The 224,334-nt window shown below is 40.1% G+C and overlaps 29 protein-coding genes, 5 non-coding genes and 2 pseudogenes across 34 annotated transcripts; 12 read left to right on the top strand and 24 right to left on the bottom strand.

Moving 5' to 3' along the window:
* The first annotated feature begins 14,635 nt into the window (after positions 1-14,635).
* Positions 14,636-18,705, top strand: LOC121758137 (probable disease resistance protein At1g58602). The gene is made up of 4 exons (XM_042153564.1): positions 14,636-14,774; positions 15,693-16,455; positions 16,527-18,309; positions 18,438-18,705. The coding sequence occupies exons 2-3, from the start codon at positions 15,702-15,704 to the stop codon at positions 18,299-18,301; spliced, it is 2,529 nt and encodes an 842-aa protein (XP_042009498.1). The 5' UTR covers positions 14,636-14,774; positions 15,693-15,701; the 3' UTR covers positions 18,302-18,309; positions 18,438-18,705.
* Positions 18,706-32,907: 14,202 nt separating this feature from the next.
* On the bottom strand, positions 32,908-35,098 carry LOC121759099 (zinc finger CCCH domain-containing protein 40-like). The gene is made up of 8 exons (XM_042154599.1): positions 35,066-35,098; positions 34,687-34,840; positions 34,191-34,389; positions 33,988-34,084; positions 33,739-33,893; positions 33,575-33,646; positions 33,354-33,505; positions 32,908-33,195 (listed from the first exon to the last, which is right to left on the bottom strand). Exons 1-8 carry the CDS (start codon positions 35,096-35,098, stop codon positions 33,179-33,181), a joined length of 879 nt encoding a protein of 292 aa, XP_042010533.1. The 3' UTR covers positions 32,908-33,178.
* A 925-nt stretch (positions 35,099-36,023) lies between these two features.
* On the bottom strand, positions 36,024-36,088 carry LOC121759805. Its single transcript, XR_006041749.1, has one exon. It is a non-coding gene; the product is annotated as a small nucleolar RNA U49 (small nucleolar RNA).
* Positions 36,089-36,222: 134 nt separating this feature from the next.
* LOC121759792 lies at positions 36,223-36,320 on the bottom strand. The gene has a single exon (XR_006041737.1). It is a non-coding gene; the product is annotated as a small nucleolar RNA Z152/R70/R12 (small nucleolar RNA).
* Positions 36,321-36,353: 33 nt separating this feature from the next.
* On the bottom strand, positions 36,354-36,448 carry LOC121759791. The gene has a single exon (XR_006041736.1). It is a non-coding gene; the product is annotated as a small nucleolar RNA R11/Z151 (small nucleolar RNA).
* A 52-nt stretch (positions 36,449-36,500) lies between these two features.
* Positions 36,501-36,588, bottom strand: LOC121759787. Its single transcript, XR_006041732.1, has one exon. It is a non-coding gene; the product is annotated as a small nucleolar RNA Z157/R69/R10 (small nucleolar RNA).
* Positions 36,589-36,660: 72 nt separating this feature from the next.
* On the bottom strand, positions 36,661-36,748 carry LOC121759789. Its single transcript, XR_006041734.1, has one exon. It is a non-coding gene; the product is annotated as a small nucleolar RNA Z157/R69/R10 (small nucleolar RNA).
* Positions 36,749-39,117: 2,369 nt separating this feature from the next.
* On the bottom strand, positions 39,118-40,766 carry LOC121758382 (peroxidase 27-like). The gene is made up of 4 exons (XM_042153790.1): positions 40,530-40,766; positions 40,250-40,438; positions 40,005-40,170; positions 39,118-39,633 (listed from the first exon to the last, which is right to left on the bottom strand). The coding sequence occupies exons 1-4, from the start codon at positions 40,746-40,748 to the stop codon at positions 39,227-39,229; spliced, it is 981 nt and encodes a 326-aa protein (XP_042009724.1). The 5' UTR covers positions 40,749-40,766; the 3' UTR covers positions 39,118-39,226.
* A 21,371-nt stretch (positions 40,767-62,137) lies between these two features.
* Positions 62,138-64,525, top strand: LOC121758237 (isocitrate lyase-like). Its single transcript, XM_042153660.1, has 5 exons — positions 62,138-62,359; positions 62,450-62,689; positions 62,769-63,649; positions 63,723-64,204; positions 64,296-64,525. Exons 1-5 carry the CDS (start codon positions 62,327-62,329, stop codon positions 64,391-64,393), a joined length of 1,734 nt encoding a protein of 577 aa, XP_042009594.1. The 5' UTR covers positions 62,138-62,326; the 3' UTR covers positions 64,394-64,525.
* A 282-nt stretch (positions 64,526-64,807) lies between these two features.
* On the top strand, positions 64,808-71,045 carry LOC121758060 (exocyst complex component SEC3A-like). Its single transcript, XM_042153500.1, has 25 exons — positions 64,808-65,025; positions 65,697-65,767; positions 66,051-66,131; positions 66,229-66,296; positions 66,369-66,468; positions 66,726-66,877; positions 67,331-67,448; positions 67,569-67,673; positions 67,770-67,871; positions 67,982-68,119; positions 68,239-68,367; positions 68,457-68,537; positions 68,636-68,710; positions 68,791-68,961; positions 69,048-69,150; positions 69,225-69,289; positions 69,389-69,559; positions 69,636-69,715; positions 69,929-70,010; positions 70,103-70,200; positions 70,273-70,381; positions 70,454-70,522; positions 70,598-70,663; positions 70,732-70,824; positions 70,935-71,045. Exons 1-25 carry the CDS (start codon positions 64,845-64,847, stop codon positions 71,043-71,045), a joined length of 2,619 nt encoding a protein of 872 aa, XP_042009434.1. The 5' UTR covers positions 64,808-64,844.
* Positions 71,046-71,943: 898 nt separating this feature from the next.
* Positions 71,944-74,155, bottom strand: LOC121758189 (sigma intracellular receptor 2-like). The gene is made up of 2 exons (XM_042153613.1): positions 73,736-74,155; positions 71,944-72,362 (listed from the first exon to the last, which is right to left on the bottom strand). The coding sequence occupies exons 1-2, from the start codon at positions 74,057-74,059 to the stop codon at positions 72,189-72,191; spliced, it is 498 nt and encodes a 165-aa protein (XP_042009547.1). The 5' UTR covers positions 74,060-74,155; the 3' UTR covers positions 71,944-72,188.
* A 560-nt stretch (positions 74,156-74,715) lies between these two features.
* On the top strand, positions 74,716-76,377 carry LOC121758027. Its single transcript, XM_042153465.1, has 3 exons — positions 74,716-74,900; positions 75,664-75,743; positions 76,049-76,377. The coding sequence occupies exons 1-3, from the start codon at positions 74,790-74,792 to the stop codon at positions 76,116-76,118; spliced, it is 261 nt and encodes an 86-aa protein (XP_042009399.1). The 5' UTR covers positions 74,716-74,789; the 3' UTR covers positions 76,119-76,377.
* A 1,245-nt stretch (positions 76,378-77,622) lies between these two features.
* LOC121758955 (aconitate hydratase, cytoplasmic-like) lies at positions 77,623-83,975 on the bottom strand. Its single transcript, XM_042154418.1, has 20 exons — positions 83,541-83,975; positions 82,724-82,828; positions 82,345-82,505; positions 82,167-82,259; positions 81,816-82,001; positions 81,486-81,647; positions 81,066-81,210; positions 80,844-80,986; positions 80,684-80,740; positions 80,506-80,585; positions 80,346-80,421; positions 79,967-80,152; positions 79,816-79,883; positions 79,624-79,742; positions 79,372-79,493; positions 79,125-79,223; positions 78,561-79,040; positions 78,361-78,459; positions 78,033-78,275; positions 77,623-77,957 (listed from the first exon to the last, which is right to left on the bottom strand). Exons 1-20 carry the CDS (start codon positions 83,818-83,820, stop codon positions 77,889-77,891), a joined length of 2,973 nt encoding a protein of 990 aa, XP_042010352.1. The 5' UTR covers positions 83,821-83,975; the 3' UTR covers positions 77,623-77,888.
* Positions 83,976-90,622: 6,647 nt separating this feature from the next.
* LOC121757386 ((-)-isopiperitenol/(-)-carveol dehydrogenase, mitochondrial-like) lies at positions 90,623-91,484 on the bottom strand. Its single transcript, XM_042152937.1, has one exon. The coding sequence runs from the start codon at positions 91,479-91,481 to the stop codon at positions 90,687-90,689; it is 795 nt and encodes a 264-aa protein (XP_042008871.1). The 5' UTR covers positions 91,482-91,484; the 3' UTR covers positions 90,623-90,686.
* Positions 91,485-98,215: 6,731 nt separating this feature from the next.
* On the bottom strand, positions 98,216-101,351 carry LOC121759097 (annotated as a pseudogene).
* A 2,384-nt stretch (positions 101,352-103,735) lies between these two features.
* Positions 103,736-104,741, bottom strand: LOC121758091 ((+)-cis,cis-nepetalactol synthase NEPS3-like). Its single transcript, XM_042153530.1, has one exon. It carries the CDS (start codon positions 104,719-104,721, stop codon positions 103,918-103,920), a length of 804 nt encoding a protein of 267 aa, XP_042009464.1. The 5' UTR covers positions 104,722-104,741; the 3' UTR covers positions 103,736-103,917.
* Positions 104,742-114,412: 9,671 nt separating this feature from the next.
* On the bottom strand, positions 114,413-115,413 carry LOC121758264 ((+)-cis,cis-nepetalactol synthase NEPS3-like). Its single transcript, XM_042153674.1, has one exon. The coding sequence runs from the start codon at positions 115,408-115,410 to the stop codon at positions 114,607-114,609; it is 804 nt and encodes a 267-aa protein (XP_042009608.1). The 5' UTR covers positions 115,411-115,413; the 3' UTR covers positions 114,413-114,606.
* A 549-nt stretch (positions 115,414-115,962) lies between these two features.
* LOC121759095 lies at positions 115,963-117,794 on the bottom strand. Its single transcript, XM_042154595.1, has 3 exons — positions 117,498-117,794; positions 116,593-117,240; positions 115,963-116,412 (listed from the first exon to the last, which is right to left on the bottom strand). Exons 1-3 carry the CDS (start codon positions 117,792-117,794, stop codon positions 115,963-115,965), a joined length of 1,395 nt encoding a protein of 464 aa, XP_042010529.1.
* Positions 117,795-123,191: 5,397 nt separating this feature from the next.
* On the bottom strand, positions 123,192-124,958 carry LOC121759093 (annotated as a pseudogene).
* Positions 124,959-126,369: 1,411 nt separating this feature from the next.
* LOC121759088 (premnaspirodiene oxygenase-like) lies at positions 126,370-128,115 on the top strand. Its single transcript, XM_042154589.1, has 2 exons — positions 126,370-127,143; positions 127,516-128,115. The coding sequence occupies exons 1-2, from the start codon at positions 126,385-126,387 to the stop codon at positions 128,113-128,115; spliced, it is 1,359 nt and encodes a 452-aa protein (XP_042010523.1). The 5' UTR covers positions 126,370-126,384.
* A 7,008-nt stretch (positions 128,116-135,123) lies between these two features.
* Positions 135,124-136,788, top strand: LOC121757276 (premnaspirodiene oxygenase-like). The gene is made up of 2 exons (XM_042152810.1): positions 135,124-136,062; positions 136,175-136,788. The coding sequence occupies exons 1-2, from the start codon at positions 135,154-135,156 to the stop codon at positions 136,766-136,768; spliced, it is 1,503 nt and encodes a 500-aa protein (XP_042008744.1). The 5' UTR covers positions 135,124-135,153; the 3' UTR covers positions 136,769-136,788.
* A 1,122-nt stretch (positions 136,789-137,910) lies between these two features.
* LOC121757277 (bicyclogermacrene synthase-like) lies at positions 137,911-139,851 on the top strand. Its single transcript, XM_042152812.1, has 6 exons — positions 137,911-138,015; positions 138,093-138,468; positions 138,545-138,760; positions 138,828-138,969; positions 139,063-139,317; positions 139,488-139,851. Exons 1-6 carry the CDS (start codon positions 137,925-137,927, stop codon positions 139,764-139,766), a joined length of 1,359 nt encoding a protein of 452 aa, XP_042008746.1. The 5' UTR covers positions 137,911-137,924; the 3' UTR covers positions 139,767-139,851.
* A 1,581-nt stretch (positions 139,852-141,432) lies between these two features.
* Positions 141,433-142,455, bottom strand: LOC121757279 ((+)-cis,cis-nepetalactol synthase NEPS3-like). Its single transcript, XM_042152814.1, has one exon. It carries the CDS (start codon positions 142,437-142,439, stop codon positions 141,636-141,638), a length of 804 nt encoding a protein of 267 aa, XP_042008748.1. The 5' UTR covers positions 142,440-142,455; the 3' UTR covers positions 141,433-141,635.
* A 2,361-nt stretch (positions 142,456-144,816) lies between these two features.
* On the bottom strand, positions 144,817-146,660 carry LOC121759086 (premnaspirodiene oxygenase-like). The gene is made up of 2 exons (XM_042154587.1): positions 145,776-146,660; positions 144,817-145,443 (listed from the first exon to the last, which is right to left on the bottom strand). The coding sequence occupies exons 1-2, from the start codon at positions 146,658-146,660 to the stop codon at positions 144,835-144,837; spliced, it is 1,494 nt and encodes a 497-aa protein (XP_042010521.1). The 3' UTR covers positions 144,817-144,834.
* A 733-nt stretch (positions 146,661-147,393) lies between these two features.
* On the top strand, positions 147,394-148,581 carry LOC121757278 (premnaspirodiene oxygenase-like). Its single transcript, XM_042152813.1, has 2 exons — positions 147,394-148,332; positions 148,445-148,581. The coding sequence occupies exons 1-2, from the start codon at positions 147,424-147,426 to the stop codon at positions 148,553-148,555; spliced, it is 1,020 nt and encodes a 339-aa protein (XP_042008747.1). The 5' UTR covers positions 147,394-147,423; the 3' UTR covers positions 148,556-148,581.
* A 10,837-nt stretch (positions 148,582-159,418) lies between these two features.
* LOC121759082 (premnaspirodiene oxygenase-like) lies at positions 159,419-159,898 on the top strand. Its single transcript, XM_042154584.1, has one exon. The coding sequence runs from the start codon at positions 159,419-159,421 to the stop codon at positions 159,896-159,898; it is 480 nt and encodes a 159-aa protein (XP_042010518.1).
* Positions 159,899-161,184: 1,286 nt separating this feature from the next.
* Positions 161,185-163,572, top strand: LOC121757275 (bicyclogermacrene synthase-like). The gene is made up of 7 exons (XM_042152809.1): positions 161,185-161,386; positions 161,460-161,736; positions 161,814-162,189; positions 162,266-162,481; positions 162,549-162,690; positions 162,784-163,038; positions 163,209-163,572. The coding sequence occupies exons 1-7, from the start codon at positions 161,252-161,254 to the stop codon at positions 163,485-163,487; spliced, it is 1,680 nt and encodes a 559-aa protein (XP_042008743.1). The 5' UTR covers positions 161,185-161,251; the 3' UTR covers positions 163,488-163,572.
* A 1,581-nt stretch (positions 163,573-165,153) lies between these two features.
* LOC121757280 ((+)-cis,cis-nepetalactol synthase NEPS3-like) lies at positions 165,154-166,176 on the bottom strand. The gene has a single exon (XM_042152815.1). The coding sequence runs from the start codon at positions 166,158-166,160 to the stop codon at positions 165,357-165,359; it is 804 nt and encodes a 267-aa protein (XP_042008749.1). The 5' UTR covers positions 166,161-166,176; the 3' UTR covers positions 165,154-165,356.
* Positions 166,177-168,537: 2,361 nt separating this feature from the next.
* LOC121759081 (premnaspirodiene oxygenase-like) lies at positions 168,538-170,381 on the bottom strand. The gene is made up of 2 exons (XM_042154583.1): positions 169,497-170,381; positions 168,538-169,164 (listed from the first exon to the last, which is right to left on the bottom strand). The coding sequence occupies exons 1-2, from the start codon at positions 170,379-170,381 to the stop codon at positions 168,556-168,558; spliced, it is 1,494 nt and encodes a 497-aa protein (XP_042010517.1). The 3' UTR covers positions 168,538-168,555.
* Positions 170,382-171,113: 732 nt separating this feature from the next.
* On the top strand, positions 171,114-172,778 carry LOC121758417 (premnaspirodiene oxygenase-like). Its single transcript, XM_042153825.1, has 2 exons — positions 171,114-172,052; positions 172,165-172,778. The coding sequence occupies exons 1-2, from the start codon at positions 171,144-171,146 to the stop codon at positions 172,756-172,758; spliced, it is 1,503 nt and encodes a 500-aa protein (XP_042009759.1). The 5' UTR covers positions 171,114-171,143; the 3' UTR covers positions 172,759-172,778.
* Positions 172,779-174,047: 1,269 nt separating this feature from the next.
* Positions 174,048-176,435, top strand: LOC121757303 (bicyclogermacrene synthase-like). Its single transcript, XM_042152841.1, has 7 exons — positions 174,048-174,249; positions 174,323-174,599; positions 174,677-175,052; positions 175,129-175,344; positions 175,412-175,553; positions 175,647-175,901; positions 176,072-176,435. The coding sequence occupies exons 1-7, from the start codon at positions 174,115-174,117 to the stop codon at positions 176,348-176,350; spliced, it is 1,680 nt and encodes a 559-aa protein (XP_042008775.1). The 5' UTR covers positions 174,048-174,114; the 3' UTR covers positions 176,351-176,435.
* Positions 176,436-178,016: 1,581 nt separating this feature from the next.
* Positions 178,017-179,039, bottom strand: LOC121757304 ((+)-cis,cis-nepetalactol synthase NEPS3-like). Its single transcript, XM_042152842.1, has one exon. The coding sequence runs from the start codon at positions 179,021-179,023 to the stop codon at positions 178,220-178,222; it is 804 nt and encodes a 267-aa protein (XP_042008776.1). The 5' UTR covers positions 179,024-179,039; the 3' UTR covers positions 178,017-178,219.
* Positions 179,040-186,604: 7,565 nt separating this feature from the next.
* On the bottom strand, positions 186,605-188,364 carry LOC121759080 (premnaspirodiene oxygenase-like). The gene is made up of 2 exons (XM_042154582.1): positions 187,591-188,364; positions 186,605-187,204 (listed from the first exon to the last, which is right to left on the bottom strand). The coding sequence occupies exons 1-2, from the start codon at positions 188,347-188,349 to the stop codon at positions 186,605-186,607; spliced, it is 1,359 nt and encodes a 452-aa protein (XP_042010516.1). The 5' UTR covers positions 188,350-188,364.
* Positions 188,365-194,589: 6,225 nt separating this feature from the next.
* LOC121758190 ((+)-cis,cis-nepetalactol synthase NEPS3-like) lies at positions 194,590-195,544 on the bottom strand. Its single transcript, XM_042153614.1, has one exon. The coding sequence runs from the start codon at positions 195,526-195,528 to the stop codon at positions 194,725-194,727; it is 804 nt and encodes a 267-aa protein (XP_042009548.1). The 5' UTR covers positions 195,529-195,544; the 3' UTR covers positions 194,590-194,724.
* An 815-nt stretch (positions 195,545-196,359) lies between these two features.
* Positions 196,360-197,130, bottom strand: LOC121759079 (premnaspirodiene oxygenase-like). Its single transcript, XM_042154581.1, has one exon. The coding sequence runs from the start codon at positions 197,128-197,130 to the stop codon at positions 196,360-196,362; it is 771 nt and encodes a 256-aa protein (XP_042010515.1).
* A 9,541-nt stretch (positions 197,131-206,671) lies between these two features.
* Positions 206,672-209,112, bottom strand: LOC121758279 (bicyclogermacrene synthase-like). The gene is made up of 7 exons (XM_042153689.1): positions 208,911-209,112; positions 208,561-208,837; positions 208,108-208,483; positions 207,816-208,031; positions 207,607-207,748; positions 207,259-207,513; positions 206,672-207,088 (listed from the first exon to the last, which is right to left on the bottom strand). The coding sequence occupies exons 1-7, from the start codon at positions 209,043-209,045 to the stop codon at positions 206,810-206,812; spliced, it is 1,680 nt and encodes a 559-aa protein (XP_042009623.1). The 5' UTR covers positions 209,046-209,112; the 3' UTR covers positions 206,672-206,809.
* Positions 209,113-224,334: the final 15,222 nt, after the last annotated feature.

Below are 224,334 nucleotides of genomic sequence, written 5' to 3'. Positions count from 1 at the left end.
TAGACTGTATTAGATGATTTGGGATCAATAATATTTGGTGATTTAATCTCTCTTGTTTATTTTCGGGATTTGACTTGTATCAAGCATTCATACACAAATTAACGTTTTGTGGCGTCTTCATCGTTCAAATGGACATGCATTTTTCTAAGGTTCTTTTTCCAAATTCTTAGGTTTTTTCTCTCATGTATTCATTTTTTTAGTTTTGGTAAAGTCCGAGTTGCGGATATCCATCATCCATTCGAAATGTAGTCGGGGTGTGTCAACTATTCAAGTCATATTCTGACAAAAATCATACTCCTTCTGCCTCTAATATGTGTCTCACTTTGATCCTGTACACGTGTTAAGAAATGTAAAAGAAAGTAAATTCTACTTTTATATTTATAATAAAATATGAGTAAAATAAGTAAGTGAAATATAAGATTTATTACCAAAAGTAGTAAAAACGAAACGAGACAATTGATAAAAGACATATCAAAATGAAAAACTGAGACATATAATGGGGGATGAAGGGAGTGTCATTTTCCATTCTCTTTTAAATGATAAATATATTTATGGGGGTGGGTAGGCCTGTAAATTCGGGTACCGAACCCGAAATTTCAAAAATATCATACCCAATACCCGACCCGGATTTGAATTCGGGTACCCTAATACCCGGTGCGGGTACCTGAACCATTGGCGGACACAGGTGGAGGGATGGAAGGGCTTAAGCCCTCCCCAACAAGATTTTTTTCATCTTTTTCTATTTATAAAATTTTTAAAAATTAATGATAACAGTTTTAATTCCTTCCAAAGCCAATATAATTGCACACTAAATTACTGGAACTGAATGATGTGAAGGGGCTGGACAAATTTCGAGGATCGAAAATTTGCAAAAGATAATGAAAGAAGAAAATGGCTGACGAAACTTTGGGGAAGAAATTAGTGATATAATATTACTATATTAGGTATTGAAAGTCACATTTAAAAAGTACTGTACCGTTTTGAGCTCCAATTAATGTTCTCTTATAAAATAAAATTGATTATGAAATTTACCCTAAGTTATAAATTTTGACCAATGAAAACTTCCTTAATTCCTTTTGCTGTGTTGCATAAATTGTTAAACTTATTTCAAATATACGAGTAGCTAAAATGCATAACAAAGATTTTTTCTACTTTTTCAAGTTCTTTCACATCACTTCCTTTAATTCCTTTAGCTATTTTAAATTTATGATGGGTTGGACTAGTGTATATGATTTTTTTATGATACAAGTATTACTTTTTTCATATATACTAGTATATAATATGAGTCCGACTCAAGACATGTGAAGCATTTTTTTAGACACGATACTTAAGAAATTGATGTGTTAAATGTTAAAAGTGGAAAGAGTACAATAAGAGATGAAATAAAATAAGAGAGATGAAAAAAGAATAAAGTATAAGAGAAGATAAAATTTTTGCCAAAAAAGTAAATGACATAACTACTTTGAGACAATAAAAAAAGAATACGACACAATTACCTTGGAACGGTGGAGTATAATATAATAAAAATATACTCCATCAATATACTAGAAATGAAAATTCTTTCATTTAAAAACCATTTCTTAAAAATAGAAACTTTTCATTTTAGAAAATGGACACACAATCCACTAACACTAATTTCCCTATATTTTTCTCCTCCTCTATCATATTTTATCAATTTTTTTTTCATTTTTTTACTTTACCGATTTTGCATTAAAACTCATACCGTTTTCAGAATTTCTATTTTTAGTAAATGAAATGAGTATATGATTAAGAAGCCCCTACTATTAATATTTCCTGCGTCCGCCACTGACCTGAACCTAACTAATCGGGTACCCATCACATTGACAAAAGAGGTTTTTTTCCTTCAAAATCTCCATCACATTCCCACACAATAATGTATTTTCCTATACCCATTCCTTCCCTCTCCAAAGCTTAACAATCATCACTTTAAAAACTGCAGAAATTGAAGAAATTTTTAGACATTGTCGTTTGCCTCTTTATCATTGCACTAGACGTCGTTGGAGGGAATCTCGGGTTGAAAGCAGATGAGGCTCAACGCGAGGTGATCTTGCACTAATCTTTCTTCAAATTCTTAGAAATTTTTAAAAAGAATTTCTTTTTCATTTAAAAAAAAATATATTGACTAAGTAATATGTTATTTTTGATTGGGTTTAGAAGAGGCATTTGAAGCTGTGGATATTGGAGTGCAAGGGGCCAAGCCATGATGCATATGTTTTAGGGATAGGAGCAGGAAGTCTTCTTGTAATAGCCCATGTTATTGCTAATTTGCCTTGTTTTTTCACTAAGAAAGACTCTTCCAATAAAATGTTGGCCAAGATATTCCTTGGGACAACTTGGTAAGTAACACATTCTCTCTCTCTCTCTTTGATTTGACTAAGTAACATACTTTCTCCGTCCTACCATAATTGTCACTCTTATTGTGGGCACGAGTTTTAAGAAATGTAAAGAAAAGTTGGTTGAAAAAGTTAGTGAAATGTGAGACCCACTTTTTTTATATTGGTTTTATAATAAAATGTGAGTGAAGTGAGTTAGTGGAATGTGAGACCTACTTACCATTTATGGTATAAATGAAGTGTGACAATTATTGTGAGACGGACCGAAATGGAAAAGAGTGACAATTATTGTGTGACAGAGAGAGTATCAAAATGACTATTTTCTTGATTGACCACTTTGTTGAATTACATGATATTTTAATGAGAACAGAGATGATGCAAATTTTATTCTGAACGTATATTTAAAGGCCGCGCCACCGTGGATTTCAACCTGAGACCTTTGGTCTATGAGATTATCTACTCTAAATATTTGACGATTCTTGACCCATCAGACGCTCTTACACAAGTTTCCGTGCAGGATCGTCATGCTCATCGGAGCAGCTTTTCTCGCGTACGGAATAAAGTCAAACCACGAATCAAGCGAGTCGTGCGGTGTCACACTGCAAGTGCAACGCCATGCCCTTAAGCACGGCGGCTACTCATGCATGGTTCATGCCTTCTTTGCAGTTGCATACTATGCTACTGCCACTTCCTTATTTCATTGGGGGGATTAATTAGCCTTTTATTTATGGAATTGTCACTATTTTATTTTTTTCTTGGTGACCCCAAGTAATGTCTCACTCTTTAGTATTACTATTGGCTTTTGCTATTTCATTTGATATAGCACTTTTTTTAAATATCATTTGGTGTAGCACTTTTTTAAAATATTCTTCCAATCATGTATAAACTGAAATAGTAATAAAACCACAGAGCTTGGTGACAGTTTCCTCCAATCTTGTGATCTTTATGTAAGAGCAAAGATATCCTAGGAAAATAAAATAAATCAAATCAAATTCTAACCGCTATAGAAATAAATCATAAAATACAACTAAAATAATGAAGATTATTAGCTAAGTTCTGGAATAAAATAATTATCTAGGTCCCTATTAATCTAATTTCTCTGATGGGAGGACCTAACCCGACGCCAATCTCTCTATCATAATAACTAATAAGAATAGTATAATTCGAAACTTCAAAAAATCACAAGGCCAACATTAAATTGAATCAATTGATTTTGCATCTGTAAATAAATATATTGCTTGTACGTTCTCTAATTCTCCAGTGTGGGATGGTTTGAACCGCACTATGATCAGTCCAATATATTTCATCAATCCACCTTTTCTTCTGTAAATTAGGTTTTCTTCTCACATAAATTAGATTTTCTATTACTTTAATTAACATTAATTAACTTTTCTATTAGATGAATTGAAAGATATATCTTTTGATTTGTGAGTGTAAGTTTTCTTTCGGAATTTGACGTACGTAACGTGTATAGTAGAAATTCCATTGACTTATAAACCATTTATACATAAACATTCGTGTCGTCTTCATCTTTATCTAAAGGTTCGTTTCTCTCTATATATTTGGTTCTTGTTATTATAAAACAACTTATATTTCGCTAACTTTTTCAACTCTCAATCCATTAAATTTCTTAAAATCCATACCTGATCAAAATGTGACAAATTTTGTTAGACAGAATGAGTATGATCATGCTATAAATTACACCTAATAAGTAAAAAAATAAAAATAAAGTCACAATCAAATTAAATTAACAAAAGTTCTTTTCTCGAAATCTCAAATCACATTTCCACACACTACTTTCCATCTCCAAAGCTTATCAACTGCAGAAAATGCGGAAAATTTTAGACCTTTCCGTTTGCTTTTCGATCGTTGCGCTAGACGTCATAGGTGGGATGTGATTCACTTGGTTTTTGCATGGTTTTAGAGAGTAGTTTTATCTTGTTTTGATCATATATTGTGTACTTTGAGGTATGGTTATAGCTACTTCTCTGTTATGTTAGTATTTTGACCATTTTATGAAGAATGTGTAGAAAAATGTACAAAATATATGGATGTGCAGCAGCTTTTGGTTTGAGACAGGTTTTCTGGAGATTTTGAAGTCCGATTCGCCCATAATGCATATCATTCTCTTTGTCTTCAAAAGAGCTTCGCGTGGATATCTTAAATGTGTCAATCGGAGTTCAGTAGAAAAAGTTATGGCCGTTTTACAGAGACTGCGCGGAGTAGAGACATAGCTGGCGACCTGCCGGGTTCGCGTGCAAACGAACCTGGCGACCCGCCAGTATCTCACAGGAAAAATGCCGTAGGAACCTGGCGACCCGCCAGCTTCGTTGGACAGCTTATTTCGCCTCCCAACAGAGCTTTTACGCCTCCTATCCCAAAAATACCAGTTTTTAACCTAGGAAGAAGAGAAGAACGAGCAGAGGACGAGTATTCATCGCAAGATTGAAGACGAGACCTCCAATCCGCCCAATCCAATTCTAGGAGTTCATATTTTAATTTTATTTTTGTTCAAACAATGTTTTTGAATATTTCTTTGAATATTTCTTTGACTTTTGTGATGAACATGAGTAGCTAAATCCTCCGTAGAGTTCTACGAGGGAGATACACTGATTCTTATGTTTAATTGATTTCCTTTTTCTATGCTTTGACTCATGTGGTTATTTTAATTTCTTCTATGCTTATACATTTGTTTTCCTGATCACCTTATAAATATATGTGGATTTTACTACAATAACTGGGAAGTGAGTAGTTTAATTTGAAAGAGAAGAAATTGATGTCTTTGCCAATATAATCAGGAGATTTGAGCCTTTGAATGAAGCTAAGTATCTTAGGAGCTTTTAGGAGTTGTTGCCTTAGTACTAGGAAGGACACTTCGGTTCTAGGTAGCAATCTATAAATTGTATGCTTTGGGAGAAGATATAGTTTTACCTTAGTGATAGCTTAATAACCCTTGAGAGCCTTTGTTGGCATAGTTTGGAAATTAGTTGAGCATATGATAGTTGTTATCGATCCCGTAGGATTCTACCTCCCTCATCCTTAATCTACATCCGTTTTCTTTTATTTGCTTTTAGTTCTCTAGTTGTTTTTAATTGTTTATGCTTTGCTTTCAAGTAGATTTAGAAAAACCAAAACTTTCTGATCTATCTAGATAGTAGTTGAGGTTGGTTCGTGGTACTTAGGTTGACACTCATTGTCTCTGTGGATACGATACTCTTGCTTACTATTTGCTACATTAGCCCAGTACACTTGCGGCTATACTTGTGTTAAAAATAAGTTGAGTCAGGATGCTCGGGTTGAAGGCGGATGTAGCTCAATACAAGGTAATCTTGCACGAAATCTATGTTCAAAATCATAGAAAAACTTATACTAACTATAGTAATTAATCTTTTTTGATGGGGTTTAGGAGAATCATTTGAAGCTTAGGGTTTCTGAGTGCCTAGAGCCAAGCCATGAAGCAGTGGTTTTAGGGTTAGCCGCAGCAATTCTTCTTGGAATAGCCCATGTTTTGGCTACTTTGTATTGTGGATGAAGTGTTTGCATTGATGGAGTGACTGAGAGAGCCTCTCGCACCAAGAAGATGTCTATTGGATTCCTTTTTTTTCTATTGGTAAATATAACACATTCTCAATCTATTTTATCTCTCTTTTGTTGCTATGTGTGATTTGATTTGATTATGGTTTTATAGGCCCTTGTAGTTTTTGGTCATTTCTTGAGCTGGGAAGTGAGCATATTGGAGTTTTTTTTTTCTAAAGTCTAAGTTCAAAATTGGACCTCTAACTTTTTTGTTTTTATATATTATAGTGTGATAGCTTCTGGTCCTAAACGACATGTTTTAGTTTATATTTAATAATTCAATAAAAAATGTGACTGGTCAACTTTTGACCAGACCAGATTAGTGTTGGAATCGTACTTGGTCAAACGACTTTGACTAATAATAAATGTGACAAGACATTTAATTTTGTGAAATTAAATGTAATAGCGTCGATCTACGTTCCGAGTAGATGACCGTAGTACATTCATTTTCTCAAATCCGATTCCCGGTGGGTGAGAAATAATATATTAAAGTTGGTCACAATAAAACTAGAAATGAGTTATGAGAAAAACTAAGGGATTAATTAACTGAGTGTTAATTATCCCACATCGGGGATGATAAAATTCTTTTATGAAGTATTTAATAAGATGAATTATTATGTGTAATAATTATCGTAGAATAAGACGGGTGATAGAACCCACACGCGCGCGCCGCCGCCCGCCCGCGACCCGTGCACCGGGCGTCGGGTGCCTTGTGACTTGACAATTGGTCTTTGGGTGGTCTTTGGGCTGTTCTTTGGAGCTGGTCGTTGAGAGGGATTCAAGCCCCGCATATTCTTTTTAAACCAACTCAAATTCCACGCTGTCCCCGATGGACCCCGATGCATAACGGGAGTCAAAAGGTCCCCGATGGACCCCGACGCATAGCGGGAGACAAAAGGTCCCCGACGGTCCATGGTGTATCCCGCTGTGTAGTGTGTCCAGATGCATCTTGTCTCTTCAGCTCCCAACGTCTAGTGCAACAGTTAGTAACCCCCGGCGGTTACAGTCAATGGCCTTGATGACAGACATTATGTCTGTTGACTCCAGCAACCCCTGCGGGTGGACTTGGCCTATAAATAGGCATGCATCCCTGCATTCTACACACAACAAACTCAAGCATTCTTGCATACACGCTCTCTCCCTCTCTGCATAATCTTCCCGTCGAAGCTATGCCCTCGCCTTACTCCCGTTCGCCGGAGCTCTGCTGGTAGCGGTGCTGCTACTTCAGAGACGAAGCCGTTTTATCTTTGGGACGACACGCCAAACCGAGAGCACTACCGGGGCGTATCTCGTTTTTCCGTATAATTTTTCAGTTGTTTCCATGTATTTTTCTCATTTTTTCCATGTAATTTTCACCCGGCAAGTTTGTATCTCCGTATACTCAAATTCAACAATTAGTGTTGTAATAATGGAGTGCTCATTTCAGTTGGAAGAAGAAGGCAGAGTTCGGTAAGCTCTGCTTTGAGCTGGAACTAGCCGAGAAGGGAGTTCGGTCTTGAGCCGAGAATGGAGTTCGGTCTTGAGCCGAGGAAGGAGTTCGGTCTTGAGCCGAGGAAGGAGTTCGGTCTTGAGCCGAGGAAGGAGTTCGGTCTTGAGCCGAGAAGGAAGAAGCAACCTAGCCGAACTAGCCGTTGGAGCAGCAGTTAGTTAGCTGAGATGTAGCGGTTATTCTTCTTGCTTTCTTGATTCTTCTTGTAGTTAGTTAGTAGCAGTTGCTACTTGATTGTAGAGCTTTAAATAGCTCAAAACCGTGTATGTAGTTTAGTAGGAGTTTTATCAATAAAGAGTTTTCCCGTTTCTCTCCAAGATTATCATCTTCAATACTAAAAGTGTGAGTGTGTGTGTTTCTGCATTGTGTGATCTCATACAACAGTGAGTGTGTGTGTGATCTTCTTGAGTGTGTGAAAGCCTTGTGTGCGTAAATCACAACAAGTGGCGCCGTCTGTGGGAAGGGATATTGAAGCTGATTTGCAGAGGATCAAACGGTTTCAGAGATGGCAGCAAGGCTTGATGCAGAAAAGTTCACAGGCAAGAATGATTATGGCCTGTGGAAGATGAAGATGAAGGCGGTTTTGATTCAACAAGACTTGGCCGCAGTTCTTGCAAAACCAGAGGAGAAAGGAAAGGCTCCAGTGCTTGATGATAAAGCTCAGGCAAAGATGGAGGAGATGCAGCTCAAGGCACATTCTGCAGTGATTCTGTGCCTTGGAGATAAGGTCTTGAGGGATGTTCAAGAAGCCAAGACTGCGGTGGAGATCTTGGACAAGTTGGATGAAGTTTACTTGGCCAAATCCTTGGCTAACCGGCTGTATCTCAAGAAGAGGCTGTATGCCTATAGTTTTTCTGGAGATAGGTCCATCATTGAGCAGCTAGAGGAGTTCAACAAGATCATTGATGACCTGGGATCTGTTGATGTCAAGATTTCAGATGAGGATAAGGCCATTCTCACATTGAATGCCTTGCCTAGCTCGTATGACCAGTTAAGTGATGCAATTATCTATGGAAGAGATAAACCTATCACCTATGCAGAAGTCTATTCAGCCTTGATGGCCAAAGAACTCCAGAAGACAGCCAACAGAGGCTCTGCAAGCTCCAATGTTCAAGCTGCAGAGGCCTTGAATGTGAAGAAGTTCAGGAAGCAGAACTTCAAGAAGAAGTTTGAGGGCCCTAAACCCTCAAGTTCTGATGCTCAGAAGGAAACCAGAGCTTGCTATTGGTGCAAGAAACCTGGACATTTGAAGAAAGATTGTCATGCATGGAAGAGGAAGATGGCCTCTGAGGGACACAACCAATCTGATTGTGTGGAGAGTGCTGATCCCCCGGCTCAACTTATGAATATTAGTGACAATGGGGTCAGTCACAGATGGATAATGGACTCAGGGTGCAGCTTCCATATGTGCCCAAATAGGAGCTGGTTTCATGACCTTCAAGAAGCAACCGGCACTGTGGTGCTGGGTAATAATCACATTTGTCAGATCAGAGGAATAGGGAAGGTAAAGCTAAGCCTACAAGATGGCTCTATAAAGATCCTAACTGGGGTGAGGTATATTCCAGAAGTGAAGAGGAACCTCATCTCATTGGGAATGCTGGAGCAGAAGGGGTTCACTATATTAATGAGTCAAGGAAAATTGTTTGTTAAATCTGGAGATGCAGTGATGATGGAGGCTGACAGAGAGCATATTCTCTATTATCTGAAGGCTAAGGCTATTGATGGAGAAAGCAATGCTGTGTCAGATGATTCCCTAATGCTATGGCACAAGAGGCTGGGCCATCCAGCAGAAGGAAGCTTGAAAGAACTCATCAAGAAGGGCCTGATCTCTGGAGATTTCAACAAGATGGACCCCTGTGAGCAGTGTATACTTGGAAAAGCAAAGAAGGCACCCTATCCTACAGGTATTCACTCTTCTACAGCCCCTTTAGACTACATACATAGTGATCTTTGGGGGCCTTCACCGGTGTGTTCAATTGGTGGAGGAAAGTATTATCTAGCTATCATTGATGACTATACAAGGAAGTTGTGGGTATATATTCTTAAAGAAAAATCTGAAACACTCACAAAGTTCAAGATATGGTGTAAGGAGGTTGAGCTAGAGAAGGGTAGAAGTGTTAAATGCTTAAGAACAGACAATGGCCTAGAGTTCTTGTCTGCTGAGTTTGATCTGTTTTGTAAAGAGAAGGGTATGAAGAGGCACCGTACTGTTCCTGGTAATCCCCAGCAAAATGGTGTTGTGGAGAGGATGAATAGGACTACCCTAGAGAGGGTGAGGTGCCTGCTTCTTAGTTCTGGTTTGAGCAGCAGGTTCTGGGGTGAGGCTGTGTATACAGCAGCCTATCTCATCAATAAATGCCCATCTACTGCCCTGAAATCTGAAACTCCTGATTACATGTGGTATGGAGCTCATAGTGACTACTCAAAATACAAGGTGTTTGGGTGTGCAGCCTATGCTCATGCTAGGCAAAGTAAGCTTGAAGCTAGGGCTCTGAAATGTATCTTGCTGGGATATCAGAGGGGTGTTAAGGGGTATAGGCTCTGGTGTATTGAGCCTGGTAAGCAGAAGGTCTTGGTGAGTAGGGATGTGGTGTTCTTGGAGGATCAGATGCCATACCTGAAAGATAAGCTGGACTCCAGTGAAGATGAGGGTGATTTCTTCAAGGTGGAGCCTGTGGGGGTTGGCCTAGGAGCAGGTGGAGTCACTGACTCAGGGAGTGAGTCTGATTCAGATAAAGAAGAGGCTCCAACTCAGGGCAACCAGGCTGGTGAGTCTATATCAGACTCTATCAGAGACTATCAGCTTGCAAGGGACAGAGTTAGAAGAGAAACAAGGCCACCAACAAAGTTCTCTGATGTTGTGTATTATGCTCTGTGTGCAGCTGAAAGTATTGATGGTGCAGATCCACTCACATATAAAGAAGCTATGCAGAGTAAAGATAGAGAAAGATGGATTGAAGCCATGAATGAGGAAATAGAGTCTTTACTCAAGAACAAAACATGGATTTTGGTGGACAAATCCAAGCTGAGTACAGATGGTAAGGAAAGGAGGCTGGTAAGCTGTAAGTGGTTGTTTAAAAGAAAGATTGAGACCACTGATAAGGATAGAGTCAGGTTCAAGGCAAGGCTGGTGGCTAGAGGCTTTACACAGCAGGAGGGAATCGATTTCAATGAAGTGTTTGCACCTGTTGTGAAGCACACTTCAATTAGGATCCTATTGGCTGTGGTGAATCAGCTTGACTGGGAGCTACAACAGCTTGATGTGAAGACAGCCTTCCTCAATGGAGATCTAGAGGAAACTATCTTCATGGAACAGCCAGAGGGCTATGTGAAGATTGGAGAAGAAGGCAAGGTGTGCCTGTTACAGAAAAGTCTTTATGGACTTAAGCAAAGTCCTAGACAGTGGAATAAGAAGTTTGATGCACAGATGAAGAAGATTGGCTTCTCCAAGTCAGAATATGATGATTGTATTTACATCAAGAAGGCAGGCAGGACTCCCATTGCCTACCTATTACTCTATGTGGATGATATGCTACTTGCAGGGCCTTCTATGACAGAAATTCAGAAAGTTAAACAAGATCTGAAGTCAAGCTTTGAAATGAAGGATCTAGGAGAATCAAGGAAGATCCTAGGCATACATATTCAGAGAGATAGAGGCTGCAAGAAGCTGTGGATGCTGCAAACTGACTATATTGAGAAAGTTTTGCAGAGATTCAAAATGGAAAATGCAAAAGCTGCATCAACTCCTCTGTCCCAGAGTTTTAAGCTTTCAAAGGAGCAGGCCCCTAAATCTAAGCAAGAGGCTGAGGAGATGGAGTCTATTCCTTATGCTAGTGTGGTTGGAAGTGTTATGTATACTATGATCTGTACCAGACCAGATCTGGCACATGCTATCTCAGTGACTAGCAGATACATGGCTGACCCGGGGAAGGAGCATTGGAATGCTCTCAAGTGGATATTGAGGAACATGAAGTCAACCAGTGGCTGGGGAATTGTCTTCAATGGCTGGGAAGGTGAATCTGAGAAGGTTGTGCAGGGCTATTGTGATGCAGACTATGCTGCAAACCTGGACAACAGAAAGTCCCAAACAGGTTATCTTTTCACCATGTTTGGAACTGTAATCAGCTGGAAATCAGGGTTGCAAAGTGTTGTTGCTCTCTCAACAACAGAATCAGAGTATATAGCTCTCACTGCAGCTGTACAGGAGAGTTTTTGGATTCAGGGAGTGATTTCTGACTTTGGTTTTGACCAAAAGACAATGGTGATTCATTGTGACAGCAGCTCGGCTATGTGCTTGGCTAAACATCCGGGTTTTCATGAAAGGAGCAAGCACATAGACATAAAGTTGCATTTTATTAGAGACGAGATTGAGAAGGGGAGAGTGAAGGTGATTAAGATTAACACCTTGCACAATCCGGCTGACATGCTAACAAAGTCTCTAGGTAGAGACAAGTTTGATCATTGCAAGAAGTTGATCAATGTTTGTGCAAGAACTGAGATGAGCCCTCAGGTGGAGAATTGTAATAATGGAGTGCTCATTTCAGTTGGAAGAAGAAGGCAGAGTTCGGTAAGCTCGGCTTTGAGCTGGAACTAGCCGAGAAGGGAGTTCGGTCTTGAGCCGAGAATGGAGTTCGGTCTTGAGCCGAGGAAGGAGTTCGGTCTTGAGCCGAGGAAGGAGTTCGGTCTTGAGCCGAGAAGGAAGAAGCAACCTAGCCGAACTAGCCGTTGGAGCAGCAGTTAGTTAGCTGAGATGTAGCGGTTATTCTTCTTGCTTTCTTGATTCTTCTTGTAGTTAGTTAGTAGCAGTTGCTACTTGATTGTAGAGCTTTAAATAGCTCAAAACCGTGTATGTAGTTTAGTAGGAGTTTTATCAATAAAGAGTTTTCCCGTTTCTCTCCAAGATTATCATCTTCAATACTAAAAGTGTGAGTGTGTGTGTTTCTGCATTGTGTGATCTCATACAACAGTGAGTGTGTGTGTGTGATCTTCTTGAGTGTGTGAAAGCCTTGTGTGCGTAAATCACAACAAGTGTGTTAAATACTCCCTCCGTCCACGATTAATTGAAGCCGTTTGGATTGTCACGGTTAAAGAAATATATATAGTAGATATTGAGTTGAAAAAGTTAGTGGAAGATGAGACCTACTTTTATATATTAGTTTTATATAATAAAATGTGAGTGGAATAAAGTTGGTGGATAGTGGGAGTATCATTCTAATTTAAAAGTAGATATATACTTTCCTTGATTTGGATTGGGTTGGATGATAGAATTCATGTAATTAATTAGGTTTTGCAGTGATTAAATATCAATTCTAAAAATATGATTATGGATTACAATTTTCACTTTCCTTGATACGGTGGGTTGTATAATAGATCGAATTCAGGGAATTAATTATATTTTGCAGTGATTAAAGAACCGACAATTACCCCAATAATTTTTTTTTTCAGTATTATATATATCAAACTATATATCCACTTACAATGATAAAACTTGAGAAATGTTATTACTTTTATGGATAATGATAATTACCATAAATCATCACACACTATCCCTAATTGTCTTTTCTTGACCTCAAGTGAGTTGATAATCAAATGCCCTTAGTTGTTTTTTTTTTCAAATAATAATAATAATAATAGAAGTTGGTGAGCCTCAAAAACCTTATCTTGAGAGGGTCTCGTTTCATAAGCATGCTGTGTTTGGACAAGATTGGTGATCTTTATTCACTTGGGAGACTTAGAGTAGATGGACGCCTGGGTAGGCTACCAAATGTTGATGATTAACTAAGCCTTTTATTTTTTCATTTATGAGAAAGTGTTCACTTCACTTTCTATTTACTAGCTAATTTTGTTGCTTTACTTTTATGGCTGATTTTTTTCATATGCAACCAAAAAAAAAGGGAAATTAGGCTCTAAAGGTATATTTATACTGGGCCGGCCCAAGTTTTGATTGTGCTCGGGTATGCTTGAATTCAGTTCGGGCCACCAAAGCCAAAGCCCATAGTTTTGCAATTGTGATCCGTTTTTCAGTTTCATATTGCTGAAAAATCATGAATTCTAAGTCAAATATGCAATTCTAAAAAAATAATCAATTATATCATCAATTGTGATATATTTTTTAATTGTCTCATTGATTTGGATTTGACAGAAATTCTATATGTCATTGACACCTGACTTCTATGCATATTTTGTGCTACCAATTGATAGTTCTCAACATTCTCATTTTAAGATAGTTTTGAAATGAATATCTCTAGTGAAGAGATAATTATCCTTTTTGAAATGCTAATTATGGTTTTAATTTAATTAAAATATACAATAAATGAAAGTAATGAATTTTTTATTTAATAAATCAAAAAAATAGTTTAATTAGATTTTATTATATATAAACTAAAATACAAAAATATGTATGGGTGAGTACAGACTACAGACTTTGTATGTGTTGTTTCGAATGAGGCAACCCGATAGTAGTACATTGAGGGGGTGTTCGGTTGGCAAGATTAAATCTCATGATTAAATATATATCATGTTTGGTTCATAAGATTGAACCCTTCAACTTAATCCTAGGTGGATAGTCTCATGATAATTAGTCATAGCCTCCCCCCTCCAACTAAAATAATCCCACAACTTAATCCTAGAGGGATAGTCTCATTATATTAGTCATGGCAACCGAACGCCACCTGAAAGAATAATTTAAGAAATGTGGTTGTGGCAGTAAATTAAAATTTTTATTTATGCAAATTAGATTTTTTTTAGTATTATACAAGTTAGATTATCCTTTTATACAAATTATATTTTCATCTGTGTCTTGGTCATTGTACTAGAGATATCCTTGCAAAATCAAATCCTAAAAATAAACATTACTTGCAAGTAGGTGCTGCCAGCCAGCTACTATGATTATAAATCATTTAGAGGAGACTTTCGTTTAAATTATGCAATCGAAAATCCCTAAATAATTGATTCAGAAAAGCACTAGTATTTTATAATAGTAGCTAGAAATTATTAATAGTTGCCTCTAATGCGCAAAAATTACTTTTAAATACTATATAAGTGCATCTACTTGCCTCCTCTGACATGGTCACACTACTTACCTAGTTGAAATTTTTTTTATTTTTATTGTTATTGTCAGGCAATGGTGGCATCATAAATTTGATTTAAATCAAATTATTTTTATATTATGCATTAGTTAGTCCCAATTGATCAACTTGCCAAAAGTTGACCATATTCAGTTTTAGGAATTTGTAGTTTCTCTTTCAGCTTTGGAAGATATCACAGTCTCTACCCTTCAAAATTTCAAATAAGAGACTGATTGCATCGAAAGATCCATTCGAGGGGCAAAGCTAAGAAGAAAAATTCACAAAAAGGTATTTTTTTTTCCTTCATTTGAATGTATAGTTTTACAATTCATCACATGATTTATATGTTGCTGTTTTTTTAGAAGTTTGAATTTGGGAGCTTTTGTTTTAGCTTAGAAATTGATTCAATCTTGAATCATTTCGTTAAATAGAGTGTTGTTAGATGCAATTAAGATGCAATCAACTCTATGTTCGTCATGTTAAGATTCGAAAGCTTTATTTTAATTACTAAAACTTGTTAGTGAAATCCGCCTTGATTAATTGTCCCAAATTAGGGATCGGCCCGAATTTTAAGGGAAAAAAACAGGAATTATTGTACCCCAAATTCATATGAAAATTCTTACTTCCACCCTCCCAGCCATTAAATTATGTATATTAAGAAAATGAAAATTAATCTTTGTAACCTTATTAATAATCATGATAGGGATATGATCAGTTCATAACTTTCTTAAATTGATAATTGGTATTTATGTCAACAAAATGTAACACATACATATGCCAACTACATTTAGTTGGCATACAAATGTCTTTGTGTTGACATCTATAATGTATGTTGTTGTAGGATATTGACATAGTTGAAAGTTATCAATTAAAGAAAGCGATCGACCTAACATGACCCTGACATGATATATGTATATATACAACTAACAACCAAATTCCTAATAGTACTCCATCCGGTATGTGTTTCAATATAGTTGAGACATTTCTAAATGGTGTTTGGTAAATTAAGTGGAGGGAACAATATAGATAACTGAATTGACAATATAGTAAGAGAGATTAAATGTGTTTTTTTGCCGAAAATGGAAATGACTCAATTATAATGGAACAACCAAAATGGAAATACGACTCAATTATAGTGGGGCAGAAGGAATATTACTTAAGAGCTAAACGCGCGCTGATCTCACTAAATGCCGTTATATATTCTAGGACATTAACATGGCGGAGGCCGCGATCTTGGGGATGATACAACACCTCGAGAGTTCGTATCCTGGACGGCGCGAGTTGGAATCCAGAACTAAAGAGCTAAGAGGGATGTTGGATTTCTTGAGTGACTTGAAAATGGAAGAGAGGAGAAGGCCAAAATATTTGATGGCTGACTTGCTCGAGTTGGCTCAAGATGTTGCGGATAGCAGGTACATTATTGGTTACTGGTTCGGTACATACCAAAATGAGATCAAGTTGACAAAAATGCGAATCATAAACTTCGGAGCAGAATGCAAAAATGAGAAGAAGAAGAAGACGAATAAGAAGAAGAAGAAGAAGAAGAAGAAGAACGAAGTTGTGGTGGGGTTGGAGAAAGACGTGCGCAAGTTGATTGACAAAGTATTGTTAAACGATTTGTGTACAGACGATACATGGATTATCAAAGGCATGACTGGTATCGGAAAGACAACTCTTGCGAGACAAGTGTACAACCATAAGGAGGTCGTGGGCTGGTTCGAGCACCGGGCGTGGGTGTCCATTACTAGTGACAAGAGTAACAAAGAGATACTTGTGGATCTGATACAACAGATGATGGTAGGCAGTGAAGAACTAATTGAAAGAGATTTTCTGTTGGAGGAAAAGGATAATCGAAGTCTACAAAAGATGCTTGGGCAACACCTCAAAGGAAAGCGATATTTAATGGTTTTCGACAACATGCCCAAAGGAAAGAACTTGAGATACATCTTGCGACATATAGATGATATAGGTATATATTTTATTGCTTATCTTACACTTGAGATACACCAGTGTTATATCTGTCTTAATTCTTCTTATCAGATAAAGACCATCAAGACTGTGGAAGTCGAAAGTTGTGGACAAGTCGTTTTTCTACAAATATAGACGATTGTATTCACAACATGAAAGCTTTGGGTTCTGATAAGAGCTGGCAATTGTTTTTGAAAACAATTGATAAATTTACAAGTGATGAGCACAAATTCACAAAGGAGTTGGAGAGGAAGGGCAGAGAGATGCTGAAAAAATGTGGGGGTTTGCCAATGGCTATAATAGATGTTGCAAGGCAGAAAGCAAAACAAAGACTTTCGGGGATTGAATGGGAACAACTTTTTGATTCAATTGATTTGAGTGAATCATTGGAAAAATTGGAACCGATGTATGATGAATTGGATGAAGATATTAAGGCATGTTTCTTGCATATGTCCTTTTTTAAGGAAAATGCAATAATGAGGGAAGAGAAGTTGGAACAAATTTGGGCTGCAAGTGGATTAGACGCCCTAACTACACTTGAAGACCGGTACATCGGAGAAGAAGGAACATGTTATGTTTTACTTACAGAATCCATTGTTAAAGCAGTGAATGAAACTCCACACCAACGTGAAGTAAAAAGGTGTCGAATGAATCCTCTACTGCACATGCTATCAATAAAAAAAGCGGAGGAGGAAATAGGCTTGGAGATCTGGAACAGCAATCAAAAGAGCCAACCCTCTCAGAATCCTCGTCATCGTGTTATTCATTGTGGCAGAGAGAAGTTTAATCATTCGACGAATCAAGACACCAAACAGCTTATTTCTCTCATCTTCCATGGAGGTGGTGGCTACTTAGAGGATGTTACCCCGTCTTATTGGGAGAGTTTTGAACTACTCAAAATACTCGACTTGGAAGATTTTGGGGTGAAGACTATGTCAGAATCTATCGGCACTTTGATTGAGTTAAGGTACTTGGGATTAAGAAACAATTACCTAACGAGGATCCCACGCTCGTTGGGGGATCTTGAAAACCTTGAGGTTCTTGATATAGATCTAAACTTTATGGTGGAGGTGCCGGATATCATAGGGGAAATGGGCAGCCTTCGTAATCTCCACATGTCTGATGTCATTTTCCAGCATCGTTTGGAAATAGACACACTAGAGAATCTCGAGACCCTAACCAACATCTCGATTTATGATTGGGCATACGAGGTCTCGGGCTTGGAGACATTGAATCATCTTGTAAAATTAGGCATTGAAGACGTTGATGAAAACCTGGATGTAGGAAAGCTCTTTGCGTCACTAGCAAAGTTGAGGAGCCTCCAACACCTTATCTTGAGAGGGTCTCGTTTCAGAAGCATGCCGTGTTTGGATGAGATTAGTGTTCTTTATTTACTTGAGAGACTTAGACTAGATGGACGCCTCGATAGGCTACCAAGTGCGAGTAATTTCCCTGGATGTATTCGTCACTTGATTTTGGCTAATACTTGTCTTGAAGAAGACCCCATGCCGGTACTAGAGAAGTTGAGTCGACTGAGACGCCTCAAACTGCGGAATGCATTCACCGGTCGAGAAATGGTGATCCGGGACAAGGGGTTTCCATGTCTCCGTTTCCTTATCATCAACGAGTTGTGGAATCTTAGAAACATTCAAGTTGGAAGGCATGCAATGCCGATTCTCGGCCAATTAGAAATCAATAACTGTCCACATCTTGAAACCGTTCCGGAAGAGATTGCGTCGATGACGGCTTTTGAGGAGTTTAAGATTGTAACAACCAAACACATTGCAGCAAAGATAAGAGCTTCGGGCTTACCATCCAATATTGTGGAGGTGGATATCGTTCCATAATTTCAAAGGTGATACATATATTCTGTTTTTCTTTATGTTCATGATTAACTAAGCCTTTTATTTATTCACTTATGAGAAAATGTTGCCACTTTTTATTTACTAGCTAATTTTGTTGCTCAACTTCTTTTTGGTTAAGGTTATGACTTAATGCAACCAAACAAGGGAAATAAGGCTCTAAAGGCATTTAAACTGGGCCGGCCCAAGTTTTGATCGTGCTTGGGTATGCTTGAATTCAGTTCGGGCCACCAAAGCCAAAGCCCATAGTGTTTGCACAAGTGAACTGCTTTTTCCTTTTTCTTATTAGTTTTTTAGTGATTGCTGAAATATCATAAAGTTTGGTTAATTATGCAATTTTTTAAAATAGTTGATTAGAGTCATGTTAAAATAAGTGGATAAGATTAATTATGTTGCAATATAATTATCATGATATTTTTTATATCAACATAGTGTATTACCAATATCAACACAATGACATGCGAATTTCAACACAAGTAACTGAAAATATAAATACAGTTTTATTGATATGTTACATGCATTATATTGAAAAAATTTGATGCATTTAATCATATAAGACTACTTATCAACATTTACAAATCACTGAAATACAAATTATCAGATTTTATCATCTGGACGTCATCTAAACATGTGCAATTGAGATTTTGTTAGAATCCTTATAAAATTATCTCTAATTTGATATACTCCCTCCGTCCCATTAAATATGAAACATTTGGTTTTCGACACGAGGTTTTGTGTATGGTTATTTGTGAGTTAAAACAAAAAATAAAATACAATATGATATGATTGATATTCACAAATAATTAAATGAGGGAAGGGTGAGTGCAGACTTTAAGGAATGATTAAAAGCTGTGACCAATTGTCATTAATTGACTTTCCTTCTGCAAATTAATATTTTCATTTATTTAAATTAGATTTTCTTATCTAACAAGTTAGATTATCCTTTTATACAAATCATATTTTCTTATTGTAAAAATTAGATTTCTTTTTATACAAATTTGATTTTTTTTTATTGTACAAATAGTATGATAGTGGATATGTAAATATATGTTCAAACTATAAAACACTAAAATAAAAAATTAAAGCTATCACTACATTTACAAAAGAGGTTTTTTTTTTTTGAAAAATCTCCATCACATTTTCACACACTCTAAAAACTAAAGAGAATGGGGAAATTTATGGTCATTTGCGTCTGCGTCTTGATCATTTTACTAGACATCATTGCAGTGTTTTTTGGGTGGAAAGCGCAAGAATCTCAAAACCAGGTGATCTTGCACTAAATCATTGTTCAAGGTCATAGAAAATTAAATAATTAAAAAAAAATTAATACTATTAACTATAGTAATCTTTTTTCTGATGGGGTTTAGGTGCAACCTATGAATTATGGATATGAGAAGCCATGCCAAGTTGCATATGATTTAGGATTATCAGCAGCAAGTCTTCTTGTAATAGCCCATGTTTTGGCTAATATTGTTGGTGTTTACAGTATTTGCACTATTATAGACACTGAGGAAAGGAAGAGGAATGCCATTGTATGCCTTGTTCTAACTTGGTAAGTAACTCTCTCTCTCTCTCATGATTTAGTGGTTAGGCATTATTTGTAAGTTAGAAGTTGGGAGATAGATGAAAGTACAGTAGGACGCTTCTCATCCCACCAATAGATCAAGGGTTCGAGTCACCACAAGAAAGAGATATAACAATTAGTAATTTTTATTGTTAAGAAAGTAGAGGTTGGGATGATTTTAGGACAAGTTTGACTTCGTGGGTGGGTGATAAATCCATAAGTTTCATCTTAAAATCAATTGGCGATAGATATACTCCTATTATAGTTTGAATTTCCTCTTTATACCAATATAGGGTAGTTATATTTCATTTTTATTTTATTAGTTTCAATATTGCATCTATCAAACCATATATCCTTTTGTTAATTTTCTTGACCTTAGTGAGTGGTTAGTCAAATGCATTTCATAGTTTTTTGAAATACAATAAAAAACATATGTACACATTATTCAAATCGAAGAAATATTACAAATATGCCATTTGATACGAACCCGAATATTTGACTCATTTGACGGTTCTTGAACCATTAGACGCTCTTACACATGTTTTCGTGCAGGATCTTCGCGGTTGGCGGAGCGTTGCTTCTCGTGCACGGAGTGCTATCGAACCGAAAATCGAGGGCCTCATGCGGCTCCTCATACCACCAGTATCTGAGTATGGGCAGTGGGCAATGCATAGGTCATGCCTCCTCTGCATTGATTTTGTTTGTGGTTCGGCCACATAATTATATTTAACTAATTGTGTTGTTCGATTTTCTTCTAGATCGATTAACGTTTTTTTAACTTTGTTCTTGGATTTGATTGAAATTCTTGGTTTTTTTTCTTTGTATGACTACTATTACTATTTAATGCCCTCTTTGTATAGATTTAATTATTAGCTACTCTAATCAAATCATGAATCTTACTTTGGCAATAATTAAGATTGAATATGACGGAATTTACTACGCCACAATTTTTTACTAAATAAAGTTTTATTTATCTACCAGTTTGCTATATCTTTTTCTCATTTTTTTTGTTTAAACACTCAAAAACTATATAAGTTTCAATTAAATCTAAAGTTAAGTACTTATAAATTTAATGATCACTAAATTCATAAATATTTAAAGCTTCGAACTAAAAGAAACCGATTATGCCGCTAACTGTTCCACTAATTTCATGACATGATTTTGTATATGTTGCTGATTTTTCTATTGAGAAGTTTGAATTTGAAATCCTTCATTTCAGAAATTGATTCAATCCAAATTATTTCATTGAATCGAGAGAAAAAGGTTTCCTATCCTCGAGAGTTAAAGACATTTATATTAGTGAAGAGATAACTACCCTTTTTGAAATGCTAATTTATGATTTTAATTTAACTAACATATATGATAAACAAAAGTAATGAATTCCTTATTTTAATAAATGATATCCGGACAGAACCCATTCGGTGAGGCGGCGGTGGCCGGTGGCCATTCTGTCGGTATTGTTTCCGACGAAGGTTGTCCACGCGCCTGCTGCGTCAATACGAGATTCCATCCTGTCCAGTAGGCAATCAAGTTTTGCAATAATAGGGTGCATCTGGTGCATGGGCTGATGTTGGTGGATTATGGTGTGAGAAGTGGAGTTGGTGGTAGCCATGGTTTCTGAAAATTTTGACGGATTTTATGAAGGGATAAAAGTGGTGGTGGAGTAAATTGTTTTTGATTGAGGAATGGAAATCTTCAAAGTGGTAGAAAAGGTTGAGAATGATCTGCGTTATAAGTGGACACACCACTTGACGGTAACTCGGGAGGGCTGAGAACACCATATAAGCACCCGTTGTTAAGGATAACGATCCTCAATTGTCCGAACTTCCCACACAATCAAGAAACGGAGACCGTAGCTGTCGAGCGCCCAAGAGCTTTGGGTTGGCGATCACTTCCGGCGAAGGGGGTTGCCGCGTCGGCAGCGATAGAGAGAGTTTCTTGTTGCACAATTAATTGGGCCAAAATAATATATTCATTGATTGATTAATATGAGAGACTCCACACATATATATAATATGCGAGGATACAATATGGAAAGATATGATAATCCCTAAAATATCTCAACAAATTAAACAACTAGTTGTTAAGGATAGCCTTCCTTAACGTCAGAATCAAGAAACACCCGTTGTTAAGGATTATCTTCCTCAACGTTCAAATTCCACACACAATCAAGAAACAGAGACCGTAATCGTCGAGCACCCGAGAGGTTTGGGTCGGCGAAGACTTCCGACGAAGGAGACGGCTGAGCGCGAGTCGTGACTCGTCGGCAGCCTTAGGGAAGGTTTCTTGATGCACAATCAATTGAGCCAAAATATTAATTTCATAGATTCAATATTATGGAAGACTCCACACATATTGTAAATATGTGTGGATACAAAAAAGATATGATAATCCCTAAAATATCTCAACAAATTAAACAACTAAAGACTCATAGCACTATACATATGTCATGCCTTATCTGCATTTGTTCATTTGCACTAATCAGTCTGGTGATGAATTACTAAGCCTTTTATTTATTCACTTTTGAGAAAATGTTAGGCACTTTTTATTTACTGGCTAATTTTGTTGCTTGATTCTCTTCTCGGTTAATATTTTGATAAAGTTGATATAAAAGTGTATCAATTTTTAGTAGTGGGTCATTTTGATTGGTACAATCTGAAAAGGTGGGTCAATTTCGATGGGATGGAGAAAATAAAATAAAATGTGAGATTGAATCATGGATAGTAAAGTAAAGGAAGGGTAGTACACACTTTGTATGTGTTGTTTCTTAAGTAATTAATGAGGCATAAAAGTAGCATAATTTAAAAAATGTGGTTGTGGATGATCTAAGTAGTTGAAAAGTTTTGACGAATTGTCATTAATTCACTTTCCTTCTGTAAATTAAAATTTTCATTTTATGCAAATTCGATTTTCTTAGTATTATACAAATTAGATCATCCTTTTATATAAATTATATTTTCTTTTATACTACAAATTAGATTACCTTTTATACAAATCGTATTGATAGTGCACTGATAAATATGTACAAACCCCAACCCCTACATTAAAGCTACCACTACATTGACAAGAAAATGTGGCGGTTTGCATTAAAGCTATAATTGATGTTGTAAGGCAGAAAGCAAGGCAATGACTTTTCGCGATTGAATGGGAAGAACTTTTGGATTCAATTGATCTGCCGGTTTCTTGTTTCTTGTCTTACATCGAATACCTGTGTTGTGATCTGCCGATTTTCTTGCATTAAAGCTATAAAAGAAGTTCACAATACCTGCCGGCAGAAACAGGGATGATGGAGTGCAAACCGGCAAAGAGCTCAGGCCATGTTTCTTGTATATGTCTTACATCGAATACCTGTGTTGTGAACTGTTCGATTATGTAATTTCATCGAGCACATCTGCTGTTCTACTCTATTGCGTGATTGACCAAACGTATCACCAACTGTTTGATGAAACGCCACATCACGTCTCTTTTCTTGACCTCTTTCTCTGCTTATCATCTGATCCTTATTAATTCCATTTTAAAAAACGATATTGATACGAATGCAGGCTGTGCGCGGGAGAATCGGGAAGTGTCAACCGAAAAAGAGAAAAAGGAGGGAGCAGTTCGTCCAACCGAGATAGAGGATTACGTGGGATGAGGTTGTTACGGAGCGTGAAGATCTCGGCAGACTGCACCTAAATTCTTGTTATTCAGTTCCTTAAATTTAGCTTTCTAATCGCCTATAAATGTAGAGAGTTCCCGGATGGATTGATCATCTTTGGAAGTTCGAGTATTTTGGGACGATTAAGTTCGTAGGCCTCCTGCGTGAGGAGTTTCATTTGTCTTGTTTCAATTCGTTCCTTTCCATTCAATAAAGCCGAGATACTAATTTCAGTTTGCATACTATTCTCTTTGGGAAATTTGATCAAACAGTTTGTGGTAGTTTATTTCTCTAAAGCAATTTTTCGAGCACGTCTTGTGCTTAGTCGGTTACCAGCCTTTACTCTAACAATTTTGGTGCGGTGAACGATGGCTAGTACACGTAGCGCGGAGGCCCGTTTGGGCGGGTTGGAGAAGGCTGCCGGGGAATTGGAGAAAGGTGTGGATTCGTTGAATGCTGCGGTCGGCGAACTGAACTCCCAGTTTCTCAAAACCGATGAACGGGTGACGGCGATTGGATCTCAGCTCGAGATGTTCATCGCGGAAGTACGGGCGGCTCTTCCGTCCGGAAAATCAAATAACAAAAATGGATCCAATGACATGGGTTCTTCTGACGACATGGAGTCCAATACGGCGGTTACGGGCGGCACGCCGCCAATGACCATGCCCACGTTTGACGGCTCTGACGCACTCGCGTGGCTTGCTCGGGCGGAGCAATATTTTCTGGTTTCCAACGTTCCACCGGAGGATCGCGTAAAGATTGCCATGGTGGCACTGGCAGGTCCGGCCCTGCCGTGGTTCCAATTATTGAAGAAGCGTCTCCCCACACTATCTTGGGATCGGTTTACTCAGGAGATGATGAAACGATTCGGGGACAATGGGGCTCAAGATGAATACGAAGCTTTTGCTACAGTTCGCCATGACGGCTCCCTTACTGAGTTCGTCGCGGCATTTGAGGCTCGCCTCGCGCAGATATCGGATCTCTCTGACCATCAATACTTGGGATTTTTTCTGGCTGCTCTCCGTCCGGAGGTCCGGCTGCAGATGAAAGCTGCCAAGATTTCAAGCTATTCGGATGCAGTTCAATTGGCGCTCAGCATCGACCAGCTATCAGGAACTCAATCTCCGGGTTCGGTTCCGCTGCCATCTTCTAATCCGGCGCCCCAGAGCTCGACGGCTCCAGTTCGTTCGTTCTCGAAAGGACATTCCCAATCCCCTTCATATTTATCATCGACGGGTTCCTCTCGGCCGCCCCCGCGCCGTTTTAGGAATATGTCGTCGGAGGATTACAAGAAGCATCTCGCGGCTGGTACTTGTTTCAAATGTGGTTTGAAATTTGGACCTACCCATCGGTGTCCCCCGAAGACGCTGAATGTTTTGGTCGGGGATGATGAGGAGCTGATGTCCGACGACATGCCAGCTAACGAGTCTGACGATCAGCACGAGGGTATTGAACTGCACCTCTCCGAGCTGTCATTTAACGGGCTAGATACGTCACACACTTTGAAGCTGTTTGGGACCATTGACACTCACCGGGTCAAGGTAATGGTCGATAGTGGCGCGAGCCACTGTTTTATCTCCGATCAGCTCGCTCATCTCCTTAACCTGGCGGTCAAGCCAACGTCCCCCTTCTCTGTCATGCTAGGTGATGGATCTAAGGTTCGGGCAGCAGGCATTTGCCATGCAATTCCCTTACACCTAGCTACCGAGGAGTTTCTACTGTCGTGCTATGTGTTTCCCCTACGGAATGTCGACCTCATTCTTGGAGTATCGTGGCTGGCCGCGTTGGGTGACGTTACAGCAAATTGGCACCATCTGACCATGAAATTTTCGGTCAATGGCCGCACCCTAACCCTTCAGGGGGACCCCACACTCACTCGTCGGGCCTGTTCCTCCCACGACATCAATTCCCTCGAAGACGGTGATTCTTGCTGGGTGTTGAGATCTCTGGAAGGCAGTGGAGAGTCATCTGCTTTCGGGCTCGGCAGCGCCTTATCCGCAACAGCCCAAGCTCAGATCCAAGGCATAGTCACCGCGTTTCCCACGGTCAGCCAGGCTGTATCCACACTACCTCCGAAGCGTCGGACGGACCATCGCATCCCTCTTCAGCCAGGATCCCAGCCAGTCTCGGTCCGCCCCTATCGGTATAATCATCTCCAGAAGGATGAAATGGAGGAACTTGTAGCTGAAATGTTAGCCTCGGGGGTCATTCAACCTAGCACGAGCCCCTATTCCAGTCCGGTGCTGCTCGTTCGCAAAAAGGACGGGTCTTGGCGTTTTTGCGTGGACTATCGCGAGCTTAACAAGCACACGGTGCCCGACAAGTACCCTATTCCGATTATTCAGGAGTTATTGGATGAATTACATGGGGCGAGATGGTTCAGTAAGCTTGACCTCAAGGCGGGCTATCACCAAATTCGTGTGGCTGCCTCCGACGTACACAAGACCGCTTTTCGGACGCATTCGGGCCACTATGAGTTCCTTGTAATGCCTTTCGGCCTCACCAACGCTCCCGCCACTTTCCAAGGGTTGATGAACGATATTTTTCGTCCATTTTTACGGAAGTTTGTGTTGGTTTTCTTCGACGATATACTCGTCTATAGCTCCTCGTGGTCGGCGCATTTGGATCATCTACGTCGAGTTTTTCACCTCTTGCAGGAACACTCACTTGTAGTCAACCCAAAAAAATGCTTACTGGGTCATGACAGTGTGGAGTACCTTGGCCACATAGTCTCTTTTGACGGCGTCCGTATGGATCCTTCCAAAGTTTCATCTGTATTGCGTTGGCCAACTCCGAAGTCCCTCAAGGGAGTTCGTGGATTTCTCGGCCTCACGGGCTACTACCGACGTTTCATTCGGGATTATGGCAAGATTGCAGCACCCCTGACATCCTTACTTAAGAAAGACGTCGGGGGCTCACCCAAGAAGCCGTGGGTCTGGCCGGCTGACGCGGAGAGGGCATTTTCCGCCTTGAAGACAGCCTTGACTTCCGCTCCCCTCCTTCGCATGCCCGACTTCTCCAAGGAGTTCGTCATTGAATGTGACGCATCTGGTCGGGGCCTCGGGGCGGTCTTAATGCAGGATCGACAGCCGGTGGCTTACTTTAGCAAGACTCTGTCCTCTCGTTGGCTCGCCAAGTCAGCCTACGAAAAAGAATTAATGGCCTTGGTCTTGGCCATTCACCATTGGCGACCATATTTGCTGGGTCGTCGTTTTGTTGTCCACACCGACCAACGCAGCTTGAAGCAACTCTTGGCACATCCACTGTCCACACCAGCTCAACAGAATTGGGCGGCCAAGCTGCTTGGTTATGAGTTCTCTATCTGCTACAAAGACGGGAAACTCAATCGCGCCGCCGACGCTTTGTCTCGACGTGATGAAGATTGCTTCGAGCTCGCGGCGTTATCACAACCGACCTGGCCAGCCTGGTCAGACATCCAGTCTACGCTCTCGGCTGATCCACTGCTGGCCAAAATCAAAGCCGAGTTGGAGGAGGGGCGGCCGGCGGCGGCCCATTACGAACTGATTCACGGAGTCTTGTTCTACAAAGGCCGGATTGTGGTGCCACCCCATTCGTCTTGGGTCCCTAAACTCATGGCCGAGTTTCACATCACGCCGAGCGGTGGCCACGCCGGAGCATACCGGACATACCGACGTCTGGCATCCAACGTATATTGGCCGGGAATGATGAAGCACGTCACAAATTTTGTGGCAGCATGCACAACGTGTCAAAAACATAAGGCGGACACGCAATCACCAGCCGGCCTCCTTGTACCCCTTCCTGTTCCGGAGCGTATTTGGGAGGACATTAGTATGGATTTTCTTTCCGGACTCCCCAAGGCCGGTGGCGTAGACTGCATATTCGTCGTGGTTGACCGATTGTCCAAATACGCCCATTTTCTAGCGCTCCGGCACCCGTTCTCCGCAAAGCAAGTCGCCGAGCTGTTCACCAAAGAGGTGGTGCTCAGCCTATCATCCGGAAACAGACGGCCAAACCGAAGTCCTAAATCGTTGCCTACAGACTTACCTGCGCTGTTTTTCGTCGGACCGGCCGAAGCAGTGGAATCGATGGTTGCCTTGGGCAGAGTATTGCTACAACACTAGTACGCACTCCGCGTCCGGCACGACCCCTTTCGAAGTCGTCTATGGTCGACCGCCGCCGACTCTCCACAGTTACTTACCCGGAGAAATCCGCTCGCAGGTCATCCTTGATACACTTCGCTTGAGAGATGACGCCCTGGCCCATTTGAAGCATCACTTGCTTCGCGCCCAACAGCGCATGGCCAACGCCGCTAACAAGCATCGGAGGGATGTCGATTATGAGGTTGGAGATTTGGTTTACTTAAAATTCAGACCGTATAGGCAGACCACTTTATTTGCATCAGCTAACCGAAAGCTAGCTCCTCGCTACTTTGGTCCTTTCCATGTGGAGTCACGTATTGGAAAGGCGGCATACCGTTTGCGGCTTCCCGTCGGCTGCCGCATACACCCGGTATTCCATGTTTCCCTTTTGAAGAAGGCCATTGGCTCGGCGGAGGCAGAGCAGGTGCTGCCGGATGGCTTGTTTGACGCTGATCCACCTTTCCTGCCTGAAAAGATTCTCAACCAACGAACCACATCGTCAGATGGGGCGGCTGTCGAGCAGGTTTTAGTGAAGTGGGATGGGCTGGGAGAAGACGAGGCCACGTGGATGGACGTAGCTGACTTGTGCGGACAGTTTCCTTTTTTCCGCCTTGCGGACAAGGCTGTTTTGGCGGATGGGGCAGTTGATACGAATGCAGGCTGTGCGCGGGAGAATCGGGAAGTGTCAACCGAAAAAGAGAAAAAGGAGGGAGCAGTTCGTCCAACCGAGATAGAGGATTACGTGGGATGAGGTTGTTACGGAGCGTGAAGATCTCGGCAGACTGCACCTAAATTCTTGTTATTCAGTTCCTTAAATTTAGCTTTCTAATCGCCTATAAATGTAGAGAGTTCCCGGATGGATTGATCATCTTTGGAAGTTCGAGTATTTTGGGACGATTAAGTTCGTAGGCCTCCTGCGTGAGGAGTTTCATTTGTCTTGTTTCAATTCGTTCCTTTCCATTCAATAAAGCCGAGATACTAATTTCAGTTTGCATACTATTCTCTTTGGGAAATTTGATCAAACAGTTTGTGGTAGTTTATTTCTCTAAAGCAATTTTTCGAGCACGTCTTGTGCTTAGTCGGTTACCAGCCTTTACTCTAACAGATATGTCATTATTTATTTTGTTGATTATATTCCATATATCATCACAACATGTGGTTGATACGAGAAACTAGCTAATCTCAGCCTAGCGATCTAGTATGCTGAGAGGTGCTCAACTGTTCGACGAAATGCTCGATAGAATATTAATAGCTTTTGAAATGGAATATTGAAAGGAAGGGATTTTTGCACGCGTGTCGTATGCGCGTGTTCCTTCCTACATGTCTCTCATGTGATTACCATCCTGATTCAATGTGCATACTTTATTTTGTTTTATAAATTTAGTTTGACTTAAATACATTTAAAAATATTATTGGTATTTTTAATTATATAAAATTCATTAAAATTAAAGTCCAGTTTGTTGTTTTGTTCGTTTATTTGAAATTATAGACAAAATGAATAAATCAAGTTCTAATTTTTATAAATTTTATAAAATTAAAAATATATCATATTTAATTTATTCCAAATATACTCCTATCATTATAGTATTTATTAAATCATTTCAAAGTTCACAGAAAAGCACAATATATTTACTCAGACTCAGTATATGGAGTAGTAAATATTAATACTAATTCATAGAAAAATTCGAAATCCCTTCTGTCTACTGTCAACCGCTTAAGCTTCAATTTTCCCAATTCAATTCAATTCCATTCAATTCATATCATACATTGTTTCTGCAAAAGTCCGATGGCTGAAAATTCCAAGGATGATTTTCTGCAGTTGATCAAATCGAGTTTGGGCTTTCTTCACCGACAAGATTTCGAATTTACTCCTACGCCTGGTTCGTTTTCAATTTCGTCGATTTTGATTTCATTTTTAATTTTTCTTTTCAACTCCACTCTATAGCTGCTTCTTATATACTATGAATGATTAAATTAGTAATTAGTTGTTGAGAATTGAGGTGTAAGAGTTTATAGGAGATAATTGCGCTGAGATTAGGTGTGACAGTGATCTTAAATTATGGCCGACAATTTGACTTTCAATTATATATATTGTGCTATCGAAATTAGTAAATTGATTTAGTACAATGGATTAATTTATAACAATAATAGCAGCTGGATGCATCGGTCAGAAACTATCTAATTTTTTTAATCTATTTTATCCTAATTAATTATGCAACTTGTTGATTTATGTTACTCCATCCACTTGCTTCCTTTCACATGGCTTATATTATTGTAATTGAATAAGCCAGCTAAACTATTTATCATATTTTATTAAGTGAACTACCTCAAAAGTCCCTAACGTTTTCATTTGTGACATTGCAGGCCCTAACAAAAAAAATATCGCCAGACAACCCTAATATTAAACATAATCACATATCTTTATTAATTAGTTAATTAGTGAATTGTCATATCTTTTCCATATATGTTTAGGATATTTAGCATTATAAATATGTGTCATTGTTATTCCTTTCAAGGAATGAATGAATGAATGAATATATGAATTTACTTCTCTTTCTATTTTATTTTATGCTCTTTGTTTAAGTTTGAGTTGTCGACGGGAGGCGGACTTCTCTTTTATCTTGTTTATTGTCTCCGGCATCGTGATAAGGGAAATACCCTTATATCATAGCTTGGATGATCAACTTAAGCGATGTTTCTTGTATATGTCCTTTTTTAAGGAAAATGCAATAATAAGGGGAGAAAAGTTGAGACATATTTGGGCTGCAAACGGATTGAACACAGAAAGATCTATACCATGCATGGGCAAGGAAGGCTTAGGCATGTTACGATCATGTATAGATGAATTACTTTGTGAATCCATTACTGAATTCGTGAACTACTCTGAATTCTTTAAGTATCGCATCAATCCTCTACTCTACGAGCTATCCATAAAAAAGCAGAGGAGGAAATCGGCTTTGAGATCCTAAGGAGCAATGGAAATTATCGGCACACTCAAAATCCTCGCCATCATGTTATCCATGGTGGCAGAGACAAGTTTAACCACTCCATGAATCAAGACAACAAACATCTTGTTTCTCTCATCTTTGGTCGATGCTAGTACGTCCTATTGGAAGAGTTTTGTACTACTCAGTATACTCGACATGGAAGATTTTGGGGTGAAGACTTTATCAGAAACTTTAGGCACATTGATTGGGTTACGGCATTTGGGATTGAGGAACAATTACATACGAGAGATCCCACACTCGTTTGGGGGCTTGGAAAAGCTTGAGGTTCTCGATATAGCTCTAAACTTTATGGTGGAGTTGCCGGATACCATCAATGAAATGAGTAGCCTTCGTCATCTCTACATGTCTGATGTGATTTACCGAAAGCCTTTGAAGGTAGATGTGCTACAGAATCTTGAGCGCCTAAGCTACATCTCGATTTATGATTGGACATATGGGGTCTCGCGCTTGGAGAAGATGACTAGTCTTTCTGTATTGGGTATTGAAGAAGTTGATGAAAACTCAGATGTCAACAAGCTCTTTGCATCAGTGGCTACGTTTAAGAGCTTGGAACGCCTTAAGTTGCGAGGATTTCGTTTTAAAAGCATGCCATGTTTGGACGAGATCCGGAAGTCGAGCTTGTTCCCTAATATACTAGAAGTGGATATTAGTCCATAACTCTATTTTGTAAGTTTATATATTTTAGTTCTCATTATAATAATTTCCTTGTAATTATTTGTTAACTGTTTTGTCTTATTTTCGAACTCATTTAGGATCAGATTTATTTAAATCTTCTCGGGTTTTCTTCTTGATTCTCTCCCGAGTCGTACGTGTCGAATCAAGCAGGGACTCTATAATAATAGAGTTTCTTATGTGTCAAAAAATATTGAGAAATAAAATAATTATTATCTCATTCACACTTCTTAAATCCTAGCACCTCAACCAGGGTTCGTCTTCTTCTCGATTGTTTTCGATCAATTGGTGCTCTTTCTCATCCCGGGATATCCCGTGCCTAACACCTTGTCACCGGCCTGCAGAATTTTATCTGATTTTTTTTGTCGAGTCTGAACAGTATAGGCTATTTTATTCCATTATCATCAAGAAATACTACAATATTAAGTTGGTTATGATCTCTTCTTAAAGCCAGGGTTTTCGAAAACCTTAGCTACAACGCCCCTGCTCTGACGCTGCCTCTGCCTCTGCCGATAAACTTTGTTATTTTCTTATACGTTCTATGATTTTATCAAACTGTTTTCTTTTTAGTCCGTCCCGTAGAGATAAAAACTTTATGTTTTTCTCTAACTAGATAAAACTCATTCTCCAATGTCGCTTTTTTTTTCTTTCTACCTCTCTTACTTGAACAATGTATTAAATCCATGCTCTTTCGAAAATTCCTATTTTTAAAAGATGGAGGAGTATAATCAATTATAGTTTGATTTAGTTACGGCTCATTGGCCGGAATCTAGTGCAGATATAAGAGTTTATTGTCTTCTGTATATCTCTTTGGCATTTCATCGAACAGCTGGGGCATTCTTGGAATGCAATATAATTATGTTACATGATGGATGGAGTTGACCATAAGTTTATTAATTGGAAACTGCATCTCAGTTCTGATAGGGGAAACACAATGACTTTAAATAAATTAATTTTTAGGCTTATACATCCTGATTGGTTTCTAATTATATTGTATTAATTTTAAAATAAAAATTAATTAATTAATTCAAAAAAATGCGGTTTACCCACGGCCAATAATCTCTCGTTGATTACATCATTACAGACGGATTTGTCGTCGGTAACTTTTTTCACTTTTGAGTTTTATTTTTCAGTTTAGCGACGGAATATAATATCGGTTACTTCTTTCCGTTATTTTTTAATTTTAATTTTAGCGACGGATTTCAGGTTTAAGGAAACATTCTAATTATCAACGAATTTTACGAGATAGTCTAATTTTGGTTCACGACGAGAATTAATTTCCGATGGGTTTTCCGTCTGTACCTTTATCGACAAAAAAAACAATAATTAAATTATTTAACGACACATGATTTACAGACATTGTTTTTCGTCGATACCTTGTTTACCAGCAGAAAAATGGGTATTACTGGCGGAATATTTCATCGGTAACGGTGCTGTTTTTGGTAATGAAATATAATAAAATGGATGAATGTAATCTTATTAATTATTGTATAAATGTATGCAGCCAAGATCACCTCACAAATAATAGTAACAAATTGAGCCAGCTAACCTATTTATTATTATTTTTTTATTTTTCCTATACGATTTTGTTGTTCAAATCACTCTGAAAGATCAAACTCTCTACCATTCAAATCACAGTCGGCGGCGAAGAAAAGGAAAAGAGTTGAATCGGAAAATCACTGCAGCTAGACATTATATTTCCAAAGATCATGAAATAATAAAAGGGTAAAATGAAAAAAACAACCAAACCTAAACACTGTACAAGATCTTACCAAATTTGGTATAATGCATAGAATGGAGATACATCAAACGATATCGACTTCAACAGTCTCCTTGTCTACTCCATAGACGTCCACATTCTCATCGTTGCCTTTGTACTGTAAATGACAACACGGACCATCAGCATCAGGAGCGGATAATCTTGCTGAATTGAGAGAAATAAATAAACTATCGAAACAAGTGTACTCTTTTAAAAATAGGGGATGGAACTTTGAGTCGATGCTAGTTTAAATACGCAAATAGTTTAAACAAATACCTTGAGGTGAAGTCTCCCGAACTTCCACACGTGAGGAAGAATTCAGTCGGCCCTCATCATCCCTCAAGGCTTTGATATTTGGATCATCTTCACTGCCTTCCCCGACATCTGAATCAAGGTGCTCAACCAAATTCTGAAGCTGAGCCTCTGATCTACAAAGACACAAACTAATTATTGACTGAGAAACTAAGGCAATAAAAACAACCAAGCAAAATGCATACCTCTTTAGTTCGTCCTGTAATCGCAAGTGACAGTTATGTGCTTCGATGAACTTCTTTACTTTTGTCTTAAACCTAGAGAAAAAGATAAATCCAAGAGTATTGTAAAACTGAAACATCAGACTACAATTGACAAGAACCTTCAGAAAGTCGCTTAGTAGCGATACCTATTCCCCTCTTTTTTCTCTTCAGAAAGTTGCATCTCAAGTTCATGAATTTCAAAAGTTAACGAACTCGCTTCCTTATCCTTGTCCTCTAGGTACATCTGCAGCCGTTGTTTGTCATCCTCCAGTCGCCTAATTTCAGCGTATGTTTCTCTCAGCTGTAGAGAAAACAAAAGAACAATGAAGATGCCAACACTGGGATGACCAGAAGACGATAGAAGTTCTAAATTGCAGGGCCACCATCTATCAGACCTGATCATCAATTTGCATTTTGGCTTTATCTTCGATTTGATCTATAGACCCATCACCACGGACATCCCAGCGTGTTCTCTTCCGCACATTTCTGTCACTGCAATAAAAACAAGTAAAAGGAGGCAAATACTAGACCATTGTCCCAGCCTAGTTTCATGCGCCTAAATATAAGATAAAAGCATAAAAAAGTTTACGGAACCGACATCCTTTTCTCAGGAGAGCTGTCTCCTGCAAAACAGAATAACAAAAATAAAAAAACAAACTCAACTGAAGACAACGGTAAGATGTGTCTCGCACCATGAGACGTTTGTCTTGCCTTACCATCTCGTCTATCTGGTGAGTTACACAATGGAGAACGGTTCCTGTGGATCCTTCTTCGCAATTCAACACTACCTCGATTTCCTGAAATATTGAGAAATGTCATAAAACAGCACCCAAGCCAGTAATTGATAGTAAGTTAAGCTTACCATTCCTCAGAACAAAATGAGTAACATAATAATGATAAGTTTTAGTTCCTTCAAGTATATATCAATGGTGCGGATTCTTCACATGCCTGTGTGGAATTAATAACTGCATTCTTCCAAGAAAGCTACAGATCCCTCCCGAGAATATATATATACAGTGCAAAATATGCATTCGGCCCTCGACATTCATTTCATATAGAGGTCAGATCAAGATAATATCACATTCTCCACAAACTGCAAATATTCCAAAGGCATCTTTCTGATCCCTCATACACAACAGCAGATTCAAGATGGACGAAGGTTTTCAATTCCAACTGAGATGACAAAACATCAAGACAAGCATCAGAAGTAGCATGAAAAACCTCAGCGCTATTATACCTAATTTCTTTCTACAGAAAAGAGGGAAAACTCAAGAAATAGCACACTAACTCAAATTAGCTAAAAACAACCTACAACACTAGCATAATAGATCAAATTTTACATCAAACAGAAAATTAAAGGTCGTGAAATTGAAAAAAAATAAGAAAAAGCAACAGAAATCAAAGTAAAACTCGCATATGAGAATACTATAATAAAGAATCAATCAATTAGAGATTAGAGTTAATGATAAATACCATTAAACGGGCGGCGGAGCTCGGCGGAGCCATGGGCGAATTTACAGGAGATGAAACGGCAGCAGCCCCTCTGGTAATGTGCACATAGCCTTGTCTTGTACGTATCCCTACCTACCATCGTTTTCCTCTTGAATTGAATTCCCTCCGCTAATTAAAGTAAACAATGACCGATGTTAAATCGCAGAAACCATAATTTGGCAAAACTGGGAGATGAAAATGAAATGGCGATGGCGATGGCGATTAACTGTAAATTCAAAACCGTTTTTCCCTGTTGTATTTAAGAGTAAAGAGAGGCAAATTAGTTTAATTATGAATTTTTTATATACAGTATAATTACCCTCATTGAAAGCTTTTGAAAAAAAAACCATTTTTTACAAATGAAGATTCTCATTCACATTTTATTAAAAAGTAGGAGTCATATTCTACAAATTTTTCAACCCACTTTCTATTACATTTTAATTATTAAGTCGATCGTTTTGCTTGTTATTTAAGTGCTAAGTGCAGAGAATGGCTAATTAGTTTAATCATTTTAGATTTATTTTTAAGAGTTAAACGCTATCGTTTGTTATATAATCGTTTTGGATTTCTATATGAATTTGAAATTTAGGAGAACTCAAAATCGTGTACCTAGTGCAAAGACAGGAAAATTAGTTTAATAATCATCGTAAATTAGTCTCGTTGAATTAAATTTCATTACTATTAAGTTATAATAATTAGTAGTGTTTGAAAGTTTAAACATGACATCGACGGTCATCGCTATTGCTACCGACGACCTGGCATCGAACCGAAGCCGGAGAAAATTAAAACAAAAACAGTGATAAAAATGCAATCTTTAAAACCTCAGAGTCCCGTTTCAAATCAACCACGCAGCGGCTGAGCCACCACCCCGGACCGAGCACCGATTGCGAAGCCACATAGGCACACAGTCGGTGGCGGTGGATGGAAGCAGCTAACGGCTCAAAACGCTGCGTTTTAAAGTGTCATACGGCACTTCCTATTCCTGGGATTTCTTCCTCATTGGTAACGATTTAAAATTAAGCTATTGATATCAATGTAGGAGGAGACAGGTAGTTTGGTGCCATGATAATAACTGAGATCAAAATTGAGACAGATAGTATTGGTAATGGACGCTAGAAATTGAAGATTTTGAAGAAATTTTTGCTCAGTGGAAGGAGAAGTCGTTAATTAAGAAGGCTCACGGATCGGAATCCACTGCCCCAAACACACAACTTGTGCTTCATCTCATCATCGCAAAAACTGAATAAAAAAGGAATTGATTTCGAAAAAAAGGCTTAAGTGTGTGTAACAATCAGATCATTGATTAGGATAAAATCATAACCTCACTGAAATCCGCTAAGATAATTATTTTTTCATCACAAGCCAAATTGAATGAGAAATTGAAATCTAAAACGACTGGATTGAAGGAAAAATTGAAGAGTGTGCTCAGACAGCCAAGGGTTGTTTCGTCAAATGCAAGATCAGAAACTCTAGTCCACGAAAAAATGCTTCATCACCACACACACAATTCGAGATTGAGTACCAAATAAAAGAGAAATATTCCACAAAATTGAAAGCCTAATTTTCCAGAAAATAATGAGTATGCTCAGACAGCCAAGGGTTGTTTCGTCAAATACAAGATCAGAAACTCTAGTCCACGAAAATTTGCTTCATCTCTGCATACAATTTCCAGAAAAATAAATTTCAAAAAACAGAAACAAATTTTGAAAAACAGAGATTTGAAGAGCTAAATCTGCAATTGGAGCTGGCTGAGGGCGGAGCGGCCAGTGAAGATGAGCGGTGGAGGAGAGCAGCTGGAGATATCTGAAGGGGAAGAGAAGGAGCTGTATTTATGCGAGCTGCTGATTTGCTAGGGTTTATGCTAGAGATATGGTAACTGAATAATGGGCTTTTTTTATCTGCTATATGTAACTCTAGTGGGCTGAAATACCCAATTCTAAAATCCAAAATCAAAAATATTATTATTTGGCTGCTGACCCAATTTCTATAGAACCACTAACCAAAACTTAAAAAAAGCCCATGTTTAACTTTATTTATTTCAAAATTTATTTACTCATTTATTCAACCTTTAGACATTTTAAGTTAAGTCGAATAATCCTTTTTAAGGATGTCAATCCAGCGCGAAACTTATGAGTTAGTCAAAATACTTGTAAAACGTATTGCTTTATGATTGAAAATTTTTAATCTGATAAACTTTTATTTAAATTAGCCTACAATTCGAGTAGTGTTGACCCGAAGACAGATGGGCTGAATCGGTGGATTGGCTTTATGGCAACTATTGTCTATTGTTCTACTTTATTTAACAGTTTATTACTTCATTGGTGATTTTGATAAAAATAAATAAATAGTTACATAAAAATTGAATAAAACTAACTTTCTAATTTAAATAATAATAGTAGCAATACATAAAAGAATAAAAATCGAATTACTATAAGAAATACTCTCTAATTTAAGTCTTCTCTTGAATAATGTGTACACGATTAACATTAATCAACCTTGTTCTATATAATCACTTTCACCAAATTGATCAAATCAAGAACTCAAATACAAATTGACCAACAATCACATTTTTTAGCTAGTAAAGATGCAAGATATACAAACACGGCTAAATATAAAAACATAATCAAACTCAATTAATGACATCAATAAATCAATTAATAGCATAGCAAATCCTCCTAATTTGGCCAGCATTGCCAGTCAAAACACTAATTTTCTCCATCTTCACCATTGAATCAGCAAAATCCATGAAGAAACTTGAACTTCCTGCAGAGGTAGAATGTTGTTGCAAATATGCATTTGTCTCATTGTTGATAATTTGACTTTGTCTTTTCATAATTGATCATATACAAAGTGAATGAAATTATATACTGTTTATGTGTGAAAAGTAAATTATGAATTAATTTTAGTCATTTATATTTGAAAGAAACTATATACTGTATATAGTTTAATTTATTTAAATAGATCGTTTTATGGATTTGAAATTAATATGTAATACTATTATCTTTTAAAAACTATATGCACTTCCTGTAGGGATTAATCGTACTGCATCAATTAATATATGGAGCAGTTAAATTTGTAATAATTTTTCACACACGATGCTCCCACGAAACCCATTCGATATCTGCACGTTGGATTTTATTATTTTATTATTTTAAAGAAAAACGATTACTTTGAAACTATGTCAAATCAGTTATCCAATCATATGTTTAGAACATTGGTAATCTTTTCTTTCTCCATATAATAAGCAAGAATAACATTTTTGAGTTTCAATAGCAAATAAATATTTAAATATCTCTTGAAGCTGGAAACCGTAACACCAAAGTTACATAGAAATTTTTTGCGTGCGGGAATGAATTTTTTATTTGATGGTGAAGTTTAGCTAGCTGTCACACTTCATTAAAAATATTAACGTTTTAAATAACAACTAGCATTAATTTGCATGTTATTGGGGGTAATAAAGTAATAAAGACAACGAATATTAGTCATGACGCAATAGTCTTCTAACAGATATATAATGATATTAATTATATATTTATATGTTACATTACTTCTCTATGAAATATAATCAAAAAATTTGTGTCAAATTTAATTGAATATATTTAGTTAGTAACTTGTATAATTTACAAATGACACTTTTACTTAATTAGGTGTAGAATATATAATGATTAATTATAGAACCAATTTGTGTTGAAAGAATTACTATGAAATCATATATTACAAATTTAATATTTTCATTTGTTGAATTATGAAGTTTGTGTTAATTAAGAAAGAATGAGATGGAAGAGAGTAGGGAGAAAACAAAGAAACGAGACTGAAGGGAGCCCAATAAATAAATTAATAAATTTAATACAATACGAGGTCGTTTCGCTACGTGCAATGCGACGTTGCTTTGGTTAACGTTCGTTAATGTCACATAAACAAATTATCAAGCCATGTCAGCATCAAAATTTTAATTAGTTGCACAATTAGAACAAATAATAGTTCAAAATAATTTAGAGACGTGTTTTTAAGTTAGATACATGTCCTCCGACAATGCAACTCACTCAATCATACAAAAAACATAACAAAACGAAAAAACAAATGGATCATCATGATATCTATCCGAATTAAGACAGAAACAAATCAAACAAACCAATTAATTATCTAATTAACAAAAGCACATCTTCTTCTCACTTCACCCTGGCTCCCTGTGAGCACACCGATCTTGCCCATTTTCACCATGGATTCCGAAAAATCCTCCAAGAAAGTGGAGCCCTTTGTTCTTGCTTGTCGAAGAACATACTCCCTAGTCTCACTATCCGCGAGAAGAGCCGAATCCGAGGTGAATAGGCCTCTCCTCTTGGCCACGAGGGTGTAGTAGTCTTCGTCGAACGTCTTGAAGCTGCCCGGGTCCATCTCCACGAGGGTGGTCTGGTCGGCCGGGGGGCAACGGCTCCTCAGGCGGGCCGCGTAGTTGGGGTCCAATGAGGGGTCGCTGTCGCCTCTACCCGTGAAGTTGTAGAGGCGGTTGCTGAAGCTAGAGCAGTGGGAGGTTCCGATTGTGTGGCTTCCTGTTGCACGATGTGTGATTTGTCAGCTATTAAGAATCTTAACATAAATATAAGTAGGTAATACCATTAAAAGTATTCTAACAAATTATTTAAAACCGTAAAACTATCAAGCATTTTGTGTGAATTATAGTCATCACTTCAAACAATAAGAGAAATTTGAAATTTAGAAATTTTAGCCTCGCAATAATTTTTTCCATGTCCGCTCTTATAAGGGTATTTTGGTCATTCTCAATTTCTTGATGCATGTGTATTAGTATCTAAATATGTTAAATTGACAAAGTAAAAATGATTATAACATACATAACTCTAATTATAGGAATGAAAATAAGTATGTACAACAACATAGTATATTATTCGATCAATTTTGTTACCTGACAAGACAACTAGATCCTTTGTGGTCAAGTTCTTGGAGGCAAAACTTGCTTTCAATTGAGTGATGTTGAAGAAAGGGGGTGGAAGATTAGTTAAAGTCTCATTGGCTAGTGACACTCTCCCATCCCTTCTTCCTAGTGGCACGGCCCAGAAAGGTCCGTGAAGCTGTAGAAATAGAATACGTGAGGAAATATTATTCAAAAGTTATTGTCTCTTCAAAAAATTTCAGTCACATAACACTTACAGCTACAGTAGCATCACGCGCGACCAGCGCCAAGATATCGGCACAAGAAACAACACCGGGGCACTCCTTCTCCACCGCAGTTTTCACTCTATCAATGGATCCATACCCTCTTAGAGAGAGGTTGGGAAATCCATCTTTCTCAGCTTGATTGTTTGTTGTTGAGTTTATCAACACCGAACCATCACAACCCTAAAAAAAACCATGACATAAATTATTAATCGCCATGTCACCAATCCAAACTATATGCAAGTAATGACTGTATGCATATCCGAACACGTACCCTAACGAAGCAATCGTGGAAATGCATCCGGAGGAGGGGAGCTGCAAGAGTTGGGGCAACAGAAATGATTTTGTTAGTTTCTTTCTTCACAATGTATTCAACCTTTGGACATGTCTTGCTGTAGTATTTGAGAGATAGGCTTTGAGCATTGCTTAGTGCAATGATTCCTAGAAAGAAAAGAGTGAGAGAGAAAAGCTTAGTTGAAGAAGCCATTTTCATCAACTCTCAAACTCAAAATGTTTTGATTGCTTGTTTGGCTTGGAGTAGTGATAGGTATATGCATACATTTATAGATAAATATATTAGGATTTGGTGGGGGGCTTAATCAAAATTTAATTTGTTGTAAATTAGTTGTCACATAGCTAGACATGGCCAATTATAGGATTGAATTTTTATTTATGAGATATCTTTGTTAGGGTTGACTTAGATCTTAATTAAGGTATTAAAAATTGTGGTTAACATGTGGTGTGCTAAGTTACCTGTTCTTGTTTGTCTTGTTTAATTTTATTAATTGGTGAATTAACTACTGGAAAATATTGCAAAATACTATCACCTCAATTAGCATATCTTAGTTATGCTATTTTTCTTTAGTAAAAACATGAATAGTACTCTTAATTATTCATCACATTGCATAAAGGTTTGTCTTGTTTAATTTTATTGGTAATCTCTTCTTATCCTTGCTAGTTTTCAGACAAATGTTATCATGCTAAGAAAATCACTAGCAATTTGCAATTACTTATATATATAGTCAACGACCAATTTTGTGTTAATATAATTCATTGCTATTAATTTGCTTTATATTATTTCATTCTCTAAATTACAGCTTTTTGACAAGTGATACAACACATATACTAATAATTGGATCAGACCGATCCACATTATTAATTTAAAGCAATAATAGTATGTTACAAAACAATCCAAAAGCAGGTATATCTAGCTAGTAAAGTACCCGAGTAGGTATATTTGCACAATAATTATCTAATTAATTAATTAATTAATTAAGGGCATGTTCTTACCACGGTTGTGTTATTACGTTTTTTTAATCTTTTAATTTCATATATCAAAAAGACCAAGATGATATCATAAGGTAATTGTTTTAATCTATCTGTGATGACTCTTTACGATGAATGATCTTCTTTGCTGAATTGATATAGCTCAATAGTAATATTGAATTGAGATATAATTACCAATTGGAATTTGGAAGTAGGAGAAAGAATAAATCAAAATAAAATAAATTTTTGTCGTGAGCAATTATATAATTAAACATTAATTCCGACAAATTCAACGCCATATATTCTGTGAAATAATGGGCCATTCAATCCCATGTTACGACCTGTGACATAACATAATTAATTAACTAATCATCCAATTTTACGAATTTATGTTGCACGATCCATTTTAATAAATAATTATGACATTATTATCAAGATCATATGCTTGCTTACCACTCCATAACTCAAACATTTAACTCGGTCTACCGTGATTTTAGTAATTGATCATTACAAAATTACATAACAATTTTTAAATGGGAGAGGTATAATTTTGGTTCACACCACCAAGAATATGTTATATGGCTCCTAAATAAATCAATGTTTCATGGGATTCTATAATTTTATTGCATAAAACAATAATAAATAAATTAATCCAGCTCGTTATGGTGTGTGTGGCAGTCGAAAAGTTTACACCTCATTTAATGAATATTTCAATTGAGAAATCAACAAGCTAATTTGACTTTCAAACGCCACATTTTTAATTACATGTCAAAATTTTAACCTTTTGAAGAGTTTGAAGTTTTCTAATCTAAGCAATAATCTAATTTAATTTTTAAAAAAATACTTAATCTAAGTTTTCTTAATTAATCCTTATTGTTATGAGGATTGGGGCAAAACTGCACAATCAGTTCAGTTCGGTTACCAATATACTGTTCGGCGATTAGGGACCGATATGCTGTTCGGTGATCTGACGAACTGCAATCATGCTCGGTGATTGGTCGAGTTTGTAGTCGTGCTCAGGGATTAACCGAGCTCAATGTTCGGTGTTGAGCTCGGTGCTCAGTGTTCGGTGTTGGTGCTCGGTGTTGGTGCTCGGTGTTGGTGTTCGGTGTTGGCCGAACTTAAACGTGTTCGGTGTTGGCCGAACTTAAACGAGTTCGGAGTTGACAGTTGTTATTAACTGATGCACGTCGTCGGATGCGACTAGTTAGTTAGCTTTAAATGAAAGCCGTTAGGTTGAACTAGTTAAATAGAGCCGAGCTGTGAAAAAAGAAAGAGAATTTTTCATCCAAGAGTTTTGTAATCTTCCACACAAATAAAACACAAGATTTCCATTGACTCTCCAAGAATTGTTTTTTTTGCTTATTCATTTTCATATCAAGTATTCGTTCTTCTTGTTCCGGAATCGATCTCGTTGTGATAACAAGATTGAGTCGCGTATCTGATAGCATTACAATTGGCGCCGTCTGTGGGAATCGAAGAAGGACGACGAATTCAACAATGTCTACCGCAAAGTTCGACGTTGAGAAATTCACCGGCGAAAATGATTTCGGCCTGTGGAGATTGAAGATGAGAGCTGTTCTAATGCAGCAAGGCGTCTGGGATTATGTGAAATCCAAGACGGACAAGAAAGAGATTCAAGGGATGGATGCGGCGAAATGTCAAGAACTGGAATACAAGGCGTATAGCTCGATTGTCTTGTGCCTCAGCGATAGAGTCTTGAGGGAGGTTCAGAAAGAGGATGATGCCGCGGGAGTGTGGGAGAAATTGGAGAAAATATATATGGAGAAGTCAATCTCCAATAGGTTGCATCTCAAGCAAAGATTGTTCAACTTTAGATTTTCTGACTCCAAGAGTCTGGCGGATCAGCTGGAAGATTTTCGAAAGTATATAGATGATCTTGAGGGTGTAGATGATCCCATGAAAGATGAGGATAAAGCTTTGATGTTATTGAATGCTCTGCCTCAGAGTTTTGAGCAATTCAAAGACTCAATACTTCTTGGAAGGGATTCGAAAGTGACTTTGGAGGAGGTATTTTCTGCATTAAAGCTGAAGGCAATGCAAAAATGTGTCAGCAAGCCAATCGATCAAGCTGCTGAAAGCCTCAATGTGAAGGCAACTTCAAAGAAACAATTCAAATTCAAGAAACCCCCATCTGACAAGTGGAAGCCAAGATCATCTAAGGAAGGAGATCAAAAGGAATCTAGAAGCTGCTTCTGGTGTAAGAAACCAGGACACATCAAGCAAAATTGTTTTGCTTGGAAGAAAAAGCAATCTGAAAATCACAAAGGAGATGGTACAGCAGCTATCACTGAGGAAATTGAAGAGGCAAGAGCTCTCAATGTGGTGGAGGATAGCCCATTATCAAGGCTATGGATCATGGACTCAGGCTGCAGTTTCCATATGTCCTCCAATCTCGACTGGTTCCAAGATTTAAAGGAATCTGAAGGCTCGGTGTTGCTGGGAGATGACCATGTGTGTGATGTAAGGGGTGTTGGGAGCATATGTTTGAGGATGGACAATGGAATTTTCAGAACTCTCACTGATGTGAGATACATCCCATCCATTAAAAGGAATCTTATATCCTTGGGTCTTCTTGAGAAGAATGGCTACGAATTGACTCTCTTTGGTGGAGAGATGCTTGTCAAAAAGGATGGCCAAATGATCATGAAGGCTGTCAGAAACAATGTGCTCTATTATCTGAAAGCTGAGGCAGTTGCTGGAACAGCTAACAACACACAAAAGACCATCAATTGGCATGCTAGGCTGGGCCATGTGGGGGACACTGGGCTGATGCAGCTGGTAAAGCAAGGCATTATTCAGATGGCTGATTCAGAGATACAAAGAGCCATTGGATCGTGTGAAGAATGTATTCTTGGCAAAAACAAGAAGCTGCCATATGGAGTGGGCAAACATAACTCAACACAACCTCTCCAATATGTTCACAGTGACATATGGGGCCCTGCACCAGTAAATAGCATTGGAGGAGGCAGGTATTTCTTATCATTTGTTGATGATTTTTCAAGAAAGGTTTGGATAATGATCATGAAAGAAAAGTCAGAGACCTTCAAGAAATTTCAGGAGTGGTGTACTGCAGTTGAGCTAGAAAAGGGGAAGCCTTTGAGATGCCTAAGAACTGACAATGGGCTGGAATTTTTGTCCCATGAGTTTGATGAGTTTTGCAAGAGAAAAGGAATTAAAAGGCATAGAACGGTGCCTCACAACCCACAACAAAATGGGGTCGCCGAGAGAATAAATAGAACCATTCTTGAAAGGGTAAGATGCATGTTGATAGCATCTGGAATGTCAAAACCATTTTGGGCAGAAGCAGCCTCCACAGCTGTTGTTTTAATCAACAAATGCCCCTCTGCTGCCATTGAAAATCAGACTCCGGATAGTAGATGGTATGGATCTTATGGAGACTATTCAAAATTAAGACCATTTGGGTGTAGAGCATATGCTCACATCAAACAAGGAAAGCTGGAACCAAGGGCTCTCAGATGTGTGATGATAGGCTATCAGGTTGGAGTTAAAGGTTACAGATTATGGTGCTGTGAGGAAGGGAATAAGAAGGTTGTCATCAGTAGGGATGTTATTTTCAGGGAATCTGAAATGCCTTTCTTCATGAAGCAAGTTCAGACTGTTGAGTTTGAGGTGGAGGGTCAGAGGGAATCCTCATCTGATGCTGTAAGAAGTCCACCAGATACTGTGAGAAATTCACAAGAAACCAGTGTTGGTGGATCCTCTGAACATGAAAGTAACATCAAGACTCCACAGAGACTGGTTGCAAGAGACAGAACCAGAAGAAGGATCAAGCTCCCTTCCAGATTTCAGGATTTTGATATGATGCACTATGCACTGGCCATAGCTGAGGAGATGGACTATCATGAGCCTTCAAATTACAAGGAAGCAATAAGGAGTCCGGAGAAGGATCAGTGGCTATTAGCCATGCAGGAGGAGATTGATAGCTTGTACAAAAATCACACATGGATTTTGGTGTTGAGGCCAACTGATCAGAAAACAGTTGGTTGTAAATGGATTTTTAAGAAGAAAATTGAGGCCTTCAACAACAATCAAATCAGATTTAAAGCCAGGTTGGTGGCCAAAGGCTTTACACAAAAGGAGGGAGTAGATTATAATGAAATATTCTCCCCTGTGGTAAAGCATAGCTCCATCAGGATTCTACTTGCCATTGTTGCTCAGAGAAATTGGGAATTGCAGCAACTCGATGTCAAAACAGCCTTTCTTCATGGAGAGCTCGAAGAGAAAATTTACATGGAGCAGCCTCCTGGTTTTGTCCAACCAGGAAATGAAGGAAAGGTGTGTTTGCTGAAAAGAAGCTTATATGGTCTAAAACAAAGTTCAAGACAGTGGTATCTCAGGTTCAATGAGTTCATGCATAAGATCGGTTTTGAGAAGTCTTTGTATGATCATTGTGTCTTCATCAACAGAAGAGGTGGAGTTGCTGTGGCATATCTACTATTGTATGTAGATGATATGCTGATCTCTGCAGAGCATAAGGAAGAGGTGGAGTTAGTGAAAGGTGATCTGAAATCTGAATTTGATATGAAGGATCTTGGAGATGCAAAGAAGATCCTTGGAATGGAGATCATAAGGGATAGAGACAAGAAAAGGATATGGCTAACTCAGAAAGATTACATCAGGAATGTGATCAAGAAATTTCAGATGGATAAAAGCAAACCAGTGAGTGTGCCCCTGAGCCAGCAGTTTAAGCTCAGTGTAAATCAGTGCCCTAAAGATGATAGTCAGAGAAGAGAGATGGATAAAATCCCATATGCAAACATAGTGGGAAGCATCATGTACACCATGGTGTGTACAAGGCCAGACATCAGCCAAGCCATAAGTGTTGTGAGCAGATACATGGCAGATCCAGGTATGGAGCATTGGCATGCTTTAAAATGGATACTAAGGTATCTGAATGGTACTCAGGATTATGGCATACTGTTTGATGGAAGTAAGAATTTTGATGCACAGCCTCTATTGGGATATTGTGATTCTGATTTTGCTACTAACATTGACACAAGGAAGTCCCAATCCGGCTATGTTTTCTGCATGTATGGAGCTGCTGTAAGTTGGAAGTCGAGTTTGCAATCTGTGGTGGCACTCTCAACAACTGAGGCAGAATATATTTCCATGGCTGAGGCCGTAAAGGAGAGCATGTGGCTGAAAGGAATCTGCTCGGATTTTGGAGTTGATCAAGGAGCTGTGACTGTATTATGTGATTCAAATAGTGCCATATGTTTGTCAAAACATCAGACATTCCATGAGAGGAGTAAGCATGTGGATGTTAAGCTTCATTTTGTAAGGGATGAAGTTGAAATGGGCTCAGTGAAGATTGAAAAGGTAGCTACTGAGCACAATGCAGCTGATATGCTAACAAAGGTGTTGCCCGGACTTAAGTTGAAGTATTGCATGGATTTGGTGAATCTGATTCAGCTGGAGTGATTGTGGAAGATGGATGAAATCTAGGGATTGTCCAGTTATGTCCCAAGGTGGAGATTTGTTATGAGGATTGGGGCAAAACTGCACAATCAGTTCAGTTCGGTTACCAATATACTGTTCGGCGATTAGGGACCGATATGCTGTTCGGTGATCTGACGAACTGCAATCATGCTCGGTGATTGGTCGAGTTTGTAGTCGTGCTCAGGGATTAACCGAGCTCAATGTTCGGTGTTGAGCTCGGTGCTCAGTGTTCGGTGTTGGTGCTCGGTGTTGGTGCTCGGTGTTGGTGTTCGGTGTTGGCCGAACTTAAACGTGTTCGGTGTTGGCCGAACTTAAACGAGTTCGGAGTTGACAGTTGTTATTAACTGATGCACGTCGTCGGATGCGACTAGTTAGTTAGCTTTAAATGAAAGCCGTTAGGTTGAACTAGTTAAATAGAGCCGAGCTGTGAAAAAAGAAAGAGAATTTTTCATCCAAGAGTTTTGTAATCTTCCACACAAATAAAACACAAGATTTCCATTGACTCTCCAAGAATTGTTTTTTTTGCTTATTCATTTTCATATCAAGTATTCGTTCTTCTTGTTCCGGAATCGATCTCGTTGTGATAACAAGATTGAGTCGCGTATCTGATAGCATTACACTTATCAATAACATTAATATCTAAACTTGTGAGTTTTGGATATTGCATGTAGCTACTTCTTCTATATTTATTAAGGGACAACTATATATTTTTTATGTTCTATCACTAATTAGTTGTATCGTGCTCGATCAAAATTTAATTAGCACAGTCAACTAATATAATTTGGAATTGATTGATTACTTAATCATAGCTGTTGTGACCACGTCCCGAAGTTCTATAGGAATTTTATTATGAATGTTTAGGGTAAATATATAAATATACAACAAGAGCATGGATATTTAGCAAACAACAATTCAATTTGGATTTTTAAAATGAGAAAAAAAAGTCTAACAATCAATTATATTTTAAAATCATTGCATTGGAGTATATATGTAAAGTAATGCTCAATTGGTACATTATTAATAAGATGAACTAATCTCATTTTCGTAAAATAGTGTAGTTTGGAATTAACTAAGACTATATCCACAAGTGACCTTCATAAAATCCAACTTTTTTAAACTAAATTTTATTTATCTTTCATTTATATACACAAAAACTCAATCTTATATAAGTATTTACTTCCACTTATAATCTCAACACTAATAAATTAAATTAAAATTAATTTATATTTCACTCACACGAACACTAACACATACCCTAGGGTCGACTAACATCCTGAGTCATTCGCTTTCATTGACTTTCTCCTTTTTTTAATGAAAATATAAAATTATTTATATACATGACCTTAACAAAAATCATGAGTTTCTATGTCCTTCCTCTCAATTAGGGGTGAGCATTCGGGTTTCGGTTGGGTTTTCTATCCAAACCAAACCAAAACTAAAAAACCAAATTTAGTTCAAAACCCAAACCGAACCGAACCCGAAAAATAGAAAAAGCAAAACCGAAAAAACTGAAATTATATGAAAAAAAACAAAAAAACAAAAAAAACATATATATATATATATATATATTAATAGAATGTAATATATATATATATATATTATATAAATAAAATGTAATATATATATATATATATTACATTTTATTTATATAATAGAATATATATAATACATATTATATAGAATATATTAATACATATATATTATATAATTTATTAAATTAATAGAATATATATATATAGTATTATATTTAAAATATAATTCGGTTATTTGTTTTTTTTTCGCCCGAACCGAAAAACTGAAATTTTTGTATTTTCAAACCGAACCGAATCAAAAAATCGAAAAAACCGAACAAAATTTCAAAATTTCAGTTTGGATCGATTCAGATATTCGATTTTCGATTTTTTTTGCTCACCCCTACTCTCAATGCCCTAACGACCCCATTAGATATGGACCGTACTGCCTCATAATGTTCATAGCCCAATGAGTGGATCTTGCAGTTAAATTCTCTGGCCCAATAAAACTTTTACAAAAGAAACAAAAATAAAGTAATGGGCCTTACTATAAAAAGGAAGGGCTTGCTATAAGGTTTAAATTTGGATATTTTAACATTGCATTTCCCAATAATTATTGGCCTCTAAATGTAGTTCAAAGTACTATTGTATTAACTTCGGTAAAATATGTACTTTCACAAACTAATGTTATTAATATATTAAATAGAAGTTTTTTTTCGTCATGCAAAGACTATTGTGTCATTTATCGTCAAAAAAGAAGTGTCATTTATCCACCAAAGGAACTAAGATGAAAATTAAAGAAAAATAATCGCATAATATTAGATGTAAATCAATAGTTCAGGTGTTCAACAAAAATAAATAAACAAACTGATATTATTATTATTATTATTATTATTATTATTATTATTATTATTATTATTATTATTATTTAGCTAGTTAGTTAGTTAATTATGGATTTGCATATCTTTTACTTATCTTTTGTCTTGCTCATTAAGTTAGTATCCACTATTATAAATAGTGGACATTATTATTCATATTATTCAATCAAGAAATAAAATACTTTTTTACGCAATTTATCTTTTTTCTCTCGTGCACAAAAGCACGAACCCTAGAATTCGACGCCGGATTGATCGACGGGCAAAGCTCCCGCGACATTCGACGCGATTTCCTATCGTTGAGGAACTTTATCCTTAACAATGGTGCTTTCATTGAGAGCCCATGGCTGAAGTCAATCTTCGTTCATGGTGGGAGATATCGCAAGCATCTGAAGGCTTGCAATTGAATTCAACAGCAGCAACGTGGGAGAATATTCTCGCTAGGCTCGCCCGGCTCGAGACCCGATTGGTTGAGCATAAGCGCAGGGTGGCAGCAACGCTCCCTCAGTTGCAACCCGAACCTGATCCACCCGACCAACCCCGGCTGTACACCGCCGCACAGCCACCTCACGCGCCCCACCAGCCACCGTTGCAGCCCGTATATCAACCCACGCGCCATCCGATCAGAGCGTTAGATCAACAACCACCATATCCATATCCACAGGATGGACGACTCCACCCACAACACCATCTCTACCAAGCCCGTCAGCCCAATTCCTGGGACCCGCCATGGCTGCGCCAGGAAACTGCGTATCAGCAACCATCGTCCTACGAGCCAGATTTGTACTCGCCACCACCACCCTCTTGTTGGGACCCGCCACGGTTGCGCACGCAGCAGGGATACTCACCATATGATCAGCCTTATCAACCGCCTCAGCGGCCACAGCCACCCCCGCAACACTCACCGTCCTGCTGGTGTCCACCGACAGCCACGCCGCTGCCCACTGCTGCTGTCCCGATCTCAACCCCTACCAATGGGTTTGTTGAATCCAACATTTGCCGCGTCCGCCGGAGCATGCCCAATTTCAGATTTTCGCTGAACCAATCTCCGATTCCAGTGACGTAGAGATGCTGATCATGGAAGAGGTTTGGACAGAAGAATTGCCTCCGATTGAGGTGATAGACGAGGAGGATGGCTCCATTGAGGATGGATTTGGTTATTCCACCGAGAAGATTCTTGATTCTTCTGCTGGTTTTTGTAGTGTTGAAAAGGCTGAGAAGGAGACGAAACCCAATCAGAATCACAAGCGCGAGGAGGAACAAGTTCAAGGGCAGTTTGAGTGCTCGTCGCAACTGAATGCTTTTCCAATCAAGGTTCTTCAAGCTAAGGTTGATTTTGGTAATTCCATGAGGTGCAACGCATCAATGGAATTATTGAGTGATTCATCACATGTTAAGAATGTTGCAAACATGAATCATCGATTAACATCACTCGATGTCGATGCCCGTTTGATTCCTCCGCAAAATAACACTCTATGCTTGAGCATTCATGGACGCATTCACAAGATTTTAGAACTGAATTATCATGCCCATAAGGGTCATCCCTTTGTGATTTTTGATGGAGGTGATGCAGGGAGACACCCACCTATTCGGTGTATGTTTGACCCAGAAGGATTCCTCGACACTCATCGTTGCTTCATGGTTCCCACCTTGAGGACAAGGTGGATTTCAACCGTGGGGGAGTTGATGCGATTATTATTATTATTATTATTTAGCTAGTTAGTTAGTTAATTATGGATTTGCATATCTTTTACATATCTTTTGTCTTGCTCATTAAGTTAGTATCCACTATTATAAATAGTGGACATTATTATTCATATTATTCAATCAAGAAATAAAATACTTTTTTACGCAATTTATCTTTTTTCTCTCGTGCACAAAAGCACGAACCCTAGAATTCGACGCCGGATTGATCGACGGGCAAAGCTCCCGCGACGTTCGACGCGATTTCCTATCGTTGAGGAACTTTATCCTTAACACAAACTAAAACTCTAAAAGTCATGACCATATACACTATTTCAATCATCAACTCAAACAACGAAGCTGTTAGTTTTTAGAATTAAAGTTGCATCAAGTTAATATTTTGGACTTCTTGGATGTGTTGAGAGTTTAATTCTCTAGTTAGAGATTATATGTACAGACACGAAGAATATATATATTTATGATTGTTTCTATTCGTTAATAACTAAATGATGATAAATAATTACGCGGAAAGCATGCTGCTGCGGATAATTATAATAAATAAATATGGACAATCAATAATGTAAATCAAGACAAAATGAATAAAAAATATGTTTTCCTCGAAATGCTAAAAAGGCGATTATAATCCTCATGCTTTGATTTATGAGCCATACCAATTACTCGTAGTATTGTTTTGAGCCTTTCGTTTTCGTCAGTAAAATTTTTTTTATTATCACTCCAAATCTATCCCATACCTTATAGTCCAACAAATATCATAAGAGTTGTTTGTATGTGTATGCAAAATAATGATTGTCTATAGACACAAGACATATATACATATAGAGGTATAAATGATTTCCACCATTAATAATATGAAGAAATGTTTAACTATTTAATTTGGTACTAGTTCATATTATTAGAGAAATATTATGATATACTAATATCTTATATAAGCATTATTCAAGAGTATTGTTTTCGTTTAGGTCACATTGTTATTAGTTTTTCATTTATCCATTCTATTTAATATTTAATTTATTGGTACTAGTTCATATTATTAGAGAAATAGTATGATATACTAATATCTTATGTAAGCATTATTCAAGGGTATTGTTTTCGTTTAGGTCACATTGATATTAGTTTTTATTTTATTTTATCCATTCTATTCAATTTTAGTAATAGGTTGACAATGATTATCGATGACATTAATTTGTTAAATAACATAAAAATCAAAGTTCGGTCTAACGCAATAATAAACCATATTTTCATATAACATTGAATCATACTTCAACATAAAATAAAACATGATATTGATGAATCGGCGAATTTCTGATGTTTGTGATGAATGCAGGAAAATGGCAGATCACGACACAATGAATTTACGTGGTTCGATTTACTGAGGTAAATCTACGTCCACGGGAAGAAAAGAGGGCAGAGTTGTATTGCTTGATCTGTTTTCTACAGCTTACAATACAGACTTGCTATTTTGTATTTTATCTCTAGAGATCGAGAGAATGTCCCCCTATCTATCTGATCTAGGTTCTATTTATACAAAGGACCAAGATCGTGGCATGCAGCTATTTACTAGGTAGTGGATGTCGTGGAGATCGTGGCGATCTTGCATGGGTCCACTATCCTGCATGAGTTAATGACTGCTTGACACCACTAAATAGATCGTGGGTGTAGTGGAGGTCGTGGAGGTTCTGCATGAGTCCACTATCTCCCAGTTCGGTCGAATACTGAGACCGAACTGCTGAATTATTGCCGAGCAGCTTTTGCCGATCTGAGAGTAGAGCTTGATGCCGACCTGAGAGCAGAGTTTGATTGGTTGGCTTTTACCGAGCTGTAGGCTGGGGCCGAACTCTTTGGTTGTGCCGAACTGAACTCTTTAGTCATGCCGAACTGATACTCTTTCTTGGGCTTTACTGCTGTTGGGCTTGTTTAGTACGTACTCCATCACTACCCCCCCCGGAAAGCGAAGTGAATTAGTTCGGCATTCTGAATAAAGGTACGGGGTTAGTTGATGTTTGTCCTCGGTCTTATGAAGTGAACTCTTCTTTGACCGGACTCGTCTTTGGTCTGATGAAATAAACATCTTTGACTGGACTCGTCTTTGGTCTGATGAAATAAACATCTTTGACCGGACTAAGCTTGTGTCCTAATTTGGCGAGTTTTATCGCTCGGATCGGACTTTCCGTTGTCCTAATTTGGGGATCGGACTTTCCCTTGTCCTAATTCGGCGAGTTTTATCGCGTGGATCGGACTTTCCCTTGTCTTAATTCAGGCAAGTTTTATCGCGAGAATCGGACTTTCGTTGCAGTTCGTTTCAGACGAAGTGCTTGATTTTTAAGCCGAATTGTGGTCTTGTATCCTCTTTAGAAGCTTTGACTTCACAATCGTTGGCTTATTGCAGTTCGTTTCAGACGAAGTGCTTGTTTAAGCTGAATTGTGGTCTTGTATCCTCTTTAGAAGCTTGGACTTCACAATCGTTGGCTTATTGCAGTTCGTTTCAGACGAAGTGCTTGTTTAAGCTGAATTGTGGTCTTGTATCCTCTTTAGAAGCTTGGACTTCACAATCGTTGGCTTATTGCAGCTCGTTTCAGACGAACTGCTTGTTTAAGCTGAATTGTGGTCTTGTATCCTCTTTAGAAGCTTGGACTTCACAATCGTTGGCTTATTGCAGCTCGTTTCAGACGAACTGCTTGTTTAAGCTGAATTGTGGTCTTGTATCTTCTGTAGAAGCTTTGACTCACAATTGTTTAGCTTGTATATGTTCTAAGAAGGGGATCAGCCTTCGAAGAACAAGATACCCCAGTAACATTTGTAAGAGACGACACGCACAGAGACAGACAAAACGCATGTAGACAAAACGCACAGAGACAAATAAAGACCAAGTAAACCAAATAAAGCACATTGACTGAACAAGACTCAAGACTGACTGACTGGACTGTCTCTTACAAATGGAACTTTTTGAGGTTGGAAATGTGCCATGTTCGGGGTACCTGTTCTCCTGACATGTGAGCCAATTTGTAAGACCCTTTGCCGAGGACTTCTGACACCCGATACGGACCTTCCCATGTGGGTTCGAGCTTGCCCAGCTTTTCTGCTCGGCTTACTTCGTTGTTTCTCAAGACGAGATCTCCCACTTGAAATTGTAGCTTCTTCACCCTTTGGTTGTAATACCGGGCTACTTGCTCCTTGTACTTGGCTGCTTTTATGCATGCCAATTCTCTTCTTTCTTCGGCAAGATCTAGCTCGGCTCTCAGTCCGTCGTCATTCATTTCTGAGGAGAAATTTAGAGTTCGGGGACTGGGTACGCCGATCTCCACCGGAATCACGGCTTCAGTGCCGTACACAAGACTGTACGGAGTTTCACCGTTGGAGGTTGTGGGTGTAGTTCGGTAGGACCATAGGACTTGAGGGAGATTTTCTACCCATTGTCCTTTGGCTTGTTCTAACCGAGCTTTTAACCCTTTCACCAGGATACGATTTGTTACCTCCGTTTGTCCGTTTGCTTGTGGATGAGAGACCGAAGTGAACCGCTGTTGAATATTCAGCTCTTGGCACCAATTCTTGAACGTCTTGTCGGTGAACTGAGTCCCGTTATCCGAGATGAGGATGTGGGGTATGCCAAATCGGCACACTATGTTCTTCCAGACGAAGTCCAATGCCTTCGAGCTCGTTATCGTAGCTAATGGTTCAGCTTCCACCCACTTCGTAAAGTAGTCCACGGCAACGATTAGGAATTTCATTTGCCGAGGAGCTTGAGGAAGTGGTCCCACTATGTCTATGCCCCATTGCATGAAAGGCCAAGGGCTTTGCATAGTGAATAGATCGGTCTGCGGCATCCTTGGGATATTTGCATGGATTTGGCACTTCGGGCATGTCTTGACGAGCTGCACTGCTTCTTGTACCAAGGTTGGCCAATAATATCCCCATCTTAGAACTTTTTTAGCTAAAGCTCTAGCTCCGATGTGGCTGCCGCACGATCCTTCATGAACTTCTCTGAGGATGTAGTCCGTCTCTTCTGGTCCTACGCACCGCAATAACGGCTGGAGGTAAGACTTTCTAAAGAGGACTCCTTCATGAAGTTCGTACCGAAGTGCTCGGCATGTGATCTTCCGAGCTTCTCTCTTATCCTCGGGCAATTGTCCTTGATCCAGATACTGCAAGATCGGCGTCATCCAGTTCGGCGAGCTGGATACTGAATGTACCTCGGCTTCATCAATGCTTCGATGCATTAATTCTTCCGCCTTTGAGCTCGGATCTGAGGCCAACTTACTTAAGGTATCTGCTCGGCTATTTTCCGCTCTGGGAACGCGGATTATCCGAAAATAGGAGAAACTTCGGCTGAGGTTTTGCGCTTTGTCCAAATACTTCTTCATTCTCTCGTCACGGGCTTCACTTGTACCCAACATGTGATTTACTATGACTTGTGAATCACAATGGACTTTGAGAGATTTGACGAGCAGACTTTGCGCTAACTGGAGTCCGGCCAGGAGGGCTTCGTACTCGGCTTCATTATTAGTAGTGGGGAATAGGAACCGAAGTGAGTAGGTTACCTCGTGTCCGTCGGGAGCGACAAGTAAAATACCAGCTCCACTTCCCATCTTGTTTGAAGCTCCATCTACGAATCCGCTCCAGCAGTCCGGCGGCTCTACTTCGGATTCCAAGGGCTGTGCTAGTTCGGCATTGGTAGAATTTTTCTGTTCGGCAATGACAGGGATTGCTTGATCGAACTTGGCCTCTGCAAGAAAATCTGCCAAGGCTTGTCCCTTGATGGCTTTCCGAGGTAGGTACTCGATTGAGTGTTCTCCCAGCTCTATGGCCCATTTGGCGATTCTGCCTGATGCTTCTGGCTTGGTCAAAACTTGCCGAAGAGGCAGATCGGTTAAGACGCATACCTTGTGAGCATAGAAGTATGGCCGCAGTCTCCTTGCTGCATTTACTAGCGCCAGAGCAATTTTTTCCAGAGGTTGATACCTTGTTTCTGGACCTCTTAATGCTCGGCTTGTAAAGTAGATGGGAAACTGCTTTAGGCCTTCTTCTCGTACAAGCACCGCGCTGATGGTTTGATCTGAAACCGCTAAGTATAAGAATATTACTTCGGCTTCGGTTGGAGCAGATAGAATAGGAAGCTCGGCTAGATAACTTTTGAGCTCGTCAAAGGCCTTTTTCTGCTCGGCTCCCCACTCGAACTTTGGTGCCTTTTTCAACACCTTGAAGAACGGCAGTTGCTTTTCGGCTGCTTGGGAAAGGAATCGATTCAGTGCGGCTAGACATCCGGTTAGCCTTTGCACGTCATGTATGGACTTCGGCATTGCCATGTTCTGAACGACTTGAACTTTTGAGGGGTTTGCCTTGAGTCCGTCCTTTGAAACCCAACAACCCAGAAACTTTCCCGAATCTACCAAAAAGGTACACTTTTGGGGATTAAGTTTGAGGTTGGCTTTCTTGAGCACGTTGAGAGTGGACTTGAGGTTGTGCTCGTACTCCGAAGTGCTTTTGCTTTTGACGACGATATCGTCAACATACACTTAAACCTCCTTTCCGATCAGGTGCCGAAAAAGCTTGTCTACCATCCTTTGATAAGTGGCTCCGGCATTCTTTAAACCGAATGGCATCTTTTTATAAGCGAAAATGCCGAAATCGGTAATGAAAGCTGTTTTCGGAGCGTCACTCTCATCCATCAATACTTGGTGATATCCTTTGTATAAATCAAGAAAACAGAAAATTTCGAAGCCGATCAAAGCTTCTACTTTTTTATCTATATTCGGAAGGGGATAGCAATCTTTAGGACAGTGCTTGTTTAGATCGGTAAAATCTATGCACATCCGCCATCCTCCTTCTTTTTTCTTGATCATCACAGGATTGGCCACCCAGGAAGGATATTTCACCTCGAATAGTACATCCGCTTTTAGTAATTGGCGGACTTCGTCATGGATGACTTGGCTTCTTTCTGCCGCAAAGAGTCTTTGCTTCTGTTTTACTGGCCGGATTGAAGGATCAATATTTAACCGATGAGTGATTACCTCGGGGGGCACTCCGGTCATGTCCAACGGAGACCATGCAAAGACATCTTTGTACTCCTTGAGGAGCTGAATGGTCTTTTCCCGGAGTAGAGGCGTTCCTGCGAAGCCGATCTTGACCGTTCTGGATGGATCATCTTCGTATAACTGAACGGTCATTGAGTTCGGCTCTGAAGTGACTTCGGTCATCTCGCTTGCCTTTGACTCCGGTTGCTGTGATTGCTATGCTTGATGGTGCCGAACTGATTGCTCGGCACTTTTAAGCGCAATCTGCAGACATTCTTTTGCCCTCTTTTGATCACCTCGGATGACCGCTATCCCACTTTTAGTGGGGATCTTGATGGTGAGGTGATAAGTAGAGCAAACGGCCCGAACTGTGTTGAGCCAGTCTCTCCCCAGGATGATGTTGTACGGGGACCGAGCTTTCACCACAAAGAACTCGATCATCGTATTGGAGCTTGTAGGTGCTTTTCCCACCGTGATCGGAAGGCTGATAATACCTTCAGGGCGGGTGTCCTCCTGGGCGAAACTTTTCAGAGGAAGTGGAGCCGGACTGAGCCGAGCTGGATCCACTTCCATTTTATCGAAACATTCTTTAAAAAGAATGCTGACTGACGCTCCTGTATCCACCAATACTCTGTGGATCAGTTTGTTTGCCACTCCGGCTTGAATGACAATAGCGTCTTGGTGAGGAGAGATGGCTGGGACGGGATCGGCGTCTGAAAATGTAATCACTTCGTCTTTCTTCAGCCTTTTATGTGTTGGCTCCTCTTGATTGGAACCTCTGCGTTCTGCTTTTAGGGACGACTTAGTCTTCCCGGCAGGGAGAGCATCAATAGTCAGGATTACTCCATCATATTGCGGCTCGTCGTCGTCTTCGGGATCCTCATGCCTTTTCGGATCCTGAGGATTGCAGTTCGCACCTCTCTGCCTTTTGTTCTTTTTCGGCTGCTTGCTTTGGTATTTTTTTAACGTTCCTGTTTTCACAAGAACATCAATACCTGCAGCCAAATCTCGGCACTCCTCGGTATCGTGACCGTGGGTTTGATGGAAGGAGCAATATTGATCCTGAGGTCGCCGCGCGGCTGATTTCGTCATCCGCTTTGGTCTTTCGAACATATCGGAATGTAGTTCGAAAATTTCCGCTCTTGACTTGTTCAGCGGTACGAACTGAGCGGGCGGCTTCTCGGGATTGAGACGGGGTCCCAATCTGTCTTGCACCGGAGCCCTTTGAATTCTTTCAAATGGAGTCCGGCGAGGATGCCCCTGATCGCTATGATCGGGCTTCCTTCTGTCTCCTCGGGACGATGAGCTGTCTAACGACCGTTTGCGACGGTCTGCCTCATCGGCCCGGGAGTACTGGTCCGCAATGTCCCACATCTCTTGAGCTGTTTGCGGACTGCATTCCACGAGCTTTCTGTAGAGAGCTCCGGGCTGGATTCCATTTTGGAATGCCGAAATGACAAGTAGATCGTTGAGATCATCTACTTGTAGGCATTCCTTGTGGAATCTCGTCAGGAAGTCGCTGATCTTTTCGTCGCGACCTTGACGTATAGAAAGCAGCTGAGCCGAAGTAATTCGGGCTTCCGCTTTCTGAAAGAACCTCCTGTGGAAAGCATCCATTAGATCTCGGTAGGATCTAATGCTGCCTTGAGGAAGGCTGTCGAACCACCTTCTGGCGTTCCCGATGAGCAGCTCGGGGAATAGCTTGCACATATGGACCTCATTGAGACCCTGGTTCGCCATATTATACTGATAGCGTCCCAGGAAGTCATGAGGATCCACCAACCCGTCATAAGTCATTGACGGTGTCCGGTAGTTCCGCGGCAAAGGAGTTCGGGTGATATCGTCCGAGAACGAAGTCTTTAATGCTCCGTACATGGCGAACCCGACATCTCTTCGGTACGGAGGAGATGGAGTTCTCCTGTGGTTCCGGTACCGAGGAGGAACAGGAACATGTCGGGGTTGAGGATTCTTTCTCCTGGAAGACACGTCACTACTGCGGTAGTGACTTTCATGCCTAGATGAGGAGGGAGAATCCGTCGTTGTCTTCTCCGGCTGTTGGCTCTTCTGCAGGAAGGTTAAGAACTCCTCCTGCTTCTCGGCCAAGAACAGCTTGACAGCTTCATTTAAATCGGGCTGCTGGGAAGACTCGGTGCGATGACTCCTGGAGTGGCTTGTTCCTTCTTCGTGAGAACCGGAGGTAGATGTCTCCCGAGGCCGTTTTTCAGACCTGCGAGCTGGACTAGCTTCCTCACGGTTATCACGAACGGTATTACGGGTAGTGTGTGATCTGGTATGCATTTTTTTTTTTTTTTTTTGGGGTGGAAAAAGGGTCAAAAATTCGCTTTTATCACAAATTTGGTTCTCTGTTTCCCACAGACGGCGCCAGTGATGAATCGGCGAATTTCTGATGTTTGTGATGAATGCAGGAAAATGGCAGATCACGACACAATGAATTTACGTGGTTCGATTTACTGAGGTAAATCTACGTCCACGGGAAGAAAAGAGGGCAGAGTTGTATTGCTTGATCTGTTTTCTACAGCTTACAATACAGACTTGCTATTTTGTATTTTATCTCTAGAGATCGAGAGAATGTCCCCCTATCTATCTGATCTAGGTTCTATTTATACAAAGGACCAAGATCGTGGCATGCAGCTATTTACTAGGTAGTGGATGTCGTGGAGATCGTGGCGATCTTGCATGGGTCCACTATCCTGCATGAGTTAATGACTGCTTGACACCACTAAATAGATCGTGGGTGTAGTGGAGGTCGTGGAGGTTCTGCATGAGTCCACTATCTCCCAGTTCGGTCGAATACTGAGACCGAACTGCTGAATTATTGCCGAGCAGCTTTTGCCGATCTGAGAGTAGAGCTTGATGCCGACCTGAGAGCAGAGTTTGATTGGTTGGCTTTTACCGAGCTGTAGGCTGGGGCCGAACTCTTTGGTTGTGCCGAACTGAACTCTTTAGTCATGCCGAACTGATACTCTTTCTTGGGCTTTACTGCTGTTGGGCTTGTTTAGTACGTACTCCATCAGATATATATATAGTTGCGTTGAAATATCTATGTGCGGAACAATACACTGAGATACTTGCATAGTATTTAACTTTTTCGTGCAAGTTTCTTCATTTAACACATGAAATTATGATTCTGTTTAATTTATCACAAATCACCTTTAATTTGATATATGCCATATAAAATTATATAAATTGAGAAAGAAGTTTTAAGATATTTTACAAGAGCATATATATACTCAAATTTTTTCAAAGGTCATAAAAATAAATTGTCGTCATCAATAATTCAAAATATGTACTTCAGCTCAAGAATTAATAAGCTATATTTCGAACACAAAATAATTAATATTACTTCAACATAGCAATGAATCTTACTTCGAAATATACTTCAATTCACCAATAAACTCAATTTCAGCACAAAATAATAAAAATTACTCCAACACAATCATATTTTGGCACAAATTCCATAAATTCCTCAACCTCTCCAATTAAATATGTATAACCATAAAAATAGCTAGTCTAAAATTCATATTTAATGAGCAATATTCAGTCTTTCGGTTACGATATAAAATTAGCTCTGAAATTAATACAAACCATGAAATTGATTGAAACTCAATTCAATCCTTACTATATTATCTCTACACAATTAATATTATACACATTTACAATTATTTTTTTTCAATTAATCTTGCTAAGGACGTGCATGTGTTACCTCAATTTCTCCCTCTTCAGTCTCGATCTTTTTTATTTTTTCTATTCAACAGTCTTACTGAACACTCTCTAAAAAAGACCAAAACTTGATAATAATAAACTAATTAATTAAGTCTCCTATCCATTAAATTTAATCTATACGTATTTGATAAGTAAATCCGTCTAATTAATTAGTACAATATGCATGCATGTAAATATATATATACTCCCTCCGTCCCGCACTACTCGCACCTTTCCTTTTAGGCACGGAGATTAAGGAATGAGTGATAGACAAAGTCAACAATTACGGCTGTAGGTATAAATTGTTACTAAATATGGAAAGAGTGCAAATAACTTGGGACGCCCAGAAAGGAAATAAGTGCAAGTAGTGCGGGACGGAGGGAGTATATATCAAGTGAGATAGAGATGAAGTATAGAGGTGACACGTAAGCTCGATTTAAGCCTATGTGTCGAACCGGGAGCATATTCACGTGGCAAGAAGCCATTGTGCAAAGCCACTTACATATTTATCCATTAACTCTTTCCCCAATAGTAATCTTCACATCGACTTGGATCTTACTCACCTTCAACATTTGACTCAATCTTTGTTTCTTCACTTTTGTTCTTACTCAAAAATTTAGTTTTCCCACAAATTATGCTCACAAAAATATGAAAAAAATCATCAGACTTTAAGTATTAACTGGGAAATATACTGTGCTATTTGTTTGGGTATTATTATTGAATTAATATGATTAAACCACAATACATTTATTCAGAAGATGGATTACTACTCATATCAATTAAATCATACTATTAATTTGTATGATTATTATTAAACTGTAAAATTATTGGTTACTAGCTTAATTTAATTAAGCTTAATCATGTTTTGTGTAGCCATTAACATTTATCCAAACACATCCTCTAAGAGCTTGAAAATGAGCCTAAAATAAAATTAGTTGATCTGACTAAATATTTCATCATCAGATTATATCAAGCAAACCTATTTAAATCAAAATATAATTTGACAATATTTTTTGAAACTAGCTAGCATTTTATTGATAAAATGAAGCCTTTGGAAAATGTTGACAAGAAAAACAAATAAACTATTTTTATTATTATCATCAACTCTTTCTAGTGAAAACATAATTTGAAAATAATTTTTGAAAAAATGCCGAAAATATATACATATATTTATTTATACAACATTTTAATCATTAAAAGTAAATATTTAAACAAATTACTATGAAACCGACTGCAACCGTCAGCTGCAATATTGGACTGCAAAATGTGGAGCAAACAACAGAATCGCAGCCAAAAACCAGCAAACCCATTAATGGAGATAAGAATTAACAATTGATCTCTCAATTTTTCTTGGTTTCTGCAATTTCCCTTATCCTCTCCACCGCTTATAAATACAGCCATTTCCCTCACCATTTCTCATCAATTCCTTCATTCACTTGAACTGTATATCGATTTTTAAAAAACCAAAAAAGCAAAAAGAATTCAATTCAGAGTTCTATCATGGCTGCATCTTCTTTCTCAGTCCCTTCAATGGTGATATTTCCGATTCAAATTTCCTAATTTCTTCCAACATTTGTAGGAAAAAGATTTCTTAATTAATTTGATTTCTATGCTAATTGACAGATCATGGAAGAGGAAGGGAGATTCGAAACGGAAGTTGCGGAGGTGCAATCGTGGTGGAACTCGGAGCGGTTCAGGCTCACGCGCCGCCCTTACTCCGCCCGCGACGTGGTGGCGCTCCGCGGCCACCTCCGCCAAAGCTACGCATCGAACGAGCTCGCGAAGAAGCTGTGGCGAACCCTCAAAACGCACCAGGCCAACGGCACCGCTTCTAGAACCTTCGGCTCACTTGACCCTGTTCAGGTGGATCTAGATACTAGTTTTATTAAATTAAAAAAAATATTGATAAAGCGTCTTGCTAACTGAGCTGCGCTTTGTTTAGGTGACCATGATGGCTAAGCACCTCGACACGATCTACGTGTCGGGATGGCAGTGCTCGTCCACGCACACGAGCACGAACGAGCCCGGGCCGGACCTCGCGGACTACCCGTACGACACGGTCCCGAACAAGGTCGAGCATCTGTTCTTCGCGCAGCAGTACCACGACCGGAAGCAGCGCGAGGCCCGGATGAACATGAGCCGCGAGGAGCGGGCCCGGACCCCGTTCGTCGACTACCTCAAGCCGATCATTGCGGACGGGGACACTGGGTTCGGCGGCGCCACCGCGACCGTCAAGCTGTGCAAGCTTTTCGTCGAGCGTGGCGCGGCCGGGGTGCACATTGAGGACCAGTCGTCGGTGACGAAGAAGTGCGGCCACATGGCCGGGAAGGTCCTGGTGGCGGTGAGCGAGCATATTAATAGGCTCGTGGCCGCGCGGCTGCAGTTCGACGTGATGGGTGTGGAGACGGTGCTCGTGGCCCGGACGGACGCCGTTGCGGCCACGTTGATCCAGACCAATGTGGACACGAGGGACCATCAGTTTATCTTGGGGGTGACCAACCCGGCCCTCCGGGGGAAGGCGCTGGCGACGATTATGCTGGAGGCGTTGGAGGCTGGGAAAACCGGGCCGGAGCTGCAGGCGATTGAGGATAACTGGCTGGAGATGGCGAACCTGAAGACGTTTTCCGATTTCCTGGTGGATTCGATTAATGGAATGAATATCGGCGAGGCGGAGAAGCAGAGGAAATTGAATGAGTGGATGAACCACTCGAATTATGATAAGTGCATCTCCAATGAGCAGGGTCGCGAAATCGCGGCCCGGCTTGGCTTGGGGAATCTTTTTTGGGACTGGGACCTGCCCAGGACCAGAGAAGGGTTTTATAGGTAAAGAAAAAAAGAATCTTTACGATTTCCAATAAAAATGGTTTTTTTTTAATGCCATGCTACGTGTCAACAGGTTTAAGGGCTCGGTCCATGCAGCCATTGTCCGCGGATGGGCCTTTGCCCATCACGCGGACGTTATCTGGATGGAGACATCCAGTCCTGATATGATCGAGTGCACTGAGTTTTCGCGTGGGGTGAAGGCGATGCGGCCAGAGACAATGTTGGCCTACAATCTGTCCCCGTCTTTCAATTGGGACGCGTCGGGGATGACGGACGAGCAAATGGTGGACTTCATCCCGAAAATCGCCAAGCTAGGGTATTGCTGGCAGTTCATCACTCTGGCCGGATTCCACGCCAATGCCCTGATCATCGACACCTTCGCTAAGGATTTCGCCCGCAGGGGAATGCTGGCCTACGTCGAGAAAATCCAGAGAGAGGAGAGGAAGCATGGCGTCGACACCCTGGCTCATCAGAAGTGGTCCGGAGCAAACTACTACGATAGAGTGCTCCGGACCGTGCAGGGAGGGATTACCTCGACCGCGGCCATGGGAAAAGGCAAACTATACATCCTTGTTATCGTCTAATATTTCTTTAATTAAACGTTACGTGGACGATGTTCTAAATTTTGTTCGCGCGAATCTTGTAGGAGTCACGGAGGAGCAGTTCCAGGAGACGTGGACTAGGTCCGGGGCGACCAGTGTTGCGACTGATGGCAGCGTCGTAATAGCAAAATCGAGGATGTAGGGACGCGGATGGACTATATATATGATGATGATGATGATGTTGATGTTTGCTTATCTTGTTGAGGAAAAGCTTGAAGAAATATTTTCTCCTTCGATCGTGGCATTGGATGGAATAATATGTATTGGGCCTAAGTTAGTTATTTCTCCTATGTTAGATGATAATATTTGTATTTTCAACATATTTCCATAAGGGAAAAATATATGTTGATTTCCTTTCTTAATCTATATATGGTTCTTGTGTTCTTACATTGTAAGCTCAATTTATTTGTAATATTATGCTATTTTGCTAAATAGAATTGAAATAGAAATGATTTGTGACAATAGTCTAAATCCGAATTTAAATAATTGAGAGAAATAGACTTGTTTCTACGTAAGTGTAGGATCTGAGGAAAAATTAATTTCAGCACAAGTTTAGAATCAAAGCTGCAATCACACGAATCCAAACCGCCGAGATGGCGAAATCGAGCGCCGACGACGACGAGCTCCGCCGCGCCTGCGAGAATGCGATCGACAACTCCAAGCAGAAGATTGTGTTATCGATGAGGGTGGCGAAGACGACCGGAATGTGGAACAAAGCGGGCAAATTGGGGCGCGGCAGCGCCATGGCTAAGCCTCGCGTTCTCGCAATTTCAGGTGAATTTGTGATCCGATGCTCTGTTTTCGTGAATGATCACGTGAAATGTGTCCGTGTGGATGTTTTAGCATCATTTGGTTGTACAATTTGATGATTTTGTGTTCCTGAATTGAGCTTGGGAATTGATCGTTCTGAATTTTTAGGTTTCATTTGCTCAATTTTGAATATCCTCTGTTTTGAAACAACTAGTTTCAACTTTCAATGGTGTTAAAATGTGTTCAAGCAATCATGTAGTTTAGTTTCTAAAATTCTATCGGCCCGAAAATAATGGAATCCAACCATGCTTAAAAATTACTGCCTCCATCCCCAAAGAATATGCACTTTGGCACATGTTTTAATGTAAAATTGATAAAGTAAGAGAGAGGTAGAGAGAAAAAGTAATTAAAGTATTGTTAGTGGAGAATGAGTCCCACCTCATGAGAGAGAAAGGACTTTCCAAAATTAGAAAGTGCATATTCTTGTGGGACGGACTAAAAAGGAAATAGTGCATATTCTTGTGGGACGGAAGGAGTATTATACAGAGTGCAATTTTTTTTGGAATCGGACTGGGCTGGCCCGAACTGAACGGGCTTCTGATCAGCCTGACCCGGCCAGAAATGAGGTCGGGTCGGGCTGGTTTTGCTAGCTCTAGTTATGCATTGCTAACACCTCCTCTCATGATTGCTTGCAGTGAAGACGAAAGGTAAAAGGACGAAAGCGTTTCTCCGGGTCTTGAAATATTCTAATGGAGGTGTTCTTGAGGTACGAATGTAGTGTTCAGCGAAGGCTTCCTTCCATTGAGACCTGTGCACTAGTTTAGGTGAACGGGCTTGATTATTATAGTAGCTTGATATGTCATTGGATTATGCGGTCGAATATAATGGCACTTGTCTTAGAAGATATAGATACTGAGAATAGAAGCTACACCTATTAACACTGATAACGCATCACAGGGAAGCAAATGATACCGTGCAACGAGATTTAAGGATTCTTTTTAAGGTTTTTATTGGTAAGCTTATACTAAGATGTTTATCCACATATGTAGCCTGATAAATTGTACAAGTTGAAGCATCTTTCGAAAGTGGAAGTTGTATCCAATGACCCCAGTGGATGTACTTTCGTACTGGTAACTCATTTCTATCTTTTTCGTTTATCGCCATATATGTCTTGTAACAATCAAGAGAGTTTCTTACATTTTATGCATGATGTTTGATTTTATGAAGGGGTTTGATAACCTTAAAAATCAAAGTATTGCCCCACCTCAGTGGATGATGCGCAATGTTGATGACAGGTATTCTGTGAGTTTTCTCTAAGATTATTTCCTAATCTATCATCTTTCTAAGATGATGATTTTGTGTTGTAGGAATCGTATTCTGCTTTCCATTTTAAATATCTGCAGGGATTCGGGTGATCTTCCTAAAGTTGTTGGCATCGACATTGTAGAGATGGCTCTTTGGGCTAAGGTGCATTTGTCATATGCTCCGTTTATCTCTGCACCTTAACTTTTGTTAAGAGTTTCTAAAAGAGTCTTCTTAATTCAAGAATAAATTATTAATGATTTTAAATTTGCATTTTTAAATATATGTCTAGTGTCAACTGGTGCTGTCTTTGTTCTTGACTTTTACATCTTATGGTTGTTGCCATATGTTCACAATCTTAATTTGCTAGTTTTTTGGTCCACAACAATATTAATTTTGTGAATGTTTTATATCTTCTATAGCAAAACACTCAAGTAATTCCTAAGCCGCAGCAGACAACCTTTGAAGAAGGGTTTACTCCAGCTGTCATCACAGAAACTGACATGCAAGTGACAGTCGAAAAGGAACTAGTGTCTCAAGCTGAAGAAGAGGACATGGAAGCTCTCCTAGATACGTATGTACTTTGTTTTGAAAAACAAATCACTCTCTTGCTGGATTTGTCGAATCTATTCAATTGTTTGTGAAATATCCATCATAGCAAAGTTTTGGAAATGTCATAGTAAGAGTAGGTTACAATGTGAAGCGGTTTTTATGAATGTTGTTCATGAGTCAACTTGAAATCTCAAAAATGACCAAAATTTCCTCAAAGTATGTTCACAATCAGCAGGTTCAAGCTCAAAGATATGTCAGATGTAGCTCATTTATATATTTCATAAAAGTAATTTATGCCGAGTTGTTGTGGATCTGTGCAATTTTGCTTCCTACACTAATGAATCATCCCCATATTTCTGTGCATCAGCTTTTGTCATATTTCTGTTTTGTAGTTGCATACCAATTTGTATTCATTTATAAGCCCCATATTTCTTAACTTGGTGATATTGTTACTGAGAATTGGACAAAACTGCAGTTACGTCATGGATATTGGTGAAGCAGACGCGTTTTCTGAACGGTTGAAGCGGGAGCTTCAAGCTTTAGAAGCTGCAAATGTCCACGCAATCATGGAGAACGAGACTTTGATACATCAGGTAGTTCTTTTTATCTTTTGCCTTTTTTATCTCATGCCTGCAAACATTTGTGAACTATTTTTTGACAGATAGGATTAATATATCTGTACTTTGTAGTGATTCAATTTGCCATTTCTACAGGTACTGCATGGGCTTGATGTAGCTATTACCTGTGTCGAGGATATGGATGAATGGTTATTCATGTTCAATATAAAACTAAGGCACATGAGAGAGGACATTGAGTCGGTATAGAGCTCTAGACACTTTAAGTTTGATTTCTTCTTACCAACAAGCTTTCAATCATTCTTCAATTAATTACCATCCTTGGTGGCCTTGGCGCAGATTGAAGCAGGTAATAACAGGCTTGAAATGCAGTCAATGAATAATAATTCCTTAGTTGAGGAACTTGACAAGCTTCTCGCTAAGCTGCAAATGCCTCCTGAGGTCTTCCCATTTTCTTTATGTACTTTTGTGAAAGAAACTTTATGCTTATGTTATATGGAATATTTGTCTAAGCTTTGGTTTTTAATTTGGTTTTCTCCACTTAAATGCAGTATGCAGCTTGTCTTATGGGGGGTTCATTTGATGAATCAAGCATGTTTGACAACATGGAATCTTGTGAGTGGCTAGGAGGTGCTTTATCATCTCTCGAAGAGCCCAACTTGGATCCTTGCTTTGCAAAAATGAGAGCTGTATGTAGCCCATCTGCCTTGCTTCTTCATCTATGATTTTCATTGATAAATTTTTTCTACAAACACAGTTATAGTCTGATCCAATTTCTTATTTGTGAAATTGGGAAAAATTCTTACAGGTTAAAGAGAAACATTCAGAACTTGAAAATATGAAAAGCACATATGCGCGAAGAGCATGTGAATTCTTGAAGAAATATTTTACGGGTTTGGTGGATTTCATGTTAAATGATAAGACCTATTTCTCTCAGGTACTGCTATGAAGAATGCTTTCTAATTGACAGAAATTTGACAGTGGCAATTTATTAATTATACTCTGCTGTTTTTGGTGATTTAAAAGGTTGGGCAACTGAAGAAGCCTGATCACGCAGATCTACGTTACAAAAGTAGGACGTATGCTCGCCTTTTGCAACACCTGAAGGTGAAATGATAAGTAATGGAAACAAACTTCTCTGACGTTGTGTAGTTTTTTTGCTTCGGTATTTCTGATATCTGTTATTTCTCTCTTGTAAAGCATAGAGTCTTGACAAACATTTCTTGGTCCCTTTACGGAAAGCATACTGCAGCTCGATGAATATGCTTCTAAAGCGGGAGGTGAGAAAATTTGACAAATACTTGTGCAATATGCTTTTTGTGTATAGTAATGATTGATTGGTTTCACATCTCCATGACAGGCTCGTGAGTTTGCAATCGAGCTTCGTGCTAGTGCATTATTACCGAGGAACCCAATTGTGTGGCTAGATGGTGCTTTAAGTGCTAATCAAAGTACTTATGAAGACACTTCTACTATATCTGAAGTCTATACATTAATGCTCACAGTTTTCATCCCGTGCCTTGCCGATGAGGTTACCATCAAACTGTCTCGTCTTCATGATTTCTGATTTCTTGTCCCTTACCTCACAAGTTGCCTGTTCACATGAAATTTTCTTAGTGTTCCTTCTTTGCACAATTCATGTGCTTCGAACTCCCACCTCCTGTTTCTGCAGAAGATGATACTAACAATAATAATGATGCCGGTGACAAGGGAAATGCGGGTAAAGACGAGTCAGTTAACTTTTAGTGTTCTCACTTCAGCTGATTGAACACAGCTATCCCATTGGTTTTACAGGTAAGCCAACATTGGATATGAGGGCGTTGAATGAATCACTTCAGGAGTTGCTCGATGGTTTGCAGGTATATTGGATTCGAGTCCTGCACTGCAATTTGTTCGTATACTTAATAATATATCACCGATATATATGTTTTCAATGCCTTTTGTGTTAACCATTTTAGGAAGAGTTCTTTGGTCTGATTGACTGGGCTTATAAGATCGATCCTCTTCGTTGTATATCTATGCACGGGACTACTGAACGTTGTCTTTCTGATAAGAAATTCGATCAATCAGGGTTTGTGCATATGTTACTTGACGACATGGAAAGCAGAATCGGTATGCTATTTAGTCGTGTAAGTATCGGATCAATCAGCTCACATTCTAATGAATTGGTTTAAGTACTGGTTTGATGGTGTTATTTATTCGCAGTTTGTCGATGATATTTGCCACCAAATTGAAAGAAATGAGAAGAATCTTCGACAGGTTGGAGTGCTGTCATATATACCAAGGTAAACCCAACTTATAATCTACATATTGCTTAATGAAATGATAACCTCACTTCAGTAACTTAATTGGTTCATTCTAAAATTCGAAGCTATATATTTGAAGGTGTGTCCAAAATCAATAAATGTCATGTATGGATAGAGGAATTTCCTCATCGAATTTAATCTCGGATGTATAATGATTCCGTCTGTTCTTGTAATCAAATTTATTGGATCTAGGTTTGCTGTTCTTGCCACTCGTATGGAGCAGTACGTCCAAGGGCAATCGAGGGATTTGGTAGATCAGGCTTACACAAAACTCGTGCGTGGTTGATCAGACAATGCGTTTGTTTTCTCCTTCTTCGTTTTTGTTTCTGGTCTTCTTTGAGATGACTAAATAACATTCAATTGCAGGTCACTATAATGTTCGTGACGTTGGATAAAATTTCTCAAGGGGATGCAAAATACGCAGACGTTTTGCTCTTGGAAAATTATGCAGCATTTCAAAACAGGTACTGTCACCTTTGTATTTTTTTGGTTTGTGACCCTTAGTTATATTTTCCATTCCTCGTTCGAATACACAGTGTTTATGAACTGGCAAACGTCGTTCCCACTCTAGCGAAATTCTACCACCAAGCAAGTGAAACTTACGAGCTAGCTTGTACACGGTTTATAACTACAATCATATACTATGTAAGTGCTCTCTCCCACAGTTCACATCACTTTCTTCATGAATTTCATTTACATTACTTTCTAAAAATGCAGCAATTCGAAAAGCTCTTCAATTTTGCGCGTAAAGTAGAGGATTTGATAACCTCAATCAACCCAGAAGAGGTAAAAACAGATCAGCATAAGCTCTATTATTGTGTATATATGTTTCTTGATCTAAAAGATGGATACAAATTGCAGATACCTTTCCAACTTGGGGTGTCGAAATCTGACCTCCGGAAGGTCATAAGATCAAATTTATCCGGGGTATGTCGAGCTTCTAACCTATTCCCCGGGCATGGTCGATATTTTCTGAGAACATTTCGTGTTTGTAGGTCGACAAGTCGGTCGCTGCAATGTACAAGAAAATGCAGAAGAATCTGACCTCCTCTGAGGAATTGTTGCCTTCATTATGGGACAAGTGCAAGGTAATATTTGTTTATATAGTAATTTACACAAATTTTGAAACATAGATTTTGGTTCTTTAAATTACAAAATTTTGAATTAAGCACTAATTGATGGTGTTGAATTATTGCAGACTGAGTTTCTTGATAAATACACAGTGTTTGCTCAATTAGTAGCAAAGGTATACCCAGCTGAGCATGTTCCAGGTGTCCCAGAAATGAGAGAAATATTGGCTTCCATGTAGTGTCTATTTATTTTCTTTAATGCATTTGTAGTCTCTTTGATTTTATAGTTTCATTCATTCATTCATTTTTCATTAGTTTTGCTGATATATATCCATAGACAAATCTCAGATTGTGTTTGTAGATAATTTTATACAAGTACCCAATTTTAACCTAAATTAAAATACATGAACTTGACTTTAATAAATCAAAGTAGAGGGATTGAATATCTTTGTAGTAGTATATGTCAATGGCTTCTATAGGATTAGGATGCCACCTACAATTTTTACAGCTAATTATTGGAAAAAAGAAAGAAGTATTATCACATTTTAGTTCGATTCGAAACTTTGAAAACTAGCCAAAAATATCATGAAGTTTGGATTTATTCACAATTATCACAATGATTTTTTGTGGTGAAATTATACTATCTGATATGACAGTTGAGAAATAATATGTTGACGTTATTGCCATTGAATTAAATGATGTCATCTACATAAAAAATGATGAAAAACATCAATAATATGTTCATATTTTACATGTTGGTGGCTTGATTTTTTTTTCTTGTTGGGATGATTGCAAACAAATCTAAACTATATATAGGGGGTCAAATTTTTTCACCGTGTAATAATTGCGAACAAATTCAAACTCCGTGATATTTCAGTATAATTTTTAAAATTGGGAATAAACTAAAATTTAATAAAATTTCATGATTTTTTAGCAATCAACCCAAAATTTTAGTAGCATTCTCCTTCGCATTTTTAAGTTGGGTTGATTACATATTTTATGTGAACTACCCGAATGTTTAAATTTCCAAAACTGAACTCATCTTAAAAAAAAGCAAAAAAAAAATGTGAATTAAATTTTTTTTTGTGTGTGCGTGTGAGAGAGAGAGAGAGAGATCTAAAAAGTTGGCAGCTTGATGGAGCATCACAAGTCATAACCAACTTGAAATATAATTTCTGAAAATGGAGGGAACAAAAGTCAAGATTTATTTGAAAAAATATATAATCAGAAAACCAAAATCTTAAGTCTAAGCAATTGTCCTAGAGAACTTGATGAATTAGAGAACTGCAAAATCAAGAATCAAGAAAGAATTTGTTTCACAATGCAGTTGTCAGGACTAAACTCTCAGCCATTTGCTCATCAAAGAGTACACAATTTCCATTTCAAGCCCTCTTTTTTCTCAGAAGGGGCCGTCTCCCAATGGTCACGCTCTTCTCCGAGTGACCGAACAAACCCCGCAACACAGCTAACACTGCAAACCCCAAGAATGGGTAATACAGGTTCAAGAGCTTATCGGGTGCTCGGTTGGACTGTTTCAGCTCGGCTAGTATTGCAGCCTGAAATTAAGTAATTTTCAGTTCAGAGACGGACATGAATTCCATTGCGCTGAAACGTATATACACACACACACATGATCATGATAATAGTATATGCAAGTTCAATCAAGATTCAATTTTTATGATCATAAAGAGGAAGAAGAATAAGATGTTCAATATGTACAATTAAGTTTCTTTTCTATTGTAAGGAAAAAAATCTTGTTTCCTAACTACTTTCACTACACACATACATGATCATGATGAGTAAATGCAGCTTCAATAAAGATTCAATTTTTATGATCATGAGAGAGGATAAAGAAGAAGATGATTAAGACAAGATTAAGATATTCAATATGTACTCCTACAATAAGTTTGTTTTCAATTATAAGGAAAAAATCTTGTTTCCTAACCCTTTCACCAATATATTGAAATTATACTCACTCATATCAACATCAACCAATGGCCAAATCTATACAAGAAAGCTCATCGGACGATTGACAATTGTACTTTGAAAGCTAGCAAAATGAAAATAACAGATCTCTTCCATTACGAAGGAACATGAAACTTGGTAATGGCCAACTCTAAAGGTTTTATATGATATAAAAATGCTTCAATGATTCGGCTATACATCGAAAGAAACATGAGGTATTGGACCATTTTTCCCTTTTACATTTCAAGTTATATGCAAAGAAACATTAAACTCAGATTTAGGGAATGTGACTGAATAGCTAAAGCTCCACATCATAAACAAAGTCGTAGCAAATCAATAAGTTCGCCAATTTTCTCATATCATAACAACTACCAACAAGATACAGAAAAGAAATGCAGCTTTTCCATTCAAGCCAACACACAATGGGAGCAACGAGAACTTTGAAAGTAGATGTTTGGCACAGCTAAACAGTCGATCCAATAACCACGTACAGATCAAACAATCAGTTTCCATCTTATCTGACAATTTTCGGTGATTACATAACCTAGATCAGGGAAGGAACTGCTTCTTAATCATCAAGATTCAAGGCACCATCACACTAGCAAACAACCTAAAGAAGTTATTTCATTCATATGCCTCAAAAATTCACACATTCACATATAATCAATCAATTAATCACCATCCAAAGTAGTTGATCCCTTGATCAATGGGATAAGAAAATTGTTACTTAATTATCATCTCAATCTATGGAAACTGAAACCACAAATTTGTGCAAAAAAAACTTCTCTTTTTCTTCATCTCAGCAAATCCATCAATAGAATAAGCACATGGTAATAAATAATCATCTCAATCTAAGAAAATGAATCTGTAAAAATTCAATCTTGGTGCATATTTCATCGATCCAACAATAATTCCAAACACACACAAAATAACATCTATTTCAAACACCAAACAAATTGCTTACCATGGCAGTCAAAGTGGAAGCGCCATACAACAAACAGGTGGTGCTCAGCCACGATTTCCCAGCTGCAATGGCGTAGAGAGACGCGAGCGCGAGGGGCCACTGGAAAACGAGCTCCAGCCAAACAATCCCGACGAAGAAATGCGGCTTTTCGGAGACCAAATAGTCGCCGTAGTTGTGCGTGTACCAGCTCTTGAGCTCCAAGAGAAACGGCGGAAAGAGGTGCTGCGGGAGGCAGGTCTGGGCGTCGAGGAGCGGCGCTGCGACGGCGATGATGAGGAAGAACACGAAGAGCACAACGTCGACTAGATTGCAGAGGACGCCCATCTTCAAAAAGATGGATTTTTTAACTGGGAATTTTTTGCGGGCTGTGAATTTGTCTGCGTTTCTTGATCGACAATGTAAAGGGGATCTGAGCTCTGAATTCCTCCTTTTGCTGACTTTGCATGTAAAACTAAAAATAGTACTTATATAATATATTGTGGAAATATTTTGAACACCAAAACTTCAAAATTTGGATTCAATAAATTTGTTAGCTAATCTAATAAATTGTGTGTTGTTAATTATTGAACAAACTTATTAAGTGAATGATTTTACAAGAATTAAGAATGTTTTGATGAAGGATTCGGTATTTAATTGGATATAGAGACACGTATTCTACGAGTGTATAACGAATGTATACTATTAATGGTATTTGATCGGATGAAATGAATTGGATCTTATGAATATTATTCACTTGAATATATATTAATATAACTATATACTCCTTCTGTTTACTATTATACATTATACTTTTATTACATTTAGTTAATGAACATTTCATTCACAACTTATTATAATAAATATCTACTCTCAAAATAATATCATATTATAAAATTAGTCTTGATTTATGAAACAATTTCGAGATAATTTAATTACAAGCAATTGAATTAACTAATTCTCATATATGCCATTAAAGTAAATAATTATACACATAAAAAATTAAATAAGCGCCTTTCATCTTGTTTGCAAAACCCCCAATTTGGAACCCTAGATCACATCAATCAAGCCAGAAAAAATGAGCGAGAGGCCGGTGCCGAGAAGGCACAGTCCATGGGTCGACGAAGCGGTGTATAAACGCGAAGTCAAAGCTCACAGATGCAACGATCGCGTCGAAGATGTCATCTATGTTAGTAATCAATTCGATCAAATCTCCATTGTTAATTTCATTTCGTTCGTTTCCCCACTATAACTTCAGGAATATGAAAATGGCGATGTTTTAGTTAGGCTTTACGAAAATTCTGACGAAAGAGTGCCCTTTTTTCAACTTTTTCCTCATTAAATTATAGGAACAGTTTTATCAGGTGGAGAGCAGCTTCTAATTTGCATTGTGCTGCGCCTTTTTAATCAGTTGTGGTATTTGAGAATTTTTACTAGGTGTAAATGATCTAAACAGATGATCAGCTAGGAAATATTGAATTTGAACCGTTGAAATTCAATGTGAAGCTCGTTGCTTAGTAGTTTTCGACTTACGAATACTAAATTGTTGGCATTGAGCTGTTCTGTGTCACCACATGTGTTAGTGTATGTGCAAAGGCGAACTCTGCTAGAACACAGTTTCGATCATTTTTTGGGATGACAATGTAGCGTGTAACATGTTTGATGTTACATGTATAATTACAGTACATCGTTCCTAACATTAGATAGAGATGAATGTGCACTCCAATGGAATCAAATCACTTAATGAATCTCTATCTTGAGACAGAAGTTTTTGTTTGTTAAATTATGCTTAGTTATTTGAAATGAAAGATTAAAGATATCTACATATGAAATCCTTGGCATTATCTCTTCAAATGCCCACTCTTCCCTGTTGTTGGTTTGGTGGCTGCAGCGAGCATATGAACTGTTTTGAATACGAATATTTCAAGTCTATTGATCTCTGTGTTTCACAGGCTCTATTTGAAGGCAACCCTTTCAAAACAATTCCAGCGCCTTTCAAGCTATTTTATCAGTGCTTGCGATCAAAACCAGGGTATGTCGTCGTATCTAACTGCTTCATCTCCAATATTTCTGCGTTTTGTATTGCTCGGCATTGTTTGTGTGTGTTTCTTTATTTTTTTCGTTTCTCCATGATATTGTAAGAAATTCAATCCCTTGCTTGTGGAGAATGTCGAAGGGGGGTTTGGTAAAGAATATCCTCATTTTCTATTTGGTTGTGTTCACAACTCGATCAAGAATGCTGCGCTCGTTTTTCAATAGAATGAGTTTTTTTATGCTTGTACAGTTTCTGTACATGTGTTTCTAATTTACTCATATGCTGAGATCAAAAATTTGCAGGGAAGAGCCTACTGATCCCTTCGTCTACTTGGATCTGGATCCTCCCAAAAGAGAGGCGAAACCTGAGTAACGCACTTGTTAAGTGGGGTTTATGGACCAAATAGGCTCTCTCTCTCTCGTGATAGACTAGTCTTTGGATATGAGTCTCACGTTTGGTCCGTAACAAAATACGGTCTTGTTTATGATCATGTCATACTCCTACTCTTATGAAGAGTTATCTGCAAGTAGAGTCAGTCTTAAAACCTCTTTTTTTAACAAAAGTATTACTCTCTCTCTTGAATTCAATACTTTTCAGGAAACTATTGCAAATAATCTGTTTATTTGTTCAACTATTTGTTCATTATTTGAAATGAGCAGAAAAAGTGATGAACGACATAGCATCAAATTATAAGAGCGTCCACTATAACACGCCCGCGGCTATAGCCGCGTTTGGGGCGGAAGCGGGGCGCCTTATAGTGGCGGAGTTGTCCGCCCCGGAGGTGGACGCGGCGAGGGGGGAGGGAGGCGGCGGACGCGGGACAGCCGCGTGCGGGGCGAGGACGCGGCGATGGAGCTATAGCCGCGCCTATAGGCGCGGCGCCTATAGTGGCACGAGGATGAAGCCGCGGCTATTGCGCGCGATTTTTTTTTTTTTTACATTTCAATTCACCTATAAATACACCCCACTCCATTCATTATTTTCACACCATTTAAACACAACATCTATACAAATTTCTCTCACTACAATTTGGGGTCGGAAATGAACAATTTGTGGAGAGACAACTGGAATGCTCTGATTCAACAGGTGCAACAGGATGTAGCGGCCCGTTTGGCGGAGGATGCGGAGGATCCGATCCCTCGCACCATTACTCATCGGCGGACAATCCCACGAGACCACGTCGGTGCTCACCAACGTTTAATGTATGATTACTTCGTGGATAACCCCCGTTATCCACCCGAGATATTCCGCCGGAGATTCAGGATGTCGCAGCGGCTGTTCAACTATATAGCGACGAATTTGTATTGTATTTGTATTTTTATTTAGTGTGTAATTCTAATTTTAATTTGTATTGTATTTGTATTTTTATTTTTATTTTTATTTTTATTTTTATTTTTATTTTTATTTTTAATTCGTATAGTCGGCCTTTCTTAATCCACTAATTAGAGCCCGATAAATTTGTTAATAATTACTTGATATATTATAAAATGAAAGTTGATTATAAAATTTTGGGGCTATTGGAGTTGTCCACTATAGTGGCGGAAATAGAATTTTGGGGCTATAGACAAAAAATTGGGGCTATGGACAAAAAACTGGGGCGGGGCAATTGGGCGTGTCCACCTTATAGTGGACACCCTAACAAATGATCCCAAACGCCATTTCTGCATATAATTGGAAATTATATGCATCAATTTGAACAATTATCATTTATCAATCGAGATAATTTGGAATTCATCACCACTATATGTACTATGTACTATTAATAGGGTGACAATGAGTTTATCCTGTGTGTACCGATAAGCAAACGCCAAAGAAAAATGATCATTTTCGAACAATTCATCTCCATCATTTGTACCGTTCATCGGGCGACAATGAGTTTAACGAGTGCGCACCAATAAGTAGACGTTGGTTAAAATTCGAACATTTCTCCCATGTCTATCCAAGGCCGAATTTTATTACAAAAATAAACGAAAATTACTCTTCGTGTATGACATGGCATGGCAGTTGCTTGATCGTGAAGGTAGCAATAAAATTCTCCATCCCCTTTTCTTGGACAGGATGTAAAATAATGGAATGTTTATTCTAAAGTTGTACAGTTCTGAGGAAATGTGGTTTTCATGGCTTTCATCAAAATAGCCTCTCTTACTGCAATATCAGCTGGCGAATTACGTATGGAAGAATACCACCATTGTTGAAGTACTCGAGCTCCACCTAAAATAAGAAGCATAAGTACGAAACGACACCTTCAAAACAGAGATGCTAAGAGTGCATGGTGAGTGGTTTTACCTCTGTGTCGAAACGGACAGTGCATGTGAACTGCTTTCCATTGTCTGTGCGGACAGTGATGTCTTGGCCAGGGTGGATATCGGATATTTTTCTTGGAAGGTCAATGGTGTAGCGTTCCTGACCCGTCAACCCTAATGTCTCGGCATCCTCACCAGCCTTGAAGCATAGAGGAACAATGCCCATTCCCACAAGGTTACTGCGATGGATCCTCTCAAACGATTTGGCAATCACTGCTTTAACTCCCTGTTGAGTATTGAAGGTGACTCGGTTAAGTTTGGTCTTGCGTGTTTTGTCTAATGGGTTATAACAGTAATTATAGCAGACTTACCAACAACATGGGGCCCTTCGCTGCCCAATCTCTCGAGCTTCCACTACCATACTCTGCTCCGGCCAAGATGATGGTTGCCTGCCCTGCAGTCTTGTATTTCTGGAAGATTCATTTCGGTTAATACAAGTAGATTTTTGTGAGAGAGTATAATCTGAGAGAAAAGATATAAGTTTATGTTGGAATAAATCAAGGGGATGTACCATTGCAGCATCAAATACAGAAAGTTTCTCTCCGGTTGGAATGTGGATTGTCTTCGGGCCAACTTCTCCTTTCAACAACTTGTTGACGAGACGGATGTTTGCAAAGGTTCCTCTTGCCATGATTTCATCATTACCACGTCGACTGCCATAGGAATTGAAGTCCTTGCGTTCAACTCCACGTTCCATGAGATATTTGGCAGCGGGACTATCCTTGTTGATGTTTCCGGCCGGAGAAATGTGATCTGTTGTGATACTGTCGCCAAAGTTCAGCAAGCAGTAGGCATCTTTTACTCCATGTGGGCCAGGAGGATCCATGGTCATATTCTTGAAGTATGGTGGCTCGTGAATGTAAGTTGAAGTTGGATCCCATGAGTACAGCTTGTCGTTGGGCACGATTAACTGATTCCACATGGGGTTGCCCTTAGTGATGGCCTCGTATGTGCTCCTGAACATTTCGGGCAATACACTCGATTGAACCGCCTAAAAGACGTTATCCTCCTAGTCAGTGGGTTCGTGAATTTAAGATAAGGCAAATTTTAAAAAGAACAAAGATATTTTGCATACATTAGCTACTTCCTGAGTTGATGGCCAAATATCCCTGAAGTATACTTCTCTTCCGTTCTTGCCTACACCGATTGGCTCTTTCTCGAAATCAATATCAACCTGTCAAAGGAAGTAAACAGGTGACAATTTATTCAGCCTTCGAGGCACACAGGTAAAATAGGGTAGTTCTCTTGGTCATGGATAAGCTATGCATGCTTCACTTAACTTTGATGATCGTATAGAACTGTATTAAGAGGAAATCACTAACCGTGCCGGCAAGGGCATATGCGACAACTAGAGGAGGTGAGGCAAGATAGTTTGCTCTTGTCAAGGGATGGACACGACCTTCGAAGTTACGATTTCCAGAAAGTACTGCAGCTGCAACAATGTCTGGAGAGCACAGCGAAAACTGGATTAATCAGACAAACTTCACAAGCATGCAACAGAAGAATGACAAACAAGAGTATAGATTCGGTAGTCATATTTCTTAAGATGTAGAAATACAAAGCTGCACAATTACCATTTTCTGATATTGCAGCACCAACTGATTCATCCAATTCGCCAGAGTTCCCGATGCATGTTGTACAACCATACCCAACAATATTGAAGCCTTGATGATTCAAGTACTCCTGCAGCCCACTGCACAGTTGAAAGCACACATTTTCAGTTTTCTGCGGCAAACTATTGCACATAAAACTGTCACAATCAATACCTCCTATCTAGATATTTCTTAACAACTCCAGAGCCTGGGGCAAGGCTTGTTTTCACCCATGGTTTTACCTGATATGTTATCCGCATTAGCTTTACATGAAAATAACATTTCAATTCGAACGTTCAGTTGCATTCATGATAAAACAGCAAACCTGCAGACCCAGATCGTATGCTTTTTTAGCTACAAGGCCAGCCCCAAGCATTACACTGGGGTTTGATGTGTTTGTACAACTTGTGATTGCAGCAATCACAACACTGCCATGCCTAAGTTCTGCAGGCTGCCCATGGAATGAAAACTGCGCTACTTTTTCCTGTGCTTCCTTGGGCACAGCAAATCCCTACATTGCAGTTAGACAATGATTTAGTAGAATTCCAGGTAATGGATGTCCTATCAAAGATAAGCTTGGCATAAAACTTTTGTTGAATTATTTCAAAACCAAATAAACAAGAGTACCAGAAGCCCCTACTTCCTTTCACATTCTGCAACACTAAAATGATTAATATAGGGCATTTTGAATGTTATATCCTCACCTTGAATCCAACCTTGCTATCAAGGCAAGAGTGCCAGTCAGACTTCATTTCTTTCAATGTCACGCGATCATGAGGCCTATCAAATAAATAAAAGAATAGGTATCACAAAGACGTGTAACTAATAAAGATGAATGGAAGCACATAAGTCTTGGTACAAAACCTTTTTGGTCCTGAAATACATGGTTCAACATCTGACAGGTCCAGTTGCAAGTCAGATGAGTACACTCGTTCTTGTTGAGGCTGGCATTTAGAGAGAATGTAGTCAGAATATTCAGAAAAAACTAAGTTTCCTCAAAAAACCTTATATCACAAGATTCACAACAAGCATTAAGGCCAACCTCACTGCAGTCAACAAACATATTGTTTGCACGCAAATAAGCTTCAATCATTGCCACCTAATATTGATCCATTGACAGTTACATGATTAGCGAACATACATAATACTATGTGACTAGATAGTTTTCATTAATTTAAGCAAATGCAGTAAAATCTTCTTACAGTCTCATCAGTTCTGCCAGTTAATTTTAAGTATTGTAAGGTAACACGATCTACAGGGAAGAATCCCATTGTAGCACCATACTCTGGGGACATGTTTGCAATAGTAGCTCTGTCAGCTAGAGAAATTTCACCCACACCAGCACCTGAACACAGCAATATATGCTTAATTAGGTGATCTAATAGAGATAGTGTGCTTTAAATATAGAGAATGAGTATTATTACCATGAAATTCAACAAACTTTCCAACAACACCATGTTTCCTTAGCATTTGTGTCACTGTTAAAACCAAGTCAGTAGCAGTAACACCATCCCTTAACTTCCCTGATAACTTGAATCCAACAACTCCAGGCAACACCATGCTCATCGGCTGTCAGATAATAGCACTAGTTACATGGTGCAAAAGAATCTTACTTGGAGCCAACAAAACTAAAAGAACATCAAATTGATATCAAAGACTACAGTATGAAAAGCACATGATCATTTAATCTACTTCTCCATCAAATTGTAGGATAATAAATGATAGGTATAAAAATACAATAACTCGAAGATGATCGTACTCAATAAATCAGTAGACCAGAAAGAGATTGAACAAACATAGGTAAGTGACTCAAAAAATGAAAGCTTCCACTTTAGAGTTCATACCTGTCCAAGCATGGCTGCTTCTGCTTCAATACCTCCAACTCCCCATCCGGCAACTCCAAGCCCATCAATCATGGTGGTATGAGAGTCAGTCCCGACAACACTATCTGGGTAGAGTACTCCATCATTGTTGAAGACAACACGTCCAAGATATTCAAGATTGACCTAATTATATGGATGATAAGGTACAAAGTGATGGAGAAACTACAATTTTTGAATCATATACGATCACCAAAAATTGCATAGCTTACAAAATATTACAATACCAGAACATGTGAATTGCACTAGACTATATCATGCACGAAAATAAAACCACTAACGTTATCTCAATACCTGGTGCACAATACCCGATCCTGGTGGAACAACAAGCATGTTTTGGAAAGCATTAGAACCCCACTTAAGAAAGGCAAATCTCTCCCTGTTTCTTTGGAACTCAAGCTCCATATTGGCTTGAACTGCATTTTCAGATCTAGCAACATCGACTTGAACTGAATGATCAATAACTAGATCTACCGGAACCTGCAATACCATCAAACATTGAAATTAATAATCTATGAATTTTATATGTGAACCCTGCTTCTTATCTTCTATGAGGATATCTTATTAGTACTGCAGCTTGATATGTCAAATTTACTAATTTCTCAATTCATAGTTCCAGAGATAAGCAGAAAATATAGAACATACCAATGGATTGATCTTGTTAGAATCATTGCCAAGTCTATTCATGGCATCACGCATGCAAGCAAGGTCGACAACAGCAGGTACACCCGTAAAATCCTGCCAATAGTGAAAAATATTTTCACATAATATCATCTAAGCTGTTATAACGAAGGTACAAATAAAGTTCAACCACAACCAGTACCTGCAGAAGTACACGGGCAGGCTTGAAGGGAATCTCAACTAACTTTGGAGAAGTTTTTTCCCAGTCAATGATCTTCTCGACATCTTCCTTAGTTACCTGGAAGCCGTCACAATTACGTATCGCTGATTCGAGAAGAATTCTGATAGAGTATGGCAGCTTATCTGTAATTACATAGCAAACACAACAAATCCTCATTATAAAGCTCAATTTGATAAGACTTTTGACTGCAGACAACTGATATCAGCAGGTACATTAGAAAGAAGTGTGCCAATAGCTTATCCAAAAGTTTGATTAAATGGTGGTTATGCAGTGAAGATAGTAAGTTTGGGATTATTTAACGAGTAAGGAAATTGGATATCTCGACAGTAAGAGTGCTCACCTATCCTTGGATCATTTAGAGCTGGCAGGCTGTAAAATTTTCCAAATTCACCACCACCAGGCTTCGGCAGACTAGTAAAAATTCCCTTGAAAGCATTCTCAGTAGCTGAAATCACATTTAGAAGAGTAAGCATACTTAATACACGCATATAAAACTATATTTCAGGAAAATTATATGCAATTAAAAAAATCAAATCATTCCATGAAACATTACAAATCATTGACAGAGGAATAAAAGGTATATCCCATCAGAAAAACTAATATTTAATGCTTTAACATAATATTCTAGCTAAAATGTGGTCAATGTGATGCTGTAAAATGACAGAACATAACAAAACAGACAAGTATTCTTCAAAAGTTTCTCATATATCCAGAAAACACCAGTGAAACAGCAAAATAAACAGTGAATCCACATTCAGTTTACCTTTTTGACTAAATACTCAAAGTGATAAAGACAGGATGTCAGTCAACTTCAATGACGTCAAACCAAAGAAAAATTCATGCTCACTCATCTTGCTATTGATGAAACAGTTAGAACGATAACTTAGCCTTGGCATAAATCGATATCAAACAATCGCACAATTATCAATTGAACCTAAAAAAGATAAATCACATTCATCTTCCACCTCCGCAACTAAAATTAATAACGTACATCTAATCCATTTTACACATCAATAAAAAAACAATCCAACATTTCTAAACAGATACAAAATTCAGCTGATCATACACACGATAATCCAATAAAACGTCAGAATCAAGCAAATACTCATTAAAGCAACTCCAAAATTCAACAAAACAAAATCGACAATACCACACACCCATGGTAGCGATCTTCCGATGCAGCAGACTATCAGAAACCGAACAACCGATCCTGATCTGCGACGTAGGCGAGTTCCAGCCAGCGCCGTGGCTCCATCGCGCCGCCGCCGAAAAAAAACTCAGAGATCGGAGATTCTGCTGCGCCGCGGAGCGCGAGGCGGCGCCGCCGTAGGCAGGCGAAGGCGCAGCTGGCTTTCTACAGAGAGAGGAGAGCGTCCTTCTTCCAGAGGAGTGAGAAGCCCTCTTTAGGAGAGCAGAGGTGCCACTGGTGATATACATGACGCCAAACCGGATCAAAACAGCGTGTGTCAGTCACATTCAATTCAAACCGAAACAAAATTGGCGCAGTGGTGAGGATTGAGAGATTTGAATCGAGGCGCGTGGCGATGAAGAAATGAGGAACATATACGTATAAATGTGAATGTATGTATATATAAATGTGAGAGAAATGAGATGAATTGACGGAGATGAGATTTTGTGGGAAGAGAGACGCAGCCGTTGTCGTCTTGTGGGGGCCACATGAGAGAGAAATTATACGACTTTGATTTTTTCTTAATAGTCATACGACATTGAATATATTTCTATAGTTGAATAGTAGGAGTAATTAAGAAAATTTTACAAATTTTAATTGATGTAATAAATAGAGATAATAAAATCAAATAAAATAATAAATATATAGTACTCTCTCTGTCTCAAGAAAGATGACTCCTTCCTTGGACGTCACGAGAATTTATGAAACTTTATTTTGTGTGTGAAATGGAGAGAGTAAAGTAAGAGAGATGAAATAAAATAGAGAGAAGAGTGTTTTCATTTTTAGTAATGGATCATCTTGGTAATTGAGTTTATAATAGAACGATAATCCGTATCCAAGAGCATTTACAACAGAATTAAAGTAGGCCTATTACGATTTATGATGGATGTGTTGTGAGGGATGCGGCATCGCAAAGCCGCCGAATATTGGGGCATTTGCGACATGCACGATAACACTTTCACATTTTCTTTCTATCTTTTACTTTATTTAAAATTACATATTTAATTTTTTTTTTCATTTTGGTACGATGATTTTCTAGTTTCTTAGAAGAACAAAATTATTATATATCTTAAACTTATGTTGTATATATCACATTTTAATCTATCATTAAAGTTAAAAACCTTCTCTCATATCCACATATTCATTTTTAGGTTGCAAATAATTTTCATACTACCATCAAAATTATGTTTTGGATATGTTACCAAGTAATATCCATTTTGTCACCATAACGGACGTGGTACACCATATGCTATTGTTGAGAATAACTTTAGTCAAGTGGCATTTGAATTAATTTTTTATTATGTATTATATGTGTATTATTTATATAAGAATATTTATTCCACTCTATGGACTGAATACCTAATTATTACCAGAAATCTAAAATAAAGCATAAAAGAATATGTTCTAGGTGGTGGGGTCGGAACGTGGCATGTTATTTAGATAATGGCAACAAATAAAAAGGTATCAATTTATATAATATGACAATAATTAATTACCCAAAATCCTCATAATTGACTTGGGAAATTATTCTATTCTGCCTCTGACATTAGTTTTTTCCCTTCTAATTATTCTAATATACAAACGAAGAAGCTTCACAACTTTACTTTATTCATTAATTGGACATGATGATTTGTTTTATACTAGTAATTATTTCATATTGTTAGGTTCATTCGTTGCTAATTTGGCTTATTATCTTTGTGTTGAGACGTATACTTTTGAATATGCGAATCATCAATTCATCCATGTAGTAGGTTTTCAATGATTATATAGTTAATTGAGTTCCTATGTGGTCAATATAAATATTATAGAGATATGTTTAATGATGAATAGCAGTGGCGAAGCCAGAAATTTTACGATGGGCCCAAATTAATGATAATAGTTATAGGATTTTTTCGATGTTCATGACGTCAAAAGCTCGATTATTTGATATTTTCAATTTTTACGTAAGTATAATGGATGAAAATGATTTTTTTATAATGTTTAAATATCTCCATAAAAAATATTAACGAAACTTAAATTATAACAAATAGAATACAATAATTATATCTTTAAATTTTTTTAATTATGAGTATAATGATGGAAAAAAGCAATTACGAAATGACAAAGAATTAAAATGAATATAAATAATGGTATAAAAGAGAACAAATAAAAATTATGTTGTTAAAAAATAGAAAGCAAAGAAATATAAATTCGACATTAAAAAGTTCAAAACTATAGCAAAGGGAATCAAACTCTCGACATTTACAGAGGTGAAAAGGTTTCCTACCAACTGCATCATTGGCTTCACATATAATCTTTGGTTTACGTATACAATATATAGATTACTGTAAAATTGATGGGGGACCAGGGGCCCCCAGTCCCAACGTGGCTTCGTCACTGATTAATAGTACTATGTTCTATTGAATTGTAGGGTAACACTACCTATGATTGGAAAATTGATGGATATCCACAACATATAGTTCACCTTAAAGAAAAACGAAATCTATAGAAAGTTAATCAACTAAAAACGAAAAAAAAAAACATTGAAATGATAAGACAATAAAAATATTAGTTTAAAAACGCTTGAGAGTATTCATAATAGGAAACCGCAGTGTCCAAACTATTGTGGACACTCTGAAAAGTCCATAGACAAAGTAAAAAGGAAAACCTAATTTTTAAAGGAAACGAATCAGTGCCAATTAATTTTGGCAAAATTTCTAAACTACTTATTCTATTAAACTAAGAAAAACAAATAACTGCCAAAATAAGCCCTAAATTTTACTAATAATGTGCCCTAAAATTTAGTAGGATCCAATCTTCACAAATCAGATCACAACTTCTTCAAATTTTGGCCCATGCAATTAAATTAATGCCAATTAAAATGCTTCAAAATTAACCCAAGCCATGCAATTAAATTCAGTTAGACTCAATCAAAGCCACATCCAAAAGGATTTTTTTTGGTTCAACCAATGTGGAAAGGCCAATTAAAATGCTTCAAAATTAACCCTGGCCATGCAATTAAATTCAGTTAGACTCGATCAAAGCCACATCCAAAAGGATTTTTTTTGGTTCAACCAATGTGGAAAGGCCATCATAAAATCTCACAATATATTTCAACCTAAGCAAGCTTTTATTTATGAAGCATAACACAGTAAAATGGAGAATATTACACACTCTAAACAAGCACAATACATTTCAGCATTTTACTAGTCGTGTTCACATGATTCAGAGATCGAGCATCGTAGAGTGATCAGTTCGACAAGAAACGACCCATCCACGAGTCGAAACGAGACCACGCCTGCTCGACTGCTGCAGCATCCTCGTCGTCCATCCCCATCTTCTTCCTTCTCTGTGCCCCTTCAGGTGAACAGTTCATAAAGGCATGCCCGATTCCGGGATAGAAGTAAACCTCGTGGGGAACTCCTGATGCCTTTAGCTTCTCTTCCAAATCTTTACCAGTCTGGAGAAAAACTCTCACGTTCAAGAAACATTCGATATTCAACGTTCGAACATAAAAAACGTAACATACTTCCGTGATGTGTATTTGCATCAAACCACGTAGTTTTCTCCTCGAGAGAATGAAAGCAAGGGCACACTCAACATCACTTTAAACCCCAAACTATACTTGCTTGATCGAAAATGTTTCCAACTTTGAGACGTATTTATTTAAATTCCAAACCATCAGATTTGTATAAAAAAATGTCCGGACGTCGAGAAACATAAAGAGTTTGGGGGCTGAGAAACGGACGTTGGACATTTTCGATACGAATGTGATGGTTTGGGATTTGAAAGAATAACTCTTAAAGTTCAATACATTTTTGATAAAGCAAGTATAGTTTAAAGCGATGTTTACCCTCGATATCCTTCACTGCACATGGCCAATCGAGACCTTCCATCAAATGTTGAGCTTCCGCGACTTCCAAACCAACCTTCCCTCTGTACAAACTACACAGCAGGAAAAAGGACTTCAATACTCGTACATTTCAACACCACAGAAACATATAGCTCAAGAAAAAGCTCGATTAACACGGGAATCTTACTCGGGAATCAATGCCTTGTAGCCAGAGCCCAACTGAGAGATTTTCTGGGCGTGATTCTTGACCTCAAAATCGACACCCCACCATTCTTGAAGCACAACAATCCCAGGAGCATTGTCTTTCCCAATCACGTAGGCATCAAATGTCGATTTGATTCATTTTCCCCAACACGATTAGGAGAAAATCGGGTTTATAGGGCAGTTTGCCTTTAAAATAACGTAAATGTACCCATTTTCTTATCTCTTCCATATATGGGAAAAACGCCACCCACATTGGCGTGTTTTTAAGTGAAAACGACACCCTCATTGGCGTTTTACAATTAAGAACCGTATGTGTCGTCGTATTTCATGTAAGTGTAGGTACGTTATAAAACGCCGACGGGGTTGGCGTGTTACCAATAAAGCGCCACTGCCGACTGCGTGTTTTATGCCTAAAAACGCCACAGATGTTGGCGTGTTCACATCTAAAGACGCCTATGGAGTTGGCGTCTCAACCACAAACACGCCTACCCCATCGGCTTGTTTGACTTCTTAAAAACGCCAACCTTGTTGGCGTGTTTGTTAAAAACGCCAACCATGTTGGCGAGTCAATACAGAACCTTGCTCTCAGAATCCGAAAAAAATTGGCCAAAATATACCAACTGTAGCACGTCAATGTAACTGGCGTCTTTCTTAAAAACGCCAACCTTGTTGGCGTGTTTGTTAAAAAAGCCAACCATGTTGGCGAGTCAATACAGAACCTTGCTCTCAGAATCCGAAAAAAATTGGCCAAAATATACCAACTGTAACACGCCAATGTAACTGGCGTCTTTCTTAAAAACGCCAGTGGAAATGACGTCTTTCTTAAAAACGCCAACCATGTTGGCGTGTCAATACAGAACGTTGCTCGCAGCATCCAAAAAATTTGGCCAAAATATACCCAACTGTAACACGCCAATGTAACTGGCGTTTTTTGGTCAGACTGGTTGCATGAAATTGTATGCTTCTGTTTTTTCATCCAATTATCGTATCGTACTAATTACCCCGCTTATTCAGACGGCTGCAATCATTCCCACATCAAAAATATAAATAAATATAAAAAGAGGATGTATCAAATTACTATATAAAGAGTTTAACTCAGTGAAAAAACACGAATATCAATTGCATCATCAAATACAAATAGTTGAGGTTTAGTTTATTCGTCTCGCCGTTTCCGCATAAACAGGCCCCGTATCCCCTTCCCAATTCTGGATGTAGATCTAGGGATCCTAGAGGGAGGAGTATCTTGAACAACAACGTTCTCTAGATCCACCCCAAAAAAATCATCTCGCACAGACGACCGCGATGGAGAAGTGTGGATATCACTGAGGCCAATATCTTCTCCTATACCACCGGTGTGGCTGACAGAATGACAAAATGGGGGGAAAGTGAATTAATCTTGGGCCAATTAATTACTATTTTCGTCTCACAATAAGGGTTCACATTAGACTAGACACGAGTTTTAAGAAATATATGAAAATGAGAGTTGAAAAAATTAGTGGAGTATGAATTCCACTTTTATATATTCGTTTTATAGTGTGAATAGTATGAGTTAGTGAAATGTGAGACCTACATACCTATTATATTAAAAGTGAAAATAGACTCTTATTATGAGATGAATTAAAATAACAAAAATGAACTCTTATTGTGGATAGAAGGTAGTAATACAGAGGGAGAATAAGGTAGTAATGCAAAGGGAGAAGGAAAGGGCCGCAGTTTGTATGCGTTGGGTATTTAAACACTTGGGCCACATGTTAATTTTCTACTTGGACTCACTTTTGCTTTGGGTATTATAAACTTGAGCCAGTTTTTTTTTTTTTTTGAAAAAGATGATATTTGCACGTTACTTAAGGTTTTTTAATTAATATACAGTTCATTTTTTTCAAAATTTCATTTTTTTTAAAAGCGAAGGAAAATAATGCACGTAGGATGCATGCATGACTTTAATTTAAATTATTATATTAACGTTTAATCTAGCATATTACGTTCTTTCAAAAAGGATGATTTTAAACGTTACTTAACGCTATAACGGAAAGTTGAATTGAGGAATTAAGCAAACAAGGTGGACTTTCTTATTAAATATGGACTATGTCCTAGGTATATTTTTGACGTGAAATGTGATGTGGAGTATACTTGTGATGCAATGTTTTTGCTTGATGGAATATATTTGATGTGGCTTTGCCATGTATGTTTAATCGAATTCGAGTCCTAGTAGTGTCGCAAACCTACTCGGACTAGTGTACACCCAGTAGATCGGGTACCATCTTTCGAGTTGGCCGGCCAAGTCTAGTGACTTGGAATGTAGTCATATTCCCTGTCATATATGTTCAGATATTGTATGATGATGTTGTTGATGGGTGTTGATGGATAATACGATGAAATGTTTTAGTGTTCTGGACTTTTCAAAGTAAAAATCTTGAGGTCACTTGATGATGACATGATAAATAATATTTTATAAGATGTATTTTCAGCAAAGTCAACTGAATATATCAAGTACTCAATCATGCATATATCTATAACTATATAAAAAATGATTTTTTCCCTTAATATTGAATATTTATTAGTTTTGGTATGAATTTAAATATTTAAAAAAATTGGGCATATCTAGATATTTGTAGTAACTGTAATGAATATTTATGTGCAATAAATATCATGAAATAATTTGATTACAAATATTTATGAGTTGTGGGGTATTTGAACGATTTCTTAATCATCATCAATTAACTAGCCAATATATATATTCCCAATATTAACAAATCATCTATTAGTCATTAATCTATATGCGTTCCTATTTATATAGTCTATTCTTTACTAATTAGCATTAAATCAGTCGTCCAAATATATATGATCGTGATTGTAATCAATTAACCAATTTATTATAATAGATTTTTATATAGTTTGTAATTAATTGTTTCATATTTATTACATAACATTTTTTTTATAATTTTCGTATAATGATATTGTTCCAAGTTTCATTTAATTAATACATAATCTAAATCATATGTTTTGAAAATATCTTAGTTCGAGCACGCGTGTAATACTAGTTTTATTAGTTTTATTGGAATTATAGATTTGATACATTTATTCAAGGAATGGCGCGGCAATCATCCCACCATCCACCACCAAATTAACTCCGGTGACCAACGCCGCCTCATCCGAAGCCAGAAACGCCACCGCGTCCGCCACATGCTCGGCCGTGAGCGTCGCCCCTTTCAAGCTCTTGTAGGGCCCAATAAATTTCTCCATATCCTCCAACGCATACCCCTTCTCCTCGGCTAGCGGCGTGTACACCAGCCCGGGCGACACGCTGTTCACCCGAATCCCGTGCTTCCCGAGCTGCAAGCTCGCGCACTCCATCAGCCCCAGCGTCGGACACTTGGACATCATATAGTCCGTCGAGTTCACCATCGCCATCACCGCCGCCAGACTGCCCATGCAGACGATAGCCCCTCTGGTCCTCAATTCCACCATCTTACGCGCCGCGTGCTTCACGCACACGGCCATGCTACGCGCGTTCACGCGCATCACACGGTCGTACTCTGTCATGTCCAAGTCCAGTATTGTCTGAGGGAGTCTGGTGGCGGTGCCAGCGTTGCTGAACATCACGTCGAGGCCGCCGTAGGTCGTCGCCGTCCATCCTATCATGGCCTCGACCTGCTCCTCGTCCGTCACGTCGCACTGAACATAGCTGCACCGCTCCAGCCCGATGGATTCCGCCACGGCGAGGCCCTTTTCGGGCTGGATGTCGGCGATCACCACCGCGCGTGCACCGTGGTCCGCCAGGGCGCGGGCGGTGGTCTCGCCGAGGCCGCTGGCGCCGCCTGTCACGATGGCTACTTTGCCTTGAAGCTTTTTCTTCGTCAAATTGTTTGACATATTTGGGATTTAGATGCTAAAAGTAAAGAATATATGTCTATATATAGAGCAGGAAAGATGGATACAAAAATATTAGGACTAATTCAATTATGTTTTTATTGAAAACTTATTTTAATTATTTTTATTGTTTGGTTCGAGTTCAACCCCACGATATTCAGTTCCTAGATCAGCCATTGTTTGATGCGTAACCGAAAATGAAAAAAGACTATTTTTCTTGGAGGTTAGTAATTTCTATCAAATCAAATAGTAAGCGTATGTTAGCGTAGTGGTAGTGGGGCTAATACATGATGCCAAAGGTCTTAGGTTGCAGTCCACCGTAATAGAATCTTTAAATTTCTGTTTATTTATTTTTCAATAAGAAAGAAAGAAACTTAAAATGTGCTTGAATTGTTTTTCTTATAATTGGCCAAACTTATCTAATCAAATAGGCAAAGGGTTTGGCAGATTTTAGTTAGAATGCTGATGCTTGCCCACTATTTTTAAGTTACCACCTTTGATTATGTAGAGTGGGTCATTAAAGTGGTTAAATTAGTTGAAATTTTTAGTTGATTTGCAAATATAAAATTAATAGGAGGGACCAAAATTGCTAAAAATTCCCTGAATAATTTATTAGAGTGCTGAAGCTACCCCACTCTAATTTGGTAGATGCCTAAAGTTTATGAACAGGTTGTTACGGTTTGGGACCACTGGTTCCGGTTTAAGAAAATTGTGAATCAGAACCGGCCCGTGAGCATACTTGTCGGTTTCGATTTGTAAACCGCCGGCTTTTCTACTGTTTTCATGTTCTGGTTCCGGTTTGACTGTTTCCATGTTTTTATTTTATTTTTATTTTTTATTTTATACTTCCTTCGTCTCACCATAAGTGATGAATTTCTTTTAGGCACAGGTTTTAAGAAAGTAATATATATTGAGTTATAGTGTAGAGAATAAAGTATGAGCGAGAAAAACGTAAGAGAGATAAAGAAAAGAATAAAGTAAGAAAGAGAGAGTAAAGTAAGAGAGAAAATAAAGTAAGAGACGGTTAAAGTTTTGTTTTCTGTTAAAAAGGAAATTGATCACTTGTGGTGTGACAACCCAAAATGGAAAGTTGATTACTTGTGATGGGACAGAGGGAGTACATATTAAGAAATACTCCCTTCGTCCCTTAAAGTTTATCACACTTCTTTTCCACACTCGTTTTGTAAAAATAATACTCCATCCGTCCCCAAGGAATATGCACTTTGGGTCCGGCACGAGTTTTAATACAAAATTGGTAAAGTAAGAGAGATGTAGAGAAAAAGTAATTAAAGTATTGTTAGTGGAGAATAAGTCTCACCTCAGCAGAGAGAAAATAGTTTTCAAAATTAGAAAGTGCATATTCTTGTGGAGTGAACTAAGAAAGGAAAGAGTGCATATTCTTGTGGGACGGAGGAGTAATAAATAGTTAAAGTGGAGTGAGGATAAAGTAAGAAAGAGAATAATGTAGAGAAAAGTTGTAACTAAATTATTCTTTCTTTTACTTTGCACTCTTTCTATTCTAACTATTTATTATTATTTTTACAAAATGAGTACAGAAAAAACTTTCAGTAATGGAGGGAGTACAACGTTTGACCATAGTTCTCAGTTGACTTGCTATTATACTAGTAAAATATTAATAAGGATATGACTAAAATTCTGAATTTGTAGTTTTGTATGTATGATTTGGTAAACTGATATGAAAACATATTCAATACTGTCATCTAAACTTCGTTCTAGTGGTTTTTCCCTATTTAGATTTTTCACGAGAACATATATATAGAGACCCTATTCGACTCTCTTTTGCGATCTATCAAAGAACCAACAAAGAAAATTCGAAATGTAGTTGATCATGCTTCACTCAACAAAAAAGATAATATAACAGGACCAACTTATCTAACAAAGGGTTTGAGAGATTTTAATTAGAGTGCTGATGCTTGCCCACTATTTCTATGTACTATATAACCACCTTGATTATATAGAGTGGGTCATTAAAGTGGTTGAATTAGTTGAAAATTTTAGTCGACTTGCAAATATACTAAAAAATTAATAGGGTAAGACCTGAATAATTTATTAGAGTGCTGAAGCTTCCCCACTATATAATTTGGTAATATATATTTGATTATGCAAAATAATGGAATACTCTATGATTTTCTAGGAGTGCACACGATTTTTTAAGTTCATGTGTGCATATGTTATTTACTACTATCTCCATCAACAAAAAATAGACAAAGCTGTAAATGACATAAATTTTAATGCGTAATTAGTAAAGTAAGAGAGGAGGGAAAATTGTGGTTAAAGTAGTGTTAGTGGATTATGTGGTCCACATTTAGAATGTTGTGTATGGTTAATATTTATTTAAAACTTTCCATATTTAAAATTAATCTAATTTTTGTAGACAATCTAAAATAGTAAAATGAGTCTATTTTTTATTGGCAGTTAATATCAACTATTGATATAAATAACATTAAATCCTCTATGCGACTGCATTTAGTAGATTCATTATATATGCTAGTTGGTGATAATTCACCTCTATTATTGTGTAGTACTCCTTCCGTCCCAACTAAGTTGGTACAAACTTTTGGATATAAAGATTAAAAAATTATATTAAATAAATTAAGTGAAAATAAAATAAATATGAGAGGGAAAAAGTAGGAGAGATGAAGAGAAAATAAAGTAGGTGATGCATAAAGTAAGAATGATTGGATGTTTTGAATTTTATCAAAAAATTAAGAGAGATGAAAAGAGAACATAGTGGAAAATGAGTGAAAGAATTAGTGGAATGCGAGTACTAATTTTATATAGTTTTATTATGAAATATGAGTGTAATAAAGTCCGCGGATTGTGTGGTCTATTACAAAAAATAGTAAAAATAAAAATAAATGAAACCTTTATTGATAGACGAACAAAAAAGCAGAATGGGACGGTCATTAGAGCACCCACAACCGTGCTCTTGCCAACGAACACGGTTGTGGGCCCGACACCACTATTCCCGCCTGCTCTTAGACAAGGGCACAACATCCACAGATGTGCTCTTCCGCAAGGACGAGCACAATACATTTTAAATAAAAATATTTCCATAACATTAAAATTCATTAAAAAAATAAAAATTACATAATTAAAATCCTAAAAATTAAAAATTACATAATTAAAATACTAAAAATTAAAAATTACATAATTAAAGCTAAAATATCCCCGTGGAAGACTACTCATCCGGCGGCACTACCCCCAATTATTTTTGGAGGCACAATATCATGGCCTCGTGCGATCGAAGTTGCGAGGGGGTCATAGTTGACCTATCGGCCATATTGAGTTGGGCCAAAAGGGTCCACAACGAATTGGTGGGGGGTGGAGGTGGCGCATAGGGAACGGAAAAGGGAGCGGGGTCGGGAGCATCGCCGGATGAAGTCGCGGCGCGACGGCGGTTGGCCGCCGCCTTCTTCCTTCCTTGCGATCGGCGTTGGGAACCGCTCTGGCCGGCGTCGGGGCTACCCAAGTTAGCTCCAGCGAGTTGGCTAACCACGTCTTCGGAGCCTGAGTCGGATAGGGATGCCGACCTTGACCGTTTGGAGGAGCCGCTAGAGGAGGATGTTACGCCTCTCCTATACTTCGGATGTGATCGCGTCTCCTGCCAAATGTTTAGGTACTTGAACGCCTTGTAGTTCATGGATTGGTAGGTCAACATGGAGGAACTGATGATGTCGACCTCGCTCCGGCCGCTCCCGCCGACGGCTCTTCCTGGAGGTAATACCCCTGGAACTTGTTAATTTATTCGTTAGCTCGGTAGATCGCGTTGCGCACCAGTAACATCCCAAAAATAGAATTAGAGGAAATGTATATTTTAAATTAAATTACATTCAGTAATCTGTTTATGTGTGTATAAATTACATTCAGATTACAGTAATCTGTATATGTACTAAATGGGCCGAAAATGAGGTTCTACAAATGCATAGTGTGGAATAATCAAAATATTAATATGATGTCTTTTTAATGTAGTGTTAATTGAAGAATTTATATATTATTTCTTTTCCAGTTTTGATGGTAGGTGTATGATATGGAGGAATTGGGGAAAATGAGTTTCCAACACTTGGTGTAATTAGAATGATCTAGAGGATAGTTAAATAAATAGACTAAATTAGGTAATGACATTTGTCCACCCTTACCCTCACAATGATAAATAGGAGTAATATTGAAAAGAGTGGATATACATGTGTGTATAGTAAATAAAAGAGAAAGGGGCAGAGAATTCTAGAAACATGTTTAGGAATATATAAAGCCTTCTAAACCCTCATTTGAGGGGGGAGGCTTCGGCCCTACATCCCCTCTATTTTGTGAATGGGCGAAACATTCTTATATAAGGTACTCTTCTTATCTTCACAACTTAAGTTATTGAGTATTATTTAAAATATGCATAGATATAGGTATGTGCAAGATATTGTGATTAAGTATAGTTTAGAATAGAAAAAGAAATGAAATGGAACTTGTAGATGATAGAGAAATAACGACCCTCTTATTTGGGGTAGAGCCATGGGTTATGATAAGTATAATTATTGGTGACCATTATAATTATTGGCCGAGAAGTTCATATGTATAAGCATGTTAGAGTTTTAATGTTGACTTTGATTAACAAGAATGAAGAATATATATAATCTAGGATTACTTATGATATGATGTAAAATGATGAGTAATTTAGTATGGATATTTATTAAGAAATAGAAGTTGCAAACAGTGATGAGTGTAATACCTGAATACTTAATGAAATTAATATGTATTTATTGATATATATGGTGTTGCTTCGCTTGGTCAATGCATTGGGTATAATTGTCATGCTACTGCTATACGAAAATGAGATGATCGTCCGACGTGGACTATACGGATCTCGCCCAAATGGGCTATATGTTGCCTACTATCGGGCTATATGAAAATTTTATGTTCGTCCTACAAGGACTATATGGACTCTCATCATGTACGGGGCTATATGGTGCCCACTATTGGGCTATACGGAAATGTGATGTTCGTCCTATGAGGACTATACGGCTTTTGCCCTATATGGGCTATACGGTTGACATGATGTGATGCTCGCCCTATATGGGCTATATGGTGCCCACTATTTGGGCTATATGTTGATAGTCTGTGTGCCCGTGTTATTGCCGAGCACGACAAGGGGCTATATGATGTAATTTATTAACTTTATGATGTGGTTGGATTAATGATATTCAAGGTTAAATGTGTCTATATGGATGAGATTAACTGTGGCTTTTATTAGTTTATAGGGATGTGATTTGTCATTGATGCATATGTTGTGTGACATATGATGGTGATTTATTACTCGGATATGGTATATGACCTACAGAAAGCACATTAATATAGTGTAAAGTATATGTATTTCTATATGGCTATTATGGTGATATATGAGAGGTTGTGATAATATTTAATTGTATGAAATGTCGTATAAATAAGTATGAGTTTGATAAAGATTTGAAAAGAGTAAACGAAAACACATGAATAAGTATGAGAGAGGAAAATTCTAAAATGCGAAAGTCTTAAATGATATAGGAATCGAAGCATAAGACAATATGTGAGAAATTAAATGATTGGTAATGAATGGTGACATCACTTATTTGACGGACTTTTTTAAAAAGTAAAGATTTTGGGATGTTACACATACTCTCGTTGCACTCGATTGTTCCATTCGGCCGGTTTCATTGTACCGGCGACAGATGCGCCACCAAAAGTGATCGCCGGATTGGTTCGTGCCAACCTCCGGATCTTCAGAGATTGACAAATACGCCTTGAACAATTGCTCCATCTCCGCCGGCGAGTACGGTGTGCGGACACCGCGAGTAGGATGAGTCGACCTCGCTCTAGGCTCGGGTGTCCACCCGTATCGCCCTTCGGGGGCATCTTGGTCATCGATTGGGTATGGCCGGTAGCCACCCGGAACGCCCGAACTTTGGGTTTGAGGAGGGGCCGAATATTCCGTTTCCGGACTAGGAAACGGTTGTGAACCGAACCAATCGGGGTTCCAACCGTGGGAGCCCGGGGGGTGATCGCCTTGGCCGGACATTGTTATGTTGTATGTGTGGAAGAAAGATTAAGAATGGAGATGAGAGAATATAGATGAGAATGGAAATGAGAGAATGTAGATGAGAATGTAAATGAGAGAATGTAGTGTGAATTTTTGGGTGTGAAAGTGAGGGTATTTATAGATGAAAATGTGTATTTTTGGGGGAAAAAAGTGGTAGAAAACGGTAAAAAACGGATATATTTTTTATGGGAAGTGGAAAAATATTTTTTTTAATCGGTTTTTTAATTAAAAACCATTTAAATTTTTTTTTTCAAAGGCAACAGCTATGCCGTTGCCCAATCGCAGCACGCCACGTCACCTACTCGCTGGCACGGACGTGCTCGATGCATCGAGCAGCGCCGTGCCAGCGGAGGACGAGCTCTTCCGTGCCGCTGGCACGGACGGACGGACGCCGTCCGTCCACCGTTGCAGATGCTCTTAATGGACGGGGGAAGTACATAATATTCAGGATTAAAGAGTACTTATTAATTAGAGTTTAAACATTTAATTTAATAAAAAAAGATAAATATCCATATATAAAGAACCAACAAAAAAAAAATCCAAAATGACTCGTCACGCTTCACTCAAAAAAAAAACAAAATATAACAATTTAAGAACTTAATTTATTGGAATTTTAGATTTCATAAATTTATTCAAATATTGACTAGTTTGATCAAAGGAATGGCATGGCAATCGTCCCGCTATCCACCGCCAAATCAACTCCGGTGAGCAATGCCGCCTCATCCGAAGCCAGAAACGCCACCGCGTCGGCCACGTGCTCGGCCGTGAGCGTCGCCCCTTTCTAGCTCTTGCAGCGCCCAATACGCTTCTCCACATACTCGGGCGAAATCCCATTTTTTTCGGCGAGTGCTGTATACACCACCCCGGGCGACACGCTGTTCACCCGAATCCCGTGCTTCCCGAGCTGCAAGCTCGCGGACCGCATCAGCCCCAGCACCGCCCGCTTCGACATCACATAGTCCGTCAGGTTCACCACCGCCTTCTCCGCCGACACGCTCCCGATACAGATGATAACTCCTCTCGTCCCCAATTCCACCATCTTACGCGCCGCATGCTTCACGCACACCGCCATGCCACGCGCGTTCACTCGCATCACGCGCTCGTACTCCGCAAAATCCAGATCCAGGACGGTCTGAGGGAAGCCGGTGACGACGCCGGCGTTGCTGAGCATTATGTCGAGGCCGCTGTAGGCCGTCACTGTCGATTCTATCATGGCCGTGTTAAGGACCTAAATCCCTAACGAACCGAAAAAATGGATAATAACAAGATAAGAGAATCCGGCGCCCGTGAGGGTCGGCGGGGATAAGGATCTGGGTGGCTGCTGTGCGCGGGTTCCAACCCGTCGGGCAACGGCTACAGATCAGATATACGTTCCAGCTGTGCGCGGAGAGATTCCGTCGGGCAACAGGTAGCGTAGGGAATTATGGATTCAAAGCATATGGCAAGACATTTGGCCAAAATAATATATTCATTATGAATGATTAAAATGATAACAAGCTCTCCTATTTATAATACTAGAATACTACCCTAACTTATTGAATAAGAAACAAATATCTAAACAAATATAAGAAAGATATGCAAAACCCTAATATATTTAAACTAATTAAATGAAGGCTCTTAACAACTCCCCCATGGTTAAAATCCACCTTGTCCTCAAGGTGGAAACCACGACACGACGAAGAGTCCCTCCGAGATCAAACGCACAAGACTGCCCTCTCTTTTTTAATATTTTCATCGTATTGCTGATTGCGGTCTTCTTCGTAACCAATTTTTCAGTCGTAACTCTAATCTCATTCTCAAATAACCCTCTCTTCTCTTCCATTTCCCCTTCAAGGTCGTGCTTTTGAATCTCAAATGCAGTCTTGTCCTCTTCAACAAGGCTTAGAATCTCCATCTTCTCGATTTTGCTCTGCTTCTCAGGAAGCATACTTAAATCTTTTTCTTTTGTCTCTAAACTGCATCCAAGAGCTTCAGGTCTTATCTCTTTCTCGATCAGCTTCTGAAAAGTGTTGTTGACCTCTTCTTTTCTTTTGGCATTAGAGTCATTTTTTTTCTCCATCTCTTTTTGATTCCACACATTATTAAGTACGATCAACTTCTCTTCACTATCGTGCAAATCTGTATCCAACTCATTTTTCCTCGAGTTTGAGACATCACCTTGCAGTTGACGAGTAGAAGCCGATATTGGAGCTTTCACTGATAGCAGTAACAATGGCTGACATGGTCTCGAGGCGGCGTATGGCGGTGGCGACGGTGCAGCAGCAGTGGGGGTTGGCTTTTGGTCGTGCACGAGCTGCGGTTGTGTTGGTGTATAGGAGCTTGGGAACGTGAAGTGTTGGTTCTGCTTCTGGGGCTGCTGACAGTCTCGCTGCCGGCTAGTATACACCTCGGGTGGGGATCGTGGTTGTTTATAAGGGGGAACACCGTAGGGCAGATCATGGGTCGGGATTCCCTGTGATTGCCGCTGGCCGGGAGGGGCCAAGTAAGTAGGCCTGCGGGACTGCACAAGCGTCAGATGTTGAGACGGTGTAGGCGTGTATTTTGGCCGTGGCTCCGACAATGGAGGAGCGCGAATCTCTTCAACACAACGACCGTGTGTTCGGGATGGTGGATCCCAGCATGTCGGACGACGCTTGGGCGGTGGTGGTGATGGCTACCGTTAACTCCGGAATCGAAGGCTGCATAAGGCTGTTGTCCATGTGCTGCTTTTGACGCTTGCAATTTTGTGGTACGACGATCGATTTCTTCCCAACGTGATTCCAACTTGGAGGTAGCAACATCCAATAGATCGATCAATTGTTCATAACGCCCCATTCCGGTATAGTGCGGTGGCTGTTTGTAGGTTTGCCTCTGTGGCCTTTCGAGGCGAGACGACATCACTTGGAGATGTGGTAGCTGAGGTGGGTCATACGGCCAGACTCCCCTTGATCGTCTCTGTCCTGGCAGGTCCTCGGGCGATGGCCTCAGCTGCACCAATTGCTGGTGGTAGGACCGATATGGCGGATCCCAACAGCTCCGTAGAGCAGCCATGAACTGATGTTAAGAAGGAAGATGGGGGTATAAAATAGATACTTTGTGCTTCTGTTCGTAGGTGTATGTTAAAAAAGGGTTTTTTTGGTGATTTATTTGGGGGATATGGACAAACGAAGGTGGAGGATGAGTACGAGATGAAAGCACCAGTTGTTAAGGACCTAAATCCCATAAAATGGAAAATAACAAGATAAGAGAATTCGGCGCCCGTGAGGGTCGGCGGGGATAAGGATCTGGGTGGCTGTGCACGGGTTCCAACCCGTCGGGCAATGGCTACAGATCAGATATACGTTCCGGCTGTGCGCGAAGAGATTCCGTCGGGCAGTAGGTAGCGTAGGGAATTATGGATTCAAAGCATATCGCAAGGCATTTGGCAAAAATAATATATTCATTTAATGATTAAAATGATAACACGCTCTCCTATTTATAATACTAGAATACTACCCTAACTTATTGAACAAGAAATAAATATTTAAATAAATATGGGAAAGATATGCAAAACCCTAATATATCTAAACTAATTAAATGAAGGCTCGTAACAGGCCGCCACCTGTTCCTCGTCCGCCACATCGCACTGGACGTAGCTGCAGCGCTGCAGGCCGACGGATTCGGCCACGGCGCGGCCCCTTTCGGATTGGATGTCGGCGATCACCACCGCGCGCGCCGTGATCGGCCAGGGCGTGGGCGGTCGTCTCGCCGATGCCGTCGGCGCCGCCGGTTACAATAGCTACTTTGCCTTGAAGCTTTTTTTCATCAAATTGTTTGACATATTTGGGATTTTAAATTTTAGGGTTAAAGATGTGTTACTAAAGAAAAGAATTTATGTCTATATATAGAGATAGAAAGATGGATACAAAAATATTAGGGCGAGGAGAGTTTTAATGTTAAATTGATAAAATAAAAGAGATATGAGAAAATATAGTAGAAATACTGTTATTACTGAGTATAAACCCATCTCACATCGGGAGTCTGAGAGAAGTTGGAAGGTGTATATAATTCATGTCCAACTCCAATCAGTTTGATGCCTTTTGGGGAGTGACCCAAAAATAAATCCGTGGGGATTGATCCAAAGCGGACAATATCAAACGCTGTTGCAGTCGACAATCCAAATAAGTGGTATCAGAGCCAGATCGAGTGGGGCCCAGGATGACTCAAGTTCGAGTCGGGCCCGTAATGTCTCGATGTGTCGACTGCGTCTGATCTGTTCCCGTAATATCTCGATGTGTTGACTGCGTCTGATCTGTTCCCAATGTGATCTGGTTTGAGGGAGAGGATTGTTAAGTACAAACCCATTCCACATCGGGAGTCTGAGGGAAGTTGGAAGGTTTATACTTTTGGGAGTAACCCAAAACTAAATTCGTGCTGGCTTAGTATTTATCTTATTACAGAAAAAATGAGAAAAGACTACTGTACATTATATTATAGTATTAGTAATTTCTATCAAACCAAATAGGGAACCAGCACTGATAAAACATTGTCAACCCTAAGCTCAATTAAAATGTGTTTGAATTGTTTTTTCTTATAACAGGTCCACCTTATCTAACAAAGGGTTTGGGAGATTTTAATTAGAGTGCTGATGCTTGCCCACTATTACTGTGTAGGAGTACTATATATGTTACCACCTTGATTATATAGAGTGGGTCATTAAAGTGGTTGAATTAGTTGAAAATTGTAGTCAACTTGCAAATATACTGAAAAATTAATATGGTAAGACGAAAAATGCTAAAAGTTTCCTGAATAATTTATTAGAGTGCTGAAGCTTCCCCACTATGATTTGGTATATATAGAGATAAAGTTCATAAATCGGCGATTATGGTTCGGCACCACCGGTCCCGATTTTTAGAAAATTGTGAACAGGAACCGGCTCGTGAGCATATTTGGCGGTTCTGGTTTTGGTTCGTAAATTGCTGTTTTTTCGACGGTTTTCATTGTTCCGGTTCCCGTTTGGCTATTTCCAGTTTTTTTTATTATTTAATTTTTGAAGTACATGTGTGAATTACTATGTATTAGTGTACTCCCTCCGTCCACCATTTAAAGAGCCCTTTTGACTCGACACAGATTTTTAGAAATTATTAGATTTTGTGAAAAAAAGTAAAAGGAGAAAGTGAGTGGAATGTGAGACTCATTTAAAATATTAGTTTTATATTGGATTGTGAGGGTAAAAAAGTTGGTGGAATGTGAGGTTTGCATACTAAAAGTGGAATAAAGTAAATGGTTCTATAAATCGTGGACAAACCAAAATGGCAAAGATGCTCTTTAAATGGTGGACGGAGGGAGTAATTTTTATTATATTCAAAATATTAATTAAAATGAAATACTAATTATTAGGAGGAGTATATATTAAGCAGAATTTGGACTATATATTTGATTATGCGGATTAAATAACGGAATACTACCTATGATTTTCTAGGGGTGCATACGATTTGTTTTAGTTCAAGTGTGCCTATGTTATTTATTACTCCGTCGACAAAATAGATAAAGTTGTAAATGACACGAGTTTTAATGCGCAATTAGTAAAATAAAAGCGAATAAGGGAAAAATTGTGGTGAGAGTAGTGTTAGCGGATTATGAGGTCCACATTTAGAATGACGTGTAAAGTAGTATTTGTTTAAAACTCCATATTTAGAATTGGTCTAATTTTTGTGGACAATCTAAAATAATAAAATTCCTCACATATAATGGAACGTATGTAAATTCAAAACAAGATAGACTTGCTATTATATTAATGTATAGTGGTCATTAAAGTGTAGTTGAATTAGTTGAAAAGGTCAGCAGACTTGTTATAATCTCAGGTGGTGTTCGATTTCTTAGATAAAATAATACCAAGATATAATCTATGATTGAGTTGTGAGATTATTTTAGTCATAGGGGGTTAGCTATGATGTACTAATTATCCCATGATTATCTATCTAGCATTGAGTTATCTCAAGAACTAAACACATTATATATTTAATCTCGGGATATAATTTTCTTGCAAACCGAATACGACGTTAGTAAAAGATTAATAGGATAAGACCTAAAATTATCTTTTTAAATGATTGAGCTTTACTCGTCTCTCACGGTGCCAAAATTCTGAATTCGTGATCCTGTATGTATAGAGATCAATTGCGCAGATCCTATGTAGTTCGTCTCTCTAAAGAACTGATAAAGAAAATCCAAAAATGAATTTATTACGCTTGACTCAACAAAAAAAGAAAATGTAACAATTCAAGAAAAGAAAATCCAATTTTATTTAACAATCGTCATAGCGATTGGGTGGCGCTCGGGCGCATTTTGGGGTAATTTTATTGGAATTATAGATTTGATAATTTATTCAAACATAGATTAGTTTGATTCAAGGAATGGCATGGCAATGATCCCACCATCCACCTTCAAATCAACTCCGGTGACAAGCGCCGCCTCATCCGAAGCCAGAAACGCCACCGCGTCCGCCACATTCTCCGCGGTGACCGTTTCCCCTTTCAGGCTCATGTAGGGCCCAATGTACTCCTCCAGTGCCTCCGGCGTCGGCAGCCCGTTATTCGCGGCCAGCGGCGTGTACACCATCCCGGGTGACACGCTGTTGACCCGAATCCCGTGCTTCCCGAGCTGCAAGCTCGCGGACCGCATCAGCCCCAGCACCGCCCGCTTCGACATCACGTAGTCCGTGGTGTTCATCATCGGCTTCTCCGCGGCCGTGGTCGCCGTGCAGATGATAGCTCCCCTGGTTCCCAATTCCACCATCTTACGCGCGGCGTGCTTCACGCACACTGCCATGCTGCGCGGGTTTACGCTCATCACGCGGTCGAACTGCGACAGGTCCAGGTCGAGGACGGTCTGGAGGGAGGTGCTGACGACGGCGGCGTTGCTGAACATGATGTCGAGGCCGCCGTAGGTCGTCACCGTCCACTTGACCAGGGTCTCGACCTGGTCCTCGTCGGTCACGTTGCACAGGAAGAAGCTGCACCGCTCCAGGCCGATGGCTTTCGCCACAGCGTGGCCCTTTTCGGACTGGATGTCCGCGATCACCACCCTGCGCGCCCCGTGGTCGGCCAGGACGCGGGCGGTGGTCTCGCCGATGCCGCTGGCGCCGCCGGTTACGATGGCTACTTTGCCTTGAAGCTTTTTCCCCATTGAATTGTTTGACATGTTTGGGATTTAGAGATTAGGGTCGGTGATGTGTTACTAATAGCAAAGGATTTATGTCTATATATATATAGAACAGGAATGATGGATACAAGAATATTTGAATTATTTTTTTAAGAGGACCAACTTATCTAAAATCAAATAGGCAGAGGGTTTGGAAGATTTTAATTAAAGTGTTGATGCTTACCCACAATTAGAGCATCTCCAATAGCGGCGAGCGCACCCGCTAGCCTATTCTTGGCGCTCGCCGGTCCGCTCGCCGAACCATTGCAGCCAGCGAGTGCCAAATGGCGAGAAAAACGGCGAGCGCACGACGATTCCCGAGCGCTCGGCGATGCGCTCGCCGATCTCCTGGCCGCCATTACAGGCGCCAGATCGGCGAGCGATCGACGAGCGGGATATATATATATATATATATATATATATATATATATATATATATATATATATATATATATATATATATATATATATATATATATATATATATATATATATATATATATGGATGTATTCATTTCCTTTTCCTATATTTCTTCCTATTTCCTTCTTGATCTTAGCCTTTGATTTTCCAAATCCTATGGCCTAAATTTGTTTGTAAAAACATTAAATTTAATGATTAAAAAACACGAAAAGGGCTAAAATGGAAATCAAATGTGGATCAGTTTCTCTCCCCCTTAATTCACGTGTTTCCTTATTTTCAATATCTCAAAATCGTCTTCAATCTGGAAGGAAGATATTCACGCAATCGTTGTGCCAATCAATTAATTCATCAAAATCGTTGTCAACACCAGTGAATTCTATCCTTCAATTACTGTGATTTGTTCTCGAAATCCAGAGAATGATTCGTTCTCTCAAGTCCGACGATCAAATCGAATCCAAAACCGCAATTTGAATAAAATCTAGAAGGATCCTTCAATCGCTGCAACGACGTGATCAAACTTCAATTGGTGCGGAGATTGACGATTCCGCTCATCGGCAAGTACGCCGTCGATGGCTGCTGCGAGTTCATGCCTACCGGTGAGGACGGCACCGCCGCCGCCTTGAGGTGCGCCGCCTGCAACTGTCATCGGAATTTTCATAAGAAGGTGCGGCGCTGATCGATCGATGTTGATTTGATGATTTATAATAGCCGTGTTTTTTCATTCATTCATTCGAATGCTGCTTTGCGAATCGAATAATTGTATAATTGATCTCGAGAATTTTGAATTGCTTTATTGTTCATTGTTGTTAGGTGTTTTTCGAATTGAGGATGAATCGATTGTATCCATATAATGCACCAAATTGTAGCGAGTAATGCATATTATTGACTGTATAATGCAAATTATGTGAACTGCAATGCTTACGAATAAGATGTACCGTGATACGATGTTTGGCACACGTTTCTTGTTTCCCCCCAGGGTTTAATAACAGTTTATGTATGACAACATATGGTATTGAGTAATAGATATATTTGACTATATAATGATCAAAATCTGAACTGCAATGCATACGAATAAAATTTACCGTGTTTCGTTATTTGGCACACGGTTCTTGTTTCCCCCAAGGGTTTAATAAGATTAGGGGCTAGGGTATAGTACGTACACATTAATTACAAATTGTAAAACAATTCGAATAATGCACCAAATTGTAGCGAGTAATGCATATTATTAACTGTATAATGCAAATTATGTGAACTGCAATGCATACGAATAAGATTTACCGTGTTTCGTTGTTTGGCACACGGTTCTTGTTTCCCCCAAGGGTTTAATAAGATTAGTGGCTAGGGTATAGTACGTACACATTAATTACAAATTGTAAAACAATTCGAATAATGCACCAAATTGTAGCGAATAATGCATATTATTGACTGTATAATGCAAATTATGTGAACTGCAATGCATACGAATAAGATTTACCGTGTTTCGTTGTTTGGCACACGGTTCTTGTTTCCCCCGAGGGTTTAATAAGATTAGGGGCTAGGGTATAGTACGCACACATTAATTACAAATTGTAAAACAATTCGAATAATGCACCAAATTGTAGCGAGTAATGCATATTATTGACTGTATAATGCAAATTATGTGAACTGCAATGCATACGAATAAGATGTACCGTGATACGATGCTTGGCACACGTTTCTTGTTTCCCCCCAGGGTTAATAAGATTAAAGCCTAGGGTATAGTACGTACATATAGCAACATCTTGTGTCTTGCACTAGGTCATGTTTTTATTTTTGTTATTGTTATTGGAACTTTATATCTGTCATAATGCAACGTTTGGTTTTTATTTAAACAAGTCAACTTTGTATCAGTGGTGTTCTGATGAATTATTTTGTTTGTTCCCAATTTTTTTTTCTAGGTCATAATGCAACGTTTTAGTAAAATAATGCACTAAAATGTCTATTGCAGAATTGATATCCGATTTTAATATTCCATGGACCCCTGAATTCTGGCAAAACGATTAAATTAAAAAATTCACTTATTGGAATAAATAATGCAGCCCGTTGATACGTCTTATTCAATACAAAATTTTAAATAATGATAATTTCTTGGTAAATAATGCAACGTTTTAATCAAATAATGCACTAATTTATCTAATGTTGAATTTATATCCAGTTGAAATAAACCATGCACCCCCGAACAACGTTTATATCCACTTTAAATTTATCATGCATACTTCTTATAATGCATAATTAACTGTAAATAATGACGATATAATTACACATAATGCTCAGACTTTGCATATACACAATTATTATCGTAACGAACACTACATTGCAAATAATGACAGTCGATAAAGGAGTAATGCACAGATTGTAAAACACAATGCACAATCTATAATGCTGAATACAGACAATTTACCCAAATCTAAATCATTAGCTAATATCCAAACGCACTTATTAAGTTGCGAAAAAGTACAGTTTTAAATTGAAACATCTATCCGAATATCAGTTTACCCATTAACCAAGATCTCCTTATAGCCGAACCAAAACTCACTCCAAACCACAATTCTCGTCAACTGGAATAACATCGTCAACTGCATCGTCAATGTCTGATCTTAGCCGTTTCTCTGATATGGAACAAACAAAGTAAAACATCAAAACATTATCAATAAATCAGAATAAATAATGCTGCTAGCTTTTTACATATTAATGCATATATCATATGAAATAATGCATAATACAACCTCATAATGCATTAAAAATTACTCATAATGCATTGTCTAAACACAAAAATGCACATGTGTTACACAGAAAATGTATTAAACAATATAAATAATACCACTCATATAATGCACACAATACTACAAAAAAATGCACTATTACTGATTCACAATGCAGTAACATAATAAAAAAACTTTCATACTAACTGGGCAGCTATTACAACAAACCCAATACCCTTAGTAATGCATAATTTAGTAAACATAATGCATAAATTATGTTCCATAATGCACAGTCTATACTAAAAAATGCACATATGTACTCTTTCCTGAGTTTAGTCACTAAAACACACAACACCCTACATATTGCATAATTTACTGCACATAATGAATACCACTCATCCTGACTGGGTAAATATTAGTACACACCCAATACGCTTAGTAATGCATAATTTAGTATACATAATGCATAAATCATGTTCAATAATGCACAGTACAAACTAAAAAATGCACATATGTACTATTTACTGATTGTAGTCACTAAAACACACAACACCATACATATTGCATACTTTTCTGCACATAATGACGGTTTCAGTATAGACATAATGCACTAATCAAACCATATAGTATATAAAAGTAACAAATCATCAATCAGATTCCTCTGTAAAAATCTAAGGCAACAAACCAATACAACCAATGACCAATGTTAAAAGCAACATAATGCATACATAATGATACATAATGCACTGTCAGGCCTAAAAAATGCACACGGAATTCTTCCATAATGCATTCTGCAACACACTACCTACTCTACATAATGCACAATTCAAAACATTCAATGAATATCCAACCATATACATAATGCACTAATCCTAATAAACAATACATGTATATACTCTTGAGCACTGGACATCACAATACCCCTAAAATGCTAGTTGTACAGCACGTAATTAAACTAGACATCTAAATAAGGCTATTCGTATTCATACTACTGAAATGCACAACCAACGAGTGCAATTTACCTGCTTCCTGCGATGCTTGCGCGGGGGGACGACCTCTTTTTGTCATTTTTGATCTGGAATAAACCGAAATAAATAAGATACTTGCACCGAGACGTGGTAAACCCAACACAATGTCGCGGACTCATAATCAGAGAAAACCCTAGACGATTACCTGGGTAAAAACGATATCCTAAAGTCTAGGCATACGCTTAGTTGACTGATTTCATAATGCATACCTGCTCGATTTGTTGAATATGGCGTGCAAACACGACAACGTCGGTCGATTTTGTGGCAGCGGTAACTGCGGTGGAGTGGAATCGACGCAAATTGGTGGCGGAGGCTGTGGAATTCGAAATGTGGCGGATGTAAGTAGGGTTGAGAGAGGGGAAGGAGTGGGAGAGTTGAGGAGTCGGCTGGAGTAAATGGGAGAAAACTGAAGAGTGGAAGATTGCAAATCCCGTGACATTCGCACCTCCCAAAACAAAAGGCGGTTCCAATTTAGGGATTTTACTAAATTACCCCTATAATGCACAACGAAAGGAGCTATAATGCAACGCGGAAATAATTAATAAGGATTAACGTGGTCCATTGATTGGATGGATCTAATGGCTATTATTAAGAAGAGAAAAGGATCTTAGAGTGGAAAAGGAGAATAGTGCAACCCTATATATATATATATATATATATATATATATATATATATAGGGGAGCGGTATTCTCCTTTTCACATCTTAGATCCTTTTTCCTTCTTAATATTACGCGTTAGATCTAAGGCATCAACGGATCAGATTGATTCTATAAAACTGGTTCCGTGTTGCATTATAGAAGGTGGTTGTATGCATTACAGGGTTATTATTGACATTTGACGGAAAAGTAACTGCCACATTTTGGTATCTGCGAATAATGCAACACATGGTCACGAGTAATGCATATAATTGACTATATAATGCACAATATGTGAACTGCAATGCATACGAATAAGATGTACCATGTTATGATGTTTGGACACACGTTTCTTGTTTCCCCTAAGGGTTTAATAAGCTTAGGGGCTAGGGTATAGTACGTAGACACGAGTAATGGATATAATTGACTATATAATGCACAATTTGTGCATTATATAATTGACTATATAATGCACAATTTGTGAACTGCAATGCATACGAACAAGATGTGCTGTGTTATGATGTTTGACACACGTTTCTTATTTCCCCTAAGGGTTTAATAAGCTTAGGGGCTAGGGTACAGTACGTACGCATTAATAACAAATTATAAAACGATACGAATAATTCACCAAATTGTCACGAGTAATGGATGTTATTAACTATATAATGCACAATATGTGAACTGCAATGCATACGAATAAGATATACCATGTTATGATGTTTGACACACGTTTCTTGTTTCCCCTAAGGGTTTAATAAGCTTAGGGGCTAGGGTATAGTACGTAGACATTACTAACAAATTGTTGTTATTGGAATATACGTATGTGCATTATTTGGTTTAGGTAGTGCATTATGTAGCTGTTAATTGTCATTATCTCAGTATATTATGCATTATTAGAGGTATTGTGTATATGGGTTAATCAACGGATTGAAGATTACATACGTGCATTTAGTAATGTCTACGTACTATACCCTAGCCCCTAAGCTTATTAAACCCTTAGGGGAAACAAGAAACGTGTGTCAAACATCATAACATGGTACATCTTTTCGTATGCATTACAGTTCACATATTGTGCATTATATAGTTAATAACATCCATTACTCGTGACAATTTGGTGAATTATTCGTATCGTTTTATAATTTCTTATTAATGCGTACGTACTATACCCTAGCCCCTAAGCTTATTAAACCCTTAGGGGAAACAAGAAACGTGTGTCAAACATCATAACACATCACATCTTGTTCGTATGCATTGCAGTTCACAAATTGTGCATTATATAGTCAATTATATCCATTACTCGTTACCATGTGAAGATTACATACATGTCTACGTACTATACCCTAGCCCCTAAGCTTATTAAACCCTTAGGAAAACAAGAAACGTGTGTCAAACATCATAACACAGCACATCTTGTTCGTATGCATTGCAGTTCACATATTGTGCATTATATAGGCAATTATATGCATTACTCGTGACCATGTGGTGCATTATTCGTAGCGGTTTCCAGCCATTATTAGATTACTATTGTACCCTCATAATGCACAAAATAGGACAAATAATGCAACACGGGATTAATTACCCAATGTTGATCTTGACCGTCCATTTCTCTAATCTAATGGCTGATATTAAGAAGGAAAAAGGAGGAAATATAGGAAAAGGAAATGAATACATCCCTATATATATATATATATATATATATTATTTAATTTTTGAAACACTATATATACGCGATCTGCACGTCATTTTCATTTGCACCACTTGTTTTAACGAGTTTTCTCTCTATCTTAATTTCTTTACAAGATCAACAACGCGAAATGAGTAACGTGGGTGGTAGTAGTGGTGGTAGTGGTGGGGATGCTGAGGAGTTCGAACGGCGTTTGAACGAACAGTTGGAGGCCTATACGTCCCGAGAGATCGACCGGCTGATACAACGGGCCTTGCAGCTGGCGGTACCTCGACCTCGACTTGTTGTCCACCGCCGAGCAGTGATTGATCGGGATCACGTAGCTGCACATCAGCGGCTATTTGACGACTACTTCGCACCGGAGCCGCGGTTTAACGCCAACATTTTCAGACGGCGTTTTAGGATGAGCAGGGCCCTGTTTATGCGTATTGTTGACGCTTTGAAGAGTCAATATATGTGTTTCCGCTTCAGGCACGATGCGACTGGCAGACCCGGCCACATACCTATTCAAAAGTGCACTGCGACAATCAGGCATTTGGCCTACGGAGGCGCGGCAGACATGTGGGACGAGTACCTCCACATCGGCGATTCGACTGCCCTTGAATGTATGAAGTATTACTGTCAGGGCGTGGTTGAAATATTCCGTGATCAGTACCTTCGAAGCCCTACCCCCGAAGACTGCCAGGAGCTGATGCAGATGCACGGGGCGAAGCATGGGTTCCCGGGTATGTTAGGCAGCATAGATTGTATGCATTGGGAGTTGAAGAACTGCCCCGCTGCCTGGAAAGGGTTCTAAATGACCGGCTACAAGGGAAAGAATCCCACGATGATCCTCGAGGCCGTAGCTGATTACCGGTTGTGGATTTGGCATGCATATTTTGGGGTAGCCTGGTCGAACAACGACCTCAACGTCCTCAACTCGTCGCCCCTTTTGAACGAGCAGTGCCAGGGAACCAACATGATATGGGCTACTACTTGGCGGATGAGATATATCCTAGGTGGCCCGTCTTTGTGAAGACGATCAGATGCGCATCAGATGAGAGGAAGGCCTACTTTGCGGAACGGCAGGAGTCGGCGCGCAAGGACGTGGAGCGCGCATTTGGTGTGCTCCAGTCTCGATGGGAGGCAATTAGGGATCCAACGCGTTTGTGGCATGTCGACTGCATTGCTGACATAATGTACGCCTGTATTATCATGCACAATATGATTGTCGAAGATGAAGGTGTACAACTGACTAGTTGGGCCAACGACGATAATGAAGCCGGTCCAAGCCATGGCGTGGCCACCCCCAGCGTACGAAGTGGGGTACCTCATGATGAAGCCGGCCGCCTCCAAGCACATGCCAACATGCGCCAAGTGGAAGCTCATATTCGATTCCAAAATGATTTAATTGAAGAATTGTGGGCGCGGAGGACTACACGGCGTTAGTTTTTTTTTTTTGTAATTTTGTAATTTTTTTAATGTACCTTTTTTAATTTAAATGAAATTATTGCATTTTCCCGTATCTGTGTCGTAAGTTGAATTCCGTATTTTATGTGATTGTTATTTTTATAATTTTGTTTACTATGGCTGGACTATTGCTTGTCCAGTTACTTGTCCTGATGATGTGGCAGGAAGAGTTTTAGTGCTGATGATGTGGCAGGAGGAGTTTGTGGTTGGGTTATGGCTGGGCTATTGTTATTGGAGATGCTCTTATTAAGTTAACACACACCATGATTATATAGAGTGGGTCATTAAAGTGGCTGAATTGGTTGAAAATTTCAGTTGAGTTGCAAATATATTAAAAAATTGATAGGGTAGGCCCCTAAAAAGCTAAAAAGTACTACTTGAATAATTTGTTAGAGTGCTGAATCATACATAATCCCTAATTAACGAAACTGACGGAGAAAACATGCATAATCCCTAATTTATTGAATTCCTAACTAATTTATACTTCCTCCGTCCTACAACAATATATGCATTGTGTTGGGCACATATTTTAATGCACAATAGTAAAAAAGAAATGGAGAAAGAGTCCGACTTCATTAAAGAGTAAAGAGTTTATAAAATTAAAAAGTACATAATCTTGTGTGACAGACTAAAAGTAAAGAATGCATATTTTTGTGCGAAGGAGAGAGTAATCTGAATGAAAAAAATAACGAATCCACTATTTATAAACGACTTGGAAACCCAAGGACTAAAAAGGAAATAAAATAATATTTTAAAAAGTTAAAAAATAATAAAATAATTATTTCACCTCTTAAATCAGTGGCGAAGCCAGAAGTTTTATGAAGGGGGCCCAAATTACTGTTAATAGTCATATAATTTTTTCGATGATCGTGCGTGGGAAGCTCAAAATAATCGATATTTTCCGTAAGTATAATGGATGAAAAGAAATTTTTTGTAATGTTTAAATGTCAAAAACAAATAAAACAAAAACTGTCACATATGGGAATTTAACCTGGGACATGATAGAAAGGAGACAGTCTCGAACGACCTGCGCAAGCGCCTTCATATATAACCTCTTGTTTATATATAATATATATAGTTAAAAGCCAAATTGATGGGGGACCAGGGACCCCGGCCCGGCCCCAACGTGGCTTCGCCACTGTCTTAAATGATGTCTTTTAATAGAAATCCATGAGTTTCATCCTAAAACTGATAGGAGGAGTAACCCATTAGAATTATATAGTGGTTTCAGGTCTATGTGAACAACGATGTGGGATAGTTATAATTTTATATCTAGTTTCAATTGCCAACATAATGACAACATCCACCATACACCAATGCATAATCATGACTTTGATTCCTCACTTCTAATGGCCAATATCTATAACACACTGATGCATAGTCATGACTTTGATTCCTCAACATATTTTCTTGCCAACTTTACTTTCTTGTCAACCAAACATGATTATAAAGTATTTTGTGAGGAATGAAGACTTAGGCCCGAAACATAGAATTAAGAGGAAATTGCGCAAAAGAGTATGAGCTGGAAGGATGGTGACGAATTAACATCTGGAACTCAAGTTGCCCAATTTGGTGGATTGGGTATAGGGTTTGTGCTCAATCGCGTATGAGTGAGGCTTGGGCCTCGTGGGCCGATCTTGGCAAGGCGATTGTGTATGTGTGTGTCTGTGGGCTGAAGATAGGTGGGCCTGAATCAGTAATCCTTACAAGTCATATTCAAACAATTTCTTAATTTTGTTTATTGGAATTTTAGATTTCATACATTTATTCAAATCAATTATTCTAAAGACCAGATCGGATCAGCCTTTTGACGGTCCGATCGTAAACCGGCAGACAGTCTGGTCCAACCGTCCAGTCAAACCAATGTGGACTGATTGAAACCAATTTTTTTAAAAATGCGTTACTAATAAGGTTTAATTTATTTTGTGTTATAAAAACATTGATTAGTTAGTTTGATAGGTGGAATGGCATGGCAACCATCCCACCATCCACCGCCAAATCAACTCCGGTGACACACGCCGCCTCATCCGAAGCCAGAAACGCCACCGCGTCCGCCACATTCTCCGCCGTGAGCATCGCCCCTTTCAAGCTCGTGTAGGGCCCAAGATACTTCTCCACATCCGCGGCCGTCTCAATCCCCTGCCTTGCCGCAAGCGGCGTGAGCACCGCCCCCAACGACACGCTGTTCACCCGAATCCCGTGCTTCCCGAGCTGCAAACTCGCCGACCGCATCAGCCCCAGCACCGCCCGCTTCGACATCACATAGTCCGTCAAGTTCACCGTCGCCTTCTCCGCCGCCGCACTCGCCGTGCAGATGATAGCTCCTCTGGTTCCCAATTCCACCATCTTACGCGCCGCGTGCTTCACGCACACCGCCATCCCACGCGCGTTCACGCGCATCACGCGCTCGTATTCCGAAAAATCCAGCTCTAGGATGGTCTGAGGGGAGCTGGCCAAGGTGCCGGCGTTGCTGAACATTATATCGAGGCCGCCGTAGGTCGTCGCCGTCCATTCTACCATGGCCGCAACTTGTTCCTCGTCGGCCACGTCGCACTGGACGTAGCTGCAGCGCTGCAGGCCGATGGATTCGGCCACAGCGCGGCCCTTTTCGGATTGGATGTCGGCGATCACCACCGCGAGAGCCCCGTGATCGGCCAGGACGCGGGCAGTGGTCTCGCCGATGCCGCTGGCGCCGCCGGTTACAATTGCTACTTTGCCTTGAAGCTTTTTCTTCATCAAATTGTTTGACATATTTTGGATTTATGGATGGATGTGTGTGTTACTAAAGCAAAGGATTTATGTCTATATATAGAGAAAGAAAGGTGGATGCTGTCAAAAGGAAAATACTCTCTCTCCCTTAAATTTTGTCACACTTTAACCAAACAAGTGTTAAGGACTCAATTCCTTAATGATGATCGGCGGCGGATTGCTCGACGATCAAGACAAACTTCCGGCGTCCTAAGGGAGGATCGGCGGTAATTTCTAGCTTCGAGCTGTGCGCGGAACTCCTCCGTCTGGCTGCGATGAAACTAGGGTTAACGTAATTCACGTTGATTTGTGGGCAAAAGTAATATTTTCCTTCATGAATAAAGTTTATGAACATTGCCCTATTTATAGACTAAGGACCCTAGGGTTGGTTCGACTCCTAATCCTAGTTCATCTCGGGAAAGAACCAACAAAGAAAACCCGAAACGGAGCTTATAATTACGCTCGACTTATAATTGCAAAATAAATAAAAATAAAATTACTAATCTCTAAAAATAGCAAAATAATAAAATAATAAAAAGATCTAATTAACTAAGGCTACTTGGTGACGTAGTCGCCAAACTTATCAGGCGGACGCACATTCCTTCTTGGCTTCGACTTCGCGATCGACGGCTCTTCGAGCTGCCTAACCTCCGGGACTTCCTCCGCTTCTTGCTCTGGTCCTTCGGTTACACCGGTGGGTGGAAGGGACTGGATTGGGGCAGATGTAGCCGGCTGTATCGGTACCGTATCAACCCCCCCTCCGATAACAAAATCCTTATCCTCAAGGAGTACATTCGGAAACTGGCGCTGGATCAACTGCAGTGGCTCCCATGTCGGCGACTCCGTACTGTCTGACCAACGTACCAACACATGATCTCTCGGCTCACCCGCATGCCAAAGAACCCTCCTGTCTAAAACTCTTATCGGATACACCACTGGTCTATCTCCGAAAAACTCCGACGGCAATGTTATGGTGTCGCCAATGACTTCTCCCTCGACAAATGCCTTTAAAAGGCTCACATGAAAGACATTGTGTATCCTACTCCCCTCCGGCAAGCGCAGACGATACGCCACTTGGCCTATACGTTCTAAAACCTCAAAAGGTCCATAATAACGACGTGCCAACTTGGCGGACTGAGGTCGCGCCACCGAGTGCTATCTGTATGGCTGCAACTTAAGGTGCACTTTATCTCCCATCTTGAATTTCAATTGGCGACGGTGCTTATTCGCCGAGTCGCGCATCCGCTGTTGCGCTCGCTCCAAATTCCTACGTAACTCCACCAAAAGCTCCCCACGCTGAGTAATCAATTCCGCTACCAACGGTGGGGTCGCGTCTGACGGTTTGGCGAAGATCAAGCTTGGGGGCTCACGCCTGTACAGCGCCTTAAAAGGGGACATCCCTAAACCCGCGTGATTGAAGCAATTTAGTGCCAATTCCGCCCATGGTAAGAAATTCGCCCATTTAGACGGGCGATCCGCAGTGAAAGCCCTCAAATACTGTTCTAGCCCCCGGTTACGAACCTTAGTTTGCCCGTCAGACTGCGGATGGTAGGCCGTCGAAAAGTTCAACTTCGTACCACTGAGGCGCATTAACTCTTCCCAGACTTTGTTTAGGAAAACAGAATCACGATCCGAAACCAATGTTTTCGGAAACCCGTGGTGACGGACCACCTTGTTGATGAATAAATGGGCCACCTTTAACGCGTCAAAACGGTTCGGCAGAGGGGCAAAATGCGCGTATTTAGACAAGCGATCCACCACCACCATGATCGTCGTGTAACCTCGCGATAGGGGAAGACCCGTGATGAAATCCATTGAGACGTCCTCCCAAACCTGAGACGGAACAAGCAAGGGTTGTAGCAGCCCTGCAGGCTTTTGTGTGGATTATTTGGTAGTCTGACAATCGACACACGCCTCGACAAACTTATTCACATCCTTCTTCATATTACGCCAATAAAATCCCGCGGACACCCGCCTCAGAGTCCGCTCAAATCCCAGGTGGCTGCCGAAGGTGAACAATGGTACTCCGTCAGAATAGGTATGCGGCCAGATGAGCGCGACCCTACATAGATTCTGCGGTTATAGTATACCAGACCCTCTACCAAGGACAGGTGGGGGGGTGCGCGACCCTCCGAGATATCCCTCACAATCTCACGCATCTCAGGAGAAGAACGGTTCTCGCTTTTCAACAGCTCTATAAGCTGCGGAACCGGATGTGCTGCCGCGGCAAGGAGAACACCTGTTTGTCCTGCATCCTCGTCGGTGACAGGGCCCTCTTCGCTGGTCGAGCCCGCGACCGCAACTGATGACTCATCGCGGCGAGACAGGGCGTCGACAGCTCTATTCGCGCTGCCCTTTTTGTATTCGATCACGAACTTGTACCCCATCAGCTTACGAACATACAACTGTTGATCCGGGGTTTGGACCACCTGTTGAAGTAACTCTTTCAAACTTTTTTGGTCGCTCCGTATGATGAATTCCCGCCCGAGTAAATATTGACGCCATTTCTGAACAGCCTCCACGATAGCATATAATTCCTTGTGATAGGTCGAGGCCACTTTTCGACGAGGTCCTAGTTTTTGCTGAAATAGGCAATCGGGTGATTATCTTGCAGCAAAATGGCTCATATCCCCAGATCCGAGGCATCGGTCTCCACACAGAAGGGTCGATCAAAATCGGGTAGGCGAAGAACGGGTGCGCTGGTCATTGCCTTCTTCAAATCCTCAAAACTTGTCGACGCCGAAGGGGACCATTCAAACACGTCCTTTTTTAGCAGATCAGTCAGCGGGGCTGCAATTAGGGCGTATTGAGCGACAAAGCGACGGTAATAGCCAGTTAAACCCAGAAAGCCTCGAAGCTGCTTCACAGTCCTCGGTTGGGGCCAAGCTGTCATTGCGTCTATTTTAGACGGGTCCGCCTTAAGTAACCCGTCACTGACCAGACGACCCAAGTACTCCACCGTCGAGCTACAGAAAGAACATTTCGATAGCTTGACGAAGAAGGTGTGCTCCTGTAAGACTCCAAGAACAACCGCTAAATGTTGGGAGTGGGTCTCGGGAGAAGGCGTGTAAACCAAGATATCGTCGAAGAACATGATCACAAATCTCCTCAGAAACGGCTGAAAGATAGCATTCATTGCGGCTTGAAATGTGGATGGGGCATTAGTTAGGCCAAATGGCATTACTAGGAACTCAAAGTGGCCATCATGAGTACGAAATGCCTTCTTAAAAACATCCTCTTTGTGCATTCGGATTTGATGGTATCCTGAACGCAAGTCCAATTTGGTGAAAATACGAGCCTTGCCAAGCTCGTCAAACAGCTCATCGGCTATAGGGATTGGGAAGTGATCTGGAACTGTAGCATTATCAAGGCGCGATAATCGATGCAGAAACGGAAAGAGTCGTCCTTCTTTCAGATTAGGAGTACTGGAGAAGAGAAATGACTGCTGCTCCGTCGAATAATGCCCTGATCCAACATATCCTTCACCTGCCGCTCAATTTCATTTTTCTGGAAGTAAGGGTAACGGTAAGGTCTGACATTGACCGGCTTGGGCCCCGGCAAGAGGTGCACCCGATGATCATAAGCGCATGCCGGCGGTATCCCACTGGGCAAGCCGAAAACAGATCGAAACTGTTCCAACACCGCCAATAGTTCCTGTGGCAGACCCGCCGGAAACTCCTCCACGGCCGGCTGGGGCGTCGGCGATTCCTGGTCCAGCAGCATAATTTCAAAACATTCCAGAAGCTCGTTTGTAGGGAGCAATGTCACCAAAGATTGTAAGTTGATTCGCTGCGGAGGGGGCACAATCCCTTTCCACGTGACCGGGGTATCGCCCTGGACAAATTCCAAAGTCTTGCCCGCAAAGTCTGCAGTAACTTTCCCTAGTGACTCGAGCCAGTCCATACCCAATATAATATCTGGTCCGTGCACCGGGAGGATGTGTAAATCCACCGTGATAACTGTGCCTTGGACCTCCAACCTCGTATGTCGTGAAACATGGGAGCATAACAACGCTTCACCATTGCCAACGTAGACCCGGAAAGGACGAATCGGAGACAGTGGGAGCTGCAATTTCTCCGCCACCCCAGGGTGCAAAAAATCCCTGTCGCTTCATGTGTCGATGAGGATGCTTACTTCCTGGTTCTGTATCATACCCAAAACTCGCAGGGGGCGAGACCGTCGACCCCCGTTCATGGCGTGAATGTGGGAAACATCCGCTGCGACAGGTTCCTCCAACAAGGGCTCCTCAGGCTCCTCCCCATCATCCGCATAACAGAGAATGTGTTGTTTACACACGTGTCCCATCACCCACTTTTCGGGGCAGTGCCAGTAAAGTCCCAACTTGGATCGTTCTGATTTCTCTGCCTGGGAGACCCGTATAATCGGCGGGCGTGGCTGCTCCTGACCCCGACCCGGCTGGCCCGTCGTTGGGACAGAACCCGATGGGGGCTGAGAATGGAGGTGCGAAGAGGGGACCCCCGACTGCCCACGAGACTCCCGATTCTGCCAAGGCCGACGCGGACCTGTAGGCGATGCCGTTTGATGGCTACGATCTGCCTGAATGTCTGCCAACTCTAATGTCAAGGCCATCGCGGCTGCAAGCGACGAGGGGCGATGTAACTGCAGGCGCTCTTGTATGTCCGGTTTAAGGCCCGCGACGAATAGAGTGAATAGGTCCGATTCCGAGACCCCTTTCACCCGCTTAAGGTATTTTTCGAAAGTATCATGATATTCTAGTACTGTTCCTGTCTGTGTAAGCTTGGCGAGAAGGCCATAATAGTTCTTAAAGCTCTGCCTATCAAAACGATGTCGTACATCTTCCAAGAAATCCTGCCACGTGACAAACTCGTTGTTCGCGCAATAATTGAAAACCCACTCCGCCGCGGGCGGATCAAACAACATTACCGCATAATGTAGACGCTCAGCGTCGGGCATCATAACGTGGTCGAAGTAGCACTGGACCCTCGACACCCAATTAGTAGCGTCAGATCCGTTGAATCGCGGTGGTTGCATCTTAACCCTATGGGGTTTCTCATAGTTCGCAATGTGGGATTTGTAAGATGCACGTAGCGGGGCGGTTGAAATTTTGCTGTCTGTCCCCTTGAAATCCCCAGTCGGGGCATGTCCGGCCCCTCTCCTCGCGACGCGCCTTCTTCTTCGGTAACCCATCGCGGAAATCAAGATTAGGGTTTCTCGAATGAAACCCTCTCTCCATCGGTCTCCTTCTCCTATTATCGTCCCATGGTGGGTCATCTCCCTCATCGACCCCGATCGCCATGTCCCCATCGCGTGTTAATGCAGGGACTAGAATGTCGAACTTGCGATCGGCCTCCTCCTTCCATACGTCCAATTGAGCAAGTTTCTCCAAAACGCGATCTAGCCTGCTGCTTACGCGATCCTCCTGATGAGTTTCGTCCGAGGGGTGACCCTCCATGTCGCTGTCTTCTCCCGGTGGTCGGTAATTACCGCCACCGTCGCGGCAGCCTCCTACTGGTAGGTGACCCCCGAACCTGTAAACCGGGTAAGAATCTTGCCGATTCTGTGCCCAAACTGACTTTCCGTTGTTGTTGTATCGCTTCTTGAGTACTGGATGAAAGCACCAGATGTTAAGGACTCAATTCCTTAATGATGATCGACGGCGGATTGCTCGACGATCAAGACAAACTTCCGGCGTCCTAAGGGAGGATCGGCGGTAATTTCTAGCTTCGAGCTGTGCGCGAAACTCCTCCGTCGGGCAGCGATGAAACTAGGGTTAATGTAATTCACGTTGATTTGTGGGCAAAAGTAATATTTTCCTTCATGAATAAAGTTTATGAACATTGCCCTATTTATAGACTAAGGACCCTAGGGTTGGTTCGACTCCTAATCCTAGTTCATCTCGGGAAAGAACCAACAAAGAAAACCCGAAACGGAGCTTATAATTACGCTCGACTTATAATTGCAAAATAAATAAAAATAAAATTACTAATCTCTAAAAATAGCAAAATAATAAAATAATAAAAAGATCTAATTAACTAAGGCTACTTGGCGACGTAGTCGCCAAACTTATCAGGCGGACGCACATTCCTTCTTGGCTTCGACTTCGCGATCGACGGCTCTTCGAGCTGCCTAACCTCCGGGACTTCCTCCGCTTCTTGCTCTGGTCCTTCGGTTACACAGGTGGGTGGAAGGGACTGGATTGGGGCAGACGTAGCCGGCTGTATCGGTACCGTATCAACAAGACACGGGAAATATTGTAATGAAGAATGAGTTGAAAAAAGTTAGTGCAGAGTAGATCCTAGCTACTTTTATATACTAGTTTTATAATAAAATATGATTTGAATTGGGTTAGTTTAATATGAGGTCTATTACCAAAAAAAAGTAAAAAAAATGAAATGTGACAAATTTTATGGGACGGACGGAAATAGTAAAATGTGACAAAATTTAAGGACGAAGGGAGTACTTAAAAATTAGCTTAACAGTCCTCTATATTTAGAAATGTAGGTGTTGCGTGACTATATTTTACCTAATTAAATTTGAAAAAGGGTTTAGGGTTCGGCAGATTTTAATTAGCTAGAGTGGTGAAGCAATTGTCTCACTATTACTAGATTCTTAGTGTTCATATATTATTTGATCAAACTTTGGATTTTGTTGATGTTGAGAAAGAGACCTATTCTGTTGGTAAAAATGTGACTAGATTTTACCTAATTAAATTGGAAAAATGGTTTAGGGTTCGGCAGATTTTAATTAGCTAGAGTGGTGAAGCAATTGTCTCACTATTACTAGATTTCTCAATGTGTTGGCAATTGAAACTAAAAAAATAACATATAACTGTCCCACATCGGTGCCAAGAGAAAACTGAAACTAGTATATAAATCTCATGAGCCACTCTTCCTATCACCAATTGGTATTAGGATGGAACTCATAGATTTCTATCTTGGTATTAGAGTGAGTCACCGATTGTGGGCTAAAATTAACTAACCCAGTAGTATATCTGGGTTTAAAATTTGGGCCAATGGTCCAATTGACCGGGAAAAATATTGGGCCAATTGTCCAATCGATAAAAAAAGTCTAACCCCTCCTTCACCTTGAAGGGTTTGAGGGAGGGTGTTGGTAATTGAAACTAAAAAAAATAATTTCGTAGAAAAGACTTATTCTTTTGGTAAAAATGGTGTGAGAAGAGAAATAGTAATTGAAACTAAAAAAAATAATTTCGAATTTTGTTGATGTTGAGAAAGGACCTATGGGTTTTGGCAATTGAAACTAAAAAAAATAATTTCGGATTTGGTTGATGTTGAGAAAAGACCTATTCTTTTGGTAAAAATGGTGTGAGAAGAGAAAGGATACGTTATATGTGGTGAAGTTGTAAATAAGTGAAAAAACTGACAATTGTAAAAAGAAGGAAATGATAGCCCGAAATGAAGTAACAAAAAAAAGCAACATATAAAGCGACGTCGTTTTGATAATCAATTAGATGTATTTTTAAATCTATTTGTATTTTTAAGTATTTTATGAAAAAACGAATTCAATTTGGTCATGTCCCTATTAATTTTTTTATACATTTTAGCCAACTCTACTGAAATTTCACAAATTCTTTGACTATGAACAATACACTAACAAAATAAACATATCCATCTCTATGTGTAGACGATTAAAATAATATGTTGCACAAATTGAAGATCTTGTTGAAAATATAGTCCTAGTACATAGAACAATCCAGGCTTTATTAACCTATCACTTTCACCACCTTTTATTTCTGAAATTTATTATTGAAAAAGCTTGATAACACTCCAAGATTCATATCTTCAAATTGGCACTGCCTCGATAAGTAACATCTTCACCCATTCTTTGGCTTTGTTGGGATCGGTATAACGATCCCCGTTCGAATATATAAGTTGTACGGCTCGAGCGAGATTGAAAATGCGCATGAGGATTGGCATGGATGCCGGTGTCGGCTCAAGGCATTCTTGATCCATATCTTTCCATGCATTCTTCATTGGTTGTTTGATTTGAGCACGAGCATCAATCTCCGACATCCCATATTGTCTCATGTAACAATGTATTGACGACGGCTTCTCCTCATACTGCATGTGAATAAACACATAATTAAAATCAATGAATAAACTACTAATGATGTATTGATGTGTACATTTATATATACACACACAAGACACTCCTCATCTCCGACTAAATCATCCAACAATCGAGCTAATAATGCCGATGCTCGATCTATTAGAGGTTCGTTTATGATCCAATTGAAATCTTTTTTGGTAACTTGATCATCTCCCATACCAACCAAAGAAGTTGTGGACAACATCATGTAACCACCGGATACTACGGAGACCTTCAAATACTCTTCTAGTGTTGGAATATAATTATCATTATATAATCATTTCACCTCATCAAAATATGACACCAACAACTTTTTCGTCTGCAAATAATTTTGTATTTTAGAAAATAAAACAATAATTCGTTATAGTAAAAAGACTCATTGAATAAAACGGATGGATGAATTAATACCTCTTGGATTGCATATTGGACGCGGTATGATTCTTCCGTTTTCGCCATTTCATCTTCTATTTCAGTGTATGTTTTGATAAGGCTTCTGTATAACATTTGGATGTATGGTGGTGAGTCCTCGAAGGCCTCATTAACATCCCAACTGAAAAAAAACAACAAAAATTCATTTTGTTATGTCAAATATATTAGAAAAACTTATTAAAAATTGATATCTAACCGTTGATTAGCGTCTGTTAGAATCCGTAGTTCTTCTAGTGTTGCATATTCATATGTGTCGTCGGCGATGGAAGCCATCGAAATGCATTTCAATAATATTCTTCTTGCTTTAGCATAGCATGGCTCAAAGAAGACTCCCAACACCCACAAGTACAATTCAGCAATCCTATCTCTTGCATGCGGCATTTTATTCGCTACGTCAAATTTCTTCCACCACCTATTTAAATTAAATGGAATATAAATTTAATTAAATGTAATCAAATAATAGAAATACAATAATTAAATGTAAGTACCTTGTAGCATCACTGAGCTCTCTCTGGTGCAATTTCTGCAATAGGTTGAAATCCAATTTTGCAAAATTCAGAAGTATTTCATTATGTGACTCGTCTTTTTGGTATGCAGATATGAACTTTCTGGCACCCAATCTTGTGAGACTCCAACGGTTTGGCATCTCCAGAGCTTCTCTGACACGTTTAGAGAGAGAAACATCAGCCAACTTGTGGAGTGAAGCATGAAGATGAGACGAACAGAACTCTATTGCATTGTCCAGAATCCCCTCGTCGTGTGTTAAAAGATGAGCCGCCTCATACAATTTCAGCAATCCTTCAATATCGTTTTGCAACGATGCAGCATAATTTCCTTCATTGTCAGTGAATTTGCAAAACACATCTGTTGAAGTAATTAGTAATCATATATTTATCTCAACTAAAATTAAAAGGGTTAGGCTAGGTTGGGCTAGGAATCTTACCACATGGGACGTTGTAACCTTGTTGTCTAAGCAAACAAAAGCGAAGAGCCACAATGCGTAGATTTCCATATTTAGAAATTGGTCTCATTTGGTGGACGATCCAAAATGATAAAATCGGTCTATTTTGGCGGATATTATTAAGATATTGTATCGTTTAATTTGAGTCATTGAGTCTCAATAAATCAGATCTTGTTTGGAGATTTATGCATTGAGAAATAAAATAACTTTATTCTGACTCTAGTTCTAGTCGATTTCGCTCCCCTAACACTCCAACTTGGGTTCTTTCTTTATTTCTTGTTCCCTATATAGGTGCTATATGAATCTTCCGTGCAATTTTTTATGAATGGCATGAGAATTTATGGAGTGATATTAAGAGAACGAGATCGAGAAAGAGACCGTTAGTGAGAGAGAAGTGCAAAAGTGATACTTTTATATAAGGTCAACTTAGAAATTACTGAATACTTATCTGTCCATAAATAGTCGTCCAATTTTATCATTTTCAATCATCCACCAATAAATATCTAATTCATTTATTTTACTAATTTTTGAAATGGACCGCACATTTCACTAACTTTGAGAGAATGATAGTGAGAGAGAAGTGCAAAAGTGATACGAAATATTGCTGAATGCATATAGTTAATTTCAGTATTAAAGAGAAACATTTTCAACAACAAATACATGCAATTATGCTTTAATATTTAAGATTAAAAACAATCAACTTTAGACAAGAACGCCAAAAAGGATATTTAAATAAAAAAAAACATTTCTTTAGTTATTTATTTGACGGATACATATCTAATTTCTTATCTGACAAGGCCAATTGGCCAAATACACTTCAGCGTTTCGTTAGTGCATTAGAACACTCTTGGGATATAATAAAACAAAATTTAGTCATTTGCATAATACTAATAGAAGAGTCAACAAAATGGAGCTTATACATAACTAAACCCCAAAAATCACCTGATAGTAAAATAATACTATGATGTTCCGACAGAGACAAGCCATCTAATTTATTTAATGGAATCATATAAAAAATAGAACGCCAAACATCACTCGGATATTAATTAAACAACCATAGCTTTACACATTCACCAAATTTATTGAAAAATTACATAAGAAAGAACGCCAAAAAACTACGGCTAGCCAAGAAAGAAACATGATAAAAATATGCATCTATCTAAAAGAACAATTAATATGGGTAAGATAAGTAATATCTTCATATAATATGGGTAACAATTAATATTTTTTTTTAGAGTAGACTTTGGACCAACAAAGACCTATAAATATCTTCATATCCTTCAAACCAAACACCAAACCATCGATTCTCTCTAAATATTAAGCAAAAGCAAAAGAACATGGTTGGCCTAAATACAACCGTTGCAACTATCATTCTTCCACTTATAATCTTCTTCTTCTTCTTCTTCAATAAATGGAAAAATTCCAAAAATAGAAAGTCGACGAAATTGCTGCCACCTGGCCCTAAAAAACTTCCTATAATCGGAAACCTGCACCAAATGAGCGATCCTCCCTTCCGCTGCTTCAAAGATCTATCGGACGAGCACGGCCCCTTGATGCACCTCAAGCTCGGGGAGTCCAACGCCATCGTTGTCTCGTCTCCAGAGATGGCGAAAAAGATGCTAAAAGATCTCGACCCGGGCTTCGCGGAGCGGCCTCAGAGCGTGGCGAGCAAGATCATGTGGTACGACCGCACCGACCTCGGCTTCAGCCCCTGCGGCGGTTACTGGCGCCAGATGAGGAAGCTCTGCATCAATGAACTCTTCAGCCCCAAAATGGTGCGTTTGTTCCAATCGATTCGAGAAGACGAGTCAGCTCGCTTGGTCAACTCGTTGCGCGAATCTTCTGGAAGCGCTGTTAATATCACTGAGAAGTTGTTTGCAATGGCGAGCTCTGTCACTTGCCGGGCTGCCTTTGGCGCTGCGTGCAAGGATAGCGAGATGCTGCTGAAGACGATGGCGGATTCGCTCAAGATGGTCGGAGGCTTTGAGATCGTGGATCTGTTCCCGTCTTCTAGAATCGCCGGCGTGATGAGCTGGAGGAAGCTGTGGCTGATGAGGGTGATGCGACGCAGGCTCGATGCGATTTTGGATGATGTCATCGCTCGCCATAGAAGTAACCGGGCGGAATCCGGTGGCCGGAGATTGGGGAATTCGGAGTTTGGGAGTGAGGATTTGGTTGATGTGTTTCTTAGGGCTAAGGAAGAAGGCCAGCTCCAGTATCCAATTGATGACAACAACATCAAGGCTGTTTTGTTTGTAAGTAATATATACTCCCTTAGTTCCGGATAATTTGTCTTATTTTTCCATTTAGGTCCGCCCCACATAATTGTCTCATTTCACTTTTACCATTTTTTGTAGTGGACACCATATTCTACTAACTCATTTCTACTCACATTTTACTATAAAACTAATATATAAAAGTAGGACTCACATTCCACTAACTTTTTCAACTCACTTTTCATTACATTTCTTTAAACCCCTGCCCGGTCAAAGTGAGACGAATTATCCGGGACGGATGGAGTATATATATATATATATATATATATATATATATATATATACTATCTATTAGTGGAATTGATTTAATTCACCAAATAGTACTAATGTTCAGTATTTAATAAAATACAGGATATGTTTACGGCTGGAACTGATACGTCAGCATCAACTGTTGATTGGACGTTGGTTGAGTTGTTGAGGCACCCTCGAGTGATGGCTAAGGTACAAGCTGAAGTAAGACAAGCTATGAAAGGGAACAATGAAGAAAGCACGGATATGAAATACCTAAAACTGGTGATTAAAGAGACTCTGAGGCTGCACCCACCGGCTCCGATGCTGCCTAGGGCTTGCATCGATGAGCATGTAATCGATGGATACACCATACCGGCTGGATCAATGGTGATGGTAAACATTTGGGCGATGCAGAGAGACCCGAGGTACTGGAAAGATCCGGAGACGTTTGAGCCCGAGAGATTCGAGAATGAAGAACTGAGTTTCCTAGGTAGTGATTTTAAGTACATGCCATTTGGAATTGGGAGAAGAATATGCCCGGGGACGACGTTCGGTTTGGCCGCCGTGGAGTCGCCGCTGGCTCAATTGCTCTACCACTTCGATTGGAATCTTCCAGAAGGTGTCAAGGCTGAGGATTTTGATATGATTGAAAATATTGGAAACACAGCTTCAAGAATACAAAATTTACATGTGGTGGCCACTCCATATGAGAAGCAATAGTAAGGAATTGTAATGGTATTTTCTTTGTAGAGTCGTAGACTCCTTCAAGGGTTTTTCTTTTCGGTTCATTTCCCTTGATGCTTTTATTTGAAGTTTGAACCGATAGGATCAGGTGATTTCCTTTCTATAGAGAATAAAGTTCAAGTTGTTCATTACATTTGCCCAAAACTATGTTTTTTATACGAGACAATTATTATTATTTATCATATATCTATTATTTTGTCCATTAGTATTATATTAGCATATCTTTACTATATAATTAGTTTCTTATTCCCTAAGTTAGTGTATTTAGCATTATAAATATGGACTTTGTTATTCATTTTCCATTATTCATAAAATAAGATAATTTACGTTACTTTCTCTTCTTCTACAATACAAACCCTAGTTCTTGTCGTTGTTGATCGTCGGGCAAAGATTCCCGTGACTTTACGGAGGAATTGATCCTAGTTCTTGTCGTGTGCGATCGACGGGCTAACGTTCACGCGACCTCACGGAGGAATTTGTGCGAGGTTAAGGAGTACATCCTTAACAATTGGCGCTTTCATTGTCGAACTCATTCTTTCATGGCGAATCGTGTGGAAAACCGTACGGAACCGATGGTGGTGACTTCCGCCGGTGTCATCGTCGGGGGAGAGTCGCAATCGTCGTCGACTCTTGCTTTGGATTCACCGGCGCTGGCGTTCGAGCATATGCTAGCGTCGTTGGCCAGGTTGGAGGCAAGGCTCGATGACTCGGAGCGGCGCGCGGCAGTCGCGCAACCACTGCCGCGACCGGACCCAGATCCACCATATGTGGATTGGCAGCGGGGGGAGAGAGATTTCTGGGCGGCAGAGCGCGATCGTGTTGTCGGTGACAGCCGTTTCGTCCATTCCGCAATTAGGTTTTGGCGGCGGTCCCTCATCACATGGACAACAGCATGCTGCCCTACTTGGAGCGTCGCCGTGGGACTGATACGGGGTCAACGTCGGGAAGAGTCTCGGCAAGCAGGCGACGACGTGGGACAATCCCGCGCATAGACTGGATATTCGACCCGGGTGACACGCGACGGAGTGGGATCGGTACGGCGCAGATAACGATGGATTTCAGGGGAGACGCGCGACAGCGTGGGACAACCCGGCGCATAGGATGGACGAGCCTGAGTCACCCCATGAGGAGTGGCAGAGGGGCCGAGGGGACACGGGGAGGCATCGCCCGATCATTTCTCCAGCAACGTCCGTCGATTCACATCAGCACCTAGGGATCGTGGGCTCGTATGCCAGAAATGCGATTCAACAGCCGTGTGATCGTTACGGCGCTAATGCCGAGGGATTTCCGGGGCGCCGATTCACGGCCTGGGATAACCCCGCGCATATGGAGAATGCTGCTGGAATCCACACTGTGGATTCTGATTATTCCAATCCCTCGAAGCCTAAGGATACTTCTGATTCCAAGGTTATAGCAACGCTAGGACCTCAAATATCCGAGGTGAATGTATCAAGTGGTTTCCCAAAGACTGGTGATAACATTCAAGTTGTTATTTCCTCTCTAGGGAAGCCATGTTGTGAGGGTATTGTTTCAAGAGGCCCTCATACGAAATGTGCAGTTTTGAATTCTTGCACCGATCCCGATTCGCTGCAATTGCATAAGGGGGAGAGAATCGACACTATTCATGGTAAGAAAGATGAGATATCACCAATAGTTTCACCCTTGAAGGATGATTTTCACATAACCGGAGACGATGATATGGCGAAGGCTATAACGAAGGTCCTTGAGAAGAATTTCGAGATAGATGAGGACATGCACTCGCAAGCACTTCTGTTCAAGAATCTGTGGCTCGAGGCAGAGGCTAAACTGTGTTCCATCAGTTATGAAGCTCGTTTTGAGAGAATGAGGATTCAGATGGAAGACATCAAGCTCAAAGCTCCGAAAGAGGATGAAGATGTTGCGGATGTGGCATCTGAGCCTTGCATTTCTCCAGATTCCTTTTCGAGTGAAGGAAGACGCTCAGCTGTGCGGCGTGCGTTTGATCCAGGAGGAGACGTCTCTCAACAATTTTTGGCTTTCAACTCACTTCTATGCTTCGTGGTTTCCACCTTGAGGACAAAGTGTATTTCAACCGTGGGGGAGTTGATACGAGACAATTATTATTATTTATCATATATCTATTATTTTGCCCATTAGTATTATATTAGCATATCTTTACTATATAATTAGTTTCTTATTCCCTAAGTTAGTGTATTTAGCATTATAAATAGGGACTTTGTTATTCATTTTCCATTATTCATGAAAAAAAATAATTTACGTTACTTTCTCTTCTTCTACAATACAAACCCTAGTTTTTGTCGTTGTTGATCGTCGAGCAAAGATTCCCGCGACTTCACGGATGAATTGATCCTAGTTCTTGTCGTGTGCGATCGACGGGCTAACGTTCCCGCGACCTCACGGAGGAATTTGTGCGAGGTTAAGGAGTACATCCTTAACATTTTTGTCCTACACATTAAGCTTAGTTAGATTTTGGTTTCATGTTTTGGGCCATAGGTAATAATTCCGTACAAATCGATAATCAATTGCGTTTTTGACTTGCATTATTTTTAATGTTGGTTTCTGGATTACAAGATAGCAAATCCGGGCGTAATACAACCCAAAAGAAGGAATACAGAAGGAAGAACTGAACTGAAATTACAACTTAAAAATGAAGCAACTAAACCAGTATGGTATGATAGCCGAGTCGAGGAGGCCTCTTCCCGCAAGACGAGATACGCCCCGGTAGTGCTCTCGGTTTGGCGTGTCATCCCCAAAGATAAAACGGCTACGTCTCTTTTGATGCAGCACCGCAATCAGGAGAGCTCCGGCGAACGGGATGGAGGAGAGAGCAGAGCTTTCGACAGAAAAACAATGCAGAGAGGGAGAGAGCTTATGATGCTGAGAATGCTTGTGAATAATGTTATACTAATGCAGTGGAATGGCTAGCCTATTTATAGGCCAAGCCACCATGCAGGGTCAACCAAGCCATGAAGGCTCATCATGGCAGATTCGTAACCGCCGGCGGTTACGAGCGTGTGGCAGGAGTGTGCCTTTCGCGTGTGGAGCGTGTGGATTTCTTAATCAAGTCCAAGTCCAAGTCCAAGTCCAAGTCCAAGTCCAAGATCAAGATCGGGATCGGGCCCGGGCCCGGGACCGCGAGCACGGGCACGGGCACGGGCTCGGGCTCGGGCGGGCGGCGGCGGCGGCGCGCGCGTGTGGGCTCTTTCACCCATCTATCCAAGATAAGTTTTGCATTAAACTGCGAATACTGAGTTCGCAGGGGTGCGAACTCGATGAGTCACCAATTCTTCTTGGAGTCAAACAGTCATGGTGAGCCTTTGGGTTCGCTCATGGTACAAATTCTGCGACCCCCTCAGAGGGATCAGGCTCTCCCTTTTGCTTTTTTCTTTATTTATTTTGGACCATTTTATGCACATTCTACACTAAATGGTCAAAACTATGCGAGGCCACTCTATAAAACCACGCAAAATTCAAGCGGATCAGTTTTGACCAAATTAATGAGTTAATTATCATTCTAAGGAGTTTAATTTCGGATATTTTTTAAAAAATTAAGTACTTTTTTTTAATTATGATAATAAATAACTCTTTAATTTAGTTAATTAGAATGATGACTAACTCATTATTTTATTCAAAATGTAGTTGACAGTGAATTTTCGATGGATTATTAAATACTACCTTTGTTCACAAAAATAGACCAATTTTATCATTTTGGATCGTCCACCAAATGAGACCAATTTCTAAATATGGAAAGTTTTAGACAAATATTAGTACATTAGATGAGCTTAGATGGAAATGTGTTCATCACCTGTCCCAGTCAAGACTGGCAAGAGCTTAGATGAAATTCGTAAATCTGCAACATTTCATCCTTCTATTTGGGGAGACTTCTTTCTCAAATATGATTCCAATACCATGGTATGTATATTTTTACAAATTTCATCTAAGCTTTTGCCATTCTTGACCGGTGAAAACATTTCCATCTTATCCTATACATGTTTCTGAGAAAATGTTTGTGTGAGTGTGATACGAGCCTCTTCTATTATATTATTTAGTTTAGATATATTAGGGTAGTTTAGAAATATTAGGGATTCACCATATCCTATCATATATCCTAGTATTATAAATAGGCTTAGATTTGTATTATTGAAAATCATCTCGTTCAATAATAAGAATATTGCTTGGCCTATTTTCGTTGCTTCACTATCAAGAAAACCCAGAAGCTGAGCTGCCCGACGAGTAGAACTCGCGCACAGCCCCTTCGGGATTCCGCCGACCCTGTACTAAGGGCGCTGGACGTTTGTCGATCGGAGTTATCGACGTTAGGAGCAGGAGGCTCTTAACAACTGGTGCTTTCATTGAGATCTGACCCTCCCACCATCTCGAACCGAAGCGACACCGCTGCCCGACGGAAAACATTCCGCGCACAGCAACGCCTCGATCTGTCATCATGACACACAATCACCATCACCATTTCGTTCACAAGCATACACAGCCGCTGCCCGATTTAGAGTTTCACTATCGCAAGGCGTTGCCACGCGGGTTTAACAGCTTTCAACCGCCCCCCAAACGGGTTCCAGCAGCCTGGAAGGCCGAGGGAAGAGAGCCTTCGCAATTCGGCCACCCACAGCAGCCGCTCGACCAGCCGTACAGGTACAGCTTCTCGACGATTCCTAGAACAGCAGAGACCGCACACGACCAAGAGATTCATGCCAAGCTGGATCATATCCTGGCTGTTTTTGATAAGTGGGAGAACAAGTGGGATGCCACGGATCGTCGTATCGGAAGATCATATGCTCCGCCACGACCTGAACCAGTTTCCGACCGGGGAGAACATCGAAGTACAAGACAACCATGGCGAGACCCATCGCCGCTCCCGCTCGCAGAGGGACCAACTCCTCCACGACATCCTAACGCGAGGTATCGGGGGCGCTTTCACGACCAACCCCATCCGCGAACCATTGCTAACAATTGGGATCAAGGGGGGTGGGACGATCGCATAGACCACCGTCAGCGACAGGGTTTTGAGGAGTATCCGAGACGACACCAACATCTTCATAATGGCCGCGCCAAGCAGCCTACATACCGATCACTGCAGCCCGAGCCCGATCTTGATCAGCCCAATGTTTCGGCACCACTCCGAAAGATGACGTATCATCCATCGAGAAATACCATGGTCCCTTTTGTGCCGTTGGGTTTACCCCCCAACATCTCATCGGCTCCACCACGACAACGCACCATCGAGTACACCAATCGCAGGTCGGATTTCCAATCACCACAACGCTCGAGCATGACGAGCCACTGCCATTCAGTAGCGCCACCGCCCTCTACAACTGCTGTCCTATCTTCGAATCTTCCCCAACCAGCCCCGTCTTGCAGCCCCGACGACGACGCTGGAAAAGAGGGTGGATTGTTAGATGAACCTCCTCCACCCATCGTGATCTCTTCGCCGTGCAGCCCCTATATCATGGGTGAGGACGAATCACCGTTAGATGACGAAGAAGAGGGTGATTCCATGGGGGAAGTAAAGAAGGTTGTCGTTGCTCGAGTGACATCCCAAGAGGTTATTGAGAATGGTTTGGGTGAAATTGGAGATTTGCGTGATAGTGATGTTGCAATAAGGATTCATCGACCTACGTTGCTTGCCATCGACGCACGGATGATCCCGCCGCGAAATTACACGACTTGTTTGGGAATTCATGGATGTGTCGACAAGCTCCACGTATTAGCGCTCAATTTTGACGACTGTTTGGATCCTACCTTGATGATTTTTGATGGAAAAGGTGAAGTAACACATCCAACTGTTCGGTGGGTTTTTGATCCAGGCAGAGATACCTCGTCAAAGCTTTTGCGTTCGACACTTTGTTGCTTCGTAGTTTCCACCTTGAGGACAAGGTGGATTTTAACCGGGGGAGAGTTGATACGAGCCTCTTCTATTATATTATTTAGTTTAGATATATTAGGGTAGTTTAGAAATATTAGGGATTCACCATATCCTATCATATATCCTAGTATTATAAATAGGCTTAGATTTGTATTATTGAAAATCATCTCGTTCAATAATAAGAATATTGCTTGGCCTATTTTCGTTGCTTCACTATCAAGAAAACCCAGAAGCTGCGCTGCCCGACGAGTAGAACTCGCGCACAGCCCCTTCGGGATTCCGCCGACCCTGTACTAAGGGCGCTGGACGTTTGTCGATCGGAGTTATCGACGTTAGGAGCAGGAGGCTCTTAACAGAGTGAGAGAGATAGCTAAAAAGATAGTAGATAGATAGCAGATGGTTTGGTGTTTGATTTGAAGAATGTGAAGGTATTTATAGGTTTTTCTTGGTTCAAACTCTACTCAAAATAACTTTTTCATTGCTTAGTTATATTAATTTTCCTTTTACAATGATGCTTATTTTTATCATGTTTCTTTCTTGGCTAGCGGTAGTTTTTTTGGTGTTCTTTCTCAGTATTAATTTATCAATAAAGTGAGTGCATGTGTAAAATTCTGAGTTGTTTAATTTAATTAGCAGGTGATTTTTGGCGTTCCATTTTTACGTGTTTCCATTCTTAGTATTTAAGAGTAAAAACAGTCAACCTAAGACAAGAACGCCAAAAAGGATATTTGAATAAAAAACATTTATTTATTTATAGATTGCAATAACACAGTAGTCAACAAGATGGAGCTTAACAATAATGCTCAGACAGAGACAAGCCATCAAATTTATTTAATGCATATACATACAGCGCCAAAAATCACAATTAAATTAAATCTTTACACATGCACTCAATTTATTAATAAATTAATAAGAAAGAACGCCAACCAATTACCGCTAGCCAAGAAATAAGAAACATGATAAAAACAAGCATCAATCTAAAAGGAAAATTATTAAACTAAGCAATGAAAATCTTATTATTTTGAGTAGAGTTTGAACCAACAAAGAAATATAAATACCTTCTCATTCTTCAAATCAAACACCAAACCATCAATTCTCTCTAAATATTAAGTGTTCCATCAAAAGCAAAAAAAAACATGGTTGGCCTAATCACAACCGTTGCTACTCTCATTCTTCCTCTAATATTCTTCTTCATCAATAGATGGAAGAAATCCAAAAATAGCAAATCGACGAAACAACTGCCACCCGGCCCTCGAAAACTTCCTATAATTGGAAACCTTCACCAGATGAGAAACCCTCCCTTCCGCTGCTTCAGAGATTTATCGAACCAGCACGGCCCCTTGATGCACCTCAAGCTCGGTGAGTGCAACGCCATCGTCGTCTCGTCCCCAGAGATGGCGAGAAAAGTGCTTAAAGATCTGGACCCAAGCTTCGCCGGGCGGGTGCAGAACGTGGCCAGCAGGATCATGTGGTACGACGGCAGCGACATCGCCTTCAGCCCATACGGCGACTACTGGCGCCAGATGAGGAAGCTCTGCATCAACGACCTTCTCAGCCCGAAGATGGTGCGCTTGTTCCAATCGATTAGAGAAGACGAGTCCGCTCGATTAGTCAAATCCTTGCGCGAATCTTCTGGAAGCTCCGTCAATTTCACAGAGAAGCTATTCTCCTATTCGAGCTCCATCACTTGCCGAGCTGCATTCGGCGGCGCCTGCAAGGATAGTGAGACGCTGATTAAGATGATGGTGGACTCGATGAAGATGGTCGGAGGCTTTGAGATGGCAGATCTGTTCCCGTCGTCAGCAATCATCGGGGCGCTGAGCTGGAGGAAGACGCGCCTCATGAAGAGGATGCGGAGCGAGCTTGATGGGATTCTTGATGATATTATCGATCAGCATCGAAGGAAGCGGGCCGAATCTGGTGGGCGGAAACTAGGGAATTCGGAGTTTGGTGGTGAGGATTTGGTTGATGTGTTTCTCAGGGCTATGGAAGAAGAGGAGCTCAAGTTTCCTATTGATAACCACAACATCAAGGCTGTCTTATTTGTAAGTAAATACTCTTATTTGTCTGCCAAAACAACACTCCATAAAATCTCATGTTCAGATAGGAAATGTCATAAATAAATAAATTCAATCAATTGACAAAATTTGGATGCAGGATGTATTCACAGCTGGAACGGATACTTCAGCGGCAGCTATTGACTGGACCATGGTAGAACTGATGAGGAATCCTCGAGTGATGGCCAAGGTTCAAGCTGAAGTAAGACAAGCTATGGAAGAGAACAATGAAGAAATCAACAATCTCAGATATCTGAAACTGGTGATCAAAGAGACTCTGAGGCTGCACCCTCCGGCTCCCATGCTGCCTAGAGCTTGCAACGAGGAACACGTGATCAACGGATACACCATACCGGCTGGATCTATGGTGATGGTAAATATTTGGGCCATGCAGAGGGACCCGGAGCACTGGGAAAATGCGGAGAGGTTTGAGCCCGAGAGATTCGAAACTGAAGATCTGAATTTTGTAGGTGGAGATTTTAAATACTTGCCGTTTGGTTTTGGAAGAAGAATGTGCCCTGGGCTGACGTTCGGCTTGGCTTCTGCCGAGTCGGCTCTTGTCCAACTGCTCTACAACTTCGATTGGAAACTTCCAGAGAATGTCAGGGCGGAGGATTTGGACATGGCTGAAAATGTGGGCATAACAGCTACAAGAAAACAAAATTTGTCCGTCATCGTCACTCCGTACAAGTAGCTGATAACTAACTATTTTTAGCAGAGTCGAAGACTCCTTCGAGGGTTTTTCTTTATCCCATAGGATTAGGTCATTTCCTCTGTATCAGTATGGAATCATCAATAATAAGAATTACCTTTGTATCAATAATAAAATTTTTGCCAAAATTGTATTGTCGTTCACTTAGTTTCTAATTAAAGACATTTATAAATTTGTACGTTAATAATGTTATCGCTATGCCATGTTGTCCTTATCATCATTTGAAAGACCAAATGGTTCCATGGAGCATTCGATTACCGAGGTAAGACAATAAAATTGAATACGCACCTCTTCTAAAATTATGACATCCATTAATTGACCATTCAAAGACACGTTTTCACTCTAGAAACTGATTCCATTGAGAAACTTAGTTGATTATGAGTCACATTTTTATATACTCTCTCCGTTCCACTCTAAGTGAATTATTTTTTTAATAGTTCCCTCTAAATGATACATTAATTTTGCAGTAGAATATGAATGTGCTGATTTAGTGCGGTAAGAGATCCACTCAATCAGATGATGCAATTTTGGTTGCAAATGGAAATCAAAATAATAGAAAAGAAGATGACGTGTTATATCAATTGTTCCAACTAACTCACTGTACTCACATTTTATTATAAAACCAATATAAAAAAATAGGTCTCAATATACCACTGACTTTTCCAACTCACTATTCTTTACATTTCTTAAAGCATGCACCCACAATAAAAGTGACTCCTATTGTGGGACGGAGGGAGTATTTGATTGTCGAATACAACGCTCAGCGATTTATTATTATTATTATTATTATTATTATTATTATTTCAAAAATTATCTCCTAATATGTGACAATTTATTGTCCATTAGATTACAAGATCTTGTTGTTAAATTTGGTCTTTGTTATACATTTAAATTTTGTTCTGTCACTGTCCTAAATATGCGTTAGAATTTTGTTCGAACAAGAACTAAAAAAACACATGTACTTATTTAGATAATGGAGTAATAAAACAGTCAACAAGGTGGAGCTGGACCCCAAATTAACACCTGACAATTTAGTGGAGTGATACTATATAAAAATGAAGGCATGGAACGCCAAAAATCACCTGTATTTTTAACTACAGAAATTGAGGAATCCTTGAAATATATTCATGACAGTTACATGCAGCAAAACTGCAAAGACAATGATGATCTACGCATCGTAGCTCTTCGCTTTCGTTTGCTTAGACAACAAGGCTACAGCGTTCCATGCGGTAAGATTCCTAGCCAATTAAATTTTTGTTTGGAGATATATATATATGCTTACTACTTAGCATCTTTACTTCTACAGATGTGTTTTCCAAATTCACTGACGGTGAAGGAAATTATGAGGCGTCGTTGCAAAACGACGTTGAAGGATTGCTGAACTTGTACGAGGCGGCCCATCTTTTGACACACGGCGAAGGGATTCTTGACAATGCAATAGAGTTCTGTTCGTATAATCTTCAAGCTTCACTCCACAAGTTGGCTGATGTTTCTCTCTCTAAACGAGTCAACGAAGCTCTGGAGATGCCAAACCGTTGGAGTCTCACAAGATTGGGTGCCAGAAAGTTCATATCTGCATACCAAAAAGACGAGTCACATAATGAAATACTGCTGAATTTTGCAAAATTGGATTTCAACCTATTGCAGAAATTGCACCAGAGAGAGCTCAGTGATGCTACAAGGTACTTACATTTAATTATTGTATTTCTATAATTTGATTACATTTAATTAAATTTATATTTCATTTAATATAAATAGGTGGTGGAAGAAATTGGACGTAGTGAATAAAATGCCGCATGCAAGAGATAGGATTGCTGAATTGTACTTGTGGGTGTTAGGAGTCTTCTTTGAGCCATGCTATGCTAAAGCAAGAAGAATATTATTGAAATGCATTTCGATGGCTTCCATCGCCGACGATACATATGAATATGCAACACTAGATGAACTACGGATTCTAACAGAAGCTATTCAACGGTTAGCTATCAATTTTTTAAATAAATTTGACTAAAAAATACGTACTAATATTATTATCTTCTTTCAGTTGGGATGTTAATGAGACATTGGAGAATTCACCGCCATACATCCAAATGTTATACAGAAGCCTTATCAAAACATACACTGAAATAGAAGACGAAATGGAGAAAACGGGAGAATCATACCGCGTCCAATATGCAAAGCAAGAAGTATTAATTCATCCATCCGTTTTATTCATTGAGTTTGTTTACTATAACAAATTATTATTTTATTTTCTAATTAAAACACAAAAATATTTGCAGATGAAAAAGTTACTACAGTCATATTTTGACGAGGTGATATGGTTGTATAATGATAATTATATTCCAACTCTCGAAGAGTATTTGAAGGTCTCCGTAGTATCCGGTGGTTACATGATGTTGTCCACAACTTCTTTGGTTGGTATGGGAGATGACCAAGTTACCAAAAAAGATTTCGATTGGATTGTAAATGAACCTCTAATAGATCGAGCATCGGCATTATTAGCTCGATTGTTGGATGACTTAGTTGGAGATGAGGTATGTCGTATATATATCATTATTCTCCCTCGTCTCTTGGAAATAGTCATCTTTTGTCATTTCAGTTCGTCAACTATATTTTAATAACTTTTTCACCACAAATTACAATACTATTGACGTGGGGTATTACTATCACTAACACTACTTCAACTATTCTTTTTCTCGTGCAGTATGAGGAGAAGCCGTCGTCAATACACTGTTACATGACACAATATGGAATGTCAGAGGATGATGCTCGTGCTCAAATCAAACAACAAATGAAGAATGCATGGAAAGATATGAATCAAGAATGCCTTGAGCCGACACCGGTATCCATGCCAATCCTCATGCGCGTTATCAATCTGGCTCGAGCTGCCCAACTTATCTATTCCAATGGGGATTGCTATACCGATCCCAACAAAGCCAAAGAGTGGGTGAAGCTGTTACTTATCGAGGCCGTTCCAATTTGAAGATATGAATCTTGAAGTGTTATATCAAGCTTTTTCAATAAAAGATCACTGAAATAAATGAAGGCTAGCTATTTTGATAAAATAGTAAAGCCTGGATTTGTTTTTTGTAATGGAATCATCTATTTAAACAACATTTTATGTTTTGATCATTGTGATTTCCTCATATGCATCGTAACTTTAAGAATCTAATATATTTATAGTAAATCTTAATAATTTGGTAAGACTCATCATTTTCACTTGAGATCCTCTATCCAATTTTTTTGATGTTCTACGATTTTTGTCTTTCATTTTTCCTTCAATTTAAGATTCTACTACTTACGAATAAAATGTCATATCCTAATACGTGCATATCTATATGAAGTTCTCCATATCTTTATTAATTAGTTAATTAGTGATTTGTCATATCTTTTCCATATATGTTTAGGATATTTTCTTGTTCCTTAAGTTAGGGTATTTAGCATTATAAATAGATGTCATTGTTATTCTTTTCATTCAACGAATGAATGAATATATGAATTTACGTCTCTTTCTATTTTATTTTACGCACTTTGTTTAATCTTGAGTTGTCGACGGGAATATATAGACCAAAACAATTGTTCAGGAACAAAACCTAACATAATTAATACGTAACACCATTTTTTTTAACAAATGGACATGACAAAGTAATAGGCTCCAACGTCTAGGGTGCTAGGGTTTTGTAGAGCACTCGAACGTAAGAGAGATTGTAAAACACGAAACCTTAGTTTTGGGTGCTAGGGTTTTGTAGAGAATTTGTGAAGAGCAAAGGAATGAGAATAAGTTTTACTCTATTTCTTAATGAATAATTGTCCTAGGAATTCTAGTATTTATAGAATTCCAATCCTAGATGGTTCGACTCTCTTAATATGATTCAGAAAAGAATCAACAAAAACACCCAAAAAGACAAACATAGAGTGGGTCAGGTCGTGGGATATTTGCTTAGGCATGCCATGGTTATACATGGAAATCTTGAAAATGTCATAGGTCATTATACTCACACTAAACAATACGTTTTGGTGCACATTCAACAGTTTTATAAAAAATTAAAGTCAATTAATCCTACATATTAAATGTGTGAGATGCAACCGTCACAACTCGTAAGCCCAATCCGGAGGACCACAAGCGCTGAGCAGCCTGTAGCAGATAGGCCCAGTGCGAAGAGCCCAAGACAAAAATGCCAAACCCGAGCTCCACACCGATACCAAGATTATATGTGGGACTTTAGGATTAATTACTTTTGTTTTATTTATTTATCCCTCTGTCTCAGTATAACTGATTTATTTATAAACCTCTCTCCCGATTTTTTTTTGTTGGTTCTTTTCCGCAAAAGAGAGTCGAACCAACCCTAGCGTCTATAAGTATAAATAAAAATTTGTCATTATTTTCGTTCTCTTGTCTCCTTCACGAGAAAACCCTAAAAATTGCATTAGTTTGCCGACGGAAAGACCCTAGCAGACTTACGCTCTATCTGATCACCGAGCCGAAGGCCGCCGATCACCCACGACATGTTAGGGAAATAACCTTTAATGTGTTAGCTTTTGGTCCATTAATTTAACTCGTTAGACAGGTCAAAATGCGTTTTACCGTTCATTTTTTTACTAAATTATGGACTAAAACCCTAATCCTGCCGTAGAATAGTAATGAGAAATTGGATGAAAATATACATATGATTGTATTTCTTATTGAATTAAAGAGACTCCATATTATAGTACCTAAATGCGGTTCGACTCTCATAATACGGTCCGGGAAAGAACCGACAAAGAAAACCCGGAACGGAGCTTGCAGATCGCTCAACTAATTAAATTACAAGACTCGATTCAACATAAATTAAATAAAATTAAGAAGCATGCATTAGTTTGAAAGGTCGAATGGCATGGCAATCATCCCACCATCCACAGCCAAATCAACGCCGGTGACAAACGCCGCCTCATCAGAAGCCAGAAACGCCACCGCATCCGCCACATTCTCGGCCGTGAGCGTCGCCCCTTTCAAACTCGTGTAGCGGCTGATATACTTGTCAACATCCGCCGGCGTCTCAATCCCCTGCTTTGCAGCAAGCGGCGTGAGCACCACACCCAACGACACGCTGTTCACCCGTATCCCGTGCTTCCCGAGCTGCAAGCTAGCCGACCGCATCAGCCCCAACACCGCCCTCTTCGACATCACATAGTCCGTCACGTTCACCGTCGCCTTCTCCGCCGTCGCACTCGCCGTGCAGACGATAGACCCTCTCGTCCCCAATTCCACCATCTTACGCGCCGCCTGCTTCACGCACACCGCCATGCCACGCGCGTTCACGTGCATCACGCGCTCGTATTCCAAAAAATCCAAATCCAGGATGGTCTGAGGGAGGCTGCTGACAGTACCGGCGTTGCTGATCATTACGTCGAGGCCGCCGTAGGTCGTCGCCGTCCATTCCACCATGGCCGCAACTTGTTCCTCGTCGGCCACGTCGCATTGGACGTAGCTGCAGCGCTGCAGGCCGATGGATTCGGCCACAGCGCGGCCATTTTCGGGTTGGATATCGGCGATCACCACCGCCCGCGCCCCGTGATCGGCCAGGACTCGGGCGATGGTCTCGCCGATGCCGCTGGCGCCGCCGGTAACGATGACTACTTTGCCTTGAAGCTTTATCTTTATCGAATTGTTTGCCATATTTAAGATTTACTTATTTTTTATTTTTAAGTATCGATGATATGTTCTTAATCTTTCTCACACTATATATAAGATGGATCAATGACTCAAATGACACATTTGCCCTTCATCGCTTGGTTTGGGGAAAATAACGCTGGATATGTGGCGCTCTCCCAGCCGTGAGATTTTCAAATCGTGCGGTCCAGATCTGCTGGTTGTATGCTGGAATATTATTTATTTATATAATACTAATAAAAGAGTCAACAAGATTGAGCTTATACAATAGTACAACACCGGAACGCCATCTTATTTATTTAGTGGATACATATAAAAAATGAAGGCATGGAACGCCAAAAATATTAAATTATACAACCAGAGTCTCTAGACTTTCTACACATGCACTCAATTTATTGATAAATTAGTAAGAAAGAACGCCAAAAAACTACCGCTACCCAAGAAAGAAACATGATAAAAATAAGCATCTGTCTAAAATGAAAATTAATATAAATAGAAGATTATACAAAAAATTATTATAAATAGAAAACGTTTTTCATATTAATTATAAGAATAATTTTGTTCTTTATTTTTGACAATTTGGTTTCCAAAACTCTCCCATTTTGACTCTGTCTCTACTCTCTAGTTTTTGATCAAGTTATGTTGCACAAAGATCAGAATACAAGGTTAAGAAACAGATGAAAGGAATTAAGGTTGAGTGCAAAGACGTTATGTGTGGAGAAGTCGTAAGCCACCATCAGGCAGCATTTGTTTGTTATAGTTAGGGATGGGTAGGTACGGTATACCTTATCGAAACCACCATACCATATACCTTATCGTAAATACGGTATGCGGAAAAATCATACCTTTACCTTTTTGAAAACTATATATCTAGAATCATAAGAGAAATTTGAGAGAAAGGATCATATTATTGATCATCGAAAAATATGATTACAAAGATCTAAAAGGAGCTATTTATACAGAGAAGAAAAGCTAAGCTAAGAAGCAACACAACTAACTAATGAGCTAACTAACTCCCTTTCCACGTGTGCATGCTGACTAGATGCCAGCTCGATGACAGCTGGAGGAAGATATTCTCCAACCATGCATATTGCTTTCATGTTCGAACATCACCCGCATCTCACTATCTCTTTCATTTCAGCTTCTCAATTTCACTTTCATGCGGACTTGAATCTGCCAATTTCAACATACCTTACCAAAGTTTTCGGTATACCGAACTTCGGTATACCTTATTTTCGGTATGACGAATTTCCATACCGATACCGTACCTCATTTTCGGTATACCATGCCGAAGTTCGGTATACCTGACTTTCAACATCAATTAAAATAGAAAATTAGAGTTTTTAGAATATTATTTATATTTTATAATTTTAAAAATAAATTAAATGTAATTTATTCATAATTATATTTATATTTCACAATAGATTTTATAATTTAAAAATATATAAAATATATTTTATATATAATTGTGTTTATATTTTTGTAGTATATACCTTAGTTTACGGTATATACCTTAATTTACGGTATATACCGAATTTCGATATGCAGCGGTATACCGCGGTATTTGAAAATTCATACCGTTACCTTACCGAAATTTTTCGGTAAGGTATCATACCGTACCGAAAGTTACGATATACCAAAAATTCGGTATTTTCGATATTTTTTCGGTACGATAAGGCCGGTATTTTGGTATTTCGATATTTTTCCCCAGCCCTAGTTATAGTCAAAGGCAAACCTACACTGGGACCTAGTGGCCCACTCCAATTTGAGTTTTTATTACATATTCCCGCCGTCCACGAAAAATAGTCTTATTTTTCGATTTCCACAAAAAAAGTCCACTTTCTAAAAATAAAAAGTTTATCTCTCATACTTTATCAAAATAGACTGTGTATAATGCAACCTGCGAAAATGCATGTATCTACTACGTCAACTAATATATTGCATATCCTCGTCATTTTGCACTATATGTGTCATGTGACACCACGAGGCTGGAAGTACGTTATGACTCAAACGGTGGAAGAACACTAGTGATCCCCTATATTTACATTTTTATTCTTAACGAAGTTAGTATTTTCTAAAATTCAGCAGTTAATAAATCTATAATGGTAATAACAATTGTAATGGAGTATATAGCATGTAATGGTGTAAAAATGATGCATGTATTAATTTAATAATATCACATAAAAGAGGTAACTTTTATTATTGATGATTCCATACGGATACAAGTATTTTTTAAAGAAAGAAAATGACCTAATCCTATCGGTTCAAATAAAATCATCAAGAGAAAAGAACCGACAAGAAAAATCCTTCAAGGAGACCACAATTCGTCTCTGATCAACAGTGTATATAAATTTAAATCTTAATATAAATTCTTAGCTCCGTCCCTAACAGTATATATGATCTAATTGTATGGACTGACAACCACAAATAAATTTTGCTTTCTTGTAGCCGTGAGTCCAACATTTTCAGTCATGTCCAAATCTTCAGCCCTGAGACCCTCCGGAAGTTTCCAGTCGAAGTTGTAGAGCAATTGGATTAGAGCCGACTCCACAGCAGCCAAACCGAACGTCAAACCAGGGCACATTCTTCTTCCAATTCCAAACGGCGAATACTTACAATCACCAGCTACAAAATTGAGATCTTCCGTCTCGAATCTCTTGGGCTCAAACCTCTCTGGATCTTTCCAGTAGCTCGGGTCCCTCTGCATCGCCCAACTATTTACCATCACCATCGCTCCAGCAGGTATGGTGTATCCATTAATCACTTGCTCCTCGATGCTAGCTCTGGGCAGTATTGGACCCGGTGGGTGTAGCCTCAAACTCTCTTTTATCACCAGTTTTAGATATTTCAGATCATAAACCACATCATCTTGTTGAAAACTAGGGTTTTCTTTAAAGGCTCGTCTTACTTCAGCTTGTACCTTTTCCATTATTCGAGGGTGCCTCAACAGTTCTACCATGGTCCACTCAATAGTTGCTGCTGAAGTATCAGTTCCAGCTGTGAAAACATCCTGCATATCATCAAACTCCATTAGGATGGAATGTGTCCAAAAACAAATTACTTCATCCGTCCCTTAAATATTGTCATAGTTTGATCTTTAAGAAATGTAATGGAAAGTGAGTCAAAAAAAGTTTGTAGGACGTGGGTTCTACTTTTAAAGTATTAGTTTTATAATTTAATGTGAGTAGGAATAAGTTAGCGGAATGTGTGAGGTCCATTACCAAAAATAGTAAAAAGTGAAATGTGACAAATTTTGTGGGGCGGGTGAAAATAGAAAAATGTGACAAAATTTCAGGAAGGGAGGGAGTATTACATATTTGAATAGAAGAGATATATACTTACATACAAGACCGCCTTGATGTTATTGTTATCAATTGGAAACTGGAGCAGCTCTTCCTCCTGAGCCCTAAGAATCACATCAACCAAATCCTCACCCCCAAACTCCGAATTCCGGCCGCGATTTCTCCGATGCCGGTCGATAATATCATCCATGATCACGTCGAGCTCGCGCCGCATCGTCTTGAGGAGGCGCATCCTCCTCCAGCTCAGCGCGGCGACGAGTCTCGACGAGGGGAACAGATCCAGCATCTCAAACCCTCCGACCATCTCCATCGTGTGCTCAATCAACTTCCGCAACGCCTCATTATCCTTGCACGCCGCGCCAAAGGCAGCGCGGAAGGTGATGGAGCTCGACAAGGAGAAGAGCTTCTCCGTGAAATTCACGGAGCTTCCAGAAGATTCGCGCAAGTATTCGACCAGCCGAGCTGACTCGTCTTCCCGGATCGATTGGAAGAGTCGCACCATTTTAGTGCTGAGAAGCTCGTTGACGCAGAACTTCCTCATCTGGCGCCAGTACTCGCCGTAGGGGCTGAAGCCGATGTCGCTGCCCGCGTACCACAGGATCTTGCTGGCTAAATACTCGGGCCGCTGGGCGAAGCGCGGGTCGAGATCTTTTAGCATTTGTTTCGCGAGCTCTGGGGACGAGACGACGATGGCGCTGCGCTCCCCGAGCTTGAGGTGCATCAAGGGGCCGTTCTGGTTGGAGAGATCTCTCAAGCAGCGGAAGGGATGGTTGCTCATTTGGTGAAGGTTTCCGATTATAGGAAGTTTTCGGGGGCCCGGTGGCAGCTGTTTCGTCGATTTGTTATTTTTGGAAGTCTTCCATTTGTTTAGGAGGAACACGAAGAAGGATGCAGCAAGAATGAGAGTTGTAATTAGCTCAACCATGTTTCTGTTTTTGATGGAATAATTGGAGAGACAGATGGTTTGGTTGCTATATATAGAGTATAATAGCTTCACAAATTTTATAAAACAACGGACAACAAAATATAAAGTGAGTAGTTTTCTTATTTTCCTTTTACAATGATGCTTATTTTTATCATGTTTCTTTCTTGGCTAGCGGTAGTTTTTTTTGGTGTTCTTCTCAGTATTAATTTATCAATAAAGTGAGTGCATGTGTAAAATTCTGAGTTGTTTAATTTAATTAGCAGGTGATTTTTGGCGTTCCATTTTTACGTGTTTCCATTCTTAGTATTTAAGAGTAAAAACAGTCAACCTAAGACAAGAACGCCAAAAAGGATATTTGAATAAAAAACATTTATTTATTTATAGATTGCAATAACACAGTAGTCAACAAGATGGAGCTTAACAATAATGCTCAGACAGAGACAAGCCATCAAATTTATTTAATGCATATACATACAGCGCCAAAAATCACAATTAAATTAAATCTTTACACATGCACTCAATTTATTAATAAATTAATAAGAAAGAACGCCAACCAATTACCGCTAGCCAAGAAATAAGAAACATGATAAAAACAAGCATCAATCTAAAAGGAAAATTATTAAACTAAGCAATGAAAATCTTATTATTTTGAGTAGAGTTTGAACCAACAAAGAAATATAAATACCTTCTCATTCTTCAAATCAAACACCAAACCATCAATTCTCTCTAAATATTAAGTGTTCCATCAAAAGCAAAAAAAAACATGGTTGGCCTAATCACAACCGTTGCTACTCTCATTCTTCCTCTAATATTCTTCTTCATCAATAGATGGAAGAAATCCAAAAATAGCAAATCGACGAAACAACTGCCACCCGGCCCTCGAAAACTTCCTATAATTGGAAACCTTCACCAGATGAGAAACCCTCCCTTCCGCTGCTTCAGAGATTTATCGAACCAGCACGGCCCCTTGATGCACCTCAAGCTCGGTGAGTGCAACGCCATCGTCGTCTCGTCCCCAGAGATGGCGAGAAAAGTGCTTAAAGATCTGGACCCAAGCTTCGCCGGGCGGGTGCAGAACGTGGCCAGCAGGATCATGTGGTACGACGGCAGCGACATCGCCTTCAGCCCATACGGCGACTACTGGCGCCAGATGAGGAAGCTCTGCATCAACGACCTTCTCAGCCCGAAGATGGTGCGCTTGTTCCAATCGATTAGAGAAGACGAGTCCGCTCGATTAGTCAAATCCTTGCGCGAATCTTCTGGAAGCTCCGTCAATTTCACAGAGAAGCTATTCTCCTATTCGAGCTCCATCACTTGCCGAGCTGCATTCGGCGGCGCCTGCAAGGATAGTGAGACGCTGATTAAGATGATGGTGGACTCGATGAAGATGGTCGGAGGCTTTGAGATGGCGGATCTGTTCCCGTCGTCAGCAATCATCGGGGCGCTGAGCTGGAGGAAGACGCGCCTCATGAAGAGGATGCGGAGCGAGCTTGATGGGATTCTTGATGATATTATCGATCAGCATCGAAGGAAGCGGGCCGAATCTGGTGGGCGGAAACTAGGGAATTCGGAGTTTGGTGGTGAGGATTTGGTTGATGTGTTTCTCAGGGCTATGGAAGAAGAGGAGCTCAAGTTTCCTATTGATAACCACAACATCAAGGCTGTCTTATTTGTAAGTAAATACTCTTATTTGTCTGCCAAAACAACACTCCATAAAATCTCATGTTTAGATAGGAAATGTCATAAATAAATAAATTCAATCAATTGACAAAATTTGGATGCAGGATGTATTCACAGCTGGAACGGATACTTCAGCGGCAGCTATTGACTGGACCATGGTAGAACTGATGAGGAATCCTCGAGTGATGGCCAAGGTTCAAGCTGAAGTAAGATGATGGGGTACGAACTAAACCCTAATGGCAAGCCCAATAACAGTGACGGCCCATCAGCCCAGAGCCCAAGAAAGAGTATCTGTTCGGCACCAAAGAGTTCGGCACGACCAAAGAGTTCGGACTCAGCCTACAGCTCGGTAAAAGCCGACCAGTCAAGCTCTCCTCTCAGATCGGCAAGAGCTGATCGGTAAAGTCCAGCAGTTCGGTCTCAGCATTCGACCGAACTAGGAGTTAGTGGACTCATGAAAGGCCTCCACGACCTCCACTATACCCACGATCTATTTAGTGGTACGAAGCAGTTATTGAGCAGTTATTGAGCAGTTATTGCTCACCCACGATCTTGTTAGTGGGGCTGCAAACCACGATCCTAGTTCAATGTATAAATAGAACTTAGATCAGATAGAAAAAGGTTAAGCTCTCTAGAGATAAAATAGCATATAGCAAGTCTGTGTTGTAAGCTGTAATCCCAGATCAAGCAATACAATCTTGCCCTCCCTTCTTCCCGTGGACGTAGATTTACTTCAGTAAATCGAACCACGTAAATTCATTGTGTCGTAGTCTTTATTCTCTACCAGCATTTACAAACATCAGAAATTCGCGGAGCCATCACTGGCGCCGTCTGTGGGAAACAGAGAACAAAATTTGTGATAAAGCGAATTTTTGATCCATTTTTTCCGCCCAAAAAATGCATACCAGATCGCAGAGTACCCGTATTCCTGCCCGTGAGAACCAGGAGGAAGCCAATCCATCCCATAGGTCTGGAAAACAGCCTAGGGATAAATCCACCACCAGTTCTCATGGCGAAGGAACAAGCCGCTCCAAAAATCGTCCCACTGAATCTTCCCAGCAGCCCGATTTGAATGAGGCTGTCAAGCAGTTTTTGGCGGCGAAGCAGGAGGAATTCTTAACCTTCCTGCGAAGAAGCCAAAAGCAGCCGGAGACGAAAACGACGGATTCTCCTTCCCCCTCCGCACAAGAAAGTCACTACCGCAGTAGTGTCGCATCTCCCAGGAGAAAGAATCCCCGTCCCCCACATGTTCCAGTTCCTCCTCGGTACCGGAATCACAGGAGAACTCAATCTCCTCCATACCGACGAGATATCGGATTCGCCGTGTACGGAGCACTGAGGACTCCGTTCTCGGACGATATTACCCGAACTCCCCTACCACAGAACTACCGAACTCCGTCGATGACTTACGACGGGCTCGTGGACCCTCACGATTTCTTGGGGCGCTATCAATATAACATGGCGAACCAGGGTCTCAACGAGGTCCACATGTGCAAGCTGTTTCCCGAGCTGCTCATCGGGAACGCGAGAAGGTGGTTCGATAGCCTCCCCCAGGGCAGCATCAGATCTTACCGAGATCTAATGGATGCCTTCCACAGGAGGTTCTTTCAGAAAGCGGAAGCCCGAATCACTTCGGCTCAGCTGCTTTCCATTCGTCAAGGTCGCGACGAAAAAATCAGCGACTTTATGACAAGATTCCACAAGGAATGCCTGCAAGTAGACGATCTCAACGATCTGCTTGTCATCTCGGCATTCCAAAATGGAATCCTGCCCGGAGCTCTCTACAGGAAGCTCGTTGAGTGCGGTCCGCAGACAGCTCAGGAAATGTGGGACATTGCGGACCAATACTCCCGGGCCGATGAGGCAGACCGTCGCAAACGGTCGTTAGACAGCTCATCGACCCGAGGAGACAGAAGGAAGCCCGATCATAGCGATCAGGGGCATCCTCGCCGGACTCCATTTGAAAGAATTCAAAGGGCTCCGGTGCAGGACAGATTGGGACCCCGTCTCAATCCCGAGAAGCCGCCCGCTCAGTTCGTACCGCTGAACAAGCCGAGAGCGGAAATTTTCGAACTGCACTCTGACCTGTTCGAAAAGCCGAAGCGGATGACGAAATCAGCCGCGCGCCGACCCCAGGATAACTACTGCTCCTACCATCAAGACCACGGTCACGATACCGAGGAGTGCAGAAACTTGGCTGCAGGTATCGATGTTCTTGTGAGGGCAGGGACATTGAAAAAATACCAAAGCAAGCAGTCAAAGAAGAATAAGAAGCAGAGAGGTGCGAACTGCGCTCCTCAGGATCCGAAAAGGCAGCCGGATCCCGAAGACGATGACGAGCCGCAATATGATGGAGTAATCCAGACTATTGACGCTCTCCCTGCTGGGAAGACCAAGTCGTCCCTGAAGTCAGAGCGCAGAGGCTCCAATCGAGAGGAGCCAACGCATAAAAGGCTGAAGCAGGACGAAGTGATTACGTTCTCGGATGCTGATCCCGTCCCGGCCATCTCTCCTCACCAAGACGCCATTGTCATCCAAGCCGGAGTGGCAAACAAACTGATCCACAGGGTGTTTGTGGATACAGGAGCGTCAGTCAGCATTCTTTTTAAAGAGTGCTTCGACAAACTAGAAGTGGACCCAGCTCGGCTCAGTCCGGCTCCGCTTCCCCTGAAGAGCTTCGCCCAGGAGGACACCCGCCCTGAAGGTATTATCAGCCTTCCGATCACGGTGGGGAAAGCGCCTACTAGCTCCAGTACGATGATTGAGTTTTTCGTGGTGAAAGCTCGGTCCCCGTACAACATCATCCTGGGAAGAGACTGGCTCAACACAGTTCGGGCCGTTTGCTCCACTTATCACCTCACCATCAAGATCCCTACTAAAGGAGGGATAGCGGTCATCCGAGGTGACCAAAAGAGAGCAAAGGAATGTCTGCAAATTGCGCTTAGAAGTGCCGAGCAGTCAGATCGGCACCACCAAGCATAGCAATCACAGCAGCCGGAGTCAGAGGCGATGACCGAAGTCATACCGGAGCCGAACTCGATGACAGTTCAGCTGTACGAAGACGATCCATCCAGAACGGTTAAGATCGGCTTCGCGGGAACGCCCCTACTTCGGGAAAAAACCATCCAGCTCCTCAAGGAGTATAAAGACGTCTTTGCATGGTCTCCGTTGGACATGACCGGAGTGCCCCCCGAGGTAATCACTCATCGGTTAAATATTGATCCTTCAGTCCGGCCGATAAAACAGAAGCAAAGACTCTTTGCGGCAGAACGAAGTCAAGTCATCCATGACGAAGTCCGTCAATTATTGAAGGCGGATGTGTTATTCGAAGTGAAGTATCCTTCGTGGGTGGCCAATCCTGTCATGATCAAGAAAAAGGAAGGAGGATGGCGGATGTGCATAGATTTCACCGATCTAAATAAGCACTGTCCCAAAGATTGCTATCCCCTTCCGAACATAGATAAAAAAGTAGAAGCTTTGATAGGCTTTGAAATTTTTTGTTTTCTTGATCTGTACAAAGGATACCATCAAGTTTTAATGGATGAGATTGACGCTTCAAAAACGGCCTTCATTACTGATTTCGGCATTTTCGCTTATAAAAAGATGCCATTCGGTTTAAAGAATGCCGGAGCCACTTATCAAAGGATGGTAGACAAGCTTTTTCGGCACCTGATTGGAAAGGAGGTCGAAGTGTATGTGGACGATATAGTCGTCAAAAGCAAAAGCACTTCGGAGTACGAGCACAACCTCAAGTCCACTCTCAACGTGCTCAAGAAAGCCAACCTCAAACTTAATCCCCAAAAGTGTACCTTTTTGGTAGATTCGGGAAAGTTTCTGGGTTGTTGGGTTTCAAAGGACGGACTCAAGGCAAACCCCTCAAAAGTTCAAGTTGTTCAAAACATGGCGATGCCGAAGTCCATACATGACGTGCAAAGGCTAACCGGATGTCTAGCCGCACTGAATCGATTCCTTTCTCAAGCAGCCGAAAAGCAACTGCCGTTCTTCACGGTGTTGAAAAAGGCACCAAAGTTCGAGTGGGGAGCCGAGCAGAAAAAGGCCTTTGACGAGCTCAAAAGTTATCTAGCCGAGCTTCCTATTCTCTCTGCTCCAACCGAAGCCGAAGTAATATTCTTATACTTAGCGGCATCGGATCAAACCATCAGCGCGGTGCTTGTACGAGAAGAAGGCCTAAAGCAGCTTCCCATCTACTTTACAAGCCGAGCATTAAGAGGTCCAGAAACCAGGTATCAACCTCTGGAAAAGATTGCTCTGGCATTAGTAAATGCAGCCAGGAGACTGCGGCCATACTTCTATGCTCACAAGATATGCGTCTTAACTGATCTGCCACTTCGGCAAGTGTTGACCAAACCAGAAGCATCAGGCAGAATCGCCAAGTGGGCTATAGAGTTGGGAGAGCACACAATTGAATATCTACCTCGGAAAGCCATCAAGGGACAAGCCTTGGCAGATTTTCTTGCAGAAGCGAAGTTCGATCAAGCAATTCCTGTTATTGCCGAACAGAAGAATTCTGCCAGTGCCGAACTAGCACAGCCCTTGGAATCCGAAGTAGAGCCGCCGGACTGCTGGAGCGGGTTCGTAGATGGAGCTTCGAACAAGATGGGAAGTGGAGCTGGTATTTTACTTGTCGCTCCCGACGGACACGAGGTAGCCTACTCACTTCGGTTCTTATTCCCCACTACTAATAATGAAGCCGAGTACGAAGCCCTCCTGGCCGGACTCCAGTTAGCGCAAAGTCTGCTCGTCAAATCTCTCAAAGTCCATTGTGATTCACAAGTCATAGTAAATCACATGTTGGGTACAAGTGAAGCCCGTGACGAGAGAATGAAGAAGTATTTGGACAAAGCGCAAACCATCAGCCGAAGTTTCTCCTATTTTCGGATAATCCGCATTCCCAGAGCGGAAAATAGCCGAGCAGATACCTTAAGTAAGTTGGCCTCAGATCCGAGCTCAAAGGCGGAAGAATTAATGCACCGAAGCATTGATGAAGCCGAGGTACACTCAGTATCCAGCTCGCCGAACTGGATGACGCCGATCTTGCAGTATCTGGATCAAGGACAATTGCCCGAGGATAAGAGAGAAGCTCGGAAGATCACGTGCCGAGCACTTCGGTACGAACTTCATGAAGGAGTCCTCTTTAGAAAGTCTTACCTCCAGCCGTTATTGCGGTGCGTAGGACCAGAAGAGACGGACTACATCCTCAGAGAAGTCCATGAAGGATCGTGCGGTAGCCACATCGGAGCCAGAGCTTTAGCTAAAAAAGTTCTGAGATGGGGATATTATTGGCCAACCATGGTACAAGAGGCAGTGCAGCTCGTCAAGAAGTGTACGAAGTGCCAAATTCATGCAAATGTCCCAAGGAGGCCGCAGACCGATCTATACACTATGCAAAGCCCTTGGCCTTTCATGCAATGGGGCATAGACATAGTGGGACCACTTCCTCAAGCTCCTCGGCAAATGAAATTCCTTATCGTTGCCGTGGACTACTTCACGAAGTGGGTGGAGGCTGAACCATTAGCTACGATAACGAGCTCAAAGGCATTGGACTTCGTCTGGAAGAACATAGTGTGCCGATTTGGCATACCCCACATCCTCATCTCGGATAATGGGACTCAGTTCACCGACAAGACGTTCAAGAATTGGTGCCAAGAGCTGAACATTCAACAGCGGTTCACTTCGGTCTCCCATCCCCAAGCAAACGGACAAACGGAAGTAACGAACCGGATTCTGGTGAAAGGGTTAAAAGCTCGGTTAGAACAAGCCAAAGGACAATGGGTAGAAAATCTCCCTCAAGTCCTATGGTCCTACCGAACTACACCCAAAACCTCCAACGGTGAAACTCCGTATAGTATGGTGTACGGCACTGAAGCCGTAATTCCGGTGGAGATCGGCGTACCCAGTCCCCGAACTCTAAATTTCTCCTCAGAAATGAATGACGACGGACTGAGAGCAGAACTAGATCTCGCCGAAGAAAGAAGAGAATTGGCGTGCATAAAAGCAGCCAAGTATAAGGAGCAGGTAGCCCGGTATTATAACCAAAGGGTGAAAAAGCTTCAATTTCAAGTGGGAGATCTCGTCTTGAGAAACAACGAAGTAAGCCGAGCAGAAAAGCTGGGCAAACTCGAACCCACATGGGAGGGTCCATATCGGGTGTCAGAAGTCCTCGGCAAAGGGTCTTATAAATTGACTCACATGTCAGGAGAACAAGTACCCCGAACATGGCACGTCTCCAACCTCAAGAAGTTCCACTTGTAAGAGACAAAGTCCGGTCAGTCTGTCTTGTGTCTAGTTCGGTCATAGGGGTACATGTTTTTATTTGTTTGTTTTTTACTTGTACCTTTTACTTGTCGTTTTATAAAAAGTTTAAAGTTTTTTTTTTTTCTTTCATCTTTTTCATTTTTTCTCTATGTGTTTTGTCTCTATGTGCTTGTCGTCTCTTACAAATGGTACCAAGGTATATCGTTCTTTAAAGACTGATCCCCTTTTTAGATCGATTATTAAAGACTATTGTGAGTCCAAGCTTCTAAGGAGGATATAAGACCACAATTCAGCTTAACAAGCAGTCCGTCTGAAACGAACTGCAATAAGCCAACGATTGTGAGTCCAAGCTTCCAAGGAGGATACAAGACCGCAATTCAGCTTAATAAGCACTTCGTCTGAAACGAACTGCAATAAGGGAAAGTCCGATCCACGCGATAAACCTCGCCGAATTAGGACGACCAAGTTCGGTCAAAGAAGTTTACCTCATAAGACCGGGGACGACCATGTCTAGTCAAAGAGGTTTACTGCATAAGACCACTTCGGTTAACTGGGAAAGTCCGATCCACGCGATAAAACTCGCCGAATTAGGACAAGGGAAAGTTCGATCCCGGCGACAAAAATCGCCAAATTAGAACACAAACCAAGTCCGGTCAAAGATGTTTATTTCATCAGACCAAAGACGAGTCCGGTCAAAGATGTTTATTTCATCAGACCAAAGACGAGTCCGGTCAAAGATGTTTATTTCATCAGACCAAAGACGAGTCCGGTCAAAGATGTTTATTTCATCAGACCAAAGACGAGTCCGGTCAAAGAAGTTTACTTCATAAGACCAAGGACCAAGTCCGGTCAAAGAAGTTTACTTCATAAGACCGAGGACAAGTACGATGAAATTTTTTCGCTAAGCTGTAAATACAGTGTTAGAAGCGAAAACAAAATTTCATTTTTCAAATCTTGTTCGGCATACAACTCCGCTACCCTACAAAATGGCGTTACGCTATTACAAAGGACTATTCTACTGTCCAGGGTTACTGAAGTTAAGCCACCTATCTGCAAAATCCTCTGGAAGCCGAGTTCGGTTGTTCCGAGCAGATGAAGAATAAGCAGGTCGACGAGATGCTATCCTCGACCCAACGCCTCTTCCCCGAGCCCGAGAAGTCCTAACACCTCGGCGATGAAGAGTCTCTGCAATAAGCATCTGCTGATCTTGCTCGCTCATAGTCACAACTCCTCGGCGAATTTCAGTCCGTCCCTGTCTTGACGATTCCGGTTGCTCCTGAGCCCGTTCTCGTCTTGACGTTTCCGGCTGTTCCGGAGTTCGTTGTTGACTGGGAGTAGGATTTTGAACAAGGGAACCAGAGGTTTGATCTGGAGTGCGAGCATCTGTTGCCACGATATGCCGAAGGAATCTTTCTATGGAGGGGCGCCGAGAAAGAACAATGTTGTACCGAGAAGCCCAGCGCCGCAATGATTTCACAACTTGTTGGCAAGCCGAGCTCTCCAGCGCATTGTTCCTCCGGAGTACATGATATTCCTCCCACAGTTCGTCAACTCGACTCTGAACATCTGATATGGTCACTCCCCCGCGCACACGGATGTAATCCTCGTACGCAGTCCTCTCAGCAATGGTCGTATTCAGCTCGGCCTCCAGATCCTTCTTATCGGACTCTAAGTCCTTATTATCGGCCTCCAGCTTCACTAAACGAGCCAGAAGCTCGTCATTCTTCGTCTGATCGGCTATAGCTCTTTTCTCAGCTTCGTCTAAAGCCGAAGAGTACAGCCGTTTCCAGTGAAGTATCTCCATCTCCTTGAGTACAAAGCAGCTATATTAGTTCGGCAGCTGTACCGAGCAGATAGTAAAATACAACAGGAATAAAGGCGAGTACGAAAAGCTATACGAAGACAAGTGTGGAGAATTTTTCATTCACAAGGAAAATTTTTTACACTAGGAGGGCTTCAAGGCCATTTTACAAGGAAGAAACTAGACTAAGAGAAGGGAGACGAAATCATACTCCACCAGCTTCGTCTCCGGCTCCTTGGTCTGGTTCAGCTTCTTTCTCCTGAGCTACCTCAGCCTCGGCCTCGCCTCCTGCCGGCCTCGCCTCCGCCTCCTGATCGGCTTCCTTCTCCGGATGCCCGGCCCGCTCGACTTCGGCCTCCAGCTCCAGCGGCTCGGCCTCACCCTCTCCGTTGTAAGTCGAAGCGGGTGAAACGGGTCCCACGGAGGCAAAGATAGCCTCCAGGTTCTCGTCCCGATCAGCTCGACAACTCCGGACTCGGTCTGCAGAAAGCAGGACCGAGGATGAAGCGAGCTCCTCAAGGAGCGGCAGATTCTGAAGCCGAGCTGCTATCTCTCGGCTGTACAGAGGCAGCACGACGTCGGCCCCCTGCTCGCCCTTATCGGTAATTAGCCTTACCAGACTACCGACAAAGGCCGAGAACTGGCTGCTCAAAAAGAGTTTCTCCGTGTAAACACGGAGAGCCTCCCCCTGGGCAGCCACGGCGGCAGCATCCCTCCGTTTCGTCTGCTCTCGCTGGATGACGAGCTGGTTTTTGGCAAACTGAGCTTCATCCTGGGCCGAAATCCTAGCAGCTCTGGCCTTCTCAAAGTTAGCCTCAGCCTGTTCGGCCCGATGACAAGCAGCTGCCAACTTCCTCTGCATCTCAGCATAGTCATTGGACGCTTTGGAGAGTTCGACGGCGACGAGCTTGGAGAGCATATCGTTCCTCTGAAAATGGATAAAGAAAAAAGTCAACAAAGGGGCCACAAAAAATACAGGAAAAAAGCAAGGCCAGAAAATCAAGAAGAGAATTCACCTCGGCGAAGTCCGTGGGCCATAAAAACGGCTCACAGATATGTTCCGAAGGAGGCGCCAAGACCACATCTTTCTCTGGCGCTCTCGGGGGCTTCTGGGCCTTCCCCTTCCCCTTTGCCGAAGTCGACTCCGGCTTCTTCGGATCCGAAGAAGAGGTTTTTTGCCTTTTCGGAGTCCTCTCGGCATCAGACGCCGAGCTGGTGGTTTTCGGCCTCTCCGGCTCCCTGGACTCCGAAGATTTGCGGCTAGCCTTATTTAGCATGTACACTGCCAAAAAGCAAGAAAGCAAAGTCAGATTTTCTTCGTTAAAGCAGTAGAGCATAAAGATAAAGAGAAATCCTCACCCTCGGCCTCTTCGTCCGAAGACGAGATGTCGAACACGACGTCGCCCTTGACGAGCTCAGACTCCGTGTATTGTTTCCTAACTATGGGAATCTTGTTGAGCTCGCCATCGAGCGCGTCCAACGGTTCAGGCCGAGGATGACGGATAACGGACTCCGGCCCTCTCCAGGGAAAACTAGGAGCCGCGGTCCTATCATAGTAGAAGAAGCGGTTTTGCCACTTCGGCCACTTCGTTTTACAAAAGGCCCTAAAGGGCTGTACAGGGATCAAGTAGAACCAAGACCCCTTCCTCTTAAATTGAAAGAATTTAAGGATCGCCTTCAAAGACAAATCCCTTCCTAACCTACGGAGTTCGGCAGCGAAGGCCGACAAGTGCCTCCAAGAGTTCGGAGTCACCTGGCCTAAAGGAAGCTGAAAAAAATCTAGTAAATCTATAAAGGCAGAAGGGAGGGGGAAACGAAGCCCGCATTCTAAGCAGGCCTCGTACACGGTGGCGTAACCCTCCGGCGGGGAGTCAGCCCTATGATCACCGTCAGGTACCACCGCCTTCCCCCCGGGAAAAAAGTATTTTTCGGGTAGGGATATCACAGTATCCTTACTCAAAATACTATGGAAATACTCTACGGTCTTCTCCCCGGACTCTTTCCGGCCAGAAGACCCCTTACCACCTCTCCTACTGCTACCCGACTCCGAAGAAGAAATAGAAGCCATTTTTCTTACTTTTTGAAGGTGAAGAAAGTCTGAGGAAGCTCTTGAAAGCGGAAGAAAATTTCTCGAGAAAGAGAGAGTATAGAAGACGCAACAGCAAAAGTGCTTCAATGATGAAGAAAGGAGGTATTTATCAGATTCGGCGAAGATTTCAAGATCGTCGCACCGTTTCGAATCCCACCTTTTCAGGATTCAACGGCCTGATTTTACTGTCGCATTTAATGCAAGGCACGTCCCCTGACGTCAGCCTCCCCCTTACCGTTATCCAGAATGCCGAAGTGACTCCCCTCGCCGAAGTGATTCACTTCGCTTTTCGGGGGGGGGTAGTGATGGGGTACGAACTAAACCCTAATGGCAAGCCCAATAACAGTGACGGCCCATCAGCCCAGAGCCCAAGAAAGAGTATCTGTTCGGCACCAAAGAGTTCGGCACGACCAAAGAGTTCGGACTCAGCCTACAGCTCGGTAAAAGCCGACCAGTCAAGCTCTCCTCTCAGATCGGCAAGAGCTGATCGGTAAAGTCCAGCAGTTCGGTCTCAGCATTCGACCGAACTAGGAGTTAGTGGACTCATGAAAGGCCTCCACGACCTCCACTATACCCACGATCTATTTAGTGGTACGAAGCAGTTATTGAGCAGTTATTGCTCACCCACGATCTTGTTAGTGGGGCTGCAAACCACGATCCTAGTTCAATGTATAAATAGAACTTAGATCAGATAGAAAAAGGTTAAGCTCTCTAGAGATAAAATAGCATATAGCAAGTCTGTGTTGTAAGCTGTAATCCCAGATCAAGCAATACAATCTTGCCCTCCCTTCTTCCCGTGGACGTAGATTTACTTCAGTAAATCGAACCACGTAAATTCATTGTGTCGTAGTCTTTATTCTCTACCAGCATTTACAAACATCAGAAATTCGCGGAGCCATCATAAGACAAGCTATGGAAGAGAACAATGAAGAAATCAACAATCTCATATATCTGAAACTGGTGATCAAAGAGACTCTGAGGCTGCACCCTCCGGCTCCCATGCTGCCTAGAGCTTGCAACGAGGAACACGTGATCAACGGATACACCATACCGGCTGGATCTATGGTGATGGTAAATATTTGGGCCATGCAGAGGGACCCGGAGCACTGGGAAAATGCGGAGAGGTTTGAGCCCGAGAGATTCGAAACTGAAGATCTGAATTTTGTAGGTGGAGATTTTAAATACTTGCCGTTTGGTTTTGGAAGAAGAATGTGCCCTGGGCTGACGTTCGGCTTGGCTTCTGCCGAGTCGGCTCTTGTCCAACTGCTCTACAACTTCGATTGGAAACTTCCAGAGAATGTCAGGGCGGAGGATTTGGACATGGCTGAAAATGTGGGCATAACAGCTACAAGAAAACAAAATTTGTCCGTCATCGTCACTCCGTACAAGTAGCTGATAACTAACTATTTTTAGCAGAGTCGAAGACTCCTTCGAGGGTTTTTCTTTATCCCATAGGATTAGGTCATTTCCTCTGTATCAGTATGGAATCATCAATAATAAGAATTACCTTTGTATCAATAATAAAATTTTTGCCAAAATTGTATTGTCGTTCACTTAGTTTCTAATTAAAGACATTTATAAATTTGTACGTTAATAATGTTATCGCTATGCCATGTTGTCCTTATCATCATTTGAAAGACCAAATGGTTCCATGGAGCATTCGATTACCGAGGTAAGACAATAAAATTGAATACGCACCTCTTCTAAAATTATGACATCCATTAATTGACCATTCAAAGACACGTTTTCACTCTAGAAACTGATTCCATTGAGAAACTTAGTTGATTATGAGTCACATTTTTATATACTCTCTCCGTTCCACTCTAAGTGAATTATTTTTTTAATAGTTCCCTCTAAATGATACATTAATTTTGCAGTAGAATATGAATGTGCTGATTTAGTGCGGTAAGAGATCCACTCAATCAGATGATGCAATTTTGGTTGCAAATGGAAATCAAAATAATAGAAAAGAAGATGACGTGTTATATCAATTGTTCCAACTAACTCACTGTACTCACATTTTATTATAAAACCAATATAAAAAAATAGGTCTCAATATACCACTGACTTTTCCAACTCACTATTCTTTACATTTCTTAAAGCATGCACCCACAATAAAAGTGACTCCTATTGTGGGACGGAGGGAGTATTTGATTGTCGAATACAACGCTCAGCGATTTATTATTATTATTATTATTATTATTTCAAAAATTATCTCCTAATATGTGACAATTTATTGTCCATTAGATTACAAGATCTTGTTGTTAAATTTGGTCTTTGTTATACATTTAAATTTTGTTCTGTCACTGTCCTAAATATGCGTTAGAATTTTGTTCGAACAAGAACTAAAAAAACACATGTACTTATTTAGATAATGGAGTAATAAAACAGTCAACAAGGTGGAGCTGGACCCCAAATTAACACCTGACAATTTAGTGGAGTGATACTATATAAAAATGAAGGCATGGAACGCCAAAAATCACCTGTATTTTTAACTAAACAATCATATCTTTACACATGCATGATAAATTAATAAGAAAGAACGCCACAAAACTACCGCTAGCCAAGAAAGAAACACGATAAAAATAAGCATCTATCGAAAAGGAGAACTAAGCAATAAAGACCTATAAATACCTTCACATTCTTCAAACCAAACACCAAAAACATCTGCAATCTATTTATCTTTCAAGCAATCTCTCTCACTCACGCACACAAACATTTTCTTAGAAACATATACAGGGTAAGATGGAAATGTGTCCACCACATGTTTCTGCAATGAAGAATGGCAAAAGCTTAGATGAAATTCGTAAATCTGCCACATTTCATCCTTCCATTTGGGGAGACTTCTTTCTCAAATATGATTCTGATTCTGTTAACACGGTACGTATGCTTTTACAAAACATAAATTGTTACAATTTCTTACTATGATTCTAATGTACTTATATTTGTGTAGAACATCACTGATGCTGAGCAAAGAGAACTCGCAAAGCAAAAAGAAATGGTCAGGAAAATGCTCTCTCAAACTCCAGACGATTCAACGCGTAAACTGGAACTCATCGATGAGATCCAGCGCCTGGGAGTGGAATACCATTTCACTACAGAAATTGAGGAATCCTTGAAATATATTCATGACAGTTACATGCAGCAAAACTGCAAAGACAATGATGATCTACGCATCGTAGCTCTTCGCTTTCGTTTGCTTAGACAACAAGGCTACAGCGTTCCATGCGGTAAGATTCCTAGCCAATTAAATTTTTGTTTGGAGATATATATATATGCTTACTACTTAGCATCTTTACTTCTACAGATGTGTTTTCCAAATTCACTGACGGTGAAGGAAATTATGAGGCGTCGTTGCAAAACGACGTTGAAGGATTGCTGAACTTGTACGAGGCGGCCCATCTTTTGACACACGGCGAAGGGATTCTTGACAATGCAATAGAGTTCTGTTCGTATAATCTTCAAGCTTCACTCCACAAGTTGGCTGATGTTTCTCTCTCTAAACGAGTCAACGAAGCTCTGGAGATGCCAAACCGTTGGAGTCTCACAAGATTGGGTGCCAGAAAGTTCATATCTGCATACCAAAAAGACGAGTCACATAATGAAATACTGCTGAATTTTGCAAAATTGGATTTCAACCTATTGCAGAAATTGCACCAGAGAGAGCTCAGTGATGCTACAAGGTACTTACATTTAATTATTGTATTTCTATAATTTGATTACATTTAATTAAATTTATATTTCATTTAATATAAATAGGTGGTGGAAGAAATTGGACGTAGTGAATAAAATGCCGCATGCAAGAGATAGGATTGCTGAATTGTACTTGTGGGTGTTAGGAGTCTTCTTTGAGCCATGCTATGCTAAAGCAAGAAGAATATTATTGAAATGCATTTCGATGGCTTCCATCGCCGACGATACATATGAATATGCAACACTAGATGAACTACGGATTCTAACAGAAGCTATTCAACGGTTAGCTATCAATTTTTTAAATAAATTTGACTAAAAAATACGTACTAATATTATTATCTTCTTTCAGTTGGGATGTTAATGAGACATTGGAGAATTCACCGCCATACATCCAAATGTTATACAGAAGCCTTATCAAAACATACACTGAAATAGAAGACGAAATGGAGAAAACGGGAGAATCATACCGCGTCCAATATGCAAAGCAAGAAGTATTAATTCATCCATCCGTTTTATTCATTGAGTTTGTTTACTATAACAAATTATTATTTTATTTTCTAATTAAAACACAAAAATATTTGCAGATGAAAAAGTTACTACAGTCATATTTTGACGAGGTGATATGGTTGTATAATGATAATTATATTCCAACTCTCGAAGAGTATTTGAAGGTCTCCGTAGTATCCGGTGGTTACATGATGTTGTCCACAACTTCTTTGGTTGGTATGGGAGATGACCAAGTTACCAAAAAAGATTTCGATTGGATTGTAAATGAACCTCTAATAGATCGAGCATCGGCATTATTAGCTCGATTGTTGGATGACTTAGTTGGAGATGAGGTATGTCGTATATATATCATTATTCTCCCTCGTCTCTTGGAAATAGTCATCTTTTGTCATTTCAGTTCGTCAACTATATTTTAATAACTTTTTCACCACAAATTACAATACTATTGACGTGGGGTATTACTATCACTAACACTACTTCAACTATTCTTTTTCTCGTGCAGTATGAGGAGAAGCCGTCGTCAATACACTGTTACATGACACAATATGGAATGTCAGAGGATGATGCTCGTGCTCAAATCAAACAACAAATGAAGAATGCATGGAAAGATATGAATCAAGAATGCCTTGAGCCGACACCGGCATCCATGCCAATCCTCATGCGCGTTATCAATCTGGCTCGAGCTGCCCAACTTATCTATTCCAATGGGGATTGCTATACCGATCCCAACAAAGCCAAAGAGTGGGTGAAGCTGTTACTTATCGAGGCCGTTCCAATTTGAAGATATGAATCTTGAAGTGTTATATCAAGCTTTTTCAATAAAAGATCACTGAAATAAATGAAGGCTAGCTATTTTGATAAAATAGTAAAGCCTGGATTTGTTTTTTGTAATGGAATCATCTATTTAAACAACATTTTATGTTTTGATCATTGTGATTTCCTCATATGCATCGTAACTTTAAGAATCTAATATATTTATAGTAAATCTTAATAATTTGGTAAGACTCATCATTTTCACTTGAGATCCTCTATCCAATTTTTTTGATGTTCTACGATTTTTGTCTTTCATTTTTCCTTCAATTTAAGATTCTACTACTTACGAATAAAATGTCATATCCTAATACGTGCATATCTATATAAAGTTCTCCATATCTTTATTAATTAGTTAATTAGTGATTTGTCATATCTTTTCCATATATGTTTAGGATATTTTCTTGTTCCTTAAGTTAGGGTATTTAGCATTATAAATAGATGTCATTGTTATTCTTTTCATTCAACGAATGAATGAATATATGAATTTACGTCTCTTTCTATTTTATTTTACGCACTTTGTTTAATCTTGAGTTGTCGACGGGAATATATAGACCAAAACAATTGTTCAGGAACAAAACCTAACATAATTAATACGTAACACCATTTTTTTTAACAAATGGACATGACAAAGTAATAGGCTCCAACGTCTAGGGTGCTAGGGTTTTGTAGAGCACTCGAACGTAAGAGAGATTGTAAAACACGAAACCTTAGTTTTGGGTGCTAGGGTTTTGTAGAGAATTTGTGAAGAGCAAAGGAATGAGAATAAGTTTTACTCTATTTCTTAATGAATAATTGTCCTAGGAATTCTAGTATTTATAGAATTCCAATCCTAGATGGTTCGACTCTCTTAATATGATTCAGAAAAGAATCAACAAAAACACCCAAAAAGACAAACATAGAGTGGGTCAGGTCGTGGGATATTTGCTTAGGCATGCCATGGTTATACATGGAAATCTTGAAAATGTCATAGGTCATTATACTCACACTAAACAATACGTTTTGGTGCACATTCAACAGTTTTATAAAAAATTAAAGTCAATTAATCCTACATATTAAATGTGTGAGATGCAACCGTCACAACTCGTAAGCCCAATCCGGAGGACCACAAGCGCTGAGCAGCCTGTAGCAGATAGGCCCAGTGCGAAGAGCCCAAGACAAAAATGCCAAACCCGAGCTCCACACCGATACCAAGATTATATGTGGGACTTTAGGATTAATTACTTTTGTTTTATTTATTTATCCCTCTGTCTCAGTATAACTGATTTATTTATAAACCTCTCTCCCGATTATTTTTTGTTGGTTCTTTTCCGCAAAAGAGAGTCGAACCAACCCTAGCGTCTATAAGTATAAATAAAAATTTGTCATTATTTTCGTTCTCTTGTCTCCTTCACGAGAAAACCCTAAAAATTGCATTAGTTTGCCGACGGAAAGACCCTAGCAGACTTACGCTCTATCTGATCACCGAGCCGAAGGCCGCCGATCACCCACGACATGTTAGGGAAATAACCTTTAATGTGTTAGCTTTTGGTCCATTAATTTAACTCGTTAGACAGGTCAAAATGCGTTTTACCTTTCATTTTTTTACTAAATTATGGACTAAAACCCTAATCCTGCCGTAGAATAGTAATGAGAAATTGGATGAAAATATACATATGATTGTATTTCTTATTGAATTAAAGAGACTCCATATTATAGTACCTAAATGCGGTTCGACTCTCATAATACGGTCCGGGAAAGAACCGACAAAGAAAACCCGGAACGGAGCTTGCAGATCGCTCAACTAATTAAATTACAAGACTCGATTCAACATAAATTAAATAAAATTAAGAAGCATGCATTAGTTTGAAAGGTCGAATGGCATGGCAATCATCCCACCATCCACAGCCAAATCAACGCCGGTGACAAACGCCGCCTCATCAGAAGCCAGAAACGCCACCGCATCCGCCACATTCTCGGCCGTGAGCGTCGCCCCTTTCAAACTCGTGTAGCGGCTGATATACTTGTCAACATCCGCCGGCGTCTCAATCCCCTGCTTTGCAGCAAGCGGCGTGAGCACCACACCCAACGACACGCTGTTCACCCGTATCCCGTGCTTCCCGAGCTGCCAGCTAGCCGACCGCATCAGCCCCAACACCGCCCTCTTCGACATCACATAGTCCGTCACGTTCACCGTCGCCTTCTCCGCCGTCGCACTCGCCGTGCAGACGATAGACCCTCTCGTCCCCAATTCCACCATCTTACGCGCCGCCTGCTTCACGCACACCGCCATGCCACGCGCGTTCACGTGCATCACGCGCTCGTATTCCAAAAAATCCAAATCCAGGATGGTCTGAGGGAGGCTGCTGACAGTACCGGCGTTGCTGATCATTACGTCGAGGCCGCCGTAGGTCGTCGCCGTCCATTCCACCATGGCCGCAACTTGTTCCTCGTCGGCCACGTCGCATTGGACGTAGCTGCAGCGCTGCAGGCCGATGGATTCGGCCACAGCGCGGCCCTTTTCGGGTTGGATATCGGCGATCACCACCGCCCGCGCCCCGTGATCGGCCAGGACTCGGGCGATGGTCTCGCCGATGCCGCTGGCGCCGCCGGTAACGATGACTACTTTGCCTTGAAGCTTTATCTTTATCGAATTGTTTGCCATATTTAAGATTTACTTATTTTTTATTTTTAAGTATCGATGATATGTTCTTAATCTTTCTCACACTATATATAAGATGGATCAATGACTCAAATGACACATTTGCCCTTCATCGCTTGGTTTGGGGAAAATAACGCTGGATATGTGGCGCTCTCCCAGCCGTGAGATTTTCAAATCGTGCGGTCCAGATCTGCTGGTTGTATGCTGGAATATTATTTATTTATATAATACTAATAAAAGAGTCAACAAGATTGAGCTTATACAATAGTACAACACCGGAACGCCATCTTATTTATTTAGTGGATACATATAAAAAATGAAGGCATGGAACGCCAAAAATATTAAATTATACAACCAGAGTCTCTAGACTTTCTACACATGCACTCAATTTATTGATAAATTAGTAAGAAAGAACGCCAAAAAACTACCGCTACCCAAGAAAGAAACATGATAAAAATAAGCATCTGTCTAAAATGAAAATTAATATAAATAGAAGATTATACAAAAAATTATTATAAATAGAAAACGTTTTTCATATTAATTATAAGAATAATTTTGTTCTTTATTTTTGACAATTTGGTTTCCAAAACTCTCCCATTTTGACTCTGTCTCTACTCTCTAGTTTTTGATCAAGTTATGTTGCACAAAGATCAGAATACAAGGTTAAGAAACAGATGAAAGGAATTAAGGTTGAGTGCAAAGACGTTATGTGTGGAGAAGTCGTAAGCCACCATCAGGCAGCATTTGTTTGTTATAGTTAGGGATGGGTAGGTACGGTATACCTTATCGAAACCACCATACCATATACCTTATCGTAAATACGGTATGCGGAAAAATCATACCTTTACCTTTTTGAAAACTATATATCTAGAATCATAAGAGAAATTTGAGAGAAAGGATCATATTATTGATCATCGAAAAATATGATTACAAAGATCTAAAAGGAGCTATTTATACAGAGAAGAAAAGCTAAGCTAAGAAGCAACACAACTAACTAATGAGCTAACTAACTCCCTTTCCACGTGTGCATGCTGACTAGATGCCAGCTCGATGACAGCTGGAGGAAGATATTCTCCAACCATGCATATTGCTTTCATGTTCGAACATCACCCGCATCTCACTATCTCTTTCATTTCAGCTTCTCAATTTCACTTTCATGCGGACTTGAATCTGCCAATTTCAACATACCTTACCAAAGTTTTCGGTATACCGAACTTCGGTATACCTTATTTTCGGTATGACGAATTTCCATACCGATACCGTACCTCATTTTCGGTATACCATGCCGAAGTTCGGTATACCTGACTTTCAACATCAATTAAAATAGAAAATTAGAGTTTTTAGAATATTATTTATATTTTATAATTTTAAAAATAAATTAAATGTAATTTATTCATAATTATATTTATATTTCACAATAGATTTTATAATTTAAAAATATATAAAATATATTTTATATATAATTGTGTTTATATTTTTGTAGTATATACCTTAGTTTACGGTATATACCTTAATTTACGGTATATACCGAATTTCGATATGCAGCGGTATACCGCGGTATTTGAAAATTCATACCGTTACCTTACCGAAATTTTTCGGTAAGGTATCATACCGTACCGAAAGTTACGATATACCAAAAATTCGGTATTTTCGATATTTTTTCGGTACGATAAGGCCGGTATTTTGGTATTTCGATATTTTTCCCCAGCCCTAGTTATAGTCAAAGGCAAACCTACACTGGGACCTAGTGGCCCACTCCAATTTGAGTTTTTATTACATATTCCCGCCGTCCACGAAAAATAGTCTTATTTTTCGATTTCCACAAAAAAAGTCCACTTTCTAAAAATAAAAAGTTTATCTCTCATACTTTATCAAAATAGACTGTGTATAATGCAACCTGCGAAAATGCATGTATCTACTACGTCAACTAATATATTGCATATCCTCGTCATTTTGCACTATATGTGTCATGTGACACCACGAGGCTGGAAGTACGTTATGACTCAAACGGTGGAAGAACACTAGTGATCCCCTATATTTACATTTTTATTCTTAACGAAGTTAGTATTTTCTAAAATTCAGCAGTTAATAAATCTATAATGGTAATAACAATTGTAATGGAGTATATAGCATGTAATGGTGTAAAAATGATGCATGTATTAATTTAATAATATCACATAAAAGAGGTAACTTTTATTATTGATGATTCCATACGGATACAAGTATTTTTTAAAGAAAGAAAATGACCTAATCCTATCGGTTCAAATAAAATCATCAAGAGAAAAGAACCGACAAGAAAAATCCTTCAAGGAGACCACAATTCGTCTCTGATCAACAGTGTATATAAATTTAAATCTTAATATAAATTCTTAGCTCCGTCCCTAACAGTATATATGATCTAATTGTATGGACTGACAACCACAAATAAATTTTGCTTTCTTGTAGCCGTGAGTCCAACATTTTCAGTCATGTCCAAATCTTCAGCCCTGAGACCCTCCGGAAGTTTCCAGTCGAAGTTGTAGAGCAATTGGATTAGAGCCGACTCCACAGCAGCCAAACCGAACGTCAAACCAGGGCACATTCTTCTTCCAATTCCAAACGGCGAATACTTACAATCACCAGCTACAAAATTGAGATCTTCCGTCTCGAATCTCTTGGGCTCAAACCTCTCTGGATCTTTCCAGTAGCTCGGGTCCCTCTGCATCGCCCAACTATTTACCATCACCATCGCTCCAGCAGGTATGGTGTATCCATTAATCACTTGCTCCTCGATGCTAGCTCTGGGCAGTATTGGACCCGGTGGGTGTAGCCTCAAACTCTCTTTTATCACCAGTTTTAGATATTTCAGATCATAAACCACATCATCTTGTTGAAAACTAGGGTTTTCTTTAAAGGCTCGTCTTACTTCAGCTTGTACCTTTTCCATTATTCGAGGGTGCCTCAACAGTTCTACCATGGTCCACTCAATAGTTGCTGCTGAAGTATCAGTTCCAGCTGTGAAAACATCCTGCATATCATCAAACTCCATTAGGATGGAATGTGTCCAAAAACAAATTACTTCATCCGTCCCTTAAATATTGTCATAGTTTGATCTTTAAGAAATGTAATGGAAAGTGAGTCAAAAAAAGTTTGTAGGACGTGGGTTCTACTTTTAAAGTATTAGTTTTATAATTTAATGTGAGTAGGAATAAGTTAGCGGAATGTGTGAGGTCCATTACCAAAAATAGTAAAAAGTGAAATGTGACAAATTTTGTGGGGCGGGTGAAAATAGAAAAATGTGACAAAATTTCAGGAAGGGAGGGAGTATTACATATTTGAATAGAAGAGATATATACTTACATACAAGACCGCCTTGATGTTATTGTTATCAATTGGAAACTGGAGCAGCTCTTCCTCCTGAGCCCTAAGAATCACATCAACCAAATCCTCACCCCCAAACTCCGAATTCCGGCCGCGATTTCTCCGATGCCGGTCGATAATATCATCCATGATCACGTCGAGCTCGCGCCGCATCGTCTTGAGGAGGCGCATCCTCCTCCAGCTCAGCGCGGCGACGAGTCTCGACGAGGGGAACAGATCCAGCATCTCAAACCCTCCGACCATCTCCATCGTGTGCTCAATCAACTTCCGCAACGCCTCATTATCCTTGCACGCCGCGCCAAAGGCAGCGCGGAAGGTGATGGAGCTCGACAAGGAGAAGAGCTTCTCCGTGAAATTCACGGAGCTTCCAGAAGATTCGCGCAAGTATTCGACCAGCCGAGCTGACTCGTCTTCCCGGATCGATTGGAAGAGTCGCACCATTTTAGTGCTGAGAAGCTCGTTGACGCAGAACTTCCTCATCTGGCGCCAGTACTCGCCGTAGGGGCTGAAGCCGATGTCGCTGCCCGCGTACCACAGGATCTTGCTGGCTAAATACTCGGGCCGCTGGGCGAAGCGCGGGTCGAGATCTTTTAGCATTTGTTTCGCGAGCTCTGGGGACGAGACGACGATGGCGCTGCGCTCCCCGAGCTTGAGGTGCATCAAGGGGCCGTTCTGGTTGGAGAGATCTCTCAAGCAGCGGAAGGGATGGTTGCTCATTTGGTGAAGGTTTCCGATTATAGGAAGTTTTCGGGGGCCCGGTGGCAGCTGTTTCGTCGATTTGTTATTTTTGGAAGTCTTCCATTTGTTTAGGAGGAACACGAAGAAGGATGCAGCAAGAATGAGAGTTGTAATTAGCTCAACCATGTTTCTGTTTTTGATGGAATAATTGGAGAGACAGATGGTTTGGTTGCTATATATAGAGTATAATAGCTTCACAAATTTTATAAAACAACGGACAACAAAATATAAAGTGAGTAGTTTTCTTATTTTCCTTTACAATGATGCTTATTTTTATCATGTTTCTTTCTTGGCTAGCGGTAGTTTTTTTTGGTGTTCTTCTCAGTATTAATTTATCAATAAAGTGAGTGCATGTGTAAAATTCTGAGTTGTTTAATTTAATTAGCAGGTGATTTTTGGCGTTCCATTTTTACGTGTTTCCATTCTTAGTATTTAAGAGTAAAAACAGTCAACCTAAGACAAGAACGCCAAAAAGGATATTTGAATAAAAAACATTTATTTATTTATAGATTGCAATAACACAGTAGTCAACAAGATGGAGCTTAACAATAATGCTCAGACAGAGACAAGCCATCAAATTTATTTAATGCATATACATACAGCGCCAAAAATCACAATTAAATTAAATCTTTACACATGCACTCAATTTATTAATAAATTAATAAGAAAGAACGCCAACCAATTACCGCTAGCCAAGAAATAAGAAACATGATAAAAACAAGCATCAATCTAAAAGGAAAATTATTAAACTAAGCAATGAAAATCTTATTATTTTGAGTAGAGTTTGAACCAACAAAGAAATATAAATACCTTCTCATTCTTCAAATCAAACACCAAACCATCAATTCTCTCTAAATATTAAGTGTTCCATCAAAAGCAAAAAAAAACATGGTTGGCCTAATCACAACCGTTGCTACTCTCATTCTTCCTCTAATATTCTTCTTCATCAATAGATGGAAGAAATCCAAAAATAGCAAATCGACGAAACAACTGCCACCCGGCCCTCGAAAACTTCCTATAATTGGAAACCTTCACCAGATGAGAAACCCTCCCTTCCGCTGCTTCAGAGATTTATCGAACCAGCACGGCCCCTTGATGCACCTCAAGCTCGGTGAGTGCAACGCCATCGTCGTCTCGTCCCCAGAGATGGCGAGAAAAGTGCTTAAAGATCTGGACCCAAGCTTCGCCGGGCGGGTGCAGAACGTGGCCAGCAGGATCATGTGGTACGACGGCAGCGACATCGCCTTCAGCCCATACGGCGACTACTGGCGCCAGATGAGGAAGCTCTGCATCAACGACCTTCTCAGCCCGAAGATGGTGCGCTTGTTCCAATCGATTAGAGAAGACGAGTCCGCTCGATTAGTCAAATCCTTGCGCGAATCTTCTGGAAGCTCCGTCAATTTCACAGAGAAGCTATTCTCCTATTCGAGCTCCATCACTTGCCGAGCTGCATTCGGCGGCGCCTGCAAGGATAGTGAGACGCTGATTAAGATGATGGTGGACTCGATGAAGATGGTCGGAGGCTTTGAGATGGCGGATCTGTTCCCGTCGTCAGCAATCATCGGGGCGCTGAGCTGGAGGAAGACGCGCCTCATGAAGAGGATGCGGAGCGAGCTTGATGGGATTCTTGATGATATTATCGATCAGCATCGAAGGAAGCGGGCCGAATCTGGTGGGCGGAAACTAGGGAATTCGGAGTTTGGTGGTGAGGATTTGGTTGATGTGTTTCTCAGGGCTATGGAAGAAGAGGAGCTCAAGTTTCCTATTGATAACCACAACATCAAGGCTGTCTTATTTGTAAGTAAATACTCTTATTTGTCTGCCAAAACAACACTCCATAAAATCTCATGTTCAGATAGGAAATGTCATAAATAAATAAATTCAATCAATTGACAAAATTTGGATGCAGGATGTATTCACAGCTGGAACGGATACTTCAGCGGCAGCTATTGACTGGACCATGGTAGAACTGATGAGGAATCCTCGAGTGATGGCCAAGGTTCAAGCTGAAGTAAGACAAGCTATGGAAGAGAACAATGAAGAAATCAACAATCTCAGATATCTGAAACTGGTGATCAAAGAGACTCTGAGGCTGCACCCTCCGGCTCCCATGCTGCCTAGAGCTTGCAACGAGGAACACGTGATCAACGGATACACCATACCGGCTGGATCTATGGTGATGGTAAATATTTGGGCCATGCAGAGGGACCCGGAGCACTGGGAAAATGCGGAGAGGTTTGAGCCCGAGAGATTCGAAACTGAAGATCTGAATTTTGTAGGTGGAGATTTTAAATACTTGCCGTTTGGTTTTGGAAGAAGAATGTGCCCTGGGCTGACGTTCGGCTTGGCTTCTGCCGAGTCGGCTCTTGTCCAACTGCTCTACAACTTCGATTGGAAACTTCCAGAGAATGTCAGGGCGGAGGATTTGGACATGGCTGAAAATGTGGGCATAACAGCTACAAGAAAACAAAATTTGTCCGTCATCGTCACTCCGTACAAGTAGCTGATAACTAACTATTTTTAGCAGAGTCGAAGACTCCTTCGAGGGTTTTTCTTTATCCCATAGGATTAGGTCATTTCCTCTGTATCAGTATGGAATCATCAATAATAAGAATTACCTTTGTATCAATAATAAAATTTTTGCCAAAATTGTATTGTCTTTCACTTAGTTTCTAATTAAAGACATTTATAAATTTGTACGTTAATAATGTTATCGCTATGCCATGTTGTCCTTATCATCATTTGAAAGACCAAATGGTTCCATGGAGCATTCGATTACCGAGGTAAGACAATAAAATTGAATACGCACCTCTTCTAAAATTATGACATCCATTAATTGACCATTCAAAGACACGTTTTCACTCTAGAAACTGATTCCATTGAGAAACTTAGTTGATTATGAGTCACATTTTTATATACTCTCTCCGTTCCACTTTAAGTGAATTATTTTTTTAATAGTTCCCTCTAAATGATACATTAATTTTGCAGTAGAATATGAATGTGCTGATTTAGTGCGGTAAGAGATCCACTCAATCAGATGATGCAATTTTGGTTGCAAATGGAAATCAAAATAATAGAAAAGAAGATGACGTGTTATATCAATTGTTCCAACTAACTCACTGTACTCACATTTTATTATAAAACCAAGATAAAAAAATAGGTCTCAATATACCACTGACTTTTCCAACTCACTATTCTGTACATTTCTTAAAGCATGCACCCACAATAAAAGTGACTCCTATTGTGGGACGGAGGGAGTATTTGATTGTCGAATACAACGCTCAGCGATTTATTATTATTATTATTATTATTATTATTTCAAAAATTATCTCCTAATATGTGACAATTTATTGTCCATTAGATTACAAGATCTTGTTGTTAAATTTGGTCTTTGTTATACATTTAAATTTTGTTCTGTCACTGTCCTAAATATGCGTTAGAATTTTGTTCGAACAAGAACTAAAAAAACACATGTACTTATTTAGATAATGGAGTAATAAAACAGTCAACAAGGTGGAGCTGGACCCCAAATTAACACCTGACAATTTAGTGGAGTGATACTATATAAAAATGAAGGCATGGAACGCCAAAAATCACCTGTATTTTTAACTAAACAATCATATCTTTACACATGCATGATAAATTAATAAGAAAGAACGCCACAAAACTACCGCTAGCCAAGAAAGAAACACGATAAAAATAAGCATCTATCGAAAAGGAGAACTAAGCAATAAAGACCTATAAATACCTTCACATTCTTCAAACCAAACACCAAAAACATCTGCAATCTATTTATCTTTCAAGCAATCTCTCTCACTCACGCACACAAACATTTTCTTAGAAACATATACAGGGTAAGATGGAAATGTGTCCACCACATGTTTCTGCAATGAAGAATGGCAAAAGCTTAGATGAAATTCGTAAATCTGCCACATTTCATCCTTCCATTTGGGGAGACTTCTTTCTCAAATATGATTCTGATTCTGTTAACACGGTACGTATGCTTTTACAAAACATAAATTGTTACAATTTCTTACTATGATTCTAATGTACTTATATTTGTGTAGAACATCACTGATGCTGAGCAAAGAGAACTCGCAAAGCAAAAAGAAATGGTCAGGAAAATGCTCTCTCAAACTCCAGACGATTCAACGCGTAAACTGGAACTCATCGATGAGATCCAGCGCCTGGGAGTGGAATACCATTTCACTACAGAAATTGAGGAATCCTTGAAATATATTCATGACAGTTACATGCAGCAAAACTGCAAAGACAATGATGATCTACGCATCGTAGCTCTTCGCTTTCGTTTGCTTAGACAACAAGGCTACAGCGTTCCATGCGGTAAGATTCCTAGCCAATTAAATTTTTGTTTGGAGATATATATATATGCTTACTACTTAGCATCTTTACTTCTACAGATGTGTTTTCCAAATTCACTGACGGTGAAGGAAATTATGAGGCGTCGTTGCAAAACGACGTTGAAGGATTGCTGAACTTGTACGAGGCGGCCCATCTTTTGACACACGGCGAAGGGATTCTTGACAATGCAATAGAGTTCTGTTCGTATAATCTTCAAGCTTCACTCCACAAGTTGGCTGATGTTTCTCTCTCTAAACGAGTCAACGAAGCTCTGGAGATGCCAAACCGTTGGAGTCTCACAAGATTGGGTGCCAGAAAGTTCATATCTGCATACCAAAAAGACGAGTCACATAATGAAATACTGCTGAATTTTGCAAAATTGGATTTCAACCTATTGCAGAAATTGCACCAGAGAGAGCTCAGTGATGCTACAAGGTACTTACATTTAATTATTGTATTTCTATAATTTGATTACATTTAATTAAATTTATATTTCATTTAATATAAATAGGTGGTGGAAGAAATTGGACGTAGTGAATAAAATGCCGCATGCAAGAGATAGGATTGCTGAATTGTACTTGTGGGTGTTAGGAGTCTTCTTTGAGCCATGCTATGCTAAAGCAAGAAGAATATTATTGAAATGCATTTCGATGGCTTCCATCGCCGACGATACATATGAATATGCAACACTAGATGAACTACGGATTCTAACAGAAGCTATTCAACGGTTAGCTATCAATTTTTTAAATAAATTTGACTAAAAAATACGTACTAATATTATTATCTTCTTTCAGTTGGGATGTTAATGAGACATTGGAGAATTCACCGCCATACATCCAAATGTTATACAGAAGCCTTATCAAAACATACACTGAAATAGAAGACGAAATGGAGAAAACGGGAGAATCATACCGCGTCCAATATGCAAAGCAAGAAGTATTAATTCATCCATCCGTTTTATTCATTGAGTTTGTTTACTATAACAAATTATTATTTTATTTTCTAATTAAAACACAAAAATATTTGCAGATGAAAAAGTTACTACAGTCATATTTTGACGAGGTGATATGGTTGTATAATGATAATTATATTCCAACTCTCGAAGAGTATTTGAAGGTCTCCGTAGTATCCGGTGGTTACATGATGTTGTCCACAACTTCTTTGGTTGGTATGGGAGATGACCAAGTTACCAAAAAAGATTTCGATTGGATTGTAAATGAACCTCTAATAGATCGAGCATCGGCATTATTAGCTCGATTGTTGGATGACTTAGTTGGAGATGAGGTATGTCGTATATATATCATTATTCTCCCTCGTCTCTTGGAAATAGTCATCTTTTGTCATTTCAGTTCGTCAACTATATTTTAATAACTTTTTCACCACAAATTACAATACTATTGACGTGGGGTATTACTATCACTAACACTACTTCAACTATTCTTTTTCTCGTGCAGTATGAGGAGAAGCCGTCGTCAATACACTGTTACATGACACAATATGGAATGTCAGAGGATGATGCTCGTGCTCAAATCAAACAACAAATGAAGAATGCATGGAAAGATATGAATCAAGAATGCCTTGAGCCGACACCGGTATCCATGCCAATCCTCATGCGCGTTATCAATCTGGCTCGAGCTGCCCAACTTATCTATTCCAATGGGGATTGCTATACCGATCCCAACAAAGCCAAAGAGTGGGTGAAGCTGTTACTTATCGAGGCCGTTCCAATTTGAAGATATGAATCTTGAAGTGTTATATCAAGCTTTTTCAATAAAAGATCACTGAAATAAATGAAGGCTAGCTATTTTGATAAAATAGTAAAGCCTGGATTTGTTTTTTGTAATGGAATCATCTATTTAAACAACATTTTATGTTTTGATCATTGTGATTTCCTCATATGCATCGTAACTTTAAGAATCTAATATATTTATAGTAAATCTTAATAATTTGGTAAGACTCATCATTTTCACTTGAGATCCTCTATCCAATTTTTTTGATGTTCTACGATTTTTGTCTTTCATTTTTCCTTCAATTTAAGATTCTACTACTTACGAATAAAATGTCATATCCTAATACGTGCATATCTATATGAAGTTCTCCATATCTTTATTAATTAGTTAATTAGTGATTTGTCATATCTTTTCCATATATGTTTAGGATATTTTCTTGTTCCTTAAGTTAGGGTATTTAGCATTATAAATAGATGTCATTGTTATTCTTTTCATTCAACGAATGAATGAATATATGAATTTACGTCTCTTTCTATTTTATTTTACGCACTTTGTTTAATCTTGAGTTGTCGACGGGAATATATAGACCAAAACAATTGTTCAGGAACAAAACCTAACATAATTAATACGTAACACCATTTTTTTTAACAAATGGACATGACAAAGTAATAGGCTCCAACGTCTAGGGTGCTAGGGTTTTGTAGAGCACTCGAACGTAAGAGAGATTGTAAAACACGAAACCTTAGTTTTGGGTGCTAGGGTTTTGTAGAGAATTTGTGAAGAGCAAAGGAATGAGAATAAGTTTTACTCTATTTCTTAATGAATAATTGTCCTAGGAATTCTAGTATTTATAGAATTCCAATCCTAGATGGTTCGACTCTCTTAATATGATTCAGAAAAGAATCAACAAAAACACCCAAAAAGACAAACATAGAGTGGGTCAGGTCGTGGGATATTTGCTTAGGCATGCCATGGTTATACATGGAAATCTTGAAAATGTCATAGGTCATTATACTCACACTAAACAATACGTTTTGGTGCACATTCAACAGTTTTATAAAAAATTAAAGTCAATTAATCCTACATATTAAATGTGTGAGATGCAACCGTCACAACTCGTAAGCCCAATCCGGAGGACCACAAGCGCTGAGCAGCCTGTAGCAGATAGGCCCAGTGCGAAGAGCCCAAGACAAAAATGCCAAACCCGAGCTCCACACCGATACCAAGATTATATGTGGGACTTTAGGATTAATTACTTTTGTTTTATTTATTTATCCCTCTGTCTCAGTATAACTGATTTATTTATAAACCTCTCTCCCGATTATTTTTTGTTGGTTCTTTTCCGCAAAAGAGAGTCGAACCAACCCTAGCGTCTATAAGTATAAATAAAAATTTGTCATTATTTTCGTTCTCTTGTCTCCTTCACGAGAAAACCCTAAAAATTGCATTAGTTTGCCGACGGAAAGACCCTAGCAGACTTACGCTCTATCTGATCACCGAGCCGAAGGCCGCCGATCACCCACGACATGTTAGGGAAATAACCTTTAATGTGTTAGCTTTTGGTCCATTAATTTAACTCGTTAGACAGGTCAAAATGCGTTTTACCGTTCATTTTTTTACTAAATTATGGACTAAAACCCTAATCCTGCCGTAGAATAGTAATGAGAAATTGGATGAAAATATACATATGATTGTATTTCTTATTGAATTAAAGAGACTCCATATTATAGTACCTAAATGCGGTTCGACTCTCATAATACGGTCCGGGAAAGAACCGACAAAGAAAACCCGGAACGGAGCTTGCAGATCGCTCAACTAATTAAATTACAAGACTCGATTCAACATAAATTAAATAAAATTAAGAAGCATGCATTAGTTTGAAAGGTCGAATGGCATGGCAATCATCCCACCATCCACAGCCAAATCAACGCCGGTGACAAACGCCGCCTCATCAGAAGCCAGAAACGCCACCGCATCCGCCACATTCTCGGCCGTGAGCGTCGCCCCTTTCAAACTCGTGTAGCGGCTGATATACTTGTCAACATCCGCCGGCGTCTCAATCCCCTGCTTTGCAGCAAGCGGCGTGAGCACCACACCCAACGACACGCTGTTCACCCGTATCCCGTGCTTCCCGAGCTGCAAGCTAGCCGACCGCATCAGCCCCAACACCGCCCTCTTCGACATCACATAGTCCGTCACGTTCACCGTCGCCTTCTCCGCCGTCGCACTCGCCGTGCAGACGATAGACCCTCTCGTCCCCAATTCCACCATCTTACGCGCCGCCTGCTTCACGCACACCGCCATGCCACGCGCGTTCACGTGCATCACGCGCTCGTATTCCAAAAAATCCAAATCCAGGATGGTCTGAGGGAGGCTGCTGACAGTACCGGCGTTGCTGATCATTACGTCGAGGCCGCCGTAGGTCGTCGCCGTCCATTCCACCATGGCCGCAACTTGTTCCTCGTCGGCCACGTCGCATTGGACGTAGCTGCAGCGCTGCAGGCCGATGGATTCGGCCACAGCGCGGCCCTTTTCGGGTTGGATATCGGCGATCACCACCGCCCGCGCCCCGTGATCGGCCAGGACTCGGGCGATGGTCTCGCCGATGCCGCTGGCGCCGCCGGTAACGATGACTACTTTGCCTTGAAGCTTTATCTTTATCGAATTGTTTGCCATATTTAAGATTTACTTATTTTTTATTTTTAAGTATCGATGATATGTTCTTAATCTTTCTCACACTATATATAAGATGGATCAATGACTCAAATGACACATTTGCCCTTCATCGCTTGGTTTGGGGAAAATAACGCTGGATATGTGGCGCTCTCCCAGCCGTGAGATTTTCAAATCGTGCGGTCCAGATCTGCTGGTTGTATGCTGGAATATTATTTATTTATATAATACTAATAAAAGAGTCAACAAGATTGAGCTTATACAATAGTACAACACCGGAACGCCATCTTATTTATTTAGTGGATACATATAAAAAATGAAGGCATGGAACGCCAAAAATATTAAATTATACAACCAGAGTCTCTAGACTTTCTACACATGCACTCAATTTATTGATAAATTAGTAAGAAAGAACGCCAAAAAACTACCGCTACCCAAGAAAGAAACATGATAAAAATAAGCATCTGTCTAAAATGAAAATTAATATAAATAGAAGATTATACAAAAAATTATTATAAATAGAAAACGTTTTTCATATTAATTATAAGAATAATTTTGTTCTTTATTTTTGACAATTTGGTTTCCAAAACTCTCCCATTTTGACTCTGTCTCTACTCTCTAGTTTTTGATCAAGTTATGTTGCACAAAGATCAGAATACAAGGTTAAGAAACAGATGAAAGGAATTAAGGTTGAGTGCAAAGACGTTATGTGTGGAGAAGTCGTAAGCCACCATCAGGCAGCATTTGTTTGTTATAGTTAGGGATGGGTAGGTACGGTATACCTTATCGAAACCACCATACCATATACCTTATCGTAAATACGGTATGCGGAAAAATCATACCTTTACCTTTTTGAAAACTATATATCTAGAATCATAAGAGAAATTTGAGAGAAAGGATCATATTATTGATCATCGAAAAATATGATTACAAAGATCTAAAAGGAGCTATTTATACAGAGAAGAAAAGCTAAGCTAAGAAGCAACACAACTAACTAATGAGCTAACTAATTCCCTTTCCACGTGTGCATGCTGACTAGATGCCAGCTCGATGACAGCTGGAGGAAGATATTCTCCAACCATGCATATTGCTTTCATGTTCGAACATCACCCGCATCTCACTATCTCTTTCATTTCAGCTTCTCAATTTCACTTTCATGCGGACTTGAATCTGCCAATTTCAACATACCTTACCAAAGTTTTCGGTATACCGAACTTCGGTATACCTTATTTTCGGTATGACGAATTTCCATACCGATACCGTACCTCATTTTCGGTATACCATGCCGAAGTTCGGTATACCTGACTTTCAACATCAATTAAAATAGAAAATTAGAGTTTTTAGAATATTATTTATATTTTATATTCCAACTATCGAAGAGTATTTGAAGGTCTCCGTAGTATCCGGTGGTTACATGATGTTGTCCACAACTTCTTTGGTTGGTATGGGAGATGACCAAGTTACCAAAAAAGATTTCTATTGGATTGTAAACGAACCTCTAATAGATCGAGCATCGGCATTATTAGCTCGATTGTTGGATGACTTAGTTGGAGATGAGGTATGTTGTATATATATCATTATTCTCCCTCGTCTCTTGGAAATAGTCATCTTTTGTCATTTCAATCCGTCCACTATATTTTAATAACTTTTTCACCACAAATTACAATACTATTGACGTGGGGTATTACTATCACTAACACTACTTCAACTATTCTTTTTCTCGTGCAGTATGAGGAGAAGCCGTCGTCAATACATTGTTACATGAGACAATATGGAATGTCGGAGGATGATGCTCGTTTTCAAATCGAACAACAAATGAAGAGTGCATGGAAAGATATGAATCAAGAATGCCTTGAGCCGACACCGGCATCCATGCCAATCCTCATGCGCGTTATCAATCTGGCTCGAGCTGCCCAACTTATCTATTCCAATGGGGATTGCTATACCGATCCCAACAAAGCCAAAGAGTGGGTGAAGCTGTTACTTATCGAGGCCGTTCCAATTTGAAGATATGAATCTTGAAGTGTTATATCAAGCTTTTTCAATAAAAGATCACTGAAATAAATGAAGGCTAGCTATTTTGATAAAATAGTAAAGCCTGGATTTGTTCTTTGTAATGGCATCATCTATTTAAACAACATTTTATGTTTTGATCATTGTGATTTCCTCATATCCATCGTAACTTTAAGAATCTAATATATTTATAGTAAATCTTAATAATTTGGTAAGACTCATCATTTTCACTTGAGATCCTCTATCCAATTTGTTTGATGTTCTACGATTTTTGTCTTTCATTTTTCCTTCAATATAAGATCCTACTACCTATGAATAAAATGTCATATCCTGATACATGTATATCTATATGAATATCCCCATAGGGTCATGATCTATGGCAAACACCTCTTAACCATATAACTAGAGAACAAATAATAACCACAAGATCAAAAAAATCAAGGGCTAATATTAATTTTCGAATTTAATGGGATATTAGCTCCCTCAATCACAAATTTACTCCATAATAACAAGTCAGGGGTATTATGGTCATTGTACAGCGAATTAAATCCAATTTTGAAAATTGAATTCAATTAGCGTCTCGTCTTCTTCTCTCCTCCTCTCTTCTCCTCGTCTCGTTGGCGTCGCCGTCGCAGTAGCAGGAATCGGACGCTGAATTGGGGAAAAAGGCGTCGCTGAAGGTGGAATTGGATGCTAGAGATGAGCGAATCCAGGTTTTGGAAAGGATTGTGGAGAAATTAGAATGAGAAGATTTGGCGGAGGAGGAAATGCATAGGTGCTTTGATGAGAAGGAGATGGTGATTAGGGAGATCGGCGGAATCACGGTTGATCACATGTATCTCCTTGGATACGAATTAAATGTATAGGTGCTTTGATGCATAGGTGCAGTTGATGATATGAAATGCATAGGTGCTTTGATGATAGGAATTAAATGTATTTGTGTGAATAGTAAGCAGGCTGCTGTTGTTGGTTTAATGGATTTGTATTCAATGAATTCGGCAAATTGATTTTCCGGCGAATGTGTGTAGAGAGAGAATCAGTGAACTGAATAGTTGATGTGTGTGTTTGTTTCCCACATTAGTGAAGTAAAATTAGAAGTAAAAAACTGAATCATTCTAATAGTGATGATATTTTAAACAATAGTGAAGTAAAATGAGAATAAGAGTGATGTGTTTTGTAAACAAGAGTGAAGTAAAATCAGAACAAGAGTGATGTGTTTTGTGAACAACAGTGAAATAAAATCAGAATAAGAGTGATGTGTTTTGTGAACAAGAGTGAAGTAAACTCAGAATAAGAGTGATGTGTTTTGTGAACAAGAGTGAAGTAAAATCAGAATAAGAGTGATGTGTTTTGTGAACAAGAGTGAAGTGAAATCAGAACAAGAGTGATGTGTTTTGTGAACAAGAGTGAAGTAAAATCATACTAAGAGTGATGTGTTTTGTGAACAAGAGTGAAGTGAAATCAGAACAAGAGTGATGTGTTTTGTGAACAAGAGTGAAGTAAAATCATACTAAGAGTGATGTGTTTTGTAAATAACAGTGAAGTAAAATCGTAATAAGAGTGATGTGTTTTGTAAACAAGAGTGAAGTAAAATCAGAATAAGAGTGATGTGTTTTGTGAACCAGAGTGAAGTGAAATCAGAACAAGAGTGATGTGTTTTGTGAATAAGAGTGAAGTAAAATCAGAATAAGAGTGATGTGTTTTGTGAACAAGAGTGAAGTGAAATCAGACCAAGAGTGATGTGTTTTGTGAACAAGAGTGAAGTAAAATCATACTAAGAGTGATGTGTTTTGTAAATAACAGTGAAGTAAAATCGTAATAAGAGTGATGTGTTTTGTAAACAAGAGTGAAGTAAAATCAAGCTAAGAGTGATGTGTTTTGTAAACAAGAGTGAAGTAAAATCATAATAAGAGTGATGTGTTTTGTAAACAACAGTGAAGTAAAATCGTAATAAGAGTGATGTATTTTGTAAACAAGAGTGAATTAAATCATGCTAAGAGTGATGTGTTTTGTAAAACTAAAATCCCCCAAATTCCATCAAATAATGAACTCACTGTGACATTTCATCAAACACATACTGTGCTCATATTAATATACATCTATTCTTCTTTATCTTACAATGAATCTAACCGAAAGATTTATAGGAAACAAAAAAACAATAACAAAATTTACGAATAATCAAAAATACCAACTCTCATTTCCTGATCAATGTGCATTTACAACATTCATTCCCTTAATCTACATTGACACACCAATATTCATTTCATACTTTTTGTATATATTACAAAAGCATAGCCATGAGCAATATTCAACGTAATTGCTGTGTAGTGACAATATTCGACGCCGGCAGCGACACATCCATCCGCGCCCTGAAATGCAGCACCACCGTCGGCACCTTCACCTCCGTCTTTACGGATAGATCGAAGCACGTGTCGAAGAGTGAGAACTCCGAATCATGCTTCAGATGATGAGTTAACCGTCCAGGCAGCGATCGCCGGATGTTCCTCACCTCCCTCGCCGCACTTGGTCGCAGTTCCATAAAATTAACCGTCCAGGCAGCGATCGCCGGATGTTCCTCACCTCGCTCACTTGGTCGCAGATTTGGAAATATAAGGAACGAAAATGCTTAACTAATTTTAATCTCATAATGAATTTCCAAAACTACCCTTGATCTATTTTATATAATTAAAATAAATAATATTTGTTCCATTAAGATGTGTGGCTGAGATTTGTTCTCTAGTTATACACTTAAGATTAGTTATACATTGATCACTACCCTATCCCCATATCTTTATTAATTAGTTAATTAGTGATTTGTCATATCTTTTCCATATATGTTTAGGATATTTTCTTGTTCCTTAAGTTAGGTTATTTAGCATTATAAATAGGTGTCATTGTTATTCCTTTCATTCAACGAATGAATGAATATATGAATTTACGTCTCTTTCTATTTCATTTTACGCACTTTGTTTAAGCTTGAGTTGTCGACGAGATTTTGCCTCCTGGGACTTCTCTTTTATCGTCTCCGGCATCTTGATAAGGAAATTACCCTTATCAAATTGGTGCTTTCATCCTCGAACTCATGGCCGAAGTCAATCTTCGTTAATGGCCGGAGATATCGCAAGCATCCGAAGACTTGCAACTGAATTCAATAGCTGCAACGTTGGAATATATCCTCGCTTGGCATGCTCGACTCGAGACCAGATTGATTGAGCATAAGCGTAGGGCAGCAGCCACGCTCCCTCCGTTGCGCCCAGAACCTGACCCCCCGGACGGCCCCCCGCTGTATGCCGTTGCACAGCAGCCTTACCAGCCATCGACTTCTTACCAACAAGAGATATACCCGCTGCACCAAAACCTTTCCACCGGCTACACCAACTATGCTGTGACAGATCCATACATGTTGTCGGCGACCACGTTGCAACAGCTGTACGCTGCACAGCATACCCAGCAATACCTGTAGTTGTCGTCGTCCTACCAGCCACCGCCCGACACAGGCGGATTGCCCTACGGATTGCCACAGCCTAATCGCCAAGACCCTATTTCAGTGTGGTTTCCGAGGGAGCAACCCAATGTCAGCATACCCACTTGTTGGGATGCTACTGACTGTCGTGTCTCTAGCCTCCTACCACCAGCACAACAGCTCATGTACTGGCAGCAACCACACCAGCTCAGCATGCCCTTGCTAGAGGATCCGACACCACCGCGACAGCCTGGCCCAGCACTAGCCTTTGGGCTGCCGATCTCCACCGTACCGCGACCTTATCGACCCATGACAGCTTCGTAATTGGCCTCTAAGCCGCATCCACAAGTGGTGCCGAGCTCAATGTTAACTGAGTGGGAAACCAATATGCATGAAAGGGAAGAGAAAACAAAGATTCAAGTCCTTGTTGATGAGCACAAGCCTCCATTGGAGACAACAAAGAAGGGAAGGTTATGTAAGGATGAGCATAGACCAGAACATGAAGAATTGGTTTTAAAAAAATATGTTTATCCATGTGCATTTGTAGGAGATGTAGTTGCACATGGCCTTCCAAAAGGTTTGAAGGAAAATTCTTTTGACGGGAAAATTGATTCAAATATTTCCGGTGATACTAACAAGCAGTCCAAGAAAGCTAAGGAGTTCTTTTCCACCATGGATGTGCTTAAGATACTTCATCAGTTTTGTGCACGACTTGAGCAAATGCACAGTTTTGATCCAGGAGGGGATACCTCGCTAAAGCTTTTGTTCGCCACATTCTTCGTTTTGTCGTGGTTCCCACCTTGAGGGCAAGATGGATTTTAACCGCGGTGGAGATGATACGTGAATATCTATATGAAGATCCCCATATCTTTATTAATTATTTAATTAGTGATTTGACATATCTTTTCCATATGTGTTTAGGATATTTTCTTGTTCCTTAAGTTAGGGTATTTAGCCATATATATAGGTGTCATTGTTATTCCTTTCATTCAACGAATGAATGAATGTATGAATTTACGTCTCTTTCTATTTTATTTTAAGCACTTTGTTTAAGCTTGAGTTGTCGACGGGATTTCTCCTCCCGGGACTTCTCTTTTATCTCTTTTATCGTCTCCGGCATCTTGATAAGAGAATTACCCTTATCATATCCCAAACTCTCTAACCTATACATTGTACTTAATAGCCAAAATTAAGTAAATGTAGACCAACCATATAAGATAACAAACGAAAATCCTTTATATATATCAAATAAATATGAACGCCCACATTTATCAGATATATATGGCTGACTATTAATTTTTGACTAAACCGTTAATATAGACCAAAACAATTGTTCAGGAACAAAACCTAACATAATTAATACGTAACACTAAACACTGATTACCGTGCGATTTTGATAGGGTTTACCTATCAAAGTAGTTATTTGAGTGAAAGAGACGTGAATTTTGAGAGAGATTAGAGAGAAATCGGTTTCTCCAAGAGGGAGAACCGTAGGGAGAGAATGATAAATATTAATTTAATTCATTCTGCTTAATAATATTGAAAGACTCCACATATATTTATAATATGTGTGGTACAAAAAGATCTCCTATAAACTAGGAAAGTAAATCAAAGCAAATCAAATCCTAACTACTAGGGAAAGTAAATAAAATCATAATAACTAAATAATACTAAAACATAAATAAACTAAATAAATATACGGAGAGAATATCAGCTCCCTTCCGGAATAAAATAGAATATCAGGTCCCTATCAGATTTCTCATTTCTTCACTTTGGCTCCATTCTTGCTACTTACTTTTGTTTTATTTCTCAATCCATGACTTACGAAGTAAAATACCCTAAATATGAGTGTATAAATGTATAAAAGCTCATGAAACCTAAAGAGAAAAATATTAAACTACAATGCATGAAGTATAATAAAAGAGTTTCTGGTTTATCTAAAGATAATTCTTACTATTATTGATGATTCCATACTAATATAGTACAATTTTGGGCAAATTACCTGATCCTATCGGTTCAAATAAAAGCATCAAGGGAAATGAACCGAAAAGAAAAACCCTTGAAGGAGTCTACGACTCTGCAAAAGAAAATACCATTACAATTCCTTACTATTGCTTCTCATATGGAGTGGCCACCACATGTAAATTTTGTATTCTTGAAGCTGTGTTTCCAATATTTTCAATCATATCAAAATCCTCAGCCTTGACACCTTCTGGAAGATTCCAATCGAAGTGGTAGAGCAATTGAGCCAGCGGCGACTCCACGGCGGCCAAACCGAACGTCGTCCCCGGGCATATTCTTCTCCCAATTCCAAATGGCATGTACTTAAAATCACTACCTAGGAAACTCAGTTCTTCATTCTCGAATCTCTCGGGCTCAAACGTCTCCGGATCTTTCCAGTACCTCGGGTCTCTCTGCATCGCCCAAATGTTTACCATCACCATTGATCCAGCCGGTATGGTGTATCCATCGATTACATGCTCATCGATGCAAGCCCTAGGCAGCATCGGAGCCGGTGGGTGCAGCCTCAGAGTCTCTTTAATCACCAGTTTTAGGTATTTCATATCCGTGCTTTCTTCATTGTTCCCTTTCATAGCTTGTCTTACTTCAGCTTGTACCTTAGCCATCACTCGAGGGTGCCTCAACAACTCAACCAACGTCCAATCAACAGTTGATGCTGACGTATCAGTTCCAGCCGTAAACATATCCTGTATTTTATTAAATACTGAACATTAGTACTATTTGGTGAATTAAATCAATTCCACTAATAGATAGTATATATATATATATATATATATATATATATATATATATATATATATATATATACTCCATCCGTCCCGGATAATTCGTCTCACTTTGACCGGGCAGGGGTTTAAAGAAATGTAATGAAAAGTGAGTTGAAAAAGTTAGTGGAATGTGAGTCCTACTTTTATATATTAGTTTTATAGTAAAATGTGAGTAGAAATGAGTTAGTAGAATATGGTGTCCACTACAAAAAATGGTAAAAGTGAAATGAGACAATTATGTGGGGCGGACCTAAATGGAAAAATAAGACAAATTATCCGGAACTAAGGGAGTATATATTACTTACAAACAAAACAGCCTTGATGTTGTTGTCATCAATTGGATACTGGAGCTGGCCTTCTTCCTTAGCCCTAAGAAACACATCAACCAAATCCTCACTCCCAAACTCCGAATTCCCCAATCTCCGGCCACCGGATTCCGCCCGGTTACTTCTATGGCGAGCGATGACATCATCCAAAATCGCATCGAGCCTGCGTCGCATCACCCTCATCAGCCACAGCTTCCTCCAGCTCATCACGCCGGCGATTCTAGAAGACGGGAACAGATCCACGATCTCAAAGCCTCCGACCATCTTGAGCGAATCCGCCATCGTCTTCAGCAGCATCTCGCTATCCTTGCACGCAGCGCCAAAGGCAGCCCGGCAAGTGACAGAGCTCGCCATTGCAAACAACTTCTCAGTGATATTAACAGCGCTTCCAGAAGATTCGCGCAACGAGTTGACCAAGCGAGCTGACTCGTCTTCTCGAATCGATTGGAACAAACGCACCATTTTGGGGCTGAAGAGTTCATTGATGCAGAGCTTCCTCATCTGGCGCCAGTAACCGCCGCAGGGGCTGAAGCCGAGGTCGGTGCGGTCGTACCACATGATCTTGCTCGCCACGCTCTGAGGCCGCTCCGCGAAGCCCGGGTCGAGATCTTTTAGCATCTTTTTCGCCATCTCTGGAGACGAGACAACGATGGCGTTGGACTCCCCGAGCTTGAGGTGCATCAAGGGGCCGTGCTCGTCCGATAGATCTTTGAAGCAGCGGAAGGGAGGATCGCTCATTTGGTGCAGGTTTCCGATTATAGGAAGTTTTTTAGGGCCAGGTGGCAGCAATTTCGTCGACTTTCTATTTTTGGAATTTTTCCATTTATTGAAGGAGAAGAAGAAGATTATAAGAGGAAGAATGAGAGTTGCAACGGTTGTAATTAGGCCAACCATGTTTTTTGCTTTTCGAAGGAATACTTAATATTTAGAGAGAATCGATGGTTTGGTGTTTGGTTTGAAGGATATGAAGATATTTATAGGTCTTTGTTGGTCCAAAGTCTACTCTAAAAAAAAATATTAATTGTTACTGTTACGGACGTTCTCCGCAACGGCTCCGTGATCTTCCTTCTCGACGGAACCACGAGCAATTTCCACGACAAGCTCGCGGAAACTGACCGAAAACCTTGCTGATTTGGTGGACGTTTTCCACAAAGCAACAAGAAACGTAAAGATAATTGCTTGTTTCACAAGATAGGTTTAGGGAAAATATTTCATTCATAAAAATAATGTGTTGATGAAATACCCTATTTTATACTAGAAACCCTAGGGCGGTTCGACGTAACCTAATTCATCCGGGAAAGAACCGCAAAGAAAACCCGAACGGGGCTTATAAATCAGGCCCGACTCAACAGTAAGTAAATTAATGTTTCAAAAATACTAAAACATAAAAGGAAAGAAATAAAAAGGAAACAAAAAGAATCGGCTAACTCTTGAACTTGTTCGGCGCCTTGAGCTTGTCTCTTGGTCTCAAGGATCTCTTCGTCACAGTCAACTCTTCACTTCGGTCATTCACGCATTGCGTCGTGCTGCTCGGCTGCGTCGTGCTGCTCGGCTCCGGACGCGCTGCGTCGTGCTGCTCGGCTGTTGTGGCCTCCAGCTCGGCATGCTCCAGCTCGGTACGCTCCAGCTCGGCAGGCTCCAGCTCGGCATGCTCCAGCTTGGCACGCTCCTCTGTTGTTGCGTCTGGTGTCGGGGTTCTCGTATCAACCCCCCCTCCGTTAAAAATCGCCTTGTCCACAAGGCGAACCTCCGGGAACTGCCTACCAATCGCCTCAATCGGCTCCCACGTTGGCGTGGACGCATCATCGTCCCACTGCACCAGGCATTGCTTCTCTGGTCGGCCCTCGCGCCAACTAACGCGTTCTTCCAGCAGCGCTACTGGCCGTGCCACCGGCCTATTCCCAACAAATTCTGGTGGGAGCTTTACCCCGTCAACATCGCCGTCCCCTGCCACAAACTCGCGCAACAAACTTACGTGAAACACGTTGTGGATCCTACTACCCTCGGGAAGGCGCAATTTGTACGCCACGGGACCAACTCTCTCCAACACCTCGAATGGCCCATAGAATCTTGGAGCTAGCTTAGCCGATAGAGGCTTGGCAACCGAGTGTTGACGGTAGGGCTGCAGCTTAAGCCAAACCACATCACCTACTTCGAATTCCGCATGGCGTCGGTGGCGATTTGCCACAACTGCCATCCTCTGTTGTGCGCGCATGAGGTTGCGGCGAAGGGTGACCAACAACTCACCTCGTTGTTTGATAATATCCGCCACGTTGGGTGGTGTCTTTGCCGATGGCGGGGATGCAACCAGGGACGGTGGCTCACGCCCATACAAGGCGCGATAAGGCGACGTGCCCAACGCAGAATGGTGAAAACAATTAAGAGCTAACTCCGCCCATGGTAGAAAATTCGTCCACTTTGAGGGCTTGTCGGATACAAATGCCCGCAAATACTGTTCCAAACCTCGATTTCGGACTTCCGTCTGTCCGTCTGATTGCGGATGGTAGGCCGTAGAGAATTGGAGTTTGGTTCCACTTAACCGCATCATTTCCTCCCAGGTCGCATTAAGGAACACCGAATCCCTATCCGAAACCAAGGTCTTAGGGAACCCATGGTGTCGCACCACTGTATTCACAAATAGCTGAGCCACGCGGAGAGCATCGAATTTTGTGGGAAGGGGAGCAAAATGAGCGTACTTAGAGAGCCTATCCACCACCACCATGACGACCGTATATCCCCGGGATTGTGGAAGGCCGGTGATGAAATCCATCGAGACATCCTCCCAAACCTGCGATGGGACCGGAAGCGGCTGCAATAACCCTGCCGGCTTGCGCGTCGAGTACTTCGTCGTTTGGCACACCACACATTCATTTACAAAGGCCACCACCTCTTTACGCATCTTTGGCCAATAAAACCCCGCCGCCAAAAGACGGAAAGTTCTCTCGTGGCCAGGATGGCCTGCCGCCGGCGAGCAGTGGTGCTCCCGCAGTAACAACCTTCTCGTCGTGGACTCCGCACTCACGAGCACCCTGCGATGATAATAGATGAGGCCATCTGCCCATGATAAATGCGAGGGGGCGTCACCCGCCTTAATCTTCGCCGTTAGTTCGACCAGGTCGGGAAGTGATGCGGTCTCCTCCTGCAGCACGCGCATTACATCCAGCACGGGCTTGGCGAGAGTGACCAGTAGCTGGTCGTCAGCGATCAGCGTCGCGGCTGCGCTGGGCGGGGTCTCCGTCGGGGGTCCTTCGGACTGCTCCCCCAGCGGGTCATACTGGCGGGACAATGCGTCTGCCGCCTTATTTGTGATCCCACGCTTATATTCGATCACAAATTTGTACCCCATAAGTTTCCGGACGTACAGCTGTTGGTCCGGTGTCTGCACCACCTGCTGCAACAATTCTTATGTAATTTTTCAATAAATTTGGTGCATGTGTAAAGCTATGGTTGTTTAATTAATATCCGAGTGATGTTTGGCGTTCTATTTTTTATATGATTCCATTAAATAAATTAGATGACTTGTCTCTGTCGGAACATCATAGTATTATTTTACTATAAGGTGATTTTTGGGGTTTAGATTTTTGGGGTTTAGTTATGTATAAGCTCCATTTTGTTGACTCTTCTATTAATATTATGCAAATGACTAAATTTTATTTTATTATATCCCAAGAGTGTTCTAATGCACTAACGAAACGCTGAAGTGTATTTGGCCAATTGGCATTTTCACTTCTCTCACAATCAAAAGGGGTCCTCTTTCGTTCTCTCAAAATCACGCCATTCTCATGCCATTCACCATCCTTCATAAAAAATTGCACGGTAGATTCATATAGCACCTATAAAGGATACAAGAAATTAAAATAGAACCCAAGTTGTAGTGTTAGGGGAGCAAAATCGACTAGAACTGGTATCAGAAAAAATATATTTTATTTCTCAATGCATAAATCTGCAAACCAAATCGATTTATAGAAGACTCAATGACTCAAATAAAGGATACAATATCGTAATAATGTCCGGAAGATTTGCAAGATCCACTCTTGGATGAATCCTTGTTATTTGCTTAGGCATGCCATGGTTATACATGGAAATCTTGAAAATGCCATAGGTCATTATACTTACACTAAACAATACGTTTTGGTGCACATTCAACAGTTTTATAAAAAATTAAAGTCTATTAATCCTACATATTAAATGTGTGAGATTGATACGATCATATCTCTTATGATCTTTCAATTATTTAGTTTTCCTTTATTTACCATATCTTTCCCATATTTTTTTAGATATTTGTTTCTTGTTCATTAAGTTAGGGTAGTAGTATTCTAGTATTATAAATCAGAGAGATTATATCATTGTAATCAATCAATGAATGAATGAAATATTTTCTCTAAACCTAGCTTAGCAACAAGCGTAATTTTAGTTCTCTCTTTGTTGTCATCGGAACACGTCCGTGAAACAACAAATCGTGATCTTTCCTTCGAGCTTGTCGAAGGTTCGATCACCTTATCACTCCGAGAAGTTAGTTAACCGGACTCGTTACGGAGAACGTCCGTAACAACTAGTGCTTTCATCCCGTGCTCATCCTCTGTCTTCGTTCATCCGTATCCCCCAAACAAATCACCAATATAAAAAAAAACGTCAGCCGCATCACCACCATCTCTACCACACCCACGCTTCAGTCCGTTAACATGTCATACGACTACGCCGGCTACCGCCGTCATCAATACAACTTCCCTTAGGCCACACAGCCATTCCGTCCCTACCAGCCGGTCCAATCTCGTCGTGTAACCTGTTGGGACCCTCCGAGCAGCCGGGTGGAAGTACTCCGTCCGCCGTCATGGCCTGATCCAGAATCACCCTACGTCTCACACCACTTGGATACCCCGATCCGTCGGGTCGTTTGTCGGCGATGACCCCTCGCGGGGATGGTCAACCGGGGCTTTCCCTGCGCGATAATCCGAAAGGAAGCAATCCGCCGCGCGCCTTCCCGGGATCAAGCGAGATTTTCTCCGCCGGGTTAGAGAAGATCATGGCCTGATTTGACAAATTAGAGTCCAGGCTGGAATCACAATGTGAAGAAATCGATCTCCGTGTGAAAAATTTGCATGCGTCAAAAGCAGCTTATGGACGACAACCCTATGCGGATTTCGATTCAGGAGCGCCTAGGCGTCGTCCAACTGGCTGGGATCCGCCCTTCCAAACTTCCAGTCACCGTGTTGGAGAAACTCGTGCTCCTCCGCTGCCGGAACCACCGCTATACCGGAAGTCGCCCTACACCGACTTGGATTCTTCATACGAGCAGCCGAGGCAATACACGACCTCGACTTTAAGGCACCCACCCTATTTGTCGGACATGCCCCCACGAAATCCTCATGCCGTGGAATCCCGACGCCTCTCACATCCTTATCTCTGTCACGATCCATCTAGCCCCTCGCTACCTGTTGTCGCTGCTGTTCCGCCTTCAACTCCACCAGCACCGTCGTGCTGCCCTGACGTCAGTAGAGATGAGGGTGAATTGTTACACGATGACCCGCCCCCACCGGCCCTAATTTTGCAGCTGTACAACCTAGATATTAGTGAAGAGGAGGAGTCATTGCTAGAAGATAAAGAGGAGGATGGTTCTATTAGTGAAGTGGAGAAGATAATATCATCGTTCAATGTTGCTCAAATGTCATCGACGGATGTTGAGAATTGTTGGTTTAAGAGAGGAGGTGCTCCATGTTTGAGCATTCTGAGAAGTGTGAACAAGCTTTTCGTTGTGGCATGGAATTTTTCCAACAACATTGGGTCTCCTTTGTTGATTTTTGACAAAGGTGATAAAGGGAGATATTCAGTTGTTCGATATGTGTTTGATCCAGGAGGAGACGCCTCGCCAAAGCTTTTGCTTTCAACTCTCGTCGTTGCTTTGTGGTTTACACCTTGAGGACAAGGTGGATTTCAACCGTAGGGGAGTTGATACGATCATATCTCTTATGATCTTCCAATTATTTAGTTTTCCTTTATTCACCATATCTTTCTCATATTTGTTTAGATATTTGTTTCTTGTTCATTAAGTTAGGGTAGTAGTATTCTAGTATTATAAATAGGAGAGATTATATCATTGTAATCAATCAATCAATGAATGAATGAAATATTTTCTCTAAACCTAGCTTGAGCAACGAGCGTAATTTTAGTTCTCTCTTTGCTGTCATCGGAACACGTCCGTGAAACAGCAAATCGTGACCTTTCATTCGAGCTTGTCGAAGGTTCGATCACCTTATCACTCCGAGAAGTTAGTTAACCGGCCTCGTTACGGAGAACGTCCGTAACAGAGATGCAACCATCACAACACCTAAGCCCAATCCGGAGGACCACAAGCGCTGAGCAGCCTGTGGCAGATAGGCCCAGTGCGAAGAGCCCAAGACGAAAATGCCAAAACCGAGCTCCGCACCGATACCGAGATTATATGTGGGACTTTAGGATTAATTACTTTTATTTTATTTATTTATCCTTCTGTCTCAGTATAACTGATTTATTTATAAACCTTTCTCCCGATTTTTTTTGTTGGTTCTTTTCTGCAAAAGAGAGTCGAACCAACCCTAAGGTTAAGTATAAATAAAAATTTGTCATTATTTTCATTCTCTTGTCTCCTTCACGAGAAAGCCCTAAAAATTGCATTAGTTTGCCGACGAAAAGACCCCAGCAGACTTACGCTCTATCTGATCACCGAGCCGAAGGCCGCCGATCACACACGACATGTTAGGGAAATAACCTTAACAATGTGTTAGCTTTTGGTCCATTAATTTAACTCGTTAGACAGGTCAAAATGCGTTTGACCGTTCATTTTTTAACTAAATCATTAAATATGGACTAAAACCCTAATCCTATTAAGTATGGACTAAAACCCTAATCCTGCCATAGAATAGTAAAGAGAACTTGGATGAAAATATAAATATGATTGTATTTCTTATTGAATTAAAGAGACTCCATATTATAGTACCTAAATGCGGTTCGACTCTCATAATACGGCCCGGGAAAGAACCGACAAAGAAAACCCGGAACGGAGCTTGCATATCGCTCAACTAATTAAATTACAAGACTCAGATTCAACATAAATTAAATAAAATTAAGAAGCATGCATTAGTTTGAGAGGTCGAATGGCATGGCAATCATCCCACCATCCACAGCCAAATCAACGCCGGTGACAAACGCCGCCTCATCCGAAGCCAGAAACGCCACCGCATCCGCCACATTCTCGGCCGTGAGCGTCGCCCCTTTCAAGCTCGTGTAGCGGCTGATATACTTGTCAACATCCGCCGGCGTCTCAATCCCCTGCTTTGCAGCAAGCGGCGTGAGCACCACACCCAACGACACGCTGTTCACCCGTATCCCGTGCTTCCCGAGCTGCAAGCTAGCCGACCGCATCAGCCCCAACACCGCCCTCTTCGACATCACATAGTCCGTCACGTTCACCGTCGCCTTCTCCGCCGTCGCACTCGCCGTGCAGACGATAGACCCTCTCGTCCCCAATTCCACCATCTTACGCGCCGCCTGCTTCACGCACACCGCCATGCCACGCGCGTTCACGCGCATCACGCGCTCGTATTCCAAAAAATCCAAATCCATGATGGTCTGAGGGAGGCTGCTGACAGTACCGGCGTTGCTGATCATTACGTCGAGGCCGCCGTAGGTCGTCGCCGTCCATTCCACCATGGCCGCAACTTGTTCCTCGTCGGCCACGTCGCATTGGACGTAGCTGCAGCGCTGCAGGCCGATGGATTCGGCCACAGCGCGGCCCTTTTCGGGTTGGATATCGGCGATCACCACCGCCCGCGCCCCGTGATCGGCCAGGACTCGGGCGATGGTCTCGCCGATGCCGCTGGCGCCGCCGGTAACGATGACTACTTTGCCTTGAAGCTTTATCTTTATCGAATTGTTTGCCATATTTAAGATTTACTTATTTTTTATTTTTAAGTATCGATGATATGTTCTTAATCTTTCTCACACTATATATAAGATGGATCAATGACTCAAATGACACATTTGCCCTTCATCGCTTGGTTTGGGGAAAATAACGCTGGATATGTGGCGCTCTCCCAGCCGTGAGATTTTCAAATCGTGCGGTCCAGATCTGCTGGTTGTATGCTGGAATATTATTTATTTATATAATACTAATAAAAGAGTCAACAAGATTGAGCTTATACAATAGTACAACACCGGAACGCCATCTTATTTATTTAGTGGATACATATAAAAAATGAAGGCATGGAACGCCAAAAATATTAAATTATACAACCAGAGTCTCTAGACTTTCTACACATGCACTCAATTTATTGATAAATTAGTAAGAAAGAACGCCAAAAAAAACTACCGCTACCCAAGAAATAAACATGATAAAAATAAGCATCTATCTAAAATGAAAATTAATATAAATAGAAGATTATACAAAAAGTATCAGTTCCAGCTGTGAAAACATCCTGCATATCATCAAGCTCCATTAGGATGGAATGTGTCCAAAAACAAATTACTTCATCCGTCCCTTAAATATTGTCACAGTTTGACCTTTAAGAAATGTAATGGAAAGTGAGTCAAAAAAGTTGGTAGGATGTGGGTTCTACTTTTAAAGTATTATTTTTATAATTTAATGTGAGTAGGAATAAGTTAGCGGAATGTGTGAGGTCCATTACCAAAAATAGTAAAAAGTGAAATGTGACAAATTTTGTGAGGCGGATGAAAATAGAAAAATGTGACAAAATTTCAGGAAGGAAGGGAGTATTACATATTTGAAGAGAAGAGATATATACTTACATACAAGACCGCCTTGATGTTATTGTTATCAATTGGAAACTGGAGCAGCTCTTCCTCCTGAGCCCTAAGAATCACATCAACCAAATCCTCACCCCCAAACTCCGAATTCCGGCCGCGATTTCTCCGATGCCGGTCGATAATATCATCCATGATCACGTCGAGCTCGCGCCGCATCGTCTTGAGGAGGCGCATCCTCCTCCAGCTCAGCGCGGCGACGAGTCTCGACGAGGGGAACAGATCCAGCATCTCAAACCCTCCGACCATCTCCATCGTGTGCTCAATCAACTTCCGCAACGCCTCATTATCCTTGCACGCCGCGCCAAAGGCAGCGCGGAAGGTGATGGAGCTCGACAAGGAGAAGAGCTTCTCCGTGAAATTCACGGAGCTTCCAGAAGATTCGCGCAAGTATTCGACCAGCCGAGCTGACTCGTCTTCCCGGATCGATTGGAAGAGTCGCACCATTTTAGTGCTGAGAAGCTCGTTGACGCAGAACTTCCTCATCTGGCGCCAGTACTCGCCGTAGGGGCTGAAGCCGATGTCGCTGCCCGCGTACCACAGGATCTTGCTGGCTAAATACTCGGGCAGCTGGGCGAAGCGCGGGTCGAGATCTTTTAGCATTTGTTTCGCGAGCTCTGGCGACGAGACGATGATAGCGCTGCGCTCCCCGAGCTTGAGGTGCATCAAGGGGCCGTGCTGATTGGAGAGATCTCTCAAGCAGCGGAAGGGAGGGTTGCTCATTGTAGAATTGTATAATTGTGTGTTGTATATTGACAATGAAGTGATACATCATATATAGACCTAGGGAGTATTATACATGGTAAGATTTCCTCAATCAAATCTCCCTAATTTGTCGTCTAAATATCTCGTCTAATCTTCTCCTGATTTAAGGTAATCTTCTTCATTCTTTGCAAGATATTCTCTAATCTCCAACACTCCCCCCTCAAGTTAAGTGACAGGATTCCCAAAACTTAACTTGCCCAAAACTTCGTGAAAGTTCTTTGCAGATACGGCCTTGGTCAAGATGTCTGCTAGTTGATCTTCAGACTTCACATATGGAATTTCTACAATCTTCTCTTCAAGGTTCTCCTTTATGAAATGTCGATCAATCTCGACATGCTTCGTTCTATCATGTTGCACTGGGTTCTCAGAAATGCTAATTGCTGCCTTGTTGTCACAGAGTAGTTTGCAGGTCTTTTTTGAGTCGAGGTTTAGCTCTTTCATTACTCTTCTGAGCCACAGGATTTCAGTGAGTCCACTCTTGATGCCTCTAAATTCAGCTTCTGCGCTTGACAAGGCCACTACCTTCTGCTTTTTGCTCCTCCAAGTGACCAAATTGCCGCCCACAAATGTGAAGTACCCTCCTGTCGATCGCCTATCAACAGGGTTCCCTGCCCAGTCTGCATCAGTGTACCCGTGAATATCTAGATGTCCGTTTCTTCGGAATAGTACTCCATGTCCGATTGTTCCCTTCAGGTAGCGCACAATTCTAAGTGCTGCCTCCCAATGCTCCCCCTGTGGGTTATGCATAAACTGACTAAGCACTCCGACTGCATATGCAATATCTGGCCGAGTGTGGGATAGATAGATGAGCTTCCCTACCAGCCTTTGGTATCTACCTCGATCGGTTGACGCTGCTCCTTTGATTATCTGAAGGCCATGGTTCTGCACTATTGGAGTGTCTGCTGGTCTACACTCTAGCATTCCCATTTCGGTCAAAAGGTCGAGAACATATTTCCGTTGACTGATGAATATTCCTTTCCCAGACCTGAGCACTTCGATCCCAAGGAAATACTTGAGGTCTCCTAGATTCTTCATCTCAAATTCTGTAGCCAAATGCCCCTTGAGATCCTTCAGTTCTTCTGCATCATCCCCTGTAAGGATCATATCGTCCACATAAATTATCAGGCAGGTGATCTTCTCTCCTCTCCGCTTGATGAACAGTGTGTGGTCGAAGTTACTCTGCTGATAGCCGTATCGTTTCATAACTTCTGTGAATCTCCCGAACTAGGCTCTCGGGGACTGCTTCAACCCATATAGGGTTTTCTTTAACTTGCACACCTTGCCTTGTCCAAATTCTTCTGTGAAGCCCGGTGGGGCCTCCATGTAGATAGGATCCTTCAATTCTCCATGAAGGAATGCATTGGTGACGTCATACTGATGAAGTGGCCAGTCCTTGTTTGCTGCAATGGATAGTAACACTCTTATAGTGTTCATTTTTGCGACCGGGGAGAAGGTCTCCGAGTAATCTACTCCTTGAGTCTGAGTATACCCTTTTGCGACTAATCGAGCTTTGTATCGCTCAATGCTTCCATCTGGTCTGCGCTTAATTGTGAAAAACCATCTACAGCCAACTGTATGTTTCCCATCAGGCAATGGACTGACCTCCCAAGTACCGTTTCGTTTCAGTGCTTTCATCTCGACGAGCATTGCCGCCCTCCAGTGTTTGACTCTGAAGGCTTCTTCAAAGGTTCTAGGAATCTCCTCTTCATAGAGCGCTGTATGGAATGCTTTTGCCATTTTAGATATGTTGGCTTCTGCAAAGTTAGCCACCGAGTATCTGCTTCTCCTCCCTATTCGTTCAGGGGAGTATCTCTTGGGTGGAATCCCTCTCGTATTCCTTGGAGGAAGCACGTACTGCCCTGTATCCTGGTCAATTGTAGTATCTTCTCCCACTTCTTCTTCTGTACTAGGTGAGTCAGGAACAATATGTGAAATATCATGATTCGGACTAGATATTACCTCGGATTCCGTTTTGGTTGGATCAGAGGAGCGCGGCGGAAGCATTGTCGGGATCGTTTCTGCGGACAGGATCGGCTCATGAACAGTGCCAGTTTGCCCTGTTGTATCCGAATCAAAGTTACTTGGCATATACCACCGAAGGGAGTCATCTTCTTGGGTCTCCCCCTGTCTCACACTCTCCCCCTGAGTCCCAAGGTGGTAGAAGAATTCGGTTTCAAGGAAGTTGCAGTTCATGGTGGTTATTACCCGTTTGGTCTTGGGGTCGTAACATCTATAGCCCTTCTGGTTAATCCCATATCCCATAAAGACGCACTTAATTAACTTGTTCCTTTCATGCTTGGGAACATGTACATAAACGGAGCATCCAAAGGTTTTAGGTGGTAGGGATAAGGCTGAGGGAATTTTGGTTAAGGTGGAAAGGTGATCTATGGGTGTTTTTCGGTTTAGTGTTTTAGTGGGAAGGCGATTTAGGAGGTAAACGGAGGTGGCTACGGCTTCTGGCCAAAAAGATGGGGGTACCTTTGAATCAAATAGGAGGGCTCTAGTCATTTCGAGGATGATTCGATTTTTCCGTTCTGCTACCCCATTTTGTTCTGGCGTGTGGGAACAGGACGTTTGATGTATCAACCCATTTTCGCCAAAAATTTTTGTCATGGAACTATTTAAAAATTCCTCCCCCCCCATTATCAGATCGTAGGATTTTTACGGACGTCTGGAATTGAGTTTGGATCATTTTATAAAAGAGCAAAAATTTATCATATACTTCAGATTTATGCCTCATGAAATAAACCCAAGTAGTTCTACTGCAATCATCCACGAATATCACAAAGTATTTAAAACCAGAACTAGTTCCTATAGGCACTGGGCCCCACACATCAGAATGTATCAAGGAAAAAACCGTGTCAACACGAGTATCATTTGGTTTAAAAGAGTTTCGGTGGCTCTTGGCCAAAACACATGCTTCGCAAGAGAAGTTTCTAGGAACAAAAAGTTTAGGAAATAAAGATTTTAAATAACCCGGAGAGGTATGGCCCATCCGACGATGCCAGAGCCAAGTATCTTGATTAGTGGATCCGTGAGCAAGCATCGCCGCACCATCTTGTCGAGCAATCTCATCCACAAAATAGAGCCCACGACGCTCAGTGCCACGTCCAATAATCTTCCCCGTCCGGATATCATGTAACATACAGAAGTTTGGGTGCATCAGCAACGTACAATTTAAATCCTTAGTCACATGACTAATTGACATTAACTTCTGTGACAATTTAGGCACATAAAGGCAGTTGGGAATATGAACATTCGGAAAAATTTCTATAGTCCCCGCCCCTTCGACTGGTGTTATTCCTCCGTTTGCAGTTTTTATATGAGACTTAGGAGTCTTATGAATCTCCAAAAAATCACGTCTGTCATATGACATAGTGTCGGTGGCCCCACAATCAAAAATCCATCCCGTGTCATCATTGATATCACAATTTTGGGCCTCAAATGCACATGATAAGTTTTCTAAGCATGCAAATGAATTCTTGCATAAAATGGGGTCTGTTTCGCAATTATCAGTGAGCTGGGGGTGGTTTTTTGTATAACTTTCGGGATGGGGGCATTTGTCATAATACTTGACATATGAGGGTTTAATAGCAATAAGGGTTTTATTAGGGTTAGGGTTCTCAATCCCCAACCCTTTACCTCCAATATCGCCGCCTCCATCCAATCTGAGAGAGGCGATCATTGCCTCTGCCGTCTTCCCCCCACCGCCGCTGTTCTCGCCGCGCCCGCCACCGCCGGTTGGGAGGCCGCCGGTCTCCGGCCTTTTCTCCTGGAATCCCGTCGCTTCTTGGCTTCCTTCTGTCGGGTTTCTTCCCCCGCTGTTGGTTCCGACGGCAATCTTGGCTTTTCCAGCCTTCTCTTCTTCCCACCACTCTGGATACCCCACCAATTGGAAGCACGTTTCCTTTGTGTGTTTGTGCATTCCGCAGTGCGAGCACCAGAGCCTGGATTTGTCCGGTTTGTTGCTTCCCCGGTGGTTGGCGGCGGAGCGTTGCATCGGTGACGGATGTCCTCTGTTTTGCGGCTGTGGTTGGCGGTACTCTCGAGCTCCAAATCCGAATCCGACCCCCGATGATGTCTCGCTTCCGACAGTGATGGAGGTTGAATCGGATGCCGGTGGCATGATCTTGAGTCGAGCCGCCTCCCGTTTCACCCACCCATATGCAACGTCGGCTGAGGGGTAGGGGTCCTCTTTGAGGATCTCGCGTCGGACCCAGTCGTACTTCTCGTTCAATCCGGTGAGAAATTTAAATAGCCTTAGTTCGGATTTGATGTCTCGGTATTGTGCTACTCCTTTGTCGCAGCAATTCACGGTTTTTTGAGGGCATCGATCGATGTCGATCCAAGCCCCGTGTAGCCTGCTCCAGTAGGCTTCTAATGTTGAATCTCCTTGCATAATTTTGCTTGCCTTGTCTCGCAGATCATATATGAGATATGAGTCCACCGAACTTGCGAAAATGACGGCGAGAGTATCCCACAGTGCCTTCGCCGTTTGGTGATGTGCGAAATCGGCGATGAGGTTGGTTTCCATATTGTCGATTATCCAGGAGAAGACTATTAGGTCTATCTCCTCCCAATCGGAATATCCCTTCTCCGTCGGCAGTGGCGGAGGTGGTGCTCCTGATATGTGGCGGTAGACTCCTCGGCCGCCTATGGACACTTTCATCAATCGTGCCCAAAATGGATAGTTCAAGCCATTCAACTTGAAGGCTATGGTAACACTTTTACTCGACCTGATCTTTTCGGCCACAGGTTCGATTTCTGGTTTCTCATCTGCCATTTCTTTGGCTTGATTGGTCTTCTCGCCTTTTCGGTCGAGAGAGGTATGTTTTTGGGCTATGATGATATTTTTCTGAGCCTAACCTGCTCGGATGCCATGTAGAATTGTATAATTGTGTGTTGTATATTGACAATGAAGTGATACATCATATATAGACCTAGGGAGTATTATACATGGTAAGATTTCCTCAATCAAATCTCCCTAATTTGTCGTCTAAATATCTCGTCTAATCTTCTCCTGATTTAAGGTAATCTTCTTCATTCTTTGCGAGATATTCTCTAATCTCCAACATTTGGTGAAGGTTTCCGATTATAGGAAGTTTTCGGGGGCCCGGTGGATATACTTAATACTCCATCTATCCTACCCTAATGGATATACTTCTTCTTCGCAGTCATTTTAAATAAATGATAACAAATGGAGTAGTTAAATTGATGAAAAAAATAAAGTAAGAAAGAGATTAATGTAAAGATTACTTTTTTTGAGTACGACACAAGTCCTACTTGATGGTGGCAATACACACTTTGGTTTCCAACTTCTCCACATAATGATTATGTACTCGAACCGCAATTCTTCTGATCTATTACCCGAACTCGCATTCTTTTGTGTAGGCAAAGTTGATAAGAATAAATTGGACTTGTTGTAAGAGTAAAGACATAATAGAACTGGGAAAGTTTTAATTTGGAAACCAAAATTTCAAAAATAAAGAACATAATTTTTAAAATATTTTTATTAAAAATTAACGTGAAAAACAATGTCTATTTTTTTGACTAGTCTTCTATTTATATTAATTTTCCTTTTAGATAGATGCTTATTTTGATCATGTATGTCTATAAATGGCTAGCGGTAGTTTTTTGGCGTTCTTTCTTATTAATTTATCAATAAATTAGGTGCATGTGTAGAGACTATGGTTGTTTAACTTAATAGCAAGGTGATTTACATACGTATTTAGAAAAACGTCTAACCAAAATCGGAAGTGATATGAGGAGAAAAGTGAATTGAGTTGCGCAAAGAGGAGACATTAGGGCACATAGACGTTGCCGAATAAAGCAGGGGTCTCTGAGCTAGAAAATGGTAAGAAATTAAACACGACAGATAGCAATAATAAAGGCAAGGATCATTGCAGTATCACCGGCCCCCCAACAAAATTATTCATTTGCACCACGCCTCCCTTCTCTCTCCCTCTCTTTATCATAGATATATACACACACACCTTGAAAAGAAGAGAAAAGAGAAGAATGGGGAGAGGGAGAGTTGAATTGAAGAGAATTGAGAACAAGATAAACAGACAGGTGACATTTTCAAAGAGAAGAAATGGGCTTCTCAAGAAAGCTTATGAGCTTTCTGTGCTTTGTGAAGCTGAGGTTGCCCTCATTATCTTCTCCAGCAGAGGCAAGCTCTATGAGTTTGCAACTACTAGGTACTAATCATCCATGGAGCATAATTATTTTTTTCATAAATGAAACCCTATCTTTATATACTGTATGAATTTGTTGTTTCTTGTATTCTTATCCATTGAATTCTGAAAAATCTTACAAAATTCAGACAGTTATTACAGGCATGCTTTAGGAAAGGATACACAGAAAGTGTTCTCTAAAATTTGAGTTGTAATTAGTTTATTTTTTGGTCTTTAGCTGAGCTATACTAAACTGGAAATCTGGAATTAATAAATTTTTCTATCAAATTTGTATTGGTTCAAGAATGATGCTTTTGTATTTGGATTAAGAATTGTTGACTCGGACAGAGGGGCCGACACGTTTCATAATTTGTAAGAGAGTCATGAAAGAAGAAAGAATTACTGACTAGGTTTGTTGACCCTTCTTGGACCTCTGTGCAAGATCTAGGGTTTTCTCTCCTTTTTTTTCTTCCACACATATATTCTTGCTTGCTTGATAGTACTAATATTGAGTGGCATCAACTGCGCACAGCACAGACCGTGAGAATAAAAAGCTTCAACTTAATACATGCACCCAATTTATTGATAACTTAATACTCCATCTATCCTACCCTAATGGATATACTTCTTCTTCGCAGTCATTTTAAATAAATGATAACAAATGGAGTAGTTAAATTGATGAAAAAAATAAAGTAAGAAAGAGATTAATGTAAAGATTACTTTTTTTGAGTACGACACAAGTCCTACTTGATGGTGGCAATACACACTTTGGTTTCCAACTTCTCCACATAATGATTATGTACTCGAACCGCAATTCTTCTGATCTATTACCCGAACTCGCATTCTTTTGTGTAGGCAAAGTTGATAAGAATAAATTGGACTTGTTGTAAGAGTAAAGACATAATAGAACTGGGAAAGTTTTAATTTGGAAACCAAAATTTCAAAAATAAAGAACATAATTTTTAAAATATTTTTATTAAAAAATTAACGTGAAAAACAATGTCTATTTTTTTGACTAGTCTTCTATTTATATTAATTTTCCTTTTAGATAGATGCTTATTTTGATCATGTATGTCTATAAATGGCTAGCGGTAGTTTTTTGGCGTTCTTTCTTATTAATTTATCAATAAATTAGGTGCATGTGTAGAGACTATGGTTGTTTAACTTAATAGCAAGGTGATTTTTGGCGTTCCGGTGATGTATTGTATAAGGTCCATCTTGTTGACTGTGTTGAAAGTAAAATGCGGAAAATAAAATTGAAGAACTCTTGAAAACTACATTGTGATTTATTTGAATCGTTTGAGATACATTGTACATTCATATTTATAGAACTAGAGAACTAAATGTACCTAGGGACTTATAAACTTGGGACTCTACCATAATAATGATATATTCCCTTGAAACCCTAAAGTTACTCTTTCCCATAATCTTGAGACTCTCATATTATATTTCCAACACTCCACTTCAAGTTAAGTGTCGAGTTTTTCGAAACATAACTTGCACGATCTTCACTTTGATAAATAGTTTATACTCATATTCAGGAGTTTTTTTTTCATTGAAAGTTTAGCTCATTTCAAGGAGCTTCTTCATTTTTCTTCATTGAAAGTTTAGGCTCATTTCAAGGAGCTCGTTCAATTTTCTTCATTGAAAGTTTAGGCTCTTATCAAGAAGCTCTTCATTCATCATTGAAAGTTTACACTCGTTTCAAGGAGATCTTCAATTTTCCGTTGACAGTTTTAATTCTTGTCAAGGAGCTGTCAATTTTTGGTTGACAGTTTTAACTCGTATCAAGGAGTCATATTAGACAGTTTTAACTCGTGTCCGGGAGTTCACTCGTCTTTGGTCTGAATTTAATTTGCAGCCCAAAGCTTCATTTTGGAAGGCCATTCTTGGCCCATTCCACTCAAATATAACGAGCCCATATTCTTTTCCCTTTTTTAGCTTTCTTGAGCCCAACACTAGCCCAAAATTGCTCATATTTCTTCTTTACGTGAATTTCACCCTTTGCACGAAGAGACATCTCGACGAGCTTCTGCTCTCGCTCTCTCGACATTTCTTTTCTCATTCCTCCGCTGTCAACTTCTTTCGCTGACCAACTCTTCTCCGGCAGCCGTTGTGGCCTTTCTGCTGCCTCTACCGTCAGCAACTCATCTCGGTCATCTCAATCTTCTCCAGACATGCTAGTTTCACCACCTGCTCCCTTTTCCAGGCTGGCTCCTCTAGAATGAGTTGCTGCCAAGCCTCGTTCCCCATCAGCGATAACTCATCATGTCGAATGCTACTCTCCGACTCAGAGATGAGTCATTTCGCAGTTGCTTCTATATCCCCCTCGGCCGTATGCTATTATATACGTTCGCAACCTGTCCCGGTTGTAGCTTTTCCTCTCTCAACAGGCCTGGCCATCTTCGACGAGTCGCAGCCATACTTCACGGCTCCTCACAGCCAGCGACATCTTCTCGGTGATAGCTTGGTTTGCCGCATCTTCCCTATCACCGGCCCTTAGCCGGTGGAAGGGTTTTGGTGCAGCGGGTATTTCTCTTGCTGGTAAGAAGCCGATGGCTGATAGGGCTGCTGTGCAACGGCGTACAACGGGGGGCCGTATGGGGGTCAGGTTCTGGGCGCAACGGAGGGAGCGTGGCTGCTGCCCTACGCTCATGCTCAATCAATCTGGTCTCGAGTCGAGCATGCCAAACGAGGATATATTCCAACGTTGCAGCTATTGAATTCAGTTGCAAGTCTTCGGATGCTTGCGATATCTCCGACCATGAACGAAGATTGACTTCAGCCATGAGTTCGAGGATTCAAGCCCTAATTTGATAAGGGTAATTCCCTTATCAAGATGCCGGAGACGATAAAAGAGATAAAAGAGAAGTCCCGGAGGCAAAATCTCGTCGACAACTCAAGCTTAAACAAAGTGCATAAAATGAAATAGAAAGAGACATAAATTCATATATTCATTCATTCGTTGAATGAAAGGAATAACAATGACACATATTTATAATGCTAAATAACATAACTTAAGGAACAAGAAAATATCCTAAACATATATGGAAAAGATATGACAAATCACTAATTAACTAATTAATAAAGATATGGGGATATTCGTATAGATATACATGTATCAGGATATGACATTTTATTCATAGGTAGTAGAATCTTATATTGAAGGAAAAATGAAAGACAAAAATCGTAGAACATCAAAAAAATTGGATAGAGGATCTCAAGTGAAAATGATGAGTCTTACCAAATTATTAAGATTTACTATAAATATATTAGATTCTTAAAGTTACGATGGATATGAGGAAATCACAATGATCAAAACATAAAATGTTGTTTAAATAGATGATGCCATTACAAAGAACAAATCCAGGCTTTACTATTTTATCAAAATAGCTAGCCTTCATTTATTTCAGTGATCTTTTATTGAAAAAGCTTGATATAACACTTCAAGATTCATATCTTCAAATTGGAACGGCCTCGATAAGTAACAGCTTCACCCACTCTTTGGCTTTGTTGGGATCGGTATAGCAATCCCCATTGGAATAGATAAGTTGGGCAGCTCGAGCCAGATTGATAACGCGCATGAGGATTGGCATGGATACCGGTGTCGGCTCAAGGCATTCTTGATTCATATCTTTCCATGCATTCTTCATTTGTTGTTTGATTTGAGCACGAGCATCATCCTCTGACATTCCATATTGTGTCATGTAACAGTGTATTGACGACGGCTTCTCCTCATACTGCACGAGAAAAAGAATAGTTGAAGTAGTGTTAGTGATAGTAATACCCCACGTCAATAGTATTGTAATTTGTGGTGAAAAAGTTATTAAAATATAGTTGACGAACTGAAATGACAAAAGATGACTATTTCCAAGAGACGAGGGAGAATAATGATATATATACGACATACCTCATCTCCAACTAAGTCATCCAACAATCGAGCTAATAATGCCGATGCTCGATCTATTAGAGGTTCATTTACAATCCAATCGAAATCTTTTTTGGTAACTTGGTCATCTCCCATACCAACCAAAGAAGTTGTGGACAACATCATGTAACCACCGGATACTACGGAGACCTTCAAATACTCTTCGAGAGTTGGAATATAATTATCATTATACAACCATATCACCTCGTCAAAATATGACTGTAGTAACTTTTTCATCTGCAAATATTTTTGTGTTTTAATTAGAAAATAAAATAATAATTTGTTATAGTAAACAAACTCAATGAATAAAACGGATGGATGAATTAATACTTCTTGCTTTGCATATTGGACGCGGTATGATTCTCCCGTTTTCTCCATTTCGTCTTCTATTTCAGTGTATGTTTTGATAAGGCTTCTGTATAACATTTGGATGTATGGCGGTGAATTCTCCAATGTCTCATTAACATCCCAACTGAAAGAAGATAATAATATTAGTACGTATTTTTTAGTCAAATTTATTTAAAAAATTGATAGCTAACCGTTGAATAGCTTCTGTTAGAATCCGTAGTTCATCTAGTGTTGCATATTCATATGTATCGTCGGCGATGGAAGCCATCGAAATGCATTTCAATAATATTCTTCTTGCTTTAGCATAGCATGGCTCAAAGAAGACTCCTAACACCCACAAGTACAATTCAGCAATCCTATCTCTTGCATGCGGCATTTTATTCACTACGTCCAATTTCTTCCACCACCTATTTATATTAAATGAAATATAAATTTAATTAAATGTAATCAAATTATAGAAATACAATAATTAAATGTAAGTACCTTGTAGCATCACTGAGCTCTCTCTGGTGCAATTTCTGCAATAGGTTGAAATCCAATTTTGCAAAATTCAGCAGTATTTCATTATGTGACTCGTCTTTTTGGTATGCAGATATGAACTTTCTGGCACCCAATCTTGTGAGACTCCAACGGTTTGGCATCTCCAGAGCTTCGTTGACTCGTTTAGAGAGAGAAACATCAGCCAACTTGTGGAGTGAAGCTTGAAGATTATACGAACAGAACTCTATTGCATTGTCAAGAATCCCTTCGCCGTGTGTCAAAAGATGGGCCGCCTCGTACAAGTTCAGCAATCCTTCAACGTCGTTTTGCAACGACGCCTCATAATTTCCTTCACCGTCAGTGAATTTGGAAAACACATCTGTAGAAGTAAAGATGCTAAGTAGTAAGCATATATATATATCTCCAAACAAAAATTTAATTGGCTAGGAATCTTACCGCATGGAACGCTGTAGCCTTGTTGTCTAAGCAAACGAAAGCGAAGAGCTACGATGCGTAGATCATCATTGTCTTTGCAGTTTTGCTGCATGTAACTGTCATGAATATATTTCAAGGATTCCTCAATTTCTGTAGTGAAATGGTATTCCACTCCCAGGCGCTGGATCTCATCGATGAGTTCCAGTTTACGCGTTGAATCGTCTGGAGTTTGAGAGAGCATTTTCCTGACCATTTCTTTTTGCTTTGCGAGTTCTCTTTGCTCAGCATCAGTGATGTTCTACACAAATATAAGTACATTAGAATCATAGTAAGAAATTGTAACAATTTATGTTTTGTAAAAGCATACGTACCGTGTTAACAGAATCAGAATCATATTTGAGAAAGAAGTCTCCCCAAATGGAAGGATGAAATGTGGCAGATTTACGAATTTCATCTAAGCTTTTGCCATTCTTCATTGCAGAAACATGTGGTGGACACATTTCCATCTTACCCTGTATATGTTTCTAAGAAAATGTTTGTGTGCGTGAGTGAGAGAGATTGCTTGAAAGATAAATAGATTGCAGATGTTTTTGGTGTTTGGTTTGAAGAATGTGAAGGTATTTATAGGTCTTTATTGCTTAGTTCTCCTTTTCGATAGATGCTTATTTTTATCGTGTTTCTTTCTTGGCTAGCGGTAGTTTTGTGGCGTTCTTTCTTATTAATTTATCATGCATGTGTAAAGATATGATTGTTTAGTTAAAAATACAGGTGATTTTTGGCGTTCCATGCCTTCATTTTTATATAGTATCACTCCACTAAATTGTCAGGTGTTAATTTGGGGTCCAGCTCCACCTTGTTGACTGTTTTATTACTCCATTATCTAAATAAGTACATGTGTTTTTTTAGTTCTTGTTCGAACAAAATTCTAACGCATATTTAGGACAGTGACAGAACAAAATTTAAATGTATAACAAAGACCAAATTTAACAACAAGATCTTGTAATCTAATGGACAATAAATTGTCACATATTAGGAGATAATTTTTGAAATAATAATAATAATAATAATCATAATAATAATAATAATAATAATAATAATAATAATAATAATAATAATAATAATAATAATAAATAGCTGAGCGTTGTATTCGACAATCAAATACTCCCTCCATCCCACAATAGGAGTCACTCTTATTGTGGGCACATGTTTTAAGAAATGTAAAGAATAGTGAGTTGGAAAAGTTAGTGGTATATTGAGACCCATTTTTTTATACCGTAATAACGGTATGGTAACCGGTATCAAAAATATCATATCGAATTTCCGGTATACCGAAAATTTGGTACGATATCGGTATTGAATTTTTTCATACCGTACTTTCCGGTACGGTATGCGGTATGGCACGGTCAGTACGGTATACCGTACCAACCCACCCCTAGGAGGGAGTAGCATTGTGTTAGCCACCGACCTAGTAGAACTGTATTGCCAAGTATGGTTTAGAGTAGAGTAGGGTTTAGAACTATATATATAGTAGACTTGCCAAATATGGTTTGAAAATTTTATTTAGAGTAGAGTAGAGTAAATGTATTAATTGTTCTTTTAGAGTAGACTAAGTCGGTTTAGAGTAGAGTAGGGTTTAGACCCATCTAAACATGATAAAAATATTGAAAATTTTATTTAGAGTAGAGTAGAGTAGAGTAGAGTAGAGTAGATGTATTAATTGTTCTTTTAGAGTAGAGTAGACTTACTCTTAAATTTATTTTAGAGTAGAGTAGAGTAAATGTATTAATTGTTCGTTTAGAGTAGAGTAAAGAAATGTTTTTTTATATAAGCTACATCTTGTTGACTATCTATTGCAATATAAATAACTAAAGAAATGTTTTTTTTATTTAAATATCCTTTTTTGGCGTTCTTGTCTAAAGTTGATTGTTTTTAATCTTAAATATCAAAGCATAATTGCATGCATTTGTTGTTGAAAATGTTTATCTTTAATATTGAAATTAACTATATGCATTCAGCAATATTTCGTATCACTTTTGCACTTCTCTCTCACTACCGGTTTCTCTGTCATTCTCTCAAAGTTAGTGAAATGTGCGGTCCATTTTAAAAAATAGTAAAATAAATGTGCGGTCCAATTTCTAAGTTGACCTTATATAAAAGTATCACTTTTGCACTTCTCTCTCACTAACGGTCTCTCTCTCGATCTCGTTCTCTTAATATCACTCCATAAATTCTCATGTCATTAACCATTGTTCATCAAAAATTGCAAGGAAGATTCATATAGCTCGTACATAGGAAACAAGAAATAAAGAAAGAACCCAAGTTGGAGTGTCAGGGGAGCGAAATCAACTAGAACTAGAGTCTGAATAAAGAAGCTAATTAGTAATCATATATTTATCTCAACTAAAATTAAAAAAATTAAAGAAGCTAATTAGCTGCTTTAGTTACTTCAACAGATGTGTTCTGCAAATTCACTGACAGTGAAGGAAATTATGCTACATCGTTGCAAAACGACGTTGAAGGATTGCTGAACTTGTATGAGGCAGCACATCTTTGGACACAAGACGAGGGGATTCTGGACAATGCGATAGAGTTCTGTTCGTCTCATCTTCATGCTTCACTCCACAAACTGGCTGATGTTTCTCTCTCTAAACGAGTCAACGAAGCTCTGGAGATGCCAAACCGTTGGAGTCTCACAAGATTGGGTGCCAGAAAGTTCATATCTGCGTACCAAGAAGACGAGTCACATAATGAAATACTGCTGAATTTTGCAAAATTGGATTTCAACCTATTGCAGAAGATGCACCAGAAAGAGCTTAGTGATGCTACAAGGTACATATATTTGAACTACTGTGATTTCATTTTATTATATATCTAATTTGATACTCCCTCCGTCCCCCAATTTGAGTCACTCTTTTCCATTTTGGGCCGTCCCCCAATAAGAGTCACTCTTCCCACTTACCATTTTTGGACATCAAAATTACCCTTCATTACACCAAAAGTCAAAGGGGCCCCACATTTCACTACCTAACTCCATTTATTACACCACACATTCAAACTTTTCCTTAAAACTCGTGCCGAGTCAAAGAGTGACTCAAATTGGGGGACGGAGGGAGTAGCATTTAATTAAATTTATATTCCATAAAATTTAAATAGGTGGTGGACGAAACTGGACGTAGCGAATAAAATGCCGCATGCCAGAGATAGGATTGCTGAATTGTACTTGTGTTCTAATTTTTGCAATAAGCAATTAGATGACATGTGTGGCAATTAGAACTGATAATGGTCTTGAATTTTGCAATAAGCAATTAGATGACATGTGTGCTAATTTTTGAATAAAAAGGCATAAAATTGTTCCATATACTCCACAACAAAATGGAGTAGCTGAAAGAATGAATAGGACTTTACTAGATAAAGTGAGATGCATGCTTTCAAAATCTGGTTTGACCAAGAAATTTTGGGGTGAAGCTTTGTTAACTGCTACTTATCTGGTAAATAGGTCTCCCTTTGTTCCTTTGCAAGGGCAGTGCCCTGAATGTGTGTTCTCTGGCAAATCCTTGAACCTTTCTCATCTAAGAGTGTTTGGCTGTTCTGCTTTTGTGCATACTAAGACTGACAAACTTGAACCTAGGTCTAGAAAGGGTGTATTCTTGGGATATCCTGAGGGTGTCAAAGGATATAAGATTTGGTTAAGAGATGTGCCTGGTTTTAAAGTCATTATCAGCAGGGATGTGGTGTTCAATGAGACTGAATTCCCTTGTCTGAGGTTGGTTGAGAATTTTGCTCTAGAGATTGTGGACAATGATCTTCCAAGTGAGGTGGAGTCCACAGGTACACCCACTGTTGTAGAGCATCCTGTGGATGCTTCAAGTGGGTGGAGCAACTATTCTGGAATTTTACACCATTCTATACTCCTAATGACACACCCTGTGATGGAAACCTCCAAGATAATGATGTGAACAATCTGTCTTTACCTGATAATAATGTTGATGATGTGCATGCAAGTCCTATGAGAGTGAATGCTCCCTTACCTGCCCAGAATGTGTTAAATAGTCCATCTGGAATTCAGAATGCTATTGGTGTTCCTAATTTGAATGACTATGCGCTATCTAGGGATAGACCTAGAAGGTTGAATGTGAAGAAACCTGCTTGGTATGATGGTCATGTAGGCCTAGTTGCCTTGATAAATTTGGCTTTTGATATGATTGAAAATATTGGAAACACAGCTTCAAGAATATAAAATTTACATGTGGTGGCCACTCCATATGAGAAGCAATAGTAAGGAATTGTAATGGTATTTTCTTTGTAGAGTCGTAGACTCCTTCAAGGGTTTTTCTTTTCGGTTCATTTCCCTTGATGCTTTTATTTGAACCGATAGGATTAGATGATTTGCCCAAAATTGTACTATATTAGTATGGAATCATCAATAATAGTAAGAATTATCTTTAGATAAACCAGAAACTCTTTTATTATTATTCATGCATTGTAGTTTAATATTTTTCTCTTTAGGTTTCATGAGCTTTTATACATTTATACACTCATATTTAGGGTGTTTTCCTTCGTAAGTCATGGATTGAGAAATAAAACAAAGTAAGTAGCAAGAATGGAGCCAAAGTGAAGAAATGACAAATCGCGCGCACGGTAATCAGTGTTTAGTGTTTCTAAGCAAATGTGTGTGTGTGTGTGTGTATGTAAGAAAGAAAGAGGCACAAAGTAGATTGTTGGTATTTTATTTTTGGAAATGTGAATGTATTTATAGATCTTTGTTGGTCCATCGTTGCGTGAATGTAGTGAATCACCATAAATTCACAAGATTTGATATGACAATTTTAATCGTCTAAGCTGTATTAGATGATCCACCTATAGACATGGATATGTTAACTTTGGTAGTCTAGTTATTGTTTATAGATATAGGTAGTTTACTTTAATCTCCCTAAGCTCAATTTTAAAAAAAATCAATTAAAATTGTGGTTGTATTGTGGTTCTTTGTTAAGGACCGTCCTCCTTAACGTCGATTTCCACACAAAATCAAGAAACGAGATGTCGTCGTTGTCGAGCGCCCAACGTTGGGTCGTAACTTGGACGGCAAAAGGGGCGGTTGAGCGCGAGATCAGCCTCGTCGGCAACCTTAGGAGATGTTTCTTGTTTGCTACTCAATTGAGCCAAAAGAATGATAATTTCATATATTGATTGAATGAATAAAAAAGATAACAGTCTATCCTATTTATAATGCTACTGACTTAATGAACAAGAAAACAAAGATATAGAAAAAGATATGCTAAATCCCTATAATATCTAAACTAATAGAGGTTCGTATCAACTCCCCCACGGTTAAAATTCACCTTGTCCTCAAGGTGGGAACCACGAAGCAAAAAGGAGAGTTGAAATCAGAAGCTTCGGCGTGGCAACTCCTCCTGGATCAAACACACATCGAACAGCTGACCGTCTCCCTTCTTCACCTCCATAAAAAATCAACAAAGGTAGACTAATGTGGTCGTCCAAATTCAACGCTAAAATGGAAAGTTCTGCCACACAGTCATGAATGCTCAAACACGGCGTGTTATTTCGCAGAGGAATCAACCTTGGATCGACGTCGAGCGATGTTGAACGTTGATTCAGACTTGTAACATCACCAACATTCAAATCCTTATAGACACAAGCACTTTCGTGGAAAATAGTGTAATCACCAATAGAACCATCCTCCTCTTTATCTTCTAGCAATGTCTCCTCCTTTTCACCAATCTTCTCATCATATACCCCAACGAGCACTTGCGGTGACTCATTGTCGTTCTTGACAATCCCTTTGTTCTTGACGAACTCTCCAGGGGACTCGTTGTTTGGAACATCAAGAGGAGCGCCATCATTGTGAACATCGATAATGTCATTGGGAACATCATCACCGAATACTATCGTGGGAGTATTATCAGTTTTCTCTTCGGCTAAATTCTCATCTTGAATGTTCTCCTCAAACTCCTCCCCATCATCCGCATAACAGAGAATGTGTTGTTTACACACATGTCCCATCACCCATTTCTCGGGACAGTGCCAGCAGAGACCCAACCTAGACCGTTCTGACTTCTCCGCTTGGGAGACCCGTATTAGCGGCAGGCGTGGCTGCTCTGGAGTTTGACTGGTCACACGCGCGGGCTGATTGTACAGGTCCCGCGTTGGCTTTTCGGTGGAGTAGCGGGGCTGGTGGGAGGCGGGCTGGACTCGCGCTCTCACCTCCTCTCGAGGGCGAGGTCGGTCCCAGCACGTCTCCGAGCGTCGGGGCCGGTCAACGGTCGGATAGCCGCGGTCCTGCTGTTGAGCCGGTGGGTCCCAGCACGTTGGGCGGTGCCGCTGCGTTGCGGTTGGCGGGTAGCGATCAAACCCTAATTGGGTCTGATGATCTCCGCGATCAGATAGGTGGCTACCCCTCTCGACGTAGCCACCGCGGTGTCGGGGCCAGGCGTCTTGCGCGCGATCGCGGTACCCGATGGGCTGGTATCTCGGCCGTGGGCGACGATCAGGTGGATCCAAGTGGTGTGAGACGTAGGGTGATTCTGGATCAGGCCATGACGGTGGATGAAGTACTTCCACCCGGCTGCTTGGAGGGTCCCAACTGGTTACACGGCGAGGTTTGGCCGACTGATAGGGACGGAATGGTTGTGTGGCCTGAGGGAAGTCGTATTGACGACGGCGATAGCCGACGTAGTCATATGACATGTTGACGGACTGAATCGTGGTTGCGGTAGAAATGGTGGTGATTTATTTGGGGATATGGATGAACGCAGACGGAGGATGCTGAGCTCTGGATGAAAGCACCAGTTGTTACGGACGTCCTCCGTAACGTGACCGGATGGCGATCTTCGCGCGAGTTGTTGTGACCAAACCTTCGACGTGCTCGAAAGAAAGCTCACGATTTGCCGGTTCTCGGACGTTCTCCGTTGGGCAGCAAATAAGGAACGAAAATTATACTTGTTACTCAAGACAAGTTTAGGGAAAATATTTTATTCATTGCTTTATTGATTGATAACAATCTCTCCTATTTATAATACTCTAATACTACTACCCTAACTTAATGAACAAGAAACAAATATCTAAACAAATATGGGAAAGATATGGTGAATAAAGGAAAACTAAATAATTGGAAGATCATAAAAGATATGATCGTATCAAGTTGTTACGGACGTCCTCCGTAACGTGACCGGATGGCGATCTTCGCGCGAGTTGCTGTGACCAAACCTTCGACGTGCTCGAAAGAAAGCTCACGATTTGCCGGTTCTCGGACGTTCTCCGTTGGGCAGCAAATAAGGAACAAAAATTATACTTGTTACTCAAGACAAGTTTAGGGAAAATATTTTATTCATTGCTTTATTGATTGATAACAATCTCTCCTATTTATAATACTCTAATACTACTACCCTAACTTAATGAACAAGAAACAAATATCTAAACAAATATGGGAAAGATATGGTGAATAAAGGAAAACTAAATAATTGGAAGATCATAAAAGATATGATCGTATCAACTCCCCCACGGTTGAAATCCACCTTGTCCTCAAGGTGGAAACCAAGAAACAACGACGAGAGTTGAAAGCAAAGGCTTCGGCGAGGCGTCTCCTCCTGGATCGAACGCACACCGAACAGTTGAACGTCTCCCTTCATCAAAACCATAAAAATTCAACAAAGGAGACCCAATGTGGTCGGCAAAATTCCACGCCACAACGACAAGCATGTCCACGCCTCCAAGAACGTTCGAGTCCAGCATGTCATTGCACGGAGGGATCAACCTTGCATCGGTATCGAGCGATGTTAATCGATGATTCATACTTGTAACCTCACCGATATTCAATTCCACATAGACACCAACAATTATGCGCGAACCGGTGTAAGCACCATCTCCTTTCTTGCCCAAACAATTTCCAACAACATTTTGGGATGACACTTGAACAACATTGAGTGAGGCGATTATCTTCTCCACTTCACCAATAGAACCATCCTCCTCTTTATCTTCTAGCAATGTCTCCTCATTTTCACCAATCTTCTCATCAGATACCCCAACGAGCACTTGCGGTGGCTCATTGTCGTTCTTGACAATCCCTTTGTTCTTGAGGAACTCTCCAGGGGACTCGTTGTTTGGAACATCAAGAGGAGCGTCGGTAATGTCATTGGGAACATCATCACCGAATACTATCGTGGGAGTATTATCAGTTTTCTCTTCGGCTAAATTCTCATCTTGAATGTTCTCCTCAAACTCATCCCCATCATCCGCATAACAGAGAATGCGTTGTTTACACACATGTCTCATCACCCATTTCTCGGGACAGTGCCAGCAGAGACCCAACCTGGACCGTTCTGACTTCTCCGCCTGGGAGACCCGTATTAGAGGCAGGCGTGGCTGCTCCGGAGTTTGACTGGTCACACGTGCGGTCTGACTGTACAGGTCTTGCATTGGCTTTTCGGTGGAGTAGCGGGGCTGGTGGGAGGCGGGCTGGACTCGCGCTCTCACCTCCTCCCGAGGGCGAGGTCGGTCCCAGCACGTCTTCGAGCGTCGGGGCCGGTCAACGGTCGGGTAGCCGCGGTTCTGCTGTTGCGCCGGTGGGTCCCAACAGGTAGGTCGGCGCTTGGGCGGTGATGGCGAGTACATATCTAGCTCGTAGGATGAAGAATGTTGATATGCAGTGGTCCGACGGGTCCATGGTGGGTCCCAGCAAGTGGGCTGTCGGGTGTGGCGAGGGTGAAACGGCTGCACGAGTTGAGGGAAATTGTATTTACGATGGCAATAGCTGGCGTAGTCGTATGACATGTCGACGGACTGAATCGTGGTTGTGGTAGAAATGGTGGTGATTTATTTGGGGATATGGATGAACGCAGACGGAGGATGCTGAGCTCTGGATGAAAGCACCAGTTGTTAAGGACCGTCCTCCTTAACGTCGATTTCCACACAAAATCAAGAAACGAGATGTCGTCGTTGTCGAGCGCCCAACGTTGGGTCGTAACTTGGACGGCAAAAGGGGCGGTTGAGCGCGAGATCAGCCTCGTCGGCAACCTTAGGAGATGTTTCTTGTTTGCTACTCAATTGAGCCAAAAGAATGATAATTTCATATATTGATTGAATGAATAAAAAAGATAACAGTCTATCCTATTTATAATGCTACTGACTTAATGAACAAGAAAACAAAGATATAGAAAAAGATATGCTAAATCCCTATAATATCTAAACTAATAGAGGTTCGTACCATTCTTACATGCACAAATTTAGCTTGATTGTTGCATTACTAGATTTTACTCCCCCGTCTCATTAAAATAAAGACTTTTGGTTACGACACTGATATTTATGGAAAATTAGTGAAGCATGTGAGACAAAAAAAAAAGAATTACAATATTATTAGTGGGGAATGAGACTCAGAGAAAAACTTACCAAATATAGAAAATGACTAATTTTATGGAACATACCAAAATATAAAAAATAAGACTATTTTTACGGGATGGAGAAGTAATTGAAATAGTCATAGGGTTTCGTGGGTAGTTGTTGAATTAAAAAAATTTCATTAGAGTTGGCTAAAGTATAAAAAAAATCATTTATAGAACAAGACTGACTATGCTAGCATCTGCCTGCCGCCCGCCGCTGCACAATGCCTAGCTCCAAATTCATAATATGGTTGCCCCTACAGGATATGAATTGGTTGAATTCACTCCATGTATATTGAACTTGCATTCACACGTGTAGTGGGAGGGGTCAACATATAGTCGTGCATTTAGGGGGCATGAGGGGGCGACCGCCCCTTTATGACTGTTCGGAGAGCCTAAATATCCCAGAGTTGAGTCGAAAATAACATGATCATCCCTTCCGCGTGAAGAAATATTTGTTTTCAATGCATGTCATAAAAAATTAGTACCTTAATAGTTAGGTTATTAGTCTTTTGACTAAGAGGTCTTGGTACCACCCTTTATGTGAACATATTTTTTCTTGTTTTTATTTATTTTATCAACAGTTAAGGTCAATTTTGGTACTAAATATATAACAAAAATATGAATTTGATCCAAACATTCACTTTTTGAAAAACAGGTCCATAACAAATGAAATCTTTGTCGGAGTAGTCCTTTTTTTACAGTTCCGTCAAAAAACTAACTGGTCAAGGCTAATTGCACAGTGACATGACCGTTAGTTTTTTAACGGATCCGTCAAAAAAAGGACCACTCTGACGAGAATTTCATTTGTTATGAACCTATTTTTCAAAACCAAATTCGTATTTTGATCATATGTTTATGACATATACTAGTTTACATATATTACTATGTTTTATTTATTTTTAAAAGTATAATAAGTTACGCTTGTTTATTTTAAAAAGTATAATAATTTATGCTTGTAAGGAGTAATATCCACAATAATTTTGGATTTTTTAAATTAATTGTGTTTCTGCCACTTATTATTTCTTTAGTGAACCACATTCTGAATTAAAATATGAGTTGTTTATAGTTATAAATTTCATATTGTAATGTAATGAGTATATGTACTCAGATATCTTTCAAAATAAACTAATTATATCTGACAGTCAATCCAATCATTATAATTAAATTCATATACTCCTTCCATTCGTGAAGTGTTGTTCACTTTTGTCATTTCTATTCGTCCACGAAATGTTATCCACTTGCTTTTTTTTTCATTTTTGATAAATGAAACTCACTTTCCACTAACTTATTACACTCACATTTTATTATAAAACTAATAGTATATAAATATGGAACTCACATTCATCTAAATTTTTCCATTAATTTTTCGTTCACATTTCTTAAAACCCGCTCCGAGTTAAACATGGAAAATATTTTGTAGACGGAGGGAGTATATGATTTTTAGATGAATAATATATACGTACGACCTAATACATGTTTGTAATTTATTTATAGCTAGATGAATATTAATATAGTATTTATTTTATTATTTAAATATATCTTATATGATATTTAATATAAAATCATAAATTTCTTCTATTTCAAATTCTGGATCCACCACTGTTTGAATGTCTCCTATTGTCGAGTTGAAAAATATCAAGATTCCCCCTATTTGAATCTGTCATGTAAAATTCGTTATCCAATTCTTTCTTTTCTTTATTTTATTTATCCATGAAAGCTAAACTACACTAAACTAAGCTAATGTCAAAAGTTAATCCACTCTAAAATGTCTCTAAAGTCTAAAGAAAGAAAAACAAGAACTATAGGTTATAGTGAATCTATAATCTGATTTCTCCATTTGTTTGATAACTATGATAAGGATATCTTTCTACATTTGTTTATCAATTTAATTCAATTGTATATCAGTGAAAAAGTTAACAAACATATTGATTCCCAAATCAAATAAGTCGACAAAAAACAGGAGGAGGCATGTTACTGCCATAGCATTAGCATTAAACTATTAATATCAATCTAATTTCACAAGAATCAAAACGTTTCATGTGCTTTTAGTTATGACTTGGTTGATTACTAGTCCAGTATATCAGTTGACCGGATCGATCGTTTGATTTAACTGATAAGTACAATAATTCAATTTAATTATATATTTGATTAAATAAGCACACTTGGATGATTACTTGATACCAACAATAATTCAATTTAATTGTATATTTGAATTAATAAGCACACTTGGATAATTACTTGTTACCAACCATTACGTGGAATCCCTTGTTCGTATTATAACTATTTTAATACCACGTCCATTCACAAAATAAAGTCCCAATTTATCTTGGACTCCACAATTAAAATGTCTCATTCCATTTTTTCTATTTGATGAATGTGAACTCTGCATTTGGCTGATATTCTACTAAGGTGAAATTTGTATTTAACTATTATCCCGTACCCTTTTTTCTTCTCATTTATTAAAAATTCGTTCAGTGATACAGGTTAAATAAGAAAATTCAATCTAAGATCATGTTTATAAGCTACCACTCGATCCAACCCATCCAACCACTTTATTAATATTTAATTAGTTTTTATCTCCTCCATCATCTTCCACAACCAAACCTTTTTTTATGGTTTATCAATGACCATCCAACCATAATATTATATATTTATTTTATTTAAAATATTTTATTATTACATAGTAAAATTTATTAATACAATAATTGACAAACTAAAAAATTATAAATATAAAAAATACAAAATTGAAGGATTATATAAAGAGAAAAGATGAATTTTTTTAGTAACACTATAGCAAATTGGGGTCTTTATTCGTAGAGGATGAAAAATTATGAATTTTAGTATAATTATTAAAAATATTTAATATAATATATAAAAGATATTTAAATATAAAATAAAATATTTACCAACCAATGAGATTGTGTTCTTTTGCAAAAACCTCATTGTTGATAAAAGAAATTGTGAATGAGACCCGAGGTCGGCGGTTGTTGAGGTGAGAGAGAGACCTCCATTTGAATTTTTCTTTTTTATTGAGGTCGACCTCCCTAATGAAAGCAAGACAAACATGGTGGTAGAAATCAAAAGGATGATGAGAATCTCAATGAAAGCACCAATTTGATAGGAACTAATATGAGATTAATTCCTATTGAATATACTATATATAAAAAGAGAACACAAAGGGAGGAAAATAGCGTAGATTAGCGAAGGAGAGAACGAAATAAATAATTTAATTCTTCATTCTGCTTGATAATAATAAAAGACTTCACACATATATATAATATGTGTGGTACAAAAAAATCTCCTATAAACTAGGAAAGTAAATCAAAAGCAAATCAAATCCTAACCACTATGGAAAGTAAATAAAATCATAACAACTAAATAATACTAAAGCATAAATAAACTAAATAAATATTCGGAGAGAATATCAGCTCCCTTCCGGAATAAAATAGAATATCATGTTCCTATCAGAATATGATACCGATCCAGGCAAACGCCCACGTTATTTTCTTTTCAAATTTGTTTACCGCTTCCGTCCCACAAAAATATGAATTCTTTCATTTTTAGTGAGTCCCACAGGAATATGTATTTTCCTTTTGAAAACATTTTTTTATCTCTAATGAGACATTAGTTAATAATACTCCCTCCGTTTCTTTATAGTTGAGGCGAAACATTTCGGCACGGAGTTTTAGAAAGAAATGTTGGGTGTGTTAAATAAATAGATTAAAAGTAAGAGAGAGAAAATTGTAGAGAGAATAAAGTATAAAGGGAATAAAGTAGAGAAAATAAAGTAAGAGATAGTAAAATAAGAAAGAGAAAAAAGTTATCATATATAAAAATGACTCAACTATGAAGGAATTTCCCAAAATGAAAAAAATGACTCAACTATAAGAACGGAGATGAGTAGTAAGTTACGTCGGCCAAACAGTTGCCGGCAATTATTGAGTGTTAGGAATGCGTATCTAACTATTGCTAGAAGCTTGAAAGAAACATTGCAGGCGCTTAAATGTCGTGTATTACTGAATTACTCGATTAATAAAATAAAAGAATTGAGTACACTATATTCAAATTAAAATAATACTACTTAATTGAAACGCCAACCATCTATACCTTCAAATTAAAATAATTCTAATCCACAGCCTTAATAATTCTAATCCAGAGCCTTTGTTCTAGCGGCAAGGAGCTTAGATATTATTGCATGAGGTGCACTTAAATTTACGACACAAATATGAGAAAATTTAATAATAATATTTAATTAAAAAAATTACATGATTAAAAAAAGGTACATTAAAAACATTTACATAATAATAAAAAAAACTAACGCCGTGCAGTTCTCCGCGCCCACAACTCTTCAATTAAATCCTTTTGGAGTCGAATATGAGCATCCACTTGGCGCATGTCGGCATGTGCTTGGAGGCGGCCGGCTTCATCGTGAGGTACCCCGCTTCGTACGTTGGGGGCGGTCGCGCCGTGGCTTGGACCGGCTTTATTATCGTCGTTGGCCCAACTAGTCAGTTGTGCACCTTCATCTTCGACAATCATGTTGGGCATGATAATACAGGCGTACATTATATCAGCAATGCAGTCGACATGCCACAAACGCGTTGGACACCTAATTGCCGCCCATCGAGACTGGAGCACACCATATGCGCGCTCCACGTCCTTGCGCACCGACTCCTGCCGTTCCGCAAAGTAGGCCTTCCTCTCATCTGATGTGCATCTGATCGTCTTCACAAAGACGGGCCACCTAGGGAATATCCCATCCGCCAAGTAGTAGTCCATATCATGCCGGTTGCTGTTGGCGACAAAACTGATGGCCGGACCGACGCCCTGGCACTGCTCGTTGAGGACGTTGTTCGACCCGGCTGCCCCAAAATATGCATGCCAAATCCACAGCCGGTAATCAGCTATGGTCTCGAGGATCATCGTGGGATTCTGTCCCTTGTAGCCGGTCGTGTAGAACCCCTTCCAGGCAGCGGGACAGTTCTTTCACTCCCAATGCATACAATCTATGCTGCCTAACATACCCGGGAACCCATGCTTCTCCCCGTGCATCTGCATCAGCTCCTGGCAATCTTCGAGGGTAGGGCTTCGAAGGTACTGGTCACGGAATATTTCAACCACGCCCTGACAGAAATACTTCATACATTCAAGGGCAGTCGTCTCACCAATGTGGAGGTACTCGTCCCATATGTTTGTCGCGCCTCCGTAGGCTAACTGCCTGATTGCCGCAGTGTACTTTTGAATAAGTGTGTGGCCGGGTCTGCCAGCCGCATCGTGCCTGAAGCGGAAACAGATATATCGACGCTCCAAAGCGTCAACAATACGCATAAACAGGGCCCTGCTCATCCTAAAACGCCACCTGAAAAGGTTGGCGTTGAACCGCGGCTCCGGTGCGAAGTAGTCTTCATATAGCCGCTGATGTGCAGCTACGTGATCCCGCTCAATCACTGCTCGGAGGTGGACAACGGGTCGAGGTACCACCGGCTGTAAGGCCCTTTGTATCAGCCGGTTTATCTCACGGGACGTATAGGCCTCCAACTCTTCGTTCATTCGCCGTTTGAACTCTTCAGCATCCCCACCACTACCACCACTACTACCACCCGCGCTACTCATTTCGCGTTGTTGCTCTTGTACAGAAATTAAGATAGAGGGAAAACTCGTTAAAACTAGTGGTGCGAATGAAAATGACATGCATATAGCGTATATATAGTGTTTCGAAAATTAAATAAAAAAATAAAAAATCGGCTGGCCGATCGCTCGCCGATCGGGAGCCTGCAATGGCGGCCAGCCGATCGGCGAGCGCATCGGCCAACGCTCGGGAATCGGCGTGCGCTCGCCGATTTTCTCGCCGATTTGGCATTGGCCGGCTGCAATAGTTCGGCGAGCGGACCGGCCAGCGCCGGGAATCGGCTAGCCGGTCCTCTCGCTGCTAGTCCACGAGATTTGAGTAAATAAAAGTAGGAAAGAGTAAGAATGTTGATTTTTTTTAGTATAAATAGCACCCATTCTATCTATCCTCTTCAACTATTACATAAAAAAATGCTTTACCTAATCACAGATCTCATTCTTCCTGCAATCTTCATTTTCTTCAAACAACACAGACAATCACACAGGCAACAGAACACAAAGTCACACAGGTTTCAACCAATTTTCACACAAATGGACCTCAAATCCTTGACTGTCACGAGCATGGCCGGCTAAGGCTATCCCAGTTCGCAATCACTCACTTCTGGAGGGCGCAGGGGGTCACTTAGGCAGCACAATATGCTTGGTGGTCAAGTAATAAGAGATCAAAATACAGAGAGCGCCAATAAACCACTGAAGCACAAACCACGGAGTGGAAAAACACACCAGAGAAACCCTAAGTCTTGTCAAGACTGTCTACCAACAACAAAGATCC

Source organism: Salvia splendens, chromosome 12 (genome assembly GCF_004379255.2).
Source record: "Salvia splendens isolate huo1 chromosome 12, SspV2, whole genome shotgun sequence".
NCBI classification, from domain to species: Eukaryota; Viridiplantae; Streptophyta; class Magnoliopsida; order Lamiales; family Lamiaceae; genus Salvia; species Salvia splendens.
Note: the sequence above shows the minus strand (reverse complement) of the source record. Positions and strands in the feature narration are given on the sequence as shown.

What these genes read in the sequence shown, in the direction of transcription:
- LOC121758137 (XM_042153564.1), top strand. Translation starts at nt 15,702, where the DNA reads ATGGCGGAGGCCGCGATCTTGGGGATGATACAACACCTCGAGAGTTCG. An exon ending in GCGACATATAGATGATATAG is followed by an intron (nt 16,456 to 16,526) that starts GTATATATTTTA and finishes TCTTCTTATCAG; the next exon opens with ATAAAGACCATCAAGACTGT.
- LOC121759099 (XM_042154599.1), bottom strand. Translation starts at nt 35,098, where the DNA reads ATGGCTCCGCCGAGCTCCGCCGCCCGTTTAATG. An exon ending in AAATGCAAATTGATGATCAG is followed by an intron (nt 33,894 to 33,987) that starts GTCTGATAGATG and finishes TTTTCTCTACAG; the next exon opens with CTGAGAGAAACATACGCTGA. An exon ending in TTACAGGACGAACTAAAGAG is followed by an intron (nt 33,506 to 33,574) that starts GTATGCATTTTG and finishes GTGTCTTTGTAG; the next exon opens with ATCAGAGGCTCAGCTTCAGA.
- LOC121758382 (XM_042153790.1), bottom strand. Translation starts at nt 40,748, where the DNA reads ATGAAAATGGCTTCTTCAACTAAGCTTTTCTCTCTCACTCTTTTCTTT. An exon ending in CGCGTGATGCTACTGTAGCT is followed by an intron (nt 40,171 to 40,249) that starts GTAAGTGTTATG and finishes CTATTTCTACAG; the next exon opens with CTTCACGGACCTTTCTGGGC. An exon ending in GGATCTAGTTGTCTTGTCAG is followed by an intron (nt 39,634 to 40,004) that starts GTAACAAAATTG and finishes ATCGTGCAACAG; the next exon opens with GAAGCCACACAATCGGAACC.
- LOC121758237 (XM_042153660.1), top strand. Translation starts at nt 62,327, where the DNA reads ATGGCTGCATCTTCTTTCTCAGTCCCTTCAATG. An exon ending in CTTTCTCAGTCCCTTCAATG is followed by an intron (nt 62,360 to 62,449) that starts GTGATATTTCCG and finishes GCTAATTGACAG; the next exon opens with ATCATGGAAGAGGAAGGGAG. An exon ending in GCTCACTTGACCCTGTTCAG is followed by an intron (nt 62,690 to 62,768) that starts GTGGATCTAGAT and finishes CGCTTTGTTTAG; the next exon opens with GTGACCATGATGGCTAAGCA.
- LOC121758060 (XM_042153500.1), top strand. Translation starts at nt 64,845, where the DNA reads ATGGCGAAATCGAGCGCCGACGACGACGAGCTCCGCCGCGCCTGCGAG. An exon ending in ATCAGGCTTACACAAAACTC is followed by an intron (nt 70,011 to 70,102) that starts GTGCGTGGTTGA and finishes ATTCAATTGCAG; the next exon opens with GTCACTATAATGTTCGTGAC. An exon ending in TAAGATCAAATTTATCCGGG is followed by an intron (nt 70,664 to 70,731) that starts GTATGTCGAGCT and finishes TCGTGTTTGTAG; the next exon opens with GTCGACAAGTCGGTCGCTGC.
- LOC121758189 (XM_042153613.1), bottom strand. Translation starts at nt 74,059, where the DNA reads ATGGGCGTCCTCTGCAATCTAGTCGACGTTGTGCTCTTCGTGTTCTTC. An exon ending in CTTCCACTTTGACTGCCATG is followed by an intron (nt 72,363 to 73,735) that starts GTAAGCAATTTG and finishes ACTTAATTTCAG; the next exon opens with GCTGCAATACTAGCCGAGCT.
- LOC121758027 (XM_042153465.1), top strand. Translation starts at nt 74,790, where the DNA reads ATGAGCGAGAGGCCGGTGCCGAGAAGGCACAGTCCATGGGTCGACGAA. An exon ending in GCGTCGAAGATGTCATCTAT is followed by an intron (nt 74,901 to 75,663) that starts GTTAGTAATCAA and finishes TGTGTTTCACAG; the next exon opens with GCTCTATTTGAAGGCAACCC. An exon ending in TGCTTGCGATCAAAACCAGG is followed by an intron (nt 75,744 to 76,048) that starts GTATGTCGTCGT and finishes AAAAATTTGCAG; the next exon opens with GGAAGAGCCTACTGATCCCT.
- LOC121758955 (XM_042154418.1), bottom strand. Translation starts at nt 83,820, where the DNA reads ATGTATATCACCAGTGGCACCTCTGCTCTCCTAAAGAGGGCTTCTCAC. An exon ending in CTGGCAGAACTGATGAGACT is followed by an intron (nt 80,741 to 80,843) that starts GTAAGAAGATTT and finishes GATCAATATTAG; the next exon opens with GTGGCAATGATTGAAGCTTA. An exon ending in TGTTTGTTGACTGCAGTGAG is followed by an intron (nt 80,586 to 80,683) that starts GTTGGCCTTAAT and finishes TCTAAATGCCAG; the next exon opens with CCTCAACAAGAACGAGTGTA.
- LOC121757386 (XM_042152937.1), bottom strand. Translation starts at nt 91,481, where the DNA reads ATGTCAAACAATTTGACGAAGAAAAAGCTTCAAGGCAAAGTAGCCATC.
- LOC121758091 (XM_042153530.1), bottom strand. Translation starts at nt 104,721, where the DNA reads ATGTCAAACAATTCAATGGGGAAAAAGCTTCAAGGCAAAGTAGCCATC.
- LOC121758264 (XM_042153674.1), bottom strand. Translation starts at nt 115,410, where the DNA reads ATGTCAAACAATTTGATGAAGAAAAAGCTTCAAGGCAAAGTAGCAATT.
- LOC121759095 (XM_042154595.1), bottom strand. Translation starts at nt 117,794, where the DNA reads ATGGGGTACAAGTTCGTGATCGAATACAAAAAGGGCAGCGCGAATAGA. An exon ending in TGTCCTTGGTAGAGGGTCTG is followed by an intron (nt 117,241 to 117,497) that starts GTATACTATAAC and finishes GTTCCGTCTCAG; the next exon opens with GTTTGGGAGGACGTCTCAAT. An exon ending in AATTCAAGATGGGAGATAAA is followed by an intron (nt 116,413 to 116,592) that starts GTGCACCTTAAG and finishes AGCCTTTTAAAG; the next exon opens with GCATTTGTCGAGGGAGAAGT.
- LOC121759088 (XM_042154589.1), top strand. Translation starts at nt 126,385, where the DNA reads ATGAGCGATCCTCCCTTCCGCTGCTTCAAAGATCTATCGGACGAGCAC. An exon ending in ACATCAAGGCTGTTTTGTTT is followed by an intron (nt 127,144 to 127,515) that starts GTAAGTAATATA and finishes AATAAAATACAG; the next exon opens with GATATGTTTACGGCTGGAAC.
- LOC121757276 (XM_042152810.1), top strand. Translation starts at nt 135,154, where the DNA reads ATGGTTGGCCTAATCACAACCGTTGCTACTCTCATTCTTCCTCTAATA. An exon ending in ACATCAAGGCTGTCTTATTT is followed by an intron (nt 136,063 to 136,174) that starts GTAAGTAAATAC and finishes ATTTGGATGCAG; the next exon opens with GATGTATTCACAGCTGGAAC.
- LOC121757277 (XM_042152812.1), top strand. Translation starts at nt 137,925, where the DNA reads ATGCAGCAAAACTGCAAAGACAATGATGATCTACGCATCGTAGCTCTT. An exon ending in GAGCTCAGTGATGCTACAAG is followed by an intron (nt 138,469 to 138,544) that starts GTACTTACATTT and finishes TAATATAAATAG; the next exon opens with GTGGTGGAAGAAATTGGACG. An exon ending in CTAACAGAAGCTATTCAACG is followed by an intron (nt 138,761 to 138,827) that starts GTTAGCTATCAA and finishes ATCTTCTTTCAG; the next exon opens with TTGGGATGTTAATGAGACAT.
- LOC121757279 (XM_042152814.1), bottom strand. Translation starts at nt 142,439, where the DNA reads ATGGCAAACAATTCGATAAAGATAAAGCTTCAAGGCAAAGTAGTCATC.
- LOC121759086 (XM_042154587.1), bottom strand. Translation starts at nt 146,660, where the DNA reads ATGGTTGAGCTAATTACAACTCTCATTCTTGCTGCATCCTTCTTCGTG. An exon ending in ACATCAAGGCGGTCTTGTAT is followed by an intron (nt 145,444 to 145,775) that starts GTAAGTATATAT and finishes GATGATATGCAG; the next exon opens with GATGTTTTCACAGCTGGAAC.
- LOC121757278 (XM_042152813.1), top strand. Translation starts at nt 147,424, where the DNA reads ATGGTTGGCCTAATCACAACCGTTGCTACTCTCATTCTTCCTCTAATA. An exon ending in ACATCAAGGCTGTCTTATTT is followed by an intron (nt 148,333 to 148,444) that starts GTAAGTAAATAC and finishes ATTTGGATGCAG; the next exon opens with GATGTATTCACAGCTGGAAC.
- LOC121759082 (XM_042154584.1), top strand. Translation starts at nt 159,419, where the DNA reads ATGGAAGAGAACAATGAAGAAATCAACAATCTCATATATCTGAAACTG.
- LOC121757275 (XM_042152809.1), top strand. Translation starts at nt 161,252, where the DNA reads ATGGAAATGTGTCCACCACATGTTTCTGCAATGAAGAATGGCAAAAGC. An exon ending in AGGCTACAGCGTTCCATGCG is followed by an intron (nt 161,737 to 161,813) that starts GTAAGATTCCTA and finishes TTACTTCTACAG; the next exon opens with ATGTGTTTTCCAAATTCACT. An exon ending in TCCAATATGCAAAGCAAGAA is followed by an intron (nt 162,691 to 162,783) that starts GTATTAATTCAT and finishes AAATATTTGCAG; the next exon opens with ATGAAAAAGTTACTACAGTC.
- LOC121757280 (XM_042152815.1), bottom strand. Translation starts at nt 166,160, where the DNA reads ATGGCAAACAATTCGATAAAGATAAAGCTTCAAGGCAAAGTAGTCATC.
- LOC121759081 (XM_042154583.1), bottom strand. Translation starts at nt 170,381, where the DNA reads ATGGTTGAGCTAATTACAACTCTCATTCTTGCTGCATCCTTCTTCGTG. An exon ending in ACATCAAGGCGGTCTTGTAT is followed by an intron (nt 169,165 to 169,496) that starts GTAAGTATATAT and finishes GATGATATGCAG; the next exon opens with GATGTTTTCACAGCTGGAAC.
- LOC121758417 (XM_042153825.1), top strand. Translation starts at nt 171,144, where the DNA reads ATGGTTGGCCTAATCACAACCGTTGCTACTCTCATTCTTCCTCTAATA. An exon ending in ACATCAAGGCTGTCTTATTT is followed by an intron (nt 172,053 to 172,164) that starts GTAAGTAAATAC and finishes ATTTGGATGCAG; the next exon opens with GATGTATTCACAGCTGGAAC.
- LOC121757303 (XM_042152841.1), top strand. Translation starts at nt 174,115, where the DNA reads ATGGAAATGTGTCCACCACATGTTTCTGCAATGAAGAATGGCAAAAGC. An exon ending in AGGCTACAGCGTTCCATGCG is followed by an intron (nt 174,600 to 174,676) that starts GTAAGATTCCTA and finishes TTACTTCTACAG; the next exon opens with ATGTGTTTTCCAAATTCACT. An exon ending in CTAACAGAAGCTATTCAACG is followed by an intron (nt 175,345 to 175,411) that starts GTTAGCTATCAA and finishes ATCTTCTTTCAG; the next exon opens with TTGGGATGTTAATGAGACAT.
- LOC121757304 (XM_042152842.1), bottom strand. Translation starts at nt 179,023, where the DNA reads ATGGCAAACAATTCGATAAAGATAAAGCTTCAAGGCAAAGTAGTCATC.
- LOC121759080 (XM_042154582.1), bottom strand. Translation starts at nt 188,349, where the DNA reads ATGAGCGATCCTCCCTTCCGCTGCTTCAAAGATCTATCGGACGAGCAC. An exon ending in ACATCAAGGCTGTTTTGTTT is followed by an intron (nt 187,205 to 187,590) that starts GTAAGTAATATA and finishes AATAAAATACAG; the next exon opens with GATATGTTTACGGCTGGAAC.
- LOC121758190 (XM_042153614.1), bottom strand. Translation starts at nt 195,528, where the DNA reads ATGGCAAACAATTCGATAAAGATAAAGCTTCAAGGCAAAGTAGTCATC.
- LOC121759079 (XM_042154581.1), bottom strand. Translation starts at nt 197,130, where the DNA reads ATGAGCAACCCTCCCTTCCGCTGCTTGAGAGATCTCTCCAATCAGCAC.
- LOC121758279 (XM_042153689.1), bottom strand. Translation starts at nt 209,045, where the DNA reads ATGGAAATGTGTCCACCACATGTTTCTGCAATGAAGAATGGCAAAAGC. An exon ending in AGGCTACAGCGTTCCATGCG is followed by an intron (nt 208,484 to 208,560) that starts GTAAGATTCCTA and finishes TTACTTCTACAG; the next exon opens with ATGTGTTTTCCAAATTCACT. An exon ending in ATGACTTAGTTGGAGATGAG is followed by an intron (nt 207,089 to 207,258) that starts GTATGTCGTATA and finishes TTTCTCGTGCAG; the next exon opens with TATGAGGAGAAGCCGTCGTC.